This window comes from Cryptomeria japonica, chromosome 3 (assembly GCF_030272615.1).
Source record: "Cryptomeria japonica chromosome 3, Sugi_1.0, whole genome shotgun sequence".
Taxonomy (NCBI): domain Eukaryota; kingdom Viridiplantae; phylum Streptophyta; class Pinopsida; order Cupressales; family Cupressaceae; genus Cryptomeria; species Cryptomeria japonica.
In genome coordinates this window covers 686575836-686864193 of record NC_081407.1, presented here as the reverse complement: position 1 = coordinate 686864193, position 288358 = coordinate 686575836, and the positions used below count along the sequence as shown (strand labels likewise).

The window sequence follows — 288358 nt, the reverse complement described above, 5'->3', positions numbered from 1 at the left end:
GCTATTATCACCACATCTAGGATTGAGCAGTCAAGGACAAAACCTGTCTGTTCTTCTGATATGATGCTATCCATGAGAGGCTTCATTCTGTTTGTCATAACTTTTGAGAGAATTTTGTAAACTGTATTGCATAGAGAGATAGGTCTAAAGTCACCTAGATTTGTTGCCTTCTCCTTCTTTGGAATGAGTGCTATAAATGTGTTATTTAATTCTTTAATAATTCTCCCTGATCTTCTTGGGCATTCTAGGGCTTCTGAAAGATCCCTACCTAAGATATTCCAGCATTTCTTGAAAAAATCCGCAGGGAAGCCATCCGGGCTGAGAGCCTTACCAGAGGGAAGTTGATTAAGAGCTTGGGATACTTCCTCCAACTTAATTCTCTCATTTAGCCTCTGATTTTGCTCGTCTGTTATGATCTTGGGGATCCCTTCCAGTAACTTATTTTGATCTGACAATTGAGACCCTTCACTGTTGTTTAAGAGATTAGAGTAAAAGGTGATTATCTCATTCTTTATCTTTTTCGGGTCCTCTAAGATTTGGTTATGCTTAATCTCCAATTTTGATATCCAATTCTTGCTTCTTTTGAGCTTTGTTACGTTATGGAAAGACTTAGTATTTTTATCCCCCATTCTGAGCCAGTTCTCTCTAGATTTTTGCTTCCAGAAGATTTCTTCTTTAGAAAGAATATCCTCATACTCTAAAAGGAGGTTTCTTTCCTGATGAAAGGATTCTTGGTCCATTCCCACCAAGATAATCTTGTCATTAAGAGCTGCCAGTCTCTCTTCTAGTGATCTTTTTGTTGAGATGATGTTTTTGAAGTGCTAAGAATTCCATTGGAGCAATTTCTGCTTTACTAATTTTAACTTTGCGATAAAGCAAAAGAGTTTTGATACCTCAAATGTTCCTTCTTTCCACCAATTCTCTATCAGGGTTAGAAAATTTGGATCCTTCATCCACATATTCTCAAATCTGAATGGAGTTCTGGAAATTTCCTGAATGCCTTGCAGAGAAAGCAGAATGGGGTAGTGGTTTGAACCTGAACAAGGGAGAACAACATAGGAGGGAGTAAAGGGGAAGAGCCTCAAATCCCCTTGCCAGAAAAATCTATCTATTTTTTCTGCTATATTGTGGAATCCTTTCATTCTATTTGTCCATGTGGAGGTGTCCCCTGAATCTATTTCCAAAAGGCCATTCCTTTCAATCCAATCATTGAAGTCCTGCTGGGATCCACCTAGCCGGTTGACTCCTCCCCTTTTGTCGGAAGCACTCCTGATGGCATTGAAGTCTCCCCCAATGAAAACTTGTTCCTCAGCTAAAGAAGACAAAAATCCATCTAAAGAAGACCATATGAGTCGCTTTTTGTGTGGGGACACTGGGCCATAAGTATTTATAATAAAAAAGGAAGTATTTGTCTAGAGATGAGTGATTTTGGCAAGAAGCCAATTCCTGTTGGATGCAATACCCTCAGGTTTGACTTGGGAAGGCTTCTAGATTATCATTAATCCTCCAGAAGCCCCTTCTGAGGCTACTGCCAATTGTAGAGATGTCTGAAACAAAGGGCTAATTCCACTTCCAAAAGAGACTGCTTGATTGCCTTCCAATTTAGATTCTTGCAAAAGGATTATGTCTGCACTAACCAAAAGATTCCTTCTTTTGATCACCCTCTGTTTGTTAGGGGCGTTGAGGCCCCTAACATTCCATGATAGGATTTTCATTGTTGTTCAGGAAGGGGATTTCCCTTCCCTACTTTCCAAAGGTCTGGTAGTTTTGATTGATTCTCCGCCGCACCATCCTGGGATTTAGCTTCAATGAGTGATTTGCAACCCTTCTTGGGAGGGGAGGATCCAAAGTCTAGTTCCTCTAGACCCTCTTGATTCTGATGCAGCCCTAGTTTCCTTTTTTCCTTAATCTGAGAGTACAAAACAACAAGGGGAGTATCTAAGATTGAGTCCGGGTCTTCATCTCCTATCATAAAATCCTGAAGAAGTTTTTGTGCATTTTGATCTCTAGTAAGGTCTAGGCTATTATGCACTATAGGTGGAGAGAACAGAAGTGGGAAAGGGATTTCCGTTGAGAGGTTAAAGTGTTGATTAGAAGGGGATAGATCTGAAGAAGGAGAAATCTCTCCGTCGGATAAGAGAGGTTCATTAGCTTCCTCTAGATCAACTTTAAGATCTTCTTCAATGACGACCTCTTCTTGTAAGATTTTTGCAAGGTGGAAAGGTTTCCTTTTACTGGGTTTTGAAGGATGAAGCTTAAGTTGTTCTTTCTTTTTGAAGCCTTAACAGGCAGTTGGGAAAATATGTTAAAAGCCCCTTTGTTCAGGAAAGGATATTTTTTTTTACCAAACAAACTCCTGACAACCTTTTGAGATTGAATCTTAATAATCGGGGATAGAATGAGAGGTAGACAACTTAAAGGAGAAGGCAAGGAAATCTAAGGAACCTGACCTGGATTCAATTGATTTAGATCTCCTGGTTTGTCTCTTGCACACTGGTTAGATCTAGGAGTGCTAAGGAACTGAGATTCTGGAACAACTGAAGAGATGGGTGGAGAGGCAGGGGCTCCATCTTGAGGTTGTCGAAATGCCTTCTTGCCTACCTAGGTTGCAACCAAAACAGCTGGGTTCGATATGTTATCATGTCCCTTGATCATCTTCTGAAAGTCCTGACTAGCAGTGGCTATCTCTGAAGGCGGATGAGGTAAATTGAGGGCTCCCATTGAAGCTGCCAATGAACTATTTATGACTATTTGGCTCCGGAGCATACATTTACCAGGGATTTCCTTTCCCAATCTCATCACTTTCTGGTTCCATCTGCCCATTTCTGAAATGATTTCTAGCTCGCTATAAAAACCTTTCTTGAGGTCAATCTCAACATAAATGTTTGTTGTATCCCCTTTAAGGCCTTTCAGGATGTCCGCCTCGATCCCCACCAAGGATCCTAGAGCATCACCAATCTTCAACAGTGACTCCGGACACCAAAACTCAGATGGAAGGCCTACTAAGGACAACCAAACTGGAGTTTTTTCAAATCTGTGATGAATCGGGTCAAAACCTGGTTTCCAATCTAGAAAATGAAAAGTTGAACCTTGAAAGAACAGAGGGCTGCCTTTTGTGATTGCTTTCTTCAAAGACGAGTGAACACATTCTAAGAAGAAAAAGTCATTTTGAAGTTGTCTGACTGAGATTAGATCTGCGAAGGAAGACTTCCACTAGTCAATGATATCTTTGCCATTCCCTCCAAAGCCACACCATTTCGCAAAGAAAACATTTTCCTTGAATCGAGCAATCCTAGGATTCAGGGAGTCTGAAGAAAGGACAAACAATTTGCTTCCCATAGATTTCCTATTCCATTTCTGGTCCTTGCACTCAAAGTTAGGAGTGTGCCACGGAGGGAAAGATTTTTTTTGAAGCCCAAGGCTCATGGACCCCTGTAGGTTGCAGCTGGGGGCGGCCATGCGAGTTTTGGCGGTGAGGATGTTGGTTGAAAGATAGGGTTTTCTTAGGAGGCGCAAATCTCTGATCCCTAGCTGAAATAGGGATACTATTTGGACCAGTTGCTACTTTCTTTGCCCAAGAGTCCAAGCTTTGATGCTTCACTGTATCGTTAAGCTAAGATTTTTTATTATTAGCTTGCTGAGCAAAGCCAGACCAGTGAGGAAGGATTGATCTCTCGAGTGGGTGGTTCTGATTCATATGAAGCCGTTGAGAGTTAAGATTCCTCTGATAGCTCGAAAGTTTCTTGGGGGCTGTCTGGATGGACCGTCACGTAGAGGAGTCCTGGAAGGAGAAGATATTTTGGGTCCTCAACGGATTTCGAAAGCTCTGATTTCTCTGGGGTCCTTGAAATTTAGATCTCTGATCCTGAAGTCTTAAGGAGAAACCTTGAGGATTCCAGGCCCACTCCATTTCCGGGATGTATTTTTTGGCAATCAAGTATGTGCTCCCTTATTTATTTTATTTCATTTCTATTTCCATATTACTTTCTTTCGACATAAGTATTTAACATTTAAATGGCTAGGCAATTACTTATTTCCTTTCACATAATAATAATACAACTATAGCACAATAAAATAAGCCATTTTAACCATTTAATTCTAGCAATCATTTATTAATTAAATCAATAATCTCAAGAGCATAATAATTAACTAATTACGCCAACACAAAAATAGCATCATCCACTCAATTAAATGACTATTCAAATAATCGAAAGCACACAAAATGAGGAATGATCAAACGACGACTCACAAAACGAAAGCATTAAAACACTTAGACTCGCATATCGGTCAAATGGAAAAGATGACCATTTGACAACACTCACACAAGTGTAACTGCGGGTCAAGCTAGGGTCCAACACTATCTCCTCCACTCCCATCGGAGGTATAGGGCACGCTCAGACCTGTGAAACCAGGTGGAGTCGATACCCCGTACCTACTTGGTACTAGTACCTGCAATGTCCTGCATCAAAGAACCACAAATGCAGACAAATATATAAACAAACACGACACACACACTGATGAAGGAGAATCGTGACGTTCCCTGTCTCACCGGAGTGAGTGAAGGAAAATCATCCCCTCGCATCCCATACACTTGCAAACACGCAACATATAAATAACACATCGCACATATAAGGTAAAAGTGTCAGTCCATGATAATGATCCATATAAATAACATTAATCACAAGCACTGAGATACTGCATGAAAGCATACACCACAAATCTAGATAAAGCATTAAATAACATCGCATGAAGTCTGAATCAATATACAATAATGTTTCACTGAACAGTCAACTGAAGTCAAACATAAATACAAAAAGAGTCTGATCGAGGAGGGGTACTACAAAACAGGATTTGTTGTAAAGTATGGTTGTTATGATTATTGTTGGAAGAGGGAAATTGTGAAGTCTTACATATTGTAAGACAATTTCTAGATCGTAATTAGGATTTGTTCACTATTTTGGTCTAGTGTCATGGCGAGAACATGCCAATCCACCCTTCCCAAAATTGCTTGTCCTCAAGCAATAATAGTTTTAAGACAAGTTTTCTCTCATCAATTGTAATCATAAGAATTGTTTTGGTTGGTCTTATGGACATCTCTTTCGATAAAAAGCAAGGGCAAACTTCCCATATATTGAGAAGAGTATTAGAAGCATGACACACATCTATGACCTTAAATGCAATGTTCTTTCTTACTAAATTCATCTCTCTTTGGTTCATTCTTGTTATTCTCGTATTCTAGATCAACTAATAATAGAATTCTCATGATGATAGGAATATAATTACAATAATCATAGATTTTCATGGAGTAGACATGCCAAACATGGACCATACACAAAAACACGGAGCATACACATGAATATATGCAGACACGAAGTATACACGCGAATTCACACATGTAGATCCCTTCTCATTGACTAGAATGCACAATTGACTTATCTTTACACATTAGGCTGGTAGGATATTGCTTTCATACCATTTGTAATGTCCCCTATTTGGGAATGGCCCTAATTTAGCGCTAAATCTCCATTTCCAAATAAACAAGAGTGGGGTTAGAGATATCTTTCACCTAATTGAAGCCCTACAAAATAGGTTAGAAACCATTTACAACAATAATTCATTAACAAGACCTTAATTAGGAATCATTAAGCATATAGCAAAAATATCAATTTAATCATAAGCTATCTTAAATACGTTTGAGGAAGTTCAACCATAGAAGAGCTAGGATAAGGTGACTCGATAGGGTAACTTGGATCCTCTAACCTAGGCCCAAGAGCGGATATACCATCCCTCTTGGCCTCATGTGGCTTGTGCCATCCATATGAGGTGGTGTACCCAATGAGGTGTCCCACAACTGTTCCTCATCATCTTGCCATCCATTTCCCACTTCCGACGATTGAACTCCTTGGTGTGTTAATTCACCATGCTAGAGGGATGAGGTGTATTCACAATAAGGTGCCTTGGAAGCCCATCGCTTCTAAGCCCAAAGGCAGTACCCTTTGTACCCCCTTGGCCTCATGGGACCATTTGGTCACCACCATGAGGTGGTATACCTAGAAGAGTACCCTATCACCATACCCCTCTTGTAATCCCTCATTTCCTCTACCATGTCTGACTTTAATAATCATTCAGAACATAGAAAGAATTCCAGTATTATGCATGAACAGACAAACCACAACATATCATGAAACAGAAATGAGCGAATACAATTAATATTTACTATGCTATGTTAAGCAATCTAAACAGCAATGCATCATAAATGACAGTGTGCAGATACATACATACAATATTCACTATGCCATATATAGAGAACTCATACCACAACGCAGTATTGGATCGAATGCTGTGTATTTCAATATCTTATGTAAAGCCAAATCTGATTTAATCGGTGCCTTTCTTAATTGGCATAATTGCTTGGTGTTGTTGTCTTATATTCCTCCATTGGAGTGGTTCTTAAGGTGATGACCACTGGAATGAGAAGTGTCTCTTGGCTGCCAATCGTATGTCCCTTCATGACTAAATCACTCCTTTCATCATTATTATTTATTTTAACTAATCCTGGCTTGGATTGCTTGATAAACTTATTGAGCCGTTTCCTACTATTAATTCAAATCGCCTCTTTATACTAAATCAATCATTTACTGCTGCTCAGGGGAATCACTGTCCTTAGGAGAGGAGGGAATATCAACATTATCCAATGTGTAATAATACTTATGAAACACGACCTGCTGTAGAGTATGACTGTTGCTATGACTATTGCTGGAAGAGGGAAATTGTGAAGTCTTACATATTGTAAGAAAATTTCCAGATTGTAATTAAGATTTGTTCACTATTTCGGTCTAGTGTCATGACAAGAACATGACAATAGGACTATCTCTACATATGCTATAAGCTAATTAGTTTGATAAAGTCACTATTTACACCAACACCCCTAAAATGTGAGTTTAATGAATTTTGGAAAAGATTGAAAACAATAATCAGCCATGTAGAGAATGTTGTATATGTTGATGCAACATCTGATTATTCAAATATGAACTAGATTTCTAAGTGCCAGGTCCTCTTTTGGAAATTAAATAGGATTATCCCTTAAATACAATTCCAAAAGTAGCAAATTAAATGTTTTGCACTTCCAATTTGCACACAATGGCTAGTTGGAAAGGTTGAGTTGGCCCCAAATCTAAATTTCAAATTTCAGAGTTTTTCTTCATTTCTTCAAATCACAAAATTGACTTGAGGTCAATTCCACAAATTACAAATTTGAACTTGAGTGAGACGAGGGCAAATCGAGGATCAAGATAGTTCCCTTGGAATAAGTGGAAATAGGATCAAGTAGGGTTTGGGTGCACCCTTAGTAGACATCATATCAATTGTATACTTATCATTCTATGAAGAATAACCAAATCAAAGTGAGTCGCAAATTATTGATTTGAATTTGAGCAAGAAAAGAGTAAATTGAGCATCACGTGGTCCTTGAGAATAAATGCATTTAGGATCAGGTATGGTTCAGATTATGTCTCAGCTCTTAGCATAATCTTTTCACTTGTGCACTTGTCATTACATAAGGAATAAGCAAATCAAAGCAAGTCCAAATGAAGGGGGAAAGTGCAAGGTATAGAATTTTCACTATTACAAGAGTGATGTATGAGAATAAATTGGAAGCACATTCACCAATTGAGTGAAAATTACCTCAAAATCTTTACTTATACACGACTAACAAACCTTTTTTAATAGCATAAATTTATTTCAAATTTAAATTCAAAGTGCTGAAGTTTATGAGGGTGCAAATAAAGGATAAGACAACACTGGAAATCATTTTTAAAAATTAAAAAAAATAGGAGAATGAGAAAAAAAAAAAAGGAGGTGAACAAATTGAATATTTGGATAGGTATCCCTACCCTGCATAGAAAATCTTAAAGAGTAAATACATCAAAGGGGCATTATGAGTTACATCTGGGAAAAAAAATCTTACAAACATGAAAGAGATTTATAGTATAATGATAAACTTTAATACAAAGACAATATTTTAAAATAGAAATACACTGGGATCATACCAGCATGTGGGGAAAATCCAAATCCCTAAGTCTGTCTGCAAGAAAGTGTTGAGGAATTGTGAAAAATGATTTGCAGATTTCCATACAGCAGTAATACACTTTGTATCTCCTTGCTTTGGCCTCCTCAGTAATACAGATGAGGGAAAACATCTGATCATTGAAGCAGCACTTCTGAAATCAGTTAGTTCCCTAGTCCTAGAACTTCTGTTCCCCACCCCATCTTGAGATACAGATGTCAAAAGGAGTGACACATTGTCAGAAAGAAAAAGGAATATTGGTCACATTTTAGAAGTCCAACATCAAAATAAATAACAACGAACATACTGACTTCCATAAAATGCTGTAATCTCAAGTCATATATGAATTAAAACAGTATTAAATCTTGAACTCAAGCACAACTGTCAAATCACTCCTAATAATATTAAATCATATCATTAGCATATATCCAATCTTAATCAGACCAGTCAAATATGGAAAATAATTAGAAATAATATAGGGCCTGTAAGTGTCAATGATTCGATGCAACATACTAAAATGGTCAAAAGAATCCTTATTTATGTAAAGCATGTCCGGATTACAAAACTCCATTTCAAAGATTACAGTGACACTGAGCAGGGCTTGATGAAGTACAATACATTTAGATTTTTGAGTTATATTGCACTAACACCACCATACATGCTGCAAATAGATAGTTAAATCGAAAGAAACACCATTATTGACACCCACATGACACACATCAATTTAAACCCATTAATTTGTAGACCTGAAAGCATATGAAGAATATGAAAGTGTGCCAAGGCTCCAACTATTGTGGAGGAGTTCAGCTTTAGCTCCCTCGCCAGCTGCTCCAAGGGCAACATTGAGTGGATAAAAATGGTCTGGATATGGATGAGCCATTCTTGCATTCGGAGCTTTCTCTTGAAATCGATTAACCTCATCATGCCTGCAAATGACAAAGTGATTCCAGATAAACTCAAATGAAATCTCTGTTCTGCCAATTGGCAATATTAAAGTATTGAAAAATAAAATGCAATCCTACTTTATAACTTGTTTACAAATGTCCCACGGTAGGAAACAGCCCACCATAATGCTTGAGTGACACTATCTATGTTAAATACTAATTTTTAATTTTTCGCCCTTCATACAAAAGAATCTTAAGAGAAAGTTTTGTTGTCTTTAGAACAAATAATTGTGGGTAGATCAAATGTTAAATTTAATCAGGTGGGGTTAAGAGGTTAGAAATTCAAAACTCACTTCTCTTATTTTGGTTAGTAAAGAAAATAGTTTTGGAATGATAAGCCAAAAAGTGATCTTTTTTTTCAGCGACAAGGATGTTTCAAGAAATAAGGTGTAATTGGTGATATAAGAAGAAAAATTGTGAAAATTATTTTTGTTTAGTCATGGTCCAAGGCCAACCCCCGACAAACATTCTTTTGTACTTTGAAGAATTTTTTATGGTACATGTTTTGGACTTGTGTGAATGAGTGATCTTGTCCATATTTCTTTTATTGCCTCTAAATCATGACAACCACATACACTAATGTCATATCACCCCTTCAAATAAACATAAGCAATCAACAAGAAGTAGGATTAATCACAGAATGTTGGCAACAGTACAAACCTATTTTCATGCAATTTTGTATCCATTATATGTTGCTACAAAAGAAGATTAATAGGTTTCAAGATCAGTTGCAATGTGGTGGCAAGATAATCAATGATCCAACTATAGGCAAAATAGATGTTTGTAATGAAATAAGTTGCACAAGATAAGAATATAAGAGAAAATATGCTGCAAATACTTGAGAATAATTAGCCATTTTGAAGGGGTTAACCTCCAAAAGTCCCCCAAAAGAACAAAATTTGCAACATAATGATAATAAACTAAGTGCTAGCTCCTATATATACTATACTTATGCTTGGGATGCAAAGGAGATTCAGTCATGTCCTTCATGAAGATTTCAGAATTGAAGGACCAACTCAGCGTCATTGAAAGCGAGGTTGTGGACAAGGATATTGTCATGATTGCGTTGAATGGTCTTCCTGACTCTTGGGATCCCTTCATTCAAAGCATAAGTGGAAGAGCTGAATTCCCTTCCTTCGATTGCCTCCGGTCAGATTGCATTCAAGAGGAGTCACGACTAGCTGCTAGAGAAATGCATAAAGGCTCTCATGGAGGAGATCAACATGTGCTTGCATCTCAACATGTTAGAAGGAAGGGAGGCCATTGGAAGAAGAACAACTTCAAAAGAGATAGAGACTTCAGACCTCCAACTTTCGATTCAAGGAAGAAGCCAAGGGATCTTTCACGTGTTGTTTGCTTCAAATGTGACAAGTTTGGACATTATGCCAAAGAATGTCAGAATTCGCCCATGCAAGGGGAGGCCAACCTGAATGAAGTTGCAAACTCAGAGGATAATGAAGACTATCTCTTCATTTCTGCTTTGTCCAACAATGTGCCAACCGATAGCAACACTTGGTTGATCGACAGTGGTGCATCTAGACACATCACGGGATATCGAGAGCATCTCTCAGACTTGATGGAGAAGGAGTCCAATCTTCATGTGGTAATTGGTGATGGTGCACAGTATTCAGTAAGAGGCTTTGGTAGTACTTCTTTAAACTTAGAATCTAGTATGTCCTTGCATCTTAGTGATATTTTATTTGTCCCTAGAAGATAAAGGTTATCAAATAGCATTTTCTGAGGGTAAAGTACTTGCACGGCCTAAGAAATCTAGTATTAAATCTACTCGTGTTATTGGGAATAGATATGATAGTTTGTATAAACTTTCAACTAACCCCATTCGCGCACTCATTCATGAAGCTCCTGAATCTAGTGAGCTATGGCATAGAAGGCTCGGTCATCTTCACTATCAGGCACTTCCTTCACTTAAAAGGATGGTTACAGGTATGCCTAAACTTAATCAATCTCATGATGATGCTTGCAAACGTTGTGCATTAGGTAAGAACACTAAAAGTCCATTTCATAAAAGTGAAAGTAGAGCTAAAGAAAAACTAACACTTGTTCATTCTGATCTATGTGGACCTATGTTTGTTCCTTCACCTAGTAGATTTCTATACTATGTTACATTTATAGATGATTTTTCTAGAAGACTTGGATTTACTTTCTAAAATCTAAAGAATCTGATGAAGTGTTAAGTAGGTTTAAAGAATTTAAAGCTCTAGCTGAAAATATGTCTGGTAAAAGGATTAAAGTGTTAAGATCTGATAATGGAGGTGAATACACCTCAAGTAGCTTCAATGACTTTTGTGCAGAAATAGGAATTAAGAGGGAGTTTTGCATTCCCTACAATCCTCAGCAAAATGGTGTAGCTGAACGAAAGAATAGAACCATTGTTGAAGCTGCCAAAGCTATGATTCACGATCAGGACCTGCAAATCTTCTTATGGGCTGAAGCATCCAAGATTGTTGTTTGCATTCAGAATAGATGTCCTCGTCGTGTCCTGAAGAACAGAACTCCCGAGGAAGCTTTCACAGGAGTCAAACAAGATATCAGCCACCTAAGGATCTTTGGAAGTCATGTCTATGTTCATGTTCCCAAAGAAAAGAGGACTGAGTTAGAGCCTTCCGGGAAGAAGGGTATCCTTGTTGGATATAGTGAATCTTCCAAGGCATTTCGCATCTACATTCCTGGTCAAAGGTACATTGAGGTAAGTAGGGATGTCACCTTTGAAGAAAATATTGCTTTCAAGAAATCTAAAGGTTCTCTTATTGATAATGATAAAGAAGTTAATGATAATCAAGATATGGATATTGATACTAACCTTGAGATTCAGAGGGAGCCTATTGAGCCTCTTGAACCTATTGAGCATGATGATCCTCCTGAGCCTCTAGTTCCAACTGATGGACCTAGAGATATTGCAGTTAGCAAGAAAATATGCCTTTGGGTTAGAATTACAATTCAAGATGCAGAAAAATTTGCATCTCCTAGTGGCACTTTCAGAGAAAGTAAGAGACCTCAGAAGCTCCCTAACTATGTTGCAATGATGTGCAACATCATTGAAGCTGAACCATCCAGCATAGAAGAAGCTATGAACCAACAAGCATGGAAGTTAGCTATGGACGAAGAGTATCAATCCATCATCAAGAATGATGTCTGGGATGTTGTGCCTAGACCTAAAGGTAAGTCTGTTGTTTCTTCCAAATAGTTGTTTAAAATTAAATATGCTGTTGATGGTAGTATAGAGAAATATAAAGCTAGATTTGTAGGTCGTGGTTTTTCTCAAAAGGAAGGCATAGATTATGAAGAAACATTTTCTCTTGTTGCTAGATATACTTCTATTAGAACTATTATAGCTATTGTTGCAGCCAAAGGTTGGAAATTATATCAAATGGATGTAAAGACTACCTTCCTTAATGGTATTATTGAGAAAGAAGTCTATATTGAACAACCTAAAGGTTATGAGACTCATAATAGAGAGATTCATGTGTGTAGATTGAAGAAAGCTCTCTACGGCCTCAAGCAAGCTCCTAGAGATTGGTATGAAAGAATTGATAAGTACTTAGTTAGTTTAGGATTTTATAAGAATGACGTTGATCCTAACATTTATTTTAAAGTATTAAATGGTGAAATGCTAATTTTGGTTTTATATGTTGATGATTTATTTCTAACTGGTGAAGATAGTCTCATCATTAGGTGTAAGAAAGAATTAGCTATTGAATTTGAAACGAAGGATCTAGGTCTAATGCATTACTTTCTAGGGTTAGAAGTTTGGCAAAGACCTAATGAAATTATTCTAAGTCAAGGTAAATAAACCATTGATATATTGAAAAGATTTGGTATGATGGATTGTAAACCTATGTCTACTCCTATGGAAACTAACTTGAAGAAGTTGAGTATAAATGCAGATAACTCTGATTTTGCAGATCCCTCAGAGTACAGGCAGTTGATTGGATCCTTGATGTATCTAGTCAACACTACACCAGATATTTGCTATGCAGTGAGTGCACTTAGCCAATTCATGAACTGGCCAAAGCATGTTCACTTGGTGGCAGCCAAACACATCCTGAGATACTTGCGTGGAACAATTGGCTATGGGCTGAAGTATCCAATCAACACAACAATCAACTTGGAAGGCTACTCTGATTCTGATTGGGCTGGAAGTGTTACTGACAGGAAAAGCACTTTAGGAATCTGTTTCAGTTTGGGTTCCGCTATGATCTCTTGGGCCAGTAGGAAACAGTCCTCAGTTGCATTAAGTACTGCAGAAGCTGAATACATTGCCTCAAGTGTGGCAACTAGAGAAGCAGTTTGGCTTCACAAGCTTCTTGCTGGGTTGTTTGGACAACCTTGGAAATCCACTATTATTCATTGTAATAATCAGAGTTGTATTAAAATATCTAATAATCTCGTGTTTCATGACAAGTCAAAATATGTGGAAACTCATTATCACTATATTCGTGATGTGGCACAAAGAGGTGCCATTCGGCTGAAATATATCAGCACTGATGAACAGGTTTTTGATGTTCTCACCAAGCCTCTAGCTCGAGTGAAGTTTGAGTACTTCAGAGAGAAGCTTGGAGTGGTGGAGAACACAACATTGATTGCAATTCAATTTGCGTCTTCCACCCTTTACGGGCAATGCAAGGTGGAGTCACCCTCTATGGGCAATGCAAGGTGACAACGTGTCCTCCTTTGGGAGAAGGCTGAGGTGTAAGACCTCTTCCACCCTCTGCGGGCAATGCAAGGTGGGTCCATCCTCTGCGGGCAATGCAAGATGGACATCATGAAATGAGTTCATGATATTTATGTGTTTTATTGCAGGTATACTCTATGAAGCTTATACTTTCACTCTTGCGGGCAATGGAAGATGAAAGTCATGAATGGATCATGACATGTGACAGTTATCCTCCCTAGCTAAGAGGGAGTGTTGAAATAGTAGCTAGCTCGGATACCTATTGTATTTTAATGTTGTCAATGACAATTAAAATACACTTGTATTATCTTTTATGTAAATATGTCATTGGGCTGGACCCAAAATGTAAAGTGGAAGTCAACTCAATGTGTTATTGGGCTGGACCCAAATGTAGCGTGGAAAGGCAATGCAATGTGTCATTGGGCTGGGCCCAAAATGTAACGTGCAAAGGCAATTAAATAACTATTGGGCTGGACCCAAATGTCCAATGTGGGAAATATACAATAACAATATAACATTATTGATGCAAGTCGGCTTGAGGATGATTAGCGCCTAAGGTTGATATATAACTACTCCAAGATGAAGTCATTTGAACATACAATCATTTTATATTCTCCTATCTGCTCTCATAGCAGCGATCCTTCCTAATGCAAACTTGTGCAAGGCGATTATGCAAAGTTGATTGTAGCGAAGTTGTCAAAGTTCATCTCAAGGTCTCTTGTGCAAATCAGATCCAGACATCTGCTGCTTTGCCTTATCATCTGCTGTTAATGAAGGGCTGCATTCATCACTGACTTCTTGAACTGCAATCTGAGATAAGTCATTGCCTTGTAAACTGTCTATATTTGAGATAATATCACATTTAAAGGCTGGGTTTTTCACCTCCAGGAGGGAGGTTTTCCCAGGGTATTGGTGTCTTGTGTTTTATTGCTGTTACTGTTCTTGTGTTTTGTGTTCTATTGCTGTTACTGTTTATACACAGTCTGATCATAATCAAATTGGTTAAATTAACATCTGATTGCTTAAAATTAACATGTAACATGGTGGTGAGATGGATTTATTGCAAAGATTCATCCTTTGTAGCTTGTGATTTGAAACTTTTGATTACAAGGAGGATTTTTGTCATGTTTACATATCTCATAGCTAATCCTAAGTCTACTTTGACTTTGGAATAAGGGAGGCTTGTTGGATACATGCTCATATATCTATGCTTTGGACTGTATTTACTACCCTATGTTTAGTTATTATCTCATGATTACTCGATAACCACACCGATTTAACAAAGGGGTGCTCATGTGGTGGTTGAAAGGTTGTTAAACCACCTCATATGTTATCTGTATTATTGAATAATGAATGATTGCCACTGGTTTTTGGTTTGATAATTTATTGCAATGGCTTTCCATTCCTATGTTCTACGTTCTTTCTTTATTTAATCTTGTACTGTATTTAATTAATTTCAAAATTGGAAAGTGCTCTATTTTCAAAGCTTTCCAAGTTGGAAGCAGAACAAGTTTTTCACATAACAATAATCTTAAAGCATGTTCAATCTATGTATTGCAATAGTGATATTATAGCACAGGTGCGGAAGGCCTATCAGGCCAAAATTGTGCCAGCTACAATGTTTACAAATAGATAAGTATGAAAAAATGTATGTAGAAACGGAGCATATATATACCTGCCACTGACTAGAGCTTCCATGAGCCAGCTGTCAAATGCTTCAGCCCAAGGGGCAGGCTGGATAGGATTACGAAAGTCCAGAGCTCTGAGATTGTGAGTGGCACTGCCTGATCCAATAATCAAAACACCATCTGATTTCAAGGGTGCCAAGGCCTGCCCCATCCTGTAATGGTACTCACCATTTTGCCTTGACTGGACAGATAGCTGACAAACAGGTATGTCAGCTGTGGGATACATTAAAGAGAGGGGTACCCAGGCACCATGGTCTAGTCCTCTACTTGGGTCCTCTTTGATAGTCTTGAATCCTGAATTAATCAACAACTCCTTCACTCGTTTTGCCAGATCAGGAGCTCCAGGAGCATTGTATTGAAGCTGCAAGGCACAAAAATAATAAGCTTCGTGAACACAAAGAAGAAAGATTTCCCTTAGGTATGGTATCCATATATAGAAAAAAGCTCAAGTCAAGAATAGTTCTTTCATCCTAATCAATGACCAAAATCTCTGCAATTTTTGCACAAGCCCTCTACATTCTTCAAAATTTTACTCAATGAAAGAAAACTAATTAGTAATATATATTTAGGTAGAGATAGAGATGGAGATGGAGATAAAGATAAAGTGTCGTGAAGCTTGCAGTTACCTTTGAAGTCACATTAACACAAATATCAACATATAAATTGTAAATCCATCAATAGAATTCGACACTGCTTTCCAGAATTTACAATAAAATAAGCACTTGCATGAAAACAGTATCAAAGGAGACAAGTTTGCATCCTAACCGCTAATTAAATAAGAAAACATGAACCCGCTTTCGAGATAGTCTATCTTCGTCCTGAAGGAATTTAATAAATATATAAGATTTCTCCATTGCTAGAACAAGGTGTCAAATAGCATGTCTCACATATAGCTCACTACAATACAAAAAAAAAGAAAAAGGCATTGACCACTCCATGTGAAGCAGCAAACTGAAATAAACCATACATTCGTTTAAACAAATTAAATGCACAAAAGCAGCTTTTCTAAATATATACATTGAAGATCTGTCTATTCAAAAAGACTGTTTTGCAATCCAAATATAAATACAGGGAAGTTTTTATAAACTCGGCTGCCAATGAAACTGCCTTTCCCTGTTCTTTTCAGTCTTTGATGCACTGAAATTACCTATATCAGAAAAATGAATTCGGGCCATACAGACCGATACAATCAATGACTAGATTGTGGAATTTTATGCATCACCTGCTCTAACAGTATATACAATCATGAAGATGTAGAAGAGAAGCATTACCTCGATATGCCCTATTTCTGTCAGATTTCCACCCACTCTTAAAATGCCCTACCTCAAAAAAAACGGAGCTTAACAAATCTGTAATAGAACCAGCTCATCCAATGAAGAACATGAGGCATGTTAATTGAAAATATCATACATGTTCCAAATTAAGTCCTTTCACAGCACACATTCCACATACGGAGTACGTGCTATCATTGTGTTCGATAACCCAATCCCCTTAAAATTCTAAAGCTAAGTGTGCTTCGACCAGAGAAGTACATCTATTCATGGTGCCGGCAATGTCCGAACCTAACCGATTATCCAATTGACAGAGTTTGATAGTCGGTTGCCTGATAGAGGCATGATGATAGTGCTTCAGTCCTGATTGTCAGCACCCCAAAACCAATAGGAGAAAACAATCTTAAAAGCAACTACTGATCACGGAAAACATCAACTAGATTGGAATGTCCATAACAGCGGACCTAGAATATATAATCAGATCAGAAAACTAAATCTAGGGCACTTGCCAAACGATGAATACACCTTGCGAAATATGGGGTCCTATGACTGCAGAAATATAAAGAAATGGAATGGATCCCAAAAACATGACAATTCTGGCTATTTGATCAGAACACATTTCGCAATAAATTAAATAATGATTCAGCGACTTCAACTAACCCACATCAATATCAAAATTATACATCAGTACCTGAAAAAAATAGATTCAATTATTCAATTTGTTATTTTTAATTTGATTGTATATGAGATTTTTAAATCACATTTGGTGATGGAATCACATTTGGTGATGGAATCACAGAGTGTGATTAGAAATGTCGATGAAAAATCTCAAAATTTGATAGTATAAATAGATTCAATTTCCAAAAGAGTCTAAAACCTTCCATGGTTGTTAAATTCCAAAGTCTCCAACAAAATTCAAGCCTTGCCTTGAAACTACATTTGGAAAAACATGACATACCTTATACATTTCTTCGGGGAAGCCATAGAAATCATGAATTGTGCTGTTTCTGGGGACAATATTGACAGAGGGCAAAGAAGTATCCCAATGAGCAGAAATAACCAATATGGCCTTAGGCTTGTGTGGTAGTTCTTTTTCCCAATTCAGCAAAAACTGCCTTGCAGGAATGTCCTCTATAGCCAAAGTGGGTGAGCCATGGGAAATGAAGTATGTGTCCATCATGGCCATTTGCATTTGTTGTTTTCTTCCAAACTGGAGCAGGGCTGAACAAAATAGGAGAACCCAAAGTAATGGATTAACAAGGATTCTGCAACAAAATAATAAAATCTGATTAATTGGTGAGGGAGAGCGGGATTTAACCATACTCAGAGATCTATTGCATGGCTTGATTGTGAAGAGACGTCCAACTGACATAAATTTGATGCCGTAAACAGGTTTGTTGCGTGAACATCTGGTTTGATATATATTTAGGGAAATGTATATTATTGTGTTTATCTGGATTGTGATAAATTTAGGGAGACTTTGTTTATTTGCTTGCAATTACATCATATCAATTTGGGAGGCTTTGACCACGTACAATGAATTTATGGGATGACTTGTTCTACGCAGACAGCGTTGAAATCATATTTTCCACGCAGCACTCTGGATGTAGATTTGACCGTATTTATTAACTGACATTCATGTTTGAATTTAATTAATTAATAAATATAGTTGAATATATATATTGAATATTGGCTAGATGTTTAATTTAATAGTGAAAATTGTATATTTTATATTTTATATTGGTTTTAGATTCATTTTGAGTAGGTTGGTCTTTATTTAATAATTAATACATAAATAAATAATTAGTCTTTATGTAATAATTAATTTCATTAGATAACAACCAGATTATTCCAAACTTGAATTATCACTCAAAGTACATATGAACATTTATTATTACATGAAAATTTGTATATTTAGGAATAGAAGACATATTTACATATTTGTATGTTGTCTTTGATCATTGTTGATAAGTTATTAGATCAATATAACTAGGGCTTTGACTTGGAAGAACAAAAGATCAATATTGTAATGTATTTTTATTTAGGTCAATTTTGTGGTGCAAAAATCAACCCTAACAAAATTTTACAAATTACCCAATTCAAATCTCATTATTCTTCTTCCATCACTTTCAAGAATTATGATCAAAATAATGGACAAATATCTATCAACAATAAAAAAATAATGAACTGATTTTACTTTTGTTAATTTTTATTGTTCTAATTTATTTTTTTTGGTCGGTAATAAGTTTATGATTATATTGATAAACAAAAAAGGATATTACAAAGTTCAAAATATCAACAACTAACAAACCCAAAAACAACATTACTCCATGTCCACCGAATATCACTACAAAATTTGAGACACGCAAAATAACAGTTCATTGTGCATCCATTAAACACATCTAACATAACCAGAATTCTAGCAGTGAACTACACCTAACTTCAAAAAAACCAAAACACAAATTTGCACTGTAATCTATCTCTCATGTGGATTCTCCTCACTGAACCTGTCAAGAATTCGTCGCACTCGCTCTGTACGGGCCCACGCTCGCAGCTTCGGTCCCATCTCCACCCTTGCTATCTCGTGCAACATCTGTAATGCTTCCTCAACCCGCATCAACCCAACAAACGTTTTAAAAGCTTCCCATCCACACCAAGCAGGTGCCCTGCATCTTTCCTTTACTTCACCCGCTGGCCCTCACACAGAGGGAATGGGGTTTCCTTGCTCCTCGACAGCTTCAGAAACATCAATTTCAACCCCTGGGATAGCCCATTCAAGAATGGACTCTAGACCCTCCAAATAATCATCTGCAATGAGCTCTTTCAGGATTTGTCGGACCGTGTCCACTGTGTTTTCAAATTCCAGCTCCCACGCGCAATCAAAGAATAGATATCCATATTGGTTCAAAATCTATAGCTGATGTGAACAATGTTCTCACTCGACATGAGCTTCACCACTTCCAACAAACGCTTGTCTTTGTAAACGAAAATCCCCTATAATCGTTTGTTGGATGCCTTTCCCACAAAAGGCACAAGCTTCTTCTGTGTTTTAAAAGTAAAATTCGCCTCCATATTCACAAGCTACAGTTCCACCACCCCAACACCGAGGAATACAGTTCTTCTGCAACTAAAAGCAATAGTGCTACTAAAACAAAATGACTTTTATTGTTTTAATTTTTGTCATAGCCTTAAATTGGACTAATTAAATTGTATAGTTCAATAAATATGCATAACTTAACTTTTTGTAAAGAGATAATATTATTTCTTTACATTTTTTTTACCCCACTTAAATTACCACTAATATTCACTCTTTTATTAGACAATTACAATATTTATTGTTAATTTTATATCAAAGTAGGCTTTTGGACCCACCGCAAAACTCAAAGAGATGTTATCACAAAGATAATCCCACAACCTTGATAAACAAAAAATAGTCTACCCAGATTTTATAAACTATAATCAATATTATAAAGGACTAAAAAGGAGCACATACTACTAAGTATTTAAGCATCAATAATAGTCACCTATTACCACACTTATTTTCGCTCTTATAAATTAAAAGCATAACATCTTTCTCAAGAGATTTAACTCTAAATTCAACATAATTATGAGGCCAAGAATCAAGATAGGTCCTAATTAGAACAACCAATAAAGGTGAAACACCCATGTTTCTAGGTCACTATCAAAAGAAGGTCAAAGCACACTCTACATATCAAACTAACCAAAAATATTTGTAATAATATGTTTTCCTTTATTGTGAGGATCACCACCACCCAGAATAGTAATAGCATAAAAAAGAGAGTTATCCCTAAAACAACCACCACCAACAAGAGCATAAACTAAAGAAGAGGAACCACCTCCACTAGGATCACCTAAAATATTGGGAAGAACATCATCAAAAGAATAATCACCACCATTTCTAGTAGAAGCATGACATCTAGCATTTTCCTCTAAGTCAAGAATGAAAGAATTCGCCTAAAAGGTATTAAAATTCATAGAAGGTTGAGAAGAGGCATAAACAAATGGTCCAACCATACCCCCTTGCTCTGTGTAAGGACAAATAATTAGATTTTCACTAACAAATAGACTAATATCCTCTTTTTTCTTATGAACCTACAATGTTCAACATTGCTAACTATAAAATTGGCGAATTTTAAAGAAAAGACAATGAGTATGTGTTTACATTCTTGAAATTTATACTAATTTGTATCAATCCAAATAAACCAAAGAACTTCTTAAAACATGATAAACCACAACCTATGCAAAAAAATATCAAGAGGAGAGAAACTCACAATTTTTCTAAATAAAATATGAAACTGACTTATGCTATGTTTGCTAGACACGAAAACCCACTTAGGTAAAAAAATTTTGTCAAACCAACTTAGGAAAAGGATAATGAAGAATAAATGAGTCATAGACTCAACTTTGTGATAGACTAGACAAGGTTTAGACTTAGGACCTAACATAACCTCACCAATTGCAAGTTTATTAAATAACATCCTCGTTAATCACTTGGCCTAAATATTATCGATATCATGGACACCACAATAAAATTTTATCATGTAAACCATTCTTGAATAAAATAAAGTAAATAATATAGGCACTTATCACATCCAAAAATTTCCTCATGTCTCCTTTGTAATAATGTAGGTTATGGTTAAAATTTTCCATTTCCTATTTTTCACATCTCACCTGGTCCCATTTTCTATGCATTTTTTTTCCTCTTATTTCTCTTAATTTCTATATAAGGTCCCCAAAAGTTTCCAAGTTTAAAGTCATGATTAGTCTTATAAGTGTTTGTTAGTCATTGGAGTTTTGAAGTTCCTCATCCAAGAATGCTTTCCCTTCTAAGTCCAACCTTTCCTTGGTCTTTGTTGGAATTTTGGACTTCTTCATCCTATCACATATTTCATCCTTCCCCCGCACCTCCTTTTGTATTTGTTAGACTTTCATACTTGTCTTTTATCAACATGTTTGTTGCTTGACCCCAACACTTTGACTTGTGGTATGAGTATTATGGTATCTTTGACCCTTGATTCCCAATATTCCTACCTTTTTTTTTTTTTTGTCTCTTTACAATTCCCTAACACATATCATATTTTCATTAATGGTGGATTTTGGTGCCATAAATTTTTAAAATGGCACTTTTTATTTTTTCATAATCATTGTTCAAATTTAGAGTTGTAGATTTGCAGTGCTTATAGAACATATTATTGTTGTGACATGTATAAAGGGATGAACACATCAATTTAGGCGGGATAATCTAAACTTAGTTAAATTATTTTTAAAATCTATTTTGAGCACTTGAGTTTTAGCATGGGGATTGTAGGATGAAAACCCTAGCAATTTCAAAGAGTGGTCTCATAAAAAGTTCACATTTAAGTTTCATTAGATGTGAATTCTAATAAATTATATATATTCGATTTACTATTATAGGAAAACAGAGGAGAGATTCATATAAAAGTTCTTCAAGAAGGGAATTTTAGTGTAGATCAACAAGTACACTACCCTCAATCCAAATGAAGGAGAACATGCCCCTCCAAAAAAAATACCATTATTGCTTATCTCACACCAATTTTGGCACAGAGTATACATATACATATTCAATCTGGAGCCTCCTCAAGGTGAATGACATAGATCACATTATTACTATTATAAATGAGATGAATAAATTACATAAGTCACCTAAAATAATTTTTGATAATAAAGATAACAAATTTTCCAATAGTTGTTGGTAGGCATTGTCTCATTTGATAGGTGTAAAATATAGAAGTTGACGATTACAACCTCACAAGCCAAGAAGCATCTGCAAGCACACCACCTGGCACAATGAAAGATCAAGCAAGAATAATTTTCTCAACATAACCAGAGAATTTCATATTATTACAAATAGATTATGATTACAATGAATGAATGAATCCTTATGAAAGGATGAATGAAACCCTAGATGCAAAACTGCAATGCAAGATTTTCACAATCAAAATGAATGAGACAACTTAAGCTCCTTTTTTTGTATCAAATAACTTAAGCAATTACTATCCTAATTAAATAAAAGCAAAAAGAATCTAAGTTTAGCTTAAGTGAAAAAATTAATTAAAGGACCTAATCAATCAAATAATTAAAGAAAGTGTATTTATTACTCCAGCACTCAGGTCCTTAAGATTAACTTAGGGATAAGCTAAAAAGATAATATGAATGCAAAATGCAAGCATGAATAGGTCCTGACAAGAAGGAATAATTAGGTACCCATGTACAAACCAATGTAACTCTTACAAATGGAGAAAAGGATAAAAACTCAATTGGAAAAATCTTCTCTCCAAAAGAGAAAAAGAAATGAAAAAGAGTACATCTGACTAAGCATGAAGGACTCCAACCCCCCCCCCCCCCCCCCCCCCGCCCCTTACCCAAGTATTGAACCAATCACAAAAGTACAATCAAGATTCCCCCCATAGGAGAGAAAAAGAAGAGCCGATGTATCCTCCCTGTAAGAGAGAAGCTCCAATGCTGAAGATGATGGATCAAAGACAAATGTTGATGAAGATCCAAGAGCGAAAAACCACTTTCCTCCCCTCGGGAAGAAAAAAATCAAATGGCCAATGTAGAAGCAACTCCATGAAAGGAGATGGAAGGAATAGTCTCATGATGTTTTCATGGAAAACTTATCAAATATCCACATGTTTGAATCAAAAGATGCCTCAACTAAAGAAAATCCAAACAACTGTGAAGATATCTAATGAACAATCTCAGAAGGCACTAAAGATGGGATGACAAGAATACTAAATTTGCCATCAAAGAGGAATGGAATATCTTCAATCATGTCCCTAATGTATGGAGTGTGTGATGTATCAAACAAACCTATAATATCTAGCAAGTACGCATTCCAGAAAGCCAAAACTGGAAGGGAACAATCAACTTGCTAAACTAAAATGATCTCTTAAGAAGAAAGAGGTAGAGGAGGAAGCACAATAGAAGTCTCATGAACCATTGTGGATGACTAAAGCACACATAGGTTGAAGAGACCAAATCTCTCCTTAGGTATCAGATCCATCTAGATGCATGAGAATTAGGACTAGTCAATGGATCTACATGCCTGATGTGAGAAAATGAGAGAACTCATTTAATCACGATGCATGATCAACACTACCAATTGCAATAAGATGTCTACTATGAAGATCTCTAATGAGAATTGAATCAAGGGAGAACTCAAGGGTGAGTGCACCAAGATTGGGAACCAAAAAATCGCCAGCACCCAGCACCCCCCCCCCATCAAGCACTTTGGAGCATGCCTTATTTGGCATGTGCCAAATTTAATCAAAACTTAAGAGTACTTAAATTTTCTTCCCTAATATGTTTTCTTGTGTGACTGGGGGATGTCTATAAATTGAAGGAGGGGTTGGTTGTGCCTCTTATTCAGAAGGCTCTTGACAAGGAGGTGATGGTTGGTTTTCAATATTCTCATATGGATTCTCAATTCCTGAAATTTAAAATAAATTTTAATTTAATCTACAATTTAGTCAAAACTTAAGAGTACTTAAAAAATTAGAAATATATATTTAAAAAATTTGAATGTTTTTGGCCTCCTTGTCAAGAGCCTTCTGAAGAAGAGGCACAACCAACCGCTCCTTCAATTTATAGACATCCCCTAGTCACATAAGAAAACATATTAGGGAAAATTGAAAATAACAATAAACAACTTGAAGAGTTTATCAATAGGCTTAAAGATATTGCTTCAAAAACCTCTCATAGGACAAGCCTTGCAGACTCATTGCAATCTATCATAGCTCATGTAGGTTCAATGAGTGATCAAAATAATATGTGGTCCAACAAAATAGGAGCAATTTTTTTTATTTATGCAAACAAGTTATCATATGCTGAAGTAAAGAAAAAGAAAATAAACAAAGCTAATTTGTGTTTCACGGACCCTTGAAAAAATCAACCCTTATAGCCTTGATGCAGGAGGTTCCCTACTCATTGGTGCCATAGTGAAGGGATAATGGATATTTTTTGGGATATGTGGTAGATGGTTTTTGATTAGTCGTCATGTAATAATCATGAGGTGCCTCAATACTTTTTGAGGAAACTCTATTGTGAGTATGCCCTCAATGAGATCCCTAACTATTTTGACTATCTAATTTTCCAAGGTAGGAGTGATGAGATCCTCACATGAAAAAGTAGGGGCACAACATGCCCCAAACATGGCACCAAGACCCTTGGGTAGACCTATGGTGGAGAATGTGACTGTTCCTTCCATTGTGAAGGAAAGTGTCGAGGTGGATACCTTAGAGTCCATTAGTTTGTTGACTTAGACCCTCATATAGTATGTCAAGCCTCTAATATAGGGTGATGGGGGTGATTCTTGTAGGCCTCAAAAGTAGGCTCTATTACATACCCAATATATGAAAGACACAATCAATATCCTTCACTCTACTATCAAAGAATAAAATATTGACTCCTTCATGGTCATCAATGCGCATATGAGACTCATCATCTAGATACACCTTCCCACCATCTAACTCTTCATATTTCATGAACCAATCCTATTCATAGTCATGTGAAAATATGCACCCACATCTATTAACTAAACATATTGCATGTATGTGTTTCCAAGCCATGAAAAACAATTCACTATCATCCTAATATGATTTACCTAAGCTAGAAACAATTGCATTCATTTTCTTCTTCTTATATAATTGTGAAATGCTACCTCTCACAATTTGATGTGATGTTTAATACTAATTTTAGAAGTAGTGTTTGATGATAAAAATGTTCCTATCTTAATACCTAGTTAGCAAACTCAGACACATCCTTCAATGCTTAGCCCTCTAAATTGTAAAATAGGGTTGGACACTAGCACCCAACAATAGTGTTCTCTTAATTTGGTTACTTAAACTACCAAACGGGATAGGGCACTAGTGTCCTCCCAATTTGGCCCTGAATTCAAATGTTTAGGTGTTTGCTTAAGATTCTTAATCATTTAATCTTTTCATTGATCTCTTCCAAACAATTTTTGTGAAAATGTGAAAGACATACATATAAAGGTTACTCCCTTTCTCATTATAAATCCTATCAACGCTCTCTAAGCACTATAATGATCAATTCAAAAATTTATGCATTCAAGTGCTATTAAGCAGAGAAATATGAAGATTATCATAAAGCATACTAAGATCTTTTATTAACCATCACTTTTTGTTAGATTATTTATACTAACATCTTATGAGACTTGATGAGAGAAATTCAACATAACCTTACATGAGATTCTAGAAAGGGTTTCATGACTAAGGTAATCATTGTGGTTTATTTCATTTGTTTTGCATATGCTCTTAAGGGAGAATGTGACAATTATCATTCATCATTATTGTTGTGGAGGTGGGAACACAAAAATAGGGCTTGAATTAGAAAGACCCCTATACAATACAAAAATTTTCCATGTCATGCGTATAGGTGCATATTCAAAGTATTTTGATCATGACAATGATACATATGGACACATCAGGTTATGATAAATTGTTTCAAATCTTAGACAAAAAATAACCTAAGACAATAGAGTTGGGTGCTAGTGTCTAGACACTTATACTCTAATTTTATATGAGAGCAACACTCTGACCTCCTAAGCCCATTTATGGAATTGGTCTCCATCTAGCCCTCAAGACACTACCACTTAGAATTTTAATCCAAACAAGTTAGATCTAGATGTCAACATCAAGCTCCTCTTTGTATCTCAAATTCAAATCTACCACTCTCTTCTGTATTTTTGTTTTGCATTTCCTATATTCTATCAATATTGTTCAGTTTATATTTTTTATCCTAATTCATTACACACACTCAACCAAACCCTATTATATACAATTAATAGAAGTGTGAGTTCAAGATAACTTGGCTCTTCCTCATGGATAGCAAGTCAAGTCTTCTCATATCTCTAATGTTGTATGGGATAAGGATTGACCTAAGTCAATGATTGGTTAGTTTAGGGTTTGTTTTCCCATACCACACTTCTTTTTCTACTCACATTCTATTTGAAAATGATTGGTTTTGCTATAGTTTCAACTTTTTTCTATGACTTTATATGATACTTAGATCTTTCCAAGGATTTAGATTAAGAGTTATAATCTTCCTTCTTCTTGCCTTTCTTTTTCATTCTACCACAAACAAAAAGTTCATCCTTATCCATCTTAAAATATTCTCGCAGTATCTCTTCCTCGGTAAAAAATGGTGCTAGGGCTACTACCCATAAACATTCCAACATCATCCCATGAGTCTAGAAAATAGCATATTAGTGTCATGCAACAATGCTCATCCTTCATATTCACACAAGAAGAAGCCAATAGGAAACAAGCATGTTAAATTCATTCAAATGATTAGCCATGAATATTCTTTATTCCATCCTCATAGAACACAAATTTATCCTTAGGAACAACATAGTTACTAGTGATTTAGCTTGATCAATCTCACAAAGATTCATCCATAGGTCATCCAAATTCTCCTCTCCATTAATGAGTACTTCCAGAACCATTTTCTGGGTTGAGGAGATAGATTATCGATAGGAGCTTGAGTGAGGGGCTGAGCGATATTGGTAACGTGGGGTTTGAACTAGCAATATTGATATGAATGGTATGTTTCCCATAGCTACTATTTATCATTGGATTTGAATATGTCTAGGAGGGGCTATTTTTTGCAAACTAATGAAACTAAAATAGAAAAGAAGTAAGTCTTTGGGTGGGGAGAGCAATACGATATGATCATGAAGCCCATCATTACCATCAGTGCCCTACTATTATTAAAGGATGGTTGGGATAAAGAGGGAATGGAGTTGTTGAAAGGAAAAATAGATATATCTTAGATGCTGCAAGGACTATACTGATTGAAGGGAATCTTCCAAAGATGTATTGGAGAGAAGCTATTAGCACTATTGTTTACACATTCAACAGAGTTCATATTAAAGGTGATACCGGTAAGACCCCTTATGAGCTATGGTTTGGTCATGTTCCTATTGTGAGATATTTTAGAGTATTTGCTAGCAAATGTTATATAAAGAGAGACGAGGATATAGGAAAGTTTGATGCTAGAAGTGATGAAGGAATTTTCTTGGGATATTCAACAAAGAGAAAAGCCTACCGGTGCTACAATAAGAAAATGAGAAATGTAGTAGAAAGTGAAAATGTGAAGGTGGATGAGAACCTTGGAAAGGAGATCAGAGCATGCATATATGATGATGGACAAAATGTTATTCTAGCCCCTATTCAGACTAAAGAACTAAAGTAGACTAGTCCGATAGAGATAGTTAACCCGGATGTTGTTTCTGTCGATGAAGAAGTGCAGGAACCTAAGAATCAAAACAATCAGAAGACCCCGAGGTATGTAAGATTGAATCATTCAGAAAATTAGATTATTGGTGATAAAAATAAAGGTGTGATGACTAGAAGAAGGTTAGTTGCTGAAGAAGTATGTTTGATTTCTAAAGTTGAACCTAAAGATGTTGTTGAAACTTGCAAAGATGAAAATTGGAAGAGAGCTACGGAAGAAGAATTAGATTAGATTGAAAAGAACAACACATGGGAGCTTGTGCCTAGACCTAAGGATAAAAATGTAATTGACACTAAATGGGTATTCAGGAATAAAATGAATGAAGCCGATGAAGTTGTCAGAAACAAATCTAGACTGGTTTGCAAAGAATATTCACAGATAGAAGGAATTGATTATGAGGAGACTTTTTCTCCAGTGGCTAGACTTGAAGCTGTTAGACTATTGCTTGCATATGCTGCTTATAAAGATATTAAGGTATATCAGATGGATGTCAAATCTGCATTTTTGAATGGTGATCTTGAGGAAGAAGTTTACATTGAACAACCTGGTAGATTTTCATTATCAGATGATGGAGACATGGCATGTAAACTGAAGAAAGCACTTTATGGATTAAAGCAAGCCCCTAGAGCTTGGTATGCTAGATTAGATAAATATTTATTGAAATTGGGATTTAATAAAGGTGTCGCTAACAGTAATTTGTACTTTAAGATTGAGAATGATAACATCTTGATTGTTGAAGTCTTTTATGATGATATTATCTTTGGTGGAGATGATGACTTGAGTATGAAGTTTGTAGGTGATATGCAAAAAGAATTTGAGATGTCTATGATTGGAGAGATGAAATATTTCTTAGGTTTGCTGATTTCATAGACTAGAAAAGGTATATTTATATCTCAAACTAAATATGTGAAGGAATCACTGAAGAAGTTTGGGTTGGAACTAGTTGGAACTCCTATGGTGATTGGTTGTAAATTTTCTAAGAATGTTGAATATTTGAAAGCTAATCAGACCTTGTATAGATCTATGGTTGGTGGGCTTCTATATCTTACATAGACTAGGCTAGACATTATGCATGTTGTGTGCATGATTGCTAGATATCAAGCTGATCCGAAAGAGAGTCATGTCAATTTTGCGAAGTGGATATTCAAATACTTGAAGGAAATTATGGATTATGGTTTGTGGTATTTGAGGAATGATGATTTCACGCTATGTGCTTACACTGATGCTGATTGGGATGGTGATGTAGATGACTGGAAGAGCACTATCAGTGGAGCATTCTTTTTGGGTAAGAAACTGGTTTCATGGGCTAGTAAGAAACAAGATTCAGTATCCCTATCTACTGTTGAAGCTAAGTACATTGTTGTTGCTAGTAATTGCACTTAGGTAGTTTGGATGAATCAAATATTGAAGGATATCAAAGTTATCTATGATGAGCCTACTGTCATATACTGTGATAATTCAAGTGCTATTAACATGTCAAAGAATCTGGTGCAACATTCAAAGAATAAACATATGTCAATCAAATATAATTACTTGAGAGAACAAGTCAGTGAAGAGAAAGTGAAGTTGGAGTATGTATCTACAAAGGAACAAATTGTTTATATTTTCACTAAACCTTTGCCTACAGATACATTTATCTATTTGAGAGATAAGTTAATGGTATCTACCCCTCCTGATGAGAACTAGATGCATTGAGTTACATCAATCCGGTAGACCTCAGAGCCTTATCTTAATATCTAGATTAATGAGTTGGTGTTGCTCCTCTGCTGGAGTAGTCTATGTTTTAGGGGGAGAGATTCTTGAGATTCATGTTTCTATTTTGAGGAGAGAGAGTTTCATTTTCTGTTTTGAGGATCTTTGGTATTGTTGTAAAAGGGGGAGAGAGATCATGTGAAAAACTGCTTTATCTGTCTTGATCTTAGGAGGAGTTTGCTAGAGATATCTTGTTTCTTTGCATTGATTCTTTTTCACATTCATATGTTGCCATCAATGCCAAGGGGGGAGATTGTTGGACATTACTGCTGCTAGGATATGTTGTTGTCATTAACGTCAAAATATTCACGTGAATTGCTCTGGTGTTTGTAGATTGGGAAGATTTTATGATTCAATTTTGCAGTTTTGTTTTGTTGTGTTGGTGCTTTGTAGAGTTCAGTATTTCCTTCGATATATTCCAGTGTGATAAGATCTTGAGATAATTTTATGGGATATTGTTTGGGATGGTCTTATGTATCTTCATTTCATATGGTTCATGATTTGGTGCTCCACAAGTTACCTTTCTTCATGATAGTTGTTGATTGGTTGTGTTCTTGAGTTCTTAGATGTTGATCGATAAAGATTTGATAAGTGGTGTTGATGCAACTATTATTGATGATTCTAATGTGCTTTTTGGTGTTTCCTAGTAGTGTCCTATTTGTTTTGCTGATCAACATTGATTGTTGTGTGATTTTTTGGTGACTTTGATGAACCGGTGATGATTTTCATGTTATGTGGTTTTCTTGGTGGTGTAACGTGTTGCGGTTGATCTTGGTATGATTTCTGGTGGAGTTGAGCATTTGGGAATTTGAAATAGGTCCATTTTATGTCATGTAAATTATTCTAGTGGTCCAGTGGTTGATCTTTGTATCATGTGATGTAATTTTGTAATTGTGAGTTGAGGGTTTAGCCAACCTTGTTGTCAAGGTTGATGATTTGTATATATAGGTGTCATATTCATGTAATTTAGATATAGAAGGTGTGTCTGCATTATCAGAGAGATGTTTATGTGCAAACAAGGATTCATCCTTCAACTATTGTGATTGAGAAGAGATTGGTGTTGCAAAGAAGACATTTGTGCTTAACCAAAACTGTAATCAGGCATTTGGAGATGCTATTCTTTCAGTTCATTTCTTCTAGATTGTAGTTTGAATCTTGTTGTAAGTTAGTGAGACTTCCTTGAGGGTTGTAGCCTTCCCAGTCATTATCTTTTGAGTAGTGAGCTCTAGACAGTGTGCCTGAATGCATACATGCATTCCCCATTGTAATATTTTCATATACTACTGCAGAGTATCATCTTACCATGGGTAGGTTCCCACCAAGGTTTTTCCCTTAACCAGGTTTTCCACATCAAAAATCTTGTGTTGTGTGTTGTTCTTTCAATTTGATTATCTTTGTTATTACTGCAGTTTATCAGATCTATATTTGTGATTAAGATTGTAGATCCAGTAAAAACTAATTTAGACCCCCTCCCCCTCTGAGTTTTCTCCATTGTTGTTGCCAACAAAAGGGAGTGCAGAAGAAGAAGAATTTGTAGAGCATATGAAGACAGTACATACTTAGGTTAAACAACATTTAGAGGACATGAACAATAAGTATAAGGAGAAAGCAGATGAGAAGAGGAGATATAAGGAATTTGAAGTTGGAGATGAAGTGATGGTGTATCTAAGAAAAGAGAGATACCCAGTTGGAACCTATAATAAGTTGAAGATGAGGAAGTTTGGACCCTGTAAGATCTCGAAGAAATTCGATTTTAGAAATGCATATGAAGTAGAGTTACCAGATAGTTTAGAAATTTCACCTATATTCAACATTGCAGATCTACATCAATATCATGAGATAGAATTCAGTGAGGATAGTGTAGCAAACTTGGAGAAGTAGATACCCCAGAGGATACCAGATTAGATTGAAAACATTTTGGATAGTAGGATTGGGCATAAAACCTAGAGTATCCAATACATAGAGTATCTTGTGAAGTGGAAAGACAAACTAGTTGAAGATTCATCATGGATATCTTAGGAAGAGGTAGACCGACTTGGTTTTCCTTTGACCTCAGCAAAGTGAGGGGCTCAATTTTTCAACAACACTATATGTCTGATGCAGGAGCATCCCTGGTTCTTGGGAATCTTGCATCAACCAAAAACATTTTCTTTCAGTTTGTTTCCTGTTTTACAGTTTCAACATTTCACTCTATTTGTTTTTGCATTTGCTCACTAGATCTTGTGGAGCTGGATTTTTTGTGGACATGTTCATCTACCTTATCCTAAGTCTGTTGGACATTTGGATCTTTTTCCGACAAGTATCACTTCTGGAGTTTGGGACAGTTTTCTGGCTTAGAACACCGGAATTGCTTGCACCTATTTCCTATTTGGTGGATCTTGTAGATCATTTCCATAGCCTACAGAGATTCTATTCATTTTTTCCAATTTTCCTTGGTGTGTGGCTGACCTTCCCTTGGGTCCACACTTCATTCTTTGGATTTTTCCGGAGGGATCTCTTTGGCGGAGGCCAACCTTGTTGTTTTACTCATTTCATTCTTGTTCATCAACATTTGTTCCATCTTGGGTTGACATGGATCATTCTTGATCATATAAATTGATATAATTGAGCATTAGAATTCAGTAATTAGAACATAGAAGAAGAAATTTTGAGGTTAGGAGGTTTGAAGTTGGCTCGTATTCTTGCTTGAGCCCAAATGTTGCATAACACACATATTTTCTACTCAGGCCTATGAGCCAAATTTTGTGAGCCTGCATGTTGCCAACAGTTTGTAAGTGATTTTTATGATATAATAAAGTATGTTTTGCATTGCCTCCATCACGATTGTGTTGTTTTTGTTGTGCAACTCTTGTTGCACAGTCCAAATTGTTCTCTTTGAGGACTCTCCCATCATGATTGCACTAATAAGAGTTTGTTTTCTCTAGTTTCGAGCATGCAACAACATGTGTAAGACATATAAAAATTCCAAGGGGCATGTGTCTAGTTGTAGGAACATCTCTTATAAGAGTTTGTTTCCTCTAGTTTCGAGAATGTGTAACCCCTGTAAGAAAAATATATGCCTGGTTTTGAGGACATCCTGAGTAAGAGTTTGTTTTCTCCAGTTTCAGGAATGTGCACCCCGTATAAGACATATATCAATGTTGAATCTAGTTTTGAGCATGAAGCATATCGTGTAAGATTTTGTTTTCTCTAGTTTCGAGAATGAACACCCCATTCAAGACATGCAAAAATATAGTAGAATATAGTACAAAGAGGTCAATATGTATGCCCCCCTTAAGATGTCAACATAGCCCTATGTTGATGTCCAAAATAAGCTATAAAAAAGGATACCCACCTTCAACACCTAGGAGATATCCTTTAGGAAATAATGTTTATAAATCCAAGCTAAAGAGGTAATACTCTTACAAGAAAAGATAAGATAGTTGAAAAAGAGATATCTTGCAACAAGTGTAAAGAGGATCCTTGGAGGAGAAGAGTTATTTCCTCAAAAGACATCTACCTTCAAGAGGAGTTTCTTGAACAAACATAACATCTTCTACCAAAAGAAAGGAAGGGGAACAAGAATGCCTACCTTCCTCCTATTGCTAGATAAAGGGAATTCTTGATGAAGGATGACACATTTTTGACCCAATGTGAGGGGCAAGTTTATAATAAATATACATTGCCAAGTGTAAAGAGGTTGTAGCAAAGGACACACACCTCTTGCATAAGAGAGAATCCTTTGAGCAAACAAAAACTTCACACAAGCAATGACATCAAATCAATAAGCAAACATCATTGAACAAAATAAAAGTGAATCGTTAGAAAGGATAAGAGAGATCAATGCCCTCCAAGTGTAGGGACAATGAGAAGGATTACACAACCTCTAAGGAGAGATTAGACATAAGCAATGCACAATTCACTCCCATGAATGAATATTCCATGCAAGAAAAGACATCAAGATATGTAAAATGCAACTCTAAAGAAGAGGTAATATTCAAAGAGAAAGATAGAATTAAAAGGATCACATACCCCCTTAAGGAGAGATTATCGATAAGAGACATACCATTCCAATCAAGAAAGGACATCATAACATGAAAAATGCAAACCCTAAAGGAAATAGTGAAACCTTAAATAGAGAGAAAAGATAGGATAAGATAGAAGCAAGAATAAATTATGTTGCTGCTCCAAGATATTTTTAATTGAAAAAGCTTCACCTCTTATGAAAAAGTGCCCCCAATTAAGTTAACTACTTGTGCCATAGGGTGAATGGAGTGCTAAGGCACTACCTCTTCATCACGAAAGAGTGCAAAATCGGTTGTAACAGCTATGCGATCCTTATCATGGTGTTCTTGAACAAATTATTTAAATACTTCACATTTTCCAAGAGAATGAGAATAACTACGATGAAAAAGACAATGTGCATCACCTTCATTATGTTTATAATTTTTGTAGCATACAAAATTGTACCCCCTTATAGTTTTATCCTCATTTGGGCCCTCACCTTGGCGTTCATGTCCCGAGGTTTGATCGAAGCCTTGATTCTTCTCATACCATGCACTAAACTCAATTTTTTCATCATGCACACTTTTTCCCCCAACTTTCTGTGTCCCTATTTGGTTGTAGCCAAGGACACACACCTCTTGCATAAGAGAGAATCCATGTGCAAATAACAACTTCACACAAGGAATGACATGAAATCATAAGAAAACACTCCTTAACAAAAGAAAAGTGGATCCTTAGAAAGGATAAGAGAGATCAATGCCCCCCAAGTGTAGGCACAATGAGAAGGATTACACAAGGAGAGATTAGAAATAAGCAATGCACAATGTACTCACATGAATGAATATTCCATGCAAGAAAAGGCATCAAAATATGTAAAATGAAACTCTAAAGAAAAGGTAATCTTCAAAGAAAGAGAGAATTAGAAGAAGGATCACATACTCCCTTAAGGAGAGATTAGTGTTAGGGTTCCCACAGATACTGAGAGGGGGGGGGGGGGGGGTGAATCAGTATCTAATCGGTAATGAAATTTTCTTAAAACTGAATATGCAGAATATAAAGTAACAGTATACCGGTATGCAAGAATTAATGCAACTAACAAAATCAAAAGCATCCACATGAAAAGAACACCATAACACAAGATGTTTAACGAGGAAACCCGGTGTGGGAAAAACCTCAGTGGGATTTGTGACCCACAATATTCACTTACTGGCCAATAAGAGAATATTACTTACAATAGGGGCCTGCACATGTAGGAAGGCCAACTGCCTAGAGCTCACTGCTCAATAAGAAGTCACACTGACTTACAATGAGGATTTACACAAATCCAATATTCTATACTGCTTTACAATAGCATCTTCAATGCCAGATTCAGTACCGGTTCTTGCTCTGTTCTTTACATATACCCTTGACCTACAATTCGCACATTAGGTCTGCCTTATAATTTATTTATTACTTTCTATCCATATATTACAAATGCCTACAATGATCTCTTTTATATACAAGAGTCATTTTACAATTTGCCAAGTCGGCTTACAATGATAAACAAAATATTACATATCAAAAATCTTGTCGGCCTCTGTGCCGGTATACATATTTCCTTCTGTGCCGGTGTACATCTTCTGTGCCGATGCCGATGTAGATTGATTTTGTTGATGTCAGAGCACTGTTTTGTTTGAGTAATTCTTTGCCGGTATAATGTCTTGCTAGTGCCATAGGATTGCAAGGTTGCTTGAGTAATGCTTTGCCGATATAATGTCTTGTCGGTGCCATAGGATTGCAAGGTTGCCTGAGTAATGCTTTGCCGGTGCCATAGGATTGCAAGGTTGTCATCAATGACAAAACCTTCAATCACACACAATGTCTCATTGGAGTGTCCATATGCCAACAATTAGTCATTAGAGACATAGCATGATATTCAATAAAGGACATCATAACATGAAAAATGCAAACCTTAAAGGGAATAGTGAAACCTTAGATATAGAGAAAAGATAAGATAAGATAGAGGAAAGAATAAATTATGTTGCCACCCCAAGATATTTGTAATTGAAAAACCATCACCTCTTATGACAAAGAGCCCCCAATTAAGTTAAATACTTGTTCCATAGGGTGATGAGAAACATGAAGGGTGAATGGAGTGCTAAAGCACTACCTATTCACCAAGAAATAGTGCAAGATCGGTTGTAAGAGCTATGTGAGCCCTATCATGTTGTCCTTGAACAAATTGTTTAAATACTTTACATTTTCAAAGAGAATGAGAACAAAAACGATGAAAAAGATAATGTGCATCACCTTCCTTATACCTATAATTGTTGTAGCATCCTAAATTATACTCCCTTACAATTTTATCCTCATTTAGGCCCTCACCTTGGAGTTCATGTCCTGAGGCCTGATCGAAACCCTGATATGCATTAAAAAATTTCATCATGTACACTTTCTCCCCCAACTTCCTGTGTCCCTAATTACTTAGGACCAAGATGCTAACATCGTTAAGAGGCCCCAAAATGGGCCCTCATTTGGACACGGTAACATGATATGAGTAGGAACCTAGATCCCGTGTTGGTTCATGTCAAAAAATTATGTTGTTTTTTGACAAGCATGTATAAATGAGGTCTACCCCTCTCATTTTGAAACCAATTCGAATTCATATCCATTCAAAAGAGAAAAATTGAGATCTATATTCAAGTGAGCAAGAAATCAATCTTATTTCAAGCATTGGAGCAAAAGTAAGGTCAAGATTCAGACCTTGGAGTTGATAATCATGTTCTATTTTTATGAAGACTGCATGAAACCCTAATTCATTGTGGAGACAAACAAAACTCCATAAAAAGGTATAACATTATCATTTTGGATATTATTTCAATAATTAGCATGCTCCTATCAACATTCTCTCTCTCTATCTCACTCTGTTCATCTCCCTCAAACCCTAGACCTATAGATCTCTCTTTGTCACTCTTTCTATGTCCCCTTTCTACCTCTCCCTATCTCACTCTCTCCCCTATCCCCCAAGATCTATCATTGCCTCTCTACCTCTCTCTCTTTTCCTTTACTCACTACTATATGTCTCCTCTCTTTACACACCTCCCCCACACTCTCTACCTACCTTTATTTCTCCAAGTCTCTCTCACCATCTCTACCTACCTTTATTTCTCCAAGTCTCTCTCACCATCTCTACCTCTCTACCTCACTTTCCCTCCTTACCCCCATATCTATCCCTCCCTCCATCTCTCTTCTTCTCTCTCCCTCTCTTATTGTTTCTCTTCCCTTTCTCTTCATTGTCTCGATCACTACCTCTCTCTCCCACCCTCTCTTTCCCCATACCTTGGTCTCTTGTTCTCATCATATTTTCCTCTCTACCTCTCCCTCCCACCCTCTCTTTCCCCACCTGTAGGTCTGTCCTTCCCTCTAGCTTTACCTCTCTATCTCTCCCTCCCTATCTCATTACCAACCACTCTCCCCACTCTATATCTCTCACTCTATCTCTCCCCTACGTCTCTCTCCCCTCTCTCCCTAGGCTCTAGGACTTATATCTCTCATCTCTCTAGTTATTTATCTCCCTCTCCACCTCTCTCCTTACCTCCCTACCCCTCTTTCTCTCTTTGTAAACTTATCTCTCTCCCTCACCTTTATATCCCTCCCCTCTCTAGTTCTCCCAATCACTCCCTATCTACCTCTTTTTCCCTCCCTCCTTATCCCTCGATTTATCTTTGTTCTTATCTCTATCATTTCCTCTCTCTCTCTCCTCTCTCTCAGTCATCACCTCTCCCTCCCTTGTATAGGGTTTACAAAATAGAGACTATGATATAGGGTTTAGGTATAGGATTGAGGATATAAGGTTTAGGTTGAGGGTGTTGGTATAGGGTTTAGTGTAGAAGATTGATGGTATAGGGTTTAGGGTATTGTGCATATTGATACTTTCCCCACCTCTCTCTCTCTCTCTCTCTCACACACACACACACACACACACACACACACACACCTCTCTCCCCTCTCTAGGTCTCTCCCTCTCTCTCTATCTCCTCCTCCCTTCTTACCCTCATATCCATATCCCTCCCCTACTAACTCTTATAATATCTCCCTCTCTATTTTCTCTCCATTTTCTAGGTCATCGTATTTCCCTCCTTCCCTCTCTCTTCCTCTCTCCCCTTTCTAGGTTTCTACCCTCCTCACTCTCCACTGCTATACCTCTCCATCTATGTATCATTAAGCACATCTCTCTATCTACCTATATCTATCTCTCCCATCTCTCTCCCATCTAGGTATGCAACCTCTCTCTCACCCTCTACGTATCTCACCTCTCTATCTATCCCCTCTTTAGTTCTCTCCCTCCCTCTCCCTCTCCATCACCCTTTACCCCTCTCCCTTTATGAACTCTCTCCTTCATTTTTAGATTCCCTCACCTCTTTATCTCCCCTAAACTCTAAACTATTACTCTCCCTCTCCCCTCTCTCTCTCTTCTCTCTCCCTGAACTATCTAGGTCTCTGCTACTTTCACTCTCACCTCCCTCCTTATCTCCATATATATCATTGTCTCCCTCCATCTCTCTTCTCCTCTTATTGTTTCTCTCCACTCTCTCTCTCTCTCCATTCTTGTGATCACTACGTCTCCCTCCCAACTTCTCTCTCTCTCCATCCCTCCATATTTACCTCTCCCTCTTTATCTCATTACCCACCTCTCTCTCCCCCTCGATCTCCCTCACCACTATCTCTTGACCCTAGGTTTCTCACCCCTCTCTTCCTAGGCTATAGGTCTCTCACCTCTATATGTTTCTCCTATCTAGTTCTTTCCTTTATACCTCCTTACCCCTCTTTCTATATTTGGGAACTTATCTCTCTTATTCTTCTCTCTTTCTCCCTCACCTCTATACCTCTTCCCTCTCTAGGTCTTTGAATCACTCCCTGCCCACCTCTCCCTCTCTTCGTTCTCTCTTTATCTTTATTCTTCCATCTCTCCTCATCTCTCCCTCCATTGTATAGGCTTTAGATAATAGGTTGTAGGATATAATTTTTAGGGTATATGGTACAAGATTGATGGTACAAGGTTTAGGGTACACAGGGTTGAGGGTATTGGTCATATTGATGCTTCTCTCTCTCTCTCTCTATAGTATAGAGTTTAGGGTATATGTTTTAGGGAATAGGGTAGAGGGAGTGAGAGACATAGAGAAGGAGATAGAGAGGTGAGGGAAGATAGAGAAGAGAATAAGAGAGTTCATAAAGAAAGAGTGGTAAGGGGAGAGGGAGAGAACTAGAAAGGGTACATATGGAGAGGTGATAGACCTAGAGGGGGAGAGAGAGGTGAGTTTCCTAGATGGTGAGAAAGGGGTGAGATAGATAGAGGGGGATCGAAGAGGAGAGTGAGAGAGAAGTGGAGGGAGAGAGAACAAAGAAAAGGAGAGGGTTGAGAATGGGGAGAGGGATATGTAGACATGGAATGAGAGACTTAGAGAAGAGAGAGGTAGGTAAGTGAGGGAGAAAGAGAAGAAAATGATAGATAAATTCATGAAGATAGAGAGAGGGGTAAGGTGATAGGGAGATAGGTAGAGAGGGAGAGAAATAAATAAAGAGGGGAGATATATAGAGGCAAGACCTATATCTTGGGGAGAGAGAGGTGGGTAAGTAGATAGGGATGGAGAGACTTATAGAGAGGGGGAGAGAGAGAGAGAGAGTGGGAGGGAAAGGTAACTTGATTCAAGATAATCGAGAGAGATGGGGGAGAGAAATAATAAGAGAGGCATAGTGAAGAAGAGAGAGAGAGGGATGAAAGAATAGAGATGGGGGTAAGGAGGAAAGGCAAGGTAGAGAGGAAAATAGGTATGGAGGAAGTGAAAGGTAAACCCTCAACTATACATCATCACCCATAAACCCTAAAATCTCAGCCTCAATATAGATATGAGATATGAGATAGAGAGAGGTTGAGAGGGAGGGAGAGAACCGGAGATGGGTTAGATAGAGATATAAGACACCTAGAGGGGGAGAGAGAGGTGAAAGACCTAGATAGGGAGAGAGAGGGGGGTGAGATAGATGGAGGGAGATAGAGAGGTTGGTAATGAGACATGGATGGAGACATAGAGAGGTGGAGAAACCTAGAGAGGGGGAGAGAGGGTATGATGAAAATTTGATGATGTAGATAGTGGAGAGAGAGAATAAGAATAAGTAGGGAAGGGAGATAGAGAGATGGGGTAAGGAGGGAGGGGGACACAGGGGAAGAAAGGGAGTGAGACCTAGAAAGGGGAGAGAGAGAGAGAGAGAGAGAGAGAGAGAGAGAGAGAGAGAGAGAGAGAGAGAGAGAGAGAGAGAGAGAGAGAGAGAGAGAGAGAGAGAGAGATGGAAAGAGTTTAGAAATAGATAGGGGTAAAAGGTGAGGGAGATAGAGGTGGAGATAGAGGGAGAGAACTATAAAGGGGATAGATAGATAGATAGGTGAGACAACTAGAGTGGGAACGAGAGATGAGAGACCTAGATGGAAAGAGAGAGGGTGGAAATAGATAGAGAGGAGTAGATAGAGGTGGGTAACAAGACATGGATGCAAAGGTAGATAGGTGGAGAGGAAGGGAGAATCCTAGAGAGGGGAGAGAGAGGTGATAACCTACAAAAGTAGAGAGAATATGAGAGGAAGAGAGAATAACAAAGAGTGGGGGAAAGAGATAGATAGGGAGGTATATATGGATGGGGAGATAGAGATGGAGAGGGGAAGAAAGGGAGGGAGATACCTAGAGAAGGAACGGAGGGAGAAGAGGAGAGACAAAAGAATAAAGAGAGTAAGAGGGTATGGATGGACAGGTAGATGTGGAGGGAGTGAGAGACCTATGGAAGGAGGAGATAAAGAGGTTAGGAGAGAGAAACAAGAGGAGGAAAGGGGTATAGTTAAGAGAGAGAGGGGGGGGACATATAGATAGGTGAGAGCTCTAGAGGGATAAAGAGAGGTGAGAAATCTAGATAGTGAGAGAGGAGTGAGATAGATAAAGGGGCATAAATAGAGGTGGGTAATGAAACCTATCTGTAGAGGTAGATAGGTGGAGAGGAAGGGAGGGAGAAACCTAGAGAGGGGGGAGAGAGAGAGGGTGGGATGGAGAGGTGATGACCTAGACAATTGCGAGAGAATAAGAAAGGAAGAGAGAATAATAGATAGAGGGGGAGGGAGATAGTGAGGGAGAGGAGAAGAAAGGAAGCGAGAGATCTAGAGAGGGCAAGGAGGGAGAAGAGGAGAGATAGAATAACAAAGGCAAGAGTAAAGGGGGATGGATGGAGAGGTAGACATGGTGGGAGTGAGAGACCTAGGGAAGGAGGAGATATATAGGTGAGGGGAGAAAAAGAAGAGAAGGAGATATCTCATAAATGGATAGGGTTAAGCGGGGGGGGGGGGAGAGAACTAGAGAGTGGACATATAGATAGGTGAGAGACCTAGAGGGGGAGAGTGAGGTGGGTAATAAGATAGGGAGGGAGATGTACTGAGCTAAAGAGGAAGGGAGGGAGATACCTAGACATGGGGAGAGAGAGGGTGGAAGGGATAGGTAGTGATAAAGAGAGTGGAGAGGGAGGGGAGAGAAACAATAAGAGAGTGAGAGAGAAGAAGAGAGAGAGAGGGAGTCAAAGATAAAAATAGGGGTAAGGAGGGAATGAAAGGTATGGAGGATGGGATATACCTAGAGAGGGGAGAGAGAGGTGAGAGAGACAAGAGAAGGAGAGAGATAGGTCTAGAATTTGGGGAAGATAAAGAGATGAAGATAAAGAGATGAAGATACAGACAATGCCCTAGCCCTTCCTAGTTAGGGACCTTAGTTTAGCCCCAGGGAGAAGGATACTACTCTATAAAATCAATTGGTGGGTGTACATGGCATCAAAACTAGAGATAAGTCACAAAACGAACCTAGATAGGAGATGAGGAAGGGAGCGCTAAAGTAGGGGCACAAACATGAGGTATAAATTGGCCCACAAGTCATTGAACAAAACTAAATCTACAATATTAAACAAAACCGAATCTACAACATTGAAGCTTATTCCACAAGTCATGAGTAGATTTCTCCTCTGCAACTTTGAAAAAAACTGAATCTACTAGAGATAATTGGATTGTTTCTCTAGCCATGCTATCCATGGTATTCCATTCTGATGTGCTCATATTTGTAGGTTTTGATGCTACTCCTTTAAGAGCTTTGTCACATCCATCCTTCACCAGCAAAGCTTGAATCTTAAGCTTCCATAGAGCAAAATTGGAACCATTGAACTTATGCACCTCAAATCTAGTAACACTACTTCCTACCATTGATCACCTCTCAAAACAAACAACTTATACACAAATAACCTATTCTCCGATACTAATTATTACAAAAATTATTATTGCAGAAAATTGTAGAGAACAACAACACATAACACTCAGATTTGCATGGAAAAAACGTGGTAAAATTATACCAATGAAAAAACCAAAGGAAAAATATATTTCGTATTGATTCTTAGGAACTTATAAAGTTATAACAATCTCAAAACTATGTATCAAAACATGACTTCAAGCAACCTATAACACCTGAGTTGCAGATTTGTAATTGAAGACAACTTACAAAATATAGTAAGTATGACTCACACAACATGTATAACACATGTCGAAATATAGTAAGTATGACTTGCACAACTAAATGTATAATTCATGATGACTCAACCACATCTAGATGAGAATCCATGATGACTCAACCACATCTAGATGAGAATCCATGATGACTCAACCACATCTAGAAGAGATCAATTTGGACTTCACATTCCAACATTCTCCCACCTGAAGTCAAATTTAAAACTCATGAATAATTTCTCTATTGAAAGACCATTGCCAATGCTACTTATTATCACATAATTTGCAAACCAAGAGAAAATCTGCACCAAATGAACTTCTCTCTAGACCAATAGATTTTGTCATAATATCTGGAGGGTTTATATTAGTTTGAATCTGGGTCAAAGCAATTTTTCCTCCTTCCACCACTCACGAACAAAGTGATATTGAATATCAATATGCTTCGTCCTTGAATAACCTACATTGAATTCCATGATAAGCGTAAAGCACTTCGACTATCACAATGTAAAACCATCTTGTCATGTTTTACTTGTGGTGCCCTCCTAAATGGCACAAGGTTAGTCTAAGATCAAAGAACACACAAAAACATACAAAACATTAGTGTTAGTCAATCTAAAACTAAACATATGAAGGCATTCCAAAAGAGACACAAAGAGACATGCTAATATATCTAATAAGTAAAACAAAGATCATGAGACATCTCCAACTGCCTCTTAGCATGGCCTTAGCTTCTTCTCCCTTGTTCCTCTCCTCTCCAAGTTCCAAAATAGTGTAGCTCTCAGCAGCTTTTTGCACTATGGATGCTTATGGAGGATTGAGATTGTAGTATAGCTCTAAATGTGAAATAAAAAGCTAATACTAATGCTAAAATGATGTATTTTAACCAAAATGATAAGATGTTAGATTGCTTATGCTAAAATGCTCTCTAAAATGTCTATAGCTTAGATGCATACAAGTTTTCAGGATCTGGAGTATGAAGGAATGGGCTCTATTTATAAGAAAAATGGAGCAATGGATGGCCAGGATTGAAAGGTTTAATCAAGGGTCAAGCTTGAAAGTTGGGGATCCATGTGCACAATTGGCACCAATGAAATAGTGACAAGTGTCAACACAGGATTGGGTTGAGAGAAGAGGTTGGAGGCATTAAAGGCCTGAGAAGACCTCATGGTTATCTAAAGGCTAAGGGTCAAGTCTAAATTAAGATTACCCATTGAATTAATAGTTAATCCAAGGATAAACCTTTGTGCAAATGATTAAGAGATAATCATGGTCAAAGCATTAAAGGCTTGATGAGACCCTTGGGTTGGGTAGAGGTTGAGTCAAAACAAATGTTTTAACCATGTGGGAGGGTTGAATTAACGATTAATGGTTATTGGAGAATTTGGGGATTAAGTGGTTGAAAGTTGGAAGCCTTCAATGGTTATCAAAGACTTTGAGCCATTTAGTGGTTGAAGGTTGAAAGCCTTTAATAGTTATCAAAGACTTTTAGACTTTGAGAAGTGACTCCATTTTGCTTATGAATGTGACAATAATTAGGGGATGGATTAGGCTAATTAGGAAGGGGTTAGAAGAATCTAGAAGGGGATTAGATTTTGCAAGTGGATTTGGTGGGTGAGGGAAAATAGGATTTTATTTAAAATAAAAATTCATTTATTTCAAAATGTGTGCAAGTTGCATTTGTAGGAAAATGCAAGTGGGGTGGGGATAATGATTTAAATAAATGTTTTATTTAATTTATTTAAAAGAGGAAAGGGGGATTTAATTAAATAAATTGATTTTATTTATTTAATTGATTGAAATTTGATTTAATGGATTAATTAAAATAAATTGAATAATTTATTTAATTAATAGAAGAATGTTTGGGGATGAATTAATTAAATATTAATTTAATTAATTGATGGTTAGTGGATTTTTAATCAAATAAATACAAAATATTCATTTAATTAAAATGGACAGATTTGTGTGACTACATTTGCCCCTCTTTGAGACGGTGCGGTTTATCACATTGTTTCAAAGAAAGAAAAAAACTGGTGTGAAGAAATGCCCCATAAAATGTAAATTTAATGGGTGGTATGCCCCCTCGAGAGATGGGTCGAAATTTTTTGAAAAATCGGGCGATCTCTCGAAAAAGAATGAAAATTGACAGGGTGGTAGAAGAGAAGAAGTTAGGCATACGGGTGAAAAATAGAAGAAAACGGGGGAAACATGGAGTGAATATGAAGAAACAACAAGCCAGCGAGTACCCTGAGGTCATGCAAGAGATACATAGCAGATGTCGTGTGGGGTTTGGATTGATGCTATACAATTGATCAAAATTGGTTGAACAATCTGGTGCAATCGGTTTAATTGCCTCGGTCAAGTCAAAGCGTGACAGTTGATGTCAGTTGGTCGCTTGGACATGATAAAGTTTGAGTAAGTGAATCAAAGTGACCTGATGTGACTTAGACAATTGATGTAATTGCCCGATGAAGTCAAGGTATATGAAGCAAAATACTTGGTGAGACGTAGACAATTGATGTAATTGTCCGTTGGATTGTGTTTGATTGGTTGATCAATTGATAGTGTGTGCGTGTGATAGATGGTTGTGGGGAATCATGGCAGCCCCGTTGAGACTAGGCCATTATGATAAATGCCTGATGTAGTCTAGGATTACCATGATCGATTACCTATTGAGACCTGAAGATACTTGATCAGAGTGTCTGTTGATAGTCTAGGTGTGTGTGAGTTGATGTACCTGTATATGGTGAAAATGGATAACAATAAACAACAATATTGAAAGGCTAAATGAATCCAACCACTAAACCCTAGCCTAACAATGAACAAAGATCCACCATAACATATGAAGATAACCTAAGACAATGCAAAATAACTCAAAATCACAAAGATTATACCATCACATGTCCAATAGGGTTTTGATCTCCATTCTTCCTATCTCCATTGATCTTGCTTGATACATTTGCTCTTAGATTTTTATGTGCACAAGAGCTCAACAAAGAACAGAATGTGGTTGTAAGTGGAATTGTAGTGTAGCCAAGTTGCATGAAAAATCATTAGCATGTGTCATTAGGATTTGACAATGAAGAAAGCATCTCCTTAAATAGAAGACACAATATGAAATGGAGGGATAAGATTGAGAGGTGTAAAAAGAGAGGTCGGCTAGGATTAGAGGGTAGGTAAAAGAAATACCAAAATAATGAAAGAGGTAGGTAGTGTATGAAATAAGAGATGAATGACATGTGTCATGTGTAGAAAAAGCTAATGAATTAATTAAATAAATAAAGATTTATTTAATTAATAGAAGAAATAGGATAATTAAATAAATAAAATATTTATTTAATTTAGGAAAGGGATAATTTAAATAAATAAATGTATTTATTTAAATGAGAAATAAGGCTAGAAGAGGATAAATGAATTAATTAAATAAATAAAAATTTATTTAATTAATAGAAGAATTAGGCTTAGATAATTAAATAAATAAAATATTTATTTAATTAGACTGGACAATTTTAGGTGTCTACATTTTGCCCCTCTTTGAGACAATGCGGCTTGTCGCGTTGTTTCAAAGAAGATAAGATGAACTGATACAGAGTTGCCCCAGAATGGGAATGATATGCCCCCTCGAGAGATTGGATGAAAATGTCTGAAAAGATTGCAAACAATCTCTCGATAAGAAAGACGGGATAGAATGGACTGACCAGATAAGGTGACAAAGTCACGGGATACAGAAGACTGACTCGGGAAATGAGGGCGAGGGCTAGGGTAGGCTATAAGATAGACCACGGGCAAAAGACATCCTCATTGTCATCCACACCCTTAGAAGATCACAGTGCAGAGCAAAAAAAGAGCAGCAGTAGTCAGCAGCGATGGCTTTCGTTCATAGATTCGACCGTGTTCGCCGATTCCAGCGACCAGCAGATGCAGGAGAGCCGGTAAGTACCCGAAAACCTCCTCGTACTTTCACACATTTCAAGTTTTGTCATTAATGCATGCTAAGTAGCAATAAATGCGCTAGGAATAGGATAGTTAAAAAATACAAAAATGCGCAACCGCGTCTGTGTCAGTGTCAGGCGCGTCTGTGTCGGGCAGGCGCGTCTGTGCCTGGAACCGCGTTTGTGCTGAATGCGGACGCGTTTGTGAAATGTAGAAGCGTCTGTGCCCTGTAGGGGCGTTTATGTTATGTAGGGACGTCTGTGTTCCCTGGTCGCGTTTGTGCATGGCATAGGCACGTCTGTGTTGCGGAAACGCGTTTATGCAGTCTATAAGCGCGTTTAGGAGTTAAAAGTGCGTTTGTGTGTCAAAATGCATGGTTTTAGTCTTCTAGGTCAAATCGGCAGTTCTGTGATGAACATACGCTGTCGATTGGATAAGCTGCTGAGAGGATACACTCAAGCAGGTCCTCTAGGAAGACTAGGATAGATCAAGGCACTTTGTGATGAACAGGGAGCACCAAGATAGGCAGCACTTTGTGATGAACAGCGAGTGTGAATGTGAGTGACACTTTGTGATGAACAGGGAATGTCACACACGTAGTACTTTGTGATGAACAGTGAGTACTACTAGGATAGATAGCAACACTTTGTGATGAACAGTGAGTGTCACTAGGATAGATAACCATATGCATTTAGATAGCAAGTAGCATTTTGTGATAAACAGTGAATGCCACGATAACTGACATGATTGATTGTTTTGACTGCAGGAGTATTTGCCTATGTTGGAGTCACAGGAGAGATTCCCATCGACTCAGAGGTTGCGACCAGAGTTGTCGATCCAGGATAGGATTTCCATTGAGGAGATGGGTCTTACACATGTGCTATTTGTGCCTGAGTTTCGAGCAAACATGGGTTTGTTGACTGCGTTGGCTGAGAGATGGCACTCAGAGACTTGCACGTTTCATCTGCCGATGGGTGAGATGACAGTGACACTGGAGGATGTTTACAGGATTTTGCATATTCCGATCGATGGAGAGTTGATTCCATACGATCGAGATGGTGACAGGGAGGCACTGAGACGGGTATTCCAGGATCCCGGGTTGGAGATGCGAGCAGGTCACGTAGCCTGGGATACCATGACCGCCACAGGTTTATCTTTGCCAGCGGTTATTGGAGGAGCCATCAGTGGTTACTTGTGTCCAGACAGAGCCACACGGGGATTGGCAGTTGGCTGGGGAGGGGCATTGGAGACGCTGATGATAGAGCACACCAGATATGCATGGGGGCCATGTGTCCTGGCCCATTTGTACTATGAGCTGCATCAGTTTGTGTATCACGGATCAGTGGGCTCAGGCTGCGGAGTGACTCTCCTTCAGGTGTGGGCATATGAGCTCCTTCCCATCACATGGCTTATTCACTTCAGAGGCAGAGGGCATGGACGGAGTTTCGTGCATTTGTACGATATGATTACATCACAGCCTCGGATTGGTCGACTGGAGCATTGGAGGCACGTCATAGATGACATTGACATGGTTATCTAGAGGCCATACCTGGGGTGCGAGGAGTGAGATGACGACACATTGGAGCTACCCTATGCATTCAGGAGCAGGTATCTGATTGGGCGGACGCCCTATATTCTGGAGAGGCAGCTTGTTGACAGGGTATGCAGGCAGTTTGGCCGTATTCAGCGGATGCCACGAGGCTCGGGCATGTATGCCCGTACAGTCAGAGATCAGGTACAGTTCGGGCCGCTTCTATCATATGATCAGGCCGTGACACAGCTGGCAGAGATGATGCCATTACCATGGGACATGTGGCCGGAGGTAGAGGATGCAGGGATGGACGTAGAGTACTCTGCATATTGGGCAGAGCATCCATTTCCTAGATTGACAGATCCGGGAGAGCTGTTGGAGGGAGAGGCCGGAGGGGATGATGATGATAATGGTGGAGGAGATGGAGGCAGGGGTCGACGGAGGCGGAGGGGAGTGGTGGGGGAGAGGCGAGTAGCACCTCGGAGGGAGGGAGGACAGGAGAGAGCAGCTCAGGTGGTGAGGGGTCGAGGTGGATTGTCCCTACAGGTACCAGCAGCACAGGGTCCTAGACAGGGACCTAGACAGGTGCAGGGATAGGGACAGATACAGGCACAGGTACCTATTCAGGCACCTAGACAAGTGAAGGCGGAGGCACAGGTACAGGCACCTGCAGAGGAGGAGCCACAGGTAGAGGCTGAAGGTGGAGATCCTGAGGAGGATGAGCTGTTGGAGCTGCGAGAGATCTGCCAGGGTCAGGCAGACGAGATTGCAGATTTGGTGCGGGAGAGGGATCGCCTCAGGATCAGGCTCAGGGACACAGAGCAGGAGAGAGACCAGGCCATCCAGAGATATACTGAGGCCGAGACAGCTCTGAGGGTAGGGAGGCGGGCGACAGAGGATGCAGGGGCAGGCTACGCATATGTGCTGCGAGCCGGGGAGGAGATCGCCTACTGGAGGGATCTGTACTATGGTGTCGTGCCAGCGGATCAGCGGGCGAGGAGCTTCCATAGATCGTCGCGCACAGCGACGGCTAGGGGAGGGAGTCGCAGGAGGCAGGCATCCAGCGGTGGGGTCATGGGTCCTCCACCACCACCAGAGAGACAGGGGGATCCTGGAGCGGGTCCATCTATAGCTCAGACTCCGTCGAGGCCAGGCGGCTCCGAGGGAGGGAGTTCATCATAGCCATAGTGGGCTCCCCATTGTATCAGTATATGTACCATTTTTGTATTGTAGACACCTACGGGTGATTTTGTAGCCATATGATTCTTTTGACATCATTGTATCATGACATTTTTGATTATATATGAGAGATGATCCATTTTTGCGGCAGCTATATGCATGTGTACCTTATGTGATGAAATGTTCTTATGTAATACATGTTTTATGATATGGATGCTTATATGATGCGATGCAATATATATTTTTGTTCTTTTATGTTGTATATGTGATGCATGATGCAAATGTGAATGTATGTAATGCAGATGAATATGATAATGCAAGTGATTATTTACATAATGAAAATGTGAGATGTGCTAACATGTGTTGTATGCAGGATGTGATGCAATTGTGATATCTATATGTATGTATGAAATGCTTATATGTGGTGATGTAGGTGTAACTATATGAAATGCAAATGTTTTTGGTGTGTCATTATACTGAGTCATGTGATAGCGGGCTACGCGGACTCGAGAAGGACAATGGAAGTCAATCAAGAAAGGGGGATGGAAGACAAAAGATATGAACGTGAAAGAGCTTCTTGTGCGTTATTATCATTGAGCTTATTATGGCAAAATAGGTTATGACAATCGAGGCATTTGTTCGACCCAGAAAGTCATTGTACCTGTTTGCATGGAGATAAGACAGTCACAAACAAGGAATGCCCCAGTTCATACTAGACTCACAATGTCGTCATATCCTTGGACAAGTCATAGCATTACTAAGAGACAATCCACAGACAGCAAATGCAAATAAGTGACGATACCCCATCCTCACCTTTCTAGTCAAAGACATCCTGGAGATAGAATCTCTAGTCAAAGACATCCTGGAAAAGCTCAAAGACATGTCACCAAAAAAAAAAGATAAAAAGAAAACCAGGAATCGACACCAACATCCACTGTAGTCCTCAAGTTTAGTGTCTCTTGTCACTTGTTTAAGTCTTATTCGATTGTGGTCACAATGTTTACTTTCACAGAAAGGATAGATAGCACTGAACCATAATGTTGTCTGAGTCTGTTGAAAGATTTGATTTTGTTGAATCTCATTGTTGCTGCTGTGTCTCATCTGAAACTGACTGAATCCATGAAACTGATACTTTATTGTGGAGAAGGTGGAACTTTATTGCGGATTTTCGATGCAGATGTTGCTTTATTGCGGATTGTGTGCGGATAGACTTGAAGGAAACTGGAAGAAACTGTACTCCTCGAAACATGTGATGTTCTCAGTTCCACACCCATTACTAGACATAGGAATTGGCCGTAGTCACAGATAGGATCTGATTTATTATGGATGGAAAGGGAGTGAAAAGGGAGGGTTATGGATGGCTAACCAATCTTAGGTAGATCAATAACAAGCCATGATGGGGATGGGTAAGTTTATTTGTGAGTGAATAGGTTGTGAGTGTGTGCAAAGTGAAAGATGAAAGAGAATCCTGAAGGAGAGAGGAGCAAAGTCTCTACGCATGGCGCTGGTGACCCAGTTTTCACCATGGTACTTGCCCAGGGCGCCACCGAAGTGGTTTTCACCGTTGGACGAAATTATTTCTCTTTACTTTTTTCGATTTTTCAATTTTTTTTGTTGTCACAAGGCGCCTGTTTGCCAGGTTTTCACCATGTAACGATTTTTTTGTTTTATAATTTTTTTGTATTTTTGAATTAGGATGTTCCGAAGAGCTTATGTGTAGAACCTGCGAAGGTGCATGCTGTTGATAGGATCCTTCAAGGGTTCACCTTCTGTAGTTGAGAGCTGATATGCCCCAGATCCATATACTGCTGTGATGATGTAAGGACCAAGCCAATTTGGTTCGAACTTGCCCTTCTTATCTCTGTCTTGCTGATTCTTGGGGTTCTCTCTGAGTACTAAGTCACCTACCTCAAATGTGCGAGGCTTAACTTTGTGATTGTAACTGTGACTCATTAGTTGTTGGTAAGCCTTGAGATGATTAAAAGCAGTGTGCCTTCGTTCCTCCAGCAGTTCTAGTTCTTGTAAGCGAGAGACCCTGTAGTCTTCATCATTGATTATGTTTCTCAAGGAGACCCGTAAAGAAGGTAGCTCGACCTCAATAGGCAAGATGGCTTCAGCGCCATAGACAAGTGAGTAGGGTGTAGCTCCTGTAGGTGTGCAGACACTGGTACGATAGGCCCAAAGTGCTGGATTGAGTTGGACATGCCAGTTACGGCCAGCGTCGTCGACTGTCTTTTTAAGGATTTTGAGAATGGTTTTGTTAGATGCCTCAGCTTGGCCATTACCTTGAGGGTAATATGGTGTGGAGAAACGATGGGAGATATGGAAGCGCTCACAGAGTTCACGAACATCATGGTTTTTGAAGGGACGCCCGTTATCAGTAATAATGGAAGTAGGAATCCCGTATCGGCAAATGATGTAGTTCAGGATGAAAGTAGCGATTTGTTTCCCAGTAACTTGTGTGAGAGGCACAGCTTCAATCCATTTTGTGAAATACTCTGTAGCTGTGATAATGAATTTATGTCCATTGGAAGAAGGAGGGTGAATCTTGCCTATGAGATCGAGTCCCCATTGACAAAAGGGCCAAGGAGATGCAAGTGGTTGTAGTTCCTGTGCTGGTGCATGTATGAGGTCTCCATGAATTTGACACTGCTTACACTTCTTGACAAACTGATATGCATCTTTTTCCATAGTAGGCCAGTAGTATCCAGTCCTGATGAGTTTCTTGGCCAAGGTAGGACCACTAGTATGCGGACCACATATCCCTTCGTGCACTTCTCGTAACGCAATCTGAGCTTCGTCACTCTCTAAACATCTAAGAAGGGTGCCATCTAGACCTCGTCGGTATAGGATATCAGCTAGGATAACGTATCGGGAGGATTGGCGAATGAAAGTGCGGCGTTGGTTGTTCGATAGATAGAGAGGTAAGATATTGTCGCGAAGGTATGTGAATATGGAACCATATAACTGGGATTCAGGACCAACAACACATATCATTTCCGTAGGAGTGATCTCATATGACGGAATCAGCAGGTTGTCTACCAGGAATTCATAGCAGGTCTCATTTTGCGGTAGATCAATGAGCGAAGCAATTGTAGCCATGGCATCAGCAGCGCGACTCTGTTCTCTTGGTATCTGCTCAAACTCTATCTTTGCAAAGTGCTGTTTCAGATCATCTACCAGTTGTTTGTAAGGCATTAACTTTTCATCTTTTGTTTGATAATTATCAGTTACTTGACGGATGACAAGTTGAGAATCCCCAAAAACACGAAGTTCTAGGATCTTCCATTGAACTGCAATTCTTAACCCAGTTGTTAATGCCTCGTATTCCGCTATATTGTTAGTGCAAGGAAATGATAAGCGGTATGACTTTGGTATAGAATCGCCTTGGGGAGTTATAAAGAGTATACCCGCTCCTGCCCCGTGCTGTGTGTATGAGCTGTCAAAATATAATTGCCATGGCTTTGTAGGTGATATTGTTAGAATGGACTCATCTGGAAATTCTGACTGTAGAGGAACATCATCTATCATGGGAGCATCTGCCAATTGGTCTGCGATGGCTTGTCCTTTTATAGCTTTTCTGTCCACGTATTCAATGTCGAATTCACTCAAAATCATTACCCACTTGGCCAGCCGCCCAGTAAGTGTAGCTTTGTTGAGAAGATATTTTAGTGGATCAATTCTGGCAATCAACTTAGTCTTGTGAGTGAGCATATAATGTCGTAACTTTTGTGAAGCAAAGACCACAGCGAGACATGCACGCTCGATTGGTGTGTAGTTTAGCTCATATCCCACCAATGTGCGACTGATATAGTAGACTGCTTTTTCCTTGTCGTCAGGTATTTGCTGTGCTAGGAGTGCCCCCAGTGCTGTTGGAGTAGCGGATATGTAAAGTAGCAATGGTTGATCTGGAATTGGTGGCATCAAAACTGGTGGGTTCAAAAGATAGTCTTTGAGCGCCTGAAAGGCCTGTTGACAGTTCTCATCCCATTTGAACTTGATGTTTTTGTGTAGCAGGTGCTGGAAAGGGTTACACTTATTTGCAAGTTGTGCTATGAATCTTCGTATGGACTGGAGTCTCCCTTGTAAAGATCGAAGTTGACTGATATTCTTGGGTGGCGGCATGTCCAAGATAGCCTTGACTTTTGCTGGATCAGCTTCTATTCCTCTTTTAGACACAATGAATCCTAGGAGCTTCCCGGAGGTTACTCCAAAGACACATTTCTTTGGGTTTAATCTTACCTTGTACTTTTCCAACCGATCAAAAGCAACTGAAAGTATGTCCAAGTGTGTGTCTCTGTCTATTGATTTAACCAAAAGGTCGTCAACATAATCTTCCACCGTTACATGCATGAGATCATGAAAGATAGTGGTCATCGCTCTTTGATAAGTGGCGCCTGCATTTTTCAGCCCAAAGGGCATGACATTCCAACAGAAGGTTCCCCATGGACAAGTGAATGATGTTTTATGTTGATCTTCAGGTGCAATCTTGGTCTGATTATATCCAGAGAATCCGTCCATTAAAGATAACATCTCATGGCCTGCTGTGAGATCAACAATTAAATCAATGTTTGGTAATGGGAAATCGTCCTTTGGACAAGCCTTGTTGATATCCCTGAAGTCTTTACATATTCGGATGCTGCGATCTGGTTTGCTAACAGGTACTAAGTTGGAAATCCATTCAGGATAATCAATTGGGCGTATGAATCCGACATCCAGTAATTTCTCCAGCTCTGCCTTGACTAATAATGCCACTTGTGGATGCATTTTCCTTAATTTCTGCTTTACTGGTTTTGCCCCCGGTTTGACTGTTAAATGATGCATTACTAAATCGGGGTCTAGCCCAGGCATATCAGCATAAGACCATGCGAAGTTGATTTGTCGTCCCTTAAAGAAGCTTATGAATTTTGCTCTCTCGGCCTCTGTCAATGATTGAGCCAAAAATATGTTGTGTGGAACCTCTGCTGTACCAATGTTTGTCTTTATAGTCTCCTCTACCAACATGGATGATTTTTCCTCATATGATGCTGGGAGAATGTCGAGCCTTCCATCTTCGGGCGCCTCAGAGAGGTTTTTGGATTTTGTACTTAGGGTTTCAGATCTAGTTTGTTTTCGGCTAACTCTTGCAGATCTAGCTAACCTGGTTTGTGCAGCTTGCTTTGGAGGCAAATACGTTTTTGTTGAAGGCCCCTTTTCACAAAGTCTTTTTGGGTTTTCTAAAATTTACCTAACTTGTGTGCTTGCAGGAAGGGGTTATCATTTGAAACAACCCAAACTACTAACAATTTTGTTGCAGGGCCTTAGCTAGGGTTTTGTAATTTTATTGTGTGCCTTGTTTTCATAGCTTAGCAAACACTTCAATTGGTGCACTAAAACTGAATCATTGTCTTTTGTGTCTTGAGCAATAGGCTCTTTTTGTTTACTCTTTAGAGGGCCTGTCTTCCCGTGTGGTCATTAGGACTACTAGTGAGAAGAGAACGACCCAAGTGGTAGCGAGGAAAACCCACCTCATCCAAACCACTATAATCAAATGTATTCATGGTGAAAACTATGGATAACGTGTGCTGATTAGTTCATACCGACACTATGTCTCCCCATAAACCCGTTTGATCAAATTTATTTGATCATTTGTAGGGCGTAACCCCTACCGGTTGGGAGCCTTCTGTATTTGCAGAGCTGAAAGTGTCGCATGTATGGCCACACGAGCGGATGCTCTTACTAGCACCTCTTTGTTTTAGATGCCCAAATCCTTCTAGTTAATCTCTCGATAAGAAAGAAAGGCTAGAATGGACTGATCGGATAAAGTGACAAAGTCACAGGATGAAGAATACTGACTCGAGAAATGAGGGCGAGGGCTAGGGTAGGCTATAAGATAGACCACGGGCAAAAGACATCCTCATTGTCATCCACACCCTTAGAAGATCACAGTGCAGAGCGAGAAAAGAGCAGCAGCAGTCAGCAGCAATGACTTTCATTCATAGATTCGACCGTGTTCGCCGATTCTAGCGACCAGCAGATGCAGGAGAGCCGGTAAGTACCCGAAAACCTCCTCGTACTTTCACGCATTTCAAGTTTTGTCATTAATGCATGCTAGGTAGCAATAAATGCGCTAGGAATAGGGTAGTTGAAATATGCAAAAACGCGCAACCGCGTCTATGTCAGTGCCAGGCGCGTCTGTGTCGGGCAGGCGCGTCTGTGTCTGGTCCAGGCGCGTCTATGCCTGGAACCGCGTTTGTGCTGAATGCGGACGCATTTGTGAAATGTAGAAGCGTCTGTGCCTTGTAGGGACGTCTGTGTTCCCTGGCCGCGTTTGTGAATGGTATAGGCACGTATGTGTTCAGGAAGCGCGTCTGTGTTGCAGAAGCGCGTTTGTGCAGTCTATAAGCGCGTGTGTGAGCTTAAAGCGCGTTTGTGTGTCAAAATGCATGGTTTTAGTCTTCTAGGTCAAATCGGCAGTTCTGTGATGAACATACGCTGTCAATTGGATAAGCTGCTGAGAGGATACACTCAAGCAGGTCCTCTAGGAAGACTAGGATAGATCAAGGCACTTTGTGATGAACAGGGAGCACCAAGATAGGCAGCAATTTGTGATGAACAGGGAGTGCGAATGTGAGTGACACTTTGTGATGAAAAGGGAATGTCACACACGTAGTACTTTGTGATGAACAGGGAGTACTACTAGGGTAGATAGCAACACTTTGTGATGAACAGTGAGCGTCACTAAGATAGATAACCAAATGCATTTAGATAGCAAGTAGCATTTTGTGATAAATAGTGAATGCCACGATAACTGACATGATTTATTGTTTTGACTGCAGGAGTATTTGCCTATGTTGGAGTCACGGGAGAGATTCCCATCGACTCAGAGGTTGCAACCAGAGTTGTCGATCCAGGATAGGATTTCCATTGAGGAGATGGGTCTTACACACGTGCTATTTGTGCCTGAGTTTCGGGCAAACATGGGTTTGCTGACTGGATTGGCTGAGAGATGGCACTCAGAGACTTGCACGTTTCATCTGCCGATGGGTGAGATGACAGTGACACTGGAGGATGTTTACAGGATTTTGCATATTCCGATTGATGGAGAGTTGATTCCATACGATCGAGATGGTGACAGGGAGGCACTGAGACGGGTATTCCAGGATCCCGGGTTGGAGATGCGAGCAGGTCACATAGCCTGGGATACCATGACCGCCACAGGTTTAGCTTTGCCAGCGGTTATTGGAGGAGCCATCAGTGGTTACTTGTGTCCAGACAGAGCCACACGGGGATTGGCAGTTGGCTGGGGAGGGGCATTGGAGACGCTGATGATAGAGCACACCAGATATGCATGGGGGCCATGTGTCTTGGCACATTTGTACTATGAGCTGCATCAGTTTGTGTATCACGGATCAGTGGGCTTGGGCTGCGGAGTGACTCTCCTTCAGGTGTGGGCATATGAGCACCTTCCCATCACACGGCCTATTCACTTTAGAGGCAGAGGGCATGGACAAAGTTTCATGCATTTGTACGATATGATTACATCACAGCCTCGGATTGGTCGACTGGAGCATTGGAGGCGCGTCATAGATGACATTGACATGGTTATCTGGAGGCCATACCTGGGGTGCGAGGAGTGGGATGACGACGCATTGGAGCTACCCTATGCATTCAGGAGCAGGTATCTGATTGGGCGGACGCATTATATTCTGGAGAGGCAGCTTGTTGACAGGGTATGCAGGCAGTTTGGCCGTATTCAGCGGATGTCACGAGGCTCGGGCATGTATGCCCGTACAGTCAGAGATCAGGTACAGTTCGGGCCACTTCTATCATATGATCAGGCCGTGACACAGCTGGCAGAGATGATGCCATTACCATGGGACATGTGGCCGGAGGTAGAGGATGCAGGGATGGACGCAGAGTACTCTGCATATTGGGCAGAGCATCCATTTCCAAGATTGACAGATCCGGGAGAGCTGTTGGAGGGAGAGGCCGGAGGGGATGATGATGATGATGGTGGAGGAGATGGAGGCAGGGGTCGACGGAGGCGGAGGGGAGTGGTGGGGGAAAGGCGAGTAGCACCTCGGAGGGAGGGAGGACAGGAGAGAGCAGCTCAGGTGGTGAGGGGTCGAGGTGGATTGCCCCTACAGGTACCAGCAGCACAGGGTCCTAGACAGGGACCTGGACAGGTGCAGGGACAGGGACAGATACAGGCACAGGTACCTATTCAGGCACCTAGACAGGTGCAGGCGGAGGCACAGGGACAGGCACCTGTAGAGGAGGAGCCACAGACAGAGGCTGAGGGCGGAGATCCTGAGGAGGATGAGCTGTTGGAGCTGCGAGAGATCTGCCAGGGTCAGGCAGACGAGATTGCAGATTTGGTGCGGGAGAGGGATCGCCTCAGGATCAGGCTCAGGGACACAGAGCAGGAGAGAGACCAGGCCATCCAGAGATATACTGAGGCCGAGACAGCTCTGAGGGAAGGGAGGCGAGCGACAGAGGATGCAGGGGTAGGCTACGCATATGTGCTGCGAGCCGGGGAGGAGATCGCCTACTGGAGGGATCTGTACTATGGTGTCGTGCCCGCGGATCAGCGGGCGAGGAGCTTCCATAGATCGTCGCGCACAGCGACGGCTACGGGAGGGAGTCGTAGGAGGCAGGCATCCAGCGGTGGGGTCATGGGTCCTCCACCACCACCAGAGAGACAGGGGGATCCTGGAGCGGGTCCATCTATAGCTCAGACTCCGTCGAGGCCAGGCGGCTCCGAGGGAGGGAGTTCATCATAGCCATAGTGGGCTCCCCATTGTATCAGTATATGTACCATTTTTGTATTGTAGACACCTACGGGTGATTGTTTTTGTAGCCATATAATTCTTTTGACATCATTGTATCATGACACATTTTGATTATATATGAGAGATGGTCCACTTTTGCGGCAGCTATATGCATGTGTACCTTATGTGATGAGATGTTCTTATGTAATACATGTTTTATGATATGGATGCTTATATGATGCGATGCAATATATATTTGTTCTTTTATGTTGTATATGTGATGCATGATGCAAATGTGAATGTATGTAATGCAAATGAATATGATAATGCAAATGATTATTTACATAATGAAAATGTGAGATGTGCTAACATGTGTTGTATGCAGGATGTGATGCAATTGTGATATCTATATGTATGTATGAAATGCTTATATGTGATAATGCAGGTGTAACTATATGAAATGCAAATATTTTTGGTGTGTCATTATACTCAGTCATGTGATAGCGGGCTACGCGAACTCGAGAAGGACAATGGAAGTCAATCAAGAAAGGGGGATGGAAGACAGAAGATATGAACGTGAAAGAGCTTCTTGTGCGTTATCATCATTGAGCTTATTATGGCAAAATAGGTTATGACAATCGAAGCATTTGTTCGACCCAGAAAGTCATTGTACCTGTTTGCATGGAGATAAGACAGTCACAAACAAGGAATGCCCTAGTTCATACTAGACTCACAATGTCCTCATATCCTTGGACAAGTCATAGCATTACTAAGAGACAATCCACAGACAGCAAATGCAAATAGGTGACGATACCCCATCCTCGCCTTTCTAGTCAAAGACATCCTGGAGATAGAATCTCTAGTCAAAGACATCCTGGAAAAGCTAAAAGACATGTCACCAAAAAAAAAAAGATAAAAAGAAAACCAAGACTCGACACCAACATCCACTGTAGTCCTCAAGTTTAGTGTCTCTTGTCACTTGTTTAAGTCTTATTCGATTGTGGTCACAATGTTTACTTTCACAGAAAGGATAGATAGCACTGAACCATAATGTTGTCTGAGTCTGTTGAAAGATTTGATTTTGTTGAATCTCATTGTTGTTGCTGTGTCTCATCTGAAACTGACTGAATCCATGAAACTGATACTTTATTATGGAGAAGGTGGAACTTTATTGCAGATTTTCGATGCAGATGTTGCTTTATTGCGGATTGTGCGCAGATAGACTTGAAGGAAACTGGAAGAAACTGTACTCCTCGAAACATGTGATGTTCTCAGTTCCACACCCATTACTAGACGTAGGAATTGGTCGTAGTCACAGATAGGATCTGATTTATTATGGATGGAAAGGGAGTGAAAAGGGAGGGTTATGGATGACTAACCAATCTTAGGTAGATCAATAACAAGCCATGATGGGAATGGGTAAGTTTATTTGTGAGTGAATAGGTTGTGAGTGTGTGCAAAGTGAAAGATGAAAGAGAATCCTGAAGGAGAGAGGAGCAAAGTCTCTATACATGGCGCTGGTGACCCATTTTTCACCATGGTACTTGCCCAGGGCGCCACCGAAGTGGTTTTCACCGTTGGACGAAATTATTTCTCTTTACTTTTTTTTCGATTTTTCAATTTTTTTTGTTGTCACAAGGCGCCTGTTTGCCAGGTTTTCACCATGTAACGATTTTTTTGTTTTATAATTTTTTTGTATTTTTGAAATTTTTTGATTTTTTTTGTATTTTTGCATTAGGATATTCCAAAGAGCTTATGTGTAGAACCTGCGAAGGTGCATGTTGTTGATAGGATCCTCCAAGGGTTCACCTTCTGTAGTTGAGAGCTGATATGCCCCAGATCCATATACTGCTGTGATGATGTAAGGACCAAGCCAATTTGGTTCGAACTTGCCCTTCTTATCTCTGTCTTGCTGATTCTTGGGGTTCTCTCTGAGTACTAAGTCACCTACCTCAAATGTGCGAGGCTTAACTTTGTGATTGTAACTGCGACTCATTCGTTGTTGGTAAGCCTTGAGATGATTAAAAGCAGTGTGCCTTCGTTCTTCCAGCAGTTCTAGTTCTTGTAAGCGAGAGACCTTGTAGTCTTCATCGTTGATTATGTTTCTCAAGGAGACCCGTAAAGAAGGTAGCTCGACCTCAATAGGCAAGATGGCTTCAGCGCCGTAGACAAGTGAGTAGGGTGTAGCTCCTGTAGGTGTGCAGACACTGGTACGATAGGCCCAAAGTGCGGGATTGAGTTGGACATGCCAGTTACGGCCAGCGTCGTCGACTGTCTTTTTAAGGATTTTGAGAATTGTTTTGTTAGACACCTCAGCTTGGCCATTACCTTGAGGGTAATATGGTGTGGAGAAACGATGGGAGATATGGAAGCGCTCACAGAGTTCACGAACATCATGGTTTTTGAAGGGACGCCCGTTATCAGTAATAATGGAAGTAGGAATCCCGTATCGGCAAATGATGTAGTTCAGGATGAAAGTAGCGATTTGTTTCCCAGTAACTTGTGTGAGAGGCATGGCTTCAATCTATTTTGTGAAATACTTTGTGGCTGTGATAATGAATTTATGTCCATTGGAAGAAGGAGGGTGAATCTTGCCTATGAGATCGAGTCCCCATTGACAAAAGGGCCAAGGAGATGCAAGTGGTTGTAGTTCTTGTGCTGGTGCATGTATGAGGTCTCCATGAATTTGACACTGCTTACACTTCTTGACAAACTGATATGCATCTTTTTCCATAGTAGGCCAGTAGTATCCAGTCCTGATGAGTTTCTTGGCCAAGGTAGGACCACTAGTATGCGGACCACATATCCCTTCGTGCACTTCTCGTAACGCAATCTGAGCTTCGTCACTCTCTAAACATCTAAGAAGGGTGCCATCTAGACCTCGTCGGTATAGGATATCAGCTAGGATAACGTATCGGGAGGATTGGCGAATGAAAGTGCGGCGTTGGTTGTTCGATAGATCGGAAGGTAAGATATTGTCGTGAAGGTATGTGAATATGGAACCATATAACTAGGATTCAGGACCAACAAAACATATCATTTCCGTAGGAGTGATCTCATATGACGGAATCAGCAGGTTGTCTACCAGGAATTCATAGCAGGTCTCATTTTGCGGTAGATCAATGAGCGAAGCAATTGTAGCCATGGCATCAGCAGCGCGATTCTGTTCTCTTGGTATCTGCTCAAACTCTATCTTTGCAAAGTGCTATTTCAGATCATCTACCAGTTGTTTGTAAGACATTAACTTTTCATCTTTTGTTTGATAATCATCAGTTACTTGACGGATGACAAGTTGAGAATCCCCAAAAACACGAAGTTCTAGGATCTTCCATTGAACTGCAATTCTTAACCCAGTTGTTAATGCCTCGTATTCCGCTATATTGTTAGTGCAAGGAAATGATAAGCGGTATGACTTTGGTATAGAATCGCCTTGGGGAGTTATAAAGAGTATACCCGCTCCTGCCCCGTGCTGTGTGTATGAGCCATCAAAATATAATTGCCATGGCTTTGCAGGTGATATTGTTAGAATGGACTCATCTGGAAATTCTGACTGTAGAGGAACATCATCTATCATGGGAGCATCTGCCAATTGGTCTGCAATTGCTTGTCCTTTTATAGCTTTTCTGTCCACGTATTCAATGTCGAATTCACTCAAAATCATTACCCACTTGGCCAGCCGCCCAGTAAGTGTAGCTTTGTTGAGAAGATATTTTAGTGGATCAATTCTGGCAATCAACTTAGTCTTGTGAGTGAGCATATAATGTCGTAACTTTTGTGAAGCAAAGACCACAACGAGACATGCACACTCGATTGGTGTGTAGTTTAGCTCATATCCCACCAATGTGCGACTGATATAGTAGACTGCTTTTTCCTTGCCGTCAGGTATTTGCTGTGCTAGGAGTGCCCCCAGTGCCGTTGGAGTAGCTGATATGTAGAGTAACAATGGTTGATCTGGAATTGGTGGCATCAAAACTGGTGGGTTCAAAAGATAGTCTTTGAGCGCCTAAAAGACCTGTTGACAGTTCTCATCCCATTTGAACTTGATATTTTTGTGTAGTAGGTGCTGGAAAGGGTTACACTTATCTGCAAGTTGTGCTATGAATCTTCGTATGGACTGGAGTCTCCCTTGTAAAGATCAAAGTTGACTGATATTCTTGGGTGGCGGCATGTCCAAGATAGCCTTGACTTTTGCTGGATCAGCTTCTATTCCTCTTTTAGACACAATGAATCCTAGGAGCTTCCCGGAGGTTACTCCAAAGACACATTTCTTTGGGTTTAATCTTACCTTGTACTTTTCCAACCGATCAAAAGCAACTGAAAGTATGTCCAAGTGTGTGTCTCTGTCTATTGATTTAACCAAAAGGTCGTCAACATAATCTTCCACCGTTACATGCATGAGATCATGAAAGATAGTGGTCATCGCTCTTTGATAAGTGGCGCCTGCATTTTTCAGCCCAAAGGGCATGACATTCCAACAGAAGGTTCCCCATGGACAAGTGAATGATGTTTTATGTTGATCTTCAGGTGCAATCCTGATCTGATTATATCCAGAGAATCCATCCATTAAAGATAACATCTCATGGTCTGCTGTGAGATCAACAATTAAATCAATGTTTGGTAATGGGAAATCGTCCTTTGGACAAGCCTTGTTGATATCCCTGAAGTCTGTACATATTCGGATGCTGCGATCTGGTTTGCTAATAGGTACTAAGTTGGAAATCCATTCAGGATAATCAATTGGGCGTATGAATCCGACATCCAGTAATTTCTCCAGCTCTGCCTTGACTAATAATGCCACTTGTGGATGCATTTTCCTTAATTTCTGCTTTACTGGTTTTGCCCCCGGTTTGACTGTTAAATGATGCATTACTAAATCGGGGTCTAGCCCAGGCATATCAGCATAAGACCATGCGAAGTTGATTTGTCGTCCCTTAAAGAAGCTTATGAATTTTGCTCTCTCGGCCTCTGTCAATGATTGAGCCAAAAATATGTTGTGTGGAACCTCTGCTATACCAATGTTTGTCTTTATAGTCTCCTCTACCAACATGGATGATTTTTCCTCGTATGATGCTGGGAGAATGTCGAGCCTTCCATCTTCGGGCGCCTCAGAGAGGTTTTCACCCTCAGATACGTCCTTTCTTTTTACTTTTTTAGAGTTAGATAGCGCCACAGTGTGGTTTTCGCCATAAGACCCTTGTTTTGTTTTTATTTTTACATTTTTGCGACTAGAAGGCCCGACACCCTCACCAAAGTATGCCATGTTATTAAGCTCTATGGCGTACCCTTCTTTGTGGTCTCCAGGAGGAAGATCATCGCGAATGCCAAGATAATCGACAATAGCTTCGTCATTTTGAAATGTATCAAACTGTGCTGGTTCGTCATGATCCCAGTCAATGAGTTGGGGGTGGACAAGGGGAAGGTCATTAGTGTTTTCAGAGTTTGTTGGACTAATAGTGAAGATGTGGTTATATTCAGGTATGTCAAGACAATCGTCGAGGTCATCGATGGCACTCTCCTCATCAGTTTCGATCGTGAGCGAATCCAAATTGTCATCACTAGTAGAGCCTTCTGGGACAGGTGTCCTCATCCTATGTGATTTTGACCTAGGACCTTGAAACGAAGCTTGTGCGGGATCCTTATGGGTTGGTTCTTGACCAACTCTGAACTTTTTGTAAAATTCCTCCTCCTCTGTGGGTTCATCTGGCTCTCTGAATGTTTCAGTGAGCTCATAGTCACTGGAGGATTTGTCTGAACCCCATTCCCACTCATTGGAGTCTGTGGAATAGTAATCCTCTTGTGGAACTTCGGCCACTTTGATTTGCCATACCTCTTTTGTTCTTTTATTGTGTAGTCTGGGATTTAGAAAACCAAGCCCTTTTGAGCGTTCCCTTCTTGTAGTTAGCTCAGGTTGTAAGGGCTCCATGACACCTTCTTTGCGTAATCCGAGAGGGCTTTTTCCATCGTACCCGAATCTTTGCAGAATTTTGAAGCCTTTGCCATAGTTCTCACAGGGTATTATAATCTGGTCATGTGTTTCCTCTTCAACGTCCTTATAGAGCATTTTATATAAATTTTCTTCCTCTAATTCGCCCCATTTTTGAAAGATGGTAGGATCCCATTTGAGTGTCATGATGGAGATTTGCTTGTTAGGATGTGGCCTCCCATATTCCTTTGGGGAGCTCATGACTTGTCGTAAAAACATTGTCTGATTCAAAGTGTATTCTCCCATGCCTTTGTCTTGAAACTTGGCTCTAAGTTCACCTTGTTTGGATGTCGAGGGCTTTAATGACTCAGGATCAATATATGCTGAAGAAGGAGTAGCCTCTCGATTGCTAGGAATGATAGTCTCAGTATGTGATCTCAAGTTATTGCAATATATGAATGGATTTGGATCACCATTGACCGTTACCTCGACTCCATTATGAGGAAACTTTATGCATTGATGGTATGTTGATGGGACTGCCCTCATTTCATGAATCCACGGATGTCCTAGCAATATGTTATACGTGAGATCTAGATCTAGGACTTGACAAACCACATCCTTTGTGACTGGCCCTATTCTTAGTGGTAAGGTGACCGTGCCCTTGGACGAGCGCTCTTCATCATCATAAGCCTTAATGGTGATTTGGTTTGTAGAATTCACAGCTTTGTCAGAATATCCCAATTGTCTGCTGGTACTTAAGGTACAAATATTAAGACCTACTCCTCCATCTATCAGGACTCGCTTTATTCTATGTTTATGTATGAAGGCTTCAACATGTAGAGGTGCATTATGTGGCTGACTTATGGAGGCGTCATCGGCTTCTGTGAATGTGAGGGAGTGTGGAACGGATAGGTATCCCACCATAGCTTGAAACTGGTCCACGTTCAGATCAGTAGGAACGGCAGTATCTCTCAAGATTTTGTCAAGGATAGCTTTATGTGCAGGAGATATACGTAAGAGCTCAAGAATAGATATGAGCACAGGTGTCTTCCCTAGTTGTTCTACAAGGTCGTACTCAGGCTTGGTTGATGAAAGATTGGTATTCTTAGTAGAGGCACTTGGCAATGTGATCTTACCTCGACGGGTTGTAACATGACATTCAGAGGTAGATTCGGACGAAGATCCCACACCTTTTAGGACAATTTTGGGTCTTTGAGAAGAATTCTCAGGATTTTTATTTTTGATAGTAATGGTAGAAATATGATTGTCCATTGAGATGTGATTGATAGTAGAATCATAATTGTAAGGTGCTCTAGTGTAATTGGCTTGATCATCTGTGACTTTGCCTTTTCCTTTGTCATGTTTTGGGAATGGTTCCTTAAACACCTCATGCTCTTGGTTAGATGAATGTCCCTCAATCTCAATATCTCCTCTGTCAATGAGATCTTGTACAATGTTTTTCAGTCGATGGCAATTACTTGTCTTATGGCCCTTGCTCTTATGAAATTCGCAATACTCATCATCATTCCACCAATTTGGTTTGACCTTTGGTTCATATGGAGGAAAATATGGAACTGTGATCACTTTGTTTGCCACAAGCTTTTTGAATACTGATTCAAGTGGTTCTCCCAATGGAGTGTACTTCCTTCGTGGTCTAGAAGTTGTTTGAGTGTTCACCTGATTGTTGGTAGAATTTGATCCAGAAAAGATGAATTTTGGTCTCATTGTGTCGGCATCAACAACACCATCATTAACCGTGTTCTTGTTCTTGTTCCAAAATTTTGGTTTGTCCTTTCCTTTGAAGTCTTCTTTGTTTTCTTTGAATAGCTTGATAACTCCTTGTTCAATTAAGACTTTTTCTGTTGCTAGGCCCTTTTCAATGCCATCCTTGAATGTAGACAAACAAGCTTTCCTGAGATCATAGCCAATAGCTTTATTAACGTTTTGTGTGAACATCTCCACCATTTGTTTCTGCAGGATTTCACAAGAGCATCTGCTAGCTAGGTTTCTCCATCTCTGTAAAAATATTGTGAAAGATTCTCCTTCCTTTTGTTTCGTATTGCACAAGGTAGTAACTGAGACATCTGTTTCAATGTTGTAAGAGAAATGCTGAATGAATGCTTCTGCCAAGTCGCCCCATGACTTAATACCGGGAGGTAATTGAGAAAACCATTCCATAGCTTGATCTCCTAAGCTCTGTGGGAACAACCTCATTAAGTATGTTTCTTCTGCCGCTACCTCAATGCAAGCTGTGAAGAATTGTCTTATGTGTGCCTTGGGGTCTCCTCTCCCTCTATATTTGTCAAATTTTGGCGTTACAAAGTGTGGAGGAAATGGAGGCATTGGAATGCTCTTATCAAAGGGATAAGGACATATATCTCTCATAGTGTATGTAGGTTTTGGTGTACTCATGTCCTCCATTTTCTTTTGTAGATCTCTAATTTGTTGCTCCAAATTATTCTTGGGAGGAGATGGATTTCTTGTAGCATACCCCATGTTTGAAACACCCATTTGAGGAGGAGCTTGTTGCATGTATGGATGATACTGATCATAGACATGTCCATATGGAGGTCTATATTGTTGTGACATATATGGAGCACTTGGCATAACTTCTTGTTGAGGGACCCCATATCTGTTTTGTGTGTATAAACCATATTCAATAGGCCTTTCATTTTCCATTGTGGCATGCCAAAATGTATATGGTGAAAATGGATAACAATAAACAACAATATTGAAAGGCTAAATGAATCCAACCACTAAACCCTAGCCTAACAATGAACAAAGATCCACCATAACATATGAAGATAACCTAAGACAATGCAAAATAACTCAAAATCACAAAGATTATACCATCACATGTCCAATAGGGTTTTGATCTCCATTCTTCCTATCTCCATTGATCTTGCTTGATACATTTGCTCTCAGATTTTTATGTGCACAAGAGCTCAACAAAGAACGGAATGTGGTTGTAAGTGGAATTGTAGTGTAGCCAAGTTGCATGAAAAATCATTAGCATGTGTCATTAGGGTTTGACAATGAAGAAAGCATCTCCTTAAATAGAAGACACAATATGAAATGGAGGGATAAGATTGAGAGGTGTAAAAAGAGAGGTCGGCTAGGATTAGAGGGTAGGTAAAAGAAATACCAAAATAATGAAAGAGGTAGGTAGTGTATGAATTAAGAGATGAATGACATGTGTCATGTGTAGAAAAAGCTAATGAATTAATTAAATAAATAAAGATTTATTTAATTAATAGAAGAAATAGGATAATTAAATAAATAAAATATTTATTTAATTTAGGAAAGGGATAATTTAAATAAATAAATGTATTTATTTAAATGAGAAATAAGGCTAGAAGAGGATAAATGAATTAATTAAATAAATAAAAATTTATTTAATTAATAGAAGAATTAGGCTTAGATAATTAAATTAATAAAATATTTATTTAATTAGACTGGACAATTTTAGGTGTCTACAGTACCTATGCAGACAGAGTAACTTGCTTGGCTTATTGGGTGACTTAGCATAGGAAACACAATCCCTCCTATTTAGAGATGGATGGTGATGAACGTGGCTTGATTGGGTTGATTGAGAAACGATGTAGGGTATGTGATGCTGATTATCGAGATGGGGAGGGTGAAGGGGGATGGGTTCGATGTTAGATAGAAGAAATGGAGAACTTATGACTCATTCCTATGGAAGAAGAGGAAAATAGAGTATGCATTATTATGACTATGTATGCATGATATGTAGCTATTATGAATGTATGGATGGGTGGAATGCAACGAAATGCAATATATACAGATGAGATGAGATGACGATCCATAGTGCTCTTATTTTCATCATTGAGCTTTAAAATGTTGGAAGAGAATACAAGCATCTTGACATAATGATTCAAGATGACCTGAGTATTTCTTACATGGATTTTGATATAGCAAGTTAATACAAGCAACTTGATATAATGGATCAAGTTGACCTGAGTGTTGCTTGCGGAACAGACAAGGATTATCTCCTTTCATGCATGACTTGGATCGTCCTCCTTGATCTTAGGCTAATCAGATCCTGAGACAAGTGCATACCATACTAAGAAATAAAAACCTTTATCCAGTTTGGATGAGGTAGGAGGAACCAAAGAAAAAGCATTGTACCTGTAACCAAATAGTATATACATAAAGAATAAAGAATAAGGATCCTTGGTAATGGTTCATGCTCATATGGTCGAGGTATACGCTGTAGTCAGCAAGCCGTAATGATCTATGACTGCATCTGGCATAAGATCATGTAGGTTGGTGAACTTCCCACGTAGACACCATTAGTACATGCCCCAGAACTTCATCGGAAGTAATGCGCAAACGATACAAAACAATGCTGCAAGATCCTGATACAGAATAACAAATGATTGTACTCATAAATCAACCAAGTATTTGATAGCTTAAAATAATTTTCTTGTCAAAGAAAACGTCATCTTGTCTTTGTTTTGGTAAGGAAGGATGCATCCTTGTTGAAGACAGTTTGATTGTTGATGTTGATTGTGTGGTTGATTGGTAAATGGTCATTGTGTGAGTAGTTTGTCAATATTTATTTTGGTATCTGCATGGATGGGTATGTACAAGGTGTTGCCATGTTTTTGTTTATTTTCGATGGTTTTTCATTGTTTTTGGATTTTGTATTGTTTTGAATGTTTTTGGTATTTTTGATGATTGCCTGAATGACGAGCGTAATGACACATAAGACAATGTATAATCCACTTCCATCAATAGGTTAAGGGTATTGCCCCCAATTTTTAGACCTGACTATGAAAAGGTGGGATACTAGACGCATGGAGTATTTTCTTAATGACAGATGAATAACAAGCCATGGCTTTGGATGGATGGATGTATGTATGAAGTAAATGTGATCGCAACAAGTCTGAAAAGATAATGGAGCCAGAGCCCTTACGAGTGGTGCCTGTTTGCCAGGTTTTCACCATCGCACTTACCCAAGGTGCCACCGGAGTGGTTGTTCACCGTTTGGATGCATGATTTTTCTTTACTTTTTTTGAATGTTTTTGTATTTTCTTTAGGACATTTTCTGAATGTTTTTGATATTTTCTGATATGTAGGGGAGCCTGATGCTCTGTATACCTTAGGTATAAAACCGTTTGAGGTGCATGCTATTGATTGGATCTGCAAGCGGTTCTCCTTCTGATGTAGCCAGCTGATATGCCCCGGACCCGAACATAGCAGTGACAACATATGGGCCCAGCCAGTTTGATTCAAACTTGCCCTGATGTTCTCGGTTTGGTTGGTTGCGAGGATTCTCTCATAGAACAAGATCACCTACCTCAAATGTACGAGGTCTAACTCGGTGATTGTAGCTTCTGCTCATGCGCTGCTGATAGGCTTTGAGATGGTTGTATGCAGCTTGTCGCTTCTCATTAAGTAACTCTAAGTCCTGAAGACGGGATACTCTGTATGCTTCATCATCAATGAAATTATGCAAGGAAACCCGTAATGATGGTATCTCAACCTCAATAGGTAAGATAGCTTCAGCACCATAGACCAACGAATAAGGAGTTGCGCCTGTAGGGGTCCGAATGCTAGTTCGATATGCCCATAATGCTGGATTCAGTTGAACATGCCAATCACGACCGACATCATTGACTGTCTTCTTTAGGATCCTCAATATGTTTTTATTGGATGCTTCAGCCTGACCATTGCCTTGTGGGTAATAGGGAGTGGAAAAGCGGTGTTGGATATGAAATTTCTCACAAAGCTCACGGACATCCTGATTTTTGAAAGGAAGACCATTATCTGTGATGATGGACATGGGCACACCATACCGGCAGATGATGTAGTTGAGGATGAATGAGGCGATCTCCTTGCCGGTGACTTGGGTAAGTGGAACAGCTTCGATCCACTTTGTGAAATATTCGGTGGCGGTAATAATGAATTTATGGCCGTTAGATGAAGATGGATGAATTTTACCCACAAGGTCAAGGCCCCATTGACAGAAAGGCCATGGTGTTGTGATTGGTTGCAGTTCTTGAGCTGGTGCATGTATTAGGTGGCCATGAACTTGACATTTTTTGCATTTTCTGACAAAGTAGTAGGAATCCTTTTCCATAGATGGCCAATAATATCCAGCTCGCAGGAGTTTCTTGGCGAGTGATGGACCACTTGAATGAGTCCCGCAAATTCCTTCATGTACCTCTTCCAAAGCCTTTGTTATCTCACCTTGTTCCAGACATCGAAGGAGAGTACCATCAAGACCGCGTCGGTATAGGGTTTCGGCAATAATGGTATATCGAGCAGTTTGGCGAATAAAGGTTTTACGTTGGTTATTTGATTGGTTGGGAGGAAGGGTGTGATCACGGAGATAGGTGTAGAACTCACCATACCATGGGGATTCAGAACCGACAAGGCGACATATCATCTCGGATTCAGGGATATCATAAGCGAGGATCCAAAGCTGTTCTACCAAGAACTCGTAGCGTGTTGAATTTTGTGGAAGATCTAGGAGAGATGCGATAGTAGCCATAGCGTCAGCAGCTCGATTTTGATCTCTTGGTATCTGCTCAAAAGTTATAGTAGTAAATAATGTCTTTAGAGTGTCCACCATTTGCTTATATGGCATGAGTTTATCATCCTTTGTCTGATATTCATCTGTTGCTTGTCGAATGACTAGTTGGGAATCGCCATATACTTGCAGTTCTTGTAATTTCCATTGGATGGCTAACCTAAGTCCTGTGATCAAAGCCTCATATTTTGCTATATTGTTGGTGCATGGAAATGTGAGCCTGTAAGACTTCGGGATGCTACCACCTTGAGGTGTGATAAACAGAATGCCTACCCCCGAGCCGTGCCTAGTGTATGAACCATCAAAATATAGTTTCCATGGTTGTGCTGTTGTGATCATGAATATCTCTTCATCTGGAAAATTGGAAATAAGAGGATGATCGCCTATGAGAGGTGCATCGGCCAACTGATCTGCAATAACTTGACCTTTGATAGCTTTACGGTCTACATACTCGATGTCAAATTCACTTAGAATCATCACCCATTTGGCCAAGCGGCCTGTCAATGTTGCTTTGTTAAGTAAATACTTGAGTGGATCAATCTTTGCAATGAGTTGTACCTTGTGTGTTAATAGATAGTGCCGCAATTTAGTGGCTGCCAAGATTACTGCTAGGCAAGCTCGCTCAATAGGTGTGTAATTGAGTTCATAGCCAACCAGTGTGCGAGAGATGTAGTATACAACACACTCTTTTCCTTCTGTATTATGTTGTGCTAGTAGTACACCTAATGCTGTACTTGTCGCTGAGATATAAAGTAACAACGGTCTACTTGGATCTGGTGGTATCAACAATGGTGGATTCATGAGATAGTCTTTAAGTGCCTGAAATGCTTGCTGGCATTTGTCATCCCACTGAAAGCGGATGTTCTTGTGTAGCAGGTGTGTGAATGGGTGACACTTATCAGCCAATTGTGCAATGAATCTTCGGATGGATTGAAGCCACCCTTGTAATGTCCTTAGCTGACTGATATTCTTCGGAGGTGGCATGTCCATGATAGCTTTTACCTTTGCTGGATCGACCTCAATGCCTTTGCTTGAGACAATGTATCCTAGAAGCTTCCCGGAGGTCACTCCAAAGACACATTTCTTTGGGTTGAGTCGAATATGGTATTGTTCCAGTCTATCAAAGATTTTATCTAAGATGTGGAGATGCCCTTCTCTGGTGAGTGATTTTGCTAGTAAGTCATCCACATAATCTTCCATCATGGTATGCATCATGTCATGGAAGATAGTGGTCATTGCCCTTTGATAGGTTGCTCCTGCATTCTTGAGACCAAAAGGCATTACATTCCAGCAGTAGGTGCCCCATGGACATGTGAAGGTTGTCTTATGTTGATCTTCTGGTGTGATCTTTATTTGATTGTATCTTGAAAAGCCATCCGTGAGTGAAAGCATGGCATGTCCTGCTGTCAGATCCACTATGATGTCAATATTTGGTAGGGGGAAGTCATCCTTAGGATAGGCCTTATTCAGATCTCTGAAGTCAGTACAAATGCGGATGCCCCCTTTTGGTTTGCCGACAGGCACAATATTGGAAATCCATTCTGCATAATCAATTGGTCTAATGAAACCAACATCTAGGAGTTTCTTGAGTTCTGTTTTGACTAGTATTGCAATTTGAGGATGCATCTTACGAAGCTTCTGCTTGATAGGTTTGGCTCCTTTTGCGACGGTGAGGTGATACATGACTAAATCAGGATCAAGCCCAGGCATGTCTGCATATGACCATGCGAAGTTGATCTGACGCTTCTGGAAGAACTCTATAAATTTAGGCTATTCCTCTGAAGTGAGAAGAGATGCTAGATGTATGATATGAGGATTTTCAGGAGTCCCCACATTGTATTCATTGGTTTCCTCGATGAGAATCGTTGATCGTTCCTGTTGTGTACTAGCAGGGAGAATGTCAAACCCTTCATCCTCAGGCGCCTCAGAGAGGTTTTCACCGTTGGATACGCTCTTTCTTTTTACTTTTGTCGGATCAAACAGTGCCACAGTGTGGTTTTCACTGGAAGATCCATGTTTTATTGTTATATTTTTGCAGCTGAACAGTTTGGCATCCGCCCCGAAGTATGCTGCGCTATTAAGTTCAATGGCAAATCCAGCTTTGTGATCCCCGCTTGGTAGATTATCCCGTAATTCCAAAAAGTCAATGATAGCCTCATCGTTCTGGAAGAGGTCAAGACATGGGGGATTTGATTGGTTCCATTCGATGAGTTCAGGGTGGATAATGGGCATTACTTCATCGATTAGGTTAAGTGCATTAGATGTATCAGTGAGGGTTAAGACAATGTGGTGAAGGTCGTTGATGGTACTCTCCCTATCAGAATCAGGCGTAGGATGAGACGTAGGGTCTGTGGAAGATGTTTCCAGCTCAGGTACCCAAGTGGTCTTTATCTGTGCTTCTCCGTAAACAGGGATGTCTTTGCGAGGCGGAGGTGGTGATGTGTCTTCCTCATCTGAAGTGTTAAGCTGTACAGAATCAAATTCCCACTCATGTGAGTCGGTCTCTGAATCACTCTCCAGCATCCGATTACTATACCATACTGGGATGTCTTTGGAGTTAAACATGGCAGGTGTGATTGGTTTATGTATCTTTGTAGTGATTGGTGCTACAGGAACCGTGATGGGGTTTAAAGGATTTGTCACTGGAAGTATTGGTAATGGTGACTCAGTGGCTTCTGCTGGAACTACTGGTGCCATAGATGTTGCTGCGGGTTCGGATACAGTTGCTGTTGCTAATGGTGCCGCTGATGGAATTACGAGTTCGTTTGATGGGATGAGTGACATTGGTGATGGTTGCGGTGGAGTTGTGAGCCTCGATGGGGCAGTGGGGATAGTGTTTGATGGTGCTTTGATTATGAAAGGTGTCCTCTTTGCAGTAGGCGGGCAAAATGGTTTGCTAGGTTTTCCTTTGAATCTGAGTTTAGGAAGGATCTCTTTTTCAAAACCTAGGCCTGTATTACCTTTGGGCTTGAATTCTGGCAGCAGAGGTTCGTGTCGTCCTTGTTTGCAGTATCCCAAAGCACTTTAACCATCATATCCCATTCTTTGCATAATGAGGAGGCCTTTGCCATATTGTTCCGTAGGAAGTGTAACTTGCGGTTTGTTAGTGGTGATGGGATCTTTATAGATCTAGTCCGCTAGGTCCTCATCTTGTGTTTCTTCCTCTTGACTCTTTCCAAGGACGAAAGGCGTCAAGGCACATGCTGGCGTGATTAGTGGTTGCTGGAGTAACTGCTGTGGTTTACCATGTGTTCTAGGAGAAGTGGGCATTTGTCCCACACAAAAGAGCTGACTCAAGTTGTATTCTCCAGAACCTTCCTCTGCTACTTTCATCTTTAGCTTTTCTTGCTTGGGTACAGGGGTGTTAGAATTGGCAAGAGAGGCGGGACTTATATATGATGTGGAGGAAATGGCTTCCCTATTATTAGGAACAGTAATTTCTGGTTGATGGCTGATATTATGGCAAAATGCAAAGGGATTTGCATCGCCCAGGATTGTGATCTCTGCACCATTATGTGGGAACTTGATATAGTGATGGTAGGTAGATGGAACAACTTGCATGGCATGTATCCAAGGTCTCCCTAATAATAGATTATATGGCAGAGGAAGGTCCAGAACCTGACAAATGATATGCTTTACCACAGGGCCCACTCGGATTGGTAGTACCACAGCTCCTTTGGATGAACGCTCTGCATCATCATAGGCCTTGATGGTGATCTTCTTGCGAGGATCCATTGATTCTATTGCATATCCCAATGCTGTGACCAACTGTAGTGTACAAATGTTTAGGCCTGCTCCATTATCGATCAAGACTCGCTTGATCCTGTGTTGGTTGATAAAGCCTTCAATGTGTAGCGAAGCATTATGAGGTTGTTGGAAGGAAGAGTTGTCACTTTCGGAAAAAGTGAGACAAGGGGATGACTTTAGATTTCCAACCATGGCTTGAAACTGGTTCGTATTCAAGTTTCCAGGGACTGACGCCTCTTGGAGTGCTTGATCCAAGATAGTTTTATGAGAGGGTGATAGACGCAAAAGCTCCAAAATGGATATAAGTGCAGGGGTTTTGTCTAATTGTTCCACAAGGTTGTACTGCTTTGGGATGGAGGTGGTGCCTTGTGGAGCTGCCTTGATGGTAACTTTGCTGCGACGCGTAACAACATTGCAATTTGAGGTGGGATTTTTGAAGGTGATAGTTGCAATTTGTTCACTGGCATCATACAGGTGATTTACAGTGTAGTTATACGCAGCCTGCGTATAATCAGTGGTATCAGTGCCTCGCCAGGAAGTGGAAGGACCCCTTTGATCTTGTGATGGAAGTGGATTCTTGAACATCTGATGATCATTATTGGTTGTTTTTGGGTCATGTCCTTCAATTTCAATTTCTCCTCGGTCAATAAGATCTTGAATGAGATATTTCAATCGGTGACAATTACTTGTCTTGTGTCCTCTTCCTTGATGGAACTCACAATGTTCAGTATCTCTCCACCATGCCGGTTTGACCTGAGGCTCATAGTTTGATAGCTTAGGTAGAGTGACCAAATTTTGAGAGAGGAGTTGTCGCAACACTGTTTCAATGGGTTCCCCTAAGGGAGTGTATGTGCGTTTTTGTTTTTGTGGACGAGGTCTTGGTTCATCATGAGATGTGATGCGACCTTGATTAGGAGGAACATTTGTGTTATTCTGAGGTGGAGGATTTTGTCCTGCAAACCGAACCACAGGTTGTGCATTTTGGATAGTCCGAGCATCCACAACTCCATCGTTGACGATATTCTTGTTTTTGTTCCAGAAGTTCGGTTTATCACTATTGAAGCGCGGGCAAGGACCATCTTTTGGTTCATTAAAGATTTTGATGAGTCCTTTCTTGATGAGTGCCCTTTCACATTTTAACCCCTTGGTGATCATATCGTTAAAAGAGTCTGTGTCTTTTACATCCAAGTGAAATTCCATTTTTTCGTTTAAGTTGGAAATGAAAATTTCCACTAGTTCTCGTTCAGGTAACTGAAGAGAACGTCTGCTAGACATTTGGCACCATCATTGCAGGAATATTGAGAATAGTTCACCTGGTTTTTGTTTGGTGTTGCATAGATCAGCCATGGTGATGTCGCGTTCAATATTATAAGAGTAATGAGATAGGAACTTCTGGATGAGTTCCTCAAATGTTCTAATGCCACTTGGTAGTCGGGAAAACCATGATGTGGTTGTTCCTTCCAAGCTTTGAGGAAAAAGGCGCATTAGGTAGGTGTCTTCATATGCCACTTCAAGACAAGCGGAATGAAATTCTCTGACATGATCACGAGGATCTCCCTTTCCTCTATATTTTTTGAATTTTGGTGTTTCGAACCCGCGTGGAAAGGGTGGCATATAAAGATTCCTATCAAAAGGATAGGGACAGATGTCGTTAAGTGAGAATTGATTGGTCTTAACACCACTATGAAGTTGTTGGGCGAGATTCTCGACTTGTTGCCGCAACATCTCCATTTCATTTGGAGGAGGAGGTGGTGGGTTACCTCGAGGAATGTTATATCTGATGTGATTTCTACCTCTTTCCTCCTCATGGTGACTTTGTCTTTCTGATGCTTGTCTTATTTGGGCAAGATCAAAGTCAGAGGGGAGTTTGGCTCCCTCTTGAGTGAGTTTTAAAAAGTGAGCATCTGCGTTGCTCCTGAGTATTTCATCAAACAATCTGTTAAAGTGAGGGTTATGCTGAACCCTTTCGATTGTTGAAGGAGTGGGAGTACTTGGGTGTTCATCATTTATATTTCCTCCAAGTGCTTCTTGAAATTCATTGAGATTTTCGTCTTCTTCTTCCTCAATTTCTAGTTCTCGTTGCCTTGACCGTGATCGGGTTTGAGCCATTTTGTTTGCAAGTTTGTGTTGAAGTTGATTGAAGATGATGATGAGTTGGTGATGAAATGAAAGATTGATGATTGGTGATTTGTGTTGTATGTGGATCTCTAGCACTTTAAGGTAGATGTAACCGAAATTCCTTCTTTGAATTGCTTGTTTGTTTTGATAAGATTTGATGTGATAAGGTGTAGAGAAATCTGAGATGTGTTACAGATTGGACTACCTAGCAATGAGAGGATTCACTCATGAACTAGTTTTAACCTGCGTAGATGTGTCTCTTAGGATGAGCTTATCCTAGATGTAGAAACAATCTAAAAAGTGATGTGATGTGTTTTGATTTCAAGCAATATCTAAAAAGGAATCTTGGGACAAGAACCTCTTAATGTTTTAAGAGTTTTGGGATGGATTGATGATGAAGTGATGATGTATGAATAAGATGCTGAATGTTTTGTTTTTCAACTTTCAATAAAAACTTTGTGTCACAAATGGGACAAACTCTTCTTCTTCCCTTTCAGGCGTTGGTGGCACTTCTCGAGCTGTGTTGTAGGTGATACAGATGTTTGGGAAGAAATTGGGATTAATTTTTCCTCCTTGATTTTTGTGATAACTCAGAGCTCTATATTGCATAAAAGCTCTGCGGTTCAATGATTCTGAATCAAACTCGTTTGTTTTACCTTGAAGGTATAGACGCATGCGATGTAGAAAGACTCTATGGGAGACAAAGATTTGTCGATTGATATAGAAGAATTTCCTCCTTTTGATTAAAGCCTTTGAGCTCAATGGTCTTCTTTTCAAGTTGATATTCTGATGACACTTCTTCTTTCGCAAGATGTGAAGAATGGTCATAAAAGTTGTGATTTTGTGTTGTTTGCACTTTGTTTTTGGTATTTTTTTGGTTGTTTTTGAGAAATGTTGGATGAGTACTTTGTTTTTGAAAGTGATTTTCTGATTTTTTTTTGACAAGAAAACAAAGCAAGCACACAAACACAAGATTGTAGCCTCAAAGGCACAAATGAGTATGGGTCTAGATCAACCCAATCCTTGGACTTGTTTTTTTTTTACCCTTCCTTTAGATTTATTTTAAGGTGTATTTCCAAAGCCTGAAGTCGGCTCAATTTGCACTAGGTCTGTAAAACGAACACACTTCAAACACTTTTTATCCCTAAGGTCAAATGGCCAGTTGTGATAAATTTAGCCCACATCTTGATATTTCTTCGACTTTGGTACTACATACCTTATGAATCCCGCCGTGGCAGGTAAGGATGTGATATACTAAGTCTTGCATGAGCATAACAAATAGATGATCCCTATGATGGGGGAGTCACCACTTTTATCAAGCCACAAGTGACTTTTCAAAAAGCTATGTTTCTACTCAAGGAAATATGTATGGTGAGTATCTTGGGAGCAAAACCTTCTATGCTCTTGCACTAAATTATATCTCAAATATCCTCAATCAATAGAACGGGTGGGCTACTACTTAAAGGTGTTTAGTCATATTCGATGTTTTTGGACATAAGTTCATTCTGCAGTGACTCGCTTAAGAGCCTTGTAACTGGTGGTGGGGCCCATTTGTCCTTTCGGCCAGTTACACTGTAGGAACAGCTATACCCAAGGCTACAGCTTTCGCTCTCACCTGATTTCTATAGCGGCTCGAAGGATTTACCGCTCGAGGTCGTTCCCAAGAGTATCGATCCCTTGGCAGGCCTCTCTTAAAAAGATAAAATTTTGAGTGTTACTAACACTTTTCTCTTGCACCTAGGACCACGAGAGCCAAGGGAGAGGATAGTGTGTATTAGAGGTAGGACCACTCGACTGACTTTTGTGCACAAGCGTGCCAAACATGAAAGACACTTGTTCTTTTTAATCCACCATTTGCAAATGTGATCTAACTATTTGGAGATGTTGCTCCAACAGTCATGGTGTTCTTTTTAACTTCAAAGGCAATGTGTTTTGTAATCTAGAATTCGAAAATCCTGGTCAACTTAACAAAAAGCACGTTTTGCTTGAAGTAAAATTGCTTGCAAAATTGAGACAAGTTGATTGTGAATTTTATTTGCACCAAAATTTTGAAGTGTGGATTGTAAATTTTAGGTCCGAATTGATGCAAGGAAATCAAATTTGTGTTGTTGATTTTAAGAACCAAAAGAAAATGAGTCCTAACTTGCAATGAAAGCAAATTTGAAGTTGTTGTTCTTTTTACCTTGCAATAAAGAAAAATGAATTTTCTTTTAAGCACCAAAAACAAGTTTGAGGTTCATTTTATGCACTCCAAAATAAAATGTGAGGTTTATTTTAACTTGTACAAGAAGGGAGAATGGATTCTTTTTAACCAACTTTTGTTGAAAGAAAGTAAAAAAGAAGAAACTTAAAGCCTCTAAACTAACTCCTTCCCCTGCACAAAACATATTAGAACCTGCACACAATCAGTGATCAAATGTTAGTGTGGGCTTACACAAGCCTAAATTCTGATTTTGGTTACAAATTTTACAAATCCTGATCCTGAAATGCCCTGAAATTTGACTAAGTCTGAAATTTGGAGGATCTTCCAAAAACTAGATTTTGCATTACAACTCCTAGAGGTCTGAAACCGCTCTCAAACATCCTGAAAGTATATATGGAATATAACTTAAAGTATAAGAAAGAGTAAAGAGAAGAGGAAATGTCACTTATACTTAAATGTTATATTCCATATATATTCTGCCTCTCACAAACCTAAGAAAAATAATTTTATCAATTACAAGGCCTTTTTTTACAACGCTCTATTACAATAGCGCTAGTTTGTGTGAAAACAGAAGCGCTACTTTAACACAAACGCGCTAGAATATTACAAAAGCGCTAAAAGAAAAGATTTTTACAACAATACAAAAGCGCTAATATAAATACAAAAGCGCTAATTAATGAACAAAAGTGCCAAAATACTGACAAAAGTGCTAATTCTTTGACAATAGCGCTATTGTAAGAACAAAAGCGCTAAAAGACAAAAAAGCAATAGCGCTAAAACGCGACAAAAGTGCCAAAGCGCGACCTGCGTGTCAAGTTCAACATTCAAACATGTTAGTTGGGTTAAAAAAAATTATTTTTTAGGTGCTTGGATTCACGTCAGGTTCACCAAATGATGCCCTCCTAAATGGCACAAGGTTAGTCTATGATCAAAGAACACAAAGACACAAAAACATTAGTGTTAATCAATCTAAAACTAAACTATGAAGGCATACCAAAAGAGACACAAAAGACATGCTAATTTATCTAATAAACAAAACACAGATTATGAGGCATCTCCAACTACCTCTTAGCATGGCTTTAGCTTCTTCTCCCTTGTTCCTCTCCTCTCCAAGTTCCAAAATAGTGTAGCTCTCAGCAGCTTTTTGCACTATGGATGCTTATGGAGGATTGAGATTGTAGTATAGCTCTAAATGTGAAATAAAAAGCTAATACTAATGCTAAAATGATGTATTTTAACCAAAATGATAAGATGTTAGATTGTTTATGCTAAAATGCTCTCTAAAATGTCTATAGCTTAGATGCATACAAGTTTTCAGGATCTGGAGTATGAAGGAATGGGCTCTATTTATAGGAAAAATGGAGCAATGGATGGCCAGGATTGAAAGGTTTAATCAAGGGTCAAGCTTGAAAGTTGGGGATCCATGTGCACAATTGGCACCAATGAAATGATGACAAATGTCCACATAGGGTTGGGTTGAAAGAAGAGGTTGGAGGCATTAAAGGCCTGAGAAGACCTCATGTTTATCTAAAGGCTAAGGGTCAAGTCTAAATTAAGATTACCCACTGGATTTAAGAGTTAATCCAAGGATAAACCTTTGTGCAAATGATTAAGAGATAATCATAGTCAAAGCATTAAAGGCTTGATGAGACCCTTGGGTTGGGTAGAGGTTGAGTCAAAACAAATGTTTTAACCATGTGGGAGGGTTGAATTAACCATTAATGGTTATTGGAGACTTTGGGGATTAAGTGGTTGAAAGTTGGAAGCCTTCAATGGTTATCAAAGACTTTGAGCCATTTAGTGGTTGAAGGTTGAAAGCCTTTAATGGTTATCAAAGACTTTTAGACTTTGAGAAGTGACTCCATTTTGCTTATGAATGTGACAATAATTAGGGGATGGATTAGACTAATTAGGAAAGGGTTAGAAAAATCTAGAAGGGGATTAGATTTTGCAAGTGGATTTGGTGGGTGAGGGAAAATAAGATTTTATTTAAAATAAAAATTCATTTATTTCAAAATGTGTGCAAGTTGCATTTGTAGGAAAATGCAAGTGGGGTGGGGATAATGATTTAAATAAATGTTTTATTTAATTTATTTAAAAGAGGAAAAGGGGGATTTAATTAAATAAATTGATTTTATTTATTTAATTGATTGAAATTTGATTTAATGAATTAATTAAAATAAATTGAATAATTTATTTAATTAATAGAAGAATGTTTGGAGATGAATTAATTAAATATTAATTTAATTAATTGATGGTTAGTGGATTTTTAATCAAATAAATACGAAATATTCATTTAATTAAAATGGACAGATTTGTGTGACTACAACTTGTAACTCACCCAAAATTCTATGAAACCAAATTGCCTCCTTACTAACCTGTGTTGCTACCATATATTCAGTTTCTGTAGTGGACAATGCCACCACTGTTTGTAACTTTGACACCCAACTAACAACACCTCCAACTAAGGATAAAACATAACTTGTACTAGATAAGAATACATGATGACTCAATCACATGTAGATGAGAATAAATTTCGATTAGCATTTTTAAAAATAAGAAATCAATCAATCAACTATTGATATTAACTTCTGTATGTAATGAATATATCTTTCATAAAATAATAAATATATTATTCAGCACAATAACAAAAGTTTAAATAATAATATTACTAGTTTTAGATGAATAGGTAAAACTTTTAAAGATACAGATCAGAAATGTAATCTGAATTTTCAAATAGCATGGAGAATACTAAAACAAAAGCAACGGAAGTGGCATGTCAACATAAAGGTCACCCAAACTATAATATAGTATTGAAGTTTCCAAGCAGAAACCTAAAATATAAGAACAACTAATAGACTTTCTAAGCAGATTAGAATGAGGAATAGGGTAAATCACATTACTTTCTTATTTAATTGTTCGATCTGCTCTGCTTGAAAGTTTTTTATTTTTTCCTTCTTTGATTCTGATTAAGATTCAAATCAAGAATTATTTAGAGTGACCTGAATCGATTTTGAGAGTTATAGAAACAATATATGGAACTTCTAAATTTAAAAATGAATATTCTTTCTAACTTAACTGTTTCTACTCCTCATTATGTATTGATATAGGTGTAAAACATTTCACTTGCTATTTGGTTGTGAAGTCTAACAAAAACTTTTCAAACATTGTATTGAATAGATGAAGATAAATTTGTGTGTATGAATATAATTATTATGATATAAATATTGAAGATAGATTTCTTATCATAAAATCGGAAATTAGATTCATGTGAGAACTATTCTCTTTTAAAACTTGGTAGTTTAAATATTCTTCTCTTCCTCGTGTTGCTCATTCTTAGAGTGAAGATCTAGATGAAGTTTCCAATGCTAGTCATCCTAATATCATCTACTCTTATAATTGAGATATGAGGATCTTCTAATTTACAAACATAGCATTCTTAGAGCTCAAAGTCTCTTTTTGATATGAGTATCATAATTTTTTAAGAAGAATATGAAGTTAAAATGTATGATTAATGACCCACATTGTGATTTCAACATGGTAACAATTAATTATGAAATGGAATTCTTCTCTGATTGCCTTAAGACCTCTAGTATCTTTTTTGGAGATCAAAGCAAAAAACATTTTAAGCTACCTATCTCATTTAGCTATATTAATAGTCATTTACATACTATCAATTATGTATGATGAAATTACTAAGAGATCTTTTTTGAGTTTATATATTTAGTAGGATGATTATTTTGTACTTAAAAGAATGGAAATTCACCTAATTATAATGGGTGGCTATTTCTCTTATAAATTATCCAGGGAGCAAACTTGAAAAGGATATCTCACATGTTGCTTTCATTTTTTAATGGATCATTACTATATGTAGTAGCATGTCTACTTTTCTTTTAAACAAAACAACTAAGTATTCATGTTTATGCTCATGAACTCCTTACCACTAATTATTGGACTATATTCTAAATTTATGAGGAATATTATATGATCTATGGCAAATGACAAATGCATAATATTGTGTTTTTTCTTTGCATGCCAAGAATCATGTTTAATTGGTTTCTATGTTACTAACTATATTTATGATTCTATTTTAGAATATGCCTTCAAAACATGTGGCACATGTGCTAGTACATAGATGGTACAATACTTTAATAAAAATATTATCTTCTATGCATCTTTGAATCAAAAGAGCAAATTATGAAAGTAGATCTTCAAGAATCAATATGGCCATGAAGATTTATGGAAGAGTTCAAGTTGGATACATGTAAAAGTACCATCTTACTTGAAGATACTTTACTCTTTCCAAAAATATCACTTTTGAAGATAAAAAAGAACATTGAAGATCGTGGTACCTACTCAAGTGAAAGTATTCCATAATAAAGGAACTTTGAAGATCATGGGCACATGCTATATATTAGAATTTTAGCCATCGGTTATTAAAACCTTTATGTAGTGATTGGATTTTGGGTGATGTCATTTAGAGGGAGTGTACATGACACCACCTAGTGGCTAAATCCTAGATGTAAGACCTAATAGGCATAAGACTTTTAGGAATTGTATGGTACAAATTTAAATCAATGCTTGGCCTTACGTGATGCCATTGAGGGGGAGTGTGCATGTCAATGACACCACCTAGTGGCTAAATGCTAGTTTTAAATCCTGCGGGTAGACATAATTAAGTGCTGATAGGTATGGAATAAGACCTATATGGGCATTAGTAAGTCCTTTAAGCTTGTAAGTTGGCATATGTAATTCCTTTCTATTTTAAATACTACAGGTGGGCATTAGTAAGTCCTATAGGCAGATTTGTGCTCAAGTCTCATGAGCAAATTGTAAATTTTTCTCCTTGTAAATCTTCCACTTGTAAAAGCATTGTATTAAGTACTAAAAGAACTATGTAATGAACCTAGGGAGAGGATAATTTGAGGAGACTGCAACTCTAATATATTCTTTTATAAAACCTCATAGCATAATTTTTAAAACACTGGGATTCTAAATTATGACAATCTATGATTTTCAAGTAGTCTGGAATGCATGATATTCATGTTGGGATATATTTGTGTACCTATTTATCACTGTCAAAAAAGGCCTCTGTTACTAGGGTGCTTCATTTTTTCTTTTTATAGAAATTGAAATGTGATGCCCCTATTAACATTAAGGGGGGTTGGTCGAGCATATTGTTGTTAGGGGTCATAATCTTATAATATGTATATATAATGTTCTAATATAAGATTATAAAATCTTATATATTATATCCCATTTGAAATAAAAATAATCTGATAATTATTAGATTATTAATTATTTGCGAATGGGGGTTATTGCAGAGGTGTGACTAGTGAAACCACCCTTCCTCTTGTATTTAAGGAGGTTATCTCTCATTTGAGAGATGTGTGAATTTGTATATTTATAGTGAGTTGTATCACTATGCACAAGAGGTATTATTGGCCATGAGGAAGTATTGGTGAACTATCCTTAGGTTCAATTCTATCTTGTTATAGACTATATTTTGTAATTGTTTTAATAAAATGATGCTTTATGGGGTTTTTTACCTGAAAAAGTTTTCCCCATGTATATCTTGTGTAATGTGTACATTTATGCATGTATGATTCTCATCTTTTTTATTTATATATTGTTTATAATTATTAGCACCCTAAGAGACTAATTTTTAACAAGTTCCCTCATTTGGCTCCCACCATTGGATGAGATAGGGGAAGTTGATATTGATTCTAAAGGTCATTATTGATACCAAAGAGAGGACTCTTCAGAAGAGATTCATTAAGAAATTTTTGGTCAATGGAGGAACTTTCCAATAGAGGATGCCATGTGGGAGAATAAATAGATTTTGTAGCATCTAGAGCTTTAATTGCTTGAGCACAAGAAATTTTGGGAATAAATGTTCAAAGAAAAAATGGACCAAGAAGAATCAGATCGAATAAGAGAATCTTATTCCTTTTGAGAATCAAATTTTTTAAAAGGGTTCTTTGATTATTTGTCAATAGATGAATCATGTATAAGTATTAATTATACTAAGAAACCCAGTGAAAATTTCAAATTGTTGAAAGGGCAACAAGACGCTTTTCAATATTTCAGGGGATTAGAAAAGAATAGAATAGTTGATCTATGGAAGGTTAAAGCGTTTCTTAAAAATCCTTCTGTAAATTATGATATTTTATCAGATCTCGGATGAAACATTAGAAAAGAGATAAACCAATTAAATTGTACATTGGACTATAATGTCCTCTTTCTAACCAATGAAGTTGGTGGAACTTTAGCCTCTCAATTGGTTCTTGTAGGTTGTTGGGTCAGGGTTAGGGAACCCTAGAGGCAGCTAATCTATTGGTTTGGCAATATTTGATGGTTAGTTGAAATCTCATAGAGATTATGAGAAAAATGCTCTTTTCTAGAATGATTATGGGATAGTTTTCCAATACTTACTATTTTTAGTAAGTTAATTTTGAGCATTGATTGGGTTAACTGGTAGGGTTACTATTTTTAGTATTGTTGGTGGATTTGGTTTTGATGACCATCTCAACATTTATATATAGTTTGGTGATTTTAAATAAAATAATGACAATTTATTAATTAATAAAGTTAAATTAAAGCTTTCATTTTATCATAATTTTAATTTATTTAATAAAGGACTATAAGGGGATCAATTATAATGTGAAAAGTGTCTTATTTTAAATATATGGGCCCTCTATATTTAATGAGACATTAGAGATTTAAAAGAGATTTTTTATTAAATTAAAAGTGTTTGAAGGAAAAGTTTAAACCTTTTGGAGTCTATAAAAGGCACTTTGTGCTCATTCATTTTTGGGCATGTTAAATTTTGATATTAGATATTATTATTTCTTCTAGGGAATATTTATTCTTGGTTTGTAAGGACAAAAACCTTGTAGGCAACATTATTTATGTAGTTAAAGGACATTATCTAGAGAATTTCTTGGTCTTTTCATACAAGAAACACAACTAGGATCATTTATAATACAAATTTCTAATTTTGAGAGGGGTTACATTGCATATTTGATCAAGAAGGGTCAATTGAAGAGAGATGTCACTAGTAAAGACTTCCATTGAGTTGGTCATACCTTTCCTTGGCCAAGCCATATATATTCTTGTTGGTTGTACCATTCTAAGGGGTCATAGTTGCTTGATGGTTGTATTTGTTGTGGACCTAGGTGTAGATTATTGGAGTGACTTAATTGGGGTTTTTATAGGTTTTTTTTGCTCTATTTGTCTATCTTATTCACACCATTCAAGATGAGTGAAATTTTTCCGCATACATAGTGTTTTCAAATGATATTATCACTAGATATTGTTGTTGCAATCCATAATTTTTATTATCAGCAAATTGGTATTTTGGATTTAAATATGTAATATCATTTTGTGGTCTAGGTTTCTTTTACATTTAAATTTTTTTGTAAAATCAGAGAATAAAAAATCCAGATTTTTTAGTGTCTTATATTTATGAGTTTCATTAGTTTTCTAAGATGTTCATTTGCTGAAAATTACTCTGTTATCTATATTTTATTTGGCATCTTAAAACCTTTACAAAAACACTTAAAAACAAAGGAAAAACAAGGTTGTATATTACAACAACTTCAATAATGCTAATGTTATTCTCAATTATTTGACTAATCAAAATCCTATATCATTGGTGTATGTAATCTATTATAGCTTTTTCTCTTTTTGGGCAACTAGCTATATCTTCCCTCAAAAAAAATCTTTCATGATAACTATGCTCATGTTTTGCACTACGCATATAGTGGGATTTGATAATTTGATATTGGATTCCATTCCTATGTAGAATGCCTAGCTTGTTGAAAACACCTTAGGACTAAGAGGAGGGAGGGGGGAATTGGCTCAGACCTTAAAACATTTTACCTTAAACTTAATATTTCCAGAACACAATCAACTTATCATTCACTAAATTTTAGTAGTAATGAAGATTAGAGAAATGAAACACAATACACAAGAGACCAAACTAGATTTATGTGAAAAATATCAAACAGGGAAAAGCCACAAGAAAAGTGAGCTTACAATATATGAAATGATTATAAATATTTTTTAGGATCATTACTAAGGAAGCACACTACCACCTAAAAGACTTGTAGGATAAGATGCACTATCCCAGTGCAAGATAAACAAGGGCTTGTAGGCTAAAGCTCATTGATCTAGGGCAAGATACAAAAGGAATTGCAAGATAAAACTCACTACTCTAGAGCAAGGTAGAAAAGGACTTGCACGTTGAAGCTCATTGCTCCAAGGTAAGGTACAAAGAATTAGAGATCGAAGCTCACTTCTCTAGGGAAAGCTACAATATCACAACATTTGAATCAGTAAAATAAAGTCTTCTCCAAATATAAAAATTGCACTTGAACCACTGTCACAAGTAGCTAGCTCCAACAACAATCAACACCACACTAAAACTATCTTCGCATCACAAAAAGTTTGCAAATGATATGATCATGAAATAACATTTGCACATAATTTATTTTACTCTCTCACATCACTACAACCACACTTCACAACTCCAAATTGATCTTCTATATATACCATCTTCTTCATCACAAACATCAATTAGGTTAGCCAAAACAAAGGATAAGCATAGGCCCTATTAAGTTAGCCATCAAACATAATTATGGTGAATGTGGTCCAATCTAGGAGATAGAGATGACCTAAAACAACATATTACACTTCACTAAGTAACTCCATATAATACGCACACTGGTGTACATCATCCAAGGATGACAACTAGATAACATGTAGATAACTAATGTAACACATAACCAGTTGGCCCAAAAGCATAACATCCAAATGAATTGACTCAATATTAACCCCCACATGCCAAAGGTATGACCCAAATACAATTTAACACACTCTCCAAAGTTGGCATATTTCATTAAGATCGTAGCACAAGATAAAAAATAAGATTCTATCTGCCAAACCAAAATAATTACCCAAAAAGAAAATATTTGACACAATGCAACACCATGCAAAGCACACAACCTGACATTCCTAGAACATCCAACAACATTCCTAAATACTTCTTTCTCACTATCACATCTATACATGGTAGTGCAACACAAATAGATCTACAAAATAGTGTAATGTCAGAATGTCAAGAAACACACTCCTAAATAGAACATCAATAAATCTTCTTGTAGACTACATAAACACCTAAAACTAGAACTAAGTTAATGCACAAATATTACAAGCATGTTTTCCCAGTCACAACACCTAAAACATCAATGCAAAGCATCTTTTGGACCAATCAAATCCATTTCTGATAGACAACCAGACTGTCAGGAAACAATAACCACTAGCAACACTAGGAACTTGAAAAAATAGTAGTGCAATTTCAACAAAGCATAAACATTATATATCCAAATTTGTAAAACCAAATTCTCAAATGTAAAGTGTTGGAAAAATGGTGTCTCAACCTTGCATTTACATAATCTTACTATTTATAGTAATTTTTCATTTCGGCACTTGGTTCAAAATTTCCCCCAAAGCTTTGGATTGGCTAGATACGCATGCCAACAAAGTTTCGTTGCAACATCATAACTAGATTTGAAGAAATTAAAGTTTAATTTTCAGGACTTTAGAGGCTTTGAAACATCCTAAAAAGTGGGTGTAACTAAGGTAGTGAGTTATGAGGTGATAGAGAACTTCACAAGTTTTTCGACACTTCAAATGGGTCATCAATCAAACACTCGATTCAAAAATTATGACCTCCGAAAGTTTGGTCTCCTAAAATAAGAAATATAAAAATGCATCAAACACATAATGAGTTGTAAAAGGGAGGAACATATGTTGATGTGTTTTTTGATGCATCATAGGGCATCTAGGTTGGAGATAAGGCACACTCATATCTTGGTATCTTAGTTTGAATGTCTTGAGGCAATTTATCACTTTGTACGTTGAGATCCATTATCCTTCTTTTATAATCATTACATGTCAAAACATATGTTGTGCTAAAACTCCATGTAATTTATTATCATTTATGATGTCCTATTTGGTGTCCATATATCTTCCAATAGGGTATACATCCTCCTTAAGTTTTATATTTTCTCTTTTATGTACTTTCAAGTTAAAAGTGCACAAAAATACCAAAAACCCCATCATACAAGGGAGTTGTCCCTGTCAAACACAGAGAAAGATTGCAGTTTCAAAGCAATCTCTCCAACTATCGGTATAGTTGTCACTGATCTTCAAGAAAATAGGGTAAATTTTAGAAGTGAAATTGCAGTGACAAATTTGTTTACCAACACATCAACAACAAACACAACAACATTAAAGACCACATAACAACTTCTCATCATCAAGGACAACACATATTGTCAGACATCAGGTTGACATCAATGACAACACATATTGTCAACATAGCCTTCAATAATTTTAGAGGCGGGGTGAATCAATGCAAGCAAAAACAATATAAATCTGATCACCAACTTTAACTTAAAACTTATCAACCATATGAGAAATATCACCACATAAGAAAATGCCCAATAAAACAAATTCCACATAACATAAGAGATTATACATGGAAAACCCAAAAGGGAAAAACCACGGTGGGAGTTGGTACCCACAAGATTCACTATCTATAGAATAGAAATCTTGATTGGTTAAGGTCTTACAACTATGCCTTGTTAGGAGTAGACCCAGTTAAGAGTCACTTGGTTAAGGGATTTGAATGATAAACCCTGATAGAAGAAATGACCTGTTAGGATCAACCTCGCAAGAGGATTTGAGACTCTAATTCAGAGCTACCCTATTAGGGGATTTATAGATTAAGGCCTGTTAGGACCTACCTGGCTAGGGGATTTTGCTGTTGCACATTGTTAGAAAAATAACAATGATAATATCTTCAAGTAACACCTTTTGTGTCTGATAAGATCCACTTCTAATTCTTAAAACATCAACAACACTTCATTAGAGAACTTCCCTAAACACCGCACGATCACATTCACAATATACGCTCATGAATTCTCTCTTCACACACATACCAACTTTATACCTCATCACACTTTTTATAAACATTTACATTTAGTCTACTACAACCTTGGAACAATTTCCTAGGTTAAATGAATCTAGACAAACTTACATCTCACGCTTTGCATATGTCAGCCACCAATATAACAGATTAAAACTTGTGTCGTGTTACTGATTTAAGTGACAATATCACTACTGGTTAAGTGTTCAACCAATTTGTCTACTCTGTAAATCAAATCTCTCTCATCCAATTGAATCTACCAATGCGGTTGAGAACATAGCTCCAAATACCTGTCACCATCATTTTTGTGAAGCCGCATCATCCAACTCTTCATGAATCGCCTGTACCAGTTGTTAGAGTGTAACTCTGTCTCAGTTTACAGAATGAGATCCTAATTACCAGTTCTATGTAAAACTATCTTTTGTACTAGTTAAACCTTACCCGTTAACTTCTAAGACTTAGATGACTACAAAAACATTGTTGCCATCAATGAAAACACAAAACTTAGTCATCAAACATGAATCTCAATCTCTTCATCACAATCACTAACTAATTATATACTGGTTGCATAATCAACAACAATCTTTACCGATTCAGTCAAATGCCAACAATCTCCCCCTTTGGCATTGATGGCAACACTTAGGAATTTTTTTGTCAAATAAGTGTGCAAAAAAAAAATTGACTACATGACATATACTCCCCCTTAGCAATTGCATGCTATAACAAAATAAATACAATTACATACAAAATTTTGACTCAACTCTTACTCCCCCTTTGACAACAATGCCAAATGAAATAAAAATAAATGTGATATCAAAATCTGCATCAGAGCATATATATAGATATAAGAGTCATAAAGTCTTTACACATGAATTCTGGAAAAAACATCAGTAAAATGAGACTTCAAATTTTTTAAGTCATTATGCCATGTCTCTAAAATTATGTTTGCGATCTCCACATGAGTCTTGATTTGCCCAACTAGCTCCTCCATAGCATCAACAATGCTCATTTTCGGTGTAGCAAGAATGGCTTCACATTCCTTGTATTCTCTCTGCAAAACTTTGACCTTCGGTATAAGTTGTGTTTGAAGTTCCTGCAGGGATCTAACTCTCTTCACTCATTCCTGCTTATATACTTTCAGCTTTTGCTGAAGTTCTACAACTGATCTTCCAAAATGAATAGAAGAGTCATTAAGGGGTTTAAATGACTCACTTACAACCTCAAGTTCATGCTCAACTTCTTCTCTTTTCTTCTTCAAATCAGCACAAAATAAGGAAAATGTTGAAATAGTAGAGAGGATTTTACCTCTGGTTTCCGGTGCTTCCTTCAAATAATCCTTATTAACAGTAAAAACCACTTTAGGTCGAGTTATCAGTTTTAGAAATCAAGTGCTATGTCCTCTTCTTCTTTTGATTATTCTCCACATTGACATAAGTTGCATCCTCTAATGACTTCATCTTCTCTCCGACATCAGAAACAAGTTGTACAAGCTTGTCAATAGGTGTGGCAAAATTTCCTATATCAGTCTCAGGTAGGAGACTAGACAAAATATCTACTGCACTCCTTATGGTCTCTACCTCCTTCTATTGTTCTTTCATCCTCTTTTTTTTAGCTCGGGATTGAATGGTAGTTGCAATCTCCATTAACTCAGTAGAACATAGTTTATCCATGTCTAGAAGTCCTTGGATGCTTAATGCATCATCATTGTCTTCTTCATCAACACCTTTCTTTTTGGAATTAAGTGACAAAGGTGTCACTATGGGTTCAATCTTTTCTGCCTTATTCTCCTTTGTTCCCTCTTTATTTTTTAGTTTTCTCTTCTTCCTTTTCCTTTTCAGTTTCTTCATTCTTCTCTTCTGCTTACTTTTCTTCATTACTTTTCATTACCAATGGCGGTTGAGTATCTACAGTCTGATTATCTACCAGTGGCTCCTCATCCTTCTTTTCTTCTACATCTTTCTTTCCTTCATGTACTTGATTCTTCTCATGTTGTTCAGACATCTGAACATCTATATCATATACATCTATATTATCAGCAATATTATCAACATTATCACCATTATCATCATCAAGAATAAACACCGGTTTTGTTTGTGTATTCACCGGTTGGTCATCTAACACAATGTCATCGGGCTTAAAATCAGTAGGTTTAATACCTTCTAGAAAATCTTCACCTTTAAGCTTTACAGGTTCAACATCCTTATCATATTCCTCTTCTGTAGGAATTAGACCCAAAGACTTCTTTAACAAAATTTCAGTCTCTTGTTGGACTGATTGAGTCTGACCGATTAGCATCCTTATCAATATTTTCTTAGATCTGAAGGAAGATTTTGCACTCAATAAAATATCATTTAATTCTTCCTTTGTGGCTTCCGATTTAAGACTTTTTAGTGTATACTCAAAAATTCTCTGTCATGTTTCATTGCAGCTTGCCACCTTGCATCAATTTTGTTGTATAATGAATTTGATATTTGCCCTTGCAGCTCAATAAGGCCTTTACTATATGTATTCATCATATACACAACTACATCTTCTATTAACCTTTGTTCATTCTCACCAAGATTATAATACAGTTTATTCAATCCCTTAAGAACACCATATTCCATAATACTTTTTAACAATTTATCAAGAGAAGTAGGTTTATTTACTGGTTTCTCCACAGATTTGATAGTGGAGGTTCCAACTACCTCAGATTTCTCGCAGCTAGTCCTTAGGAATTTCTTCTCTTTCTCAGATTCGGTGTCTTCATCATCTGCATCTGTCGGTGCTAGTTTCTGAGCTTGTTGCTACTTTCTTTTACCAGTTTTAACTGGTTCAATTGGAGGATCAACAACCTTTCCTCTTCTCTGGAATTGAATCTTTGAAGATTTTACTATTGGTTTCTCTTTCTTTATAGCTACCGGTTTCTCTTTTTCTGCAGCTTTCCCTTTTTCAACTCTAGTTTGCATACCGATGGAGGTGCCAGTTGGAGTACTAGATGTTCCAACATGTTGAGCACCATGCTTTTCTCTAGCTTTAGCAATGGCTTCCTTTGTGAATCTAGCTTTCTTAGCAAAGGCTTCAACTTGCTCTCTAATTTTCTTAGCTATCACCGGTTGGTTAAGTTCTGAGTGTACTTGTAGGGATTTCTCCTTGTAAGTACCAAACCTCTCTGTTGTGGTATCAACCGGTTGTCCAAGTAGATGGTCAACATATGAAATTAATAGTTATTTATCAACTTCATACCCCATGGGCATAACCCAAGTAGTCTGGGGTTCTACAACTTCCATCATACAAGTATTTATGTCCACCATAAAGCAAATTGTTTTCTCATACCTGTTGACTACGTCTGCCGATATCCTTTCTCTTGCATGCATTTTCTTCTGAAAATATTTAAAGTATCCCCATGCAATCTTATGAAAATCATTACCTAGCATCCTAATGATATTCTTCATTTGCATTAAAGTAGGTGTTCCTCCAATCCATTGAATATCACCAATACCAAGAAAAGAATTTTGAAAATAAAAGATAGATCAAGAATGAGTTTACAAAATTTGAACCTCGGTCTTTTGTCCTTCTTAATGGCCTCTAGGTTCAGCATCAATTGACTTCTTAATGCTTCAGATAAATCATAATCAACATCTTCTATGATCATCCGATAAGCAGTATGAATAGAAGCTATCAGTACTGTTCATTCTGCTTGATTAGTATACTCTGTAACAAATCACCATTGAAGTATATTTCACTGTTGGATCACTGATATTGTTCATTGTCATTGCTCTGCCATCCCATTTAGATCCTGTTAGCTTTTCTACATCATTCTTTGGAATAGATCTTAGGAAAGGGAATTCACCAATTGCACAAAGTCTGGTGACTGCGTGAATAGCTTGCTTAGAGATTTTATGTGGTCGGTCAAGCCACATAAACTAATCATGTATATTGCTAAGCACATATCTAACATGTTCATCCACAAAATCATCAATGAGATTGAGTGCATGATGAAACCCTTTGTCGGTAACCTTTTTGTATTGTTCCTTCAAGATACCATTTTCATCACACAGTGCTCTATATTGATCAAAAATAACAACCATACCCAAATCTTCCACTTTACAATGGTAAAATGATCTAACATCTTCAACATGTAATACATCGTAGGGTACTCCAGATAGGGCTCTGACGGGATCAGTTTCTTCGGATTTAAATGGATTTCTTTTGAATTCGAGTCGTGGCCTATCGGTAACATCGGCTAGGTGTGGTGTATCCATTTTCAACAAATCAATCTTCAGAAACAGATAACTAGATTCTAAAAAATACCTTTTCCCACTTCAGCACTAGGGTTTCAAACACTGACGAAGATATCTAAACCAATTGCCGATCACAAATCACACTAGATCACTTCAAATCTCTATCAAACAGGTTAGAGGCTACAAACACAAATTATACTTCATAAGAGTCTCTCTAAGAGCCATTGCCATATCAAGATTTGCTTTAATTTATTCTTTTTCTTGTTTCTCCTCATGCCAGTGTGCATATAGAGTGTCATTTTCCTTATTTATCTTAAAGATCTCATGATCTTTCTCTTTGATCTTGTCTTCAATTGCCCTCCTTGCTTCAAGTTTTTGACTCATCTGGATTGTAAGGGCTTCAATCTCTCTCCTCGAGTTAGTTTTCTCACCATTTAGTTTCTCCACTTCCTCAACCAATGCATCTATATTTTCTTCATCAGAAGAGTTGTTGTTAGAGACTTCTAGTTGTTGTTAGAGACTTCTAGCAGTTGTTCAATAAGCACTTTCCTTTTAGCAAGTAAAGTTTTATACCTACCTCTAAAAGTTTCTAGAGCATCCTCAGTTTCAACAAGTTTAAGAGATAACTCTCTATAACTCATGTCCCCCATATCTACCTTATGAATCCTTCTCAAGCGGTTAGGCCTCAAAGAAGGTTGGCTCTGATACCAATTGATGAACTTAGAAGGCACTGAGAGGGGGGTAAATTAGTGCAAGCAAAAATAATATAAATATGATCACCAACTTTAACAACTTAAAACTTATCAAGCATATGAGAAACATCACCACATAAGCAAATGCCCAATAAAATAAATTCCACATAACACAAGAGATTATACGTGGAAAACCCAAAAGGGAAAAACCACAGTGGGAGTTGGTACCCACACGATTCACTATCTACAAAATAGAAATCTTGACTGGTTAAGGTCTTACAACTATGCCCCATTAGGAGAAGACCCAATTAAGAGTCACCCGGTTAAGGGATTTGAATGATAAGCCATGTTAGGAGAAATGACCTGTTAGGATCAACCTCACAAGAGGATTTGAGACTCTGATTCAAAGCTACACTGTTAGGGGATTTACAAATTAAGACCTGTTAGAACCTACGCGGTTAGAGAATTTTGCTATTGCAAACTGTTAGGAAAACAACAATGATAAGATCTTCAAGTAACACCTTTTGTGTCTGATAAGATCCTCTTCTGATCCTTAAAACATCAACAATACTTCATTACAGAACTTCCCTAAACACTACACGATCACATTCACAATATTCGCTCATGAATTCTCTTTTCACACACATACTGACTTTGTACCTCATCACACTTTTTATAAATATTTACATTTAGTTGGCTACAACCTTGGAACAATTTCCTAGGTTCAATGAATCTAGACAAACTTACATCGCACACTTTACATATGTCGACCACCGACATAACAAATTAAAACTTGTGTCGTGTTACCAATTTAAGTGACTATATCACTACCGGTTAAGTGTTCTACCAGTTTGTCTATTCTGTAAATCAAATCTCGTTCATCCAGTTTAATCTGCCAATGCAGTTGAGAACATAGCTCCAAATACCTGTCACCATCATCGTTGTGAAACCACATCATCCAACTCTTCATGAATCACCTATACCGGTTGTTGAAGTGTAACTGTGTCTCAGTTTACCAGTTGAGATCCTAATTACCGGTTCTCTGTAAAACTGTCTTTTGTACTGGTTAAACCTTACCGGTTCGCTTCTAAGACTTAGATGACTATAAAAACATTGTTACCATCAATGATAATACAAAACTTAATCATCAAACATGAATCTCAATCTCTTCATCACAATCACTAACTAATCATATACCAGTTGCATAATCAACAACAATCTTTACCGGTTCAGTCAAATGCCAACATTCTCATCATCAAGGACAACACATATTGTCAAACATTAAGTTGACATCAATAACAACACATATTATCAACATAGCCTTCAATAATTTTAGACCATCATGACATATAGAAGATATATAACATAATAGAAATCTAATGGCCAAAAAAGAGGTTCCAAATAGCCTTGAAACACTCTTTTAAAAATTTCATAACCAAACATAACCATTTAGAAAAAAATTGTATTTACACAAAAGAGGGTTTGTGTATTATTACTATGCCATCTATTTGGGTTGTCAATTTATCTTGAATTTTACTATAGATTAATGATGGGTAAATATGAAAATTTTCTAAATAAAATATTATAGCAAAAGAATGAAGTCATTATAATGATTTATCATTAAATAAAAACCATCAAAACTTTTATGAAATCATTTTTTTCATTTTTTTTTAAATTTAGATTTTGCAAATGACCATCTGTAAAAAAAATTTATAAGCTTTAATAGAATCAACCTTTCATATAAAATGCTACAATATATCTTAAAAAAATCAAAGTACCAAAAAATAATTTAAGATTCATATATTTAAAAGTTTTGGATTATCTAACTAAACACCTCACTTTCTATTATTTTAGAATCCATCAACTTGAATTTCCTATTCTTTATTTAATTCCTTAAATGAATATAAATAAAATTCCCATTATTTACATTTTTGACATAAAGTCTGAGAGAAACATTCTCCTATAACAATAATGAAGTCTAATTTCCACTATGATATTGATAGAGTTCCCCCTTCCACTTTTATTTCAAGGATGATAAATGTTTGCTTTGATTGTGCTTAAATGCATGTTTGTAAACCATTTTGACATGTTAATGTATTTTTAATATAAAAAAGTGGAGAATTTGTGAGTTCAAGAAATAGCAAGAACCCACTATAAATTACATGTGAAATTGAAGCTATGTAGCTCATCTATAAACACATTCTTGGCACAATAACTATTAAAGAATATAAGAAATATGAAAAAAGGACATTCCAACGGGATCAAACTCTTACCTTGAGAACTGGTGGGCTCTCATCTATGTAGTCTTTAAAAGTAAAACCATCATTATCATCGTCGAGTTCATCACCACCAGTAAACAGTACTATCAAGTAGTCAGTAATTCCTTTTCCAAACAGCATTTGCAATGCATCTACAACACTAGCTTCTTCTTCTGTAAATCGGCTTCTCAGAGATAGCACCAGAATAAATGCATGTACCCCATCCTTTGCAAGCTCAATACTCTTCACGATTTCTTTCTCGATAAACTCTTTACTTGAATTTGTGTCAAAGAGACCTGCAGTGAGCACAGTTTTGTGTAAAGTCTTACATTTTAAGCATATATTTTGAGATTATCCTTTCATTCAAAAACTAATAATTTTTCATCATAAGCGGAATTGGAAAGAAGTTCTCTTTGGCTTTGGTTTGCATGATGATATCATAGCTATTTCTATTAGACAAGTTTCGAGACATATTTTGTAGGCTATATGTACTATGGTGTTTTGAAGCAATTATTTTTAAGGAACTAGTATTCTAATGCTTTACTTTAGCATGGTTTACCAAGTTGCCTTTTTGTTGTCACAACTTCCATATTTATCCAAGAAGAATGCTTCAGCCTTGGCACAACTTCAACAAATTCAAGATAAGGCGAATTAGCTTCAAATAACTACAATATGAACCTTTGCAGAGTGTTTCGTCATGTTTTTTCATTGTAATGCCCCCTGTTGGCCTATTGTAATTGTTCTTAGTTTGCAAGTGTTTTTTCATGTCTCTTCAAAACAATGCCACTTGCTAGCCCATTGTAATTGTTCTTAATTTGTGGGTTTCTATTTGCTACTCATTTGATCTAGTTCAATGCATTTCTCTTTTAGATACGTATTGTAGCTATTATTATTTGTAATTCTGCTTTGACTCAATATAAAAAAGATAATAAATCTAGAAGATAAATAGAAAAACCATAATTGATTGTGATTATATTATTCAAAAGGCTTATGACTATTAAGGTTAGATTCATTCGTTTATAGATAAGTTTATACAGAGATATAAATGACACATCATTGATTTAACTAAATCTAAATTAGAACATCACAACCAATGACCGTCAATTAACTAAGATAATCAATTAGATCTCACAATTGAATTCCTATCATATACCCATCAAGAGTCCCCTTACTACCACTCATTAAAAAACTCAATAAGATGCATCTAAAAAAGTTTACGTTTTCACATTTACAAAAAAAAAATTTGAATGTCAACATCAATTTTATATGTGGACTCTCTAAAATCTGAAAGACCTTTAAGATATGCAAAATTTCCTACACAAAATCTTGGTGAAAATATTAGATATTTCAACATCTATCTTACAATTCTAGAGATGGAGCACCTAACATTAGATTAGGTATTTGATGTAATGGTTACATTAACATATAATCAAGTGTGTAATACTATATTTTTGGAGAGTTTTGAATGAAACTCTAACTATCAAAATAGTATTAACAAACTCCTATTTAATGTTATTGCCGTATCATAGGAATGGATCATGTAAACAAGTGATATCTTTGCATACCTTATTTCCTACAATATATTTTGCCTCTATATTTTTAATAAGGAAATAGTGTAATTTCTTCATTCTATGCCATGAAATTGAGCTAGAAACTAAACAGGAAAGATATCTACCATCAATATTTTTCAATTATATGCATAGCTTGCCTTTTTTGAATTATACTATGGTACAATTGCTAAGTTTACAACAAAATGATAATGAACACATATAGTTAAATCTGTGTGTGTGTGTGTGTGTGTGTGTGTGTGTGTGTGTGTGTGTGTGTTTATTATTCTTTTATCGTAATTCTAATTCAAAAAGGTCAAGTTGTTGCAAATGATTGAAAATATCAATGGTAGATATGTTTTCCTCTTTTGATTGGCTCAATTTCATCGCATAGGAAGAATAAATATACTATTTTATTGTTTCCTACCACATATTTTTCCTCTATATTTAATAAGGAAATAGTATATTTTTTTATTGTATGCCATAAAATTGAGCCAAAACTAAAAGATGAATAATATTTATCATTTATTTTTCAATCATCTACACAACTTTCCCTTTTTGAATTATTATGTGATGCAAGTTTTAATTCTACAACAAAAGAAAAATAAACACACATAGATACATTTTATAAAATGGGAGAAATCAAATACCAAGTAGAAATTTTCCTATTAGTAAATCCACCCATGTGCGACTCAAGTAGAAAAGCCTCAACAAGTTGTTTATATATAAAGTTGGATAAAAAAAACCAACTTTCCTATCCTTAGTTGACTTCAACCTTAGATTGACTGAAGTGGAAATACATTCATAACTATCATACTAAATTTACTAAACAATTCTATAGCATACTCAAATTTAGAGGAACAAATTTCATATTTGTGCTAGACCTACATGCTAAGAAAGTGGCAAATAAAATAAATATCCACCATCTTGAACCTATCCTTCAAACTAAATTTAATATCATAAAAAAATTCTATTCGACTTTTTATGATAGGATCATCAAACATGGACCACAATATTAGTTATGCCACCTTAATCAACTTACTCCATGCATTAGATCAAATCACAAGGACTATAATAAAAATATTATAGCATAAAAATATTCATCAATCCTAATATATAAATTCTTTGGATATTTTTCAACCGTGAAAACTTTTCTATAACTTGCAAACTATGTTTTCCTAAGATTGATTCTCAAATTTGCGGGGTGAAGTCATGTATATCTCATCCTTAAGTTATAAATTTGAAAATACATTCCTAATGTATGTGTTTCATAGAAAACCAATTAGAATGATTTATCAATGCTATATAATAGTCCTATCAATATTTTTTACTCCTACCAAAGAAAAAGTGTTCATGTAGTCAATCTCTCTCTTTCGTGAGTACTCTTTGTCACTAATCTTTCATAAGAATTTTCATGGATTCTATCATACTTGAGCTTATTTTCATAGACATATTCAAAGGAAATAGTTTTCCATGATAAAAGTGCACTAGTAAATATGATGTAAATGCTTGAGAACACTTGATAATAGTAATCTACTTCAAGGAGACAAACATATATGTCTTCTATAGTAATAAAATTTATGACATGATGAGACTAAATTAATGCCTACCTATTATGCATACCATATACATGCCATGGATGTCACCTAGGATAACCGAACTACCTATATAACTCTACATAAGTTATCATATAACTTATGTTTATGATAAAAACAAGTTAGCTAGACATGTCCATGTTCCTGTTATAGGTTAAGGGAATACCATGCTTCATTTTCATGCAAGCATTATCCTTGAGAATAATAAAAAATATATTCTTCAATATAAAATATTCATCTTTATATGTTTTATCTCTAATAGAAAAATTCTTATGATATTGCTATCAAGATTCAACTGGGTAGTTTTTGAGTCAAACTCACAAGAACCCATCTCTCATGAGAATAAACGGTACACTTATCACTCATTGCATCTAGGTGTTGCTCACAAAGGTGAAGAAAAATTCTTCCACTTAATTACATTCTATATGGTTGTCCTATTTATCAACATCTATATACATGTTTGGATAGGTAATTTAGGGTTTCGGGTGATTATTTTCTCTTTATCCAGATAAGATAACACTATTCTTTAAGGGGTTGATTGAAAAACCTTTTTTAAATATGTGATGCAAGAGCATCCATGGTAGATAGGAGATTCAAATTTGAAATTGGCATATTCGACCTTGAATCCTAAAATATTACTTCTTGGGGCATAGATTCATTTATTTACAACTTTTGACAACTAACAAATTCGCTCCTAAAAGATAGTTGTTCAAATGGGAAACCAAGAATGAGTTATTGAGTACTTTCTATTCTAGCATCTTGTTGAGTGGAGTTGATGGCATAGTGGATTGATATTCTTGGCAAGTTTTGAGGTTGAGATGGAAAAGCATCTATAAGCTTTCAAGAAAATTTCTAAGTTGGTAAGATTCCTTACCCTTGTTTGGGTGTTACTTTTTGGGGTTTGCCGAACCTCGGATTTGGTAAATATGGCGGTTAAAAGTAAATTTTCAACATTCATTTTAGGATTCCCATTTTCAAAATTTTGGGAAGTCTGAGGGGAAGAAGAAATTTTTCTTTGAAGAGATTTCATATTTGAAGATGGATAAATATGATTATGGGTAGATTCTAGGCTTAAAGATTTGAAGCCATGTTGATTGTTGTTGTAGGTTGAAGGTTAAGAAGCTAGTATGAAGCAAGGTGCATGAGATGAAGGAGTGATTTTGGCTTCTAGTTATTTCTTGTTATATATTGGTTTATGTTAGTTTTAAATTAAATTTTTTAGTGTTAATTGAATCCTATAAGGCTTCCATGCACAAGCCCAAACTAATATTTATGTAAGGTGTTAAGAATTGCATGCAGAAAATATCAATTATATACAAATAATGATTAAATAAAGGAATGAAAAAACACAAATAATAACAGAGAGGAGACAATTTAACTTGATTTACCCAAACTCGGGCTACGTCCACCAAACAGAGAGTCCAATATTATTATCTAGTAAATCAAACCGATTACAACCAGCATCCCTTGCAACTCAATACTAATGAAAAATGCTACAAAATTCTCTATCGAAAACCCTAACTCTCAGCCATTTTATCAAGACATGTCGGTTACAAAATTAGGGTTACAATATGTCAGTCAATAGAAAAAAACACTCGATGCCTTTATAAAATAATAAGTTGTTTAGTGTCTACGGGGCCCTGCCCCTCGACCCCGCCGTGTATCGCAACTATGATGACTAATACTCTAACTCCAAAAAATACATTATGAAGAGGGTTTCGAGTCAAACATCAAAACTACTTAATATTATATCCCCAAAGTTACAATTATACAAATAGTCTTAAATCCTAATTTTGGAAGACATATTAATGGAAAGGATTAGGGATACAAGGAGTTGATACCATAGGTGCTAAAATAAGGATAGATCTAAACCTACAACTTTGAGAGACATAAAATGGTTAGGTAATGAGATTTGAGGGTCAAAGAAAAAATAATATGGTAATATGAAAATATTGAAGTCTAATACCTAAAAATACTTAGAATTTCTTCCTCTAATAATACTTGTAGTAAGGAATTTTATCTTGAAGTCTAATACCTAAAAATACTTAGAATTTATTACTCTAATAATATTTGTAGTGAGGAGTTTTTTTCCTCTAACAATGTTTGTAGGAAATGTTTTCTTGACAAGAGGTCTAGATATCATAATGGATAACTTACCTCCACATCTTCAATAGAATCTTTAAAAAAAAAACCTCTTCATGAATTTGATTAAGTTAAATCGTCTTCAATTTCTCCCCTTCTTGATTCTTATGGGGACACCAAGGACTCCAAGACATAAAACAAAGAATATGTTCTACCTCTCAAACATAAGTCCACAAATTTTGTATATTTAAATTGAATGTCTCATTTTATAAGGATTTGGTGTAGGATAGTAAATTGGAACTACATATAAATGGCAAAGAAGATTTAGGTTCCACAATGAAACTTTGTAGAAACAAACATATTGAAGGGCCATGTTAGTGTGAACAAAATCATTATCCTAATTCAAAGTAGCAGTAGACTATGGAGACTAAATTTCCTCCCTATCTATTATTCCAATGACAGATCATGAATGTATGATTTGAAACATTGATGATGAGAAAATCTCATAGTTAAATCTAGAAATATATCAATATCATTATGGACTATGGAAGTTACATGGTTTAAATTGATACTTTCTTTATTGTTTTTCTGATTATCTAATATGGGATACTCATAGTATTAAATTTATTTCTATGTATAGAAAATGGCAAACAACTTTAAATCAAGTTTTTAAAATGAAATTGAGATATTTACTACTAAATGGCAAGATGGGTGTAGCTAATATTTCTTCTAATATTTTTCTTTCATCTAGACAAGTAGAAGCACCTATATTAATTATAAGAAACAAATTCCAAATTCAAGTGTGCTACACAATACTTCTATCACGATACTATAAAGACAAACACTCCCACTACATAATAAATGTTATATCATCAAATATCATATAGATTTAACTTAACTTTAATAAAATTAAATATATAACATCAATAAATACTATTATTGATTATATATATTTTAAATTTGATTCCAGTGATTAAAAAAATTCATAATGTTTCTTAAACTTATAAGAAAGATATAATGTTCTATGTGAAATGAGTAAAAATAAGTAAAAGGCAAAACGGTATAAACTCCTACCAGGAGTGTCAACCACATTTATCGTTCTGCCATCCTTCCACTTGCATTTCCCCGATTTGCACTCTGATGTCACAGATTTATTACTCCTTCTGGACTGAAACTCATTGCGTCTAAGGATGGAATTACCCGTTGCACTTTTTCCATTCCCGGTTTTCCCGATCAACACTAGAGTCGTGCCTTCCATTGCTAATTTCACCAAAGTAAATTGGCAGTCAAAACATTAAATTTATGTACCAGTAGAATTCAGAGATAAAAACAAGTAAAAATCTTAGAGATGTTTCTCTCAATCACCAGCTTAGCAACTCCCACCAAATAATAGCAATGTTAGTGGATTTAAGGAGGAGAAAGTAACGATTGCGTTGAAAATAAGGCAATGGTGGGAGCCATGGAATGTATTATTGCATGACTTAGAAAGGAGAGAATAAATGATAAATCACAAATTGAAAGCTAGCATAAAGTCTCCTGTACCCAATATACGAATCTCAAGATTTTAGAAGGAAAAGTAATTCGCAAGAAAGATTCCACTCCCACTCGCATTAATAATTATTCCTTTGCTCTTCCGAAGAAGAAAAGGATGATTTTTTTAACTCATTTTTCACTTTAGTTGAGAAAGCAGGACGAGGATTGTAGTACCATCCATATGCTGAGAAAGAATGTTGGAATTCAATTTTTCATTATTAACTTATTCTCAAGTTTTAAGAAAAGTTGAAGAAGCCTTGGGAAAATGTTTGATGAGGATTAGGATGTTTTGGATAAGAAGGTTGTGTCAACAATCATTTTCTTTCTATTCAATAATGTTTTGTTTAATGTTGTAACGAAGAAGATAAGAAAAAAGAGAAGATAATAAAAGATATATGAAATCGATTTGTATGACATGTAGGCCGAGTGGACATCTATAGTTAAAAGAATTTTCTTAATAGACAAATTACTTAATTTGAAATGAAGGAAGATAGTAATATTTCCAATCTTGAACCTCGATCAATTAATCAATTTATATTGACATTAATCAGAACCATCTTTCTTTTTTGTTCTCTTTTTATAATTGAAAAGGAGTTATCATGACAATTAATAACTCGCAAGAGCCTCTGTAACTTTCATGCCCAATTAATTCACCTTATCCTACAATCCATGGCAGTCTCAAGAATATATTTGCTGGGATCTGCTAGATCAGAATGCCATGTAAGAGTGAACAACAAACAAACAAATTGGCGCCAATTTATCATGCTGGATTTCTAAGTTACGCCAATGAAGTCACGCCATGTTAAATGTGAGTGTATTATGGGAGATTTTAAATAATACAATTGTATTATGGATTGGTATTTCCAAATCATAATGCAAGCACTGATTTTCAAAATGCATTCGCATTCTTAACTTGATCACGTTATGCTTATTTCAATTTTGGAAAAAAAGTTCTGCCCACGTTTGCAACCTGCGACCCACAAGTTGGAGAGCTATATTTTCACCCTCTATTCTACAAAACACGTTCGTTCTTCGGAGATTTGGCACTTACCTTCACAATGTCACACCAAAGAACAGGTAAGTTTTCTCTTTTTTTTTTATATTAGATAAGAAATTAGTTTGCATTTGAAGAAATAAATTCTCTTTTTTTATCAATGTCATGTTTTTTTTCAAAATTATATAGCAAAGTATATAAACCCTGGGCCTTCATCAAATTTGAATGATGAAAGTTCTAGAGAAATCTAAGATACATTACTCTCCTCTCATTCTTCCAAAAAAAAATCTGGATTTGGTAGGGTATTTGGAACAAAACAAAGTCCAAATTTAAGATTCAATTTTAAAATTGAATGCTTCAACATCAAACTCCCATCGCTTATCACTTGCTCCATTATTAAAAGCAATGATGATCAATGTTGAGATAGTTAAAAATCAAATAAATCAATAGCAAAGTTATAAAGATTCATGTTCTGAATTTTATGCAATAAAATTATACTATGATGAAGTGAAAAGGAAAGACATTAGCAAAGAACATATATGTGTTTTCTTATGAATCCTAGAACCAATGAACCTTTTTCTACAACTTCGAGGAGATTTCCAATACATTGGTACAATCGTGACGAGATAAAAATAATTTTTGGGAAAGGTGGTAGATGGTATTTAACCAACCTCCATGTAATAATCATGAGGTCCTCTATATTTTCTTAGAAAACTATACTGTGAGTTTGTTATTCATGAAATTGTCAATTATTTTGATATGGTAGAGTTTTAGGATAGAGGTGGAGGCTTTGCCCCGGATAGAATGGGAGCTCGTCAAGTAGATAACCATCAACATCGAATAACACTAGCACAAAAATCTATTCATCATGTGACAGTTCCAATAATCATCAAGAAAACTATGGAGGTGCAAACTCCCCTTGTAGTTGTTAGCTCCATAGACACACTTATTGAGCATGGTACACAAATATCCTAACCTTTTTCTTCATGCAATGATCTAGCAACCTAACCATCTAGTTCTAGTTTTCCTAGCTCTCACCAATGCTTGAACCAAACTATAATCTATGTTTTGGAAGAGACAATGATGTAGAGGGTATCACCTCCCACATGTTTATTGATTTTTAGTTTATATGCTATGAGAATAGAGGTGATTGAGGTGGTTTATTAGATAAAATGGTGATGAATGATGAGTTGATAAATGATATTTATCTTGGTCACATGCAAGATCTTGATTTGAATTTATAACATTTTATCTATTATACTTAAAATTTATAAATATAAATAGATTTTTTATTATAGAATTGAATCAAATGGATGCCAACATAATGCATTTCAGGGCCTAACGTCAAAGGGTGATATGACATCAACCTTCCCTCCAACAAGTTGTACAACTTCATTTGTATCAAAGGTAAAAAAAATTATAATATATCAAAATAAAATAATAATTTATTTTTAAAATTAATTTTTTTTTAATAGGTGGATAGTACGTCACCATTTAATATGCATGTTGTTATGAATTGTTATGGCATTAGATTTACTTAGGTACATTGTAAATATTTGAGTTTGTTTTTGTGAATTTCAAATATATTGTTTGTGTATATTTGTGTTTTTGAGTTTAATATATTATTGTTTGTTTAGTTGATAACTCAATAGTCACACATCTTGGTATATGAGAAAATCTGGATGTTGGTGTTAGTGCTACAATTTCATAATCAGTGTATTTATCTCAAGTATGAACTTATGAACATATATGTTTAGTATTGATAATTTTATCACAATTGATATCAGTAGGTATTACCAAATAATTGATAAATATGTCTTTATTATTTATAGATTGATATGTAAACTCTTCTTTGAGGACAAACCTCTCTTAATGATGTTGAGCACATAATAGACACAACGAGATGGTTACCAATATCTTGTAAGTGTGTTTATAATATATATCATTTTAATAATTATCATAGAACTTTTTAGACTTTGGTTTAGTATCTAATTCTATATTTTGCATGCATAGATTGAGCTACAAAATAGTGAGGGGTGCAAGAGATCAAAATGTTGCAAGACACTGAGTGATACAAGGAATTGAGGTTTAATGTCTAGTTGGACTAAAAGAGGCCAAATGTTTGAGCAATAGTGTTCAATATTAATAGATGAAGATATTTTGTATGCCTGTAAATGGCACATAGATAACATTTTTGGTGTGGCTATATGTATCGATGAATACTATGGCCTCATGGAATTGTATGAGATTTTGATGACATTTTATACGTCATCATGATGGTATTGTATGACATCTTGATGATATTTTGTACATCCTCATGGACTTCTTATCAATATCAATATATATAAATATTTTATGTGTAAATTGGTAGCTTAAATGGTTTAAAATATTATCATAATTTACTTAGCCTTTAGTAGTGTATGCATGAGTACCTAAAATTTGCAATAATACTTATCTCTTTTCATTGGAACCACTTTCTACATTAATACGCTATTAAAAAAAATATAGCTAATGAATGCAATCATGTTTGATTTCGTAGTCTCACGGGTGATCCCATAATACTGGGTTACACTTTTTGCCCAAACTTGACATTGAAATCAATATTTTGCATCAGATGTTTACTTTCTAACACTTATAGCAGCTCAACCATTAAAAATTTGAAGATGAAGTAAACTACTAATTTGTGAGATTTTCATGTAGATTCTAAATATATTTTTTTTAAATAATTAGAAATGAATTGTCCATATTGTTATGTAACTTTTAATAACTTAATTTTTACAATAATCAACATTTTTTCAGATTTGACATTTATTCTGTAATGCATAACATTTTATATAACAAGAAGGAAATTATAATATTTAAAATATGGATTTGTCACACTAATATCTAGTAGACGGATGTTTTTTCATAATTTTTTGTTACATGCATTTTTTTAACTTTAATTTTTGAAGTCGGGGTAATTTTAATTTGGACATCATAACTTTTTTTGTATGCATTTGAATTGACTCTTTCTTTTTGTATTGAAATGAGGTTATCAATACCTAGGGAAAAGATATTTTTTACAAAAAATTTCTCTAGTTTTCAACTTTTCCATATGTGTGAAACACAGTCTTTAATGTTCGATGAAAAACTTACATTCATAAGAAATAAAACATAAATGTATTAATGAAATTAAATATATTAAAATTATACTATTTGGAAAGCTTATAATAACGACTACATATTTGAAAAAATAAAACTTTTAAATGAGTTCATTTGACCCCCCAAAAGCTAATGTAAAAGTGGTTTTTTATCAACATTTTGATAGGTGCGAAGGAGACTCCATTGTAGGTATGATTCAAGAGTAGAGAGGTTCTATCTAAGTTTTTTTTATCTAAGAGGCATTGATCTAATTCTCTTCAATTAATTAATTCAAATGAGACATGCCAAGACTTAAATCATTACAATTTTTTTAAAAAGTATGATTTCAACAAAAAACAGGATGCAACAAAAAGTGTAACCTAGTATTGTGGGATCACCCTCATATGTCTTTAATAATCGAAATGTGATGCTAATTATCTCTTTGATACCACCTTAGAAAGAGTTATACAAATTAAAGGTTACCAATATTGAAGAATAATCAAATTTGATCAACCTTACTTAAATTTAATTAACCTTGCTTAAATTATCAATGTGATAAGTGCATGGTAATAAATACTCAAAATTGAATTCAATCTTAGGTTATACCTCCTTTTCTCTTCCCCAAATTGTCCACTAACATTACCATTAAATGATGTGTGCATGCATGATACTTCAAACTAGGAGTAACATTAGCTACCCTCATCTACTATATAATACACACACATACTTAGTGGGACTAACAAATTTATAAATGTATATTGCTAAATTTTAGAGCTAATTAAAACTTTAAAAAATAAATTTTTAAATCACATGCACACATGTGCACACCTGCATATCAACTGGAGCATCTATTACAATAATGGTATCCACCAACTCATTTGCATTAGATTTTATGAACTATGCAAGAAAGATGTCATCAATGGGTTTAAAATCACCATCTCCATAAAACCTGAAGCTCCCATCATCTATACTTGTTGCTCAAGTGAATGAGTAGATGTATGAGAAACACTAGAAAAATGATCTAGAAGTGGATCAATTTGTATAACAACAATAGAATGGTAAATATGTGGATATGTCTATCCAATAGTAGAATGATTAGTAGGTGGACCTGTAATGTGGAAAAAATTAGGGTTTCTAGCCCCAAAAGGATGAAAACCACTAAATTTTTACTTAGAGACCATTACATTCAAAAGAGGAAAGGGAATCCAGTAGGTTCAGCTACAAATTACACAAGGACTAAATACTGAATGGGTTTGAGTTAATTGTGGGATAGTTTTATTCCTCTTTTGTAAGTTGAATTGCTGGAATTAGGTAAAGTTCTAAAAAATGAAAGTAAAAATATGTAAATAACAAGCTAAAGATGCAGGATCTAGCTGAGCACCTAGAACTGAGCAATGTAAGCCGATTCAGATTTGATCTTTGAAAGAGCTCCTAAAATGTCGAGACCATGGTGGTGGTCGTCCTGTTCCTCCTACTTTTCCACTCGCCAAAGAGGGTTGATTCATCTCTGCAAATAATGTGTATTCTAAGAAGTACAACTTTGTACCTATTTCCTACACATAGAAAGAAAGGGAAATAGGTTGGGAATAGGGGCTTGCCTTAGGTCAAACCCCGATTTTGGAATTAACCATCAAATTGAAATTATTGTAAATGAAAGATTCTCCTTTTGAGGAAGATGTCGAATTATGAATGAAAATTAAATGATGACACCTCCTTAAGAATTTTTCCTTGCCTCCACATGGAATTAGGGTTTATGAAGTCTTCAACAAAATAGGATGAATAATGTCTACCTCAATGCTTGAATCTTGACTTTATTGTTTCTTCAAGGCTTGAAGGAAGACTGATTAACATTCAATTGCTCTTGAATGCTTGATTGTTTGATCTCATGTGTGTATAATGTATGCATCGATGCTTGTGTATGTATGCGATGATCAAATGAGAGGGGAAATCCTCCTTTTATACTTTCCCGTCGAGAAACTGATTAATTTTTTGACATGAACTGACACGAAAAGGGGGATCCCGATCAAATTTAAAATATCAAAATGGGTTTAAGGGGGCCCAAAAATGATGGGGACCATGGCGTGGTGCCATAGTCCTAGTGAGGACCAAGGTGCCATGCCCTAGTCCTACCTTATTTTTAGGTCAGGATCAAGTGCCAAAAAAGTGCAAAATGCAAAAAGGGGTGAAATATGGAAGGGGCATGAGCATAATCAGGTCCCAATAGGCCAACGGGTGCAAACATTAAGATGAGGACCCAAGTGCGGTCAAAATTGCAAAGAGGTGCAATTTTAGGATGCTACATTTAGCCCCCACTTTAGCGAGAGTATGAAGTCAATCATACTCTTGGTAAAGTACAAGGGGTTCACATTGAAAAACTTCCACCAATTCTTTGAGGAGGCAAGATACACCAAGCCCCCAATGGACTTTAGGATCTCACAACTTCGATAACAAGATAAAAGGTACATCATGAGAAAGAGAAAGAGAGAACCATGACTAAAAACTAGTAAGGTTCTCTTACTATGAATCATGAAAAGAAAAATACCAAGAATTACAAAGAAAAAGACAAAGTTCGCTAAGTAAATTAAGTATCAAGATATGCAAGAGAGAGAATCATTGAGCGGAGTGTATGCCCCCACATTAAATTGATTTTGTAGGCCTTATAGGGAGAAATTGCTTTAAGGTAGGATACATCCAAAAAAAAGACAAGCACGTTATGACAATAATAAGCCCCCGAGAGAGGACCAATCAAAGAATAATGATCAAAAGACATAAAACACGAGGTGGTTTCACTTAACTCTAGGGTCAGTATGCTTTTTATGATAAATGATGTATATCATGTATATGTATATGCATAGAATAGTTCTCATCCCCCTAAGAAAGGAAACCACCATGGAGGAAGGGCACATGTGTCTTTTGAGTCAAGATGGGAGAGACCAAAAGAGATCTCAATGCTTTGCATAGTCCTCAAGTAGACAACACTAGGGACAACAAATAGAAGAATTAATAAGCAAATAGAAGAAGGTCACAAACAAGCAAGAGAGGAGAGAGAGAGAGAATCTATGGTCCTATCAAGCACGTCATCCACCCCCGATCTTTCTCATCATTGTTTTGGGAAGGTGGACAACATGCAAGATGAGCAAAACTAAGCACAATAGATGGAGCTATCACAAGTTCCAAATAAGGACCATTCTCTAATGACGAGTCATGTTGTTTGTTACCTGGAGCTAGGATTAATGCTTTTGAAAATTGTTTAGATAAATCATTGCCAACATCAACATATTCATATTCATCATCTAAAATAATAGGATCAACATCATTATTAACAACATTCTCACCTATTTCTTCATAAGATTAATAAAAATAGGAGCTCTAATAGGAATAGAACTTGAACCATCATTTGTCTTAAGCATTTTGCATCTTAGAGAATTCGCGGGGGCTTCACTTAGTAAACCTAGGTTATATCACGTGCGTTCATGGCATACTAAGGAATCCCCCTATTTTCAAAAAATATTGCCCTAAACTCCCTTTTTGTCACTTCCTCCCAAAACACAGTCTGAATTCAAAGCTCCCCTATTTTCACCAAATATTATATTTTTCATAGCCCGAATAAAAAACGCCCCTATTTCCACCAATAGGCAATATATTGTACCACCATTTTTGGGATATTAAATCCCCCAATATGAATGCACATGATATAATATTTCCTAGCCAATGAAGCCCCCATGGGAGAATTAGGTTGAGCTTCTTGATTACGAGAAGGTTGAACAAATGTAATTATGTCAACAGTTGGTGCCTTAGGAGAAGAAATGGTTTGGGAGGCAAGTTCATGAGCTCTAGCACGACGTCTCTGTCGATGTTCTCTCACACAACGGTTTCATTTAGTTTTAGCTGAAGGTTGTGAATTTTTAGGTTCATCAAGTATAGGCTTATTTTCTTCTTTTAAGGAAGGATGCATAGGAGAAGGTCTTTTAGGTTGAAAAATAGGAGATGTTGGGTTCTTCCCTTTGTAAGATGTAGGAGGTGGAATTGAACCATATGAAGGAGGAATGGGAGGTGTAGGAAGGAGACTGGGTCCATCATGAGGAGGAGGAATAGGTCTATCCTTAGGAGAAATAATATGTTTATCCTTAAAAAGAAGAATAAATTGACCCTTAGGAGGAAGATCTTTTCTATCCTTGGGAGGAAGAATAGACTCATCCTTAAGGGAAGGAATAGATTCTTCCTTAGGAGAAAGAATATCTATATCCTTAGGAGGAGGAAGAGGCATGTGATCATTAGTTGGAGGAAGACTAGGTGTTGGATAAATAATGGTTTACTCAAGGATAAAATCATCTCATTTTTCCATTTTTTATATGATTTAAAGAGAGCATCACTTCTAGGTTGAGGAGGTTGGAATTGTTCGGACCAAAAGTAATCAAGACAAACATCTTCATGCCTCATCGTAGGTTGATACGTGATATGATTAAAAGTTATAATTTTATCATCATGAGGAAATTTCAAACACATATGAATAGTAGAAGAGATCGCTTTCATGGAAGAGAGCCAAGGATGTCCCAACTTCACACAAAATTGATCGGATGTAGGAATGATAGCAAAGAAAACATCTAAGCATTTATTGCCAACCTCAATAGGAAGTGTGATAGAACCAATAGCAGGACAAGAGAAGCCATCAAAAACTCTAACAATCACATCAGTTTCATCATATGTCACTTGATGCAACTGTAAAGTATATATAATTTCTTCAGTTATCACATTAACCATACAAGTTGGATCAATAAGAACCCCTCGAGAGGGTATGCCTTCGATTCTCACAATGATATATAATGGGCCATCAGGTGATTCAATAGTCTCATTAGGATAAAATGTAATGCATAAGTCCTTAGGAAGCTCATTTTGATCTATAAGGTTCACCACATTATTAGACTCAAGGCCAAGATCATTGGGAGAGAAGACAAGATGGTCAGTCTCAATCACATTAGTGGAATGGGAAGGTAAAGGATTAGTGAAAAATTGAAGATTTTGATTAGGAAGAGCTACAAATTTATTTCCTTTATCATTCACACCAGCCACAGATATGGTATTGTTATCAATCAGGTCTTGAATTTTACTTCTCAAGGAATAACACTTTTCAATGTCATGACTAGGTTGATGATGATATTGGCAAAAAGTTTTGGAATCAAAGGCAGGTGGCAAAGGCTTAGTTGTATCAATTGGTTTAATAGGGGGAATTTTCAACATATTCCTTTCTAACAATTACAACATAATACTCCGCAAAGATTCATTAAAAGGAGTGAATTCTAAAGTATTTGGACAAAGGAGACACACATGTTGTGGTTGCTACTTGAGTGTTATTGTTGTCATTGAATTTGATGAATCCCTTATTTGGTTTGAACTTCGCAAAAGGTTGTTGAGCACTTTCACTTTTATCATTCAGAGCCATTGAAGAGGATTGTTCCAATTGACTCACGGTAAGGTGATAATTGTGAAGTACTATGCACAACTGCGTAAAGGAAGTAAATTCATAAAAGAGAAGTTTATCCCTAATATTTTTTTGCAAATTAGAAATGAAAATTCTTTGAATATCTTGATCGGGCACAGGAAAAGAAATTTGAGAATACAAATGTTTATAGATCTACCAATAAAATCAGTCACTTTTTCTTAACGCCTTGCTTGCAATGCATCAAATCAATCAAAGTAATCTTAGGACCAATATTATTGTGAAACTGTTGAATGAAAGCATTAGCCAATTGTTGAAATAAAGTAATAGAATAAGGAGGCAAAGAACAATACCATTGCAAATCTTTATCCCTTAATATTCTAGTAAATAATTTAGCCAACAATCTTTGATCATGAGCAAAGTTACTACACAAAGTTTGAAATGTTTTAACATGAGTTAAGGGATCAACTTTTCCATTATAAAGTTCCAATTGAGGGACTTCCACATGGTTTAGGATGGATAGCATGAACAATGTCATTAGATAATGGTCTCACTACATCAAATGTGGGCACATTATACTTAGATTGATTCATGTAAGCTATTTGTTATTGCAAGGAAGACATTTTTGGGGCTAGACTATTGATGGTAGCTGGTAGAAGGATTGAAATTGTACATGTTGGATTGAGAAGGAGGAGTAACATTGTTGTATGAAGGAAGGGGTTGAGAATACGGAGGGATGAAGGAATTATGATTAGAGGAGTTGCCCCCTTGACTAACACTTGTAGGTATGACATTTTGTGTAGAGGTAGCCATGATATTAGATGTGAAAGTGGGAACACTAGCCATACAGGTAGCCATAGGAATGGATTGGTTGTCTTGACTAGGAGATTGTGTATATCCAAGGAATTCAAAACAACTCTTCATAGACATGATATTAGTGTCAACAATATGAGTAATACCATGCATGATATCAACACCAAGTTTATCAATTTGAACCATTCTTTTTAATCCATCAATCAATGGTAGAGTTTCACTTTTTGGGTATTGTGGACTCATCCATTGTTGAAGATTTTTTAATTGATTATCAATCTTCGCCAATCAGTCAACGGAAACCCTAGTTAGTGATTCATCCACATCATGAGAAATATATAAAGAATGAAGATAAATAGGGTCATGTGTAGGATTGGAAGAACCACCAACATCCTCATGAAATAAGTTATCCAAATTAGGCTCCATCTCCTCGGTAATTAAACCTTGGGAGCATTAATTCTACAACTTCTTCTCACGGGGATATTATAGGTTGGACTATTAGTAGTAAAACTCATGCATTAAGGGAGGGCGATTAGAAATTTGAAATTTTAAAATTTGAATTTTGAATTTTGAAATTTGAATATATTTTGAAACTTGCAAAAATAATTGAATAATGCAAACTTCTAGAACAATGATTATTCAATTAAACAAGCAAAGTGATTGAAAAGATAAAAACAATTTTGAAAAAACATGCAACCCACTAATAAATTTAAATTTAAAAATTAGGGCCTTGTGAAAATAACCTCTTAATTTTAAAATTGAAATTTAAAATTATTCACGAGAAATTTAAAATTTAAAATTTAAAATTAGGGTCTTGTAAAAAGAACCTCTTAATTTTAAAATTTTAAAATTATCCAAAGGAAATTTAAATTTAAAATTAGGGCCTTGTACAAACAACCTCTTAATTTTAGAATTTAAAATTTAAAATTAGATCTAAGGTTGAAATTTGGAAATTGAAATAATTTATGCAAAATTGGGAAATGCACAAGATTAATTTAAATTTAAAAATTAGGGCTCTTTTAGCTAACCACTTTTTAAAATTTAAATTTTAAATTAGATCCAAGATTGCAATTTTGAATTTGAATTAAAATTGACAATCAAGTTGAAAATGGTAAATTCAAAATTTAAACAACCCACAAGCTCAATTTTAAAAATTTTAAAAATTAAAGTTTTTGAAATTAACCACTTAATTTTAAAATTTAAAATTTAAATTTGACTGGAAGTAAAAATTTGAATTTGAAATTGAATGACACTTGGATCTTAAATGATTTATCCAGATCAAAAAAATCACAAGCTCAATTTTGAATTTAAAAATTGGGGTTTTGTTAAATTGAACCTCTAAATTTTTAAAATTTGCAAGGAAATCAAACTTGTAACTGAAAACTTGAATTTTAAATTGCATACACACTCAAATATGAGAACAAAAATCAAAATTAAAGGTGTAAGGAGTCAGGTTTAGCAAAATGTAATGTGGAAAAATTTAGGGTTTCCACCCCCAAAAGGATGAAAACCACTAATTTTTCACTTAGGGACCATTGCATTCAAAAGAGGAAAGGGAATCCACTAGATTCGGTTACAAATTAGACAAGAACTGAATATTGAATGGATTTGAATTAATTGTGGTATATTTGTATTCCTCTTTTGTAAGTTGAATTGTTGAAATTAGGTAAAGTGTTGAAAAATGAAGGTAAAAACATGTAAACAACAAGCTATAGATGTGGGATCGAGCTAGGCACCTGGAACTGAGCAATATAAGTTGACTCGGATCTGATCTTTGAAAGAGCTCCTAAAATGTCAAGACCATGGTGGGGGTCGCCCTGGTCCTCCTCCTTTTTCGCTCGCCAAAGAGGGTTGATTCATCTCTGCAAATAATGCTTATTCTGAGAAGTACAACTCTGTACCTGTTTCCTACACACACAAAGAAAGGGAAATAGGTTGGGAATAGGGGCTTGCCTTAGGTCAAACCCTAGTTTTGGAATTAACCATGAAATTAATATAAAGATAATAAAAATTGTTGTAAATGAAAGATTCTCCTTTTGAGGGAGATGTCAAATTATGACTAAAAATTAAATGATGATACCTCCTTGTCAAGTTTTGCTTTCCTCCACATAGAATTAGGGTTTAAATGAAGTCTTCAGTAAAATAGGATGAATAATGTCCACTTAAATGGTTGAATCTTGACTTTATTGTTGCTCCAAGGCTTGAAGGAAGACTGATTAACACTCAATTGCTCTTGGGTGCTTGATTGCTTGATCCCATGTGTGTATAATGTATGTGTTGATGCTTGTGTATGTATGTGATGATCAAATGAGACAAGAAATCCTCCTTTTATGCTTTCCTGTTCGGAAAATTTATTAATTTTTGACATGAGTCGACACGGAAAAGGGGATCCTGCTCAAATTTGAAATGCCAAAATGGGTTTGATGGGGGCCAAAAATGAGGGGGACCATGGTGTGGCGTCATGGTCCTAGTGAGGACCAAAGCACCAAGCTCTGGTCCTGTCCTATTTTTAGGTCAGGATCAAGTGTAAAATGGGTGCAAAATGCAAAAAGGTGTGTAATATGGAAGGGGCATGAGCATAATCAGGTCCCAATAGCCCAAGGGGCATAAACACTAAGGTGATGACCCAAATACGGTCAAAATTGTAAAGGGGCACAATATTAGGATGCTACTGGACCCACCCAAGCAGTAGCCTAATGATCACTAAGTGGATCAACCTGTGTAGTTCAATAGAATGATCAATAAGTGGATCAGGCTATGCAACACTGACAAAATGATCAAAATGTTATGACTATCCTACAAGGCTATCTAAATCCCCACACATGTCACCTACATATGAACTATTTTCTACTAAAGGGATCCCCAGGTGTGATAAAATCACAATGTACATTCCCTCAATAGGTCCTTAGAAAAAAAAAATTGTTATCCTTTGAATCTGACCCTCACCTGTAATACTCTCTACATCAATGTGTGACAAGATGCTTGCATAAACATAGGGATTATACTAATCTAATGATCTATATATCATGTATTTTGCAACAAGTATCACCCCACATGATCTAGAGATATCCTTTATGTTTGTAGTGCAATATCAACAATACTATCAACTACTTTTGGGGGGGAAGCAATGACAACTTGATCAACAATAGGGATCAAGGATGTAGTGATAGTGGTTGTCATACTTCCAACCAAGACCCTTAAAGCTAGAGAGTCTTAATCTACATAATGGGTAAGAATCCTTATCACAAACAGTATCATGCCCCTATCCAAAACAGCTAATAAATCACAATAGTTCATGTTGAGGCCTAAGTGAACCTCAACATATAATTGTTGTGTAAAATATAATACAATTTGGTCATTGTTTGGATAATGACCATGTGCAATAAGAAATTGGAGGTATATCAATGGGTCCATCCTAGGGCATATGCATTTAGTGACCTCATATTCCCTCACCTAACATCCGCTACCATACTATTGAAAACATTATATATTGATAATTTATTTTGGAACATGATATGTACTATACTCAGAGGAACATCACCAGTGGCCTCTTTCCACATCTGGGCAAGAATGACAGCTAAAGTCTCATTAGAATATGCCTGGGTTTCCCTTAATCTACATATAACATGATCTAAACTTCCTAGAATATTCTCATGATCATCCCTATACACACCTATGGTTGAAGGGTCAACTAAAACCAATCTCAATCTCTATCTCTAAATCTCTGCATTTGTATATCTCTAAAGACCAATGCCATATTGACCTTAATTGCGCACAAAAAATAAATTGTCTTAATCTTTAAATCTATTGGGCATTCCCTAGTGTGCATGTATAGTGTTAGATTGCTTATGTAAACCATTATGCATACATGAGTCTAGAACATTTTATTAAAAAAAAAAAAAAGAGTGCGATGGTGAACACTATCCTACATCCTAAGTTCCTTCACAAAATCATCTCAAAATATTTCTTTTGATGTTACAATAATATGCATATACAACTTCCTTTTATATATCATTTAGAAAAGTTAAATGAATAAATATTAGCTCTTTACTATAGAAAATTAAAATAAATGAACTCAATTTGTACAAATAAATTTATCAATTTACACTTGTGAATATGTATGCATTTGAAAGAATCTAACACAAGAGCAATACTTCTATATGAATTTAAGACATGCACGAAATAGTGAATGCATTCAATGCACACATGTACATCTTGGAACTAAAAGTCAAGGTTCGGGATCTAAAAAGAATTGGTAGCTCATAGATAATCTCTATTAAGACAAATTTAAATGAAATATATAGCTATAAAGGTTTTGATTGATATTTTTGGATGATAAATATCAATTTTCTAGTCAATAGGTCTAATTTAATGACTCATGAGTGATACAATTTGTTATGCTAGTACTATAGGTGAGTTCTATAAAAAGGTTAATTTTTGAAACATATAAGCTAAATGGGAAGGAATAAAAATAATCTCCTTGAATTTTCTTGAAACTGCATCATCATACATGATATAGCATTTTTTAAAAGGAATTTTAACCTTCCTCTTGAACATGTGAAATGATTATAAATAATGAATTCACACATATAAATGGGACATGATTACAACTCATGTGCTCAATGTGGCTCCTTGTATAGATACAATCACAATAAGAGCCAAATTAGTGGCATTAGGTTCCTTAGAATCCTAGAAATGAGATATAGAGAAAGTTTTGATTAAGCACAAGAGAAAAAATTCTTAGGAGCATAAGGGGTATTTATTTCATTAGAAGGAAGTCCACTTACAGAGGACAACAAATAAATTTTTTAAATTTGAATAAGCCAATTGGGGGTGGCTATTGCAACCTAACTCACTTCCTTAATTTTGAGCACTTTGCTCAAAATTATATTAATTGAGGTGTTTGATGAAGTATCATCTTATGGTTTGGGAAAATTGCATCACTCAAAAATATTTTCTTTCATGATTCCTTTTCTGCAAGTTTTTAATAATTTTTCAATCATCATGTACACTAATTGTGTAGAGACATATATTATGGTTCCTCTAATTTAAACATATTTAAAGTAATATTTATTGAAGATATTGTGTGTTCTAACATATGTGTGTGTGTAATTTTTTGTTTACGATTTATAATACAAAGAAATCTTTTAGCCTGACTTAGAAAGGAACCTAATATACACATCTAGATTCTAATTGTAAAGGATAGTTTTTATGTTACCTAGCATTGGATATTTATCCTAAGAGCATATTGCACACATGCTTATTTTTATCAACTTTGCCTCATTGTTTTGTTTAACTAGTCCATGTCTAAGGGTTTGAATGATGAGAGAATAACCACTGAAATTTAACAAAATCCACGAAGGTGTTTGTAAGCACAACCTATTCAGGTTATCAGATCCACAGTGTACACTCTTGAAGGTGAGTTAGTTATAGATAATGTAACTTTTCTAGATGACATATCCATGAATTACAATTTTAGATTTATCAAGTGCACACACATGGAAGTGAACCAAGACAATACATATTAGTTAGATTTATAGGTTATCAATAATCATTAGATGTGATCTAAAATTATGGCTCCTAGACTAATAGATTCTAACCATCTTCATAGAGACATCTTCAAATTTAGACCTATGTACCTCATAAATAATTTAGTTTAATTTAAATATTTAGTTTATCTTATTTATTCATAGTATTTAATATAAATCATAACTCATTATCATAGGTCATATATGTTTATCATTGTAAGTTAATTATTTTTTCATAAAATATTTATGTAAGGGTGATTTATTCCCCTACAGTTTTGGTAAAACTTGGGCTTTGGATTTGTTTATTCTTCATCCTCATTATGGTTTTTAGTTTTAACATTTAAATTACATTGTTACAATAGATTTACCTATAATTTAGATCTACATTTATTTGGGTTTCATTGTCACATCATGATTAGGGTTTGGGCCTTTTATTTTTTATATCTATTTGATCCCATCCACCCACCCATAAAATGTCCATGATCATGGATTCTCATAAGTTCAATGTATATCATTATTTGTATCATTTTTTCTATACCACGTCTAATTTGATTACTTTTTATCCTTTGGTTTTACGAATGATTCCTACTATGAGGAGTATAGTGGACACTCGAGACCATCCTAATTAGAAATAATAATTGGTGGATGTATTATATGATAGGGTACAATATAAGAAAGATAAAATTATATATAGATTTAACAAAAATGAATATAATTAAGATGTGATCGACTTCTAACAATGAACTCTTCCTATAGATATGTTGTATGATATTGAAATGCAATATTCAAATCTTTCCAAGATTATTGGATTATTATTGAGGATTGTTCATACTCCTTAATACCATACTCTTAACACCATTGTAATGGTACTTTGACGTCCTAATTCTAGTAGGCGCTTTCTTATTATTGCATTAGATTCTTTTTATCTAGTAAAAGGTTTTATATTCATGCATGTGATCATTTATTAAAGAGATTGTGTATCCCTTATGAATGCTTTGATTGGAAACTTTGCGTATGACATGTGAGTAATATATTTGAATGTTTAGTTTCTTTATCATATGTGATTGTCATCTTATTATCATGTTAATAGCTTCCTATGGGTTGGGCATGAGGGTATCACATGGTTCAATATTTTTATCACCAATGGTGGTTAAAGATATCCATCAAGATGCTCATTAGAGGTAGAGAATATTTGATTGCTATGACATCTTGAGAGTTTTTTAACTTTTTATTTTAGGTTTCTTTGAAATATTGTAATGTGGGATTATGTGATCCTAGAATTAAGTGATTGATATATATTAATAAATTTTATTATTTGGATATTTGACCTTACATTTTTTAGGTTAGGGTCATTGTATTGTATTGTGCATATGTGGTTATTTAAGTTGATTTGTACCTCATATTTTGAGGAATCTATCTAGATTTCCTTTAGCTTGCTTACATACATATACATTTCTAATTTTTATTTGTTCCCATGTATGTGGCTCTTGATCCTCCCATTATCATTCCTCTCATATATTTCTATGTTTTGGATGATGATGCATTTTGTATGAAGATGTCATTTTATCATGTGCATTTTTTCCCTTCCTGTATAGAATTGGTTAGTATTTATCCCTTTTTTTAGATTCACTCATCTCATTTGTCCATGAGATTCATTTTAATACTATCTCCTATGGTATGTGATAGTGATAAGTGTGCAACTAGAGTGAGTCTTTTCCTTATGTTATTAATGTGCCTTGGGTGATGGTTATTAGCGAGGTTACACTTTCTTTACCTATTAATAATCTTTTTGTATTTTATGGTGATGTATCTCTTGTGCATCATGGTTACCCTATTCCTATTCCAATAGGTTCATGTACTTTTGATGTTGCACATTGTTATGAAGCTAAGAATAATGAATTGTGTGCTACCATTTTTACATCTCATATCCGTTATACAAATACTAGTGATAGTACTTTTCTTGGAAAGAAATAGCATGACATACCAATTGTATTCCTTGACATAATAATTAATACCCCAAGATAAAGTTATAATGTTGTCTCAAGTTCTTCTGTTCATGCTAAATATTAACTTTGTGTGGTTGAATGACATTGTTGATTTATTTTTTATTTTTTAAATCAATGTTTGAGGCTCATTTTTACTTCAAACTATTTAAACTCATATTTTGTGAGCTTGAAATGAACATGAAAAAATCCATTAACAAAATATATCTATGAATTTGAGTTATATATATACACCAAATCAAGGAAGGAATCATATTGTAAGAATAATTATTTTTTCCCTAAATTCATTTTACAAGTTCTTACACTCCTACATATAATTTACATTTGTAGAAAAGCTTTTTAAAATATTTGATTATGCATTAGTTGATTAAGGGAATTTTGGTGTAATGACCCATTTGAACGACCAATGCAGAACTTGGTAGAACAACTTTTTTTTTAAAAACAACAACAAACAACACTAAAGATACAACAAAAACATGTCACATTCAAACAACAATGTGCACACAAGTGTTGCAAGGACACAATGATGCTAAAGAATGACCACACAAGACCTCACCATTGCACAAGAAAAGTGGCACTACTAGAAGACTAACAACCATGGGACAACTCACCACAAAGAAACGATGAGAGAGAGAAAGGACAACACCTCACTGACGATCGACACAATCCACAATTATGCTCTCTCACAAGAGGACACCGAGATGGGATGAGGGAGTCATCAATCTCCAATTCACATCAAACTACACTAACCAACTCAAAGCCAAAACTTCTAAGTGCAAATGCTTTTTGATTGTCTTTCATTTGTTTCATGTGGGTATTGAATCAATATAAGACAAATTTTCACTTATTAAAACTTTAGCAATCTCAAAGAAAAAATCAAAAGTAAGATCTAACAATAGAGAACACAAGATACACATGTGAGTTTACATGGAAACACTTTTGGGAGAAAACCATTAAAAAAATAGTTTATATATTTGAATCTTCTTACAATTTCATAGGCACCAACCCATAGAAGACACCAATCCCCTCCACTAAGCACCAACTTGGCAAGAGACATCAATCTCTTTGTCATCAAGAAGGTAAAAAGGGGTTAATCAAGAGATTCATGATGGTTAAAGGTTAATAGGTAATCTTTCATATTTTTAGGATTTCACTTAAAGCCAAGAGGGTATTTCTAGAAGTATACTTGAATAGACATTTAAATAAATAAAAAATGAACATTCATATAACCCACAACAACCATGCACAAATTTAAACTTAATACCAGTAGCTATCATTAAGTTTAACTAAAAAACCTCTATATAGTTGATTAAAACACTTTGCACATGCACCCACAATTATTAGTTTCATTAATCCCTTAAAATATCAATTTATATTGCAAATATAGCGGCAGGGTGTGAGCATATTGGACATGGGTGTAAGCCTATTGGACATGATCCTCTGAAGGTTTATCCATTGACATTTCTTGAAACTTTTTCATGGTTGTTTTATTGTACACTACTACAACTTACAAGATGGACGATGGTTGAATAGTGAATTGGTTGATCCTTCACCTATGTGGATTGGTGTCTACTCCATGGGCAACAAAGTCCTAAACAACAAAGAGGAAAGAGATAAAACTTGCACAACATCAACAAAATTAGAATGCACTTGCATATAGTCATAAATTTATATTATCTATAACAAATATACATAATATTTTCACTAAACTACTAGTGCTCAAGTTGGAAAAGTTCTCTTTTATGTCAAGAACGTATACAAATATATCAATCATCTAAGTTAAAGATATATGAAAATGTATGTGCAACTATTCAATAATAATGGGCATAAATAAAAGTTAGTGCACTGATTAGATGAACAGAGGCAAAGGCATTGTTAATGGGCAACTATTAATATGATTACGTGAGAAATTAAGATGATAAATTCTTTGTTGGCAGACTTGAAAGGTAATGAAAAGTGATTATGAGGCAGTGCTAAATAACAATTGTTTATTGGCTGACCTAATAACATTGTCACCTTTTTCTTGAAAGTGGATGATGTCACATCTTCTATGGGGCACTGTACTTTTGCCAACATTTTAATCGACATTGACATCTTTTTGCCTCTCTCAATAGATGTGGTTCTTACGGTTGGGGATAGGCATTGGATTATGAGGGCCTCCCCTTTCACTGTTGAAAATGCTTCTCAAAGAGTCATCTTGTTGTGTATTGTTCTATTCCACAACATAAGGGTGTTGCTACTTGGTGGAAGAATGCTATTGTTGATCATTTGACGGTCAATGCTTTCGACTCTAATTCTATTGGCTCCTCTCATGAGGATGATGTCTCCTCTCGGGAGGAAGTTGTGCCCCTCACTGTTGTTGAAGCTTCTTTTGATCCTCCTTTTGTAGCCTCCTCTATTCCTGAGGCCCCCAACCCAATTTATCCTATTTTGCAGCCTCGATCTACTCCTACTGAACCTTCTTTTGGTGTTGTTTCACAGCAGCCTGTTGTTGTTCTGTAATAGCCTCTTGATGTTTTGTTGCAACACTCTATTGACACTACTGATTGTAACATGTGGGGTCCCTCCCGATTGATCTCTCTCTTGATGGTCCTAATGATGGTATTGCGTGGACAGTGGTTTCTTGCAAGAAGAAGGGGAAGTCTTCTCTCCTCCCCCAAACCTCTCTTTGTCTGGGTTCGGGTGTCTCTCCCCTTACTTGATTGGGGTTTGGGGTGTTTTCTTATTTGACAAGGTTTTCTTTGGCATGTCTGACTATGTTTTTTTTTAGAGTTTGCTCCCCTGTTTTTTTGTTTCTTAGTACCTTCAAGTCGTTTTATTGGGCAACACCCTTGATGTTTTGGTGTTGTTATTGTGTTATTGATAGTCTTTGACTATGTTAAAGGTCAACGCCCTGGTTAACATTGTCGCCCTTTTTGAGGGAATTAAAATACATTAAGTTAAATTCAGTTTGAATATCTTTTAATGAGGCCGACATAATGGAGATTAGCACCCAACCTTAGAAAGGGCTTGTAAACAATAAAAATAATATAAATAAATATGCCTTAGCAATCATACCTTGAGGGGTTGTAACTGTTTGTGAAGAGGGATTTGGAAGGTATAAGTAAGAGATATATTGAGGGTTATTTGAACAACAATTGAAATAATATATGTTCCATTTTTTAGAGCAGATTTATGAGTAGAAATTGGATATTTGAGAGCATATTTGTGAGCAAAAATAAAATATTTTGAGTAGAAATTAGACCTATTTGAAACAAAACTAATGCATATTTTTTGTGAAGATATATTTCAGATTTGAGAGAAATCATTGAAAATCATATTGTAGATCTCAGTAGAGGTACATTGCAAACTTCAAATCAAAGTTCTAAGGTAGATTTTGATGAAGTTGTGAGCAATTTTGGAGGTGACTAGAGAAGATCCAAAAAAAACATTTTCATTACATTGCATTTCAAAGGTTGGTGCCTTCTATTTTGCAAGATCACGAGGGTTGGTGCCTCTCGTTCAAAGAGATCGGTGTCTCTTGCTAAGTTAGTGCTCAGGGGATGAGATTAGTGTCTTTTGGGGGTTAATACCTATAAAATTGTAAGAATATTCAAACATAAACAATATTTTTCTATGGTTTTCTACCATAAGGGTTTCCACATAAAATCATATGTGCATCTTGTGTTCTTTATTGATAGATCTTACTTTTGATTGTATCTTTGTCATTGCTAAATTTCTAATAAGTGAAAAGTTGTCTTATACTAATTGACCATCCCCCCATCTCAGTATAAGTGTGTTTTTCTTTAATTTGTATCAGAGCAAGTTCCTTCAAAAAAGCCTAACTGCTTGAAGGAAATATCTTAAAACACACATGGCAATTCAAGAAGGGTTTTCCTCAAACCAAGCTCCATTATATATATGGCAATCAATTGTGGATGGCTATGTGGCATCATCTACTCTACCAATGGACCAAGTTGATAAGAGGGCAAGTGAGAACAATGCTAAAGCTATAAATGCAATTTTGAGTGACCTAATTTAATCAGAATTTGTCAAAGTCATGCATTGCACACTAACAAAAGAAATGTGGAATAAGCTTAAAAGGATGTATAAAGGAGATGACAATGTGAAAAAGGCAAACAATTCAAAAGCTTAAAGATGAAAGGCGAAGAGATCATAAATACCTCTATGATTTGGGAGAGTTGGTTTCAAACATAACAAGACCAACTTACAAAGGGGTAGGGAAACCTTGATGATAGGGATCCCCTCATGTTGTTAGCTTTATCACTCTTTCTACTTATTTTTCTTTCTATTTATGTTAAGTTATATACTTGTTACTTAGACAATTGTTTCCTTCTCAGGGTTGTGATCTTGTGCTTGTTTCCTTCTTGGGGTCATATTACTTATTCTTTGTTTCCCAAATAGTCCAATTTGAATAGTTTTTGGGGCATGATTTCATGTTGCCTACTATTTTTTGAGGATTAGGTGACTCTTTTACCTTGTTATCGATATATAGATCTAATTCATTTAAAATGGGTCTTCTCCTTGTGCCCTTTCATGGGTTTTTTTTATTATTCCAATATACTTGAAGATGATTAAGACTAATGACATTGATTAAAAAAAAATTGCAATGAAAATTAACACCATTGCCAATTGGATGATATTTATTGAAAATGTGTTGATGCTTGCAATGGAGTTTAAACTTACTACGAAGCGTGTTAGTTGCTTTGATCTAAAAATCTAGTAATAGATTGGGAATGCAAGAGTGGTTTTCATTTCTTTATTGTATGTAAGAGTTGTCTTATTATCATGTTAATAATCTCTTAGTACATAGGGTTTGGCCTGAGGGTATCACATGGTTCAATATTTTTATCATCAATGGTGGTTAGAGATACCCTTCGAGATGTTCATTAGAGAGAAAGAATGTTTGATTGCTATGACATCTCAATAATTTTAACTTTTTATTTTTTGGTTTCTTGGAAATGTTGTAATGTGGGATCTTTTAATCCTAGAATTAAGTGACTAATATCTATATTAATGGACCTTATTAATTGGACATTTGACCATATAATTTTTAGGTTAGGGTCATTGTATTGTATTATGCATATTTAATTTTTTAAGTTGATTTTGTACCTCATATTTATAGGAATCTATCTAGATTTTCTTTCGCTTGCTTACATACATGTACATTTCTTATTTTGATTTGTTCCTATGATCATAGCTCTTGATCCTTCCATCCTCAATGCTATCATATATTTCTATGTTTTGGATGAGGATGCATTTTGTATGAAGATGCTATTTTATCATGTGCATTTTTTTCCCTTCCTTTATAGAGTTGATTAGTATTTACCCCCCTTTCTAGATTCACTCATCTGATTCGTCCATGAGATTCATTTTAATATAATCTCCTATGGTATGTGATAGTGATAAGTGTGGACCTAGTGAGTCTTTTCCTTCTATAATTAGCGTGCCTTGTATAATGGATATCAACGAAGTAACACTTTCTTTACCTATTCAAAATCTTTTTGTAATTTATGGTGATGTATCCCTTGTCTATCATGATTACCCTATTCCTATTCCAATAGATTCATGTACTTTCGATGGTGCACATTGCTAAGAATCTAAGAATAATTAATTGTGTGCTACCTTGTTTTTACATAATGATATGCCTTATGATGACCATTCTTTTACATCTCATATCCATTATATGAAAACTCATGATAGTATTTTTCTTATAAAGAAATAGCATGACATACCAATTAATGCCCCAAGCTAAGGCTATAATGTTGTCTCAAGTTCTCGTGTTCATGTTAAATATTAACTTTGCGTGGTTGAATGACATTATTGATTAAAAAAAAAACAATCAATGCTTGAGGCTCATTTTTACTTCAAACTCTATATTTATTCATTTTTTTGCAAGCTTGAAATGAACATGAAAAAATTCATTAATAAAATATATCTATGAAATATATGCCAAGTCAAAGGAAGGATTCATATTTTAATAATAATTAAGTTTTCCCTAAATTCATACTACGTGTTCTTGCATTCCTACATATAATTTACATTTCTGGTAGAGATTGTTAAAATATTTGATTATGCATTAGTTGATTAAGGGCTTTTTGGTGTAATGTTTCATTTGAAGGACCAACGAAAAACTTGGTAGAACAACTTCTTTTTTGAAAACAACCAACAACACTAAAGATACGACAAAAACATGTCACATTCACACAACAATGTGCACACAATGCTAAAGCTATAAATTTGATTTTGAGTGGCTTAATTGAATCAGAATTTGTCAAAGTAATGAATTCACATCAACAAAAGAAATGTTGGATAAGCTTCAAAGGATATATAAAGGAGACGACAAAGTGAGAAAGACAAAGCTCCAAACTCATGTGAAACAATTTGAAAGTTTGAAGATGAAGGATGAAGAGAATTTTACCACCTTTTTCCTTCACGGATGAGATCATAAATACCTCTAAGATTTCAGAGAGTTGTTTTCAAACCTAACAAGACCTCCTTACAAGGGGTAGGGCAACCTTGATGATAGGGAACCTATGTTGTTAGCTTTATCACTCTTGCTACTTATTTTTCTTTCTATTTATGTTATGTTATAAACTTGTGACTTAGAAAATTGTTTCCTTTTGGGGGTTGTGATCTTGTGCTTGTTTCCTTTCCGGGGAGCATGTTATTTATGATTTTTAGGGGGTTATGTTACTTATGCTTTGTTTCCCAAGTAGACCAATTTGAATGGATTTTGGGTCATGATTTCATGTTGCCTTTTATTTTTTAGGATTAGGTGACTCTTTTACCTAGTTATCAAAATATAGCTTTAATTCATATTAAAAACGGTCTTCTCCTTGTGCCCTTTCATGGGTTTTTTTTAATATTCCAATATGCTTGAAGATGATTAAGACTAATGTCATTGATAGAAAAACTTTTTGCAATGAAAATTAACACCATTACCAATTGGATGAGTTGATATTTATTGAAAGAGTGTTGATGCTTGCTATGGAGTTTAAAACTACTACGAAATGTGCTAGTTGCTTTGATCTAAAAATCTAGTAATAGATTAGGAATGCTGGAGTGGTTTTCCTTTAATATATTTTGAGATTTAGCTTCTGCGCTTACCATAATACCATCTCGCTGATGACAAATCACCGATATCTATTAAGGGCATCGATCTCTTATATTAATACGTAAGAGATTACCAGAATTTAATGGCATAAATTAAACATGGTACATTGTCACTCTAAGTCCATCGATTTAACAAAACAGAAACATGGTTTAAAATATGCACAGAATCATTATTTGGGGAACAATGAATTCTTTGAAATAACAACTAATTTTACATACAAATGTTTTGAAATTAAAGAGTCATAATTCTTGCAGAAATAGTTGATAAAACTGTATAAACTATCAACTATCATACTCATATCCAGAAGGTTCTCAAAAAGGTTAAATTTAAAATGATAAGTGCTCTGCAAGTGAAGTAACCCCAAGTATATCTCATCCTTCTTGTCACACATAGCATTGGCGATTGATTCGTAGTCTGACATAAATGAGATCTACAGTCGTAAAGCAAATAAGGTGGTATATTTAATTATTATTATAAATCATATGATAATGTCGCATTCTTGTTTGCCAAGTAAAATGTGGATGGTCAGGAAAAGCTGCAGATATTGGTGTCACTCAATTCTTTATTGGATTCCTATGGAAGTCAAGCTGCAAGGATACTATTCACGAGGACCTCTCATTTTTCACATTAGGGAAGTTGATAATTCATCAGCAGGAACTGTCTTTGATTGTTAATATTAGTTTCAAATTCTTTCAGAAAGTTGACTCATAATTTTATGTTGCACAGGCTCATAAGTTAGATTTTCGGAAATATATATGGAGACTTGCAATCGTATCAAGCAATTAATGTAGTTTTTTTGTTCCGTTAAGCAAGATAAGTTGCATTCTGTCAAAATTATCATCTAAACCGGTCATCAAAATTAAGCCCTATTCATCATTAACAAATTAGCATGATTATACATCTCTGCTGCTAGTTGATCAATTTCCTTGATCAAGGTCAATGTGTTTATACAATTGCTGTTACTGGAAAAATGCTTCTGAGTCCTACCTTTTCTTTTGGAGTTAGAAATAGAAAACCTTCAAGATAAGCGATGTTGTTACGATGAGACAAAACTTTCTCTTGAGTGCCTGATTAGAAGTGCTTTGAAACATTGCAAATATACATATTACAGACCACAAACGTCATAAAATTCACCATTTCTATAAAACTGTACCAAGCATTGGCTGATTCTCAACTTTATAGCTTGATGCTACGTTCATAATACATAACAAAGAAATTACAAGCCCTTCACAGAATAACCACATGGGCGAGATGCTGTCAGGAAAGAATCCTTTTTTAAATTCTGCTAGTACTCGATATTTTGTTGCTAGGCTTCTTTTGATTCAACATTCTTGCAATATGAAAAATATATGATTGGCATGCAATACTCAAAGCAGCTGTGCTTATGATATTGAGGTTGCTTTGCCATCCACAAGAGTTCATACCATCCATTGTGCTGTAGCCTGGAACATGCCTTATGAACTCTCAAAATCCTAATAAGTATGACTTCAACAACATGTTTGCATATGGATTACAATTTAGTTCTTATATCCTGGATTGCACTTAGAATTTTTCCAGTCTACATGAAGAAAGAAATATTTTTGCATTTAGATTTGAAACTGGAGAGTGTGATATATGATCATTTTTGCTAGTAATATTCATCCACACATGATCCAAATGAAAACCTTCATTTCCCTAGACGTTTTCCACAAGGCCTCTTAATGTTATCAGATTCGTTATAGGTGCAGCAGTTTCAGAACCAATACCCAGTGCTTCCACAAGCATTAGAATGACAGCTTCCATGTTTGGTCTGGTTTCAACTTCTTGGAGAATACATAGACAAGCAATTTCACATATAGCATTAAGTTCTCTTTGAATGATATTCTTCAGTGTAGGATCTGCTATGTCTGTCATCTTATCATTACATTGGAGATATTGCTTTGCCTGCAGACAAACACAAGTTGATCTGAAACTCAACATAAGAAATCTTGAATAAGGTTCAGAGTGAGCAAGAAAAAACATATGCCAGAGGCAACTGACACGATTAGCGTGATGAAGAGAACCAGATTGAATATACATAAAGAGACATAAGGAGGAACTTCCACAGGCAACAATGATATCAATAGGATACAGTGTAATGTAAAGACAAACACTTACTTGGCTGTGAAACAGCTATCATACAACATAACAAGTGATTAGTGATTACCGAGTCAACGAGCGTCAAAATGCTTTGGTTTGATGCTTGTCTGCCTGAAATAAGCTCCAGGAGAAGTGTGCCAAATGCATAAACATCAGCAGCTCTGCCACTCTCCACTCTCTGTGTCTGTACTTGAACTACTCTCTCTTTATCTGGTTTCAAATCTAGCTCCAATGCTTTTTCTGACATCTTCTCGATACCTGTAATCTTCATTACGAGGCAATACTGTCGAGTGTCAACTACATAAACTAATGGCTAATAAATTCTAACTAGTGTAAAAACATAATTTTCAAAATTGTATTTGATATTCACTACTGAAACATTTTGAAATGCTCTTACTTTTAGGTGTAGTGCCTCTTGTTTAGTTTATCAAGCAAAGAAATTGTTACATCTGGTGTTTATAATTTTTTAAGAATTGCACTGTTTTAGGAGAGCTTGACTCTTATTGAATCTTTGCTATTCTCATGGATTAGTGAGATCATTATTTCGACCTCCAACTCACAGACCCACAAAAGGAATGTGAGCAATGTGCCCACTCGTAGACAATCTTTTCTTCCCTTTTGTTTGATTATATATTTTCTCCCATTCTTTCATTTTTTAATTTTATTTTCATTGAGAACAATACTAAATGTTGAAAAATTACCCAATAAAGGAACAATATCTAGTTATTGTAAAATCATTGTTTTTTTCTCTGTGATCAAACATGGAGATTTAGTGAATTAAACTGCAATGACTTAGTCCTTATTGTGGCATACTCGTAGGAAATTTTCGAAGTTAAAACCCTGCATTTCTGTACATTCAAACAGTCATATTTCAAAGTCTTGCCCTGTTAGTCTATACTATTTTTAGTCTTTTCTACTAACTTTTGCAGGGTTAGATAATGACCACAAGCTCATTAAAGACTAAACAATGACTATGTTTATGGATTAGAGGAGGAAGAACAGATCAGCATATAAGAATATGCTAGCAAGCATATGTCTGAGGGTTTTTCAGTCGTAACATCATAATAAAGGTGCTTTAGTCCTCAAGGAAAAATGGTTGACAAGTTGACAAAGTCTGCCAGAGGCATGAGAGAAAATCAAAGATCAAAATTGCAGCACAAGTTTTAGTGGCTTGAATCCAATTTAACTTCACATGAAAGCAACACACAGTTGTCTTAAGTGCGGTGCACAAATCCATTGGCAAAACCATCTAAAATCAACAACAAAGACAGTGTAAAGAGGAAAAGTATGTTTGGATCCACACTCAGCCAGGAGTTACAACTTACAAGAGCAGATTTAAGTGGCAATGTTCCAAGTGATCCATGCCAGCAAGAAGAGGGTTGAAGGACAGATATGAGGCACAGTTTTGGAATGACAAAATCCAAAGTGAAGTATGCTAAAACATGAAAAATACATGAGGGAAAATACAGAACAGCAGCCTTGGGTACAAGTTCAGATTTATTCAAAGAGGTTTCTGAGACTATTGGACTTCTTGATGACTCTAATATAAGTGTTGGGATAGTTGAAATCACTAATGCATTTTCTAAAGAAGAGCATGTTGAAGGTAAACATGTTTTAGTCTCCAAATCAGCCAATGATGATGATCTCTTCTTTCACCTTAGTAATGATAGATAAAATGAGTTATCGTATAACTTCCAAACCAAACCTATGGAGAGGAGTGTTCATGATAACTTCAGCTTTGGTGATCGGAGAGTGATCACTCGTAAGGTACACAATGAACATATTTTTTCTGACCAAAGCAACCAGATCTCAAGTCCATGGGACCCAGGTGTTTTGGCACCTATTAAATGATGAAGGGCTGGTTTGGGATGAATTTACTTTTAACCTAAGTGATGTCCTAACTTTTGAGCCTAAATTTTGGGAAGAGGATGCCATAGGAGGAGTTGATTTTGAAAGGCATATTTTTGCAAAAAAATCAGAAAATTTGATGGATGGAACTGAATATTGAAGATGGGACAAGCTTTGAAGGAGAGGCACATGAGACTTGGGGCAGCCATGGAGACACTGCTGAAAGGTATGAATAAATTCTAATTTTTGCATGCATTATAACAGCAATTCAATAAAATTGCATGATCTTGATATTCATGAGGGAAGTTGGAAGAATCAATTATTGATGTCTACTGAAATGAAGTCCACACATTATCTAAGTTGGATGACACAAAAAGTCATGTTGAAAATTTAGTCCATTAGACACCACGAAATCAGGGTCAGAAAATTATATCCCTTGCAGATTTGAAATATTAAGAACACTATGGAAGAAATGAATCAGCCGACTTACATATGATCAAAGATAGAGATGTGCCTACCAAGCTTGTTGATAAGGTTTTATCTATGTTCAAGGAAACAAAGGTTAAGGTTGATGAGCTCACCTTTGAGCTTAATACAAATAAAGATTCTTTGCAAGGTGCTCAAATAGCATTACTCAAAACTGAAGAAGAACTTGCTGCTGTCACAAAATTCAGAGAGCAAGAAAATGAGGAAAGACCAAAGAATATTACGCAAGTGATTGAAGAACTTGATAGCATACAAGAGGTTTATGATCTACTCCATTGTTTCAAAAAATCAAAAAGTGGAAGTTCAGGTAAGCAGGAGGATTGGTTTGAGCTTGGGGATGAAGATAATCTTCATTTTCCTGATAACCCATCGTTTGAGATGGTTGCTGGCATATCATCTGATAATCCACTCTTTGAGTTAGACAATGGAGCACTTTCTGATTCCTATGATGTGGTTGGTGATAATCACAAGATTTGGGAACCAGGTGAAGTTTTCAGCTGAGGTCTTGACTTAGGAATGAAATTGCGGACAAGATTTTAAAGTTGGTACCACTATCCACTTTCCAGTCAACCCACGCAGAACTTTAGTTCCTTGCACATGGATGAATTGGCATGCAGTTCCAGCCCATTAGTGGAGTATTTGGTGGTTGGAGTTGAATGGGGAAGGTGATTTGATCATAGGAGAGGACTTTTCAGCCACTTCCATGCTCACATCTCCTATGTTTTCAACATTAATTTTAGCATGAGAGCTTCTGCCCTTGCATTTCCATGCTAATTATGGCAACATCAGTTTATGGGGAGATTGATTTTAAGCACTTGTAGGTTTTATGTTAGCTACAGGTTGTGGGAGATTTTTCAGATATGATGAAGTTATTTCTGGCCTCTATCTTGGTGAATCATGGTTATTACAACAATTTCATGAAATGTCCCCTTAATTATTTTTCCACTTTAAAACACAAGAATTTGAACCCATTAACGTTAGTATAAGAAAATTCAGCAAACTCAACCACTTGTTCAGTGGGAGTATTAGATAACAACCTGGAAAAACATACTAGAAAATGAAAGGGAATACAACTTGGCAGTATAACCAGCCACTTTCACATCTTAGCGGGCAATACAAAAACTAAACTTGACCACTTATTCAATGAGAGTGTTAAAATATCAAATGCTGGAAAGAAATAGAATGAGAAATTGGCAGTAAACCAGCCACTTCCACGTATTCAGTGGGTAACAAGGTTAGCTTCAAAATCTGAAAATTAAAGAACGTTGTTTAGTACTACTATAACAGCGAATTACAATAGAGCTAACAATGAAGCATCATGAGAAAACACTACTGCTATGATTCAAGAAGTTAGAGAATCAATCCCAAACTCAATGCTGATAAATTATGATGAAAAGCAGGAGTTTAGAACAGCGATACCCAATCTGATATGCAACAGCTACAAACTAATCTTTCCAACCAACAACCCTGGAAAGCTTGAAATTATCATAACTCCCTCGATTCTTCTTCAAATGAGCTCAAACTAAAAACAGAAACACCATAGGGGTCGGGTGTCCAACTTTCAATCATTCCAAGTACCAAACCAGCAACATAGTAGATGGCATGAATCTCAGTGCAGCCCTGGCAAGATGGTATGGCTAGCTAAAAGGTACGACCAGCAGCAAAAATCAGTGTCTTCATCAAAAATCACGAAACCTTGGGCATAGGAGCACCCAGATCTCCAGGAAAGAACAAGCCAATACCCACAAAAAAATCGGACCAAACCTCCAATCGGTATGACTCTAAACTCAAATCAGCATATAGGGTTTTCAAACTCCAAAAACCAAACAAACACCACTCACACACCAGTTAAAAAACATCGAATCCACACAAAATTGAAAGACTGAAAGCAAACATCTTCGTTGGAATTCTGTGGCAACCTTTGGATGAAGCTTCACCACAATCAGCTAGGAGTTATCTTTCAAACTCAAAACTGAAAGAAGTTAGGAGGCACTCAACTCCAAAGCAAGAGTCTCTAAAAAATTTCAGCAGCACTTCGTTATCAAAATAATAGCATACCAACAGAGAAGAAGGCCCCTTGTATTTAAAGGCTCAAAACCCAACAATTTAAATTTCCTTTTTTCCCTCAAAGTTGGACGTCCCTTTTCATGTGCACAAATAACTTAATAAAATTTATTAATAATTCCCAACTTGGATGCCCACATGAGAACATCTTTTAAGAACTTAAAAGTCATTGAGCCTAGGGGTGGGGTTCAAAAAGCAACTTGAAATTATAAAATCACTTCAATTATTACCTTCAAGAAATGGAACTCCAAGAAACCAAAATAAGCCATCCCTCAGACCAGACTGCTATAAATAGAAACCAAGTGTTGTACCATACTGCTAAAAGTAGTGTATTGCTAAAAATAGTAAGCAACTCCAAACACCTTTTGAGCACAATATGGGTAGCCATCGAAATTTACTAAAAATAGTAAGTTCAAAAACCTCCTCTGATGGAAATGCATATAACATCATTCTAAAGCTCTCTGAAAACCTAAAAAGACCTAGAGAGAAAATTGTCAGACTCTTGCAAACAATCCTCTGAAAACCTCCCTGAAGATGGATACCATAATTTTGTCCCTGATTAGCCTACGGGCCTCCAGAATAGGCTCAAAGTCATCCTAAAGTACTAGTGCTGAGAAGGGGACAATACAATCCACCCTCCCCAAGATTGCTTGTCCTCAAGCAATTGCAAGGCTGAATGCTACAAAATTTGCTCATCTTCCCAAGTTGCATCCTCAATCAATAGATTCTTCCACTTCACCAAATACTCCTTAATAGATCTTCTCCTCAAAGAGCGCTCCCTGAAATCAATGGTGGTCTCTAGAATCAGAACCAACTGCTCCTCCTCATCCAATGGAGGCAAATCTGATGAAGCTACTACATTATGTCCAAGTGTCTTCTTGAGGCATGACACATGGAAAACATTATGCAGCTTACTGCTTGTTGGTAGTTCTAACTTGTAACCCACTTCTCTGATTCTCCTAATGACTATGAAAGGTCCATAGAAATGTGGCTTGAGCTTCTCTACCCCACTCTTCTTGCGAGTGGACTGTCTATAAGGTTGGAGTCTCAAGTAGACCATGTCACCAACCTCGAAAGTGTGTTCCATACGTTCTTGATCAACATATAACTTTTGTTTTTTATGTGCATGCTAAAGGTTATGCTTCAGAGATCTCAAAATGTCCTGACTTTGTTGCAACATATCCCTCGCTTAAGGCACCCTACAATCACCGAAGATCAAATCAACAAAGCTCGATGCCTCATATCCATACAGAGCCATAAAAGGTGACATCTTGATTGACATGTGGTAGGAAGAGTTATAGCAATACTCTCCCAAATGAAGCCATCTTACCCAAGCCTTTTGCTGCCTTGAAACATAATTTCTGAGATAGCCCTCCAACCATTTATTCACAATCTTCGTTTGTCCATCAATTTGAGAATGATAACTAGTGCTTGGAGTAAGCACTGTACCACTCAATTTGAAGATCTCTTGCCAAAAAGTGCTTAGGAACTTGTTGTCCCTATCACTCACAATGGTTTTTGGTAAACCATGCAATCTGAACACCTCTCTAAAGAATAAATCAGCAACCTGAGCTACTATAAATGAGCTAGTAATAGCGAAGAAATGTGCAAACTTCGTCAATCTATCCATGACAACATATATGCAATCTTTCCCTTGCACCCTTGGTAACCCAATGATGAAATCCATCAATATGCTTTCCCATTTCTAATCGAGAATAAATAAGGGCTGCAACAAACCAATTGGAAAAGTGTGTTCATTTTTGTTCTGTAGACAAACCAAACAATCCTTGATATAGCGAAGGACCTCATTCTTGAATCCCTTCCATGAAAATATCTCATGAATCTGCCTATATGTCTTAAAATACCCTTGATAACCAGCCAAGGGAATGTCATGAAATGATTGTAGAACCTCCTTTTTGAATTTAGAATTAGGTACAAGGAAGATTCTACCTTTATAATGTATCAAATCATCAAGCAATTGATACCTTTCATCATGCAAAGTACCCTCAACTAGGCTAGTAGCAAACTGATTTTTGGCATACTCTACAACAATCTGTTGTTTCCAATCAGCAGTATTCTCAACCAACGAACTCAAATGCAGCCTTCTTGACAAAACACCAGCCACAATGTTGTTCTTCCCCTTGACATGCTCAATGTCAAAATCGTAAGCTTGGAGCTTACTCACCCATTTCTATTGCCTCTCGTTCAAATCCTTTTGATGCATGAAGTGCCTAAGACTATTGTGATCAGTCTTCACCACAAATTTACTCACCACTAGATATTGCCTAAATTTGGCCGATGTGTGCATGATTGCAAGCATCACTTTGTCATAGATCAAGTATGTTCTTTCTACTCCTCTCAACTTCCTGCTCTCAAAGGCAATAGGATGTCTTGCATTAATACAACTCCAACTCCTTCCCCTGAAGCTTCGCATTGCAACTCAAATGATTTGGAGAAGTCTAGTGTTGCCAAAATAGGACACGAACTCATGAGCTGCTTGAATCTATCAAAGACCACTTGTGCATTTTTTGACCATGCAAATGCCCCCTTTTTGGTGAGATTAGTAAGGGGAGCAGCCATATGAGAATACCCCTTCACAAACCTTTTGTACAAACCACAAAGTCCCAAAAAACCTTTCAACTGAGTAAGGTTCTTTGGAGGAGGCCAATCCAAGATTGCCTTGATTTCTTCTAGATCAACACTAACCCCCTTAGAGTCAATCACATGCCCAAGGTAAAAGAAGCTCGGTCATTCCAAATTCACATTTGGACTCCTTGGTGAATAAAGACTCCGACTCCATAATGCTATGCACTTACTCCAAGTGCTTGAGATGCTCTTCCCATGACTTACTACAGATGAGGATGTCATCGAAAAAGATCACTGACTTCCTCAACTGCTTCTGAAATATCCTATTCATATAGGACTGAAAGGTAGTGGGTGCAGTAGTCAACCCGAAAGACATGACTAGAAACTGAAAATGCCCAAAGTGGCATCTGAAGGTTGTCTTCTCAATATCTAATTCTCTCATTCTAATGTGATGGCATCCTGATCTAAGATCAATCTTGGAAACGTAGACAGCTCCATGTAACTCATCTATGAGGTCATCAATCCTTGGTATAGGATAGCGGTTTTTTATTGTCATCTAGTTTAGAGCTCGATAATCTATGCAAATGCGCATAGTCCCATCCTTTTCCTTTACTAGAACCATTGCAGAAGCAAAGGGACTCTTGCTTGGGCGAATGTATCCCATATCCAAGAGTTCTTTGATGGCCTTCTCTATCTCGTCCTTTTGCTTCTTCGGATACTGGTATGTAGTCATGACCGGTTTGGCTCCTTCTTCACACTCAATGATCCCCCTTTCCGGAGGTCTTCTTGGAGGTAAACTACCAAACACCTTACTCCGTTTGGTGATTATTTCTTGAACATCAAGATGGTAATGCCTCTTATCCTTTGTAGGATTGGATGGCATGATCAAACACTCTGTTGCCCATTCGACTTGATCATGACGAACCAGCCCTTCCATCCTCTTGAAAGACACGACCTTAGGGCCTCCATTTGACATTCCTCTTAACACCACCTTCTTTCCTTCTCATGAGAACTTCAACTCCATAGTTTGTAGATTCAAAGTGATCTCCCCAAGAGATTACAACCATTGTATGCCAAGCACTGCTTCATCAATACCTCCAATGCTAACAACATAGAAGTCATCCTTGACTTCCTAGTTACCCAACCAAATGGACAATATAGGAGATCTTTTGGTTGCAAGAGATAGTAGAACCATCAGCCACCATCACCTTGAAATCTTCAACTTCTACTGTGAGGCCTCTCTTTGCAACTATCCTTCCGTCTATGAAATTGTGCGTTGCTTCGGTATAAATTAGACCAATAATACAATGCTCCCCATGTTGAAGTATGTAGCGGCAGATTCCTTGAGAGGCCAATGCTCATTAAGAATCGCCACCCACTTTAAATAATGTTTATTTAATTATTAAGAGGACGTGTCTCTTAAGGTTGACTCAAGGAGGAGTCACCTCTATTAAAGAGACGTCTCCCTTCACATTTGAATGGTCGCCTCTATTGGAGGCCGAATATTCAAGAAGGGGTACGATCCACATATTTATACATAAGGCTGGCTCATTCACTTGCATCGAACACACATACATTCTTCAGTTCGCTTCATACACACATACACAGAAGTTCGAATATTAGTTGCAGATCGAATAAAGAGGTGCTCTTATATTAGTTGCAGATCGATCTGGTAACTAATCTCATTATTGGCCTTGTGTTTGGCCACATTGTAATCAAAATGTTTCAATATATATAAGAAATATTGTTGCTGGGTTTTTCCCTTCAAGAGGGAGGGTTTTCCAAGGGTATATTGTTGTGTCAATTGTTTGATTTCTGCTTAATTTAATTCTGATCATAAAAACATGGTATCAAAGCGGGTTTAAGGAAGATCATGATTAGAATTGATTAAGCATCAAACCCTCACTTGTTCTCCTCACTCTTAGTGCGTCTATCTTAGTATCAAAAATGGTGAACAGGCTCAAGGTCGAAGATAGACTTGATGGTGCCTCTAACTTCACCTCTTGGAAGTTTAGAGTTCTAATTGCACTAGAAGAGAATGATATTCTCGATTTTGTGGAGAAGGAAGTGCCCGAACCCAATGATGAGAATGAGAAAACTCTACGAAGAAATAATGGCACTAAGGCCAAGAAGATTTTGATTGATTCCATAAAAGATCACCTTGTGCCTATTATATCCAAGTTGAAGACGGCTAGAGAGATGTTCAAGACTTTGGAAGGGTTATATGAGATCAATAATACTAGTAGAGCTCTTGCATTAAGGCAACAGCTACATCAAATCAAGATGGCTAAAGGAGATTCAGTCATCCCCTACTTCATGAAGATCACTGAGTTGAAGGACCAACTATATGCTATTGGAGATATAGTTGAAGATAGAGATTTAGTATTGTTGGCTCTCAATGGTCTTCCTCAATCTTGGGAACCCTTTATCCAAGGTATCAGTGGAAGATCTAAGCTACCAAAATTTGATCGCCTTAGGGCTGACTGTATTCAAGAAGAATCCAAGTTGGCTGCAAGAGGGATTGGTCGAAGCTCTCACAATGAAAACACTCATGTACTTGCAACTCAAACTTCAAAGAAGAAAGGAAGAGAAGGGAGAAAAGGAAAATTCAAAAGGAATAGAGACAAGAATTCAGATGTTGCTCCTGATTCAAAGAAGAGAAATCTCTCCCAAATTCAATGTTTCAAATGTGACAAGTATGGTCACTATGCTCAAGGTTGTCCTACAAGACCAAAGCAACATGCTTCTATAGCAGATGTTGGTGATGTATCCCGTCAAAAGGAATCTAGAGACAACAAAGAAGGTTTTCTATTCATCTTTGCCCTGTCAAGCATTGTTCCAACTGATAGCAGCACATGGTTGATTGATAGTGGCGCTTCTCGACACATTACAGGATATAGAGAGAACCTTTCAGATTTGATAGAAAGAGAAACCAACCTCCAAGTCATAATTGGAGATGATGCATGCTACTCTGTGAAAGGTTCTGGAGCCACCTCTCTCAACTTAGAATCTGGCATTCCCCTCCATCTAAGTGTTGTCTTGTTTGTGCCGGGAATCAAGAGGAACCTTGCATCCATTTCAGCCTTGGAAGACAAAGGTTATCAAGTTGCATTTTCAGAAGGGAGAGTTCTTGCTTGGCCAAAGAACTCTAGCATCAAGACAGCACGTGTGATTGGCAACTGGCATGAGAGTCTGTACAAGCTTTCCATCTATCCAGTTCAAGCACTTCTACATGATTCCTCCAGTTCCAGCAAGCTATGGCATAGAAGGCTTGCTCATTTGCATTGTAGGGCCCTTCCATCATCGGAGAAAATGGTTAAAGGCGTTACCTAAGCTCAACCATGAGCATGATGGCACTTGTAAAGGTTGTGCCACGGGTAAAAATGGTAAGAGTCCATTTCATTGTAGTGAAAGTAGGTCAAAAGAAATATTAGATCTTGTACATTCTGATTTATGTGGTCCAATGTCAATAGCATCCCTAAGTGGATTTTTGTATTATGTAATTTTCATAGATGATTACTCTAAGAAGACTTGGATTTACTTTTTGAGGTCTAAAGAGTCTGAAGAAAAGGACTTGGACTGAAATTTTGACTTTGGGGCAGCCAACTCCATACTTCTAGATTTCTTAATTGCTTCAGCCAATGTTGGTGGATCGAAAGCCTTCACCCACCCTTTCAATGGTTCCTCTAGTCCCAAAAAAAGAACTACAAGCCTCTTTTCAATGATGTTAGGGACAGTCACAGAAAGCCTCTAAAAATCAGTAATGTATGTGTCAAGTGAACCCTGTTGTTTTAGTTGGGCAAGTTCACGAAATTTCACCTCAGGATCCTTGGTGTCAAATCTTTCAATGAGTTTGTTGATAAACTCCTCATAGGTGACAATGAGGTTATGGCTAAGAGTGACCAAACCATGATACTACCATTCATGGGCGGCCCCATCCAAATGTAGAGTAGCAAACTTGATAGCATCTTCTTCAGGCATAGGCCTTAATGACAAGTAGTTATCGAATTTCTGAACCCACGATCTAGCTAAACACTTGTCACTTCCCTCATAGTGAGCTGAGTGACTCTACCAAGGGCTTGTTGGTACTCTCTTGGAATTGGAGGAGTGTGATTCTCATATCTTCCACCTCCTCTTTTTTTCTTTTGGCTCAAGTACTGGCCCAATGACAGAATGTCTCAAATCTCAGTGGAGAGAGAAACATACTCCATGTAGCTATTCCTCACTTCATCTACCAAAGGTATTTCAGCTTTAACTGGTGGTACCTCCCTTTGTATGAAGGTAGGATGAAGTGGACTTGGGGCTGATCCTTGAGGTGTTTCCACATTTTGTCCTACATTCCTTCCATTGGCATTTGTATTGGAAGTACTTGCTTCAGCACCATGGTTTTGTTGACTAAGAGTCTTATTCTGATCCATCTTAGCAAGCAAATTGGCCATCATGTCTAACATAGCATCAAACTTTGTTTTTGCTCTGACTTCAAGAGAGTACTCTGAGGCTGGTTCCATTTTGGCCATTGTTTCAACTGCTCCCACACTGTTTCTGATAACTTCTGAGAATGTATCTTCAATCGGAACTAAAGGAATCTAAAACTGTTGTCTTTTTTGTTCTCTGTTGTAGTATTTGATTTCTCTATCACTCATAGAGAACTACTATCAACGGAATTCACAAGCCGGGAAGAAGACCAACTCATATACCACTGAAATATCCCCTTTTTTTCCTAGTTTAAAACACAAGAATTTGCACCCGTTAACATTACTATAAGAAAATCCAACAAACTCAAACCACTTGTTCAGCTGGAGTATTAGATAACAACTTGGAAAAACATACTAGAAAATGAAAGGGAATACAACTTGGTGGTATAACCAGCCACCTCCACTTCTCAACAAGCAATACAAAAACTAAACTCGACCACTTATTCAGCGAGAGAGTTAATATCAAATGCTAGAAAGAAATAGAATGAGAAATTGGCAGTAATCCAGCCTTTTCCACTTATATATTGGGTAACAAGGTTAGCTTTAAAATTTGAAAATTAAGGAATGTTGTTTAGTACTACTATAACGGCGAATTACAATAGAGCTAACAATGAAGCATCATGAGAAAACACTACTGCTATGATTCAGGATTCTAAAGAATCAACCCCAAACTCAATGCTGATAAATTATGATGAAAAACAGGAGTTTAGAACAGCAATACCCAATTTGATATGCAGCAATTGCAAACTGATCTTTCCAACCAGCAACCCTAGAAAGCTTCAACTGATCATAACTTCCTCAATTCTTCTTTTAATAAGCTCAAACTAAAAGAAAAAACACCACAAGGATTGGGCGTTCAACTTCCAATCATTCCAAGTCCCAAACCAGTAACATAGTAGATGGCATGAATCCCAATGCAACCTAGGCAACATGGTAGAGCTAGCTAAAAGGTACAACCAGCAGCAAAAATCATTGTCTTCATCAAAAATCAAGAAACTTTGGGCATAGGAGCGCCCAGATCTTTGGGAAAGAACGAGCCAGTACCCACAAAAATCGGACCAAACCTCTAGTCACTATGAGTATAAACTCGAATCAGCATATAGGGTTTTCACACTCCAAAAACCAAACAAACACCACTCACACACCAGTTAGAAAACATCGAATCCACACAAAACTGAAAGACTAAGAGCAAACATCTCCGTTGGAATTCCATGGCAACCTTGGATGAAGCTGCACCACAATCAACTTGAATTTATCTTTCAAACTCGAAACTGGAAGAAGCTAGGAGGCACTCAACCCCGAAGCAAGAGTCTCTAAAAAATTTCAGCAACACTTCATTATCAAAATAATAGCATACCAAAAGAGGAGGGACCTTTTATTTATAGGCTCAAAACCCAACAATTCAAAATTCCTTTTTTCCCTCCGAGTTGGATGTCCCTTTTCATGTGCACAAATAACTTAACAAATTTCATTAATAATTCCCAACTTGGATGCCCACATGAGAACATCTTTTAAGAACAACTTAAAAGTCATTGAGCCTAGGCGTGGGGGTTAAAAAGCAACTTGAAATTATAAAATCACTTCAGTTATTACTGTCCAGAAACAAACTCCAAGAAACCATAATAAGCCACCCCTCAGACGGAACCGCTAGAAATAGAAAGCAAGTATTGTACCATACTACTAAAAATAGTACTTACTAAAAATAGCATACTGCTAAAAATAGTGACTCTAAACAACTGCTGAGCACAATTCGGGTAGCCGAGGAAATTTACTAAAAATAGTAAGTTCAGAAATCTCCTCTAATGGAAATGCATGTCACACCATTCTGAAGCTCTTTGAAAACTCAAAAAGACCCAGAGAGAAAACTATCAGACTTTTGCAAACAACCCTCTAGAAAACCTCCCTAAAGATGGAAACCCTAATTTTGTCTCTAATTAGCCTACGAGCCTTTGGAATAGGCTAAAAGTCATCCTAAAGGACTAGTGCTAAGAAGGGGACATTACATTTGATGTTGCCGATCTATACATCTTCTGAGGTAGCTTTGATGATTGCAGTTGGTTGGGTGAGTTAGTGTGCTCGAGATAGCCTTTCTGACACTTGGAGATTAAGTTTCGATGAGTTGTTATCAATTTATGACAAAGGAGGCATTCCTAGGATAGCTACTTTCAGATTTTATATTGCTATCACCTTCTATATTGGCCATTTGGCAGGGACTAATCTGCATCACTTTTGGGACACCATGATGAAAGATATGGAGGACCATGTTTTCCAGTTGAGCAGATTGCTTTTCTTGTTGCCCAATATAGTGTCAAACAATGGGATCACTAGTGTGGACCAAATTGAGGTGCTTTGGCAAGAGATCTTTGATGATATGAAATTTATCTCTTCAAGTACTTTAGTTTGGGTTTGGAGTATGATTACATTATTGGGTCACAAAAGAGGAGAGTGCAATCTTGGTACGATGTGTTTACAGTTTTGATTAGAGTGGTGTAGGAACAACATGGTGGGTTTTTCCAAAGATTGACTTGGCACCATGGGATCACATTTCATTTTAGTTTGGCTCAATTAGATGATTTTGAGGTTGTGTTGGCATTGCTTGAGGACAAGCCAGCTTTGGGGAGGGTAGACTATAATGTCCCCATTTTTTGACACTTCAACATTGTAGTTAGCTTCGGCTTTCTTGCTGACCATCAGTCATGTCACAGGGGATGTTTGACGTTGGCAATGGTCTCAAATGGTCTAGAGGATGCTTATGCCACTTTTCAAAGTGAATTCCAACTTTTGGTGAGTTCTCCAAGATAGTAAGTCACCTAATCAGGCCTGATTTCCATTATTTATCATCGATATCACTCCAATGCAATTAGATTCCAATTCCAATGTTTTTCAACAGTTTCCGCAACTCAAGCGTGTTATTGGCTATAATTTAATTATTTAACTAAGGCTTCTTAATTTAATCAAAATAATTTGCACCTTAGTGTTATAGCTCATTGGAAAGAGGATGAAAAGTTTTAAATCATGCAAGCATAAAACAAGGACCTTGCATATCAAAAATTACCATTATTTTAATAACATGGTCTTTCGAAGCGAAAAAGGATTTTTTAATTAAAAAGTGATTTTAAAAAAAAGAGTCTTCCGAAAAGCTTGGTAGGAAAAGTATACAAGGGGGTTTGGAGACCCCATTTGTAATATGCAGATTATTACATTTTTTCTTTGGTAAAACACCTTGTCATTTGGAGTTTGAACTTGGTTCAACCATGGACCATTAAGGTCCTGGGTTGTCAACTTATCTTGTTTTTGTGACTATAGGTCTATTGGAGTGGGGACACATCCCCATGTAACACAAGATTTTCATCATCTTCAAAACCATTTTAAAAAGTATTGAAATGCAAGCAAACCTTTTAAATCACTTTGCTAGCAAACGGTTCCATTAAATCTTCATAAAAAGTATTGAATAGCTTGCAAAGATCCATTCAACATGAGAAAGTTCAAGTCTTGGTATAAGGCACACTTTTCAATGACAAATGTCATGAAAAGTTTCTCCAAGCACACTTTTTAGTGACAAATATCATGAAACATTGAAAAGTTCCTCTAGTGCACTTTTTGGTGACAACTGACATGAAATGTTCATTCAGGGACAAACACTTCCAATCACTTACATCATCTTGTGAATGGGAACAAACACATCCATTCACAAACAACCAACAATAGTGATTGGGGACAAACACATCCAACCACTTACATCATCTTGTGAATGGGGGCAAATACATCCATTCAAAAACAATCAACAAAAATGACTGGGGACAAAAACCTCCAATCACTTACATAAAAAGCTTGAAGACCAAGCCCTCTTTGTCGCGTATGCAGCCACCATTATAGATCATTGCCACTCTAATCACAAATGATATGAGATAGTTTCCGCTGTCACCTCGAAACTGATCTTGGCTTTAGCCATTTTGGCACAAAGAGTTTTGTCACTAATGCAATTTCACGACCCCATCGCTAGTGACTGACAAGGTCGCTAAATGTCCTTCAACCTCCTACGCCTTATCTATTTTCATGTGGAGGATCTTCAATAGCCACCCCATGAAGGCACTCTTCATCATCATCTGCAACCAATGCCTTATCTATATTTAGCTTGCCATCAAGGAGATCCTTGGTACACTAAGTGCAATTCATAACAATGTGTCCCTTCTTCTTGCAATAGCAGCACAAAATTCTATTCTTGAAGAAACGATTTCCCTTTGATGTAGAAGAATTAGATTTAGAGGAATGTTTAGGCCTATTTTTTCCATACATTACAGTTTTCTCTATAGTTGAATCAAAATTCTTAGCTCCTTCATCAATCAAAGAAGATATTATTTTATATGGGATAACATCTACTTTATTTAATGTGAAAACAATGTTTCCATAACTAGGAGGCGTGCTATTTAACAAAATAGCCTTTGAATCATCATCATCTACTTTAGCATCTATCCCAACTAGTTGCTTCAATAGGGAGCGAAACTTATTGATATGTTGAAGTTGAACAATGTTGTTACCTTCCATCATTTTCAGTCCAAACAATTTATGCTTTAATCCCATCTTTGCACTTGATGCTTTTGATCCAAACAAAGCATTCAAATTTTCCTACACTTCATTTGAGGTCTTTCATAAGTCAATGTGGTGGAGGTATGCATCTGAAAGTGCAAGACCAATCAAAGCTATTGCTCTTTGATCCTTCACAGTCTAATTTGTGCCATCGGGATCAATTGGCCTTGTTGTTGCTCCACTTACTATATCCCATAGATCCTTTTAAATAAGGATCAACTATAATTTCATTTGCCATACCTTCAAAATTTTCTATTAATATACTTTTTTTCTCCATTTAAAGAAAAACTATTTGACTCCCTCCCATAATATAAATAGTATAAAAGGTGTCAGGTTCCACCAATGATACACCTTAACACTTTTGCAAATTTGACACAACAATTAAATAAAACAATATAAAAAATTAAACTCTCTAACACAGTAATCCAGATCTTAGAAACACTATGGCAAAATAAACTCTATAGACATTTAGAAGACTAATAAATAATATTATCCAAAAAAAAACGATATCGTTGGTTATGTTTTCCTTCAACCAAGATGTTAGTTCATCCTCCTCTTTGAATTGTAGCATTACACTGACCCAAATAAAAAATGGTGTTGCCGCAATGTGCAGGAATCCATGCGAAATTGAAGGAAATCTTCCCTCTCAAGTCGGCCACTAATATTATTGCACAAAAATCAATCTAGGTGGATCTACACACGAGATTGGCTTCTATAACCTTTTTACTTCCTCAAATTCAGATCAGAAGCTTATGACTGAGATTATAATGTTGGATATCCGATCTGAAAGTGCCAGAGATCATTTATTTTACTGTTTAGCACTAGTAATTCCAATAGCGCCTTCTCTTACTATCTCACGATACTTGCATTAAATGGGTGCCTCCCCCCATGGTGGAAGCGTGGAGCAAATAGATCTTCGAAAACCTCATAAGCCATAGCAAAATATGCCACTTCAGTGTTCTTCATGGCCATGCTATCAAATGGAATATCAGGAGCAAAATACTCAGATCTTTTGACTGATAAGCTATGACAAAATATAGCTTATCAGTCAAAAGTGAATGATAATTCTACAGAAATCTGCAACTGAGTTGAATGTGCCTAACTTTCAACACCCATTTCTGCACACTAACAATTCAATTTTGATTGGCTCATCAATCCTCATTTTATACGTTTTCATCCAATGGAGAAAGGTCACTTGCCACTGATTCAAAATCACAATACAGTTGAAGAACTTGGTGCAAAGGGAGTAGGCATAGGAGTAGGCTCTGATACCATTTTACAAATTTTGGGTAGAATAAAAGAATGCAAATAATTTACAAATAATATCGTGCCCATTTCCCTTTCTCAATAAAATCTCATACATTTTTATAGGAACCATTAATCCTATTTTGTAGGAAACTTCCTAACAACGTCCCTAATTATATTGAGTTGTTTTAATTTTTAACAACTCAATTCATACCACTTATTATATAACATATTTATCAAACCTACCAAATAACTATTATATGCATCCTATGATGCAATATTTCCAACAAATTTAGAGCATCCCAAGTCATCCAACAAATTTTGCATGTTATGGATTACTCACTTGAAGTTTGATTGAGACGCTCTCATTTTGACCCAAAAGTAACAAAAGAGGGGCAACATTCTTCATTACTTTTGAAGTCAACGTCGAAGATGAAAAATTTCAAATGATTAAGATTTTCCCTATGAATAAAAGTGCAGTTGACCTCCTTCAATTGGTCGAAGAGTGGAAGTTTGGCAATGAAAGGATGGACATACTTTCTCACACATTTCTAAAAGTTAAAATTGTCCAAAGCCAAAAATGGGACTTAATTTCCCCAGTGTTTTTGGGACAAGGACGAGGATAGGCGTATGCACTTCCAATATGGGTTTTTTATAAACGCCACTTTTCGGGGAGGGCTCTTCTTAAAAAAATAGTGAAAACCTTAAAATATATGGAAATCTCAAATTTTCATATGATAACTTGATCAAGCATTCATCATAGACATTACAGAACCTTTGTGAGCATGGATAATTGAATAGGAGTTATGATGTTCTTTATATATATGACCATGAGTTAATAAAGGCAAGCTTGACAAATGTGTATATTCACATGAGGGATTATAATTGAAGTTTTCCCGCAGCCTTCAAGATTGCATGTTCTATTGTCAAACTTACTGACAAATAGGAACAATTAAGAAAAAATATAACTGCTTATGTTCTAGTTTGACCTTAGCTAAGAAGCTTACAAATGAGATTTTTCTTTGAGTCTATGTAGGGCTTGAATGATATATTTTTGCATTAAGTGGCATTTCTTGTCAACTATGACTTAACTCATTCAATAGTGTAATGGCTATGGCATGCCAACTTTGTCAATGGGGATCGTTGTACACTAAACATGTCCAATGTATGAAACAAGATTATCCTTGACTATGACTTCGATTGTGACTTTGACTATGAAGATACAAAGATTTAGGGGATACATATTTTGTAGATTTTGTGATCAATCATTAATCATGGTTTATCACTTGGTCAGACTTATGGTTCAATGGGGGTCTAGGGGCAACACCCCATTGGGTTTTGAAATAGCACTTCTAAATCCTAGATCTTTTCTCCATCTTTGAGGCTAGGGTTTTGTCATCAAGAAGGGAAAACAAGGATTATCAAAAAAATTAGGATGGTTGGAGATCAACTCTAAGAGTCGGTTATCTCCCTATGCTTTGAGCTCACTTAGACCTACAAATATCTCTCTATGGTTAGAGATCAGCTCTAAAGCTACAAAGATCTATCATGCTAATCAATGCCCTACATTAAAAAATCATTTCGAGGTCCATTGAACCAAAAGAACGCAAGGGTATCATCATATAGCACATTGATAATTTGCATGTTTGCAAGTTCAAATTTAGCAAGGGCCACATCTCCAAGGAGCATAGATCAAGATCGCTACACGAAAATTTGGATTAGATGGAACTTTGTTCAAGGACCAAAAAATTTCTAATGGATAGAAAGTGAATTATTGTTTCTTCCCTAGAAATCATTATTTTCTCTTGTAAGGAACAAGAACCAATAAGTAATAAATAGTCCATCCAAGTAAGGGGTTTTTGAATCTTTGGTAATCATTGTAATGATGTCTTGATTTTTTCGGCTCTCTATAATTTTCAAGCTGTGAACTTGCAATAAGTAAAAGAAATAGACTTTGCAGGCTGATTTTTGACTTGGACTCAAAATCGACACTCAAATCTAGAAAATTGAAAACATAATAAGCTTATCAATTAGAAACTATTTTAATCACATACACAAGTATACATCAATCAAATGAGTGCAAAAGTGGATTCAAGTTGATAGAAAAATATTCTAAAGTGTTTTCGGTGTACAACACTCATGGATTATGATATACATGGCATCAAAAACAAAAATCACAACATGTAGTCTTGAACTATGGTAAAAAGGAGCTTGTATTACTTGACCTAACATCACTAGCTATATGTAAGGTTTTGTACTTGGATCTTAGACAAGTAAATCAAAATGTTGCTATAGCCATAAGAGCATTACTTAGGATAGAGAATCCCTTGGAAAACCAAATGTATAAATGTAATTCAATTACCTACAATTTAATTGTGAAAAATTCTAAGGAATAAAAATATTATTTTATTTTTTTCTATCGAACAAGACTGAAAATGATTTTTATTTTTTTCTTTTTAAAACTAGACTGAGGGTTTGGGGGTGGCAGTCATAGTAAGGTTGAGGGGCAACATCCATAGCTCACTCCGTAACGCGATACAAGGCAAGGTTAACGAGTTGAAACCCTACCACCAAACCCATATTTAACCTTTGAGACCACATAAACCTTCTTCACACATGCAATTTTTCACAATTGTATTATTATCAAAGGCATAAAGTAATAATTAGGCCCTAACTAGGTTTGTTGCCAATATGTTGGATTTTGTTTCAATGAATTATATTTTTAGCTTCATCTCTTTTTTCCCCCTTATTTACACTTGAAAATGAAATAAATATCATTTTGAAGTGTTAAAGATCATTTTACATGTTTTCTTTTTTTTTTTTGGTTCTAAATTTCCATTTGACTATCATAACCAAATTTGAAGTGTTAAAGATCATTTTCCATTTTTTTTTCTTTCTAAATTTCTATTTGACTATCATAACCAAGTTTTTAAAGAAGACTCATTGAGTCTTGACATACTCACTAGTACGTAGTTCTTGAGTCTCTAGGTCTAGTTTTGACTAGTTCACTGGACTTGCCGACTTTGGGCAAGTTTGCACAAGTCTTGTAACTATGATATTTGTTATGCTTTGTTTCTCTCTAACCACTTACAATACATGGTTATGGTATTCTATAAAAAGACATTGATGGTCTAATTATCCTTTTAGGACCAATGCATTGCATAGGACCACCAAGCATGGAAAGATTTGCAAATGTGGCACATGACATACAAATTAATCTCTAGGATTTCAAGGCTAACTCCTTATTTATTCTACCTAAACCTATTTGAGCTGGAAAAAGGGAAAAGATGCTAGAAAGAATATAAATTAAGTCAAAGAGGCTCACACAAAATAGATGTTCGCTTGCAACCTAAACAAGGCTTCACAACTCACCATGCAATACTCAATATAAATAACAACAATTAAACATATATGCATCAAACAAATTCATACACAACAAAGAGTCAAAATTCCAAGAATAGAAACCTTCTGGATTAATGCTTCTAATAGTATTGAGCAACCATTACACTATAATATCACTAACTTTGGACACATACACAAACGTTCCTGTTGTCATTTTATCACACCCTTGGTCCATCAGTAAGAACCGATCAGAGATACGATCCATGGACCAGCGCTGCCCCAGTTAATCAAGGAGAAAAGCAAAAGAATTATGAGGTGAGAAGTGTTGTCTTGTTTCGAGGAAGTCCCTTCCCTTTGCTTCCCTTTTCTTTCATGTTCCCCGGAACTAGGGAACCCCGAAACCCTGAGGTTCCGAAGTTCCTTCTCTTCTATTCTTCTCCGGAACTCTGGAACCCCGAGGTTCCGAAGTTCCCTCCTCGTCTTCTTCCCTTCCCCGGAACTCCGGAACCTCGAGGTTCCGAAGTTCTTTCCCTCCTTGCCTTTTCTCTGTTCTCCGGAACCCTGAGGTTCCGAAGTCCCTTCCTTGCTACCTTTCCCTCTTCTCCAAAACTCTGGAACCCCGAGGTTCCGAGGTTCCTTCCTTGGCCTTTTTTTAGTTCCCCGAAACTTCGGAACCCCGAGGTTCCAAGGTTCCTTTGCTAGGTATCCCCTTTTCCTTTTGCTTAGTCTCTTCTTCCCTTTCCCGAAACCCCGAGGTTCCAAAATTCTCCTTCCCCTTCACCGGAACTCCGGAACCCCGAGGTTCTGAAGTTCCTTCCTTGTCTTCCCCACTTCGAAAACCCGAGTTTCCGAAGTCCTTGGACTTCCTTCCGACTTGCAGCACTTTCAGATGGCGTGATCAACACTCAAAGCTTTAAATGCTCAGACGACTTTTTTGACTTGTGCACCTTCTTTTGTGGAGCTACAAGGGTGCATTTAATGATTTTGGCAGGATTTCCATCAAAAGAGGTACAGGGCCATGCTTGTTGTGGTAACTTATGTCATGTCTACATGCTCTGACTTTGGAAGGTCAGTCAATCCACCCTTCTCAAGGTTGTATTTTTAGGGTATGGCTAGGTTGCTTACATGTACAGAAAGTCAAGTCCATGCACTTCCCTGCACTCCCAGACTTACATTTCCCTACACACAAAACGGTCACGATCACTCTTGTAACCAGTTTTCTTTATAAAGGTTGTTAAGCCTCATTGTAAACGGTTCTCTCCCTACTGGCTTGAGCTATTCTATGCTCTTCCACTTCTCTTGTATTTATTCTGCATTTTGCAACTGTAAGTTTGGCCATTGGCCTTTGAATGAATTGAAATTGCTATTCTTGCCTTTCTTTAACTTATGTATGTTGTGTATGTTTCCTTACCTTCATCATAGGTGTATGTTTTGTGGCTCCTCTCATATATGCTGTGTTAATTTATTTCTAAGCGTGTCTTGTGGGAATCCTTCTCCCCTCTTAACATTCAACGAATTCTAAACTCCATACATGCATTGGGGTCATTCATACAAATGAAGTTTGTGCATCTCCTGGGTATTTCAGTTGATTCTTTGTGTCATTTCGGGTAGGGAGAGAAACAATCTCTTATCTTGGTGCATCACATCCTTTCATTTTAAGCATTTCCCTCTTCCCTTTTCCTCTGCAAGTTGTTAGGATAGGCTTAGGACTAATTTTTTGAAGTGTTGAATTGGTTCAACACCTGCACCTGGATTGAGAAGGAAGTCGGCCTTCTCCGGAGATTCAACCCCCTTGCGCAAGGTCCCACACTTCAGGGTTGTTTCCATGTTTCACAAAGTTGCTGAGTTGATAGCTCAGCAAGGGTGCAAGATTTTGTGATAACAGTTCCCTTATTAAGTTATGAAAGGAGTAAGAAAAAGTTTTATACATAAGAATTAATAGCTCAACTATACAAAACATAATTTATAATGAAACGAGACAGACAAGCTAATATTTACAGCAAAACAAACATCCCACAATCAAGAATTATGCCATAAATATTTGAATTTCGAATTCTAGAATCAATATGAGGAATGACTTGAATATGAACAAATTGGAATTAGAGTTGGGTAAGGTGGCATGCCCATGATGATGGTTGAGACACCTTGGGACAATTACTAAACAATCAACGGTGAATTTAAACTTTCCTTACTTTACATGCCATTGTTGCGTAGGTGATGTCTTGTCTAAAATACTATAGAGGAAGGGGCCACTAGAATTGAATGCATAAGGCACATACTAAAAGGAAATTTGAATTTTGTGAACCATATGCATGTTTAGATAAAAATTGTTTACTAAAATTGGTCTACGATACCTCAAAGGAGCTACAAACATCAAAAATCAATTGTGGGCTCACTCTTTCTCGAGAATGGCCAAAGAGATAACAACAGACTTCAAGGGCCATTAGATGAGATATGACTTGGCACAATCAAACGATGAAAAAGAAACTACTAAGGCCTACCAAGCATATGTTTAGAAACTCATTTTTTGCATCTAAAAAGCCTAGGCACTATTACATCACATCCATCATCACACCATTTGTTAGCACATCTTCATCAAGACTTGGGAAACTTATTAAATTGTCCCACATGCCACAAAATTGAAAACATCAAAAGGGAAACCCAATCCCTAGAGGCTGCAACCATCATGAACATAATTGAACAAGGCAATAAGAGAATTTTCCACATAGTAATGAAGACTTTGCTACAATTTTGACAGCTTGCAAGGATTCTTTCATCAAGAAAAAATAATGAACCCAAAAGAATATGTCCATTGACCAAAGAGTCCACCCTCAAAATTTCAAAATTGTCAAAAAGTAAATAAAGATACCTACCACGTGTAGATTTTTCAAAGAACCCATGAGCTTCTACCATTCTTGACTTTGAAGCAAGTGATATTCTACAAGGGTTTGAAGCGACATTTCAATTCAATTTTGTTTTCATAAGAAACCTCTTGCAGCTAAGCCATGACAATCTACACAACAGTCCCCAATCCTACCAATGGCTTGATCACCACTAGCATCTTTCAATGGAAGAAGTTGGGAACAACCCATCCAATTCCAACTCATCTTGGCCTTTTGCCTTATTAGCTCCATGAATTTTTCATGTGGGAGCATCCTTTGATTCTCATCAAGTGGAGAGGTCGATCACTACCACACGAATTGATGCACGTGCGTTTGTCTACCCTAAACTATCTATGCTAAGACATTGAATTGCATCTTGCATTGTTCATTTGCTCTATCCTTGTCCAAAACATCAATCACCATTTGTGTTGTGGTCTTTTTGCTCATGATTCCAACTATGACTATCCTGGTTGTGCTAGCATTGTAGAGCCTCTAGACATTGGCTTGAGCATCCTTGAGGGGAGAAAGCCACTCAAATTGCAACATTTCTTTCTTGACCATGTTGTGCAAAGTCTTCACCATTTGCATGTATCATAAAGCCGATGTAAAGGAAGAGGCACCCTCTTCATATCCTTCGAAAAGGATCTCTACAAGGCCTTAATTAGCTCAATGAAATTCATGGACAATTTTAGCTCTTCTATCTTGCCCTAGAGTGTTTTGACCTCTTCTTTGGATGTCTCCAATTTTCTCTCTAGGCCAACCTCATTTCTTCTTAGAACTTGAACAATTTAGGCCTAGTGGTTTACTTGATTTTGCATTTTGTCAACTCATAATCTTGATTGCTTGCCTTTTTTTTCAAAGTACCAATCTCTACAACCTTGACACCTACATCAGCTTTTTATTGGTCAAGATCTACCTTTAGGCCCCCCTCTTATTTAAAAAACATATTGGTAGTAACCTTATCAATTTCCATTTGACTTTTTTCTATGGCCAGCTCCATGTTTACTTATATCAACTTCACTTGAATCTCTTGGAGTTGCCTCTTGGTTGGTTCTACTTGGCTATTCTCCACTTCAATGGTATGTGAGCCATTCTAACTTTGCCTTCCAATGCCCTAATTTTGTCTCAAAAGCCTTGATCTACTACTTTGCCTACTCTAGCTTGGCACACTTTGTTATACTTGATTTCCATTGAAATTAAGTTTGCATCAAATGCCTAGGACCTTCCTAGAAGAACTTTGCTTGTCTTATACTCTTGCATCCTTGATGCTAACTACCTCCAATTGATAGTCTAATAATAGCATCTAGCCTCCAAACTTATCCACAAGAGGTGTAAAATGTAAAAATGCATAGCATCATGCATTGAGTCACATTTTTTCCTCACCCTCTTGGAAATTAAAGCGATGTATTGTGTTATTTTTATTTTTCTTATTTCTTTTGGACCTCTTGTTGGGTCCTGTTGTGACGTTTTCACACATCGCCCCATTGCAAATGGGGACCCATGTTTTTTTGCTTTTTAGGGTTTGTTTTTGGTCTTCTGGGGTTTTGTTAGTTAGCCTTTGCATTTTGAGTGTCGCCCAGGTGATCAATAGGATAGCAAGTCCGGCTTGAGTGACGTCTTGATCCTGAAATTTGGCTAAGTCTGAACGTCCTGATCTTGAAATTTGGCTAAGTCTGAACGTCCTGATCCTGAAAATTTGGCTAAGTCTGAAGGTCCTGATCCTGAATTTTGGCTAAGTTTGGAATGTCCTGATCCTGAATTTGACTAAGTCTAGAAACTGAAAAAACCTCCAAAAACTAGATTTTGCAATATAACTCCTGGAGGTCTGAAACCACTCTCAAACATCCTGAAAGTATATATGGAATATAACTTAAAGTATGTCACTTATACTTAAATGTTATATTCCATTAAAATTGTCCTGATAGAGAGTTCGAAAAGTCAAATTTCGCTCCTGTCCTTCACTAAGGATCCAGAGCGAATTTCGCTCCTGTCCCTCCCAGGAGGACCAAGGCGAAGCGCTCCTGTCCCTCACCAGGGGTCCAGAGCGATAATACTTATTTGAGCCATTCCTGACCTTGTTTGGACGAATTGAGACATCAAAGGCATGGTGAAGGACGAAATGAGCATGATAGAGCATCCAGACTTGATCAAAAACAATGAAATGATGAAGTTTTTGCCTAGAAGGTCAAATTCGCTCCTGTCCCTCACTGAAGGACCAGAGCGATTTTATTCATATGCACATTTTTAGACTTTGTTTGGACATTAACTTTTATTCATAGCATTAAGTAAGATGATATCTTCCTTAGCCAAGATTTTTTTTGATGAAAATTGTAACGATTTGGCCTAGAGAGCAAATTTCGCTCCTGTCCATCAGTGAAGGACCGGAGCTCAAAATCAAATATTACTTTGTCCTTGCAGGATTTTAACAACTTGATGATTTGAAGAGGTCCAAGGAGATGTGTTTTATCAAATGAATATAACTTGAAGTGCCGTCGTGAAGGAGAATGACCGAAGATGTAAAAATCGCTCCTGTCCCTCAGCCAGGGACCAGGGCGAAGTTCTTTGTAGCTCCCGTCCCTCTCCCAGGGACCAGAGCGAAGTCCTTCATAGGGCATGTTCTGGACAAAGATCAAGCAAGTTTTTGTTTTGAAGGCAAGAAAAGATATGAGTTAAACCCGTTGAAGATAAATTGAAGATTATGAAACGTCAACAAGGGACCTAAATGCCCAAGTTCGCTCCTGTCCCTCAGGCAGGGACCAGAGCGATTTTTGTCTTAGATGATTTTCTTGCCAAGTTTGAAAGGGTCTCAAGGCATGGATGGGTGAAAAGGTACATTACGAGACCATTGAAGATAAATTTTGAAGGAGATAAGATGAAATGAAGCCTACAGGACCAATATCGCTCCTGTCCCTCTCCAAGGGACCAGGGCGATATGATGCTTATATTGTCGTTCCTCCAAATTCAAGACATTCCAAGACAAAGAACAAGGTGGCAAGGACGTTTCGAGGTGTTTCAATCAAGCATAAAGCATCAAAGGTCGCCAACATTGAAAGATTTGCACTAAAATATCCTAGTTCGCTCCTGTCCCTCAGGAAGGGACCAGAGCGAAATTTGTATAAAGGCATAAATTTTGAAAGTTTATCACACATCAAGCGACTAAGAAGGATCAAAGGACTTCATTTTACGCGTTGAAGGTAATTGCAAGTTGGTAAAGACAAGGACAAGCTCAAAATCTTGAAGTTCGCTCCTGTCCCTCAGGGAGGGACCAGAGCGATATTAATCATATTGGCTAAATCTCTCAAAAATCACGTGAGGTTAAGGTTTTGCAAGGAGGTAAAAGGTCCAAGGCATGGTTAGATGATGATATTCAAAGGCTTCAAACGTTAAACGATCATCAAATTGAACAAAGAGACTATATCGCTCCTGTCCCTCTTCAAGGGACCAGGGCGATTTTTATTAAAACCTTCATTTTCCTTCAAATGCATGTCAAGGCAAGTTCACGCAAGATCAAGGACGTCCTTTAAGAGGCCATGAACGAGGAACCAAGATTGAAAGATAACGCATTTTGCCTAGAGCTTCAAGATCGCTCCTGTCCCTCTCCAAGGGACAAGGGCGATGATCCTTCCAAACATCTAAATGCCTCGTAGAAGTCAAATGAAACAAGCGTGGAGTGGAGAAGTGATGTCATTATTCGCCTTATGATGAAGATTGGAGATCGAAGATGCAAAATCAAGGAGAAAGCATGAAGATCGCTCCTGTCCCTCTCCAAGGGACCAGGGCGATATCACATCTAAAGGGCATTCGTTTGCAAAAACAAGTCAATCAGGCTCGAAATCCCTAGCAAAAATGGCAATTTCAACGTAGGAATGAAGATTTTGAACGTCAAAAGTACAAGGATCGAGACTAAAATGGTAGATCGCTCCTGTCCCTCAGTCAGGGACCAGGGCGATGAGGTTTGAATCTTCCCGCTTTTCCAATTTTTGCGCTAAACAAACATTTTGAATTTATTTAAATGCTAGAAAATTCGATAATTTGAAAATTTAATTAAAAATGGCATTTAAATATTGCGCTTGATCATTAATTAATTATTTTTGCCTTGCAAAAAAAGATCGAATTTATTAATTAAAAAACGATGGCATTTAATAATTAATTATTAATTAATTAAAAAAATTAAATGGAGCGCTTGGTTTATGAAAGTCGGCCTTTATTATTTATTAAAAATTATTTAAATTGTCTTATTTTATAAAAGTCGGCCTAAGTGAATTGGTGGTGTAAGCGCTTATAAAGGGTGGTGAAGATTGTTATTGTCACATTACCATTTTATCATTCAAGTGCGATTTGAGGAAGACAAAGGAGTAGTGCGAATTGTGTGTTAGAGGTGCGAATTTCATTTCAAGCAAAGGAAGGCGCTAATATCATCAAAGGAGTGCGAACTTAGTTTCCACTTGAGCGAACTTGCCAAGGACATTGAAGATCACATCAAGGACATATCAAAGGTGGCGAAGTTCCTAATTTGAACAAGAGATCACGTTGAAGCCATCTAATATCAATTTTGCCTAGGCGAATTTTCTTCATTTTGCATTCTAGAGTTAGCTCTCAAGTGAGGTATGGCGATATGGATTTATTGTTTTGATTTTGATTGTTGATCGTCATAGCCTTCAAATTTTGAATTTTGAATTTTGAATTGTAATAGCTCAATCGTTTTTTAGGAAATAATAACTCAAGGATTTATTATGAGGTTTCCTAAAATTAATTTAATCTATGTTATATATTGCAAAATCATGTTTCTAATTTTGAAATGTTGTGTAGGCATCAAATGGAGATCTCATCAAGGAAAATCAAGCCGAATCAAGGACGATCTTCGCCGGGACAATCAAGCTAGGACAGGGGCGACCTCTTTCAATCCAGCGTTCCAAGGCGAGGTACATCATCATCCTGCACATCAAGGACACAAGGAGTTAGAACAAGGGCTCGTTGAAGAAGTAAATAGTTCCAGATGAATTAATTAAAGCAAGCTTCTCAACAACATCAAGTTGAATATCTACCAAGTTACAAGTGTCAAATGAGGTGGCGTCCTAGTCATCATTTCTCCAATCAGTGAGGTCCACCTCAGCATGTCCAGATTCAATGTACTTAACTCATGGAAGGTGGCACAAACTCCGATGTACCTACCCCGGCTATCCATTGGTTGATTTTTCTAGAGGGGACATGTGTCCAAGCAATACAATTTTATCATTGGTCAAGCATTAAATGTTATGTAATGGTTGTAACAAACCCTAATTAGGGTTTTCATTGTTGAATCTTGGCCATTGATCTCGAATTGATCTAAGCCATCAAATTGTATTGTGGGCACTATATAAGCCCAGGCATTTCATTTGTAAAGGCTAATTAGCAATAGCTAGAGAGTTAGGAGATAGTTGGAATAGTTAGAAGATAGAAATAGAATAGCAATTAGAGTAGAATAGGAGGACAAGGCAAGAAATTGTTGCCATTGATTGTAAACAAACTCCATTTTCATTGAAGTAATGGTGAAGTGTGTCGTTTCTTGCAATTTGCATGGTTTCTTGTTGAGTCTTCAATCCTAGATGGTAGATGATTAAATGAAAGGAGGAAATGTGATTGATTGATGGTGGAATTCGTATATCCATACTACTAGCAGTTTGTTGATTGCAGACTTGCCTTGTGTAGTCAACTGGAATCATTCAGCCTAAGCTCAATTTCAATTTGTCGCTTCTTCATTGATATGCATCAACTTGATGGTGTCTATGCCTGCGGTGATGATTTGAACATCATAAAGCTTCCCGTAGAAGATCGCACTAGCCTTGTGGAGATGGTCCATTGATGTCAAAACAAGACCTAGTTAGAGTCTCATCAAAGATCAATCATTGCTCTTACATTCTTAGTATTAGGATTAGATCCTCTCTTCGCCCCATCCTTTTTCATTTTTTCAAATCTAAGCCAGTAAGAGCCTGTGTTCCAGCAAAACAGATCAGAAGTTCAAACATTAGATGTAAATCCCCTTGTGATTCCAGCAAATCACATCATACCACTGGAGCTTATCCACACGTAGAGACCCTACTAACCAGAACCTTGGAGTCATCCTAACTGATCCTTTATGCGAATCTTCAGCAGTTAGAGGCTTTTTTCAAGAGAGGATAAGATGCCTTAAGGTATTTTATTCTGTGTATGATGGTGTACAAAATACACGTCAACAGGTCCCAAAACCACAACTCCACTTCCTAGAACAAAATATCGCTCTCAAGGTTTGGGCAACATGGTGTGCGTTGAGCTTCATATAAAGGTAGACCATTGGTAATTTCTTTATTTCGACTATTGAATACATTGTTTTTTTGTTCAATCACCTTTGTCCTTGCTTGTTTGCTTCCGTTTTTGTTATCTACACACCTATTTGCCAATTGTTCATGTTGAGTCCCAAAACTGTTGCTCCAAAATCCTAGAACATAATTCTCCTTTCAAGGCCAAGGGTTGTCATTATGAAAGAAAGAACAAATTTCATCCAAATATTATGGAGGGTTAAAGGCCAATTAATGAGTGAGTTATCTCTCCTACACTTCAATCTCAACTTTGACTCAAGAGGGTATACTAGGGCTATACCTTAGTAGGTATTGTAATGAAAGAAAATGGACAACCAAAATAATAACAGCTAAACCTAGTTGTATATTTGACCCCAAATTTTGTCAATAAGTCAAGTAGTTACATGAACCCCTATATAGTTGATCACACACCCTATATGTGTACTTGTAAGTATCAACAATTTGAATCCCCTAAGGTTGTTTCATCCATCATCTCTTACACAATGATAGGATGCAAGCATGCATATTTAGGTTATTTGACGATATACAACTTTAATTTACTCGGAATGTTTCCTTGGTTTGCAATAATGAACCCTAAACAACATGCCAATCCTAATCTAAACCTACATAGCCAAAACATAAATATTGCTTAGATTCAAAAATGTATAATCTCAAACCAATAAAGACCAATCCTTGATTCATTAGGCTATAGAATTTTAAAAACCAAAGAGGAAAAGGAGAACTAGATCACATCATCAATAGAACAAGGTTTACCCAAGGAAACCAAAGGTTACATTTTAAAACATTCATTATAGAAGAAATGCAGATAATAAAACTTTCCTATGCTATTATAGAGCTTCTCTTTTCATCTACAATTACAACAATCAATGTTTGAAAACCCTAGAGAGATTTGTAGACAAAACTGAAGCCAAAACCGATAAAGCAACCAACCCTTTGAATGTTGAACTACATGGTATACGTAGAACAATTGTTCAAGCACCCAACTCACACAAGGGATCCTTATCATGATGATAATGGTGAAGGTGCGCAAAAACCAATCATCCTCTACACACAACCATCCACATGTCATGATTCACAACTAAAATCACATGAAACTCCCAAGAAATCCTTGAAAATGTTGTAGGAAACAAAGAGGAACATGTAATAGATCTACAAAAGCACATCACACTGATGGCACCTTAGGATATCACCCAATGATGGCATTCAAACATCAAGTCATGAGACCCTAGTTGCAACAATAAATAGGGTACAAGTCTTTTTCATTCATTTCCCCATTAAATCCACACCATTTTAAATAAAAAATGATTTATAGGCACTGATCAATCACTTTTGGGGATTAGATTGTTCATGGAATAGAAGGGAGTTGGTGTGAAAAAGCGTAGGAATTTCAAAATTTAGAGGTTGGGAATGACAAATGCTTTATACCACTAGGGGATGATGGAGGAGGCAAATCTAAATGAGGGAGTCCATAGAGGATGAACAGTGGACAATGTCAAGGACTAAGGATAAGGAGTCATAACACTAAGGCATGAGGGGAAGAGAAAGTTTGAGGGCTTAACTTCAATGCAAGATGAGAATAGAGTAACATCATGGTCCAATGTCTGAGGTTACCTCATGATCGGGTATTGGGATAGGGGGAAGCTGGAAGTTCGACTCTAAAATGTCTTTGTGAGTGAACAAAGGAGTTCCAAATTTTTAGGGGTAAAGGAAATGGGTACTAGAGATAAAGGAGGTCTAAAATCCCAACCAGATGTACTTTTACAAAAGAGATAAGCAAATTTTGGAGTTTGGAGGGGACAAAAGAGAGGCACCTAGTTAAGGATGACCCAAAATTCCACAACGAATGACTATGGAAAGATTTTGTTTTACCATAGGTAAGTTAGAGTTGGACAAGAACACATGTAAGTCCGAACTTTGAAACACTTAGATGATTTTCAACCTAGGAAAGAGCAGGGTTTAGAAGGAAGAATTTTTGGCAGATGGAGATGTCAAGAGGCCCAATAGAGTAAAAGGAAACAGAAGACAAGATATCATGACAAGGTAGGAAAGTCCAAAATACCAAGATGAAGAAAGGGAAGTTGTGGGGAGCAAACACACATGCTAGGGAAACTCCGACACTTGGCATGTACATTTTAACCTACATCCCAAACATTTACACTCTTAGGAAACTTGGCACCTATAACACAATATAAGAAAATGGGGAAAGCAAAGAATGACACATATGCAACTTTGACCAAAGGAGACCAATGTAAGACTTCTCAAGTCAACTATAAATGGGGAACAAGCATAGTCAAAACACAAGAGTGAAGGGGACCAAAAAAAAAATTAGGGAGCAACTTGAGTCCCAACAGTCATTTGACCCACATTTGGTGGCTGCACAATATAAAAAGAAATCTGATACTAGCATCTAAGATATTGATGCTAGAGGAAGCTCTGAAAAAACATATGGGAAAACGGCAATATAAAAATAGTTAATCACAGTTACAGGAGTTGAAAAAGAAAAATAGCAGACTTAACAGTTGAAAAAGATCTGATGTAGAGATTCAAATGAAAAAAGAAAACTTGAGCCTAGCCATGGATCAGAATGAAGTATTATATGCCCACAGAAGAAATCAAAAGAAATTTTGATTGAAAGCAAACAGAAAATATGAATTTCCTTTACCAACCAGATGCATTATGGAAAATTTTCACAGTATTGAGGGTTCAAATTTCAAGAGCTTTCTGGAACAGTCAAACAGCATTGTTAAGGTTTCTTCACCTGGTCTCTTCCACTTGAATGAAATTTTGAGATGGAAAGTTGAGATACTCTATTCATATCCACAAATCTTGGAAAGAAATCAGGGAGAATAGAAGAAATTCAATAGTCAATGTTTCATGCCCGTGGAGATTTCTACCATGATGATTCCAGGACTCATAACAGTGATGGTGTTAGAAGTTAGAAAACACAAAGTTGTGACTATTCAGATGTAGTGATCATAAAAGTCTAAATGGTTTGACCTGATCTTTGCATTCATAGCCAGAAGACACACTACATCTCAGACAGTTGCTTGATCAAGTATACACAGTCCAGGGTCAAACAGATGGTCCAAACAGAAGGCTAATCTAGGATGGATAGATGACAAGAATTGCAAGAAATTTACATCTTCATGGAGAAAGCGCACTAAATTCGATTCAGATGATTCTAGTTCTAGTGATGTTTGGTATTACATGTTTTCTTTAGTACTCTCCTCTGACAAGAACAAACACAGAACGGTTCAGACTTGGAGCAAATTTTATCCAGTCGCATCACAAAGTGCACAATTCACAATTTTGAGTATAACTGATTCAAGTTCTTAAGAGACTTTAGGTAGGATCACAAAGATTCATATATTCAGTTAGACCACACAAGGTCTATCTATTGGTCACTAGCAGACAAAAGTTTTGATAAGCACAGAGGTTCCAAAGTTTTATGTTTGCCATTAATAATTCTATTAGGCAAGAGTTTCATACCTGAAATTGCCTCACGTATTTTCAATTTTCATTTGGACAGAATAATACAGTTCAAAAGAACATAATCGTTTACTTAACTCAAGCAGGGATCCAGACAGAACCGGTTGTAATATGCATAACACCACACTCAGCACTCTCAGAAGGGCAGCAGATTGCAGTGCAACATCATCAGAAGCAGTCATCCAGAAGTAGAATATCCAAACATGGAACCTCTTTCCACAACTTTTGTTTGTGGTGGGTGGTTAACGAGTAAATCAATTACTTAAGATACACATGCATTTAGGATGTATGACACTAATATTGTTAAATCATCAAAACAAAATATCGTTGTGTATTAGATAGGTAACAGATTGTTAAAAATACTACGGTTACTGATTATTGACAGGTCACATACTGGCCCATTATTATTAAAAATAGAGAGATGATTACTTTCCTTGATCATCCTTTCAGTCCCATAGACCACATTGCTCTTTGAAAAGACATGAATAAGACTTAATTTTACTATTAATACGTAGAAAACAAAACAAACTCATTCTTACAAGCAGAAACTGAAAAATAAAAAGTTTGAAGTTGGCACTTGCAAAAATTCAATATAGAATTGTTGATCTTGGTAAGGCTCATTTATGACAAAAACTTTTCAAAATGCACCTTGGCTGCATAATCTTCGGTTAGCAGAATATTTAATGAACTGAACTTTCCATGGAAGAACAATGGTGGGTTACATGAATAATGCAAGTAGGACAAGCCATATGCAGTCCCAAGTGCAATCCTCATTCTTTGCCTCCATGAAAGTTGTTCACCACCTGCATAAAGTACCTCACAAGTGTGATCACCATGAGAGATTTTCTTAAAATTGAAACAAGAAACAGAACCTTAACAGTTAAAAAGCCAGATGGGAATACTAATAGTATAATACACACCATGTAAATTTTCTGAAAGTGTGCCATTCGGAGCATACTGTAAAACGAGCATCCTGTTTCACATCAGTAATCCATGAAGAATATGGTAAGTCAACATCATATTAAAAATGTCATTACAATTTTTTCCAACAGTATGATCTGTATGAATTTTGTTACTAACAGATGATGAGCTCATTTACTTGTTGCTCATACATCCTTCAAATAAGCTCAATTGCATGCTCAAATTCCAGCATCATCCTAGTAAAAAAAATTAATTAAATAAGTCTTGTACAAATCCATTGCAATGAAAAAATGGCCCACAAAATACTCATAAATCACTCTTGCCCATTTCACACTTTTATTCTAGTCCTTGCATTCCTGAACCTTCCCTGGAAGAATATATAACACAGTTACATATAGTTCTATAGAAAACCATTATTCTGTTATGCTACCTACAGCTAATTTTGTCGTTGTTTGGATGACAAAATGTCAAACAACCACAGATACATATATGATAACTATGTAATATATACATATTGAATATAGAATAAGAATATAATGATAAATAGGACTTGGAGAGAATGAATATATAGGGTGATAAGTTATTTATGTGCAGGTTTAGAGGCACATTCAATAGGATGTCTCCCATCAAGGTGATAGTTCAGCTCATCAGTAGCGAGTATTAATAACTAATTATGCTTAATTAGGTCTATAACATGACCCTTTGTGTTAGAAATGCTTGGACCTCAAAGCATTGTCAGAATGCATTTATAAACATAACTTTGACAAAAATCTAGACTATGACTATTGACTATTGAGGCTAATTTAAGGCAATTTATTTTCAGTAAGCATAAAAAGTCTGAATCAATTGGTAAAGACAAACTCACATTAGCTTATAATGTGGCAGTTTATTTAAGTAAATAGGTTTCCACAAGTGCCATCCCCTTCTTGCAACTAGTTCAGAATGAGTTTTCCATTAGCCTATTCCCAGATTCTCGTAGGCTAAGAGGATATGATTAGGGGGCTCAGTGTCCTAAGGTGAGCTGTAGTAGTGATTTTCAGAGTTTCCAGCAAACTTCCTATTCTTGGCATCTTTCTATTTTTAGTAAGTGTTATTTTTAGCACCTGGTCTTGGCCTCTATTCCTCCCTAGTTTAGTGCAGTGATTTCCAATTTTGGACTTGGTGAGTTCTAATGCTTTTCAGGAAGATATTTTTGAAGTCGTTATAAGTTGCTTTATAAAGTGCACCCCACCTTGTGTCATGCCTAGTAACATGGTGACTTGAAATTGTTTTCAAAGAGGGGCCAAATTAAACCTTCATAATGTGACACCACCATGAGGAGGAAAGTTAATATTTTAATAAGACTTTTATATGCTTCCCAACAAAACTGACACCAAAGAGGAATAAGGAGATTTAAAGTGAGTTAAAATATTATAATTGATGACTCCAAAAGTTCGACCCTGGGGGGTTATTTCTCATGTGCTTTGAAAATGGTTTCAGAAGGAAAGTGATTTCAAATTGAAGAGTGGTTGCCCTAATTTCTCTTTCACTCTTTGTATTCATGTTTTGAGCTCTCATTTGACATGCTTTCTTTTGACAACATAGGTTGTACTGCTCAAATGCTTTCACAATTAATCTATGCTGGTTGGAGGACGAAATACTTCTGATAGATAGTTGGTTTCGGTACTGAAAGACTCACCCTTGCTGGTTGGTACTCAAGTTATTGTTGGAAATATTGCATCATAGGATGCATATATTAGTTATAATTGGATTTGTAGTTTGTTAAATAGGATAATATTTGTGGTACGGTTGTGTTTATGTAGAGTTGTTGAAACAACTCAATATATTTAGGAAAGTTGTTTGGGAAGTTTCCAATAAAATAGGATATGAGAATCCTATATAAGTGAGATTGATTGAAAATTAGTGAGCATGTATTATTTGTTTTTTATTATTATTGCTTCAGTTGTCTCTGCCCATATTTCTGATATGGTATCAGAGCAGGATAATTTTCTATGCCTATTATTGTGGGATGAGGAGAGATAATTTTCTGTGCCTATTTTGTAGATGTTGCACTGATTTTTTAGGATATAATCTCTTTTATTCTTACCACATTTGATGGCAAAGCAGTAGCAAATTCTGATTCTGTTTTTTTCACTCTTGAGAGGCCATCATTGCCTTTCATAGCCATTGAAAGGCCGAATTGGAGGATACCATTTTATCTTTAGAGCAGCGATCAAAGCAATGAGATTGATTTAATGTTGGAGTTCACAGGAATATGGAAGCTGAATGCTTCTGATCTGTAGATGTTGTTGCCACCAATTTTAGACAAAATAAAAGAACTTGCAGCTTTAAATGAGAAAGGGATCATAGAATTCTTCATCAATCTTTGGTGCTTCTATTTTTCCATAGATAGTATAGGGGTTGCACTCAATCCAGCAACAAGGTTGTGCACATTTTTTGATGGCATTCTGGTCAGATTCTATCTCCTTGCAGTAAAGAAATGCCTTGCTCTCTGCTTGATCAAGAGAATAAGATCTATCTTGAAGAGCGATAGAAATTATTGCTGTTGTTTGAAGGAGAACTGGCTCCGAAGTGGTGAATAGCCTAGGAAAAGATGGTGTGATGTCATGATCCCACATTTTTGTAATAAAACATTTCCATTTTTCAATATTATTGTAACTTAATTAATAATGACTCCTTATTTCTTAATATATCTATTGATCATATTTTTAATTAAATAATGTTAAATATTAAATGAGCTTTATCCTAAAATATTAACACATAATATAATATAACAATCATACAAAACAAAATAAATTATCATATTAATATAACATTATATTCATCATATAATAATAATTAAACAAAACATAAACTACGATATTAAAATCGCCCAAGAAATACTTTATAAAGTGTTATGAAAATAACCTCCTAAAGCACCATACGATATTAACACTATCGCACATAATCTAAAAGTCATTATATTAACAAGTTGTGATTAAAACTTATGTTAAGAAAGGGACGCAGCATGGAAAACAGCGGCATCGATTAACAAGGGCGTCCACGAGGGTAGCGACTGGAAGAGGGAGCCGTCACCACCGCTCACCACCAGCAGACACGTCCCGTGGAGGTATCCACTCCAAACGCCTCCCCCCGCGGGTATAAGGATGCGAGCCGAAAGGGAGGAAGGGCAGGAGGAGACGGACAAGGATTTAGCGCGGGATAACAGCGAAAGAACCAGGTAAGAGCCATGACCCGTTAAATGTTCATTTTGCAGTAGAAGTTAATAAATAAAGGAAACTCAGGCAGAATAGATAGGCAATTAAATACTAAATAAATGAATGAATACATATGGACATTAAATTAGGCATTTGCATATATAGATATAGTCAGATTTCAACTATATATAAATTGAGGAAAAAAATACAATAGGAGTTACTATAGTTACATAATTTTAATATATATATATATATATGGTTGTGCAAGTGTGAATAAATTCTCATGAATAAACAAGTTAATAAATAAGTTAATAAATAAATTGATTAATAAACTACAACTCCTGATTAAGGAATAAACAACATTATGCAATTAAGGACAAATAGGTATGATATGCGTTACTACCAAAATTATGAATAAAGCAATTGCATATCCAAACCTAGTGGGGTAGATGAGGAATTAGGCAATAGGGATAGCAGGAACTAGGCCTCTGCCAGGTAGGCCACCCACTGCAGTTGACAAAAGGGCTTCTGACAGTAGGGCCAAGGGGGAGTGTTTCGCCCTTGGGCCTGATAAGCGCTACGGGCATCCTAAGGTAGCTTATCCTTTTTATCCCACTAGGAATTAAATATGGAATTGACTTATTGATAACAAATGAAATCAAATGAAATTTTGACTAAATTACACCCTAGATGAATTAATCAAACATTAAAATTCATTGTTTACGTGTTTTCTTAGATTTGCGAAGTTGGGACATTACAATTGGTATCAGAGCCTGATTCTGCCATCCTGTTAAGGGTTGTTAATGCAAACTTATCAAAGGAGAACCAGAGGAAGTAGTAACCACATGGGTGAACCATTGGAAAATGAACTTAGAACATTCATGGAAAATAATGATAGAAAAACTCAAGCTCTAATAGAGCAAAATGAAAAAACAAGTCAGGCTTTGCTTCAAGCCTTACAAGATATGAATACCACCATGAACACTCTTAGAAATCATCCCAATGGCAGAGAAGAAAACTCTAATCATTCTGAAAACACTCATAACACATCTTCCAGCTCCAGGATACAAAAACCCAATTTCCTACCTAGAGAGGGAAATAATAGAGAAGAAACAAATAACTCCTCCTTGAATAACACAGAAGAAATGGCCGTAGCCTACGCTGGATTAGGACCAGAAGTAAGAGAGGTTGTATCTTTTAGGGAGTTTTGTGAAGCAAAGAAAAATGAGGCCCCTAGGAGAAAACCATTCAGCAGGGATCTAAAACACAAAGTGAATAAACTATCAATACCTAACTTTGATGGCTCCGGAAAAATATCAGCTCAAGCATGGATACAAAAACTAAATACATATTTAAATCTCAGCCCCATGACGGAAGACGATGCAGTCCAATTTGCCATTTTACACCTAGAAGGTTTAGCCCATGAGTGGTGGTATCATGGCACCCTCACACAAGGTCATGACGGTATAACAACATATGACGAGTTCACTCAGAAACTCATTAAGAGATTTGAGAGGAAACACCCACAAAAAGATTTCAAAGAATTAACTCTCTTAAGACAAAGGGGAACAGTGGAAGAATACATCACTGAATTTCAAAAAATTTATGTAAGGGTCTCAGGAGTGGATGAAGACAGGCTCACCTATCTTTTTGTGGAAGGACTCAAAGACTCCATTAAAGGATTGATGAGAGCATTAAAACCCCCTACCCTAGACGATGCCATAGATAAAGCTTTGGGCCTAGAAGACACTTCAACTTGGGAGAAACCCTCCAAAACATTCACTAAAAATACACATACTAAAGAATGGCCTAGGAAGGGAAACACCTTTAAAGAAAGGGAAGAGCTTAAGAGAAAGAACGTATGTTACCATTGTCATGAGAAATGGGAATATGGTCACAGTTGCAAAGAGGGTAATGAAAGAGATGTGCTTAAGAAAAAAAATCTATGCTTTAAGTGCAAAGAAGAGTGGCAACCGGGTCACATATGTGGGAGGAAGAGCCAAGCCCACAACTTGGAAGCCTTATCTAGTGATGAAGAAGAAGAACTCAATGAACCCCCAAGCAAAAGAGAAAAAATTACCGAAGAGGTGCAAGTATCATTAGCAGCAATTTCCGTAGCCTCAAAACACCATCCCTTTAGAATCAAAAGTGCGATCAAAGGGCAAAGAGTAATTGCACTACTAGATAGCAGGGATACCCACAACTTTATTGATAAAAGCTTAGTTAAGAGATTGAAGCTGACAACACAAGAATTTAAGGGTTTCCAAGTAGCCCTTGTCGATGGATCCACTTCCTCATGTAACCAAAAAATCCTTCAATTGAGCATAACATTAGGGAAATACCCTACCAAAGAAGATTTCTATGTGGTCGAGTTAGGGGATTCAGATGTAATCCTAGGAATTCCTTGGATACATTCCTTGGGAAGATTCTATCTCGATCACCCCAAATTGGAACTATGTTTCACTCAAAATGGACAGGAAGTGTTAATCAAAGGGTTGCATGATGGCACAACCAGAATGGTAACCTCCAAAAGAATGGAAAGGATTTTTACACGTAGTCAAGGGGAGTGGGCTGCCCAATGCATGATACTAGACCAAAATTCAAACCAAGGGGAAGCCATTCATGTTGATATTAAACCCATTATTAGAAAACATAAAAGGGTGTTTGAAGACATCCCAAAAGGACTGCCACCCAAGAGAGGGTTTGAACACACTATTGAACTTGAAGAAGGTGCCAAACCAGTGATCTCCACCCCTTATCGCCACCCAAGGGGCTATAAGGAAGAAATTGAGAAAGCTATCAAAGAGCTTCTAGAAATGGGGCACATTCAACCTAGCTCCAGTCCTTTCGCCTCCTCCGTTGTACTGGTAAAAAAGAAGGATGGGACCATGCAGATGTGCATTGATTATAGAGCACTCAATAAGAAGACTATAAAAAACCGATACCCCATCCCTAGGGTGGACGAACTTATAGATGAATTACATGGAGCAGTATACTTTTCAAAAATAGATTTGAGATCGGGATACCATCAGATAAGATTGAGGAAGGAAGACGTTCCCAAAACAGCTTTCCGATGCCACTATGGTCACTTTGAGTTTTTGGTCCTTCCATTTGGCCTTACAAATGCCCCTGCCACCTTCCAGTCATGCATGAACCACATCTTCAAGGGACAATTAAGGAAGTTCCTGTTAGTATTTTTTGATGACATATTGATTTACAGCAAAACTTGGGAAGCACACTTAAGACATATAGATGAAATATTGGGCCTACTTGAACAACATTCTCTTTTTGCCAAAATGTCAAAATGTGAGTTTGGGATGGAAGAAATTTTGTATCTTGGTCATAAGATCAGTGCCCATGGAGTTAAGGTGGATGAAGAAAAAATTGAAGCCATCAAAAATTGGCCAAAACCCCGAACCCTCACTCATCTCAGAGGTTTCCTAGGTTTATGCAACTACTATAGAAGATTTGTTAAAGGATTTTCGAAGCTAACTTCTCCCTTAACAAATTTAACTAAGAAAGGAGCATTCTTATGGTCAAATGAAGCCCAATCCGCATTTGAAAAACTTAAAGAAGTAATGAGTTCTTGCCCCGTCTTAGCAATTCCGGATTTTTCAGCACCTTTTGAGCTTTATTGTGATGCCTCAGGAGAAGGCATCGGAGCTGTCTTAATGCAAAAGAAACATCCCATAGCCTTTGAAAGCAGGAAACTTCGAGACACAGAAAGAGCCTATTCAGTTTATGATAAAGAAATGCTAGCTATTATGCATGCATTAGAGAAGTTCAAACAATACCTGATCTGTGGGAAGTTTATAGTTAAAACTGATCATAACAGCTTGAAGTTCTTTCTCAATCAAAAAGATTTGAATGATAGACAACAGAAATGGGTGAGTAAACTTCAGGCATATAATTTCGACATAGAATATATGAAAGGGAAATATAATGTTGTGGTAGATGCCCTCTCAAGGAAACCCTACTTGGGGTCTTTATCAGTCCTATCTATAGATTGGAAGGCAGCTCTAAGTACCGATTATGCCAAAAACAAATTCTCTAGCAGCATTCTAGAGGGGAAAGAAATAGATGAGAATTACTGGGTAATTGATGACCTCATCCTCTACAAAAACAGAATCTATGTTCCATCAGGGTCAAATATGAAAGAAGACATTATAAGGACTTATCATGACCTTCCTTTAGCAGGACATCAAGGGTATTATAAGACCTACAAACAGATCAGAGAAAGATTTTCATGGAAGGGGCTGAAGGAAGATGTACTGAGGCACACCCAAGAATGCATGGTGTGTCAAAGAAATAAAGAAGAACACACTTTTCCTTCAGGATTACTCCAACCACTACCCATCCCAAATCAGAAGTGGGAGAGTATATCAATGGACTTCATAACAGGACTCCCAAAGGTACAGAATAAAGATTGCATTTTTGTAGTAGTAGACAGATTAACAAAGTATGCACATTTTATGGCCATTCCTTCAAGTTTCGGAGCCTCACATGTAGCCGACATCTTCTTTAAGGAAATCTTTAAGTTACACGGTTTACCCAAGAATATTGTAAGTGATAGAGATAGACGATTTCTTAGCATATTTTGGCAAGAACTATTCAAACTAGCAGGGACAGAGCTAACACCAAGCACCAGTTATCATCCACAGACCGATGGGCAAACGGAAATCGTAAACAAATGGATAGAAGGTTATCTAAGGAATTATGTTTCAGGTCAGCAGAATGCTTGGGTAAAATGGCTGCATCTTGGAGAGTATTGTTACAACACAACCCATCATATGTCAATTCGAATGAGTCCCTTTAAAGCCCTCTACGGGTATGAAGCAACATCATTTGGGGATCTCATCCGATCAGAAAGTCATGTACCAGGTGCAAAAGATTTCCTCCAACAGAACACAGATATCATGAATGCCCTTAGAGATAATCTTCACCAAGCACAGAACCAACAGAAACTTTATGCGGACAAAAAAAGGATTGAAAGATCTTTTGAAGTAGGAGACTTGGTATTTTTGAGACTCCAACCTTATAAGCAGTCATCCATTAAAATCAGTGGAGCTGAGAAATTGAAACCACGATTCTATGGTCCTTATAAAATTTTGAGAAGGATAGGTGAAGTGGCCTATGAATTGGAGCTACCAGATCACAGTAAAATACACAATGTATTTCATGTATCCCGACTAAAAAAGGTTTTGGGTTTACACATTTCCCCTTGTACCGAGCTACCCCCAATTGATAACGAAGGGAAGTTGATTTTAGAACCTGAGCTCATCCTTGATAAGCGAGAAAGAGAATTAAGAAGGAGAACCATAACAGAATACTTAGTCAAATGGAAGAACCTTCCTAGGGAAGATGCCACATGGGAGGGAGATGAGACCATTAATCATCTTAACCCCAGATTGCTTGAGGACAAGCAATTTTGAGTGGGGAGGACTGTCATGATCCCACATTTTTGTAATAAAACATTTCCATTTTTCAATATTATTGTAACTTAATTAGTAATGACTCCTTATTTCTTAATATATCTATTGATCATATTTTTAATTAAATAATGTTAAATATTAAATGAGCTTTATCCTAAAATATTAACACATAATATAATATAACAATCATACAAAACAAAATAAATTATCATATTAATATAACATTATATTTATCATATAATAATAATTAAACAAAACATAAACTACGATATTAAAATCGCCCAAGAAATACTTTATAAAGTGTTATGAAAATAACCTCCTAAAGCACCATACGATATTAACACTATCGCACATAATCTAAAAGTCATTATATTAACAAGTTGTGATTAAAACTTATGTTAAGAAAGGGACGCAGCATGGAAAACAGCGGCATCGATTAACAGGGGCGTCCACGAGGGTAGCGACTGGAAGAGGGAACCGTCACCACCGCTCACCACCAGCAGACACGTCCCGTGGAGGTATCCACTCCAAACGCCTCCCCCCGCGGGTATAAGGATGCGAGCCGAAAGGGAGGAAGGGCAGGAGGAGACGGACAAGGATTTAGCGCGGGATAACAGCGAAAGAACCAGGTAAGAGCCATGACCCGTTAAATGTTCATTTTGCAGTAGAAGTTAATAAATAAAGGAAACTCAGGCAGAATAGATAGGCAATTAAATACTAAATAAATGAATGAATACATATGGACATTAAATTAGGCATTTGCATATATAGATATAGTCAGATTTCAACTATATATAAATTGAGGAAAAAAATACAATAGGAGTTACTATAGTTACATAATTTTAATATATATATATATATATGGTTGTGCAAGTGTGAATAAATTCTCATGAATAAACAAGTTAATAAATAAGTTAATAAATAAATTGATTAATAAACTACAACTCCTGATTAAGGAATAAACAACATTATGCAATTAAGGACTAATAGGTATGATATGCGTTACTACCAAAATTATGAATAAAGCAATTGCATATCCAAACCTAGTGGGGTAGATGAGGAATTAGGCAATAGGGATAGCAGGAACTAGGCCTCTGCCAGGTAGGCCACCCACTACAGTTGACAAAAGGGCTTCTGACAGTAGGGCCAAGGGGGAGTGTTCCGCCCTTGGGCCTGATAAGTGCTACGGGCATCCTAAGGTAGCTTATCCTTTTTATCCCACTAGGAATTAAATATGGAATTGACTTATTGATAACAAATGAAATCAAATGAAATTTTGACTAAATTACACCCTAGATGAATTAATCAAACATTAAAATTCATTGTTTACGTGTTTTCTTAGATTTGCGAAGTTGGGACATTACATGTGATCGCTTCTTTTGTGAGAGGAATTGGAGCTCCTTTGCGGCTTCCCATTGTTGTGACTGGAATTTCCAAGTCAGTTTGTCAGGCAGGAGGCTCACACCGTTGCTCGATCATGCTGCGAGTCAATGGCTAACACTCGAGGCTTATCTTATATTTGCAGCTACTGGGCTAGCTGTTAGTTTGTGCTGTTTTCAATTGGACCATAATTTGTTCACCAATTCAGAAGTGAGGGTAACTAAAGACAACCGAACTGCGGGAATCCTTGAAAACATTGAAGAGAGCGAGAAATACGCCCAAAATTCACTTAGAATATGGCATTTGGAGGCGGTTTGCATTAGTTTCAAGCACATTGTATTGTTCGATTTGGGCCCTTCCACCAATCCACCGCCCTGGCTTTTTTGTTGTCATCGGCTGATTAAGCACATTTTCAGACCAATCGTTGGTTTATTATTTGTTATGGCACTCGTCCTAACTGGTGGTTTAAGTAGCACATCATCTGCCTTGTAGATCGGCATTCTTTCTTTGTGTTTGACCAACATTCACATAGATCTCTATATTAAGGCATATTTTAGACCGATGTTTGATGTTTTGAATCCTTCACAGCTCTTGATCCTTACATGGGCAGCTTGGCGAGGTTTTTTAGTTTTTCATTCCATTGACCAGTGATTCATCCACATTCAGATTGGCGTTTGTTTGAGTTGTTAACAGGGTCTGGAAAAACACATATTGGTGTCATCTATCTCTCAAAAGGTGTTTCTCCAAGTTGATCTTGTGATTGTTTGAATTTGTTTTGATGTAGTTTTCCCGTTTATATATTTTGTCTCATGTTCATAGCTTTATTAGCCTCCTATTAGGGCAGTATTATCTTTTTTAGAATATGGTCTTATATTAAATTGTATCATTTTCAAAAATTGTTAATTGTCATAGTATCTCAAGGTGCATTTTCGGTAGAACTGACACCTTCCATTTTCTTAGATTAAGGGGGGGAAATATATTCTTTCCTCACAACTGATGAATGAACCTCAAATGACAAATTTGCTAAGTAAGTAGCACACAAACTGAAGGTTGGAGGCACTGGAAGCTGGAGGACATTCAACAACCTCTCGTCAATCACCAGCAACGGGGTTGTGAAATTGTTTTAGTGCCAAAATGACTAAAGCCAAGATCAGTTTTCAAGTGGCAACGGCAACCATTTCATATCATTTGTGATCAATGGCAAAGATCTATAATGGCGGTTGCACATGCGATGAGGACTTGGTTCTCAAGCTTTGCAAGTTATGGTTGGATGTGTATGTCTCCAATCACATTTCTCGGTTGTTTGTGAATGGATGTGTTTGTCCCCATTCACAAAATGATGTAAGTGATTGGATGTGTATGTCCCCAATCACAAGAGTTGGTGATCATGATTGGATGTATGTGTCCCCAATCGTAATTGTTGAGAGCAGATGTATTTGTCCCTGTTCATAACCTTACCTTGGATAGATGTGTTAGTCCCTATCCTTGGTTTCATGGGTAGATGTGTTTGTCCCTATCTTTGGATGAAAGAATAATAAGCCTAGTGAAACTATTTCCACTATTGCTTGTCATGAGTAGATGTGTATGTCCCTACTCATACCGTATGTGGTCTTCAAGTATAGTTGGTCCACTTTCCCCATTTGGATGGGATGGGGTTGGGGAGATTCTGGGCCCACCATGCTTCCGCTATGCAAGTTATCAGATCTTTCAATGATTTTGGCTTGATTGGATGGTTTTGTTGTTGAATAAATGAAGATATATTCAGTATTTTATTAATGTAATTTTGTTAGTTTTGCTGTGATGTGTGGATTTTGATAGTGTGGTGTGAGTTTAGATATGATTAGATTCAATATTTGAGTGCTGGTATAGATTTTCTGAGTTCTGGAAATGCTTTTTCTGAGTAGTTGGTAATCAAAGAATTATTCAGAACTCTTGAAGACTGATGGTTATCTCTCTGGGTGTTGTTCCATTGGATTCACAATAGTTGGGCAACCTCTTTAGAGTATTCATTTGTGGTGTTTGGCAAAGAACTGATTTTTAAAGCAAAATTGCCCTGACCAGGAGGCCATACCATTCCTCTTATTAAGGGCTCAAATTGTACTTAAATCTGCATCATTAGAGGTCTGCAATCTACATTCTAAGTACCCTTGCATTGTAAGATGGTTGACTCGTGAGAAAAAAAAGCTTGGAGTTGTTGTGTACTTTCTCTAAATCTTTCGTGAGAGGCTAGATATGTGTTGTTCATTTTGAAGGTCTGAAAATGCATTGTTGCAGCTATGAACAGGTCTGATATTAATTTCCAGAATCTGATTTCAATTTGTTTATCAAATCTCTTTGTTATTGTTATTAAGTTATCATATGCTTTGATGTAATGCAAATATATTCTCTTGCAATGCTATTATATTATCAATGTATGCAATCATATTGTTTAATGAAACTTGAAAACAAAACACTTATACATTTCCATCTATTTCTATCACAAAACAAAAAAATTCAGGGGTGGACATTACAGTGGTATAAGTGCAATGTTTTCCAATCAACCTGTGAGAGTTATCTATAATCACATTCTCACTTTCTATGAATGAGAGGGCACAAAGATATTTTTATAGAGAATAGAGGAAGAGTCATTGGCAGCCCCTACAGGTTCCAAAGGGAGAAACAGTTTCAGAAATCTTATGCATGCATCAAGAACCTCCCAGAGACTATGAGAACACAATAGAGAACATGGTGGATAGAGGTAAAGAGATAGCTTGTTCCTTGATTCAAAACACTAGAATGGGAATGGTATATGATACTATGTATGACAAATAACACACAGGGAAATGAGAACTCTTCACAAAATATTCAAACACAAAATGCAAAGAGCAGTTCTGTAATGTTCCCATTTCCTCAATGACCACACAAGAGTTGATTAGCCTATTTCATGTCATCCCGATAGGCTAATTAGGAGATATAAGGGATGATATGCTGGTCACGTCATTAATTTCTATTAGTGGAGAAATAAAAGGTGGAATATTTTTTATGGGATCTTATATTATTATTTGGTGAGAAAAGTTACTTTATGTTATAAAATAAAATTATAAAAGTAAAGTGACTTTATTTATAGAAATGATAATAAAGTCATAAAGTGACTTTATAAGGAGTAAATAAAATAAAGTGATTTTTAATCCCACATTGAGAGTGGAAGCACAATTTGGGAAGGCTTTATAAAGGAGCCTCGTCCTTCTCCAAGGGGGACATTATGCGATTGTTTGATACTTGATATTTCTCCTTAGTTGCTGTTGTGATAGTGACAGCCATTTCTGAGGATGAAACCCCTTGGATATTTGTAGGTTGGATGGAAACCCAACTCTACTTGTGAGGTGGATTCATTCAGAGTTCATCATTGAGCTTATTTGCAGAATTTTGAGCAGATTTGTGGAAGTTCCAGCTAAGGTTTGGACACAATAATGGAGCCGTGTTGCAGGTTGAAGGTTACATGAATTCATATGATATTTCTAGCTTGGGCAACCCCTTGTAGGGCATGTTTGGAAATGATTGCAGAATTGGGTATGTGTTGCATGTATTGTTTGTAAACTTCTGAGTAATTGCAGCATCAAATGCTATTGTAATAAGTGCCAAAATTCACCATTCCAATAGTAATATATAAGGGTTTACAGTTCTATTGTGAAAATTCTGTTATTTATATTTATTGCAGTCTTATCATTGCATGCACAAGAATATTCAAGATATGAAATAAACACCAAGCATATATCCAAACAAATTCATAAATTCCATCAAAATTCAGACAATAGGATATTTCAAGTTCTACCAATCAGCATAATAACAATCAAAGGCAGCCTATAGCAGCAGGTTCAAACACTCTTTCTAGACCTTTCCAGCCTACATTCATTCAAAGAGAGACAATACAGGTTGTTAATGAAACTCCTCTACCATTGGTAGATGAGTTAAGGCATGCCTACATTGAGTATAACACCCTTTTTGAGCCACTTAAGAACAATTTAACCTTCAATGAAATCATGGATCAAAAGAAGAGTGGAGGAAGAGCTGATTGTAGTCGGCATAAAATATCTATTGTTATGTTCGATAATATTGGTTATCTGCCAATGTATTAATTGTTTGTATTAAGTGGGTTGTCACTCTCGAGTAGTTAATGTGTCAGTTGCTTGACGGTTGTGTTCCTCTTGGCAGCCGTTGGGTCCTTTAAATATGTTGTGTATCGTCAAGGAAGTTAGTACGATATAGTCGGATGAATTGTAATCCTTGGCCGACCATCTCTAGTCTTCTTCTCTGTAATAATTTCATATGCGAATAAAGATACATTTTACTCATATATCTGGTATGCATTGTTATTTGTATTATTATTTCTTGTATTTAATTTATCAGATATATCAATTAACATTTGGCGTCGATGCCTTAAAAGAAATCAGGTCAGCCTGGAGTGATTCATGCCCTTTGACCCCAATAAAGGTGAGAAGAGGCCACAAGGTGGCCAAGACCAAGCGATTAAGCAATCTTTATGGATTGTAGAACAAAGAGAATGAAGAAGATTGCGAGAAATATTTGTGAAGATACCGGACAATTAGACCATCTGTCTGTATAGTCAACGTTAGATGAGGAGGGAAATCCTAAACTCATAGACATATTCCGCCGTCTATCCATCTCAGAGGAACCGAGATTTGGACGATCCGAACCATCGACCCTCAGCCGGAAGGAGCACAAGGACGAGTTAGAGCTTGACAGTACCCGAAGTGTTGGGGACATTGGAGGTGGATGTGTAGAGGACACACACGTGGCTGAGAGTGCAAGGAAAGCACCAGAACGTAGCAGTCAGAACAATCCACCTAGGTCTAGCACACAAGGGAGTAAGTAGGCAAGAAAGATGGTGACTCCTTCGACAACTTCGAATGTGGATCAGCAGAAATTGTCGAAGTTCACTAGGAATGGGTCAGAGGATCCTACACGACATTGCAAGACATGTGAAACCATTTGGTTGGCAAGCAGTTAGTTAGATAAAGGCTACTGGTTGAGGGTGTTTCCTACAACGTCACAAGCAATAGCTGTGGACTAGTTCTCAGAACTAGAATAGAAACACAAGAAATTGTGGGACAGCCTAAAGAAGGCATTCCATGGGAATTTAAACTCTTGAGGGAAGACAATGAAATTTTTGCTAAAATCTACAATATCAAACAAGGGAAGCATGAGAATGTACGGGCATACAATAGTAAGCTCAAGGAGTTGTTGAGTAAGATGGAGAACCAGCCAGCCGACGAGTTGAAGAAAAGGTGGTTCATTGAGGGATTGATCCCCTCACTATGCAAGAAGATGAAAGTAGTGCCTCCGCCCTCATACATTGATGTTTACAATCGGCAATGGACATCGAGAGTGAAAACAAAACATCCTTCCAAGGGAAGAGTAAGACCGACAATGATGAGAGCATCGAAGGTAGCAGCAATGAAGAATCCAAAACGATTCAAGCCCTTCGACGATATATGTTGAGAATGATGAAAAAAATGAAGATCGAGAAAAGAACCAATAAAGAAAGTAATGAACTATGGTGTATTGAGTGCAAAATTGAGGGACACATGAAAAGCAACTGTCCTAAAAAGATGCTTTGTGAGATTTGCCAGGTGATGGGTCATTCAATAAAGGAGTGTCCATATAAGTTGAAGACTAGAACTAAGCAAATACTCTTCACATAGGGAGAGTCTAGCCCATCAATACCACAGAATGCATTGCCAAGCGGTTATGGAAATCAACGAGGGCAAAATCAAATATATTACGACTCCAAAGGACGTCATCATACAATGCCGACAATGTAGTGAATGGGGAAACTTTGCGAAAGACTGCCAGATTAAGACAACATATAATTATTGTGCAAATGGTGTGGACTGAGGAATCATGAAGACATCACCTGCCCAAAGCAAAAGGGTATTAATATGCTAGACGTGGCAAAACAAGATGAGGCGGCTCTGGAAATCATGAGAGCACACATGAAGAGCCAGTGTACTTGGACCCTTGTACAGAGAAGGAACTACTTTGAGAAGCCAGAGAAGAAGTAGAACAAGTGTTGGCGAAGGAACGAATAACTTCCAATGGAATTGCATGTACATCATTGCGGGAGTTAGAGAAGAACATAGTTTGGCAGGTGCTACAAACAACCATACCCATCAAGGTGACAGACCTTCTACAAACTATGTTGCAACTGATAGTGGCAATTACCAATACGGTCAATGACAACACAGTTAGCGCAAACCAATGTAAACCACAAGAGGAACCGACAAGGAATCCACTACGTGAAGAGGATGAGGCCAGTGATGAGTGATCCAGTGTTGTTGATGATGAGCATTGGGAGGAAGTTGGTCGTTGTCAAGATGGGAATAATGGGGAAGAAGTTGACAAACACCATCATCGATGGAGGCTCGAGAGTAAATGTATTTCCAGAAGATACTTGGAAATGCCTTGGAAGACCAACGCTCAAGCCGCCAACCTTCCACTTGGTAGGTGCTGACTAGCACGGCATTGAGTCATTGGGATAATTGATGGCACAAAAAGTAATGATTAGGACACAACAATTTATCTTAGACTTCATAGTCATCTCCTTGCTGAAGAAGGCGTACGACGCACTCCTCAAGAGGGGATGGTTGATTACTGTCAAGACGAATCATAATTGGAAGCGAAACACGCTCTTGATCGAGAGTGACGGAAGTACATTGACCTAAGGAACTAGGCAGTGGGTGAAGAACTAGTATAATCTGACTCAAAGTCCGAGGGTGGAGATTTTGGGATGGAGGAAGGATGGAAAATAATGGAACCTAATGACGAAGGGGTGCTCAAACTGGAAGATTGCTCTGAAGATAAGACGAGTTCCTTGAATGGACTATTCCACTAGCAAATGGAGGACTACGAGGTATTTTCATAAACGTGTAATTTTCTTGAAGCTACAAATCTTGGTGAAGAGAAATTGATGAAAGCGTGTATATTTATGAATGATACATCTAACAATACAAAGATAGAAAATGAAAAGAAAAAGAAAAATATAATGGAGTCAACAAAAATTAAAAAAATTAAAGGGGTGCTAATGAGTGAGAAATTTTTTTAAAAGGGAGTTATGAAAGTGTCTGAAATAAAAAGTAATGTGGAAGCCAGATTAGAAAATATTAAAAAGTATAGAGGAGAGATAAAGAAAAAATTAGAAGTGAAAAACATAAGGGCGAGAATTAAACCCTAAAATATTTGCACCCTTGGCCACAGCATCATTTTTGGCGAGAGTGTATCTTTTATGTGCAACAAAAGCATAATAATTCATTCTTGGTAAGGAGGGCACGACAACATTTGGTGAACAACACTGCAAGAGCTTGGCAATGGCATTCCCCAACCCTCATGCCGTATGGCAAGGATTCAAACATAGGACCGTATGCCACAAACAATCTTCCCAGTCTGTATGGAGAAAGGGATACTCAATCATACAAGAACAGTCCATATGGAGAGAGGGATACTTGGCTGTACGAGAGGATTGAACCATATGAGGAAAAGATTGGCAGGTTGTACGTGAGCAAGATAATAGAGCTGTATAGAAAGGAGGACCACAAATCGAACGTGGGAGTGAGAAGTAACCTGTATGGAAGGAAGGACCGCATGCCGTATGGGGGAGTGGAAAGAAGTAAGCTGTATGGAGGAGATGAAGTACCATCCAAGCTCAGGAAGACATATGCAAGGGAGCCATATGAGCGAAGAACACCGTACATAAGGAGTATATCGTTTAGGTAGAAACCGTATGCAGGGAGAAGCAAACAGCCACACGTGAGAACAAAAAATCTATACAAATGTGAAAAAGGTAGAAAGAACGCACCGTACATGGAAGAAGATGAAGTGCTAGGTGAGTCGTACCTGAGGAAGTCGTACGGAAGAAAGAGGTCATATACAAGGAGTACACCATACGAGCAACTGGGGAGGAGGTTGTACGAAGAACAATTAACCAAGCCATACATCAATTACAAGCCGCACATGAGGAAAAGTTGCAAGTCATACATGGAGGTGCCACTTTGGCCGTACGGGATAAACCCTACCAAACAGCAGGTTGTAACAACTTTTGGATCGTATGTCGTACAGTCATCTCAATGCCATCCTTCCCTACGTCTTAAGCATTTAATGGAACATGCCTTGATATTTCTCTGGAGAGTACAACTTGAACAAAATTTTGATATGAGATCTTGATTTTCTGGCTTCATCACCATTGATTATGGTATCTTAAAAAAATCAAAAAAATGATGTGCTGCCCCTTGACCCCACTAGGGGCGCTGCCCCCAAAACCCCACAAGGGGTGCTACCCCTTGACCCTGCTAGGTGCATTGCCCCCAGACCCCCATTTGATTTGATAGGTTCACTACATGTTGGGGTTGTCCAATATAAGTCATTGTCTACACTATTGTCATTAGTTTTCCCAAATATTACTTGATCTATAATTGTTGTCTAGAAGACAACTTTTTCTTTTGGGGGGCTGGTGTAGTCGGCATAAAATGTCTATTGTTATGTTCGATAATATATTGGTTATTTGCCAATGTATTAAATGTGTGTGTTAAGTGGGTTGTCGCTCTCAGGTAGTTAACGTGTCAGTTGGTTGATGCTTATGTTCCTCTTGGCAACCGTTGGGTCCTTTAAATATATTGTGTATCATCAAGGATGATAGTAAGATATAGTTGGATGAATTGTAATACTTGGTCGACCATCTCTGATCTTCTTCTCTATAATAATTTCATGTGCAAAGAAATATACATTTTATTGTTGTATTTGGTATGCATTGTTATTTGTATTATTATTTCCTGTATTTAATTTATCAGATATAGCAATAAACACTAATCACAGAGGACCAACAGTTCAAAAAGACTTATAGTATGCTTTGTGTAAGGTTACTCTTGATCATTTTGATGGCAGTGATAAGTGATCAACTAGAGCTTGGGTGCATAAGTTAGATAACTATTTAGCTTTTAAGCCCATGGCTAATGATGAAGAAATCAAGTTTGCCACTTTGCATTTGGATGGAATTGCACACGAGTGGTGGTATCATGGTCTCATTGCCTTGGGCCACAAGTCAATCACCACCTATGATGAGTTTACTACCAAACTCATTGAGAGATTTGCTAAGGACCCTGAGTTGCATTTTAGGGAGCTAGCATAACTTCAGCAGTATGGTACAGTGTGTTATCTCCAATTTCAGCTTGGTGAATTCATTGGATAACCACTACGAATTTGTGTCTAATTTGTAGCCTATGCACTCTAAGGCACGCTTATTGAGATACAAATTATGTATTCTCAAGCGTTATTGTCTTCACATCGTGCATCATCAAAGGTCGAAGTCTTTTAGTTTTCGTTTTGATTGGTTTTGATGTCTTAAAGTTAGAGTTTTAGAGTTAGTTGCAGGGTCGAGTCTTAAAGACACAATTGCAAGCAATCGTTTCCATTGACAATTGCAATTGGGTCTCGAGACCTGAATTGCAAGATCAGTTTAAGTTCACTTGCAATTGGGTCCTAGAGACTTGATTGTAATTTTATGAGCATTTATTACCACTTGGTGGTAAAATCAAATTTGATTTTTAACTCTTCTAATTTGTTTATAAACTCAATTTGAGGCCATTGTTCCTACTTTTGATCGAGTTCCTCTTCACAGCAATCGTCTTTCTTTGTTGGGATTATCTCTTTGAGCAAATTTTTCACATTTTACTAGGTATATCTATTTTCTGGTTGTTTTTATTAAGTTTGCTTTATGGTTTTCCATGTTAGGGTTTAAGTTTACATCTTCTCTATTTGTGCTTGAAATCAAGTTTCAAAGTCGAGGTTTTGTGTTTCTTTTGACCCTAAGTCGCTTTCCATATTGGCATTTTTGGCTGGCAAACATTTTTGGGTTTCAAGACCCTAATCTTGTCGATTCAAAACACCAATATTTCTCCTCTAATCGAGTACATAAGACCTGATTGCAGGGTCTGCATTTGCAAGCTTTCCTAAATTGCAACTTCTAAAACCTTGCAATCGGGTCTCAAAAGGCCCAATTGCAAGAGTGGAATTCAAATCTACTTGAATCAGGTCCTAGAGACCCGATTGCAAGGTATTTTACCTTCTTTTTGTTGGCATATGATGAAGCGGTGATAATGTATGTTGTCATTGATGTCAATAAGTGCTCAAGCAAGTGAACCGGTATGAACCAGTATGAAGATCGGAAGCGGTTATGGTCAACCGGGATGGAGTGCACCGGTGTCGGGGTTCACTAAGTGTGACTACCGGTTGGTAGTCTCAGTTCAGCTCTAGGGTTACCGGTTGGCTTGTGCGGTGCAACTGATGATGTTTTGTGACCAGTTAGTTAAGGAATAAGGATAAGGATCGAGATACCACATCAGTTGTGTGCATGTGAAGGATTTCTTTGTGGTTCTTGCGCGTGAAGATTGAATGCATTGAATGCCTACCTCGGGAATGAGCGTTTTTCTTAGCGGTGTGTGAAGAGCGCATGATGGGTTATTGATTTTCAGATGCGATGAAGATTGGACGATGCAGAATGTCTTGAGATCTGTTTTAGATCGTTTCATTCTATGTAATGTGTGTGGACGGTCAAGATTGGACCGCTTGTAAGTGTAAACTTGAAATATTTAAGGTTTAGGGTTTATGCTACCGACCTAGTTGTTGTCTATAAGGTCGATGAGTTTTGTTATTGCAGTGGTTGGCAAAAGTTTTATTTGTGTCCATGTGTTGGAGATTTGATACTTGCCGAACCAAAGTGAGGAATCTGCAGAGTGTGATTGTAGAAGAGAGGAACTGAAAAGGATTTGCCTTAGCAAGAAGTGTTGTTATCAGATCGGTGTTTTACCTATTGTCTTCTAGCCATTTCAACAGAAGGTAAATCCCTTGACCGGGTAGCTTTAACAGGCTTTGTTGTAAATCCTCTAACCAGGTGGCTCAAGGTTATTGAGTTATTTAAATCCTCTAGCGAGGTAACTCCTAACAGGGTTTCAACCTTTAACAGGGTATATAGCCATCCCTTAACAAGGTGATCCCTAACATGACCTTTATTGTAAAGTCTTTAACCAGACTAGGCTCCTAACAGAGCGGACTTCAAAAGAGTTCACAAACAGCTTGTGGGTATTCATTCCCACTGTGGTTTTTCCCATTTGGGTTTCCACGTGAAAAATTTGAGTGTTATGGGTTGTGAGATTTTCATGTGATGATTGTGTGGTTTTGATTAAGTTAGATATGCATGCATTGTTAAATGGTTGTGGTATTATTGGTACAACTCATGCATGATTATATCAGTGAAGTAGTTATAAAGGTTTGAGATCTATTGAATGATGTCTGATGTATTTTTGTTTAACTGGTATAGCTATGGTTAAGTTCAGTGGTGAAGACAATCGGTCAGCTGTGTTTTGGTATGACAAAGTGTTGAAGCAGTTTTTTTGTGTATTGATTCACCCTCCCCTCTCAGTACCGGTTAGGACCTTAGTAGTTCATCATTATTCATCAGTTTCCACCTTTACAACTTGTAATCGGGTCTCTAGGACCTAATTGCAAAGGCTTGATAGCATTGTTTTACAAGTGTAATCGGGTCTCTGAGACTCGATTACACTAATGATCACTATCTTTCCAACTTGTAATCCGATTCCTAAGACCCAATTACATTTGGAAATTTTTGCATCTTTTTATACACTTGCAATTTGGTCTCCAAGACCCGAACTTCAACTGTGACCCCACACATGTTGTTTTCGACCTTTCCCGCATCAATCTTATGCACACACGTTCTTCCCAAAGATGGTAAATCAAGGAGTAATCCTTGGTTACACAACACATCCTTTCTATGGATGATATCATGGAGCTTTCAGTAACCAATGCAAATGTCCTAACACTCTGGGCTTTTCATCTCAGCTTTGCAAAGAGAGCTTCAATGTCTGAAGAACCAGCTACCACTCTAGATAAGAAGATGAAATATAAGTATCAGAAGTACCAAATGCCATCTCCCCTTCTTCAGTGGATTCTAACATTGAAGAGATCAAGGACACTGAGATATGACACGTTGACATGTCAAAGTCTATTGAGAGAACTCAAAAGCAGTCGACAACACGTAATATGCAGTAGCTCCTTAACAGTCACATTAACTTGGCATCATCTTTCCCAATAGCAACTTTGGAACCAGAAATTGTTCTAGCTTGTGCTGCTCATTTTGATAAGGAGATGAGGTCAATTAAGCATGATGATGGCAAGGTAATAATCAGGTGGGACCCAAAAACTGTTGATAAAATTTTCAAGATTCCAGCTCCTCTTGCACATCACAAAAGACAAGCTCACTATAATCAGAATGAGGAATCATGTAGGAAGAACATCAATACTAATTGGCTTTTGAAGCTAAGAGCCACAACCACTAGGTGGCCTAAGCTCTACCGATGCAATTTTAAAGAGGAGATTAATGATATGGTCACTCTCCTCAACAAAATCAAAGGATTGAAGAAGTCCAAAATAATTGAGACTTGGATGTACAAGTATATATCCATCATGAAAAAGGATGTTCAACAAATCTTCTAAGGTGCACAGATTACTGATGCCTTCTGTGAGAAGCTCTCACAGGTTCCTACCACTCACTTTCTACATGAATTCATACTTAGTGTACATTGCAGCTTCATTCAAACAATTCCCAAGTCTCACTACTGATGGTGATACGACAAAATTACTAGTATAAACATATTATGATCAGTTGACTCTAAAAGCGAGTAGGCATCGTTATAGAAGGGTTCATGATGCCTTCTATGGCATGTATATGTGTTCTTTTGAGAAGAGTATATGAGGCAGCATGGAAGAAGGTCAATGAATATGGTTGCCTTGTCTTACAATTTCCTACGTTCACATATATGAGAGTAGGCTGGTTTGATGATCATCCGTATATGCTCACAAGGTATCCTACAGATAAAATCATCTTGATAGAGCTAGGAAGACAAATGATGGTTGTTCATGCGAAATAGTTGGCTGCTCATAAAGCAACTCCCAAAATCCTCATGTCATTGGAGGGTATTCGTTGACGACCTCTACTAAAGCTAAGGCCATGGAGACTGAACTTCAGGAAATAACATTGAAGAAGTTCAAGATCAGAAAAGATTTTAATTATAGGGGAATGAAGGACAAAATAAAGAGACCCTTTACACAGGTTCACCATGTTGAGGATGTTTGGATCGATCTTTGCACAGACAAAGATATTAGGAGAATGGATTACAACAGGCTCACTCTAGAGCAAATTGTGGATCTAGACCTAGCTGATATTCCTCAAGGCATGGTAGATGACAAAGAGGTTCTTGATCCAATTTATGAACCAACAATAGATTGCAAAAACTCCTCTTCCTCCAATCCAGTGATCTCAAAAGGAGTGTGCCTATCAAGGAAAGGTTTCAGCCCATCTTGGCAAAAACCAATGCCTGGTTGAGAAGTAAAGGCATAAGATTGAAGAAGTTTAAGACTGGGTAAAAAGATGATACAGCGGGGCCAATAGGTCATAGATCCAAATTGAGAACAAAGAACCGAGAAGATGCTTCTTCTTCTAAAGGGACTAAGATCATAATCATTATTGGGAAAGCCAAGAATAAACATCAAGAGGAGACATCTTCTAAAGGAAAGGGACAGATTGAGTTACAAGATGTAGATCACGGTGAAGAAGATCAAGAAGAGGAAGAGCAAGAATCTCTAGTTGCATTGGATAAAGAGCTTACCCTTGACGATGCCCCTCATGTACCCACCTTTGTAAATGTTTCTATGTTCCCTCTAGACACTAGTGTTGATTCTTTCTCTACTGTAATGTTACTCCTGTAGCACCCATTATGTCTGCTCAGACTATTTCATCATCAACCACTAAGTCTATCCTAGACACCCCACAAGATAATCTAGACAATGTGTTTAATTCCTACACTTCATTTTCAAACCTGTCTAATGTATCTACTTCAATGTTGGTTTCAACCGTCATTGACTTTGATAAATTCATGTCAAAATCTATGCCTTGTGTATCAACAAACCATATCTCTTCTGTAGTACAGACTGTCACCCCACCCATAGTACCCACTATAGTGAAGACATAGTCTATCTCTTCCCAAACTATAGTTGAAAATATCCAAGCAGGTTCCTCTGATCTTCCCGCATGGCTAAGTATGGTCACTCCTACGAGAAAGAAACAAGATATTTCTCCCAAGGAGTTTGATTTCAAAAATATTTTTTCACCTTAGCCAAAGGGTGCCAAGAAGGCTAAGACTCTTTCCAGCATCATGGTTGACAAGGAGAAAAACAAATATGCAGAAGTGGTCGAACCCCCTCCATATAAGAATTATGGAGACATTTCACCTTCGGATTACACATTCAAGAGGGTGAAATTGGGCAAGTGAACCCATGAGAGCACAAAGCATGATGCGCACACATTAGTGACTGCATTGATAGAAAGGCTTGGTACGACTAAGAAAAAGAAAGATTTACTGAAGAATCAGAATGCACAACTCATTTCAGTGCTTCAATAGATCACCAAATCTGCTAAAACAGTTGATCTATTAGCTCCATCTATTGTTGAGGAATCCATCAAAAAAGTTGAGAGAGCTAGAGACAAAGCATGGGCAATAGATTCTTGGGTTAACAGATTGTTGCAGCAAGGTACTCAGCTCGTGAAGAAAGCTCTTCGAATGCTGACAAATTTGAAGCAGATCAAATCTGGCTTGGAACGCTCTTCGAATGCTGACAAATTTGAAGGAGATCAAATCTGGCTTGGAACACACTCTAGAAGTCATGTCTCAAGACTTACAATCTCAACAAAAAGATCTATGTCATAGTCATTGTGTCTTGCTTCTAAGTGACTATTGAGTCTTATACAACAAAACATCTATGTGACTCAATATATAATGTGTCTTGCTTCTAAGTGACTATTGTGATGTTTTGTTGTATATTGAGATACATTTAGTAGCTGTTGAAGATTAGCATCGGTCAGTAATCTGATCTGACTGAGTCATCTAAACAGTTAGTTTAATAATTAACATACATTGTTCTTGAACTGACTATTACATGATTCGATTTTGTTAGACAATTAACATATATCGATTAATATATTAGTCGATTCTATGTAATGCATATTACATATGAATCGATTCATATATTAATCGATTCTATGTAAATGTCAAAGTGTGAATCGATTCATAATTAACCCGTGTTAACTAATCAATCTTGGACGTGTTAACACTTGAACCGATGCAATGATTAATCGTTTTGTTTTTAACTTGCTGTTAGATGTGTTTGTTGTCTAATCGACCTTGGAGAGTCGTGATAGTTAGGAAGAGTCGTAATGGCTAAGGAAGACGTGTTGTTTGAATTAGATATAATGCTATGTATATCTATTCAATCCCTTGAAAGATCCCTGATGGATCCCCTTGCTGATCTGCTGTAGTTTTTAAATTAATAAACTATATCTTCCTGTGATTCCTTTGATGGTTTTAGAGAATAGACAGAAGTTGCAGAAGGTTTGTTTCTTTTTGTGTTTTTTGATAGTTTTCAAACAAGTAATGAATAATGAACAGTAAACATGAAAGGAGACTGAAAATAAATAAGAACATACAACCAAATTCAGAATTGCTACAAGCTGTACCAGACAGATTTCTGATCTGTAAAACCAAATAATAATTCCAATGCAGATCCAAGGAACTTACATCCAACAATGATGCCAAACTGAAAGGTGAATAGTGATCATGAATCAAGAATACCTCTAAGGTTGAATACATGCATTCCTTTCATTCCACGTGGGATGTACCTGCTGCAAATGGCGACCCTAAGGCTGCAAGGATCACGCCCAAGCTGAAGAATCAATCTGCCATGCTGAAACCCTTACATTGCAACCTGAATCCACAATGAAGAATGGCGTACTCAATCTCTGTCAACAATGCACTCTACCTGAAAAATCCAATGCCATTAACTGCTGAGGGCTACGTCCCAGCCAGTCCAGATCTTGGGGTTTGCATCCTAGATGAAGAATCGCCCACTTAGAGCTAATTCGTAAAAATAAGTTTGATTGTGTAAAAAGATAATAAGAATTAGGTCTCAACTTCCTTATAACACCTTCCCACTTAGCTCAAACCCTAAAAGTGACTCAATGGGGCGTTTAGGGTTAAAAAGTTATATTTCTCATTTTAAGTTGTCAAGTGCATAGAAAATGACCTTTTTTCAAATATAAAGAAATCCGTTCACCGAAAGGATCTGAGTCAAAAGAGAAATATTTAGAAAAGTCCAAGACCTTTCCAACGAGCTATTACACCAAGGGATACGCATCCAAATGAGGCCAAAAACCCCTTATTACTCCAAAATGGCTATAAACATAGCCTTATTTAAATAATTAAACGCTAACTTAGGAAATATTTAAATATATTAAAAATATATACCAAATAGCTGTAGAAGGCTCAAATGACTCCAAAAGCCTGAAACGGAACCTGCCACCTGTCTGTGACTGAAGTCGGAAATCATGGATCAACTGGCAGTCTCATCCCTAAAATCTAGGGATGCTCCTAGAAACTAGGAAACACACCCAAATCTCCTGAAACTGAAACCATCTAAAAGGTCATGAATAACCTCACGACTGGCAGCTGTCACGACCTCCTAAAATTTAGGGATACCCCCTAAAATCTAGGAACTGCTCCAAACTGGCTCCAAACTGCCTGTAAAGCCAAAATCCAATCACTATATGCACTGAATGAGTCCCAATCAACCTCTGCTAGCCTACGAGACTCCAATGATAGGCCAACTCCTCCGTCTCTTATGTCCACTCTAGAAAGGGGACATGACATCCCTTCACTTCACTTTGACATCGAACACAGCATAAGACAGAAGCATATGACATTCAGTCCCACATTCTAACGAATCAAGTTGCCCAGCATCAACAGCAGATCGTGTCCTCTGTTCTGCAGATTTTCTATCTTCTCATAATCAGCATTACACTATCAACAATTTGTCTGACTTCCTCCTTTGTTCTGTAATTCCTCTGTTGATCAGCAGATCATCATTTTGGCAGATTGAACCCTTGGTTTGATCTGTATAGGAACTGTCCTAAGAGGTGTATCTAGTTCTTTGGAGGATATTTTTGAAATTATAATCTGATCACCAAAACTTAACATGATATCAGAGCAGGACTGAGCAAAGATCAGATCAGATTGATATAAGCAAGATTATCTTCTATTTCTATCACGTCAAGATGGTGAATGGAATTAGAGTTGAGGACAGACTTGAAGGAGCATTAAACTTCGTATCTTGGAAGTTTAGAGGTATGCTTGCCTTGGGGAAAATGAATTAGACGAATTTGTGAAGGATGTCGTATCGGAACCAAAAGAAGAGGATGAGAAGCTTCAATGGAAGAGAAAGAGCAACAAAGCAATGAAAATGTTGGTCGATTCTATGAAAGATCACATTGTGCCAATCATCTCCAAGTTGACGAAGGCATGTGACATGTTCAAGACATTAGAGGAGATGTATGTGATCAAAAACACAAGTCGAGCTCTCGCACTAAAACAACAACTTAACCACATCAAGATGACGAAAGGAGAATCCATCATGTCTTACTTCACGAGGATTACTAAATTGAGAGATCAACTCTCTACCATTGGACACACTATCAACGGCAAAGAATTAACCATGTTGGCTCTTAATGGTCTCCCTTCATCATGGGAGTCATTTATTCAAGGGATAAACGAAAGATCAAAACTCCCTAAGTTTGATCGATTGAAGACAGAGGGCATTCAAGAAAAGTCAAGATTGGCTACAAGAGGTATTGGCCAAAGCTCCACAAATGAAGATATTCATGTTCTTGCCTCGCACTCGTCAAAGAAGAAAGGTAAGAAAGGACATTTCAAAAGGAAGAAAGATAAGGAATCCAATGGTGCTCCTACATTCAAAAGAAGGAAGGATATTTCAGAAATCCAATGCTTTAGATGTGACAAATATGGTCACTATGCAATGAAATGTCCAACCAGGACTATGCCTCAAGCTTCCATTGCGGATGTTGGTGAGACTATTCCACAAAAGGATTCAGATAGATTCATATTCTGATTTGAAAGAGGCTATAGAGTTTTTGAAGTTTTATTTGTGACGAAGAGATTGAAATTCAGGAGGAATATGCAGAGGACTTTAGTGGAGATTCTAAGATTTTGCATTTCCATTTTCTTATAAAACAAATATCTACCTACAGAGGTGCAACAGTTCACTTGTGAAAGCCTTAGAGGCACTTGTGCTGGTAATGATAGCATCTAGGGTTACAAAGCCAAGTTGAGACAAGAGGACTCTCTCAATGAGAGGGAGCATACTGAAAGGGGATTTGTGGCATCTCGATCTTATGACAGTAGATCCATGGTGGTTTTGGATTTAGCACTTCCTACCGTATGAGGATCCTACCAGATGATGAGAGTCTCCTAAAACAAGATATCTTCCATGATTAGGACCATGTGAGCAAGGGATGCTTCTATGATAGAGGGAGCAGCTAAGAGGATGTGCTTCTATTGATATCCGAGGATCTTGGTTATATGGGTTCAGAGGGAGTGGACCATGTCAAAATGGTTTCTCTAGTGATCAATCAAAGAAGTATGATTCGTGGGATGGAGCCTCATGTATGTAGGCTGGAAGGCCTTTATGCTGACTCCTAAGTCATGATATTCCTGGACAGATGAATACTTGGTGAGCTTGAAATACACCAAGAGTGATGCAAACTCCAACCTTGTATTTCATGAAAGGTCAAAGCATGTGGAGATCAAGTATCACTATGTTAGAGACATGGTGGAAAGGTATGTTATTCAGTTAAGATACATTAGTACTAATGAGAAGACGGCAAACATTCTCACCAAGCCTCTCTTTAGAATAACGTTTGTGTACTTTCGAGGTAAACTTGGTATGGTAGAAAATGAAGCCCTAGCTGAAATTGAGTCTTAGCATCATTGATTTGTTTATATTTTTTACTAATGTATTCTTCTCTTTATAAGATGTTTAAAGTGTAAACTCTTGTTATTGCATTTCTCTTTGAGAGAGACTTAAGGTGAAAGCCCTTATCTACACCCTCTGATATGGTTCATGGTGGATGTCATGTGTGTGACGCCATGACAAACATCACGTGAGAGAGTTCGTGATGATTTTATTGTGTTTACCCTCTAGATGAGTCATGGTGAATATCATTGAGAGGTGACGATCTCACAATGATGAACACTTGTACATCTCACCATTATTGTGAGGTGATGATCTCACAATAATGGTTGATATCATGTGAGGTGATATCTATGTATAAACCATAATGGTGGATGTCACGTGAAGTGATGTCTATGGATATGCCATAATGGTTGATATCACGTGAGGTGATATCTATGTATAAACCATAATGGTGGATGTCATGTGAGGTGATGTCTATGGATATGCCATAATGGTTGATATCACGTGAGGTGATATCTATGTATAAACCATAATGGTGGATGTCACATGAGGTGATGTCTATGGATATGCCATAATGGTTGATATCATAGATGGAACACTTGGCGAGTTTAAAACTTGCCGAGTTTTTGAGCTCTACGAGTTTTTACCACTTTAAGTTATATTTCATGTATATATTGGCAGGATGTTTGAGAGTGGTTTCAGATCTCAAAGAGTTATAATGCAAATTCTAGGTTTTAGAAGATCTTTTAATTTTTTAGACTTAGTCAAATGTCAATAATCATTATGCTCCTATCAACATTCTCAATCAAATTTCAGTAATCATTATGCCCCTATCAACATTCTCTCGCTCTCTCTATCTCACTCACTTTATCTGCCTCGAATTTTATACCTATCTATCTCCCTATCACTCTTCCTCTATCCCCCTCTCTACCACACTCCATCTCACTCTCTCCTCTCTCCCCCAAGATCTAGACCTATCTCTCTACCCCTCTTTTTCTCACCCCCAGACCCCGGCGAGGGGTGCTACTCTCAACCTAATTTTAATTTGCAAATGCTTGGTGGCAAAGTTAAGGTGGAAATACCCCAAATCTCCAAAAAATTGCCCTCGGAATCTTATGTCAACCTTGTAGTTCGTCCAATTGTGAGCGCAATTAGAGCTTGTTTGAAGCCATCGACACGAATAAGAGGAGCAAGTTAGCTCAAAAACACCTCAATGAGCTTGTCTTTGTGCAAAATAATCTTCAATTGCACGTGAGGAAGGTAGAGGAAGTAGCAGGTGATCCACTTGACTTGGATGATATAGATCCTTACAGTGATTGGACATCACAGGAGTAGCCTCCATTGGTTTCCGAGAATGACATCACTGATTTGGAGAGGCGGGCTATGGAGGAGGAGGGGGGTGAATTTGGTTTCACGCTGGATGACATTGAGGAGGAAGAGGATGAAAATGAGGAGCAAGTGGAGACATAGCTTCATCCAGGATGGAGGATGAGCTAGCCATACCGAGCGAGGAGGCACAGTCACGCCCACTGCAGACTTCTAGGACTAGACCCTCTAGTTCTACCTCTCCCCTAGTTTTTGCTAGAGCTAGGAAGAGGAAGTTGTAATTGTAATTTGTAATGATGTATTTACTTTTGGTTTTACAAAAACTATTTACTATTTTGCTTTCAAGCTTCCAGCCATCAGCATTCCTCATGAAGATGCAATTTTGTAGACACTTAGCATTTAAATATATCTAGAATCAGTTTGTTTCTTTTGTGTTATCATTTATTGACTCATTGGATGCATCTTCTCATTAAATTTTGCAAAAAAATGCATTTTTTGTTAAATTTAAGTGTGTTTTTAAGTTGTCGAGTTTTTTGCCAAGTTTTTTTCCCAGGGGCTTGGCAAGTCGAGCCGAGTCGCAAGTAGTCCAACTATGGTTAATATCACGTGAGGTGATATCTATGTATAAACCATAATGGTGGATGTCAGGTGAGGTGATGTCTATGGATATGCCATAATGGTTGATATCATGTGAGGTGATATCTATGTATAAACCATAATGATTGATATCTCATGAGGTGATATCTATGGATATGCCATAATGGTGTATATCATGTGAAGTGATATCTATGGATAAGCCATAATGGTGGATATCATGTGAAGTGATATCTATGGTGGATATCACGTGAGGTGATATCCGTGGATAAACCATAATGGTGGACATCACATGAGGTGATGTCTATGGATATGCCATACTGTTTGTTATCACAGTAAGGTGATACCTTTGTGACTCAGATCTTGAGCAGATTACCTCCCTAGCTAAGAGGGAGTGTTGAAGATTAGCGTCAGTCAGTAATCTGATCTGACTGAGTCATCTAAACAGTTAGTTTAATAATTAATATACATTGTTCTTGAACTGACCATTACATGATTCGATTTTGTTAGAAAGTTAACATATATCAATTAATATATTAATCGATTCTATGTAATGCATATTACATATGAATTGATTCATATATTAATCGATTCTATGTAAATGTCAAAGTGTGAATCGATTCATAATTAATCCGTGTTAACTAATCAATCTTGGACGTGTTAACACTTGAACCGATGCAATGATTAATCATTTTGTTTTTAACTACTTGTTAGACGTTTTTGTTGTCTAATCGACCTTGGAGAGTCGTGATAGTTAGGAAGAGTCGTAATGGCTAAGGAAGACGTGTTGTTTGAATTAGATATAATGCAACGTATATCTATTCAATCCCTTCACTTCACTTTGACATCGAACACAGCATAAGACAGAAGCATATGACATTCAGTCCCACATTCTAACGAATCAAGTTGCCCAGCATCAACAGCAGATCGTGTCCTCTGTTCTGCAGATTTTCTATCTTCTCATAATCAGCATTACACTATCAACAATTTGTCTGACTTCCTCCTTTGTTCTGAAATTCCTCTGTTGATCAGCAGATCATCATTTTGGCAGATTGAACCCTTGCTTTGATCTGTACAGGAACTGTTGTAAGAGGTGTATCTAGTTCTTTGGAGGATAATTTTGAAATTATAATCTAATCACCAAAACTTAACAGTAGCTTCTACCAAATTTGCAAGCTTTGTATTGTAGGTCTTTTATAAGTTTAATATAATGGCTCTATACCAAATCTTGCAGTTAATCAGCCATAGTGTGTCTTTATGTTAATCTATTCAACTACATTTGTGTACTTGTATTGTTCGATCTATACATTTAGTTGAACAATACAAGTGTGTAGCAATAGAGATTTCCCTCGAGTCAAAAAAACATGAAATCCTTTGCCTTGTGTCAAAAGACCATTTCAGCCTTTTATATAAAACAAAACCAAAAAGACACACATTTATATTTTATTCAGCATGAAGGTGATCCACACTGAAAATCATTGTAAAGATTGCAAATTGCAAGTATATGAAGTCCATTTTTAGATTAGTTTTAGTTTACCAAGAGTTTCCACTTCTAATGCAAAGAGTGATCCTATTGCACATCTATTTCATTCTATGTTGCACCAAATGGTGTGAATTAAAATGATAACATAACATGGCTTATTAAACTTTGTCTAAACCTCTCACTTTCCACATTAAGGCTCCTCTACAAATTGATTTTTGCATCCATTATACTCGTCCTAGGCAGAAATATTGAAGATAACATATTATTAGTACAAGAGAATGTCATTACTAGCTTTCCCAAAAGAAACCTGCATATCCTTCTCAAACTTGACATCTGTAAAGCCTTCTTTATCAACATAACTAAGGTATCGTAGACCAAACCCTTCAGGCTCTCAGCTTCCACCACAATTTTGTCAAATAAATTCTCAATCACACTATCCATCCCCTCTTCTCAATGCAATTAAATGGACCTCTTGGCTGCCCCTTCCACTTTTTCTGATGATGCTATCATTATTTCAACAACCATTTCTAGGGAAATTAAACGGTGGATTGAATTTTTTATTCTATTCTGAGTAGCTATAGATTTCAAAAGGCTCATTCCTAGTGAAATACCTTGGCGTCTTGTCTCACAATAAGCTAGTGAAACAATTATGGAACATCTTACAACAAACACAACAAAAAACTATCCCATTGGATACAGAAGTTGGCTATCCTTTGCATGGTAACTTCAAATTCTGAAATCTGTATTATAGGCCCTACCACCATACCTTCTCAAATTCCATCCCCTACCCATTCAATAGCAGAGATTCTTTGGTACATACAAGAAAAAAACTTCTTATGGCAAGACAGTGACATGTAAAAATTTCCACTTGTTGCTTGGTAAACAATTTGATAGTTGAGACACCTAGTAGTTTTTAATATCAGAAAATTGGCCCTCTTTAAATATGCCTTAGCCATGAGATTTGCTTTGATACTATACAAATGAAAAGAAACAATTTGAGTTCAACTTATCTACTAAAATCATGCCATGAGACTTGCTTTGAGACTATGGAAACAAAAAGAAACAATTTGAGTTCAACTTATCTATTAAAATCATGCTCTTGCTTCCAATCATCACATCATTTGGGCTTTATGGGGCAACTGTCTTTCCAATACTTCTAAGCAACGTCAGACAAGACTGCTCTTACTGGATAGCCTGACTGATACATTGGCTACAAGTCTCTAAACAATTTTGGAAAGACAATTAAGGGGATCACCCACCACTTGGCTCCATCCCCCTTCTTGATTTACCTACCCTAACAAGGACTTTGTCAATTGTCTCCAAAGCCCATAGCTCAATTGTACTCTGAACCACATAATTGTTTTAATAGAGAAGGCTTCAAATTGGTTCACCTAGAGAACCAACAAATCAAGTGTTTGCATAGTGAGCTCTACATATGAATCGTTGTAAGCCAAGGGGCCTCTTCTATGAGGCAACTAGATAGGGCTATTACATCTTAGGAACTGTCCAAGTATTAAGGATTTCATTTGGCTTTCCCTTCACAACATCTTTCTCGCAATAGAAAAAGATTTAGAAATGTGGGAGAAATCGTCGTACCAAATTTGCTCTATCTTCATCTGGTGAAACCACTCAATCTATAGTATAAGTGCCTTCTTGTCCTTCAAATCTGGCTTCCTATGGTTTGAGTATTCAAACATTTCCTTTTGAATAAGGACTATAATAGATCCCATTATTAAAATGGAAAGTAACCAAATTTGTAATGATACTCCTTCAACCCACTAGTAGATTGTTCCCAACTTTATTTTGAGGCACATTTGTAAAGAATGTAATAATAGAAAATTTAAGGACAAGATATTCACAGTTGACCAAATAATCAAATTCGTCAAAGCTCAATCCAAAGTTAGTAGTCTTAGATATCTCTCGAATATCACTTATTCCTTCAAATGGAAAATAGCCAAATCAAAAATGATATTCCTTCAACCCACTAGTAAGATTTTTCCTAACTTTATTTTGTGGCACATTTGTAAGAATGTAATAACAAACAATTTAAGACGAGATGGTCACAATTCACCAAATAGTCAAATCCATCAAAGCTCAATTCAAAGTAGATGGTCTTACAAATCTCACAAACAACATATAGTACTTAATTTTCCCACTTGAGACAAAATTCTGACAAATTATCTAATCTAAACTACGGTCACTGGGAACCATCAATAGGTAGGCATTGGTCTTTGAGAGATGACCATAATAATCGGTGGTTGTGGATAGATATAGCTAAAGGAGATTAACTAGTTAAGGTATTTTCCATAAAGATAAAGTTCGATATAGCCTAAGTCACCACATTCGTATTCAAATTCAAGTTCGGCAACCATAAAATTCGAATGAAGTTCGGCAAGGGCAAAAAATTCAGCACTAAATTCGCCTTATATAATTTTAATTTTTTTTTAAAATATAAGTAATATATCCAATAAATTATCATATAGTTTAATATTGCAAAATAGATTAGAATCATTATATAAAGATGTCACTTTAATAGAATATAAACCATAAGAAACATGTGAAATCATGATTGTGGAGATGTTTATTTGTCAAAAAGATACAATCAAAAGTCGAGACTTTAGACCTTCAAAAAGGCTACAAGTCATCATGAGTGTGAAGATGTCTTTAGTCAAAAAGGTACAATCAAAAGTCAAGATTATAGAATTTCAAAACAGTTCCAAGTCATCAAGACCACATGGATGAGTTGTTGTAGCATCATCATCAGTATCACTGCCCAATTCATCATCCAAAAAGTCGAGCTCTTCTACAACTCCAGCTGCGATGTCTTATGAAATTTGTTGTTGTGAAGAATATGTGGAGTCATTTGTTGATCTGTTCATGAACAATTTTAGATTGTTGCGAATGTAGACAAGATCTCCCAACTTTTCGGACAGCAACTTGTTCCTCTTTTTGGAATGGATGTGGTCAAAGCAACTCCAATTCCTCTCACAAGCTAATGAACTTTCTCCTTAACTCAAAATTTGAATGGCAAAGCGCTATAGTTCAGGAGTTTGTGCCTCATAGCTCATCCACCACCTAGAGGCAAAAACCTCAGCTCGCAACATATCATCTTGGGTTGCGTCTATTCCAAACAGCCCTTCTCCTTTCTCGTATTTCCAGCATTGGTCTCTGATTAGAGTTGTAGTTCTTCGATCTCGTTCAAACCTACTAATACCTTCATAAAGCCTTGACATAATTTCAAAATCACCTTGTCTATCAATATGAAATAACTAAGGCTCCAAATAGCAAGCTGCTGCATTTAAAGGTGTGCGCATCATTTTCCATCTGGAATCAACTGTCTCCCATATCTCCATGCACTTTGCTTCTACATTATTTAGTGCTCTTTGAATAGATTCCTTACAACGATCCATGCTTTCATAAAGCATGCCAAGGCAAGGAGTGTCACCATCCACTATGCGAAGAACATCAACAATTGGCCCACATATATTCAAAACCTTTCCTCCACTTTCCCAAAAGCTCCTGTTTAAAATGATTTGCTCTATGTTCTTTCCCTTAGCGTTTTTAGAAAGCACTGAACTTTACCACTCATTAGAACAAATAACTGATCTCAAAGTTGCTTTCTCTTCAATCGCTCTTTTCAAAGGGAAATAAAATGAAGCAAACCTTGGGTCACAAGGTCTCAACAACTCCCTAGTTGCATGTTGCCTGTATAGGCTCAATGTGAGACGATGAGTTCTAATGAAATTTGCAACTACTCTCCCCTCAATGAATTGCTTCATGTATCCATGGGAATTTAGCCAAGTTATGAAGCAACAAATCTAGACAATGGACTGCACATGGGCTTCAATATATTTGTGGATACTTCTCTACAATTAGCTCCTACATAATTTGCTGCACTATCAGTAACCACTTGAACCACATTTTCCACCCCTACTTCAAGAATGGCTTCCTCTAACTGAAAAATTATACTCTGAAGTTTTCTTTTGGTTCATGGTGTCAATCACTTTCAAAAACACAAAAACTTCAGGGCAAGCTATTAAAACATTAATCAATGGCCTTTGACATATATCTGACCTTCCATCACTCAATATAGTGCAACCTGTTGTCTTCCAAGAGGCTTTGACCTCAACTAATTTTGCTGTCACTCTATCTTTTGACCTCTCTAAAAGAGTTGTCCTAAAAGCCTATGGACTTGGAGGTGTATTCCCTTTGCCAAACTCTGCAACTTTTTGGATTGCATTACGAAAATTAGGATTTCTTGCCATGTTGAATGGAATGGCACTTGAATAAAACAAATCAGCTAATGCATCATCCACCTGTTGTTTTTCTAGTGGTTTCCAAAAGCTGTTCAATGTTCCACTTTCTTTTGATGCACCTATGGCCTTGGAAAAACTAGAAGAAGACAAAATAGAGGTGAATTTGGACACATCCTCTTCAATTCTTTTCTTTTTTTGTGTCTTCTTCATCATTCCTACAATTGAAGAGGATTGTTCTCTCTCTAAAGCAGCTCTTATTCCTACAGTCACTTTTGGACATGCTTTAACTGTTGACATGTTTGTCATTGATGTCACCTCTGCAAGCACAGTTTGCATTGATGATCATACACTCACAGTTTGATTGTAATCAGTAAAAAATTCAGATCATTAGGAACAGAATTTTTTTCGGAATGATATTATCAGCATGTGTAGGTTATTCGTATGTTGTGCCCAGATTTATTATGTCTTCTTCACACAGTTTTTGAAAGGTTGAATGAATTCGTAGTGATCATTTGTTGATCATAATGTTTTTGTTTGAAAAGTCGGTGTCATTATATCCTTGGAGTAGGTTGATGGGATTTGAAACTATATGTTAGTTATAATCTAGTTACAACTAATATTTACCATCGGTGGTTAGATGGTACACGTATTCTTGTTTTTATAACATTAATCTTCATTGAATATAAGTGATGCTTCATACCACTTAGGCGAAAGGGGAGAAAAGTTAGTTTTGGTTTGGTTATAACTACCGTGGGTAGTTCCTATAACCACATACAGCTTACGTACTGGACATTCACTGTTTTAAGGTGATTCGAGCACACAGATTGGAGGGAGCTTTTTTGTGTGTGAAATATATTGGAAAAGATAGAATACGTGTTTTTGAGGAATGTTTTGTAAGTAACTGTAATGTGATATAAGAGGAAGAAAAATGTTTTGAAGACTGATACAAAGAGATTTTTCAAACACATATTCTGAAGACTCATTGGTGAGACTAAATCATGATATAGTTTCAATTTAATTATTTTCTTGTTGATTCAGAATTGTTATATGTTCTTGTTTATGACAGTGACAGAATAATTAAGTGCAGATTGACATTTACTCTGAGTGTGTAGAGACAGGGTTCTGAAAGTTGGCAATAATTTCCAAATCTTTAATCTCTTTCTGAGTTTGACCATAGAAGGATAGTTTTCAGATGTGTATGAGTTAGACTTACTGGGTGCAGAGATTCTAAACTTATCTTTGTTGTGCCAATCTATAAAGTGATAAGAACTTGTTTGTGCCATTCAAGAAATAATCTTTTAGTTGAATTCTTGTTGATAACAATGGTTTTGAAGATCTTGTTCAGAGTTGGTGTCACTATCTGATTCTTTTGGTATATAATGGTCTGAAGTTATATTACAATGATATATCTTTTGCAGATTGAACTGAGAGTTATTTTTGAAGGGTTCCACAGAAATATAGTTCAGATTATTTGCTTTCCTTCATCATTTTGTACAAGAGCACAGTACATTATGATCATATTTGTTTCAGTCCTTGTACATTCTAGTCATTCTGTAATGATGGTTGACAGTATTATGTTGTTGTGATTATTTTGGAGTTGGTATCTGATATTTCTGAGTTGGTGCTCATTTGTGTAAGAGTTGATGTTCTAAAGATAGGGGTTTGGTGACTCCTTAGGGTTGGTGCCCTTAAAGCTTATAATTGATTTTAACTGTGAGGCTGGATTAGGACAGTAGATCCTAGCAGCGTTACTCACCATCGTTTTTCTCATTTTGGGTTTCCACATCAAATCTTGTGCAGTTGTTTCATGTGTGATTGCTTTGCATTATTGATTCAGTTTCAGTTTTAAAGCAATTTTTCAAAAGGACTTAATTGGATAAAGTTTTAAGATTCATTTACTACTGATTCACCCCCCACCCCTCTCAGTAGTAAACCTGTGTTCTACATTAACACCTCCCTCTGGACCCCCAACAACACCAAGCAAGTGGTCTCTTGCCCTTGTTAAACTTCCAGTAAAATCTTTCTAACACTTGGTACAATAGAGATCAGTACCATTGCAGGTCAAATATTTCCATACTTCGGAATCTGATTTTTTTGGAGCCATTAAATTATGATCTGCATGAGTCAATAAAAAAATACTATTTAATATTTAAATCATTAACTACAGTTTATTTTAAAAACATAAAAATAAAATATATGAAATTTATATTTTTAACTCTAAAAAACAAAATAAATAATACATTCCTTTTTAATAAACATAAAAACAAAAATTTAATACATTTTTATTTTTAAATTAAAAAATAAAATAAACACTAATTTTATTTTAAAACATAAAATAATATATTGAATTTTTATTTCAAACTTTCAAAATAAAATACTCAATTTTAATAAAACATTTACTAATACTTTTTATTTAAACATGTATATAAATATTTTACGTTTCTGTATTCAGTGAATATAGAAACGTAATACAGAAACTATTCACTAATACTAAACTTTAAAAACAAAATAAAATTACATTTCAATATTTTATTAACAAAACATAATAAAAAATAAAAAACTATTTTTTAATAATAAACTTTAAAAACAAAATAAAATTACATTTGTGTATTTTATAAACTAAACATAATAAAAAATAAAAAATAAAAAATATTATGTTGTATTTTATATATTAATAATTAAATTAAAATAATATAATATGAAATTGAATAACCATATACTAATGTTTTAATAAAACCTAAAAAACAAATAAAAAATTAACAGGGAGAACGCAGACCTACCTAGGCAAGTCCGGCGAACGAAGGGTGACGGACGTGGCAACTCGAGTGCAAGCTACAATAACGGAAAAAGCTTGGGCAGACAAACACTGGCAGCAGCTTGGTGGCAGATAATGGCACCTCAAGCAGCAGCTCGACAACGAACTGTAGCACCTCAGGTGGCAGCTAGGCGGCCGACAAAGCTTGGGCAGACGACAACGCCTCAAGCGGACAAACTTCAATGGTGGAGAACTTCAACCTGCTTCAGTTGTGACCTTCAATGACTGCAAATCGACTGCAAAATGGTCTAACTTAGACGGCATTCTACTGCTTCGACCAACTCATGTGCTTTCCCCTTCAGTTTGTTATTAAAAAAGCCAGACGAAAACCCTAAAAAATGTGCAATTAAAATATCGTTCACTAAATACGTATTTTGAGTCCTTTTTCTACACGAATTTGATCTGGATTTTTCTACATTTTAAATACATATTTTGAGTTCACCGAATTTTGAACCTGAAGGCAGAAATTCGACAAATGCAGTGACTTACGATATAGCTAAAGGGGATTAACTAGCTAAGGAGCTTTCCATAAGGATAAAGTTGGATAAACGAATGAGATTAACTAGCTATGGAGTTTTATGTTGAAATAGTAGCTAGCTCGGATACCTATCTATTGTATTTTAATGTTGTCAATGACAAATTAAAATACACATGTATTATCTATTATGTAAATCGAACTTAGGGCTGGGCCCAAATACATGTAACTTGTAATTATGTCTTGCTTGACAAGACCTATATATAATGTAACTTGTGGATAGGACATGCCCTATAAATGTAACTTGTAATTTGGTCTGACCCTAATTGGGCGATGTAACTTGTGGTCCTATATTGAATGTAACTTGTAGATAGGGTAGGCTCAATATGTATTTTGAGCGATTATGTAATTGGGTTGCGCCCAAACTCATGTAGCGTGTGGTAAAGGCAATCAAGCAATAACATCTTAATAGGTCAAGACCTATTTGGACGATCTACATAATATTATTATTAAATTAACAAGGCAGGCTGACTTGGACTTGACACCACAAGTCAAGTATATAAGAAAGTCATTTGCACAGCATAATGAATCAATTCACATACAAGGCAAATCATTCTTAAGGCTGTCAACACATGTAATCTGCTCTCCAACATTTGGCGATCTCTCTCTCTCTTGTGCGAACTTGCTCCTCATCCATTGTGTGAAGGTTGGCTGTTAGGTCATGCTATCAAGATCTTGCGAAGCTAATGAAGACTTGCATTGAGGGAATTTGATACTGATGATAAGGGCTGCAATCTCCATTATCATATAAAGAGGAATTCAGATCTGCTATCTTGCTGGTTGAACATCAATTTGAGATAAGCACACTTGCCTTGTAATTGCCTACATTTGAGATAATACACATTGTACTTTGTGGCTGGGTTTTTCACCTCCAAGAGGGAGGTTTTCCCAGGGTATTGGTGTGTCTTGTTTTGTGTTTTTATTGCTGAAACTGTTCTGTTATAACCTGATTATTTAAGATTAACATCTGATTTTTTAAAATTAACATTTAATGTTAGGGGTCGATCTCCTGACCTTCACATATCACATGTTTTATTGTTCCCACATACCTAAATCCCCTCTTCCTTCTCCCCAACATCCATAGCCTTGCCTGCATCCCCTGGACTACCTGCAGTTCCCTCCCTCCAAACCCCTCTTACAATCCCCCCCACATGGCCCTTTCCAATCACCACATGCCAGAGGTTACATGGTGTGGCTCTCATGCCAACAGCAAAACTCTTCAACCCTCTATTCATAACATTGACTACCTTTGTCTCCAAAAGCCATTTTTACTCTGCATGGTGTCCTTTTGGAATCGCCCATTGAAATATCTCCGTTTATCTTCTCATTAATACAAACCTTTCACTGAATCTGACTTTATCCTGTCGATACCCTTCATCTGCCTCAGGTATTTGTTATTACACCCCTAAAACATTTCTGCTTCTTCCCTCCCAACCCCCTCTCTTGCCCTGCCCCACAACAGCTATCAAACCTTGTCCCACATGTGAAAGATCCACCATCATCAGTACCCCTCTTCCAACCCAGATTTTACGTCAACCCACTCCAATCGCATGTCTAACATTTAACAATCTAAAAATATTCAGAACAAGTCCATGAAATCTATAGAAGTCCATTACAAAGCCACTGCTCACACCGTCAAAAATAGAAATCAACCTGAACAAGTTTACAATCAAAGGAAATTCAAAGGCAGCTAAATGCCCAACAAACCTCAATGTTGAGCTTAAAAAATAGCTAAACTCAATGTTCAACAGCACAATTTCATTAGATTGGAGAATGATGAGAGTAATCAGCTCCACAAGAAGACATCTACTTTCCCCAGAGCACCACCCTGCTGCCAAGCTGCACACAGGTAAGTTCTACTCCAATTCAAAGTCAGAACTTATGTAATCTCTCTTCCACCTGCCAGGTCAGACTACTAAAGTTTTTACCCTTGCTAGTCTAAGGGTTTGTAGCTCCTCTCTATCATCTTACTCCGTCTGCCTTCCCCTCCCTGCTTCTTCCATTCACAGCCCCATAACTCTCCCCAGTATCTCTCATGGCTCTTCTGACAAACATCTCCACTCATCACCCTACAATAGTCCTTCTTAGTTATCTTCCTCTCTTCCTGAGCTTCACAACACTACTATTCCTTTTTAACATCATTGAAATGCCACCTGGCTTAAGAGACAAAGTAATGCTCTCAAACCCCTTACTAGGATTGTTGCAAACAATGCTTCAAAATCCACCGCTGCTTTCAGTTCTTCTTAACCTTTGGATACAAGCCTCACCCAGCTGAACCACCATGTATGGAATCAAAGTATTCTGGCTCATTTATTGGGGAGTATTCTGGCTCATGAATCCCATGATACTATTCTTCATCTTCAACACTCTCAGAACAAAGATCTCCTGCAGCAGCTGAGGATTCAGAGCATTGAATAGATGCTTATTTGTGATCACACCAAGCTAGTGGTTGACAGCAAAACCACTGGAAACTGGAGCTCCACTACTACATCAGACCTTCCAAGGACAATAAGAATACTAAAAAAACTGTATTCAGCATGGGGTCTAGTTCAGTTCTGCAGACAGGTATACTCAACAGTCTTAGGAGTCTTCTTAAAAATATTACATAGTTGCGTAATTTCCAGAGCTTTCTGGTATTTATCCTGCTTCACTGTAAGAGAAAACGTTGTATCTTCGTACTGAAATATGATCAGGAATGTCTCAGATGTCTGCTACCTGAGCTTTTCAGAGTCTTTACTGCATTTTTTGTAAACTTTTCCTTACATTATAACACATCTATCTTTATCTTTGAGAGAAAAAATGCTGTCTAGTAAAGGAACCCTTTAGTTAAATTAAGGAACCCAGCATGTCTGGAGGCCAGATTTTATAATTCAATATCTTATAACTAGATTAAAGTTTCTGAAGAATCACATCTATGACCTATTTATATATAGTGTCAAAGGAGTAAAAAAATATTATTTTGCTTATAGCCTCATCACAGTGCACCTGAAATACTTTTGGATTCCAAACAGATACAAAAGGATAATAGAATCTTTGATTTAAATAACCTCATTCAAAGTTTTTACAAAGCTACAAAAACTTTCAAGAATTTTATACATTGATTTAATCAGTTACTAAGAATAAAGGTGTGGTGTAACACGTAACTACTGCTTTGAGAGTTTACCAAATGCCAAAAAAATAGTCAAAAATAATCAAAAAAGTATTATTGACTAACCCAGTCAACATTAATGATTGTTATGATAATTGCATTGCATTCAAAGACCTTCATGAATGGAATTTGCAATCCACAAAAAGATCAATCTACTCATTGTCTGCACTATAATCTAGTAATAAACTTGATTTGTGTTACAGATTTAGCACTAGTTTTTAAAAAATATATATCAAGAACTGGCAAAACAACATCAATAGTTTAGTGCTGCATGCAAGATGTGAAGGTCTTACTAACCTGGAATTTCTCTCTTCACAATATCCGATAATGCTTACCAAATTCGGATGATGCACTTGAGATAATAACTCTACCTGGGTAAAATCAGATACCATATGAATAGTTTCATTCTCAAGCATCTCAATTCCCAGAGTTATCCAACCAACCAATCAAGGGGCATAATAAAAAATATGAAGAAACAATAAATGTCATCTCACAATTTGAGCCTATATACATGTAGCTAGAATTCTTTAGCTCAAGGAATTCTAGATGACTTTAGATAATCTGACATTCTTTGAACTATTATTTTATGTGGCAGATATATACTTAAAAATCTGGTTTTAAATGTTTGCAAAAAGATACTCTCAATTATTTTAGGAGAAAATCTTATGAAGGCCAAAAGGATTTCAAATCACCCAAACATGAGAAATTCTTGTGTCACAAATTTTGAGGAATGATTAATTAAAATAAATGAAAATCCAGTAGAAAGTGAGTAAGCAGTTGAAGGATCAGGCCGAAATTATTATGTTTAGTATTTGAATTATTGACATAGAAATGTCCAATCTTTGATTCATTGTAATGTTCCCCCTCTGGTATTATACTGATTTTATCTTAATATTTTCTGAATTTTTATTTGATTTAGCAAGCGAAATAGTGAAAACAAAAAACTACCTTTTTTAAAAGACACCAATTTAAATCACAAATGAAACTACAGACTGAGATGCAACCCCACAGTGAAATAAAAACACCAAATCTAAGCAGAATGAATAAGATATTGGCTGCTGCTACAAATCTGATTGCATACATTTTACTGGAAATGAGCCTTAGGGCTCATATTCATATAGATACATGTCACAAACTATAATAGAAACCTCTAATATACATGCATTTCATATTGCAAGATTGGATGTTTTAAGGCCAATCACCATAGCATTTCATTCAGCCCGTTTTGACATTGAACAAGCTGGCATTATTGACCAATTTGGACTGAGTCAAGCTTAGACATTCTGTAATAACCCTTACCAAGAAAATGTGTTCCAAACTTGCAATATCGCTGGTTTTAGCTTGCAGAGATTCCATCAAACACTTTGCATACACTTATCACAATATTTCTAAATGCAAACACATTGAACTGCTACAACTAAAATTATAAATCATGAATTCACTATAAAATCGTCATATTGCTCATAGAATTCACATGGACATTTGGTCAAACAGTTGGCATTTTGCTGGTCTGTGTTTTCCTCTTCAGTTTGTTGTGAAAAGGCATTAAAAATAATTATCATAACATTGAATTCTTAATTCCACATGTTGATGGCATTTCATTTATTCAAAAACATTGCATTATGTAAACCACAGATAATTTTATATATTTCTAAGTATTGTCGTTGCAAAAAAAAATGCTCAGAAATTTCTTACAGCAATTATAACATTAAATCTCAATGTTGATGTGCCAGAGTGTTGACCTGGACAAAGAACAGTCAAACATCCAATCAGCAACTTCTTTGTTTTCCCTCATGACTATATAGTCTTCTTGACACAAGTGCGGCAAGTCTGCAAATGGTAGAGTAGCCTTAAGGAAGTGGTGCCTCCTTAGAATATGCTGCAACTAATCTTAAAGACCTTTGGAAGGCCACATTGGCAATAGGAATAGACTTTTAAGCCTTCAAAAGTTTGAATGAACTCCTTAAATGGTAAGGAAGATCTTTTCTGTTATACGGCAACCTATTTATAAAGTTATTCACTTATTAAAAGTTGCAACTGGGTTTGGAGATATCTGTATAGGCTGCATTGGACTTTGACTAAGCCTTGTTGCATCCAAGGGAATGCCACGCCTTTTCCTTGTAAACTTTGATAGTGGTATGGTCCTTTTAGAGAGCTTTAGAGAGGCACGGTTGGGCAAAGCTCAGCACAAATTAAATATATTTGATTTTTAAATCGTTCACCACTACACACACTGCACAATATTTTTTATATTCTTTCCCACTTGCACACACAACACAATTGTCTCTGAAAGGTATATGCATTTGCACATACAACACACAAATTTATATTTGCTTGCAAAACTTTAATAAATTCTTACCTACCTATAAACCCGGCAAGCCCTGAAATCTTGTATAAAAAAATCAATTTTCTCCAACCCTTATTCTGCAAACATTCATCCCAAATGTGAATTCTAGGTGAATCCACCTTTGAATCCTTCATGCACACATTGTGACTCTGTACAAATCACATGGTATTGGCTAGAGAGGAGTCTTTCACCACCGAAAACATTCAATCTTTGCCTGAGGGATTTTGTCGTACAACGATAGAAATCTGCTCAACTCCACAAGTAAGGTTTCAATTAAATGTCACATACCTAGAATCAATCAAATGAGACTCTTCAGCGTTTTTTAATAAATTCTCGAAAATTATATTTTAAAAGACAATAAAGTGACTTATTTTTATTATTGAATCTTTTCAGCACTTTAATCACTTAAAATTCATCTTTATAATTAATTTATATAATTTGTCTTTTGATTTACCTTTTGACCTCCACCCAAAGTTGCAGAAAATACAAAAATATCCCAAAGCTGAATCCAAATGTGCAACATACTCAGAAACTCATTGGAAGTCCAACTTCATAAAAATTGATACTTTTCAATAATAGAATATTCTTCCGATAATTTGGAATGCACTTGGAATGACAAAATTGGCCTCAAGAAGCATCAATGGACTCATGATGATCCCCTAAACATAACACAATTAACTAAACTCCATTCCAAAAAGGATACCACTCTCCAAGAAAAGCTGGATCTCTCAAAAATGTTGGAATGACCAAAAATGGGAACATTGCACATTCTTCCAATGGCTTGCATTGCATGCACAGTCCGTCGAAGAAGTGTTGATAAAATTGGCTTTGCCACGTACATGTCATTTTCTGGAAGTTCCAAAGAGGATTTGATTAGGCTAACTCTATCGCCTACGTATTCTTGTCAACTTTTCGCCATATTATTTGAAATTGCATTCATTTAGTATAGTTGTGTGGTTGGAAGCACTGTATGCTCTCACCTTTCCCTCTTGGAAATCTAGGTGAATAGAAAGTGTTGGAGACATTGCATATTCAACTTTATATTGCAAAAAAGAAAAAGTAGGGTGAGTTGTTACATTTAAGTACCAATCCGACGGCAAGGGGCTTAGGCCCATGACACACCCTAGCCACTCCCAAGTGTTCTCGCAACCTACAAGCTAAATTGCAGGGTTTGTCGGGTTTAGGGCCTGGTACTGGTCCGGATTGTTTTGGGTTCAGGTCCTGGTCCAGTTCGCCTTTGGGTTTGGCCAGGGTTCATACCCAGGCAAGCTGGTTCGTCCAGGGCGAACCTGGAATCCTGGGTGCCCAAATTTACATTTTGTTTTTGCAAAATTTTATAAAATTTATAGCAATGAGTTCAGCCTTCCAGATTTGTGTGATCGTTTTGCAAGTTATCATGCAGGTTTAAGACTTAAAATTATTAAGAACAACAACAGAGAATTGATAGATTTATTCAAAAAAATTATGTCTAAAGTAAGATAAAATAGAGCAGCAAACTGCGTTCTAACCTCTTACTCATTAACCTTATACAATGTACTAGCTCAATCACAACAGCAAAATACCCATGCATTAGCTCATTCTGATTTGCAATCCTCGGCTTATGAAAAGTAACAAAAATATTCAGTTTCCTGAGCTCACTTTCTTCTTCTTCATCTTCAATGGCATTAGTCGTTTCTTTTTCTGTTATTCTTGACTGCTATTGCATTTATTCTTGACTTGCAATTAGTCTTTCATCTTCTTAGTGCTATTCTTGACTGCTATTGCATTTACTCTTGACTGCTATTGCACAAAGAAGAAGAATCCATTAGATGATTTAAACTTAGTATAAAGTTCCAATTGTTGCAAGTTGAATTTTGAAACAATGATACTTGAACTTGATATTATCACTCTGTATGCTCTCTAGCTATTACATCCTGATGATGGATCACAGAGTGTGATCCGAAACATTGATGCAAAAAATTACAGAGTCTTTTCCGGAAGTAACTGATTTCTTGATATTATCATTTTAATATTTTGATGTTGAACTTTAAGTATATGATGCTATAATGGTATGAGCTATGACCATGATGCTATGATTACAAGTTTATGGTGTTTTTGTTGTTTATATGATATTAAGTTGCATTCTAATCTTATATATGTGTGTGTGTGTGTGTGTGTGTGTTTTTGTACTAATGAACCCAAAACAGTAGGACGTGTTTTCAATATGGGGTACTTTTGGGCCACTTTTTAGGGGACGCTAAGTGACGACTGTTAAATATAGAGAAATTTCAAATATTCATATCATAACATTGATAAAGCATCCATCATATATATTGTAGAAGCTTAATATATAGCACTAGACTTGAATTGAGATTTCACATGAGAATCGACAAACAAACTAACAAAATTCAAATGCTTTCATTGTCAACGTACATAAATATTATATAAGAATTATAAAAAAATGCCCAAAGGCTCCAAATTTCAACTATGAAATGACATAAACATAGAACTAAGAAAATATATGGTTGTCCCTAATCAATAGATGCTCATGCAAGTGGTAGGTCTAAATTAAAATCGGAGCTCAAGTCTGAATCACTGCCAATATAAGGGGCTGCCTCAGGTGATGGAACCCCAACCAATCCCTCATGTGTTTCCTCCTCATCGATCTGTGTAGCATCTTTGGGATTAACATTTCAACATAAGGCTGGAGCTTGACGATAATTAGGAGTTTGGAGATCCTATAGCAAGTCTGGTTTGAGCATGCTGGCCCTACTACACTCCCACTCCCTGAAGACCCCCAATGGCAGTCATACATCTATGAGATCTAAGTCTACTTCTTTCTTGCATTTTAACTTCAACACCCTCACTATTACTGCTACTAATGTTTTTTTTTTTATAAGAATTTCAAAGAGAGCTGCAAGTTCAAATTAAAAAATAAAAATAAAAAAGCTAACAATGCCCTCCCTATGTGTTGAAAATTTTGAAAAAACTTGGAAAAATGCAAAACAAATTGCAAAAACAAATGTAAGATGAAGAACTTACCTCTAATGAAATGGATTTGATGCCTTAGTCTCCTCTTGAAACTGTTGTTCTCTCCTGTTGACGTGTATTTTGTACACTATCAAACACAGAATAAAATACCTAAAGGTACCTTATCCTCTCTTGAGTAAAGCCTCTGATTGCTGAAGATATCGCGAAAAAGGATCAATCAGGATGACTCCAAGGTTCTTGTATGTAGGGTCTCTACGTGTGGATAAGCTCTCTGTGGTATGATGTGATTTGCTGGAATCACAAGGGGACTTACATTTGATGATTGAACTTCTGATCTGCTTTGTTGGAACACAAGCTCTTACTAGCTTAGATTTGAAAAAATGGAAAAAGGATGAGGGCGAAGAGAGGATCTAATCCTAATACTAAGAATGTAGGAGCAATGATTGATCTTTGATGAAACTCTAACTAGGTCTTGTTTTGACATCGCAGGACCATCTCCACAAGGCTAGTGCGATCTTCGAAGGGAAGCTTTATGATGTTCAAATCATCACTGCAGGCATAGACACCATCAGGTTGATGCATATCAATGAAGAAGCGACAATTGAAGTTACGCTTAAGCTGAATGATTCCAGTTGACTACACAAGGCAAGTCTGCAATCAACAAACTACTAGTAGTATGGATATGCGAATTTCACCATCAATCAAGCATATTTCTTCCACTCATCTAATAACATGAAATCAAATATGAGAAGTATAAAGACCATGCAAATTGTCGAATCGACCCATAAATTTCACCATTTCTTCAATGAAGTTACAAGTCTTTTACAACAACATCTTGGCAACAATCTTTGCCTTCTCTCTCTACTCTACTCTAATTGCTATTCTATTTCTATCTTCTAACTATTTTCAACTCTCTAACTATTATCTAACTATTGCTAATTACCTTTACAAAATGAAATGCCAGGGCTTATATAGTGCCCTCAATACAATTCGATGGCTTAGATCAATTCGAGATCAATGGCCAAGATTCAACAATGAAAACCCTAATTAGGGTTTGTTACAACCATTACATAACATTTAATGCTTGACCAATGATAAAATTGTATTGCTTGGACACATGTCCTCTCTAGAAAATTCGACCAATGAATAGCCGGGGTAGGTACATCGGAGTTTGTGCCACCTTCCGTGAGTTAGGTACATTGAATCTGGACATGCTGAGGTGGACCACACTGACTGGAGAAGTGATGACTAGGATGCCACCTCGTCTGACACTTGTAACTTGGTAAATATTCAACTTGGTGTTGTTGAGAAGCTAGCTTTAATTAATTCATCTGGAACTATCTGCTTCTTCAACGAACCCTTGTTCTAACTTCTTGTGTCCTTGATGTGCAGGACGACTGTTGTACCCTGCCTTGAAACGCTGGATTGGAGGAGGCCGCCCTTGTCCTTGCTTGATCGTCCTTGAGGAGACCGTCCTTGATCTGGCTTGATTTTCCTTGAGGAGAACCTTCCGACTTGTAAATCCTTTGAGCTTGGGAGTCGCCATCTTGATACCTACACAACATTTCAAAATTAGTAACATGTTTTGCAACGTGGAAATATAAACTAGAAAGAGGATTTAAGTTTTAAATTAGGAAACCTCATGATAAATCTTTGAATTATCATTTCCTAAATTTAACTAAGCCACTTGAGATTGAAAATTCAAAATTCAAAATTGAGACTAGGAGAATCTCGCCATACCTCCACTTGGGAATTAACTCTAAGAAAAGATGCAAAATTAAGCAAGTTTGCTAGGCAAAATGTGGATCAAAGTCTTCAAAATGTGCTTCTTCTATCAACTTCACCACTTCTAGCCTTCAATGTCTTGAGGAAAATTCGCTCCACCTCTAGCCTTCAACTCGTACTCCTTCTTGGACCAGATTTCGCACTCCTTTATTGCTCCTTCAAAATCGCACTTGGACAAATGATTGAAAGATGGATTAACATGCTCAACACACCCCTCTTATATAGGCGCTCATCTTGATAATTGCCCCTAGGCCGACTTGGAAAATAGGCCCAAAAAAACAAATAAAATTTAATAAAAGAGGGGGCCGACCTTGCAAAACAATACCCCAAGCGCTCCCCTTTTTTAAAATTTAATTTAATAATAATTAATTAAATGCCTTTGTAATTAAAAACTTCGATTTTTTAAAGGCTTTAAATTAATTATTGAATGTCCATGCGCTATTTTTAAATACCAATTTAATTAAATCTTTCACATTTTTATCGAATTTGGCATTTTAATGTAATTCGAAAATATTGGCACCTAAGCATGGGAGGAATAAGGGACACTAAACACATCGCTCTGGTCCCTAATTGAGGGACAGGAGCGATTTAGCATTTTGCTCTTGAATTCCTTGCCTTTTACGTTTAAAATCACTTCCTCTACTTTGAAACTGGCATCTTCATTGGGAATCCTGAGCTTGATCGATCAATGTTGTAGATGAATGCCTCTTAAGATCATTATCGCCCTGGTCCCTGGCTGAGGGACAGGAGCGAACTTTGCATTTCCCCTTGGCCTTTGTCTCTTTAAGTTGCCAAATTGATTCGTGAGGTAGGCAATGATCCCCTTGTTTATTTCACGCACGCCAAACTTCTTCTTTGCAAAGCAAATTTGTCCTTCAAGTGGTTTTCGGCCTGGTCCTTGACTGAAGGACAGGAGCGAACTTTGATCTATGGTGCAAATCCTCCATCATATTGATATCAAATAATCTTCAAGGCGTAGAATGATGTCCTTTATTCCTTCTTGAACATTTGAAATGAACGTGGCCTTCAAAGTTTAAGCATATTTGACTATTTCGCTCTGGTCCCTTGGAGAGGGACAGGAGCGAACTTGGGCAATTTCATCACATTTTGCGGTCTTTGCAACTTCATTTCTCTTCGAGGCGTTCCAAACATCATTGCCCCTTGTACCTTGGTTTGGAGTGGTTCAAACTTGGATGGAAGGCAAAGTAACCAAGATTTCGCCCTGGTCCCTGGCTGAGGGACAGGAGCGATCTTGCACTTGTAAGCTCATTCTTGCTTTGCCAACTTTCAAACTTGTTTTCAACGGACTCGTCATGCTCCCTTTCATTCACCATTGGCATGGAATTCATTTCAACTTGGTGAGAAATTCTCCTTAGGAAGAAATCGCTCTGGTCCCAGGCTGGGGGACAGGAGCGCCTTGGACAACATGGGCTTCACTTGGCGTTTTGCAATCTTCAAATTATCTTCAATGGGTTCGTTACACCTCCTTTGCTTGCCTCAAACTTAACACTTACTTGATCTTTGCCCAAAACTTGTCTTATAAAGAAAATCGCTCTGGTCCCTGGGAGAGGGACGCGAGCTAACATTAAAATTTGCCCTGGTCCCTGGCAGAGGGACAGGAGCGATTTTGCTTCTAGGGCCAATTTTCCTTATGATGGCAGTTTCAAGTTATATTCAACTGATAAAATGTACCTCCTTTGTTCTCCTCAAATCGCGAAATCGTTCAAATCTTTCAAGGACAAGGCAATTTTGGATTTTAAGCTCCGGTCCTTCAGTGAGGGACAGGAGCGATTTTTGTCCTTGAGGGCAAATGTTCATCTTTTCGTCGCAAACGACTAAGTCTGGATGTTCCATCATGTTGAGTTCACCTTTCATCATGTCCTTAACGCTTTAGTTTGATCAAAATGAGGTCAAAGTGGTCTAAACAAGACATTTCGCCCTGGTCCCTGACTGAGGGACAGGAGCGATTTGGCCTCAAACTTCAAAAATTTGCCATTTTTGAATCTCAAAATCTTCAAAGCTTCCAATTTACGTTCAACTGCATCTCCTGGCAATCCTGCACAAGAAAAGTGAAACAAATTAATGACCAAGATGCATAAAAACATCAATTTCGCCCTGGTCCCTGGCTAAGGGACAGGAGCGAACTTGCTTCCACAGGCCAAAATATCAAGATTTTAAGGCTTTGGTCACTTGACAAGGCAAAATTAAGCCATTTCCAATGCCCGGAATCAATTATCAAAATTTCCAAAAATTTGGTCAAAATCATTCAATCAGACAAAATTCCATAATCCCATCATCAACACTTAGGCAAAATTTGGACTCGCATTCGAGATTCCGACTAAACCTAGACCAACTTTCTTGACCGCTGACAGATTCACCTTATTTCAAAATTGCATCTATGCGAGGATGCTCATCAATTCTTCAAAATTGGACTGGACTCTGGCTTGAAAACATCAAAACGGAAACCCAAAGGCTTAACCCTAGTCCAGACGACTGACTCACTAACCCAAAACCCTAAAAAGCAGAGAGAAGGACGAGCAAAACGAGCAAAAAGAGGGGGTCCCCATTTGCAATGGGGCGATGTGTGAAAACGTCACAACATCTCCTTGACCACATGCTGCTCTTCTCTTAGTTTGCGTTTTTTTCTTTTTTATTGTTTTGATAGATGCATTAAATTTAGTTTTTGTTTGAAGGGGTGGGGGGTCCTTGTGGGCCTGCCCACCCCTTTTTTAAATTTAAAATTGTGCTTTTTTTGTATATGTCTCAATTGTTGGACTGTAGGGAATGGCTAGCTGTTAGGGCTGTCCCCTAATGTCCCCTATGCAAAATGTGCCATCCTGGAAACGTTTCCTAGAATTCGCAAAAAAGGGGATGGGGAGGGGACCTTTCTTAGATATCCCCACATCCCTGAAATGTCTCCTACAAGAAACGGCTTGTAGCTGCAGTGAACAAGGCCTCGTGGAGCATAGTTTTTTTAGAACATCAAAAACAGGAAAAAAAGTATTGATTGAACATTTAAACATTAAAAACCCTAAAATGCACCCAACATGATTGTTGTTCAACAAAAACAAACCTTTTTGCACACAAACTTATTATTGTTTTGCCATTTTTGCATTTTAGAAGACTACTAGCATTTTTCAAAGGAGAACAATCGAAAAGTGCCAATGCGACAAATCTAGCTTGGACAAAGGAAATCTATTGATCTAAGGTAAGTAGCTTAACAAATTATTTTGGTGTGTAAACAAACTTTTTCAAGCCTTCTATAAAAAATCAATTTTTTTTTAAAAAGTCAAGTTTAGGATTTTTCAAGATGTTTTTTTGTGTTTGTTTTGAACTTTTATTAATTTATACAAATTGGAGGGTTGCATTTGCTTTAATTCAATGGCCACTAGTTCAAGTTCAGTGGGCCTCAAGGCAAAAAAACAACTTAAAAATGATTATGCATTGTATAATCCCCCTATGAATTTTGGAAATTTTCAATTTATCTTTCTCTGATTTAAAGGTTCAGTTTATCCTTCTCTGCTTTTTTTTACCATGCATGCATATGTCAATGTTGGCTTAAACCCTTCTGGTTTTAACATTCAGATGATTGATGCCAGTTTTATAAAACTATACCCTTACACATGGATATTCAACTCAAAACATAGAACAGTAATAAGTCTTTGCAGGAAACAATAAATGCTTTCAATATGACTGTTATAGATGGCCAAGATCAAAGTTTGAACCTAGTTGCAAATTTTGGGATCCAAGGAAGAGTACAGAATTAATCATACAGATAGGATCTTCAATGAATCACACAGCTCCATAATTCTTCATATATTGTAGATTGTCAGCTATTAAATGCTCCATACATTTGTCCCACTTAAAAGTCTTTAATATTCTAAGCATATAGTCGTAGAAATACCAACTCCTACACTAAGGGATAATGGCAAAGATCACAAATGTGCTTTAGACCAGAGTATACAGCCATGAGAGTAATTAATTAGCCAATCCTCTCAAAATTAATTGTCACCGAAAGACTGCCTTATGTGATTGGCTCGAACAGGCCCCTTATGGGACAGTAGATAAGATGTACACACCAGAAAATAGTAAATAATGATTCCAGCACCCTGTCTTTACTCCACCAGTCCACACGGCTTTCCCCAAAAATCCCAATGACTTCTCTATTGCTGATGACTTCTGAAATACCTTCAACGCCTCCATAGGAATTCCAATTCTGTCCACAGCTAGCTCCAGTAATGTGTTTTGTCCTCTCACATACCCAATCGAGCTTCAGATTTGATGAGTTTCTCTCTTTCATTATGTTTAAGACAGAGAGGGCGTCTAATATAGGCTCAATAGCTGTATAAATTCCTATGAATACACCAATCACATGATTAATAACTTCCAAGAGCCAGCTAAGTGGTCAATCAAGTCACCAATAATATTTCATCTGCCCGGATATGAGGAAATATCATGCCCAATTAATATGATAAATGTAAAGAGATCTTCAGTGGCTACTATCTTATTTAATCATTCAGTCAATACTCATAAAGCAAGATTTGTATATCTAGGCACGATTCCTTGTTTTAACCATCCACCTCAGCTTTCTTGATTTGATTATCACCTTGTCCCACGAACCTTCAACAATTCCATCGCCCAGCTTGATATGATAATAGTCCGTTTATTTGTCAAAGGTCCATATAAATGTTTCTTTAATGTCGCAGTCCATGGAAATACAGTGAACTCCAGCTTTGAATAAAATATTAAGCTTCACTTGATCAATATACCCCAGAATAACCGACTTCTTGATCACAATAATAATGTCTTTAATTTATCAGGATATCCTTATTTCTGAAAACTAAAATTTATTCTCCTAGAAAATACACCTTTATTCTCAAAAATAATATTATTTTATTTGCTCCATACTGAACTTATTTCTTCAGCAATTATAATATATTTATTCACAGCTGGAATAACTTTCTTCTCCACTATGATAACTTATAACTTAATTTTCCAGCAATTAAACTTTATTCTGAAAATTGAATAAATACCTCTGAAGAAATTTTTCTTTTCAGTATCGCAAATTTCAGAGATGAGGCCCAAGTGTGAATGTTGAAGTGAATCCACTCATGGATGGAGTTAGATTTCCATCCAAATCATCCATCTCCCAAGGGTTTTCGTCTCAGGCTGAAGAATGAACCCAGTTTAATCTTTTGATAAACAAGCTTTCATAAACATCCAAAATGCTCAATCCATCTCCAAAACCTCCTTTTTATAATAATAAAATGATTCTTCTAGAATTTACTTTTTGCAACCAATTTAGGAACCTTCTAGAAAAATCATTTAATATTTTGATCATCAAGTCATTTTATTTATATTTTCTTTTTGGTCCAAAAATCACTTTATTTTAAAGAATAATTAATTAATTATTAGTTGCCGAAAAAAAATTTTAGACAACATAATAATTTAATTAATTAATTAATTATTTTCTTAAGCCTGTTAAAAATGGGACATTGCATGCATCTTCTCTATGGAAATATGTTACAATGCTCGAACAACTTTCAAGAGATGGAGCTTTTATTAGGAATTATAATAAGTGTGGGTTCCAATTTAAGAGCTCATATAGTCAAGCGAAAGCTCACTTATGTACTATGAGTAGGTGTGGAATTAGAATATGTGGAGGGTGAAACAAGAAGGGGTTGCCAAAAGAAAAAATTATGGCACTCAATAGAGAAGAAGAAGTTGATGGTGAGGGTGAGAGTGAGAGAGAAAAATTGAAATCTCATCCTTAAGCAAAAAAATATCATTAAAGCCACCAAATTCTCCTTCTATAATGCTCCCCCAACATCCCTTCTTGGAGATGTCCTCTATCCAAGAAAAGGGGCCCATTGGTTAATGGGTAAGGCATTTCAGAATAAGGCAGGAGACATTGTAGATGAAGAAAATTGCATGTTGCATTTATGCCTTCCTTTCAACTTGGTGAGATCAACATATTGGAAATGTACCCTTTAGTTACACAAGTCTATGAAAAGGTGTGCACTACCATATTGGAAAAAAAATTGTCGAGGCATCAATCAAACCAATCACTTCTGAATTCATAAGCAACAACCTACTGGAAGCACCAACTCCCACAACTAAGCACCAACTCAGCAAGAGACACCAATCTCTTATTTGATAGGCACCAACCTATGAATTCTTCAATGGATGATATTGTTCTCCCTTCCTCACAAATCTGATTACAACTTCCAATCTTGACTGATGAATATCTTTCTTTCACAAATCTGATCCAAGCTTCTTCACAGATCTGATCACAATTCTTCATATATTCTGATATAAATCTGAATTACATTTCATATCTGCAAGATCTTTTCTGATATAAATTATCCCTCCTATATCTGCAAGATCTTTTGCATTTACATATCTTCTACATTAACATCCTTCTTTAAATCTGTATGAACTTCTTGTCTTATAAGTCGATCTAATACAGCATTATTCCTCATGCGGCATCTACTTATTCTTTTCTTTTATTGGAGTATACTTTCAACTCTTTGTATACTTCATACTTTCACTTCTTGCACACCTCAAACCTAAGTCACAAGGTTCGAATTCGAATTTGAATTCGACAGCCATGAAATTCGGATGAAATTTGACAAGGGAAAAATTTGAAAAAAAAATCGGATAAAATTTGCCTTCTATAATTTTGTTTATTTTTAAATATATTTATACTTCTAATAAATTATCAGAATAGCGACCCTTGTTGGAGAAAATCGGAGGGCGACCCAGCAGTTGCAGACACCCATGACCCAATAGATACAAAGCATATACAAAGAATACCCACGACCAGCTGAGTTGTGTTTAGAGGCGGATATCAGTGCGTTATAGAGGAAATTCGATTCAATTCGATTTTTTTTATAGAAGTTTGAAATTCGATTAAATTCGATTTTTTTAATAGAAGTTTGAAATTCGATTAAATTCGAACCTCATCCATGAAAATCGTCGTATCCTTGTGACTTAGCCTCAAACAATGATTTGAATCTCATTTTATATCCTTGATATAACCTTTCATAGAAAGGTTGCGACTTTACAACGTGACCCTTTCTTAGTACTTCTAATTAATATTTGTTATATATCTCAACTCAACTCACATATATCTATTTATTTTTCTTCACTCCTCTCACTCACACATTTCTTTATTGTATATATATATAAATGTATATGATATTCTTTTTGCACGCTTTTCCTTAATGTTCATTCTTCACATTATTTTCTTACTACACACCCTCTTTTCTTTCACATTTGTTTTTTTTATAAAAGTCTTCTTACAAGGATCGTGTCTCTTCAACAGCCACCGATCGTATTTATGCATAACTATCGATTATGACTTAGTTAAGATCTTGTTTAATTATCGATAGGTATTATCTTTAGTTATCTTTGTTTATCAAAGATTACGTTGGACCACCAATTACTTTTGTTTTGAACTCCCTCAACATTAAAGTTGATATAATTTTAACAAAGAAAAAGATATGACTATCGGTCATATTGTTTCTGACTGAAAGCATCATATTTACTGTTTTGACAATCCTTGAACTTTTAACATCTCTTTAGAATAGTCAAAGTGCTTCATTTATTCTTTAGCCACGTATATTTTAACAACACATGAAATGAAACACCACCTTTCACTAATCGCAGATCTTCACTTTAATATTAATCACTTCCTTTACTAACTTTATTACTACAGGCAAAGTGCACTACTTGAAAAAATAATTTCTTTAATGTCTCTTCAATAATCGTAGCATGTCTTCATACTTTCCATTAGCGGCTTGCACATACCCAAACACTTATATCGCTGCTCATGAAGTCGCCAAAAAGAAATTTACCCAGTCTTCGTATTGCTCAACGAAAACATCAACGTCTCTTAATAAAGTCTTTCATCAAATCTGCATATAAATCGTTTGGTTTCCTAAAAGATCGGGCTATGCAATATTACACCATTTTTGTTTGCTTTGACTGCCATTAAAGTCCACTGTCATGAGGATCTTAACGCTAATATTGTTGTCTTCATTAATCACTGAATGTCTTTAAGACATGAAGTCGACTGTTTTAAGAGAATCCACCAAAACTTGTTGTTGGTTCTTGTCTTATTGTATGCACTACCTTGTATATCAAAGTTGGCCTGCATATATTATATATATTCTTCATTGTTTAAAGTCACTGTTCTGATCAGTAATCTGCTTGCTGCCATTTAATGGTATTAACATTACCATTCATTATCGGACTTGCTCTATTCATAATGCTGGTCGCTACCTTTATTTGGCTTTAATAAGTCACTGACTTGTCCTTTAAACCACTGCATACAAATACATGGATCATTGTATACAAATGTTATTTGATATTCTGGATCGCTGCATACATTAAAATCGGTTGTCTTTGTCATTATGTATTCATTTTCTAAAACTCCTTGTAATTGCTTCATTGCTGCACATAATGTATTCTTCAAGAATTCATCTCCAAGGTATAATCAAGAGTGTGAGTCATAATACTTGCCACAATTTATCTCTAAACATTTCTGACATCAATCCTCAAGACATTAATGACAATCTATCAATTCTAACAATCTTGTTCATATGCTTGACATCAATGACAATATTTCCAACACAAAATCACATTGAGTCCATAGAAATGGTGGGTCCCGATAACATTTTCCAAGTCATTCCAAAGAATACTAAAAATTGTATGGCAATAAAAGATTTGGTTGAAGAAAGGCACAGGTACTTTTTTGGACACCATGTAGCGTACACTCCCTTAACTTGCTGATGCAAACAATTAGCACTTGGTAAATAAAAAATATATACACTAAGTGAGACAAGATCCAAATGTTTGTGACAAACCAGCATATGTCAAAAGACATTTTCAAGGATTTCTCAAATTTGGAATTAAGGTAAATTTAATTTATGCCATATTTACTTACATTTTAATGTATTATTAATTTATTAACTTATTTTATACACAATATTAGATTGTTGAGACCTGATTCGCATTACACACAATCATTTTGAAATGAGTAGTGAAGATGCAGAGGCATTGGGCACCTTGGTCATTAGCCACCATTGGAGTATTTGGAAGCAATCAAATTCAAAGAGGGCCCGAAAGGTCAAGTCATTGATCTTAGATGACGATTGGTGGGCTTGTGTGGACTATGTCTTAAGTTTCACCAAGATTATTGTGATTATGATCAAATTTGCTGATATAAATCGGCCAAATTTGGGGCAAATCTATGATGGAATCAACTCCATGATAGAAAAATAATAATCATAACAGCACAAAAGGATAATGACCCCAAAGGAACATTTTTCCAAAGTGTGAAAAAAAGCATTCATCACCATTGTAACAAGATGAACACACCCTTGCATCTCCTTGCATATGCATTATCCCTAAAATATTATAGCACAAAGATAATGTCTTTGCTAAGAAGAACTACACCATATGGAGATAGTGAAGTTGCTAATGAGTACAAGTTGGCATTCCAAAGAATCCTCTCAAATCCAAAAGTGGTGGATAATGTTAGGAAAGAGTTTGGCAAGTTCATCTTAGCATTGAGATCATAGTATTTAGGTTCTTCAAGAACAACACAAGAAAGATGCATGTACATGGTGATACCTCCACAAACAAGATTATTTGTTCCTCTAGTGACTAGTCTCTTGCAATCAAAATTCTACCACAAGTATGTTATTTTTACTACTTTCAGATTAATATAAACTCAGAAATCAGAATTTAGTTTGATTAGCTGAAAGATTTAGAGATATCTAGATTTAGGCATGACATAGAAATGAACAATGAAATAAGAACAACACACGATTACCCTGGGAAAACCTCCTAGGAGGAAAAACCCAACCAGAAAAGATCCTCAGATCTGATTATGGATTATAGTCATATAAAGATTACAACACTTATCTCAAGCACTTGAAGATGTTTGCACTTAGGGCTGATAATGTCTTCCACAAGACTGCACTTTAACAAGCATCCCTTTACCACTTCCAACAGCAATCAGGTCCAAGCCCTAGGTCTGCATATGATGTCTGCACTTTGTTGGACTGCAACCTTAGCCCTCAGTTCGCTCTCCTCATGGATGAATTTTGCACCCTTTAATGGCAGATGTAATTCACTGGCATAGCAGATGTGATTCGCTGTGATATTGCTCCTTCAAATTCGCATTAGGCAGATGTAGATATTTCGCATGATGATGTATTGACTGTGTGTTTGATTGAGGTGAAAGTATCTTTACTTATATGATGTAATATCCATTTATGTCGGCTTGACCTTTAATTTATTGTTTTTCCTTTAACCAAAATGCATTAGATAGGGTTGGCCCTATTATGTTTAGCACGCTACCTTGTATGTGGTGTGGGGTTTCATTATGTAGCGTGGAGTGAAGTGAGGTATAGGGGCCCTACACGTTGGAGAAAGGGTCTGGCCCCCTTGGGCAGATTCCAATGTTGCCCAAGGCAATTGGAATCCGCCATTCCCTAATTATAATCAACAAAGTAAACATGTTTTTATTTTTTTACATTCTTACTGCTCACCATCCCTTTGCATTTTTTTTTAAGTTGTATTGATTTTCTAACCAATTTCAACAAATCGAAAAAAAATTCTTCAGCTGAATGGAATTGGTGTACATACTCCTTTATCCACTCCAACTTGCATCTCCTATCACATAAGAAAGTTGACTATAAGGAAGAGGCAACAAAGTATTGAGATATAACCCCCAAGTGTACGAACTTGGATGTGTTGCCACGGTCAATGTAGATGATGCCGAGGCTCTTACACATGATGCACCTAGTGGCAGTGGCACTCCATTTGCTTGTGGTTCAAAATTTCAAAAGATGTTGAACTAAGAAATTATTTCAATCTAGATGCTTTCAAAGAAGATTGAAGACCAAGATACAAATATTTTATTGTATTATATTCAATATTTGTAATTATAATGAATTTTGTTTGAATCTTGAGTGCTGGAAATATATGATATATGACATAATATTGAAAATTTGAACTATCAATTGACAATTAATATTATCTAAAGCACTATCATTGATCAATGGTGATCAAACTATCAAAGATTTTAAATGTCATTATTATTAATTTATTTTATTATATGATATATCAAATGAATTTTCAATTCTGTATATTTATTTTTTAAGTTTTTGGATATATATTATAAAACTGTACCTAGCCATACCATACCCAAGAAAAATAATTGCCTTGACAGCATACCAAAACCTTATACCCATAATCACCCCATACCAAATCTTGCAACTTACATTTTTGGTGATGCAGTTTTGGAAGGAGAGATATTTTCTGAAATAGAGTGATCTGTCAATGTAATCATCTGTAGCCTAGTGATTTGGAGATACATAAATGAGTCTCCAGAAACTAGTGGCCTTGATGGGAGAGACATCTTGAAATTTATCCGTATGCAGGGTTTTTTAATTCTTGTGTTTGAAACCCCCCCCCCCCAAGAATAGAGAATTTTTTCTTAATAATCAAATCTAGAGCTAGGGGAAACACTCACTCCTTAGAAAGCCTTAGTATCCATATTTTAAACCACTAACAGAATCTTTTAAGTGTTGCCAATATGTGTAAATATAGCAAAAGTATTATCTTTTATCCAATAATTGCAAAAATCTGAAATGGCACATATCCTTGTTTGATTCATCTGCCACATTTGTAAGTTCAAATATCCTATGTAGAAAATAAATAAATAGTAAATACTGAATATAATGTTGATTTTATCAACACTTTGTGCATATGTTTGGGAGCAAATTTTAGATGTCTGGTTGAGCAAAATTTTATTTCAAAATTTCAAACATGTTCAGAAAAATATGCTTTTCTACTCTCTATTGTTGATGTTATATGAGATCTGATTAGGTGATCCATGAAATCTATAAGGTCTAATTTAGAATTTGTTGGTATTTTTTGCTTATCTGGGTATACTCAACACAAACTATAAAAACAAAAGTAAGTGCTCCAACAGACCATAAACTATGCAAATTTGTATAAAATGTGACATGAATTATGTTAACTTAAAAATTCAAATTCTTGCTATTAACTTTATTTTTATAATTTCAGCCTTTCATTTGACCTGTTTTGTTCTTTCAGGTTCGTAGAAGGTTAATTCTTTGCCATGGTGTATTTTTCATAAGAAAACAACATAAATAATACCTGATACTGAAATTTTCTTTCTGTGTAAGGCAGATCCTGAACCATGTCTTTGAATCTTTTGACTGCAATCTCTGTGCCATCTAATAAGATACCTTTGTAAATGTAACAGGTAGAGCCCTCCCCTACAAGATTACTGAATCCTTCACAGAAAGCTTCTATTTCCGTGTAGGTGAAGGATTGTACTCTGCCTGTAAGCACAACCCCAAAAATATCAAATTAACATATCAAGGAAAACTATATTTAAGAATGACATTGTTAGTTTCCTGGTAGAACTTGGTAATGATATAACTTCAAAAACTGCAGAAAGTAAATGGCAAGAGAAACTAAAATGGGCATACATAGAATATCAGAGAATACAATTATACAAGTGATAGCCACCAAAACTGTTGATGCACTAAATGTGGAATAAATAGATTTATAATGATGTTAAGTGGATGAAAACTGCTCTTCAACCACACATATATAGACAACTATCAGTTGGCTAAAGTAGAGTTAGTGAGAAGTATATGTACATGAACGCTTCATTCATTCTTATCAAGAAGCAGTTCATGAATCTCATAAGTGCATTAACACCTCATTCACTCCAACTGAGATGCAGCTAAGCACATACAAGCTAGGATTCTCTAGTGCGTTGAGCCAATTATACAATGTGAAAGAAGAATTTGATAAACATATGTAACAAGAATATAGTAGCATTCCTCAACTCAGATTATGAAAAATGATATACTCCAAAAGAAGAAGATAAAAAAAGATACATGGAATAGAATCGCAGCTCTAGTAAAGTCATCTCCCAATCATGCCTTCTTGTATTATCTAAGAGCTCTTAATAGTGATGTAGTTGTCATGATACAATCAATGGGAGGAACCTCTCTACTAGATGCGTATGACATAGCCATAAGGGAAGAAAATTGTTTGATACAGGCTAAGAAGATAGCTCCAAGGCCGCCAATGCCTCTATTCCTAGAAGCTCCTACTCAACAGCCCACCATGGCTCCTATCCCCATGGCGTCCACAGGGCATCCATCCACATCCACTTCATCCTCAAACAAGCTCTACGAGGTCAAGACTCTATTGCAGAACTTTGGCAATGAGTTGGTGACACTAAAGAGGCAATAGGCTCAGCAACGTAGGCCTTATCAAGCACAAAATCAGAATTACCAGCAAAATAGGCAACCTTTTCAAGGGCAAAACCAATGGAGTCATGCCAGGCCCTTGAATAGTTTGAACCCTACAACTCCAACTAACTCAAAGGCAATAGTTCCAATGCAGAACGATCTCGCCCAAGAGCAAGATTGGTGTCAACCATGCAATCAGCCACATAATCAAGATGCATGCCAAAATGGAGAGTTTGTCCAAGCTCTAGTAGTGCAAAATAAGCCAACCACCTCCGGCCAGCGATATGGTCAAAATCAGCCAAGTGTTGGCAATCAGGCTCACATACAAGGAGATTCTACTTTTGTCAATCCGCAAGAGGCAAAATTTTGTGGTATAAACCATACAAATGGTGATACTACGCTACAATACACAAGGTCAAAGAGGATAGCAATGGAAGTTGCCTCACCTTCAACATCAACCCAAGCTCCAACACCCAAAGTAGCTATCCAGGATACAAGTTGAAATACCATTCAAGAGAGCAAGAGGAGGCCCAGGACACCCCAAGAACAAAGATAGACCCTATAGCTTCAAAGGCGCTTTCAAAATCAGTCGGTGTTCCTTTCAAAATAGTTGACCAAATGAAGAAAGCCAATCTCAATGTCACTACGTGGGAGACCCTTTCCATTCCATCTCAAAGGGATTTGCTTAAGAAGGCATTGAAGGACATCAACCAATCAAGTGATGAGGCAGCAGTCAGCAAGAAGGCAGTCTCCACCAGTTTGGTACAACCGAAGGAGGAAGAAGATTCAAGCACGATCAGTAAGCCTCCCCCTTCTATCTCTCTTTAACCATAGCGAATTAAATTAGTTCACAATTGCATGATAGATTCGGGAGCTAGCAGCTCAATCATGCCTAAGAAGGTATTTGACCTCCTTGGTATAGAATATGAACATGTGACTAAGGGGGTTGTCCAATTGGATGGCACTTCTATTAAGATAGTAGGGGTTGTTAAAAATTTGAAGTTAACTTTGCACGCATGCCATGGTTGCACTGTCTTACAAGACATATCAGTCATTGACCTCCCTACCTTCTTTGCAACAGTTGGTGCTCAATTTGACATACCAACGCATGTTGCAAGCAGGAAGGAACAACACATCAGGCTTGTTGTAAGGCCTGCTATCAATCAAGCAAATTGCCAAGTATTCAAAAGTGATCAGCAAATTGCCAATTTCTTGCAAAATGAAGCAGAATTTTCTGCTAAAAATCAATCTATGTTGCAAGACCAATATGGAGATCAGATCATGCAACTCAACTCCAACTAGTTGCCTAAAGGTCTAGTTACCTTGGAAGGCATTTTCAACTCGGATGATCAACTAAAAAAGAAGATGAACTTGGCTGCAAAGAAGGGTGATTATAAGCTAATTGTTGTTGCCAAGGATAGGTCACTAGATTTGGGAAAGGTATGTTCCTCAACCGAACAAGAAGCCTTTGTTAAGCTTTGTCAAAGATATGATGACATAGTTGCTTGGAATTATGAAGATTTGAAGGGTTTTGACCCTAGCCTAGCCCAGCATACTATAGAACTAAACACAGATGCAAAACCAATTAGACAAGAGCAAAGGTCAATAAACCCCAAAATTGAGCCACTAATGAGGAAGGAGTTAACCAAACACATAGAAGCCAATATCATCTTCCCTATCAAACACTCCTCTTGGGTGCCTAACCTTGTCCCTGTAAGGAAAAAGAATGGGGAAATCAAACTATGTGTAGACTTTAGGGACCTCAATAGAGCCTCCCTTAAGGATCATTATCCCCTTCCCTCCATGGAGCAAATTCTACAAAAGGTTAGTGGCTCAGAAAGATTTTCATTCTTGGATGGGTATTCAGGCTACAATCAGATTTTAGTCTGTAATGTCCCCATTTTAGCAGACATGGTTTTTTGGTGATTAGCCTATCATTCTGACCCTCTTAGGCTAATGAGTATGGATAGAGGGTCTCCCGAGGCTTGTATCAGCTCCAGAGTTCAGTGTGTTTCGATCTGGCTTTCATTTGGTATCATTTGGACTTCATTTGCTATACTTACTATTTATAGTAAGTTTGAGATGTTAGAGATGGACCCCTTCTATATTTAGTAAAGGGGTATGGTCATATGCAGCTTCATCATGTCAGCTCCCAGCTCAGACGGCGTTTAAAAATGTTGAGTATTAATGGACATATTAATGTTTATTTAGTTTAAATAAACATTAATGTTTTGAGCTTATATTATTAAGTTATAATATAATTTTATATTATAACTTAAGTAAGGGTCCAAGTATCATTAAGGGGGACCATTTAATTAATTAATTGTGGCTCTTTTACCAAGGTGAAATATTAAATGACAAAGTGAAAATATTATATCATTAAATGTCATTTAATATCATTAATTGATTTAATGCCTTATTGGAGAAAATCGAACCTTCATGGGAAATATATATAAGGCTTTTGAAAAGAAGAGAAGAGGGATTGATTATGTGATTGGAGTTTTTGATTGAAGTTTTTCTGGAGCATTGAAGTGTAGAATACCAAGGGTTTCTGCAGGATTCAAGGCTTGTCGGTATTGGAGAGTGTGGCTTCTTCATTGTAACAGCATATAGAAGGTGTGCAATATCATCTGATTATGCTTGTGAGAATTGGCTTCATTCAGAAGTCAATATTGAGCTGATTGGAGGGTTTATTTCAGAGTTTGTTTGCAGATTGAAAGAGACTACAATGCGCTACAGTGCGCATGAACAGTGCGCTACAGTGCCGTGAACAGTGCGCTACAGTGTCGTGAACAGTGCGCTACAGTAGTTTGAGTTCTATAGAAGGGGATTTAGAAAGGTTGAACAGCTATATATATTTGACAAGGGATTTGCATATGAGGAGAATCAAACCAATATATCAAAGCAGCCATTGAAATACCAGGTTTCCTATCTATGGTCATTGTATTAGAAAATCATTACTTCATTGCATCATTTTCTATTATGATTATATCATGAAATACTTGGAGGTTGCATATGTTTAATGGAGATATAATTTGCATATTCCACATTCATGGTAACATTCAACATTGATCAGCCACTTAGCTTTCATGCCAATTGTTTGCTTAAATGCCTAATGGCTGTAGGTATACATTGGGATGCATGACAAGTGTTTGTCTTAATGTCAACTAGCTGTACTAGTTAATTTCAGTCATTACATATGTGTGGAAAGGTCTAAAACAACTAGTATATCATTTCTATAACAACTTTGCATTGTTAGAAGCTTTCCATAACTTCATTTGCAGCCTACAAACCTAAAGAAGACAAATAAAGAATTCACTACAGCGGCTTCAAACATTGTATGCCAAATGTTTGACAATATTCCTTGGGGTTCAAACAAGTGAAACAGGGTCAGATTAGCCAAGGGATATTACAGTGGTATCAGAGCGGTTTCCTGCCAACCTGTTGGGTAGATTGATTCAGCTAGTTAATCATGGTTACTTCAAGTACCCAGAATCAGTTGGACCAGAATAGGAAGCAAGTATATTCCTCATTGGAAAAGTTAAAACAAAACCAGAAGAAGTTGGATGAATTGATTTCACACCCTGCAAAACTTGATAGAATTGCTCGGTATATGACATCAATTTTTAAGGATAAAAGGGTGAAACTTGAAGAGAATGTGGTGATTATTGGCACTCAAGAAGTTGTTAACAGTCATGATAACAAGTCTGATTTTCATGACAGCAGCCTTGCACTTGAGCGTAATGATGATTTGAAAGTCGTGGAAAGTTCAGAAAGTGTTGTGGGAGTGACCTTGAGTATTGGCACTCGTGATACAAGTGTCAAGAATGAGGATTGCATGGGAATTTTGGCTCATAAGAGTTCTGATCTACATGACAGCAGTGATGAAATTTTGCATCAGCATGAGAGAGCAGTGACTACACATGTGCAAGATGCTTCTATTAAGTTGCCGCATAAAGGTACTCGAGATTTGGGTACTAATGGGGTAATGTGTGATGTGGATTCATGTCATTTAGAGTCTGATTTTTCAGATCAGACCTTAGAGAACAAGTTTGAAGATTCATGCTTTGGCATAGGATCCCAGAATCATGATTTGGATGGCCATGTAGTTGCATTGGAAGTGGAAGTGTGTGAAGATATTGTCATAACAACAACTTCTACCTTGCCAGTTGAGCCATCCTACGAGGTACATAGCAGCAGTACCTTAGATATTGATGTGTGCACAATTGATTGCACGCATGATGTTGTTGATCACGAGGTGAGTGATGTTGATTCAGTTTCATACCATAGTGCAGATTTGGGTGGAAAGAATGAGTCACAGGGGTATCATCATCTGGCTGGGCAGTTGAAGGTTAATGATGATATGATTGCTACAACTTTGGAGCATTTTGATGTCGCTCGACAAATGTTGGCGACCTTTGGTTGGAGTACTCCTGAGACATATGAGCACGGTGATAGTAGCCTTTCCCTAGCAGAATTCCATGCACTCCGAGCAGCTATTGGGATAATGAAACAGAATTACTTGCAGTTACTTGCTAATAGGGATTATCTTCTCGAGTGGGATTGCACTTGCTACGATGCACTAAAGGGAAAGGAGGAGGAGGTTGTTGAGCTCACCCATGAGCTTGTGGTGACTATGGACTCATTGGAGAGCACTCAATCAGCCCTTCGTGAGTCACAGTCACAGGTTGAGGAACTTACCGTGGCGTTGAGTTTAGCACAGTCTTCACCATCTGTGGATACACTTGAGTTTCCTATAGCATCACTTGGTGATGAGTTTACACCCACGGGTTGTAGTGATGGGTATGTTGAGGATGTGGTTACATCCGTCACTGATGCAGGTACAGGTGACTTAGCTGGGATGAGTATTTGTGTTGAGAGTAGCAGAGAACCACTTGTTGCATCAGGTTCTCCCGAGGTTAGTGCTATGACAAATGATACAGGTCAGATTGTTGATAGCTCTTGTGTGGCAGTGGTGGACTCTCCAGAGAGTTGTGTGTTAGTTCGCGACATTACGCCATCCACTTCACATGGAACTCGCATAGTGTCATCTGGTTGGGAGTATGGCTCTCATGTAGATTTGTTTCCCTCCCCTGGAAGCAAATCTGTTACTTCATCCCATGCAGCTGATTTTGGACGCCAGCTTGTTGTTTCTCAGAGTCAGAGTGATCAGCTACAGGTCTTAGAGGATAAGGTTGACTCAGCCTTATATTGTTTTTACTGCACAGATTCATTTATTGAGTACCTTCTTGAGAGTCCTGAGTTTCGAGCGGGTCCGTTTGGAGCCACCAAGGACACTCTCATCCGAGGTTCTCTGACTACAATGCTTCCTAATAGAGATTTTGTGATTGGGTTTGCAGAGAGGGTTACCAGAGCCCCTACCCAATCAAGTGTTTGGGGTCAGAGATTGGAGCCATCTCATGATTCCAGTATTGTTAGAGATGAGCCCTTGACCGAGGTTGGAGCGTTTTATCGCAACTACATAGTGAGGAGTGCTCATCACTTTTCTTTTGATCCACACGTGGAGGACTTGATGATGCATCGATGTGGATTGGCTTCAGGATTATACCATCCATTGTGGGATGGAGAGTTACCATTTAAGGTAGATGGAACTAGCAGTTGCAAGTACCCGACTCAGTTGATTGTTGGTGGCTACTTGCTCGAGCAGTGTTCAGTTTCCCATCATGTTGATGTGTATCCGGAGGAGATTGTTACTCCTATGACACAGAGGCTATCTTTGGATACATGGCTTCAGAGAGACTATGGTGACAATGGGCATGATGGTTTAGTTGGATATCACATCCATGAGGGTTTAGCAGAGGTTGTGGAGAGATGTTGCGTAGCAGATGTTTCCAGGTACTCCTATCTTCACAGTACAGATGGATGTGTGTATAGATTGCATTGGGATCCAGGTGATGACAGAGTTGGTGTTGCAGTTTGGATAGGTCTCATGGGTTGGCTTCACCACATCTCGCATGGTGAAGTGGCGATCAGTGTTGAGCAACGAAAGTCTGAGGGAGGTTTACATGGCAGATTTCTACTCTGGATTTGGAATCCAGGTATACTATGTGGGACACTAGCGAGTATGTTGAGCGATCCTTTGTGTGCATCCGAGTTCTGCTTGGTGTTCCCTGGTAGGTTTCATTGCATGTACATGGTGTGCATCGTTGGTAGTTTCATTTCAGGTTCTCATGTACATGATTTGTCTCAGATGCATAGTTCAGTTGCGCATGTGTTAGATGATATGTTTGGCAGCTTATCTTGCACAGTTTTGGGAAGCAACCATTGTCAGTTTTTAGAGTTGCTTCCACTTGATGTTCATGTTCTTGTGACACCTATTGTTGAGGTTGATTTAGTTTGGCAGGTCTTGTTAGTTGTGCCCTTGGTGTGGGCATTACAGGAGTTGGTTGGTAATACCAGGGGCATTACACAGGTCTTCATTTGGGATCCAGGTGGAGGAGTTTCTTTGCAGTCGATATTGCTTGGGGACAAGCAATTTCAGGAGGGGCGGACTGTAATGTCCCCATTTTAGCAGACATGGTTTTTTGGTGATTAGCCTATCATTCTGACCCTCTTAGGCTAATGAGTATGGATAGAGGGTCTCCCGAGGCTTGTATCAGCTCCAGAGTTCAGTGTGTTTCGATCTGGCTTTCATTTGGTATCATTTGGACTTCATTTGCTATACTTACTATTTATAGTAAGTTTGAGATGTTAGAGATGGACCCCTTCTATATTTAGTAAAGGGGTATGGTCATATGCAGCTTCATCATGTCAGCTCCCAGCTCAGACGGCGTTTAAAAATGTTGAGTATTAATGGACATATTAATGTTTATTTAGTTTAAATAAACATTAATGTTTTGAGCTTATATTATTAAGTTATAATATAATTTTATATTATAACTTAAGTAAGGGTCCAAGTATCATTAAGGGGGACCATTTAATTAATTAATTGTGGCTCTTTTACCAAGGTGAAATATTAAATGACAAAGTGAAAATATTATATCATTAAATGTCATTTAATATCATTAATTGATTTAATGCCTTATTGGAGAAAATCGAACCTTCATGGGAAATATATATAAGGCTTTTGAAAAGAAGAGAAGAGGGATTGATTATGTGATTGGAGTTTTTGATTGAAGTTTTTCTGGAGCATTGAAGTGTAGAATACCAAGGGTTTCTGCAGGATTCAAGGCTTGTCGGCATTGGAGAGCGTGGCTTCTTCATTGTAACAGCATATAGAGGGTGTGCAATATCATCTGATTATGCTTGTGAGAATTGGCTTCATTCAGAAGTCAATATTGAGCTGATTGGAGGGTTTATTTCAGAGTTTGTTTGCAGATTGAAAGAGACTACAGTGCGCATGAACAGTGCGCTACAGTGTCGTGAACAGTGCGCGTGAACAGTGCCGTGAACAGTGCGCTACAGTGCCGTGAACAGTGCGCATGAACAGTGTCATGAACAGTGCGCTACAGTAGTTTGAGTTCTATAGAAGGGGATTTAGAAAGGTTGAACAGCTATATATATTTGACAAGGGATTTGCATATGAGGAGAATCAAACCAATATATCAAGGCAACCATTGAAATACCAGGTTTTCTATCTATGGTCATTGTATTAGAAAATCATTACTTCATTGCATCATTTTCTATTATGATTATATCATGAAATACTTGGAGGTTGCATATGTTTAATGGAGATATAATTTGCATATTCCACATTCATGGTAACATTCAACATTGATCAGCCACTTAGCTTTCATGCCAATTGTTTGCTTAAATGCCTAATGGCTGTAGGTATACATTGGGATGCATGACAAGTGTTTGTCTTAATGTCAACTAGCTGTACTAGTTAATTTCAGTCATTACATATGTGTGGAAAGGTCTAAAACAGCTAGTATATCATTTCTATAACAACTTTGCATTGTTAGAAGCTTTCCATAACTTCATTTGCAGCCTACAAACCTAAAGAAGACAAATAAAGAATTCACTACAGCGGCTTCAAACATTGTATGCCAAGTGTTTGACAATATTCCTTGGGGTTCAAACAAGTGAAACAGGGTCAGATTAGCCAAGGGATATTACATAGTCCAAGAGTCACACCAATACAAGACTGCATTTACTACTAAGTGGGGTACCTATGCTTATTGTAAGATGCATTTTGGGCTAACCAATGTAGGTGCCACGTTTCAAAGAGCAACGGACATGGCTTTCAAGGGTGTATCAGCAAAGCTTGTGCTTATATACCTTGATGATATAACCGTATATTCAAAGCATGTAGTTAATCATTTTGATCATCTTGAGCAGGTGTTCATGAAATGCGGGGAATATGGTGTCCTTGAACCCAAGCAAATTTGTATTTGCTACTAATCAAGAATGATTGTTAGGACACATTGTACCTAAAGAAGGCTTAGCCATTGATCTGGAGCGAGTGGAGGCTATTCTTTCCCTTCCAGTCCCTAGTCACAAGAAAGGATTACAGAGTTTCCATGGTAGGATCAATTTTGTGAGGAGGTTTATTCCCAACCTTGCCACCATGGTAAAACCCCTCACCTCCATGCTAAAGAAAAGTTTGGCTTTCAATTGGACCAAGGAAGGGAAGGCTAGATTTGAAGAAATCAAGCAAGCAATTGCTCAAGCCCCTACTCTTGTCAATCCAAACTATGAAAGCGATTTTATCCTCTATACCTTCGGAAGATAATCCAGCATCTCAGTTGTCCTAACACAACTGAACAATGATAATTTGGAGCAACCCATTGCCTTCTTCAGTGGGGGATTAAAGGATTATGAGCTTAGGTATAGCTATGTAGAGAAGAAGGTCCTCACTGTTGTAAGAGCATTGAAAATGTTTAGGCACATGTTGTCTAACAACAGGATCCAACTCTTAGTTCCACATGCAAGTGTCAAGGATTTCTTTCTAAACAAGGACATGAGTGAGAAGAGGGTTGGGTGGTGTTGGTGTACATTTTATCATATACCGAACATTAGAATAAAATACCCCAAGGATACTCTATCCTCTCCTGAAAAACCACCGCTTATGCTAAGATTGCAAGAAGATATGGCGATTCCAAGGTCTATATGTGCGAACAAGCGACTTTAGTGGGATAGCTTCTTGGGTAGTGTACGCTGAAAATGTCAAGGGGGACTTACATTGTCAACTTATGTCATTTAAGTTGTACTTAGGCAGATTTAACAATTTGTGTTCTATGTTTTTTTGGATTTTCTGGTTTAAGGCTTCAAAACAGGATAAAAGAGGATAGGGTTTAGGAATTCTAACTAATTCTTGGAATTCAAGAGACGGTGTAGACTAGGTGAAACTAATAACAATACTCTGTTTCACCACACTTGAGACAACTACGCAAAGTACGTGCAATCTTCTAGTATTGTGCTTATGATTTTCACACTTAGGAATAGTACCAACAATTGAACAATATTATTCCAAGTAGAAGTTAAACATCCACATCAAAAGCTCTGAATAACTTTACACATTGAATGGAAATCATCCATCCAAAGAAAGTATGAGCAAAATCTCACCAATCTATACTATCAAATCTATCATTCATCTAACAACTTCAAAGCAAATAACTTAAGCAAAATTAAACTAAGTGTTGAAGGGAATATGCAACCATTTAGCAATAAAAAGATTTCAAGACAATACTGATAATGAACTTTTATTACGCAAATAGCTCTAAGCAACAATTTCACAAATCTCCCCACATTGAAATGAAATGAGAGAATGAGTTTATATGGAGTTTCTAAAAACAAATGAATGGCCGAGATCGATCTAAGATCAACGGTAAAGATTAAGACAACCTAAACCTAATTAGGGTTTCCCAAAATAAAATCCAAGATTTATTACAAATGAGACAAGTGGCACGAGATGCTATCTTTTAGGATTGCACCCCTTTCTTCTGATATTCGATAAATCTGGACACAATTTGGTCAACTTCCTCCATTGTGACATGTGGCAACATGGTGATCCTGAATTCTAATCCTTCCAAGTCATCTGCACATAGAGCAAAAGTGATTTCCCAATCTAATTCTTGTTTCTGAGAAGCATCTCTGATGGACAGGAGGTTCGATGCCTTTGTCAAATTGCTCTTCAAGACTGGTCCTGTGATGGAAAAAAAGATGTCTTGTGTTCTAGCCTTCAGATTCTCCAACTGCATATCCCTTTCTCGGATAGTTTCTTTCCCAAGTATCTATGCAACTATAAGGAAAATCTTGTCATGAATTGCCTTTATCTGTTCTTCTATTCTATCAGCATCAACCTTTACCTTTTCCAAGACTTCATTTCGTGCAACCAACGTCCAGTGCCAACTATTGAAGTCATAGGCAGCCCCTACTTCAATTATTTTTCCATCAACCAATTCCTGTGGTGGGATTCCTTTCAAGTCTCCAAGGCACGAGATAATTCTATCTTGGATATCCTGGAAGTCAGCCCACACTTCTGCCATGTTCACAATCCTGGAAAGTAAAGAAGAGGTTTCTTCATATGCTGATGATATTCCTTCCATAAACATGGCTGCTTATTTTCTTGTACTTTCCATCCAATCTTTGGTCTCTCTGGCTGTCAATACTTCTTCCTCAAAACCTTTGACTACCTGTTGTGAATTCAAGAGCGGAAGAGCTTCTGGAATTGCTTGATCAAGTGGCTTAGTAGTCAAATGTTGAATGTAATCTCTCAAGCGCTCAACTTCCCTCTTGTACTCATTCTTCTTTCCTACTTCCTTATCCAGTCTTGCCTTCATGGAAGCAACTAAATTGTCTAGGTCTTCTTTTACTTGGGTCTTCGTGCTTATTTCCAAGTCAAAGTTGGTAATCTCATACTCATGGGGACCAATATCTCTCTTTGCCTTGTCTACCTTTGGCACTGCAATCTTGTACTTTCCTGCATCCTATTTCATCTCTCTGGATGGTGGAAAACCTTCTAGTTGGCTTCTTTATTGCAATTTGCTCTAATCTGGCCAAGAAATCAGTCATGTCATCTTCTTCTTGTTCTTCTACTACTTGTGTTTTTATTTTCAATCTCTCCCTTAGCCAATCAAGAACAGTGGACTGCTAAATGCCTTCTACTTTTTGGTTGCTTTCTATACGTGCAATACCCCGGAGTGCGGAAATCATTCCCTCTTGAAACTCTCTTTCTTCAACACCCATTTCATTTTTTGATTCTAGTATTTTTGTGTCAGTAGGAGATGGTGGTTGTTCATCTTCTTGATGGACTGATTCTACATTCTCCTCATGGATTGGGGAGGGAATTTCCATTTCTACCAACGACTGATCAATGGCCAATACATCTATGTTTGCAAATGCGGCAGAACGAGATGGTTCCACCCTTTGTTTCTTTTGAATAGGTCCTTCAGTCACAATTGTCTTTCCTTTAGTTTTCGAAGAACTTCCCACTTCTTTTTGTTTTGCACCTTCAATTTGTTTGGCACCTTGAGAAGCTTCAGCATTTGAGGAACATTCTTCTGCTTCGCCCATAAAATCATAAGTAAAATTTACATTTCTTCTTCTCAGCCTTTGGATCTGTTTATCAACCCACCAATGGGAATAATTTTCTATTGGTCGCATCAAGGTGGCTAAGTCAGCATGTTCAGGTTCTAACCATTTGATAGGAGGGAGAAGCGTATCCCCATCAAAGCGTGGCCGAGTGCACTCTTCACTTTCTTCCACTTGATTTGGCACAGGGAAAAGTTTAGTGATTCTGATTAAACAAATTGGCAACCTAGACCACATCCTTTTCTTGACAGCATACTCATCAGCAGCATCTACCCAATAGTCTTCTATCTCCACCCTATATCTAGATCTTTCTCCATTCACTAATTCAATATTGTCACGAGGATCAAAGTTTGCCCTTGATTGGTAAAAGGTAAAAGAGTACCATTGCATCTCCAATCTAGCTGTTTCAACTGCTCGTGCTGAAGGACAAGATTCTAGCATGTTTCCAATAAAGAATGGAAAAGAGATAGCAGCCTTTTGTCTTATTCTCTTGAAGCTCTGATATGATTCTAATTGTCTGAGAACTTCCAACAGGACCATCTTGTTGGTTGGATAGATTGGCAATCGGTAAGGACAGCCAGTGAAACCTTGGATTCTGATATAAGTGAACTTTGGAAACTGAATAAACTAAGATCCGTACTTGCTGATTAGACTTTTTGATTTAGGAGAAAGTCTTTTATGAGTACCTCCTTGCAATGTTCTTGTGATATACATGAAGAACGCATCATTCGCCCATTTGAAATGACTTTTCTCCTTAAGCTGCAGCTGAGGATAACAATCATATGACCGGAATTCATTCTCACTACCTCCAACTGTACCTTTGCAAATCAGTCCTGAATATCTATACGTTGCAGCCAGTGGATAGACTATGTAAGAACTCACGTAAAATGTCTTCGTCCTCTCCAAGTTCATCAACTGTTCATAAAGGTTGTCGCTGATTATGCAGGACCAATTAAATAACTTGGTTCCTGAGGTGATTTCATCCATGAAATAATACATCCATGTGTGGAATGGTGCACCTTTAGGACTGCCCATTATTCTGTTGAGTAGCAGGATGATATCACCATATTCTTCCTTGAAGTAAGGACATAGCAGATGCTTTGGCACTTTCCCTTGAGGTCTTTTCTTCTCTAACCAAGACTTGTTAGCATTCGCAGCACAGAGTTCAGATTGACTGTCATAGACCCTCTTGGTTTGCTCCTTAGTCTTGTGTGTGGCCTTACTACGGCTTGGTATGCCAAATGTCTCTTGAATGGATAATTCTAAAAGATTATCCAAGACTCTTCCATCTGGTGCAATTATCTCTTTTGATTGTGCGTTATAGTGCAAGGCACATTCAACTATCAGCTTGGCACATTCCTTGGCTAGTGGAAATCCAGCTGCCTAGACAATTCCATTCTGCATCATCTTGTGAGCAATAGGTGTAGGAATGTGTCCACCATGTCCATACATTCTCTTTCTGAATTCTTCTATATCCACATGTCCGAGGTCAGTGTCTGTGATGTTTCTCCATTTTGATTTGACCTTGGATTGCTGGCAAACTTCATTGGTGCTTCCTTGGTCATCCACCTGAAAAACACATGAAAACTTAATATTATTTTCAGATTTTAATTCTGATTTTTAATCCTCTTTTCTGAAAATTGCACTTTCAGCCTGTTAAAAGGTTAAGTTTCTGCGAAAAAGCAGACTGAAAGTGGAGGGTTTGGCCAAGAAATTGAACAAAATTGAGGAAAATAAGACAAAAAGGTAAGAAAATTCAGTCAAATTGAATCTTTGAATGACTGAAATTTACCTTCAACTCTGAAAATCTGTCTTAAAATCAGAGAAAGCACTCAATTTCTTGACCTCTAACACTTTAAAAGATTTTACTTCTTGAAAAATTTCTCTTGAAAATCAAAAATTCACAAACTTGAGAGAAAACTTCTTTTCAGTTGCTCTCCAAATTCTCAACCTGAATAGTGAATGGTGAAAATGAATTGGTTGAAAATATATAGAGTCTAAGATTCTTAAATTTAGAAGTTTTATTCTTGTTTTTTGTGTTTTTTTGTTTTTAAATTATTTTATTATTTTTTTTGTGTTTTTTTGCTTTAATCTTTCCAAAATGGAAAGTTTTATTTCTCTCTCAAAATTCCATCTTTTGCCCAAAAAGCAAACAATCTTCTAGAACTTTCTTTTAATTTCCAAAATTGTTGAATTTTTGAAAATATTTCCAAGTGTTGAAAAATAATCCTTGAAAATAATCTTAATTTTGGAAAATAATTAAAAATTTATTTTTATGTGAAAATTATTTTCCAACTTGTGTGCTTGATTTAATGTGTAATTTGCGAAAATTTGTCTTCCTGGCATGGCAAATTAATTGTCTTCATGTCTGATCAATGAGCGAATTTTCATTTCTCATCAGGCATCTTCACATATTCCATTTATGCTTGGACAATTGGAATCTTTGAGTTTGATCGACTTGTTTGGACAAGGATTTGGACAATTTTTTAGTCTTGTCTTGTGGATATGTCATGCTTTAGGGTTTGTGTCTTGGAATTTACTTCAATCTTCCTGTCTTGGCATGCTCCATGTCAATTTGTTTGTTCTTGGACTTGGAATGTTCTTGGACAATCATCCCTTAATTTGTTTTTAATCTGTTTTATGCCTTGGAAAGAGTTCGGGCAATCATCTCCTTGTGCTTGGTGGATTGGAAAAGTTTGGACAGTCATGAGCCTTCTTGGCAAGCTTTGTTTCATCTTGTGTCATGTTTAGTGTCCAACCCTAGGCGGACTTGGATCAGGTTATGCCATGTTTTATGGGACAAATTCCATGCTTGAATGCTTTCCTCTTGGCAAGGCGGAGTTTACACACCCTTGGACAAGTTTGGATTTGTGCTTTAATACATTGGACAAAACCTTGGCTTGAGAGGGCGAAGTTGGAAGAAGTTCAAACAATTTTGTTCTTACTTTATTTCTTCTTTCCTTGCTGAGTTTGTATGTGCTAAACCCTAGCTGCTCATTGGAGTCAATTAACCTTGGATCGGAGTTTACTGCTTGGACAAATTTGGATTACTTTCTTCCTCGGCGAATTTGGATAACCTTTTTCCTTGAATATGGTAGGGCGGACTTTCCACATCCTTGGACAAGTTTCAATAATCTTCTCCTTGATCAAGACGAACTTAGAGATGGGAGATGTTCTTCCTTGCAAGCGAATTGGAATATGCTAATACATATTACTTTGTCTTTGTGCTCATCGAACTTCCAATTTTAAATTCGCTGTCTATGATGAACTTGGATGAGTCTTGGACATGTTTGACGGAGTTCAAAGGTGGAGATTATATCCTTTTCCTGCCATGAATGAATTTGCTTTTATTCATGCCCATCTTCATCTCCTTGAACTTGGCGAACCTTAAAACTGCTTGCTTTGATTGCTGTTTGTGACAGACTTAAACAATTTTGTTTGGTTTTTCAAACCCTTAGACATGCTTTATGGCAAATTTTGTCATGTGTGTTTGAAGTCTGATAATCTGATCAGGTTCTGTCATGCTTGGAAGCTGCTTATTTTGCTCAACCTTAGCGAATTTTGGACAGAGGCTTATGCTGCTCTCACAATATGCAAACTTTGCTTAGCAAAAAGAAGTTTTAATGAAGTGAAATCATGTCTTATACTTGCTTGGCGGTTTCTAGAAGTTTCTATACTTGCTTTCTTCTAGAAGAAACTCCTTCAATCTTAGCGAATTCTGAATGCTTTCTTTGTTTTATTTACTTCCTTCTTTGGAAGCCTTAGAAGCTTCTCCTATATGCGATTTCTAGAAAGCTTTCTGCTTTGTGCTTTATTTAGCTTTGTTTCCTCTTCAAGATATGCAAACTTGGGAAGCTTTATTGATTTCCTTCTAGAAGACGAACTTGAGATTGTCTTTCATCTTTTCAGATTTAGAAAGTTTCTAAACATGTCTTCTAAATCTTTCAAATGCCATGTCACTTGCTTTACTTGCTTTATCCTTTCCTCACTTTGATGAACTCTGGAAGGTTCTTGATATGCTTTCTTGGCTTTCTTCTTAGAGGGCGAATTTGAGGATGGCCTTATTTGTTTTTAAAATGCCATGTAATTATGCTTTATTTCAAACTCCAAGTGAACCTTGATCTTTTTGCTTTCACATGCCATGTCATTGCCAACTTGGAAATCCTCATGCCAGTTTGGTTTTACTCCATGCTTTGGTCTTATCTTTAAACTTAGGCGAACTTGGAAGGTTCTTATGCTTTTCCAACTTTGGCGAACTTGGATGATTTCTTTGCCATGTGCTCATGTTTTGTTGCCTTGGACGAACCTTGGACAATCATCTTCCTAACTCTCTTCACACTTCCATGCCTTAGTTTATTTTCAACTTGATTTTGCTTGATTAACCGCCTGTAGGAGTTTGACTAACTCTTGCAAAGAGTTAATTAACCTTCAGTAGGAGTTTACTGTTTGTCGAACAATTTGGCTTGATCATAAGGTGGCCCTGACTAAGTCTTCGACAACTTTCCTATGCCTTGGCGAACCTTGATCCTACCTAAACATCTTCCATGCTTGACATTCCTGGGCGGACTTGACTGACCATCTGCCATTTTTACTTCTTCAACTTAGGCAAAATTTTCAATGTGCCATTTCCCACTGTTACCCTCAGCATTTCATCTAGAACAAAACCCTAATCAGGGTTTCCACTTTGCTTTTTGCATTTGGAGACCTAATTTTCGAAATCTGAGAACATGGGCACTAATAATATGGCTGATCTTTTGGAACAAAACCCTAATTAGGGTTTGCATTTTTCTTTTTTACCCTTAAAGACATAATTTTTCAAATCTGAGAACATGGGTAGTAATAATTTGACATGAAGATCAAAACCCTAATTCTAGAAAAAAACAAAAAAGAAAACCCTTTCTTTTTATACTTAGAAGCAAAATTTCTCGAATCTGAAGACATGGGCACTGATGATATGGCCAAAAGGACAAAACTCTAATCTCAAAAAAAGCAAAAATTTTGAAGCCTAGCTTTTTGTACCTAGAGACAAGATTTTCAAATTCCGACAACACGGATTTTCAAATTCCGACAACAAGGGCAGAGATGAAATGACCTGAGGAACAAAACCCATATGCCACTTTCAAAAAAGCAGAAAAAAAGCAAAAAAGCAAAAATTTCTAAAAATAGAAAGTTGACAAAAATGACCCAAAGCAATTGCGATCTTCGTCCTTCAAACCCTCTAGGCACTTTGACAACACTTATACATGATTTTGAACATGATTTCTCAACTTGGCTCGGGATGACCTCAGAAACTCAAACTCAAAACTCTCTCAGAAAATGGAATTATGAAACTGTAGAGCTAGGACAAAATCCTAAAAAGCGAAAAACTGGGGGTCCCCATCTACGATGGGGCGATGTGTGAATTAGGTCACAACAAGTGGATAACCAAGGTCATGGAATACGACATCAACATCAAGATCACCAAGCTTGCAAGAGGCAAAGGCCTATGTGAACAGCTTGTCTCATCTTCTGAGACTCCTTCAAAGATCGCCCTTGTGTTACAAGAGGATCGACCAACTAGCAACGACACTCAAGTCAGTTGGGTGAGCGACATGACCACCTTCTTAATGGAAGGTAGATACCCCCAAGGTCTAGATAGGACCAAAAGAAGACACTTTAGGTTGCAATCCATCCCCTATGTCTTAGTGGATGGCACCCTTTTCCGAAGAGACTCTAATGGAGTCTTGTTAAGATGTATTGAGCAAAATCAAGTCAGCAGATTATAAGAAGAATTTCATGATGGCTCTTCGGGGGGCCACTTCTCCACAAGGACTACAGCTATCAAAATAATGAGGGCTGGTTATTACTGGCCAACTTTATTCAATGACACGCATGGATGGGTGAGAAATTGCAAGAAATGTGCTTTCTTTTCTGGAAAGCAAAGGCTAGCTGCCCTTCCTCTCCACCCTATTCAAGCAAATCAGCCATTTGCACAATGGGGTTTAGACTTCATTGGCACGATAAATGGACCTTCTAGTGCTGGTCACAAGTGGATCTTGGTCGTAATAGACTACTTCACCAGGTGGATAGAGGTAGTTGCATTAAAAGACGCCACAGAGGCCTCAGTGTTGGAATTTCTTGATGGAATTGTGACAAGATTCGGTGTCCCCTCCACCATCATATTAGATAATGCCAAGGCATTTGTCGGAACCCAAATCAATTCTTGGGTAATTAAGCATGATATATACTTAAAGACATCATCCAATTATTACCCTTGGGATAATGGCCTAGCTAAATCTTCCAACATAAACCTCATCAAGATAATCAAAAGGACAATTGAAGACAATGAAAGGTCTTGGCATACTAAGTTGAGTACAGCCTTATGGGCTGATAGGATCACACTCAAGAGGGCCATTGGCAACTCCCCTTTCATGTTGGTATATGGGAAGGAAGCAAGACTCCCATATTCCCTGGAGTTACCCTCTCTTGAACAAGCACATCAGCTAGAATTGATAGAGAATGATGCCATGACAGAAAGGCTAGCTGAGCTAATGGAGCTAGAAGAGTTTAGAAGTCAGGCTTTGCATACGCTTGAGGCCCATCAAGAGCAGGTCAAAAGAAGTTTTGACAAAAAGGCTACTAATAGGGTCTTCAAAGAGGGAGATCTAGTTCTCAAGTGGGATGTAGACAGAGCCAAAATCGAACGACACTCCAAATTTGATGCTATCTAGAGTGGTTCGTACGTCATTACCAATTGCAAGGAGGCCAATGCATTTCATCTTTCTAGGCTTGATGGTGAAGTTCTCCCAATCCCCATAAATGGGATTCATCTCAAGCCTTGCTTCTAAGGAGGGTCTTGATGACAATGTAAATATTAGATCAGAGGTTATTTTTCCTTCATAAGTGCTCTTACATCTGCTGCATTCTCCTTAAGAGAATGTATGCTCTAGTTTCTAGCTTCCCTCCACGTGTTGGCACGCACATGTTTTGGGTCCTTCCAATGACTCAGTGCCCAATGGATGATTAAGGCTTCTGGATTTAATGCTAAGCAGGCAAGCATCCCGCAGAGGTCGCCAAAATGTTGTCATTTTATGACATCCTTGATCCATCAATGAGAATTGATCAAAGATATGTTCCATGGACCAACGCTGCCCCAGTTGACAAGGACAAAACCAGTGGAATCATGAAATGTTAAGTGTGGTCTTGTCAGGAGGCAGAGTTCCCAAGCCTTTTCCTCCTTGAACCCGGAATCCCAAAATTCCCAGTTTCCAAGCCTTTTCCTCCTTGAACCCGGAATCCCAAAATTCCCAATTTCCAAGCCTTTTCCTCCTTGAACACCAGTTCCCAAGCCTTTTCCTCTTTGAACCCGGAAACTCAGAATTCCTAGTTCCCAAGCCTTTTCCTCCTTGAACCCGAAATCCCGGAATTCCCAGTTTCCAAACCTTTTCCTCCCTGAACCCGAAATCCCGAAATTCCCAGTTCCCAAGCCTTTTCCTCCTTGAACCCGGAATCCCGAAATTCCCAGTTCCCAAGTTTCCATCCTCAAACAACCTTGGGAGAACTTCTCAATTCAATCCAACAGCATCCTATTATGTGTGCAAACTTGAATAATCCAAATCAATGCCCGATTTCTCCTTTCAAAACTTTTTGATAGCTATTTTAGGAAAAAGCTTTTTTGCTGATTTTTCAAAAAAAGCATTTTTATGCTTTTCGTTGCTTTTTCAAAAGTGTTTTTTGTTTTTGTCCTTTTTTAAAAATACATTTTTTGCTTTTTAATCACGTTTCTTTGTTACCAGTTCGTCCCTAGGCAATCTCAAGTCCCGATCTGATTTAAATTGGGTTCAGTGTCCTAATCGGGGTCAAAACCATAGGGCATCAAGGAATAATCACCAAGTTGGTATGTTAGAAAGAAAATGGAGGGTCTAATATAAATCATAAACCCTTGCAAATTCAATTCTCAATCTCTAATGGTATCAAATGTATTACAATGCATAGATCATGTTTATCATTGTTAAGGACAATGGATTGTGTTTGCAAGAGTATCAGATGATTGCCTTCAGCACTCTATCAAGTGTGTAGGGGCAGTGATCTGTAGATAATAGTGAGCAAGAGTTAGAAGTTAGAACCATGTTAAAACCTTAGGGCTATTTCATAACTTTAAGGATACCTTAAGCCTTATTCAAATTCTTGACACACTTCAAGGTACTATAAACTCCAAAAAAAGCATTCTCAATATGCATAAAGACCTTGTGATACAGCACCAAACAAAGACAGTGTACAAGGAAGCAATCATGAGAGTGACAGTAAACTTCAAATGATAGTGGTATAAAAAGGGAGATCATAGTGCTCTATGAAGAGTATCCTATGTATCACAGTTTTCTATGAAGAGCCATGGATATGACAGTCATCAAGTTGTTATCTATGAAATGTCATTCATAGTCTATCGAGACTACAGTCTATAGAGCTCATTATCACATATAATTGGTATGTCAAGTAAACCCAAGTCAAATGACCTACAGGAAGATAGTCAGCTAATATCGATGGTGATGATGATATTTTTGATGACCCATATGATATTTTATTAATGATCAATGATGTTTGATTGTTGACACTTGACATTATTATTTTTAAACTTAATATTTATCATGAAATTTGAGTTTGCCTAATATTTGAGTATTAATATGGTGATGTATTTACTATTTTGCTATGCTATTTGACTATTAATATGGTGGTGTATTTTGAACTTAATTACTGCTGCAAATATGTATATATTTATGATTTTTATATGTTTTTGTATTGACGATCCCAAAATGAACCCAACCCCAAAAACAAATTGACAGAACCCACGGACTGAACCATCGAACCCAAAGCCAAGCCAGTAACTTATATTAAATCATACACTAAAGCATAATCATCCCCAAACCTGAGAACTATACAATGTTGTCAGCTTAATCATTGCCTCAAATAAGCATATCTTCGAAGGGAAATCTTGGAAATGTATGTAAAACCGATGGCTCTCAACAACAAAGCAAGGTATATTACTTCCAAAAATGAGACTAAGAGGCAAGGCAGAAGAAGGGAGGACCTATAAATAAGACTATTCCATTAATATGATTTGAACAAATTTTCAACAACTTCCTTAGCTACAAAAGAACTAAATTAATTTCTTATGCTTTTTAGTAGTTCTTTAAATGTTATTTGAGTTTATTTTTTAAAATTATGTTCTTTATTAACATCTCAAGTTTTTGTTAAATTTTTTCCCTAACTCCAAAGTCCCTATTTCAAGATTTTGGCCCGTCTTTTTTTTGGACCAGGACCTAAATAATTTAGCTTATCATTCTTGCGGAGAATTTAACTTTTCTTGGTTTGTTAATGTTATTTTTAAATGCTTTTGATATATCTAAATTATAAAAATTCAATTATTGATTTTCTATATTATTAAATTTCAATAGCCATCTCCCAATCGTCAACTAGAAAAAAGTCTTCCCCAAATTCAAAAAAAGATTGCTAACCCAACTCTTCTCCCCATCCCCAAAACTTGGAGAAACACTACAATTTCATTTATCGCATCATTCATTTTTTTTATACTTTTCCCCTAAGATAGGCTGAAAGTTTGATTCCTTATATTCAATAGACTAATAGTTGAATATCAAGATATTTTTTAATATTGGGACACAACGGAGAAGAGTTGAAGTAATTCAAAAAAAAAGTTCAATAGGGACAAACCTTAACCTATCTAAGGTGAGTTCTAATTCTAGTCCAACTCTGCCTTGGTTCTAGCCCTATGAACCAAGGATAACTTGCAAGGTTCTAAACAAATTGCATTTAAAAGAAAACCAAAACTTTTTAGAAAAAAAAAACCCTAAAAGAGCATTTTTAGAGGGATTTTGATCTTGGTCAAAAGCAATAAAATTGTGAAAAATGGCATGTGCCATGGTCCCTACAGATTGCCTTAATTTGGGCCTAGATTCAACCCCACTAAGGTATTGCCACCCCCAAAACCCCACTCTAGTTTTAAATAGCAAAAAAAACATTGTTATGGGTTATGCTAGATGGAAAAGCAACATTTTTTACCTAATTTTTTCTAATTAATTTTGAGTAATTGAATTGCATTTATGCTTTTTGTTAACCACGTCAATTTTGATTCTAAATAATGCTACTATCATATAAAGCATCTTGATTTATCATTAACATTTATGATTTAACAAATGATATCAAATTATCAATTATTAACTGTGTTCTATATATTGTACTTTGTGTGTATATCAAATCAACAAAAGAAATCTATTGTGGCAATTTGCAAGGACTCTTGACATAAACAAGAAAAATAGTTAAGTGGATGTTCCCATTAGACATACAATATTTACAACCTAAATTGGAAGGGCAGCAATACTAGGGTTAGTGCACATCTCTAGTAAAGGAAGCAGTCATTATAACACACTCACTCTTGAGGAGACGGCTGACATGTTGAAATTGTATAGTAGAAAGATTTGCACAGCATCTACTAATGGTCTTTCCTCTATTACTTTAAGGTGTGTTTTACAACACCCGTAGTTCCAACTTTGAGGTGAGTGCAATGGTTATAAATATGTTTAGTGTGCAATCTCAAGAGAATGCAAATGATACATTGGAAAAAATTTCTATGCTGATGGTATTCAATTTTGGGTTGCTAGATCTCATTATTTCGGAGGTAGACACCAAAGTATGGCAAAGAAAATCCACTTATATACCTCCTAGAAAAACCAAATTGAAAACCACCATCTTCAAAAGAAATTGTTCCAAAGCTAATTTGTTGATGGAAGAGCTGAAGGTCACAAGTGGCACTTGAGTGCTCTATCATCATGATGGTTGGATGTGCATTAGACACTATTCACTTCTCAATTTTATAGCAATACATTAAAAATCCCTTATTTCCTTAGCATTGTTGATTGTTTTCAAAAGAAATGGTGTCAAATTTCAGTTCCAGATTTTTGAAAATGCTGCTGAGGAGGTTGCCCCTTCCAATGTAGTGCAAGTGGCTACAAAGGCATCATTCATTCGCAAGGTAACCAAGAAGTTAGTTGATGCTACTTATAAGAACATCAGCTGGACCCCACATTATGTGAACTTAAGGAAAACTGCACCAAAGGAAACAAAGAAGATTAAGTACAAAGAAGATTAAGTAAAACATCTGCTGAGTACAAGGGAGCCACAAATGTTCAAATGCAATCACCACACCTTGTTGGCATTGTTTCAATCCTTTTCAAGGAAGGAATTCTTCAAACTAGTTGAGACTCAATTTGCATCCTATTTGAATAATCAAAATGACGTTTATGTTGCAAGAGCCCTTGCAACTAATGATAATGACACAAGAATGAACTAGGTGGGGGGAATCCAAGACACATCAATAGAAGAGGGTGAAGAATGTAGTGTTCGACAATTATTTTTGGTTAGAACTGAGATACATCACATCCACTATATCCCTTGTTTTTACCATCACCATATATGGGAACTCTTATAATCCCAAACTTGGAGTGATCTTTGAGTGTATTGATAGCAAAGGCAAAGGTCATCATTGCCCTCTGATCAGATCATAAAGGGAAGTGTACTCAGAGAACACAAACTGAGTGACTACTTAAGAGAACGAACATGACCAACTGAGCGACTAGCCCCTAGGTTATCATGCTAACATGAATAACATCCTCAGTACTTTATAATTAGTAATTGGTTATTCTCCTAGCTTGAATCTCTAGGACTTATGCAATGTGCCTATCATATAAACTAGAATAAAGAGTACGAGGGCATTAAACTGCATAACAGCAACTGAATACATCAAATAAACTCATGATGATAAGAATATAGAAGGATTTATCAGCTGGCAGGTCAGCTTCAACAAAGCAATTTTATTGTCAAAATAGCATTGAGGCTGGACATAGCCTATACTCACCTAAAATTTCATAGCAGCATCATACCTGGTTATAGTCTGTGCTTGAATATGCTGAGTTCCACCTTGTAACTGGTATCCCATCCTCATAAATGCAAGCTACCACTATTGTTCCGCTATGATTAACATATTGTTGAGATGAAAAATTGATTGTCATTGAGTTTGGGGAGTTTTTCATTGATTGTTATTCATGCATGCTTAAACTCAAATTAGAAGGTTTATGCTAATGATCACAAATCAGCAGAAAAGAGAGGATGTCAAAGAAATTGAAAACACATGTCAAGAAAATAGTTGCACTTGACTACATGTACAAGTAGTGAAGCAGGTAAAGTTACTCAATTTGATCTATAAGATAAAAGCGTAGAAGAGCTTTCATTAGTAGTCTGATAATCAAATCTCAAAATACATAGCTAAAAAATTGCTCTCCTGTCCCGCTACATATTTAAATCTTGCTAGAAAAGTAAAATATAGTACATCATGTTTATGTAATTTCTATAATTGGATATTAATTAACCAGTTGACATATTGTTTGCAAAAACTAAACCCATTTTTAATCAATTTAAAATTAGGCACTGATTTCTTACAAACACAAAATAGATGTTTGAGACTTGAATAGGAAATAATAAAACATAACATACCTTTCTTAGTTTCTTTATAGTCTGAAGACTCCTCTACTTTTGTACAGTAGAATGGCAGTATGGATTTATGCATGCCATGGTAAAAGAGACTAAAAACCTGGTATACAATGAAAAGTAGGCAGGCAAGAATAATGACAGCACCAGCTCCAATAACTCCATACACCCATGCTTCCATCATTTCCTTTTCCCAGCAGTAATTATCCTACCAATATATCTCTTGATTAGATAAAAACAGAATTTTGTCTTCATATATGTTAATTTTAATCCAATCCAATTCCTGAACAGAAAAGGGTAATTTTGTAGAATCACGGGAGATGGATACAAGTATTCCCCTCCTGAAAACTGAATGGATGTAATCAACTTGAATTGCAGTTAATATTATAAGGGCATTTCATAATTATAATAATTTATACAAACTAATTAGTTTTGTAATGTGTGTTAAGTCATGTTCCAATGTTCCACATAGGTGCCTCTTAGCATATTATCAATTTCATAAGATGTTTGATGTCACATAATCATCTGTACTTATTATAGTTTGGCACAAATTTTCAGACGCTATCTTTCATTCTACACAACTTTTCTAGCAAGCATCAAAAGCAGACAAACACTTTGAATGCAACTCATTGCATGCACAATCTTTTGTTGTAACTTTCCAGTGACCTTAAAAAGCACTAAAAATGAAAAATATTATCACTTGTATCAATAACAACTAACAAGCCAAATCAATTTTATCAAAATATGTTTCCAACAGTGCTAATTACAATATATAATTCTATTTATAAAATACACCACAAGCATAATAAATGTGCATAAGCCTTTAAGAACTGTAATGAATGGGCATGAGATGTGATTAATTGAACTTAAAAATGACTAGGGTTAAATATCATTTATAATCACTGCCATTTTATGACTGTAGCAGTTCATCTGTGGCTCCACTTTATTATGATTATACAGTTATTGATATTATCATATATCTCCTTTGTGGTACAGAGCCCTCTCACCTAAGAGATTAGTAGAAAATCAAGGGGATGCCATAAAGAATATGAACACAAAATTGTGCCAAACCAGTCATGATAATGGTGCTGGACCGAACCAGGAATGGACCCTTATTACTCCCTTAGATAATAGCAATTATCCATTAACTACTCATAAAAGTTTAAAATCATACATACAATTATGGATAAACCATGCATTAGATGCATGTGCAAGTTTCCAATGGACAACAGACAAGCATCCATTACTGCCTTGTGGTTAATAAGCTCATTAAGTTACTGAATACTACTGCAGAAATGTAATGTCCACTTGTTGAAATAGGATTTATTAATAAATAATAATAATAAATTAAAATACAAAAGAATAAAAATAAAAATTAATATAATTAAAATCTAGTTAAGTTTAAGGAATGGTCAAAAGGATGAAATGCAAAGTTGTGACTCTCTCAAACTTGAGATATAAAAGGAGGAGAAGAGAACTTCATTTTGTTGAGACATGGACCAGCTAGGACTCGAACCTAGGACCTTCCATATGCTGCTGGAGTGCTCTACCACTGAGCTACTGGCCCCTCTTGGACCAGTCCATCGTCGGTCCGGGTGTGGCTTATTTCCAACACCAACACCCCCCCTTAAGCCACACCTCTCGTGTGCTTGGGGCTCCTAGCCTGGACCTGGCTCTGATACCATGTTGAGACATGGACCAGCTAGGACTCGAACCTAGCACCTTCCATATGCTGCTGGAGTGCTCTACCACTGAACTACTGGCCCCTCTTGGACCAGTCCATCGTCGGTCCGGGTGTGGCTTATTTCCAACACCAACACATTTGGGGGAAAACAAAAATGAAAAGAGGAGGAAAGAAGGGAGCAAAGGAATTAAGGAAGCATTAATAGGAAGAAGATAAGGAAGTGATTCTTTCAAAGGGGCAGCTATGATGAAAGGTTGTGACCGTTTCGAAGGGTGGTAATTGTGAAAGGTTGTGACCATTAAGAAGAGGTGCGACTCTCCTTCACATTTGATAATATAAAGAGGAGAAGTTTTCATTTGAGAAGGAAGGATTCATGGAATAGAACAAAATATCTGAAGCATTAAAAGTAGACTTAGGAGCAAACCTAAATCAAAATTATAAAAAAATCTGGAAGAATGATATGAACATTTATCAAAGAGATCAGAACACAAATAGAAATCTGCAAACAATAATAAAGCAGGCATAGAAGGAAAAGAAGAGGAAACATTAAATCAATAACTAGAGAATCAGACCTGATCGAATAGAAAGGATTCTCATACACACACACATTATATAGGTGAGTATAGGCAGCATATCAGATTGATATAAACAGCAGACCTATGCATTTAAAGAGGGAAATAACATTGAATTGAATCTGTCCAAAATACCACAGCAGACTAAAAATACATAACCTGCAATAATTCTACAAGTATATTGGCAAGATTTAGTGTCCTCCCAAAAGGGGACATTACAAGTGGTATCAGAGCATGTTCCTACCAGCCTGACGGAAATTAGTTAATGCAATTAAATCAACGATTTTTAAGGGCTATCGAAAGAGAAAGGAAGAGAGCCAATTACGTAATATAGAGGTAATGTTTGATGGTGAAACAAAAGGAAATCCAAGTAAGAAAACAAAGCATGATGAGGAAGATCTTAAAAGTATTCAAGCAGGAGAAGAAGGGACAATGAACAAATGGAGCTTTGTGGATGAGCCAATCTAGTGATTATGGCACCCTTACATCCTCAAGATCTATGGGACATATTAAGTAAATGTTTGAAGCGTATTGAAAAAAGTTTATGACACATCAATGAGCATACAAGAGCAGAACGATTGGGGTTAGGCCCACTTCCTAACTCGAAATGGATTAGGAGCAAAAGGATTGGAAGCAGAAAGTGGGCCTAACCCCAATCCTTCACGCTTTATTGAAATTCACTGAGACCTTACTTGGTAACCTTGTTTAGTGAAATTTTATATTGGTTTTGTTTTTGACTTCCTTGATGCAATCTTATCCATGCAAAAAACATTGCTCTGAATGACGTCTCTTAATTATTAAAACTATAGCGAATGAAATATTTAGGCGCATACTCTACATTCATAATGTAATGAGGAGTTTTTTGTTAACAATATTCCGTCTCTCTAAACATGTCTCTTTTGTCCCTTATGTGAAAGAGGCTTTGAAGACTTTTGGAGTAAGTTTCAAACATACCATGATGGCAAATGGTAGAAGTGGCAGGAGCTTGATCAGCGTGCTAAAACCTTATTGACTTAGGATGGATGAACACATAATTTTAGTTTAATTGGGTAATTTGTTATATTGTCATCACTGGCAAAATTCAATGAAGCATTGTTACTCCTGTTAGTGATTTATTTTCATTAATAGAGCATACAATCAATATTTTTCTGATTCAAATGTTAATTTTCTTAATCCACATTATTGTTTGAAAGTCTTTACATATAAATTTGTATTTTAGTAGACATGGGTTGTCTTTTCAATGTGGTTCAATGGAGATTGGTATACAATTCTCAACATTGCTGCTTTTCCAATAGACTTGCTGTCTGTTCTGCCTGCTGGAATTAGCTTCTTAAAAGCTGAAACATTTTCATTTTCACCTGTAAAAGAGTTTTGACATTTTCATCCCTTTCCATGTATGAAACAACATCATTTAGATGGTTGGTTTGTATCATAATTTATTATGTGTCCTTCATTTTCTTAAGTCATACAATACTTAGTTTACTCTTACCAACTAAGTATACAATGGAGATTGGTATACAATTCTCAACATTGCTGCTTTTCCAATAGACTTGATGTCTGTTCTGCCTGCTGGAATTAGCTCCTTTAAAGCTGACACATTTTCATTTTCATCTGTAAAAGAGTTTTGACAGTTTCATCTGTGAAAGAATTTTGACATTTTCATCCCTTTCCATGTATGAAACAATATCATTTAGATGGTTGGTTTGTATCGTAATTTATTATGTGTCCTTCACTTTCGTTAAGTCAAACAATACTTAGTTTACTCTTACCAAGTAAGTATAGAATGGAGATTGGTATACAATTATCAACATTGCTGCTTTTCCAATAGACTTGATGTCTGTTCTGCCTGCTGGAATTAGCTCCTTAAAAGCTGAAACATTTTCATTTTCATTTGTAAAAGAGTTTTGACATTTTCATCCCTTTCCATGTATGAAACAATATCATTTAGATGGTTGGTTTGTATCATAATGTTTTATGTGTCCATGTCTATTCAATGTGGTTCAATGGAGATTGGTATACAATTCTATTACATAAAAATATTTATTTAATTTAGGGAAAGGATAATTTAAATAAATAAAAATATAACAAAAGGATTGGGGTGAGGCCCACTTGCTAACTCCAAATGGATTAGGAGTAGAAGGATTGGGGTTAGGCCCACTTTCTGACTCGAAATGGATTAGGAGTAGAAGGATTGGGGTTAGGCCCACTTTCTGGCTCAAATTGGATTAGGAGTAGAAAGATTGGGGTTAGGCCCACTTTCTAACTCGAAATGGATTAGGAATAGAAAGATTGGGGTTAGGCCCACTTTCTGGCTCGAAATGGATTAGGAGCAAAAGGATCGGGGTTAGGCTCATTTTCTAACTCGAAATGGATTAGGAGCAAAAGGATCGGGGTTAGGCCCACTTTCTGACTCAAAATGGATTAGGAGCAGAAGGATTGGGGTTAGGCCCACTTTCTAGCTCAAATGGAATGATAGGGTTAGACCCACTAAAGGGATCTAACAACATGTGTATTTGTTTGTATACTCAGTGACTGCATATATTCAAGTGTATGCTCCATGTTTGTGTATATTCATGTGTATACTTCGTGTTTTTATGTGTATGCTCCGTGTTTGGTTCATACTCGATATGTTCTAGAAAGATATAAGTTGCATTTGTGGTCATAGATGAGTGGCATGCTTCTAATCCTAATCTTAATATAAGTTAAGATCACACATGCTTTGACACATATAGATATCCAAATTATGGTACAAATGTTGGGTCAACCAAATTAAAGAAGAAATACCAATCTCCAAGGATTGATTTATTTAGTTCCTAGAAACCTACATTGCTTGAGCACAAGCAATTTTGGGAAGGGCGGACTGTAATGTCCATTTGTTGAAATAGGATTTATTAATAAATAATAATAATAATAAATTAAAATATAAAAGAATAAAAATTAAAATTAATATAATTAAAATTTAGTTAAGTTTAATGAATGGTCAAAGGGTGTGAAATGAAAAGTTGTGGCTCCCTCAAACTTGAGATATAAAAGGGAGAGAAGAGAACTTCATTTGGGGAAAAAAGAAAGGAAAAGAGGAGGAAAGAAGGGAGCAAAGGAATTAAGGAAGCATTAATGGGAAGAAGATAAAGAAGTGACTCTTTCAAAGGGGCAGCAATGATAAAAGGTTGTGACCCTTTCAAAGGGTGGTAATTGTGAGAAGTTGTGACCATTAAGAGGAGGTGTGACTCTCCTTCACATTGGATAATATAAAGAGGAGAAGTTTTCATTTGAGAAGGAAGGATCCATGGAATAGAACAAAATATCTGAAGCATTAAAAGCAGATTTAGGAGCAAACCTAAATCAGAATTATAAGAAAATCTGGAAGAATGATATGAACATTTGTCAAAGAGATCAGAACACAAATACAAATCTGCAAACAATAATAAAGCAGGCATCGAAGGAAAAGAAGAGGAAACATTAAATCAATAACTAGAGAATCAGACCTGATGGAATAGAAAGGATTCTCATACACACATATATATAGCTGAGTATAGGCAGCATATCAGATTGATATAAACAGCAGACTTGTGCATTTAAACAGGGAAACAACATTGAATTGAATCTGTCCAAAATACCACAGCAGACAGAAAATACATAACCTGCAATAATTCTAAAAGTATATTGGAAAAGATTTAGTGTCCTCCCAAAAGGGGACATCACAAGAAATGTGTGTGTCAAGCACACAAGGGTCTTACCCAATGAGTCAGATCAAAGTCTTGTCAAGGCACGAAACTAGACCCCTCTTACAAGTTATACCTCACTCCCCAAACCCCACTTTCTTTCATACTGCACCACCTAGGGACACCCTAACTAAGTATTGTATGAATTAAGAAAATGAAGGACACATAATAAATTACGATACAAACCAACCATCTAAATGATATTGTTTCATACATGGAAAGGGATGAAAATGTCAAAACTCTTTTACAGATAAAAATGAAAATGTTTCAGCTTTTAAGGAGCTAATTCAAGCAGGCAGAACAGACATCAAGTCTACTGGAAAAGCAGCAATGTTGAGAATTGTATACCAATCTCCATTGAACCACATTGAAAAGACAACCAATGTCTACTAAAATACAAATTTATATGTAAAGACTTTCAAACAATAATGTGGATTAAGAAAATTAACATTTGAAACAGAATAATATTGATTGTATGCTCTACTAATGAAAATAAATCAGTAACAGGAGTAACAATGCTTCATTGAATTTTGCCAGTGATGACAATATAACAAATTACCCAATTAAACTAAAATTATGTGTTCATCCATCCTAAGTCAATAAGGTTTTAGCACGCCCATCAAGCTCCTGCCACTTCTACCATTTCCCGTTATGGTATATTTGAAACTTACTCCAAAAGTCTTCAAAGCCTCTTTCACATAAGGGGCAAAAGAGACATGTTTAGAGAGACGGAATATTGTTAACAAAAAACTCCTCATTACATTATGAATGTAGAGTATGTGCCTAAATATTACATTCGCTATAATTTTAATAATTAAGAGACGTCATTCAGAGCAATGTTTTTTGCATGGATAAGATTGCATCAAGGAAGTCAAAAACAAAACCAATATAAAATTTCACTAAACAAGGTTATCAAGTAAGGTCTCAGAGAATTTTGACAAGCTTATTATAGCTACTTTCATTCCAGCAGAGCCATCTCCCTCTCAAACGCCCTTGCTGGATTATTCGTCCAGCTATTAAGTGAAATGCAACATTCAATCAGGTCCAAAGTGGGTTCACTTGCAACTAACAGATCAATGTTTTGGGGCTCCAGCTGTTGATCTGCAGGATCACTCCAATAGAATTACACCATTACCACATTAAACACTGCAGAATCCAACACTAATTTAATTGGCTCAAAGAACTCGAGCTTATTCCGGTTCCCTCCAAAATAGTATTACAAGCTCAGTTCATGAACTACTTTGCATGAACCATATAAACCCAAATTGATTTGCGTGAGATTTTTTCATTCCTTTTCATGTATTTTTACCCTGGTGAAGATCAGGGTTCCAACACTAATCCCTGCTTATCAGGATGCCATAGTACAAATCTTGGCTGTGAAAATCTTCCTTTCACAGGGGATGGGTGATCCAGGTGAGCCAAGACTATAGCCAATTGTAAGAAAAGACACCCACCACACCAAATCTCAAACAGTAAAAGCCTAATAATCTCAACTCTGCATAACTGGTATAAGAATGCCCAAATATCAAACTGCCATATAATCTTCAAGTTGTAGTATGAACCATAACAACATCAATGGATTTTGGGATGCTATAGCCTTGTAATAAAAACAAACATAAACGGTTTAGAATGATCTTTAATCTCACCTAGTATGTATCCTTGCACATAATCCTATCTATTTATACCTCTATCTACCTATCCTGGAATAGGGTACTACCACCGAGGTTCATTTCACAGAGAGCATTGAAACAGAGAAAATTCAAGAATACCCTGCTCATCACTTAATTGACCTGGAACCCAAAAGTCCATGATTGAAGAAATTCAAACCCACAAGAACATTTAAAAAAGAAGCCCATAAATTCACACTGCACAGAAAACAACATCAAACTTCGGAACTACCAACCTCTGTGCGCAAGTCTTAATGCATCAGGTCCTTTGGTCCTCGATTCAAAGCAGCTCGTTCAATGAAATGTTTTAACTTCCAAGCACATTTGAACATAAGGAAAAAAACAAGGTTCCACAGACGGTCAAATTTCTTGGGGCTAACAAGACATACTAATCGATATCGGCTGAATATTCAACTTAGATCAGGTGGAGGAAAGCCACAAAGGTGGCAAAAGAATTATATGCTGTGAAAATTGTGGGGTAATGTGTGTCGGGGTGGTGGGTCCTCCAAATGCTCTTTAACATAGGAACTCACGTAATTTGTCCATGAAAAGCTCACAAATATTTTAAACAATGAGACGAAATTTGAAAATTGAAAGAATATTCGACTTGGTGGAAGTATTCTGCAATCCCTTCATCTGCCAGGTTAGGTTTGTTGTCCAATTACCTGCAATGGATTGTGATTGGGAAGGTATAATCCCTTCGATGCACGCTTTAACTAACATTGGCACATTCATTTGGTGTATGTGGGTGTATCTGCTTAAGTACCTACGGAAATTACCTATTTCTTACGTTGCTTCAACATCCATTATGCATTATTCCTTGAACTGCAATGGATGATCTCACCTTAGGTATAATGGTTTCTTCTGTTTTTTTGTTTTTTATGAAGACTTGATTAGAGTATTTTAATGTTAATGGATAATTCGAATGAATTGGTTCGTAAATGACACTTTTAAGTTTATTGTTTTTAAACATTCAAAGAAAACAACCTTATAAGTTTTTAATGTTGATTTTATTATTGGATAGCGAAAAGATAAGGAGCTTATTGGCCACAAATGGGTGGTTTAGATTTTATAGGTGAAATTTTGGTTGTTTTTTTTTTTTTCATTTTCGTTTTTTTTGTTTTTTATATAATAGTTAAGTGTTTAAATGGTGTATTTGTGTTTAAGAGTTGATATTTAGTTTAAATTTAATTAGAGTTGTAGTCTTATGTCTTATTGGTCCAGTTGTAATCTTAATCTTGTTATTTTTAATCTTAGTCAATATCTTGACCTTATTAAAATCAAATTTAATATTTGATCCAAGTCAAGTTAGGCAATCTTGACTCCATTTTCTAAAATCAAATTTCATCATGGGCCCAAGTCAACTTGACTCTAACTAGTCATTGCCCACCAACTCACATGCAAAATATTTATATTTGAATGCTAACATGTTATATAAAAGGGAAAAGATATATATTTTTTTAACCATCTACAAGGGGGAAAAATGTTATCATTCAATCAAAGAGAGCATTGCATCAATTATTGCATGCATGTGGACAACTATATAGTTACTTTCATTTTTACTGACATGTTTTCAAGCTTGTTCAAACACCATTGAATAAGTGCACAAGACCTAACTATAATCAGGATAAGTCACAAATTCTTCTCACTGTATAGCAAACACTACCAATGCATTTAAGCAACACCCAATTCAAGAACATACAAACAAACAAACAAACGTACCTCATAACGGTAGGAACACATAATCATGGCTACCATTGTAAGATCAAGATCATTTGCATGGTTCTATCTTAACACAAAATTAGTTACTCATTTTTTGGATTTGAACATTATTCTAAAACTAATAGCAAAAAAAATTCAATTGAATCCCAATTTGTGTGTTTCAACAAAACATTCATTGTCAAACATAGAACTAAAGTGCTCATATTATAAACTTTGATAAACAAGATCATCATTCTATTAAGCATCCAAAAGATAACTTGAAATCAAAATATTTCAAAGAAAATAAGAAGAAATATGCTTCTACTTGGGCTTTAGGTATTAAACGAAATTAGAATAAAAAATAGGGGAGACAAGAGGCTCTCAGGGATGTCATAAGAGTGACCATAAAAAATCTAAACTTTTAGGAGAATAACTTTTGGCTCTAGGTCTCCTAAATCAATTGGATCCATCCCTTCCTCATTTATCTTGATTGTGATTATTTCTTCGAATGTAAGAGGGCTTGTTAGCAAACTCAAATAAAATGTTGTTAAAAGATATAATGAAAGCAATGGTATTTCTACCCTTGGTATATTTATGAGTCTTCTTTGTGCATGAGATTCTCCAAAAAAAATCTTAAGTTGTAAGGGTGGTCTATCTCTAGAAGGGTTTCTCACTTCTAGTATTTTAAATATCTTGATCACTAATTGTTATACACCCTAGAATCTTCAAGGTAAGGTTAAACACTAGGATGATTTGCAAGTTTTGAGAAAAGCTTATCCTCAAGAATATCCTTGAATTATTGGAGGTGACTTCAATGTCATATTATCTCATAATGAAAAATAAGGTGGTCTTCCTATCCTACCTCAATCTTGTGTCTTCTACTTATGCAAAACACTAACCATCTTCAATTAATGTATATCCCTCTAAACATTAGTTCCTTTACTTGGACCAATCATAGAATTGGAGATGAGCATATTGCAAAATGCCTGGATAGATTTTTCGTTAGTGATTCTTGGCCTTCTCAATACCTTCAACTTGGCTCTTCCATCTTAAGGAATATTGATTTGGATTGTTGGTTGTTAGCCGCATTATTGTATACGGGAATAAGAATAGTTAATTAAGTCGTAATTGGGTTTGTTAGTTGGCAACCGAGGGGTGGCAGTTGTGGTGCGACGGTTGGCGCTCGCACCCCCTCGGTATCTTTATATACTCCTGACTGTAACTTGTGAAGGACACGAATTATGAATAGAATAACATATCTGATACTTGTTTGATATCTATGGCATTGTTCTGCATTACGTACTTTATGCTTTAAGTATTCACTCGAGAGGGCAAACATTTGGCGCCGTTGCCTAGACGTACTCGGGAACGGAAGACACGGATGGCGCACAGACACAATGGGCCTACCCATTGGTGAAATAAACCCAGAGGCCGATGACGCGCAAACAGAACTTTACACAGAAGAAGACACGGCAACGAGAGAATTTTCAATTCTACTCCAGGTAGCCATCCAGACCTACGTCCGACGAGAGGCGGTGGAGGCGGAAATCCCACCAAGTGTCATGTGGACAGCTCTGGAGATTAGCCCGGCAGTAAACTGGTTGATGAACCACCTCCCCCAGTTGCTTGCACAAGCATCGCTGGCACAACAGGCTCACTTGGAGGAGATTGCCCAAGAAGAGCGACGCCAACAGATCCTTCGACACTACGAAGAAAACAGCCAACGAGAAACGGAACGGGATGGAGCCAGGCCAGGAGGGAATTGAACCTTGAACTTTTTATTTTCAAATAAAAGTGTCATTGACACGAGTTGTATTTGAGCAGATGAATTAATAAAGACATGTTTTGACTTATGTATTGTGAGTTATGGAAATGTGCGACAATTAATGCTAAACCTATTGAATAAAGATAGAAATAAAAAAGCAGAAACGAACAAGTGGGAGGTCGCGCAGAGGGCCTTGATTCTGGAGTAGCAAGTAGAACGTAGACGGAGGCTGAGGCAACTTATCGAAGGACGACCTGCCGAAGGGGGGCCCGAGGGGAACCAAGGAGGTGTCACGGAGGGTACAGAGGCCGACGGAAATTTCTACGCGTCGCCAGATCATCGTAGGACGCGGAGCCACGAAGAGTTTCTGGAAGAAACAAGGTTACAGCAAAATCTAGTCGAGGAGACTCGGGATCAGTTTAGAAACTTATCCCTTATGCCACGGAGTGATGATCACCAACGGGAACCAGGAGTGGGCGCGTGTGAGAGCGAAGGGGAGGGCAACCGTACAGGTGTAGGTGCCACACACGACAGGCAAAACATCGTACCTCCAGTCGCCCACGCAGGACACACCACCAACGCCACCAGAGGAAGCAGCGCAAGGTCACAGACACAGACACAACTGCCCCTAGGAAGACAACCTGGGATGGCGAGTAAACAAAAATTGCCAAAGTTCACAGGGGACGGCAAGGAAGACCCTTACGGCACTGTCGTACATGTGAAACCATTTGGTATGCCAACGGAGTAACAGACCAGGATGACTGGGTACAACAGTTCCCAGCCACATTACGTGGAGTTGTCATAGATTGGTACTCCGATGTAGATAAGCAAAAAGTGGCCACGTGGGCCAACCTACAAAAGGAATTCACGGAGGAGTTTCGGTTGCTCTATGATGACAACGAAATTGTAACGGAGATATACAGTACCAAACAAGGTACCAAGGAGACAGTACAGGCATACAGCAGGAGACTGAAGGAATTATTGGGTAAAATGGAAAGCCAACCGGCTGAGGGCTTGAAAAAACGATGGCTCGTTGAAGGATTGAAATCCTCCCTACGGAAAAAAATGAAAATTGTACCCCCGACGTCATATGACGACGCCTATAATAGGGCGATGGACCTAGAGAGCTAATACAAAACATCGAGGAAGAAGAAAAGTAATAAATATTCATCTGACGATGATGAAGATTCTGACGAGGAAAGCAGCAGCGGTGGCGAATCGAGTAAAAAGGTGCACGATCTCCAAAAGGACATGGAACGAATGTTGAAAGAATTCAAAGCCATGAAAGAGAGTACAAGTAAGACGGAAGAAAATGACGTGTGGTGTACCGACTGTAGGAGTGACGGACACACCAAGGGGTCCTGCCCCAAGAAGGCTTTCTGCGACATTTGTTAGATTGCGGGACATTTGACAAAGGAATGTCCCTACAATATGAAAACCAGGAACCAACAAGTTCTCTTCACGCAAGAGCAGCCGGTCATCGGAACTTCGCAAACCGCCAACAATAATGCATCACCTGGCGGATACCAGAACAACCGGCGAGGGGGGAGGACCAATAATAATAATAGGAGTCGAATCCAATATGATGCAAAGGGACAGCCAATGATCCAGTGTCGAGCTTGCAATCAATGGGGCCACTTTGCGAGGGAATGCACCTCAGAAGAAACTCCACAAAAACTATCCAAATTGTGTGGGCCTGGAGACCACGATGATGGAACTTGCCCAAAGTCAGGAGTGAACCTGCTCAACATCGACAAGACGGAGGAACGGGTATTGGCAATCACACTGTCACAGGCAAAGAAGGCCACATACCCGGACCCTCGCACGGAGAAGCAGCGGGCACTGGAGGCCAAGGCTGAAGTGGCGAAGGAAATGTTGGCACAAGGGAGCACCCAGGAAGCGGTAAGTACTTCCCGATCTGAGGCGGAGGAAAATATCCTGAAGCAAATGCTATAGATTGAAGTGCCGGTGAAAATGAAGGACCTCTTGGAAACGATGTCGCAATTACGTACGGTCCAAGTAACTCCGCACAATCAGGCAACTCGGAATACGGATGGTTCCGACAAAACACCTACAGACCCATTGGTCCTGACACTATACAGTAGCCGATGTATATGGTGAAAATGGATAACAATAATAACGATATTGAAAGGCTAAATGAATTCAACCACAAAACCTTAGCCTAACAACAACAAAGATCCACCATAACATATGAAGATTACCTAAGACAATGCAAATCAAATGAAATCACAAAGATTATACCATCACATGTCCAATAGGGTTTGGATCTCCATTCTTATCTCCATTGATCTTGCTTGATATATTTGCTCTCAGATTTTATGTGCACAAGAGCTCAACAAAGAACAGAATGTGGTAGCAAGTAGGATTGCCTATGTTCAAAAGCGTAGTGTAGTCAAGTAGTCAACGGGGGGTTTGATAATGAAGGAAGCATCTCCTTATATAGAAGACACTATATGAAATGGAGGGATAAGATTGAGAGGTGTAAAAGGAGGTCGGCTATGATTAGAGGGTAGGTAGTGTATGAATTAAGAGATGAATGACATGTGTCATGGGTAGAAAAGGTTAATGAATTAATTAAATAAATAAAGATTTATTTAATTAATAGAAGAAGTGGGATAATTAAATAAATAAGATATTTATTTAATTTAGAAAAAGGAAAATTTAAATAAATAAATGTATTTATCTAAATGAGAAATAAGGCTAGAAGAGGATAAATTAATTAATTAAATAAATAAGGATTTATTTAATTAATAGAAGAATTAGGCTAAAGTAATTAAATAAATAAAGATATTTATTTAATTAGATTGGACAATTTTAGGTGTCTACAGTCGGCACCCGACAGTGGTAGAAATGGGAATACTGGGCACCATTCTGACTGACACTATCGTCGACGGCAGGTCCGGAGTGAATGTGCTTCTGGAAGAAACCTGGAAGCAACTTGGCAAGCCGACACTATGGCCATCAACCTTCAACTTACTGGGAGCGGATCAACATGGTATCAAACCCCTTGGAATGCTCATGGCGCAACAAGTGACCATCGGGACACAACCATTTGTCCTCGACTTCGTGGTGATTCTGCTAGCCAAGAAAGGATACAACGCCATTCTGGGCAAAGGGTGGTTGGTGGCAGCCAGAGTGAATCACAACTGGAAGCGTAACACGTTGTCAATGGAGAAAGCCGAGAGAAAATTTATTATCAACCTGAAAACACAACTTGTGAGTGAAGAACTTGCGTCAGAGTCGGAATCAAACGGTGAAGGTGGAGTTGACGGAGGAAAGTACGGAAGGGAACCGAATGAGGAAGGCATTCTCAGAATCCAAGGATGTTCTGAGGATGAGACCGATTCCCTTAATGGGCTCTTCCACTGGCAAATGGAGGACTACGAGTTGTTGTATGGGTGTGACATGTTGCAGGTTGACGAGGATCGAGACGAGAACGAATTTCCGCCAGCGTACGGGAAATACACCGAAGGGGATGCCCCGGTCAACGAAGTACCAGCACACAGGTTTGACATGAAAAAACCAATCCGGTGCGAAGAGTCCGTAAAACCTACAAACCTCGGCACAGAAGCAGAGCCAAGGAACATCTTGGTTGGCGACGACTGGAATCCAGTCCTGAAAGCCGCCGTGTTTAAAATATTCATGGAATACAAGGATGTATTCACTTGGACGTATAAGGACCTCAAAGGGGTGCCACCAGAACTGTGCGTACACCAAATTTCACTCGTACCTAGGGCCATACCTATACGGAAGAGGTCGTACAAAATGAATAAAAACTATGTGGCGAGAGTGAATGATGAAATTAAACGTATGCTCGAAGCCGGGATTATTTTTAAAGTACAGACCAGCGAGTGGGTGTCGCCCATAGTGATATCCCTTAAAAAGGAGGCAAACCAATTCCGAATCTGCATGGATTTCAGATGCCTTAACGCGGTCACCATAAAAGACCCGTTTCCAATACCATTTATGGATAGCATCTTGGAAGAAGTGGCCGGTCATGAAATTTATTCATTCATGGATGGATTTTCTGGGTATAACCAGATATCCATCACTGAAGAAGACAAATTAAAAACCACCTTCATAGTGGAGGATGGCGTGTACGCGTATAATCGAATGTCGTTCGGATTATGCAACACACCAGCGACCTTTCAACAGATAATCCTTCACATATTTGAAAAGATGTCAGTAGGGAACTTCAGGGCGTTCCTTGACGACTGGTTCATCTACAGTAACTAAGATACACATTTGGTCGCACTTGGCGAATGCATGGAGAGATGCAGGCGAGCTCGCCTAGCACTCAGCCCCAAAAAATGCAGATTCACGGTGCCTCAAGGGAAGTTGTTAGGACACATAGTGTGTAAGGTTGGACTCAAGACTGACCCAGACAAGATTCAGGTGATAGTGGAAATGGATAGATGTCACGGGAGTCAAATCCTTCCTAAGACACATAGGGTATTACAAGCGATTTATCAAAAATTTTGCTCGAGTATCCTGCCCTCTGGACAAGCTGACAAGGAAAGGTGAATAGTATACATGGTGGACGGCTCGGGAGGAGGCCTTCCAAGAACTGAAGTCACGGTTGGTGGGTGCGCCAATCCTAACATATCTTGACTGGGACAAAGAGTTCCACGTACACGTTGATGCATCCAACTTTGCCATAGGGGCCACACTGGCGCAGGTTGGCGACCACAGGCTAGATCACCCAGTCTACTTTGCAAGTAGACTCTTGTCGAAGGCAGAGAAAAATTATAGCACCACAGAAAGGGAAGCCCTCGGGATGGTGTACTCTATCTAGAAATTTTGACATTACTTGCTCGCCACCCCGTTCACATTTTATGTGGACCACCAGGCTTTAATGTATCTGGTAAACAAGCCAATTATCCAAGGACGAATCAACTGATGGTTGTTATTGCTGTAGGAATTTACATTCAACATTATAGTAAGACCTGGGAAGAGCCATATGATAGCTGACCAGCTGTCGAGAATCCAGTCAAGAGAACCAGCCGAAGGAGTGAATGAAGATTTTCCAGACGCTCACTTATTTCGCATCGTGGTTCTCCCCGCCTGGTACGTAAGCATGGGGGAGTACTTGTCGACATCACGGTTCCCGAGGGAGATGCCACTAGGAGAAAGAAGGAAACTGGTACTGAGAAGCAGGACATTCCAACTCATTAATGGCCTCTTGTATAAAATGGGGTCCGATCAGATCCTACGGCGATGCGTCCTAGAAGAGGAAATTTTGGGCGTCCTAAGGGAAGCACATGAAGGGCGCAGCAGGTGGACACATGGGGCCTGACACCACGGTGAGGAAAGTTCTGTTGGCACAACTGTGGTGGCCGACACTACATAATGATGCCAGGGAGTGGGTAACAAGCTGTGATACATGCCAACGGGTCGGACGACCATTAAAAAGGGTTTTTATGCCCCTCAACCCATCAAATGCCCAGGAACTGTTTGAGAGATGGGGATTGGATTTCGTCGGACCATTAAAAACAAGTAGAGCCCAATGATGCAAATACATTGTAGTGGCAACAGAATACTTGACCAAGTGGGTGGAGGCACGGGCCTTACCCGACAATTCGGCGGTCAATACAGCAAAATTCATCTATGAACACATCATTACACGGTATGGGATTTCAATCCAACTGATGAGTGACAGAGGAGGCCATTTTGTAAATCACATAATCCGATTGCTAACAACGAAGTTTAAAATCTTCCACTCCTTATCAAGCCCCTACTATCCACGGGCGAACGGGCAGGCCAAGGCGACCAATAAAATAATCATGTCGGTGATATATAAGTCTTGCGGAGTGGAGAAGGATGATTGGGAGGAGCGCCTACTATCAGTACTTTGGACATACCGAACAACTTACAAGGTAACTACTAGACAGACTCCCTTCCAGCTAATGTATGGACAAGAAGCCGTGGTGCCAGTTGAATTCATGGTGTTGAGTCTCCGAATCGCCATCGATAATCGACTTAGCGACATGGAAAGCTTGAGGGAGAGACTGTACGCTTTGAACAAATTGGGCGAACGAAGGATGATGGCTTAATGGGTGACAGAGACAGCCCAGCAAAGACGGAAGGTTTGGCACGACAAGCATCTCCGACAAATGAAGTTTACTCCTGGGCAGTTGGTGTTGAAATTCAACGGAAGGAATGAAATCAAACCTAGGATATTCAAAGTGCGTTGGCTAGGACCCTTCAAGGTACGCGAGGTCAATACCAATGGGACAATTAAGTTGTGGATGCTAGACAGGGAAGAGATACCAGATGCCGTCAACGGGTCGAAATTAAAAATTTACCACGAACGGAGGGAGCCCAGACCATGACGGATGCTTAAAAGACTTTTAAAAAAAAAGATAAATAAATAAATAGAAAAAAAAAAAAAAAAGTGGGCCCACCGTACGGTGGAACCACCGACTGTGGGACCACTATATGGTGGAACCACCGACTGTGGGACCACTATACGGTGGAACCACCGTACGGTGGCACCACTAACGGTGGAACCACCGTGCGATGGGGCCACCGGCGGTGGATGCCATCGGCGGTGGATGCCACCGTGCGGTGGTCACCGCACACCACACATAAAAGCCCGCACAGCCCCACGGAAACAAATAAAAGCCCACACAGTCGAGGGGGAAAGAAGAAAAAAAAATCGACAGCCGTGGGGGGAAGAACAACGCCACGCCGCACAGTCGCAGCCGCATAGCTCGCACCCGCACAGCCCGCACCCGCACACGCGCAGCCGCACAACCTATACACGCTCAGCCGACACAAACTCGCACAGATACATGCACCAAGCCGCACAAGTTTGTGTCGCTACGGCAAACGAGTTTTAGTTTTGAAAAAAAAGAAGAGGTTATAAAAGCAGAATTGAAGAAGTAATCTGGTACTAATGGACATAAACAGGAACAAGGCAGATTGGCAGAAACGGTTGCAGCCGTTAGAAGACAAGTTGCAGGGAGGGCAAAAAGAAACTAGTGCAGACACAGGCAAACGGATTTTACCATCTGGGGTGCGCATTGCAGGTAGTCTTGGTATGAGCACCAGTCAAAAAAGCAAGAAGCATCGTCCCAAATCCTTGGCGATAAAGGACAAAGATGAAATAATGACAGATAATATTATGTTTGAGGGTTTGAATGGAATCAATTGTCAGAACTGGTGGGCAAAGACACCTCAGGATGATTTAATAAAGAAAATCCTTCACCAGGCACAGGTACACTGGGTCGTCTAGATGCCAGTTTTTTTGGTAAAGGACTTTGAGGTAGTTTTGCGTGCCATGATTGGCAGCTATGACAGACATCGCCACCAGTCGTTATTTGATTATCAACATCAGAGGATAACAGTGTCATTCATGGCAGGCGAGTTCACTAGGGTATTTGGCATACCGGGGATAAAAGGAAAGAAAATAGACACTTCACAGAAAATATCCCCAGAGAATCGTGCCACTCTGCTCCAGTTGATGTTGTGCCATAACCTTACCCAAGGCAAGAAAGATAGCCTCAAGAGTGCAGGCAAGAGTTGGGGAGTGAAGAAATAATTTTTTGCCAAGGGCGTATGGTGATGCCTGTTGTCGGTGGTGAAGAGTCGCCTCACAGGTGCCACCCGCGCGTCGGACATAGCCATTACACAGATAGTGCTGATGAACGAGCTACACAATAGAGTGGTATACGATTGGGCGTCATTATTGGCCGATAGGATGGACGAGTTCATGACGCTGCAATACAAGAAGTTCTACATGCCGCATCACGCCATTGGATTATTCTTGGACGCAGTCCGCATGCAGATCACCCCGGGCTCACAGCCATTGGAGCCACAGGGGTGTGTTGCACCAGACCAATTGCCCATATTCTATTGGTCCCACTTGGACATCTTGGCACATGGCACGGAGGCACATTTGGGTACAAAAAGAAAGAAGGCCACCATGTCCGATACGGAGTCCGACACGGAAGAGTCTGAGGCTGAGGATGCAGAAAGTGGCAGGGAGGAATTCGCAGACACCTCCCAGGTAAGCGAAGGGAGTTTCCGACTGGCAGGGAGAAGGGGCGACCAGTTGCCTGAAGAGGGGGTAGTGGAGTCTGCAGGTACAGTAGGGTCTACTGTAGCATCACAGGTGCAGGTCCACTTTACACCAGCCCGCTTACCAGAGACTTGTCAGTTGGTGGTGTCGCGGTCCTTCGGGACAGTGAGTGTAGTCACCACGGTACCAGTTCCTAGTTTTGGGCAGCCTCGGGCGACGATAGCCATGACACCACCACGGGTGGAGACCTTGGCGAGTGCAGAGGCTTCCATGGTGCATGAGGTGTCGAATGTGACAGGATAGGATGAGCCAGGGTTGCTCGGATATATGCAGGAGGCAATGACGGTAGCAGACACTCTTCATGATGACCTCACTAACTGGTTGAGTCGTTACCAGATGGCACCCATGGCACCAGGAGAGGCCACTCTATCCCCAAGGTGAACCACGTATTCCTTGGATGTCATTGACCTCGAGGAAGGGAGTTCCCCGAGCAGCAAGGCAGTTCAGAGGGTTGCTTTACCCCCTGCGGTGGTAGTAACCAGTCCATACAGAGCAGAGGAGGTGCCCGTGGGAAGTCAGCAGGGTGCAGAGTTGGAGCAGTTTATTACTGAGATGACTCTAAGAGAACAGCGGCTTGTGTCATCTGCCATGCTCCAGGCCGATGCGACCATGGTTGAGCAGATGGAAGGGTTGTTGACCTTTGCCCGCACAAGATGTCGAGCTAAGTTTGAGAGGTGCTTTGAGTGTGTCGGGTGGCTGGACATGGAGAGCCTGGTGATGCTAGAGGCTTGGCACCTCACTGAGGGGGTTGGCGAGACCCAGATGCAGTCGCTGGTGAGAGAGGTAGAGCAGACCTTCTGTGAAGGTTATCTGGAGCTTCAGAGGTCACAACAGATGATAACTATAGTTGAGGCTTTGAGGGTGGCAGCAATAACAGCTCGGGAGGAGCTGGCTACCAGGTTTCGCGAGCTAGAGGTTACCATGGCACAGAACCAGACAATGGTGGACACTTTAGTAGCAGAGAAGTCTGCCTTGCTGATACAGTTGGAAGAGGAGGGGGCCTCGAGGGAGTTGTTGGAGACTCGGTTGGTCAGTGCCCTGGAAAATGTGGACAAGAAGGATAAGGAGGTGCTCGAGGCAGCCTATATGGTAAAGACTTCTATGGAGCAGCAGATGATCGCGGAACGGGATCTCAAGAGGAGGACGAAGCAGGTGTATGAGCTTCGTGGGCGCTTGGCGTCCACTGCTACACCACCACTGGCACCTTCTTCATCAGGGACACCTTCTGCACTTAGTTTTTTTTTCTTCTTCTGGATTTTTGGCGAGCTCCATGTATTCTCCATTTTGTTGTAAGTCACCTGGAGATGACTTTTCCTTTTGGGGGGATGATGTTAGCCGCATTATTGTATACGGGAATAAGAATAGTTAATTAAGTCGTAATTGGGTTTGTTATTTGGCAACCGAGGGGTGGCAGTTGCGGTGCGACGGTTGGCGCTTGCACCCCCTCGGCATCTTTATATACTCCTGATTGTAACTTGTGAAGGACACGAATTATGAATAGAATAACATATTTGATGCTTGTCTGATATCTATGGCATTGTTCTGCATTACGTACTTTATGCTTTAAGTATTCACCCGAGAGGACAAACATTGGTCCATATCTTTGCAATGGGATGGTTCTTTTAAGCCTCAAAATTCCCCTTTTAGATTTTAGCTCATGTCCATGTTAAAATAAGACGGATTGGAAAGAAAAACTAGACTTTGGTGACAAGAAGGTAAGCCTCATCATGGTACATCTCAATATGTTTTGTTTCAAAAAATTTCTTTATTAAACAACACAAACAATGGAATTTTTGTTCATGTGATAATATTTTGCAAAGGAAAATAAATGTTAATGTTGTATTCAATAAAAAAAGATTAAGGATTTATTAACTTTGCATTCTAAATTTAAAAATGATTTAGAAAAAACTAAGCTTCAAGAGAAAATCATGTGGAGACAAAGGTCTTATGCTAAATGGTTGTAGGAAGAGGATATGAAATATTTATTTTTTTCATCACTCTATTGTGGCATAAAAACAAGTCAATTCTTTCAAGGAGATTCAAAGATGAGATGGGTCTAAAATTGTCTCCATTCATGATATTTAGTTAGAGGTGTTAGAATTTGAAAAGATGAATAACCTAGAATACCTAGTGTAAATGAATATAAATAAAATTGTGAATTCAAATGATATAAGATCAAAATAACACAGATTTAGTATCCAAGAGAGAATTACAAATGCTAAAGAAAAAAAATAGCATTAGGAGAATGCAAAAGAAAATTTCCAAATAATGCAATTACAATGTGCAATAGAATGGAATGGATTATCAAGACTATCTAGGAGTGAGTATATAGAGAAAATAAGAGAGGGAAGAGGTGGTAAATATGACCAATGGGAAGATACCACCATAATAGCATAAAATAGACAATTGTAACTCCCATGGAAGATGTTGACACCTTGCACCTTCTCCCACTTATACACACTTTATTAATCCTAAGAAAACTTAATTAAATAGTGTAGGAAAAAAAGCTAGGAATAGGAAAATAATTAACCAAATAGGAAATAAAAACCTACACTAGCATCCCCCCATAAGCGTAGCTTAGGTAGGTGAAAATATGATGTGCCTCAAAAAGTGAGGCTATATTAGGTACCCATGTATAAAGAAGTCCCCCCCAAAGAGAAAAAGCCCACACACCCCCCCCCCCCCCCTCACCCGCCTCCCAAGATAAAAAAGAAGAAGCCCCCCACAAACAAAGAGAGAACAATGAATTGAAAGGACAAAGTGTTCCTCCCACAATGTGTAACCAATTGCAGATTCTTGAAACTAGATGTAGAAGGTGGTTCACAATTGTTAAATAACATTCCTCCCCTTATGAAGAAATAAAACCAAAGGTGTATATAAGGTATCTTCTCGATTTTGAAAGGAATGAGTGGGAAGAAAACTCAAAATGTAGTATAACTCTAAATTTTTCTCAAGCGTCTCCATGTCAATGCCAAAAGGTATCATGATCAAATCAAGTGTTATAAGCCAAAATTATGAAGATGGCAATTCATTATCCAAAGGCAGTTCATTGTCCAAAGACAAAGATGATCCCTCCAAATATTGCTCAAATGTCTCTCTTAATGCCAGAGTGTGACATATGTCAATGAAATGAATCAAGTACCATAGAAGATTTAAGTACAATGATCATGGATGTATGGTGACAATTGGGTCAATGAGAATTTGGTGTTGTCATGATAGAAGCAAATATGGGAAAAGAAAGAACAAAGGTCTAAAGATGTGCCCATAACATCAAAAGGTGATGCAACTCCATAAGATATATCAAGAAAGAGGAATGAATATCCTCAATCGTGCCCTCCAAGTCTATAATGTGGGACTCTACAAACAAAGATGCAATGTTTGGTACAAATGTGCCCTGACGATCTATCTCAAGAAGACAATGAAAACCCTACTGCACCAAACCATTATAAGTTATCGAAGAAACATCACTAAACTCGATAGTAGTTGTAGACATATACATCTGACCATCTCATTAAATAAATATTTATTATTTATTTAATCACATTCCTCTATTAATTAAATTATATTTAATTAATCCCCTCCACATTCCTCTATTTGATTAAATACATTTATTCAATTTATTTAATTTAATTCATTTAGCCACATCCAACCCATTAATTAAATAAATCCCCTTTATCATTTAATTAAATTCACATTTAATTAAAAATCCCCTTCCAATTTAAATAAATCAAAATTTTATTAGATAAAGCAAGTTGTCATCCACTTTTGGGAATAAATCATTTATTTCAAAAATTAAATCCAAAAATACCTCTCACTTGCATTCTCCTAACAAATCCACTTGCATGATTAATCCTCTTATAGATTCTTCTAAACCACTCTAATTAGCCTAAACCATTCTTTTAAACATTTGCACATTCCTTACGAGCAGTCACTTCTCAAATTTTCCTCAAAGTCTTTGAAATGCATTAAATGTTGGCATATGTGTAGAGTTTGATGACATGATGGAGTATGTTGTCATTAATGTCAATATGTTGAAGTATGAACCGGTATATTGAAGTAAGCAAACTGGGAAGTGAACTGGTATGATGGTATGAAGTGAGCCGATATGATGGTATGAACCGGTATATACAAAAAGTGAACCGATATGTTGGTGTGAACCGGTATATGCAAATTTTGTATCGGGGTTTCATTTGATATGACTACCAGTTGGTAGCCTCAGCTTCAGGGTTTCTGGTTGATGCATTCCAGGTCTGTGTGATTCGACCGACGACATCCTATGATGAGTTAGCATTGAAATGAAGATTAGATTGTGTTGCCATGTCAGCCTTGTGCGCGTGAAGAATCTCCTTGAGGATCTTGCATGAAGAAGATTGATTCTATCTACCTCAGGAATGAGCAAAATCCTAGTAAATGGTGGAGAGCGTGTGATGGGTTATCAGCTTCCAAAAGTGGTGAAGAACGGAAGATGGAGAACGTCTTGAGATTTGTTCTAGATTGCTTTACCCTATGTAATATGTTTAAACAGCCAGGATTGGACCGACTGTATTGTTAACCTAGATGCTTAGGGTTTTAGGTTTTGGCTACCAACCTAATTGTTGTCTATAAGGTTGATGGTGATTTTTATTTGAAGTTGTTGGCAAATGATTGTATGTGAGGTGATTCTTGCCAGACCAGAGAAGTGAGTAGATACCTGCAGAGTGTAATTGCAGATGTAAAGGAACTGAAGTAGATCTGCTTTGGCATTAAGTGTTGTTATCATATCAATGTATTACCTGTTGACTTCTAACCATTTCAGTAGTTGGAAAATCCCTTTACTGGGTAGCTTTAACAGGCTTTTTGTAAATCCTTTAACAGGGTGACTCAAAATCATTGAGTTCTTCAAATCCTCTTGCGAGGTAACCTTTAACAGGGTTTTAACCTTTAACCGGGTGATCCCTAGCAAGATCGGTTCCTAGCAGAACCCGTTGTAAAGTCTTTAACCGGAGTAGGCTCCTAACAAAGAAAACTTCAAAAGAGTTCAAGAACAACTTGTGGGTATTCATCCCCACCATGGTTTCCACGTGAAAAATAAGTGTGTCGTGTGTGATGCTTTTTCATGTGATGTTTTAGTGTTTTCTATTAAGCAGTAATGCAAGTTGATCCAGTGGTCATTATATTTCTGATGTATTACTTTTTTAAGCATATGGGTGAAGTGGAAATGAGATATTAGGTTTTGTGAAGATCTAAGTGTTATCGGTTTATGACTTTTACAGTCACTGTGTTTTACCGGTATTGCCTTGATTTAGATCGGTGATGTTGTTTACCAGTTAGTGCAGTCATTATAGTTTAAGTTGTTAAAGAATTTTTTGTCTATACTGATTCACCCCCCCCTCTCAGTATCTGTTAGGTATTTACTATTCATCATTATTCATCAATTGGTATCAGAGCGTCCTCCAAGTCCTCTGTGTTATAAGCTTAACCGCTTGAGGAAAAGATCATATTCTAATTATGAAGAGGGAAGGTCCTAAGTTCAATAGAGATAACTTTAAGATATGGAGGGACATAATGAAGATCTACATTAAAAGCATGGGTTCTCAACACTGGAACTATGTTGAGAATAATTATGTTGTCCCTACCGGTACTCTCACCGATGATCAAAGAAGAGAAATTCAAGAGAATGGGCAAGTCATGGAAGCTCTTATCAGCAGTCTATCTGATATTGAGTTTATAGATGTTCAAGACAAAGACAATCCCAAATATGTATGGGATACTCTGGAGTCTATCTTTGGCGGTGATGAGCATGTGAAGCAAGCTAAGGAAGAGAGCCTTAGGGGAAAATTTGAAGACATGCAGATGGTTGAAGGAGAGACCATTCAACAATATGGGATAAGAATTAAAACTGTTGTTGGAGACATCAAGAGTGCAGGAGGTACAATAGATGATTCCACCATTGTTAGCAAAGTTTTGAGATCCCCGTTACCGGTCTATGCAATAAGGGTTGCTTCTATTCAGGAGTTGAGATCTATTGACAAGACAAAGGTATCCCTTGATTCTATCATTGCTAAGTTGACCGCATATGAGCTAAACAGTTATGATGGCAGTATTCAGAAGACTGAATCAACCTTTAGAGCATCTGCTGCACTATCTAGAAAGGGAAAAGAGGTTGGTACCAGCTGTGAACCCAGACAAAGCAGGGATATGGATGATGAGGAGATCCTGATGGAGTTTGAAGCTCTTCTTGCCAAGAGACTTCCTAAGGGAACTGGAAAATACAGAGGTAAGCTCCCTTTGAAATGTTTTTCTTGCAATAGGATAGGACACATTGCTGTCAATTGTCCCAACAGTGATAATAAGGACAAACCGGAGAAGTTTAAAAAGTTCAAAGGAGGAAATAGGAGAAACTGTCTTGTTGCAGTCGATGAAGATGTCACTGATGATGAATCAGAAGATGAAGAAAGCGAAGACATGGTGTTTGTAGCCGTTAAGGAAGACGTGTCAAACAAGAAGATTCTTGTTGTTACTACTTATCAAGTTGCCATTAGTTTTATGTTCAAAGTTATTCTATATACTCTAGTCGGTTACTACTACTGAGATATTCAGTCGGTATGCACAGTCTAGTCGGTTACATAAGAAAGTAGTCTCAGAGCATAGTTTACACCGAACTGTCTACCGAGTATCATTCCATGTCTACCGAGCAGCAAAGATGACACACCGAGTTAAACGTGTTACCAGATTCATTAAACCTAGACATACTTATGAAAATGTGTTACAAGATCGAGGCACATAGAACCGTTATCACATTGGAAATTGCACTTAAAGATTGTGTATGATTTTGAGGTCATCTAACCAATGAAATATCTTGCATGGTTATTCATTCGATAAATCATATTTGTAAGATCAAAGCAATGAATGGATCACCGACATAAGAGATCTATTTATACAACATGAGTTAAGAATTAAAAGGTGTGTGTGCATGAGTGTAAGAAGACTGTTACAGAGACACAGAGGTCACCGAGAAGGTTTTCAGAGAACAGTCAAAGAACAAAGTAAACAGAAGGGTTTACCGAGTTACTATATGGGTTACCGAGGTATGCTATAAGCAAGGTAATCTATTCTGAGCACATAGAATCTGCTATAACATTCCAGATGTAAAGTTGCAGATATTTGTAATGATTTATTGTAATATTTTGAAGTTGTAAGAGAAACCTTTAACAGGGTAAAAGACTCTAATCAAGTCTATAAATTGTAAAGCCTCTAACCAGGTGCAACATTTAGATTCAGTGTTGTAAAATCCTTTAGCAAGGTAGATCTAACAGATCCATTTACTCCTAACAGGGTAAGCTATCAGAAATAGCTAAACATGTAGCTCTAACCGAACACTCTTTATTATTGCAGTAGTGAAGTTGTGGGTGCCATCCCCACAACAGTTTTTCTCTCTAACCAAGAGTTTATGCTTAACCAAAATATATGTGTTATGGAGTGAATCATGTATGATTGTTCTCTATTTGCTTTAGCTTTATATTATGTTACTGCACTATTCGGTTTATGCATAATAGTAAAGTTATTATTGAAGAAAAGTTTTGAAGTACTGATTCACCCCTCCCCTCTCAGTACATTAGCTTTCCATATTGGGCCTAACAATTGGTATCAGAGCTTCAATCTTGGAAAAGGGTTTAACTGCCTAAAGAGAAAGATCTTATCAATGGAAGGCTATAAACAATCTCAGAGGATTGTATATCTGCAAGAAGAACTGGATCATGCTAATCAAGTGATTGCAGACATGCAAAGGCAAAGGCAAAAATCTCTGAAAGTGAGAAGAAGATTATCTGATGATTTACAAGACTCTCAAGAGTTAGTGGAACAAATTGAGACGTCATCTGAGAACAGTATATCTGAAGAAACTGAAGAAATGATTGGAGTATTGAGAGAAAAGAACAAAACATTGGCTGATCAACTAAAAGCAATGAAAAGAGAACATGAAAATTTCAGCACACAGATGACTGAAAAATCTTGATGCATTGAGGACAGCCGAGGACAAAGTAAGAAATCTAGAAAGAGAGAAACAACAACTTGAAGCTTTAGTATCTGATAAGAACGATGAAATCACAAGGATGACTGGAATTCAACAAAATCTATCAGATCAACTAGGTTATGCACATCATGAAGCAATTATGAAAGATGGTGAGAATCAAGCATTGAAACTTGAAGTATCAAGGTTGATCGATAAACTTGAAACAAAGAAGAAATCTAAAGAAACACTGAAGAAGAGTTATGAAGCATCAAAGATGTTGGATGAGCAACTGAATACAAGAAGACCCAACAAGGATGTAGGACTCGGTTACAAAGGAAAAGACTCTACCGAGAAGGGAATACATACTACCGAGAGAGGAGAATCATCAAAGCAAGTTGGATTCAAGAATAACATCAAAAGAAAGAAGCCTATTTGCAACTGCTATGGAAATCAAGGTCACACTACCAAAATGTGCCAAATTAGAAAAGGTAAGCAACCGAATGTCACTAAGTCCAATGGTTATTGTTACAATTGCAATAAATATGGTCACACATCTAATCAATGCAGGACAAAGTTTGTAAACAATTATCAGAAGGCAAAATTCAAAGGGTTTTGTAAAAACTGCAATAGATATGGACATAGTACCAAGAAGTGTTGGTTTAAGCAAAAGAACTATATGTGGTATGCACACCGAGCAAATGCTAGAGGTTACCAAACTCACACAGATCCTTACCGACAGTATTTTGTAGTACCATGGGATTACAATACAAGGATATGGTGTGAATGTTGTGGAAGATATGGACATATAAGTGCCAACTGCTTTATAAGGTTTGGAATGAACAACCGAAGATCATGGAGAAATTCTGGTATGGCATGTTTTCATTGTCACAAAGTTGGACACTTGGCTAGAGATTGCAGAGATCAACCTAGAAAAGACACTGAGGAAATAAAAGAAAAATTAAAGATGTTTTGGGAAAAGAAGGAAATTGTGTCAAATGAAGAAAGCACCTTACCTACCGAGTTAGGTGCACCTATTCCAAATTAATCGGTAAAGGTATGAAGGGACTACATTCTCACAAGGCTAAATCTTAACAGTTCCTATTTTATTATGTACTTAATTCAAAATCTGCATAATTAAGATGTAATAATAAAGTTTGAAATTCTATCAAAGTCTTTTAAAGCACTATACAGGAAAACTGTCAAGTCGGTGAATACAGGAAACCTGTCTAGTCGGTGAATGAAGGAAGTTTGGTTACTCGGTTAAAGAGGAAAAAGGAAAGAAAGTTAAAGTGAACTGAGAGCATTTAATGTTTTTGACCTAACCTGCACGGAGCCCGATAAGGCATATTGTGTACTTATAAGCATTTTCGTGGTCATTTTCACTTACCAAGTTTTTGAGAGAGCAGAGCAAAGCGAATCTAAGGTGATCAAAACCTCCTACAAATCAAATTCAAGGTATTTACATCAATCTCAATGCATTATTAAGCTGATTTACCGATCGTATCTAGTTGCCATTATCTGCTAAGTATAAAGCATTAGTCGTTTGAAATCCTGAAACCCTTAGGATCCTTTGTTAGCTTTTATCTGAAATCTAAAATGGCACCTAAGATCCAAGATCCCATTGTTGTCAAGAATGTAGAGAAGCCCTCACTAAAATACTCTTTGACTCCTAAAGTTGCATCTGAACCGGATGACAAAACTGCCTTTTCACTCATCATGGACATAGTGTTGTTAGTCGAGGATGTGAGATTCTTCACCAAATGTCATGTTGAAGAACTCGGTCATGTTGAAATTAAAGACACCTATGATGAACTGTGCACAGATGGTAATTGAATAGCAAGTATGAACACATCAAGATCAAGGGATTGACTGAAGCCCTAACCTATCCCCTTGTGTTCAAACCCCAGTGGGTCAAGTTTGTTCTAAGCAGAGTTCACGATGATTTCATGTGGCTAGAAGAGCAACCATTTAAGATTACCAAGGAAATCATTCATCTGATTACCGGTTACCCCATTTATGATCATGCCCGAGCCCAAAAGATGATATCACAGAAGGGATTGATCAGTTTAACCAGAGTGGAATCAGATTGCAGAGGATTGAAACTGAATAATGTCACTGATGAAGAACTAAAATTTTCCATAAGAGTAATGGGTTACTGTTTCTTCCAATCAGCAAGGGAAAACAGTGTACACTGTGCAGCAGTAGACTTGGCATACAAAATTGTGAAAAAGGGAATGAAAATTGATCTATGTGAGGTGTTGCTGAAGTTTGAGAATCTAAACACCATTAGGAAGCCGAAGAAGAACAACTCGGCTAATACACTAAAGTTTGGATCATTACTTGTATGCATGTTTTTCTATTTTGAAAAATTCTTTCCATCAGTCGGTAAAGTTGTTTGGGAACTACACCGACCAATCACCCATCAGATAAATGACTTCATCAAGAAGCTAGGTGATAATTTCAATGATATCATGGATGACTACTTCAGTAAATTTCAAGAGAAAATGCATAACAGGTATCAGATTCCACCCCAGCTAGTGGAGAAATACAAAAATGACATATGTTTTGAAGTTGACACTGATTACTGTTATGTGAATGTTGTGGAACCGAGAACTCAATCTTTGTCACCTATGGGTTATGAGATTGATCTTGACATTACACAATAACAAATTGATGCATTTCTTACATTACCAAGGCATGTTACTGAGCTAAGGTATGGAGCCTATGAGGAAGTGAAAGAAAAGGTAAAGATGAGCATTGTAGTACCCAAAGCTACAAGAAAGGCAACAAAGATGATAAAGGCATTGTCGGAGAAATTCGGAGAAGACTCTTCCTCTACACCTGTCAAAGGCACCATTGCCATTACCGAAGAGGAATCTAAAGCCCAAGAGGCAGCAATAACACTAAGCACTGAATTGCCTAAGGGTAAAGTGTTGAAGAGAAAGAAACAGGACACATCAAAGGTCTCACCGACTCCACCTCCAAAGCGACCTAACACTAGAGTGTCTACAGCTTCACTGAGTAAGAAAACAAAGAGTGTTACTGCTCCCAAGGTAACAAAGACCTACAAGAAATCTACTCGGAGACTCATTTTGGCAAAAGAGTCTAGTGATACCAAATCAGAGGATGCAAGCAAATTTTAGATTGTCAAAAGCAAGAAGGTAAATGTACATAGTGTTGACAACTTTTGTGCTAATCTGAAAGAATATGGAGGATTTGGTTCATTCAGATATGTAAAGTATGAAACCAGAAATAATGGTGAGAAGAGACAAATTGAAGAAGTTGTCATCTGCACACTTCTAAAATTTCAGTTAGCTCCATTGGAACTAGCAAAGTCACTTCCGAATGAACTTTACTTGCATATTGATAATAGGTGGAAGTATGCAATGGACTCGGAGAAACAGATCAAAGAAAGAAGTCTGGTTCATCTCTTTCCTGACATGTCAGTAGCTGAAATAAAAGAACATCTGACAACCTACAACTCAAAGTTTCTTATCAAACAGATAGCCTTAAAACTAATGAATGGGCTATACATTGAAGTTGAAAATGAGACAAAAGCAAAGTGGCAGGAAATCTTTAAAAAAAAGGATGCCAGTGAGCAAGCTGAAATTGAAATTGTTGATTGCACCGAGCAAGATCCTGATGTTACCAAGAAAGACCCTGCTGACACCATTCAAATAGATGAAGATGTCATGGATACAGAGGCACCAGAACAGGAAATGATAGAAGGCAATGCATATGCAAAACTCGTATCTAGTGAATCAGTCTTGGAACAAGTTCAGCCTTATCCACCGGTCAAGCAACCTGTCTCAACCGAAACCCCTCATGACACAGATCAAGGCATAGAAGGTCACAAGTCTACAACAGGAGAAGGTACTATTCAAGAATAGACATCTCAAGCACCTTCTAGCACTGAGAATGTTGCAACTGAGACACTGAGTACTGAGACACCAAAGGACTCTACAGAGGCTAAAGAAATCGATCAAAGTGTTGCCTCTACCGAGCAACCTACTGAGGGTTATCAAGCCTCACAAGCCATTGTCTTAGTTCCATCGGTGAAAGGTAAAGAAAAGAAGATGAAAAAGCATAGTTTTAAAGTTGATTTGTCAAAACCAATAGTGTTGCCCAATGTAGACATATCAAATTTAAATGGGCAAGCACTAATTGATTTTGGTGAACTATGCAAAGCAAAGGTCGAACAAGAGAAGCAAATGGCCATTCAAAAGAAAAATAAGGTACTTCAGAAGGTGAAAGCACTCTTAATAGATATGCTACCTGAAGCTACAGTATCAACTGATGCAGCCATCCACACCCAACTGGATGAACTCCTAACAAAGATAAAGACATACTTAGTCATATCAATAGGGGCATATTGAATCCTCTATTTGACTGAGTTAAACTTAGATACCCAAAAAAAAAGTATTTGTCAACCAAAAATGAAACTTTGATCACTTGTATGACCACTCCTCAACACTTAAAGAGGAAGAATCTTCATCAGATAACTGATTTGAAGAGAAAACAACCAAGTCAAGAGAAAATATTAAAAAGAAGGAAGTTTCTCTACATAAACCGTAAACTCTTCCTAAAGCATTGCACTTTCTTACACCACTTTCATATCTATCTACGCAGTAAAGGAACGAAGTTTGACAAGGAAACTTTGCAAGCACGTGCCTTTGAATAAAAGTCAACATTCTCTCAACGTCTCAACAAGGGAGGAAAAATAAACTTAGCTTATTTTCCGAAGGATCCAATCACATTGAATCAAATCAATTCATGTCAGTTTCTACACGATCTTTATAAACATCGAGTGGGACGATGAACCGGAATCAAGCATGGTAATGAGAGAAACTAACACTTGGAAAAAGTAGATGAATATGGATGAGGAAGATATAATAGAGGACGTTGTCGATGAGGAACAATAAGAACCTTGTCTACACAAACTCCTGGATAAACTCATTGAAATAGACAAACAAAAATACTTCCTCCTGCTATCTAGCAAGGGTATCAAAATCCCTGAGGATTTTGACATAGATCAATCGAAACAAAATGAACTCATGAAAAAGAACAAAATCAAGAACCTATACCTACAACACCGACCACGACAATACCAATGACCAAGACAACACTAACGAGCAAGATAACACCAACAATCATGATACCAACTATGAAGACAATCCCCTTGCTACACTTACACAACAATTACAAACACTTCAACAACAAATGGAAGATATGCAACAAGGGACCACCACACGATATTCCTTAGAGGATATTTGTCCTTATCCATTTGATCAAAGTTTAAACATGGTGTCATTCCCACCAAACTCTAAAATACTAGCATATGATAAATACAACCCCGTGATCATATAAGGGAATTTTGTACGATGAGCTTGGAGTTTGCCCACAATAACACTTACATGATGAGGTTATTTCCTCAAAGCCTAGGGGGACAAATGCTTGAATGGATTTCAAAACTCACACCTCCAATCAGATCATTTGAAGAGTTGGTGAACAAGTTTGTTTCCCAATATTCTTATAACATTCAACACGAGGTTACCATGCTTGACCTTTGCAACAAAAAACAAAAGAACAATGAACCATTCATGATGTTCTTGCAAAGATGGAGACGATTGATCTCTAGATATCCCCGAACCATACTTGAAAAGGAGAAAATGGAAATTTTTATAGACAATCTTAATGACAAGATGAGCTATCAACTTACACTATAATCCCTACTTAGCTTTCGAAAGTTGATCAAAAATGGCACCCAGATAGAAGATGCCTTAATCGAAAAGGGAGCTTTGAAATTTTCTAAAGAAGGTGCTAGTTCATCGAACAACAACTATAACAACAACTACCACAACAACTCAGACAAATCCAAATTTTGGACAAGGAATAAGAATATTGTTAATGATGGTGTAGTAGACGCTAATCCTATTAAATCAAAAAAACCAATGCTTAACTTATCAGGTACTACTCCAACAAACACCCATCCAAGAACAAACAATCAAGGGAACAATAGTAACACAAAACCCACCTCATATCGCAGGAAGTTTGCACTTTTGGGACAATCTCTTGAATCAACATTTCAAGATTTATTGGCGAACAAACTCATTACTCTTCCAAACACAAGGGATTTTGAACCACAAGTCAAACCGTCATGGTGGAATGACACGCACTACTATGAGTATCATTGAAACAAAGGGCATCGCACAAATGACTACCTAAGGTTGAAAAACTTGGTCCAAGATTTACTCGACAAAGGTGATATAATAGTAGACGACCATAAAACCAACAATGATCATGAAGCATTCAAAAATCCCCTCCCCAATTAGGATAAGGGAGGAGCGTCAAACAACAAAGGGGGGCCCGCATAAATCATATTCATAACAATACTATCAATCACATATCAGTATGTGATAATCAAGTGAATGTCATCACAATCAAAGACAAACAAGAACATGTCTAGGTAAATGTGGCTACAAGAGCCCAATCCAAATATATATTGAAAGGGGGCACTTCCAAAATAGTAGTGCCTCCTAGAAATCAATACAGTTTGATAGATCAATTGCAGAAAACACCAGCCCAGATATCAATACTAGAGCTGCTCAAAATTTCACCAATACACAAGGATATCTTAGAAAGAGCTCTTGTTGACACTATGGTTCCAAATGACCTGGACATTAATTGATTCCAAGACATGGTGGGACATTTGACTGTACTTCATAACTTGTCATTTTCAGAACATGACGATGTCTCTTTGCATCATCCGCACAATACCCCTCTCCATATCGAAGTTTTGGTTCATAAACATCGGATAAAATGTGTGCTAATAGATGGAGGATCCAGTATAAATATATGTACTAAAACTTATCAGTGCATTGGGCTTCTCAGATAAAGCTATTGATCCTAAAAAAAGATAACTATAAAAGCATATGATGATGAAGAAAGAGCAACAGAAGGATTGGTGGTGTTACCCATTCAAGCGGGACCAATTTAGAAGGATACCATTTGTCAAGTCTTGGATATAGACTTATCTTATAACATACTCTTTGGGTCATCGTTGGATTCATGAGATGCAAGCAATGCCATCAACATATCACCAATGTCTCAAGTTTCCCTACAATGAGGAAGAAATATTAGTATCAATAGACACAAATCCTTTTCAGTATTGCAACAATCTAAAAGCATCTCAAAATGTTTTAGTACCAAATAACAGAGAAGCCCTTTCTTCCACATCATTGAGCAATCTAGATCAACTCAAGTCTTTATCCATAGATGTTAGAAAGAAAATATAGCTGAAAGACAAAGGGATGGGGGAATACTCTTTTGAATCCCTGTGTCTATCACAATTACCCATATCACCAAGTTCTCATGGACAACCATCAATATCAAAACAAAAAGATTCACAACCCATCAAAATGTTTGATGGTGCATTCATCCAAGTAGGTGCCCTATCAAATGAAACAGAGGACATGGATGTCCTAAATTGGTTATACAAAGATGAGGAAGACACACAAGCAACAGTTGTTGATATCGCAATCCCAACAGAACAATATGGCAATGAATTTATAATCATGCAATGAATGGCATATAAAGGAAAGGGTCTCATTGGTAAGCGCCAAGAAGGTATCACAGAACCAATTCAACCTCATTCACAGCAAGCCAAGGACAAATCAGGCCTAGGCTATGGACTACACAATCAACCACAAGATCAACAACAACATCTACAACCAAACAAAAAATCAGCACGACAACAAAAATCATCACAAGAATTGATACAAAAACAAGTAGAAAAAGAAGCAATCCACAAACAAAAGGAAGAAGAAGATGAATGCCAACAAGTAGAGCTCGCTATCAAAAGAGAGGAGGCCACTCAGAATTTATAGGAACATATCCACAAGCTACATGCTAGCTCTAAGATTGACTTGCATGAGTGGGAATGGGATTCCTCCCATGAAATATCTTGTGATGAAAAAGAGATCCTTATCATCCAAAGTTACACGTCAATACCCTATGAAGGACAAGGTTCAGGAGCTAGTCCATTTGAAGTTGGATCACAACATATCGATGACTCTAGTGAGGACAATCAAGTTCATAGCGAAATAGATTCTGAAGAGGGTACCATCATGGACTTTGACATCACTAATGCCAAATTTGACAATGTATCCATCATGATCCTCACTTCTATGGACCTTAACTTGCTAGACGATCCCTTACCATTAATATATCCTGAACTCATTGATTGGGAACAAATCGAGCCACTCGATATCCCTATCTTTCAAGATGATGAAGCCATTGTTCATTACCTTTGTTCCATAAAATCGGAAACATGTTCCACTAGTGAATCTCATAACAAAGTTCTCAATCAGGAGAGTGCCAAGTCTCTTAGTCACAAAATGAATAAAATAAAAAACTGATCTAATGGTGAAAACCATTTAATGACAACATTAGATCATAAAAAAAGTAAAAACAAAAGACGTATCCAATGGTGAAAACCTCTTTGAGGAACCAGAGGATGAGAGACTTGACACTCTTCCTGAACATTAGTAGGAGAGATCAACAATTTTGATTGAACCAACTCAATCAATCAACATTGGCATTGAAGTAGCAGCAAAGACCATACACCTGGCAAAGTCATTAACAGAACAAGAAAGGCCTAACTTCACCAAGTTCTTCAAAGAAAAGAAAATAAATTTTTCTTGGTCTTATGCAGATATGACAGGGGTAAATCCATATTTGATCATGCACCACTTATTTATAGCTCTAGAAGCTAAGCCAGTCAAGCAGAAACTGAGAAAAATGAACCTGCATGTCACCATATTGGTTAAAGCAAAACTGAAGAAGTTACTTGATGTAGGATTCATCCGACCCATAGATTATGCGGAATGGATCTCTAAAATTGTACCTATATCCAAACCAGATAAAATCATCAGAATTTGTGCAAATTTTAGAGACCTCAACAAGGCTTGTCTGAAGGATGACTTTCCTTTACCGAGCATCGACACAATTGTAGATCTAACAACAAGACATGCTATGTTATCACTTATGGACAGTTTCTCATGCTATAATCAAATCAAAATAGCACCAGAAGA

The 288358-nt window shown here is 37.2% G+C and overlaps 3 protein-coding genes across 7 annotated transcripts; all 3 read right to left on the bottom strand.

Annotated features, from left to right (window-relative positions):
• Nucleotides 1-8575: 8575 nt before the first annotated feature.
• LOC131874666 (extradiol ring-cleavage dioxygenase-like) lies at nt 8576-18171 on the bottom strand. Of its 2 annotated transcripts, XM_059218526.1 has the most exons (4): nt 17985-18171; nt 17620-17882; nt 15378-15751; nt 8576-8991 (listed from the first exon to the last, which is right to left on the bottom strand). In XM_059218526.1, exons 1-4 carry the CDS (start codon nt 18031-18033, stop codon nt 8799-8801), a joined length of 879 nt encoding a protein of 292 aa, XP_059074509.1. In that variant the 5' UTR covers nt 18034-18171; the 3' UTR covers nt 8576-8798. The 2 variants fall into 2 exon arrangements, with proteins under 2 accessions (XP_059074509.1, XP_059074508.1); XM_059218525.1 differs by having other exon boundaries at nt 17620-18151.
• A 78031-nt stretch (nt 18172-96202) lies between these two features.
• Nucleotides 96203-102972, bottom strand: LOC131051131 (immune-associated nucleotide-binding protein 8). The gene is made up of 3 exons (XM_059217939.1): nt 102935-102972; nt 102663-102848; nt 96203-96660 (listed from the first exon to the last, which is right to left on the bottom strand). Exons 2-3 carry the CDS (start codon nt 102844-102846, stop codon nt 96368-96370), a joined length of 477 nt encoding a protein of 158 aa, XP_059073922.1. The 5' UTR covers nt 102847-102848; nt 102935-102972; the 3' UTR covers nt 96203-96367.
• A 26268-nt stretch (nt 102973-129240) lies between these two features.
• Nucleotides 129241-260550, bottom strand: LOC131051110 (protein MALE DISCOVERER 1). 4 transcript variants are annotated; one of them, XM_059218522.1, is made up of 8 exons: nt 259943-260550; nt 252068-252269; nt 226917-227104; nt 207914-207987; nt 164508-164560; nt 164236-164390; nt 130316-130513; nt 129241-130053 (listed from the first exon to the last, which is right to left on the bottom strand). In XM_059218522.1, exons 2-8 carry the CDS (start codon nt 252243-252245, stop codon nt 129805-129807), a joined length of 1095 nt encoding a protein of 364 aa, XP_059074505.1. In that variant the 5' UTR covers nt 252246-252269; nt 259943-260550; the 3' UTR covers nt 129241-129804. The 4 variants fall into 4 exon arrangements, with proteins under 4 accessions (XP_059074505.1, XP_057841464.1, XP_059074507.1 ...); XM_057985481.2 differs by having other exon boundaries at nt 260372-260506; XM_059218524.1 differs by lacking the exon at nt 259943-260550 and adding an exon at nt 259686-259838.
• Between the last annotated feature and the right edge of the window lie 27808 nt (nt 260551-288358).

Excerpts from the sequence above, each read along its gene's own strand:
- LOC131051131 (XM_059217939.1), bottom strand. The coding sequence starts at position 102,846 with ATGGAAGGCACGACTCTAGTGTTGATCGGGAAAACCGGGAATGGAAAA. Across the intron at positions 96,661-102,662 it reads AAATGTGGTTGACACTCCTG|GTCTCTTTGACACAAATTCA; the intron begins GTAGGAGTTTAT and ends TGCTCACTGCAG.
- LOC131051110 (XM_059218522.1), bottom strand. The coding sequence starts at position 252,245 with ATGATGGAAGCATGGGTGTATGGAGTTATTGGAGCTGGTGCTGTCATT. Across the intron at positions 164,561-207,913 it reads TGTGAAGAGAGAAATTCCAG|GATGCTCGTTTTACAGTATG; the intron begins GTTAGTAAGACC and ends GATGTGAAACAG. Across the intron at positions 164,391-164,507 it reads ACTTTCAGAAAATTTACATG|GTGGTGAACAACTTTCATGG; the intron begins GTGTGTATTATA and ends TACTTTATGCAG.
- LOC131874666 (XM_059218525.1), bottom strand. The coding sequence starts at position 18,033 with ATGTCAGTTGGACGTCTCTTCACAATCAAGCCATGCAATAGATCTCTG. Across the intron at positions 15,752-17,619 it reads TCCCCGAAGAAATGTATAAG|CTTCAATACAATGCTCCTGG; the intron begins GTATGTCATGTT and ends TGTGCCTTGCAG. Across the intron at positions 8,992-15,377 it reads GAAGCTCTAGTCAGTGGCAG|GCATGATGAGGTTAATCGAT; the intron begins GTATATATATGC and ends TGTCATTTGCAG.